Genomic DNA, 288,358 nt, shown 5'->3' on the forward strand with positions numbered 1-288,358 from the left:
CTTTGTTAGGTTGTTGTTTGGTTTCATGCCATAATCTACCATCTGTTCTTCTTCCTAATTTTCCAGATGCTTTTCTATTACTTTCTACATTTATAGCAATCCTAAAAGCATCCCTTAAGTTATGAGGATTTTTATCTCTCAAAATATAGGCCATTTTAGAATCAAATGCATTGTAGTATGTGTTAAGACACATGTTGTCATCTAACCTCATCACTTGATACAATCTGTGCATAGCTTTCTGGAATCTAGCATTGAAATCAGTGACTACTTCATTTTCAGATTTTCTAATATTATTGAACTCGTTTAGCATGAAACTCACATTAGTTTTATCACCATACTGTTCTTGAAAACAATTTTTAAAATCATCCCATGAACCTATGCTATTTACTGGAAGACCTCTATACCAATCTCTTGCATCATCCACCAGGGATTGAACAAACAGTTTCATAATAACATCTTCATCTGCTATCTCATAATCATTTATCAAATCCCCAAAAGATTTCAGATGTTCCTCAGCACTGACTGCATTGTTCCCAGCAAACTTATGGAGTCTGTCTCTTAGCTCAGTAGGAACATGATTTGGATATCCTGGGATCCCATCAAAAAACAATTGCCTATATTGTTCTAGATTGATTGGCCTTCTTTGAAAAGGGGAAATAGCACTATTGTTTCCCATAATCATTTTAGCTTTTGGGATTGGAGATTGAGATGTTTGCATGTGTTGTTTATTTGAGGGTACTTGGCTTACTGAGGCAATATTAGCATGTATTGCAGTTTGAGTATTGACCTAAGGAAAAGAGATGTGTTGGGGATTAGGCTTGCTAGGATCTTCCGTTGGGAATGTAATAGGGGGAGCTTTTAAGTAGTTAATCTTTCTTTTAACTTCCTGATTCGCTGCTTCCAACTCAGCCTTTTCCAATTCCATTTGGAGGTCTTCCTTTTCCTTCCTCATCCTTTCCATCTCTCTCTCATGTGCTAGGATCCTATGAGAAATCCCTTCTGCAGTTTTAGATTCTACTCCATCATCTACCCATTTCTATTTTCCTTTGTCTAAATTGGCTTTAGGAAGCTGGGAATCATTAGATACTTCCCTAATTGGCTGGGCTACTGACTTAGAAGCTGGTCTAATCTTAGGAATTAGGATCTCCCTAATCACTGGGCCTTCCTCATCACTTCTTTCTTTTTCCTTAGCAAGCACTTCAAGATCAGCTATCTGTCTAAGGAGCCTATCCCTCTCCATCAATTTGGCTTTAACTTCCTTTTCCTTATTTGCTTCCTTTTGAGCTCTTAGGGAGATTAAATGATGGACTCTTTTGTTTAAATCTTCAATCTCCTGAGACATCTTATCCTCATCAGGGTAGTTTTCTTCAGAGTCTGATGCATTAATTTGGTCTATGTCAATTAGGCTAATATTCCCATCTATTGTCCTAGGAACAGAGTGCCTAATTGCATTTGAACTGGTTCTATCTTTTGCAGAAACACTAACATGAGATAGATCTCAATTTAAAATAGGGGCATCATCAATATTTCCAAACAATCCAGAATGGAAACCTAAAATATCATACTCTGAATCTCTAGAAGATGAATTTGACTTTGCATAAACAGATCGATCAAGCACCTTACCAGTATTATTGTTTTTCTGCACCCATGTAACATTTGATGGCTCATGCATCATAGATCTCTTCTGGCCTCTTCGTGACTGTTCTGGCAGACCTTCCTGCAAGATTTCACGAGGATGTTTCTTCATGAATGATCTCGTGTTCTTGTTTCCTTGCATCTCGCTTGTCTTTCTTTTAGAAAATTCGTATTCTCACAAGGACTGGTTCAATAGTAACAGAGTCGCCACCCACAAAACTATGAGAAAAAAGAAAAACAAACTGTCTTACCCACAAACACAACAAATTTCTTTACAAAATCTCGGCACAGATCAATATTTATATCTTTGTTATAACTTTCCCCAGCAGAGTCGCCATTTTTGTTGTCCTCAAAATTTGATTCCCTTTAATGTCCTTAAGATAATATGGTCTAAACTGGGTGCAAAGAAAACATCAAAGATAAGGAAATTCTAGAGACAACATATGACAAGGTTTGATTAAACCTTCTACACTTTGGGCTTCCTTAGAGCCCAGGTGGGTATACCTTTGTGAATTAACTTCACACTTTTAAACAATAAACCCACAGCAAACCAGTCCAAAAAACTAGTGGATTTATTCACCTTGAAATCAACTCAAAACAATGAATAAAAACTGTACTTAACTTCAGCATTTTTGATCAACAAAGTATGCAATAAACAACCTCGATTAACACCAGTGCCTTATCCAAGGTTACAGAGTCACCTAAACTCAAATAAAACTCCTGAAACAATATATCTTTATGCTTCCCGTCGGCTTGGTTTCCACTAATCTTGATATATGCCTAACACATACAAGAATTCAATCATTCTAAACTAAGCTATGGTCCTCAAAATTCAAAGTTCCTTCCAAAGAATTTACTTGTATGAGTGATCCCGCGTATCTAATTTCCCTCCTAAAGAGAAAAGCTAACAAACACTTATATTGAGATTGCTTTGCAATTCCATTCAAACTAAACAACCCTGGATTATTCAGAATAAAGACAGTAAATAAATTTGTGAACAAACTTGAAGACAACACATAACTTTTACTCAAAACCGATGGCCTGTATATTGATATTCATTTCAAAGAGTATTACAATAAATTCTGATTCTCCATTAGACTTAGAAAAGCTCAGATAAATTTCTGCAGCATTTTCTTACAAAATTTTGTGATGATCTCTTCCTCTAGTCCTGGTATCCATTTATAACAACATGGATGCACAAAGCTTCAGACTTCTCGAGGAGAGTTTGTTACAATTATTTCAAAAATTGAAGAGATTACAATTTTTGCGTAAAAGCAGTTATGCACTCTTTTCAGCCTCTGCAGTTTGTACAACGGGCTGTTCGGTTGCAACCTCTTCTATCTTTTCAAGGGCACTCTCCAACTGCTCTGGATCATGGGTGGAATATTTAACTTCCCACTCATTATATATCTCTTCTGTCGGCCATGAAAAATTAATCACATCATCTTTACTTTTAGTCAACCTTTTCCAAGAATTTCTCAGTTTGTTGACTTCTGAATTAAGAAAACTATAGTGTGATTTAATTTTTTCTATTTCCTGTATTGTTATAACAAAGAAAGAGGTATCATCAAGATCAATGATTCCCTTTACCCTTGCTGACAATTTGACTTCTATCTCCTTAAGCCATATTTGCTTATCTTTCAACTGATCCGGATTGGCAAAAATTCCTGGGAGCAACTCACAAACTTGATCAGTGTATTCCTTCTTAAGTAATTTAACCCTTCTTTCCACATTATCCACATCTGTTGCCAATTGCATTAAGACCTTAGTGACATCAGAAGTGGATTTGATAATGGGATTAGCTCTTTCTTCATCACAGGATACACACATGAACTCTAAATCTTGCTCCCTAGGTCTCCATTTGTCAAAAATGGGTGTCAAAATTGCCTTATCTCTTCTCACCTCATTCCATATCTCCATAATCTTTCCCACATTGTTGTAGAGCAATGAGGCATTTATTGTCTCTGCAAAACTGGAGATTATGGCCCTTACTTTCTCCTCATATTTCCCTGCATAAAAGGCCTGAGCCTGTTTCAGGCTTTCTAGTTCTTGAGGAGTAATCTCAATCATTTGGGAGCTAGAAGGTGCTGGGGCTAGTGGAAACTCGATGATAGGGCTTGTAGGTGGAGGTCTTGCAGGTGAGGAAGAAATCATTAATGTTGAAGACTCACCTTGTTGGTGTTGTCCCATCAACTGGCTTTGTAATCTAGCAATGATGCTATCTTTACCTCTCACCTCTTCCTTGGCATTATTGTAGGCCTTCAAAACTGTCTCCAACTTAATTTGGAGGGCCTCCTTTTCTTTGGCTTCCTTTTCAGCCACTGCAACACTGAATTTTGCAGTTTCTAACACAGTGCTACCAGCCTCTACTACCCCTGTACTTTGCACTCTTTTTACCATCAATCCACCAAGGTGACTTGACCCTGGGGTGTCTTTACTTTTCTTGTCCTCATTTTTCTTGAGGGACCACATAACCAGTGCAGCATTATCCTTACTGAATGTAACACCTTCCATGGGTTTAGTTTCTTTTCTTACTGCATCTAGGACCAGAGCATCAGCAATATCCCATTCTGGTAAGATGAGCACTCTAGCTTGTGCTACAAGATCCCTTCCCTGTTCAGGAGTGATGGTTTTGAATTCTTCCATCATCTCCTGTTTTATTTCTTCCTCCACTGAGGCTGGGTCTTTATCAGGCTGCTCCACCTTCCTTGTCTCACACCCAGCATTATATCTATTTATATGCTGTTCCCAAATGAACTGCATGAATGCTTCTGATGTAACAAAGTTGTCATAAGCTAAAAAGGCATTACTTGCCTTTTTTATCTCAGGATCCCACTCCTGGCCTTTAAGTTCAGTAGAGGTGATGTCCATTTCAGCATCAATGGGCTCTTCTGGCATTCCCTCCTCCACTTCATCATAAGTGTATGCGATTTCACCCAAGCTACCCAACTGCAAGAGGTATTCGGCTGCTGCTTGTTCATCTCCTATATGGATAGGGGATTGGGATGGGGAATACAAAGGTGTATCTTATTGCACTTCCTTCCCCACCCTTTGCTTCTTTGGGCTATCCTGGATGTGAATGACATCTTGTACCTTCCTCTTTCCTTTGGATGTGGAGGGCTCCCCTGTTGTAGGCACTAGCATACTATAACCTGATTTCTTGTGCAATGTGTAATCACCAGGAGGAGTTGCTTTGGAGGAAGCTGATTTGCTCAGGATCATTCTAGCCTTTTCAGGGTTACTCTTAATCACAGCTTCCCTCTTCTCCTTCAGTGTTTGCATCACATCTTCAAAACAAACAATCAAGAATTTTATTTTTTCTTCCAATGGGAAGAAGCTAGACAATGGGTCATAGCTAGCATCAAATTGATGCACAAAATCCAAGGCTTTCTTGTAAGCCACCCACTTTTCCTTCCTTAATTCCTGCTCATCCAAATCAAATTCATTTCTGATGAGGTCTTCAGGAAATTAGAATTGATGAGGCCTACCTTTGCATGCTACCTTCTTCCTGAACACACCGTTGAAGAAGTCCTCTGGATCAGCACACCTGGACACTGCAGTGGATAAATGGTAAGGTTTGAGGAAATCCTCAAAGCAATTCCAGCCTCCCTTTGTAACTACGAATTGGTGGGCTATGGTAGCTGCAGGGAAAATAGTCCCTTTGCCTCTGCCTGTTAACTCTGCTTCTTGTAGGCCACCAATTTGCGTAAGGATCTCCGCTATTCCCACTTTGAGAGGGACCTGGTAAGGTAACAAAAATGGAGTACCCCTGAAACCAAAGACTCTGAAAACTGTGGAGACTGGATATAAATACATGTCGCCCCAGTTATGAACAATTTTGATGTTCTCTGCGAATTCTTTTGGCCTTATGAATTCCAAAAGAACTTTGCGGACTCTTGGGTTATCAGAGCAAAGGAGAGTCCTTATTTTAGATGCAAAATATTTATCAAACTTTAGGAAACTAGCATCCTCTCTGTCCCATGACAACACAGTACTCCGTAATTGTACTGGCATTTTCTCTCCTTCCTTCTCTTTAACTAGGTCCAGTCCACTAGCAAAATAATCACCACCTTTGAAGAGAAAAAGGTGCATTAAGAGCGAATACCATCCAAAAGGTCTATCCACCTTAACATTCTTTATTCCTATCAACCCTCCAGGGATAGCATCGGCAATAAAAGAAGCATAATCAAATGTGATAGCAAGAGAAGGATTCAAAATCTGAACAATCATTAGCAAGTAATGATTTGGTATATTTGCTTTAGCATCTTCTCCTAGAATTTGGCAAAGTTCCCAATACATTCCTTTAGCCCTCAAGGTAAACATACTCAATGAGAAAGGTTCTTGTGTATTGGGTCCTACAACTGCTAACCCTCCAATTTTCAGAAAAAGTTCTTTAAGAGGCCCATTCCTGAGGTGACTCCTCTGTGCACTGTACACTTGGGCTAATGATGTGAAATTTATGGGTTTCATGAAGTTTGTGAACTCATTGTGTCTGAATGCTGTCCTAAATTCCTCAACATTAATTTCCACAAGGGTTTTCCCATTTATATCTCGGATGCATCTTGTTACTGGATCATAATTTAATGCCATTTGGGTTAACAAGTCTGTATCCATGAATACCCCTAGGACTACTAACTTCCCAACATCTAGTTCCCAAATATTGTTTTGAGGGGCAGGAGAATTTCTCATTCCAAATCCGACTTTAAATAACCCCAACCCGGTCATTCCCACCTGTGGGTCTCTCAGCCAATTACCCTTGTCATACAATCCTTCTCCTATCTTCAGACAGGGAGCCCTGGGCACTAACTCCTTGGCCTTTGATGCCTGGTTAGTTGACAATGTCAACTGTTCTAAGAAATCATCACATACACTTCATTCTAAATAATTAACCTTGCCGGAAAATTCCCTTTTAGGAGCCATTTGAAAATGCCAGAAGATGAATATCACTCTTAAACAATCCTGCAACACGAGAATGATTTTACTTAAAACACCCTACAAGAATTGCTACAAAATATGAGCGAACCTGATGCTTGCTTGAAAGAAATTGCTCTGCAACTGAACTGCCTGCTCTGTATCTGAAAAAGATAACTCTGCGTCTGCTCTTCTGCAAAATCTTTTGAAAGATATCTTCACTTGGTTATTAGGAAATCAAATACTTGTACTCAAGGCCTTAACTATGACACTAATTTCGCATGCTTCGGTCGTCCCTTCAAAATCGAATTCATACGAGAATTCGTATTTTTCGCTTCAACGGATCATAACATTCCTACAAGTGTTTCACTGTTACCTTTTCGATATTGACGGCTTTGTCTTTAGTCTGGGTCCCGCTTTTCTATTGGCTAGATAATACCACGTGGCATCAGATCATTGGCCTTAAAATTCCCTTCACATTCTATTTGATACTGGCCGCGTGCCCTTTTTTACAATGATGTTTCCACCTTGGCGGGCCCACACTTTCATCTTTGACCATGTGTCATCATGACACGTGGACAGTTCTTGTTCATTCTCGCTATTTCGCGAGCATAAGGAGTGAGCACTTAACCCTTGCGAAATAACGTGAGCTGTTGGATCATCCCTCAAGCTGATCACTAATTAATCTTTTGAAAAGGTTCTCAGGAATGGTGGGCCCGCGGACTCGTCACCAACACCTGGCATCCAGTCACCTGCGGCGCTGATTTGTCGCTCTGTCATTCACCAAAAGGAAACTACAAGGGACCCACATTTTCCTTTCAGACCGCATAGCATCATGACACGTGGACGGTCCTTGTTAATTCTCGCTATTTCGCGGGCTTAAAGGGTAAGCATTTAACCCTTGCGAAATAGCGTGGGCCGTTGGATCATCTCTCAAATTAATCGGCATTTAATCCTTTGAGAAGGCTTTCAGGAGAGGTGGGCCCGCTGACTTGTCACGGACACTTGGCGCCTTGTCATTTTCGGAGCTGACTTGTCACTCTATCATTCGCCAAAAGGAAACTACGAGGGACCCCACTTTCGTCTCAACAGGTCTATCTCTCACGTCATCATCATGACACATGGACAGTCCTTGTTAATTCTCGCTATTTCACAGGCTTAAAGGGTGAGCATTTAACCCTTGCAAAATAGAGCAGGCCGTTGGATCATCTCTCAAATTAATCGGCATTTAATCCTTTGAGAAGGATTTCAGGAGAGGTGGGCCCACTGACTTGTCACGGACACTTGGCGCCTTGTCATTTTCGGAGCTAACTTGTCACTCTGTCATTTGCCAGAAGGAAGCCACAGGGTCTCAATAGATTGTTAACAGCTATACCTACCAGGTCATTTCTGGGACCCACTTCGAACCTTTAATCCTAACCCACCGACCGTGGTGACTTGTGCCACGTGCTACCTTTTAATACGCCAGAAGAAAGCCATGGGGCTCCAACCACCTTTGACAGCTACACCCTTTACTTCCTCCGTCATGACAAATGGATGGCCCTCGTTAATTCTCGCTATTTCACGGGCCTAAAGGATAAGCACTTAACCCTTGCGAAATAGCCCGACAACTTTAGAAGAAAAGCATACAAGGCATAAAATTTTCAAATAATCAACGTAACCGCCTAGGCAAATAATAAGGGGGGACACTTCCCACGACCCCGTGACCCATACTTAAGTGAATAAAGTAACAGAAGATTAGAAACCAGAGGGTTTAACACAAAAAGATAGAAAATCAATAACCCTTAAACCCCTAAGGTTTAAAACAAAGCAGAAGCACCTGGGATTACACCCTATTTGAAAAAAAATTTAATGAACCATAGCCAATTATGGGAAAAGAAGAACCCAATTTTAAACAGTGATAACATAACCCATGGTGAGGACCACTCTTCCAATGAAGCCTTGGCACTACTAGCTTCTAGCTTGACCTATGAAGCACTTGCCAAACAAATCCCAGTACACTGATTAGATGAAACTTTCCGGACTGGAACAAGGTTTCTTTTGACGGTTAATTTTTTGAGTCTTTGTTGCCTTAACCATTGTTCAATCCCACGTATGACTGGGAAGGATATGACCCTTATTTGATCTTTTTCATCTTGATTCCAGTCAATTTATAGAAGCAGAGTTCCCTGTACAACCTGTGTATGATGAGGGTCTACCAAGTTTTCCTCTGTATCTTCAATTTTAGAGATGTTCATCTGCAAGTGAAAAGAATTTATCTAATATACAGTGAATCGAGAAAACATTCTCCTATGAACTTCAATTTCATCAACACAGTCTGCCCAAAAATCCTCTAGTTCAGGTACATGACTAAAACCATCTCTAAGAAGTAGACTCTCTTGTGCATATCCCTTACTATCAAAAAAATTTCAGGTAAAAAAGTATTTGAGGTTTAACTTCTTAAAATCAACTTCTAAATTCAATGCATGTGACACTGTCTTGCAAATATAATGACCTATCTCCACTGGAAAAGCAACTCCATAATCATTCCTTCCTACAGTATTTTTATCAATATGGGATAACTGTCAGTATATTTCTATCAACATAAACCGATCTAATGCATACCTAGGTGTTAGGATAACTGGTGAACAACTGAGAGGGGGGTGAATAAGTTGTTAACAAATTATAACATTTAACCCACTTAATAACCTTTAAACAGATTAAGTACCAGTAAACAAAATAACTTAAAAATTAAACAGATAATCAATGCAAAGCAACCATACCACATAACACCATGATTTGTACGTGGAAAACCCGAAAAGGGAAAAACTACGGTGGGGAGCCTACCCACAGTTAGATGATACTTCTACAAAAAGTATTTAATACAATGAGGGGCCTGCACATGCAGGAAGTCACACTCCCTAGAGCGTATTACTCATTACAAAAGAGTCAAACTGACTACAGAGGTTAAAACCATGTCAAGATATATGGACAACAATCCAAAATAATGAACTGCCAGAGATAGCATCTACCATGCCTGATTATAGTCCCAGTTAAGCTCAATATCAGAGGCCTTTCACCTCTTTCTTAATCCCAATTCGATCACATATGATTGACCAAATCTCCTTTGCATATGATATTGTATTCCAAGACCACGACACTTCTATTACAATGAGATCTTGCATCATTTTATACCAACCCTAAGGCTTAAACCAATTAGGTCGGCCACCTAAAAGATATTACAATAAGATCATTACATAAATCCATATTCCAATGATATGCCATGTTGGCTTAAGACCAAAACAACAACAACCAATCCATAGATCATCCCGAAACATCTTGGTAACTTGTAGATTACACGTTAACATGATATTGATCCATAACCTAGATAGGTACTAGACCTATTCTGGGTCCACCATGCCAAAGCAATGTCTTCAAGCATTTAAAGCATGATCAAAGAACATCTTCAGCATCCTGAAATCCATCTAGAAGCTACACCAACACCAATTATGCATCCTGTCAAGATTCCTTAGTGAAAGCTATGTCGGTTAAACCTTAAACCAATGCCGATAAGGGTGTATGATAGAATCCGATTACCAAGTCAATACCAACTGACCAAAACATTCTCCAGAGACACATACCACATGTAACCAAACATATTCCATATATACAAATATGCTAGAAGTGTCCAACAAATAGTCTCTTCTGTCGGTAACACTAGATCTTCTACCGGTAACCAAAAACTATCTGTCGATAACCAACCATAATAGCTAGTGTTGATATCAATGACAAAACATCAATGCAACACATAATCAATTCATCCATAATTCCAATAATCTCTCCCTTTGGCATTGATGGCAACACTAGATGTGAAAAACATCTAAGTACCAAGAAATGCCAAACAAGTCTCCCCGTGTGGAAGGCAACCAACAATCTCCTGAATATCAGTAACTCTCCCCCTGTGAATGATATCTTTGTAAGATTTTGAATTTATTTGTTCACATCATTATCACTCCCCCTTTGACATCAATGCTAAAAATCTGACAAAAATATCAAAGCAATAATGTAAACCTCTGAATCTCAAAGCTGACTAGTGCCCCTAAGTAGTAGCACCACTCATTAGTGCTGGAATGAATAATGTCTCTAATAATGCATGTTGGATTGATGACAAACTGCATCAATCAAGTCTCTGCTAGAGGGGCAGAAACCCCTAACCTGTCTCTTAAATACTCAAATGATTCCTTAGATAGTGGTTTAGTGAATATATCTACAATATCTTCTTTATTGTTCACATAAACCAATTTGACTTCCTTTCCTTCTACCTTGTCCTTCAGAAAGTTATACTTTATTGATATATACTTAGTTTTAGAGTAAAATTATGAATTCTTAGACATGTCAATAGCTATAGAGTTATCATAGTAGATAACTACCGCTTCACTACAATTTACCCTGATATCCTTCAACATTTGCTTCATCCACAAGACTTGAGTGCAATTAGTTGTTGCTACAACATACTCAACTTCTGCAGTAGATAAAGAAATGCATGTATGTTTTCTGATAATCCATGAAACCAATTTCTTTCCAAGAAAGAAAGCTCCACTAGAAGTTCTCTTCCTATCATCAGTATCTCCTTCCCAATTCGAGTCAGTATATGCACATAAAGTGAAATCATCATTTTTAGAATACCATAAACCATATTCTGTTGTTCCTTGCAAATATCAGAATATCCTCTTTACTGCACATTCATTATTTTCTTTAGGATTACTTTGATTTCTTGAAACAATACTTACTGCATTCATAATATCCAGTCTAGTCTGAGTTAGATATAATAGACCACCAATCATAGACTTATACCTTGTCGGATTTACCACTATACAAGTATCCTTGATAGATAATTTCCCACTTCTCACCATAGGAGTACATACTGGTTTGGAATTATCCATATCAAACTTCTTCAACAATTCCTTCAGATACTTAGTTTGACAGATAAAAATGCCTTTGTCAGTTTGAGTAATCTGTAAACCTAAGAAAAATCTCATCTCACCAATCATGGACATTTCAAATTCATTCTTCATATTGTTAGCAAATTCCATGCACAATTTATCTTCTCCTCCAAAAATGATATCATCAACAAATACTTCAATAATTAGAATATCATCATCATTGATCTTATAATATAAATTACTATCAGCACTGCCTTTAGTAAAACCAAGCTTCAAAAGATATTTATCCAACCTTGCATACCAAGCTCTAGGAGCCTGTTTCAGTCCATATAAAGCTTTCTTCAATCTGCAAACTGTATCTTTATCATCTGTTAGTGAAAATCCAATAGGTTACTCAATGTATACTTCTTCCTCAAGTTCACTATTCAAAAATGCACATTTAACATACATTTGATAAACCTTATAGTTCTTATAAGTTGCATAGGCAAGAAATAGTCTAACAACTTCAATTCTAGCTATGGGTACAAATGTCTCACCATAATCAATTCCTTCCATTTGAGAAAATCCTTTACAAACCAATCTAGCCTTGTTTTTTACAACTTGACCATCCTCATTCAGTTTATTCCTAAAAACCCATTTAGTTCCAGTAACATTCTTATTTTTAGGTCGGGGAACTAAAGTCCAAGTTTCATTCTTCTCTATCTGATCTAATTCATCTTCCATAGCCTTTAACCAATGTTTATCCTTACAAGCTTCAATAACAATTGTTGGTTCAATTTGAGAAATAAGACATACCTCTTCATTTGCCAGTCTTTTTCTTGTCATAACTCCCTTGTTCCTATCTCCAATGATTTGATCTTCAGAATGATTTAATCTTACATACCTTAGTGTCTTATGAACTTTAGGTTCACTGCTCTGATCATCAGTCACAGTTGAATTTTTTTATTGTGTCAGTGTAACTGTCTCAGTTTCCTGTACCAGTTGAGGCATTGTTAGTTCAGTTATGATCATCTCCACTGCCAGTTCCCTATCATATGATATAGATTGATTTCTGTATTGCTCATCCACTTTCACATTAGCACTTTCCACAATTTTCTGCAATCTTTTGTTATAACATCTATATGCTTTTCTTTGAATTGAATAACCAAGAAATATCCCTTCATCACATCTAGGATCAAACTTTCCAATTGAATCATCTCTTTTTATATAGAATTTACTTCCAAAAATTCTGAAATATTTAACAGTAGGTGTATGTCCAAACCATAATTCATAAGGGGTCTTACCGGTTTCACCTTTGATGTGAACTCTATTGAATGTGTAGATTGTTGTACTCATTGCTTCTCTCTAGTAGATATGAGGAAATTTGGCTTCCATCATCATAGATCTTGCTGCATCCAAAATGGTTTTGTTCTTTCTTTCCACCACTCCATTCTGCTAAAGAGTCTGAGGTGCAGATAATTGTCTCCTGATTCTATTTGTCTCACAATAACTGTTAAATTCATGAGAAGTGAACTCACCACCATTGTATTCTTGCAGGGACCAGTAAAAATTCTTTTATCTCCAATCATATGATTTAAACATCCTCTATCAATTACCCATTCATCCTTATCTTCAACTTTTGCTACTAGGGCCTTTTCTTCATTCATGATAGCCAGTTCTGGTTCATCTTCCTTTAAAGACTAGAACACCCATTCCTTTCCATTGTCAGATCCACTAGCAGAGTCTTCTATCGGTTCATCTCCAGAGTCATCAGTTAATCCTTCCTCCTCTACTATGTAGCATTGTTTACTTTTCTTGAATCTATATCTATTCTGGTTGGTCTTAAATGATTTCTTAACTCTTTCCTCAAACCTTGCATTCCTTTCAGGACATCTAGATACAAAATGACCAATCTTATTACATGCAAAACATTTAAAAGGTACTTTTCCTTCATACTTACTTCTTGTTGGACCTTTACGTACTCTTCTAGCAAACAAGGCTTCAAGTTTCTCAAATTCTTCATCTTCTTTCCTCATGTCTTCCAATTCTTTTTCATATAAAACTTTTGAATCACTTTTTCCAGTAGATGATGATGATGATGCATGAACAACAGGTTCAGACTTTATAGCTCCAGAAGATCCAAATTCTTCAAGCTCAAAAGCAAATAATTTCCCAATCAAAATGACTCTATTAACTGAAGTGTTTGCCATTGTTCTCAACTCATTAATTGCAGTTGCCTTCATCTTGTAAACCGGTGGAAGGGCTCTCAAGACTTTGGAAACTATTTCATCTTCACTCAGAAATCCTCCACAACATTGAATTCCCATAACAATCTCATTTACTCTTTCCATAAACACAACAATTCTTTCATTGTCTTCCATCTTCAAGTTTTCATATCTTACCCAATAACCATCAAGTTTACCAATTTTGACAGTAGGATCACCTTCATTCAGAATTTTCAATTTGTTTGACATAACCTTTGCCGATAATTTATCAGTCAATCCCATGATCTTCTGATCAGTAAGTGCACACAAGAGGGCTTCTCTAGCCCTGCAATCATTTTCAATATTCTTGTCCAAGTCTACGAGAGAAGGATTGCTAGATGTCAAATCATAAGGTGTATATCCTTTCTTAGTGATCTCCCAAATATCCTTTCCAAGACATATAAGATGGGTCTCCATTCGAATTTTCCATATCCCATAATTTGTTCCACCAAGCTTAGGAATTTCTCTTCTGAAAATAGTTGTTGGTGGATATGAAGTGTTAGTTGCCATAGGATCTACGTCAAGCGGTTAAGCTTCTACAAAAGAGGACCAAATCTCTGATACCAATTGTTAGGATAACTGGTGAACAACAAAGAGGGGGGGGGGGTGAATCAGTTGTTAACAAATTATAACATTTAATCAACTTAATAACCTTTAACCAGATTAAGTACCGGTAAAGTAGAAATAGATACCAGTTTACAAACTAACTTAACAATTAAATAGATAATCAATGCAAAGAAACCATACCACATAACACCATGATTTGTAGGTGGAAAACCCAGAAAGGGAAAAACCATGGTGGGAAGCCTACCCACAGTCAGATGATACTTCTGCAAAAAGTAGGTGATACAATGAGGGACATGCACATGCAGGAAGGCACATTGCCTAGAGCGTACTAGTCATTACAAAAGAGTCTCACTAACTACAGAGGTTAAAACCACCTCAAGATATATGGACAACAATCTAAAATAATGAACTTCCAGAGATAGCATCTACCATTCCTGATTACAATCCCGGTTAAGCTCTATACTAGAGGCCTTTGACATCTTTCTTAATCCCAATTCGATCACTTATGATCGACCAAATCTCCTTCGCATATGATATTGCATTCCAAGACCACGACACTTCTATTACAATGAGATCTTACATCATTTTATATCAACCCTAAGGCCTAAACCAATTAGGTCGGCCACCTAAAAGATATTACAATAAGATCATTACATAAATCCATATTATAATGATATGCCATGTCGTCTTAAAACCAAAACAACAATAACCGATCCATAGAACATCCTGAAACATCTTGGTAACATGCAGAGTACATGCTAACATGATATCAGTCCATAACCTAGATAGGTACTAAACCTATTCTAGGTCCACCACGCTAAAGCAATATCTTCAAGCAGTTGAAGCACGCTCAAAGAACATCTTCAACATCCTGAAATCCATCTAGAATTTGTACCAACACCAATTATGCATCCTGTCAAGATTCCTCAGTGAAAGCTTTGCCGATTAAACCTTAAACCAATGTCAGTAAGGGTGTATCATAGCATCTGATTACCAAGTCAATACCAACTGACCAAAACATGCTCCAAAAGCACATACCACATTTAACCAAACATGCTGGAAGTGTCCAACAGATAGTCTCTTCTATCGGTAACACTGGATATTCTATTGGTAACCAAAACCTGTCTGTCAGTAACCAACCATAATAGCTAGTGTTGACATAAATGACAAAACATCAATGCAACACATAATCAATTCATCCATAACACCAACACTGGGAATTTTCATGGGTTCACCCTCAAAGGCACCAACCCTAACATATGTGAATCAATAAAATTGAATGAAATGACTCCCATATGATCTAACTAATTGTTCCGCTTCCTCAGACATGCGCTGGTTCACATTACCCTCCAACTCAATAATCAACCTCCCAACAAACACATCATGAACACGCATGTAATTTTCATGACACCTCTTCATCTACAAGTGCAGGTAATAATAATAAATTAGTATATTATAAACAAAAAGTTCATGATAGAGTCCAGACCATGGTCTAACACAGGCTTAATAGTAAAACAGGTACGAAGTCATGTAGAAATTCTTGCTTCCAAGAATATTACTCAAACTCTCATGGAGTCCATCTGCAATCATGCTTGCCTAGTTAATGTACCTATTTTGATCTAAAATCACTTGGATAAAGAAATACATCCAATCCTCCCAAAAGAAGGCTTGTTGACTACGTTTAACCTTATGCAACAGAATCGGAATGTCCCTAACCTCCTTTATCATATGTTCTCGAGTTAAAGGTTTCGAAATCCTGGAACCTCCCTTTTGAAATTTCAACAACCAATTCCTAGCTATAATACTTCTGTATTGGGGTTTCTTCTCGCTAAAATAGTCATAGGAAGTGGTCATGGTCCAATTTTCGTAGGCTTCTTGGGAAGGAATTTTAAACACAGACATAAGGGTTTCTCTATTAACATTCAACAATATCCCACCATTGGCATCCCTACTGCACCTATCGGCTGCATCATACAGGTTTATACATTCCAAAACTACCTTTGGACATTGTAGAGCAAGCAGGAAAACAACAACTTTTATAAGACCACTATCTACAATCCTCTGCAGCATGGGAGAATTGGCAAGGTTTCTAGCTCTTTACATAAACTCCTCAAGAACAACATGAACTAGAGATGTATCACCAAATTATGGGAGAGAACTAATTACTCATCTTCTTACATCTGTCTTGCTTGATCTTTGATCCTAGTAGCTTAATACATCGAACCATGGAACCGTTGAAACGTTGAACGATAAAGATTCACTAGTTCAAGGTTCAGTTTGAAAAGCACAAAGGACTAAGACATTTTGACCCAACAAACTTGACTAACTAATGACCATGTTGAACCAATGTACCTACGAACCTTTGAACTTAACCAATTGGTTCAATGAAGAAAAGGTTTGACCTTTAATTACATGACTTACAAAATGGAGCCGAAAGACAAAGACGATTTAGACTACAACCATGGGAAACTTTTAAGATAATAAAAAGTTCGCAAGGAAATAAAACTTACATAGCGGAATACATGAGGAATACGGGAGTAACAATTGGCTCTGACTAGGGACCAGGACCATGAGGGACTAAGGAATGAACCTAGCATCTCTGGTTTCATAGACCGACCAATAAAACAAAATCCAAACTACAACCAACCACTACCAAACAGACAACACATCAAAATTCTATGTACAAAGAAGAACCACACCTGCTTATAGTCGATAAAGCTTTAAATATTGCCCATTATAGGATAGGGGTAGGGCAGTTCCATCAGCATATTCAAGTTTAAATGAGTTGGGGCCTGTAGATAGGAAAATGGAATGCATCAAAGCAAATAGATATTAAACTAGCTCAATCACAAAAACTAAATTGCAATGATAAGAAATCCTAATTACAATCAATAAAGGCATGAAGATGAAATACTACAATAAAAATAAAGCAAACCAAAGCCTGTATCTCCTTCATTATTCCTCCATTGTCCTTCTTTCTCCTTCAAATTACTTTGTTTGTGGATCTCACTTACAAGTGCAAAAGCATAGTATGAAAGCAAGATTAACAAGATGAAATGACAGCGTAAGGATACTAGAAGCGTGATTGATTCTCTGAAAAATGTGATTAGCTTGATAATGTGATTAATTGATCCTTTGATTCAAGAAATTCATCCAATTTATAGACAAATTGGAGAGATGACAAGATTAGCATGAAGAGATTTGAAAGGAAATTTCAAATCAAGAATGACAAATATGACAAATTATGACAAGATTGACATGCAAAATTGATTGATTGACAAATTATGACAAAATTGACAAGATTGCTACGTAAAATTGATTGATTAACAAATTATGACAAGATTGAAATGTCATTCCCATGAAATTAGGGGAAATATTAGAAAAATAGGAGAAATAGGAAATTAGATGAATTGGAAATTAGGAAATTAGAAATTGATGAAAATTAGAAAATTAGGAATTAGGAGAAATTAGTAAATTGGAAAATTAGGTAAATTAATTAATAATTTTTCATTCATTAATTAATTCACAAAAAGAGGGAGGAATTAATTAAGCAATTAAATAAATATTTAATTGTGACAAGAAGACTTAGGATAAATAAATAAATTATTTAACCTAGAGGGAAAATGACAAACAAGATTAAATGAATAAATCATAAAACCCTAGAAGATGAAATAGAAATGCAAGGACAACAATTAGGTCTTGACAAAATATAATTGATGTCGATTCGATTTGATCATGATTTTGACTTGATAAATGATTTGATTGATAAACAATTGAGATTAGTTGACAAATTGACCAAGATTGATAAAGAGACCAAATTGATAAGCGCCAATTGACGAGGAACAATGACTAATTGATCCAAACATACATGATTGAAAAGGACAACGATCGATGACAAATCAATCCCAAAATGACAAGATTGACAAGTTGATAAGGATCAATGACAAATTCATCGCAAAATGACGAGATTGAAAAGGACAACAATCGATGCAAATCGATCGCAAAATTGACGAGATTGACAAGTGGACAAGGATCGATGACGAATCGATCACAAGATGACAAGATTTACAAGAGGACAAAACCCTAATTCTATCATCGATTAGAATTGACGATGTCCAGAATGAAATCGAATTGACGATGTCAAAATATGAAAAATGAGCACGCACATTGATGCGACAGGATAAGATCGACCAAAATCATGACTGAAGATTGTTATCGACAAGACCAAATTTGAAAGCGAGACAAATGAAGAATGCAGAAGAAGGACTCGATGCTTGCAAATGATAAAGACCAAGTGCACAACATAGAAGAAATGTTAATGCAATGCAAGAACCCTAACATAAGGCAATGCACAAATGTTAAAGTATAACTCCGCAAGCGTTGACCATTTTTAGATGTCTACATTTTGCCCCTCTTTGAGACAATGCAATTCTAAGCATTGTTTCAAAGAACAATAATGAAAATGCCCCAGACAATAAAAATGGCATATGCATGCCCCCTCGAGGAATTGGCCGGAAACATCCAGAAAAGAGGCCAATTGATCGATAAGAATGATAGAAAATGATAGGTTCGAACAGATCAAGAATTGAAGGTCGGATGCACGGACGAAAAGAAATGGAAGGTGTAAAAGACCGTGACCAGCATAAGATGGAAAGGGTGCACGTCCATCTATGCACTGACAAATATCTATAAATGAGACAAGGAGAAGGAAAAGAGCTCATTTGCACTAGCCAAAGTGGAGGATTTGTTGCTCTGGAAAAGGACCCTTGCATAGAGATGGCGAACATTCCAATGGAAGATCACCTCAGGGAACGTGTATGCACCTATAGACAACCAGATGATGCGGGAGCAGCGGTATGTATCTCAAAAACCCATATTGTCAATTTCATGAATTTTGCTTGTTTGCGGGACATTGCGGGGCCCACAGGGAATGGAAAAAAGGACTTCTGCGCCTGTGTGGGTGCATTCTACGCTTGTGTGAGGATGTTCTGTGCCTGTGTAGAGTACACAGGGGCAGCTTGATGCTGCACAGGTGCAGGACAGGGTACACAGGCGCAGTTGTGCACTAAGGACCCTAATTTGATCGAAAACAATGTGATGATCCTGAAAAGGGGGATAAGAGTAGGATAGGTCAAAATAGATAAGAAACACCTTGATCTGTGCATGAAACAAGGAAATGCAGCCCTTAGGAGAAAACCCTAAAATTGACAAATTTGTGCCCCAATTGTGATGCAGAGTCAACAGTATCCATTGATTACGTGGGAGAACAGACCTGACTGCTTCATGTTGCGACATAGACTCAGGAGCACGGACAAAGATACATTAGCAGGACTTGGATTATACTATATTACATTCATGCCCGAGATTAGGGCAAACACAGGACTGCTTACCGCATTGGTAGAGCGATGGCATTTAGAGACTTCCTCATTCCATCTACCGACTGGAGAGGCGATGGTGACACTAGAGGACGTGTGGCATATCTTCCGCATTCCGATTCATGGGGAGATGATAGAATATGACCCAGCGACAGGGAGAGACTGGTTGTACAGATTATTTGAGTGCGACATAGATGATCTGGATATCATAGAGAGGGAGATTAGCTGGGAGACCATGGCAGCAGAGTACGATCAGCGATATGTGGTGATAGCCATGGTTATAGCATGCCTATTAGCAGGGGACAGATGAGGACATGGATTCCCTATTGGATGGGGAAGAGTGTTAGAGAAGATGGTGATAGAGGGGACGGTATACGCATGGGGACCATGTGTGCTTGCTATGTTATATTTTCAGTTGCATCAGATAGCATATCAGGGGGTGCAGACTTTGAGCTGTGGGGTCACACTATTATAGGTATGGGCATTTGAGCACATAGCCATATGTCGACCGATTGCAAAGAGACAGGTAGTACCACATTGACCATATGTGTACTGCTATGGGGGTACACTAAGACAGGGTCCTTTTGGATACATATTGTATTAGTGACCTGAGCTAGATAGATCGAGAGAGTTCACATGGAGGCCATATCTTGATTGCCCTAGATGGTCAGATGATAGTGAGGAGCTACCGTATTGCAAACAGGAGAGATACCTGATTGGGTGACTAGTGAATCGCCAGAGAGTGATTGAGATGTACCTTCCAGAGACAGTCAAACGACAGTTTGGAGAGAGATAGGATGTACCTAGAGGGACTGCACACTTTGCCCGATCTCACAGAGAGACGAGTCAGTGGGGGAGGATGATTCAGCCACACATAGCATATGCTGACTTCACACAGCTACAGTAGAGATAGTGGGATTGGAGATCAGATGTGGTGGACATCGGGACGATAGAGGAGTATGAGCGATGGTTTGCATGACGACGGCCAGTGCCATTGACAGATCCTGATATTCTGGTACCTAGGAGATAGGAGGACTTCCCACTCGCTGGGGAGGAGGAGGGAGATGATGAGGACAGAGATGAGGACGAGGATGGAGGTGATGAGGATGAGGAGGATGATGAGGACGGAGGGGATGATGAGGATGAAGATAGAGATATGTAGGGCCACCATAGCGAGTCAGCATGATCACATTACGACATTAGAGAGACAGAATGCAACCTTGAGGACAGAGCAAGATCAGTTCAGAGCAGAGATAGCCAGACTGACAGTGGCTTGAGATATAGCGATAGCCCAGGCATAGCAAGTAGAGCAGAGAGTGACCGAGTATATTGGGTCGATTAGGGATGCCAATGCACGTGAGATGGCACAGATGCTGGTAGAGACCGAAGAGGAGATACGCCATTGGAGGACACTATATGAGAGTGCAGTTCCACCAGAGCAGAGAGCATCATCATATCGGGCATGATCAAGGATAGAGAGCAGGCCACGTTCTCGAAGGTCAGTGAGCAGCATGGGGGTGAGTGGACCTATGAGACCACCACAGCCAGGACCTAAGGTAGGAGGGACATCATCCTTGAGACATGGCAGGGATGAGGCGAATAGAGGAACCACCCAGTGATAGAGGCACGTGCTCCTTATGACAGAGACATATATAGTGTGACATTATGTAGTCAGCCTGCGGGCCATACTTAGGACAGACAATCCAATTTTGTACTCCGATATTGTTTTGATATATGATATGATATGCAGCTATATGATAGGATGCAATGTGTTATAGCTTGTGTGTACTTTCCATGTATGGATGGCTTATGCACTATTTATGTACCATAGTGGAACATGTATGAATATATTTTTTATGTGTTTTTGATGCATTTATAATATGAAAATGGATAAAATGCTTGATATAATGCAAATGTACTAACCAATGAATGTAGGATGCAACTTATGATTTTGGAGATCGGAGAACTAGACCGAACTAACTGCCCAAACTGATGGAAGAAATGTTAGTAAGAAGAAATTAGGCAAAGGACAGTTAGAGATGAAGAAAAACTTTCTTTCACCAATGCACTTTGTAGGTGAGAACCTTTATTTAATGTAGCAAAGTGGATGCAGAGCATCATGGCATTGAAGGCCAGAGCTAGAATGCAACCCTTTTTGCAAAAGATAGACACATCGCACATAAGGAATGAATGAAGCATCCTAGGGTGCATACATCAAGGGTTGAGGTATGTGCGGCGTTCACAAAGCGAACATTCTTATCACAGACACCCAATGATATAGTTGCCCTAGTTTGTGACAAACATTCCACAAATAGCAATCACAACAAAAAAGAAAGGGACCATGAACCATCCCAGTCACTCTAAATCACTCAGTGACATCCTCGAGCAACATAGGAACATGGTCGAAGCCAAAGATAAATCAGTAAAAAGATAAGACTCACAAATTCAACCAAGTCAAACAAACAATCTAATCATCATTGTCAAAAGTGGAAAATAGGAATGATCATGTTGTCTGGTTTCAGGGAATGCGGTACCCCATCTAAGATAGGACACAGTCTGGTTTCGAGTATACCACACCCTATATAAGACCCATGATAATAGTGACAAGGACAAATGATATTGATGTTGATTGATGGACATGACAATTTTAATCAGTTCAAATGTCTAGTTTGATTGAAAAGTTCATCTGTTAATGCGTGATTTTTAGTAAAGCGCAGTGTGTGATTGAGTGTCATTGGATGTATGCTCAGCGATCTGTCTATGCGCAGAGGGTACCATTTATTGACAAAATGAAAAATTCCAAAGGAATTGTTTTTAGATTTTGATGTTTTGACATTTTTATTTTTATTTTCAGGACATTAGTTGATTTTTTTGGATTATTTCAGGACTTTATTTTATTTTATTTTTTGATTATTTCAGGACTTTATTTGATTTTTTTTTATTTCAGGACGTTATTTGATTTTTTTGGATTATTTTAGGACTTTATTTGATTTTTTTGTATTTTTTCAGGACATTTTTCAATTTTTATGATTTTTTTCAGGACATTATTTGATTTTTTTTGAATTATTTTGGGACATTTTTTTATTTTTTTGGATTTTTTTAGGACATTATTTGATTTTTAGGGATTTTTTCAGGACATTTTAGCTGAAAATGAACACATGATTTTTTTGATGTTTTTGAATGTTTTCAGGATTTTTTTCAATTTTTTTGACTATTTCAGGACATTTTTCAATTTTTATGATTTTGCCCCCAGTGTCTAGCAAGGCAAGGAATATGACAGGTGAATAAATAGGCTTTCTGAAATGTTGGTGGATAGGGGGAAGACAAAGGCCTTTTATTATGGAGACAATATAGATGCAATTTTCAAGGGCTATTGCATGATGGGACAAGAGACTGGATATGACAATGTAAAGCAGGAACATGGCATGAGGGACATGTCAAGAGGTTTTTGAAACTATGTTTAAATTTTGCATCCTTATGTCAGATCAAGATCAAGGAATGAAAAAGGGTGTATGGATAGTGATAAGAAATGGATAGGATAAGCAAGACCAAGAATGGATAAGAGACATGGACTGAAGGTCGGGATAGGATACGGGATAGTGGCAGAAAGCTGCAATTAAGCCAGGGAATATGGATGAAAGGTTATAATAAGAAAATGGATAAAGACCAAAAGCTATGATGGACTAAAAGATGCAAACAAGATGCATGATGCTCATGAAGATCCTCAGCCTTGTCAAGATCAAAGGTGGAAAGAGGAAATGGACATGAGGGACAATAGGATAATGGAGGGTAATGACATGGTATGATAGGATAATGAAGGGCAATAGGATATGAAGAAGGAAACCTACCCCCAAGTGTGGTGTGCAAGAAGTTCATAGATTACGCATGACACTTGTTTACCAGGTTTTCATCACGGTACTTGCCCAAGGCGCCTGTTTGCCAGGTTTTCACCAGTGGACGAATTATTTTTGCTTTACTTTTTTTCTTTTTGTCCTTTTCTTTTTATCACATTTTTTTTTTGTATTTTGACTTTTTCAATAGAAGATGGACACATGATAGGGGATGGAAGGACTTAAACATCTTTTTGTTTGGATAGTAGCCTTGAAAAAAAATGGACCATGACCTTTAAAAGTATGCTCAAAGACGTTGGTAGGATAAGGACATGGAAAAAGAGATGAAATTAAGGCAAGGATTTATGCAAAGGATTGGACCAGAGGGATGGAAGGATGGAAAATATGCATTGGATAATAGATAGGGTATTGGAAGAATTGGGCTTCAGTGGATGGAAATGAAGGCAAGATCAACATTGGCACACACCTTGAGGGGTGATGGACTGATACAGGAAAAATGGATCTCAGATTGTGAGATTTGGATGGAGGAATAGCTTGGGATTCTGGGACATAAGGGCCCAAAATGGATGAAGAAGGTGATGGAGGAACAAATTTGAGAGGGTTGGATGGAGGAATAGCAACTTTATATGCCAATTTTGATGTTTCTTTAGGCTTTTGTGCTTCAAGGAGTTGCTTAGGGATCCACATGGTTTTTGATTTTTCATGCTTTTGTGGTTCCTTGTAGTGCATTGCTTGCACAAGGGATTTAGGAACCCATATATATTTTGACTGTGCTTTATTTTTCTCAATGGGCCTTTGTGGCCTTTTGGATATTTCTTTTTCTTTATAGATCATATTGTTCTTTGTTTTGACATGTCGATTATATTAGACATGTTTATCCTTGAATACATGTGGATTTTTAGACTTATGACTTTTATGCTTGGCATCCAAATTGCTTGGAGGGAGAAAGGAATGCATGGATGGATATGAATGAAATGGAGTTCTTTTGGATTGATTAAATTTACTCAATGATGTGTTCCTTTGCTGACCTTGCGTAGAGGATGAAGGGATATAAGGACCTAAGATGGATGGAAGGGATAAAGGGGAAGGTGTATGTTTTGATTTTGATGGAGGGATACCAACATCTTGAGAGTGAGTTGTGTAGACATGAGCCTTAAGATCTTCTTTGATATGGAGGGGTTCTTTCTCATGAAGGTCTACTCCTTTGCCTTTATGAATATCTTGACTTGTAGGATACTCTTTTCTTTGGGAAGAAGATGCGAGTCCATTATGAGGTGGATATGATATGAGAGAAATAATGAGATCTTGAAGTGGATCAGATTGTACCAAAGTGGAAGAACCCATTATGCATGTCGAGGGTTCATGAACATCTTGCACTAACACGTTAGAATCATGAGGGGGATTAGGATCATGAGGGGGACTAGGATTGTGAGGGGGACATGGTTCAATGACAGGCTCTTCAAGAGATGGAATGGGAGAAATAATGGGATCATCAAAAGAAATGCGATCTTGGAGTGTATATGGAGCAATAAGACAAGGAGATGGAGGAACAAAAAGATCTTGTGGAGGATTTAAAGGAATAATTTGATCTTGACAAGGAGGAAGATCATTGGAATCCTCTTTAAAGGTGCTTTGCTCTTGACTTTTAATGGGATCATCGGAAAGGATGGAAGGGATATCTTGATCTTTTTTAGGAAGTGGAATGTCAATGGGATTTGAAAGGACATTGTGTTCTTGGATAGAATTGACAGGAGTAAGTGAATCATCGTGAGTGTCTGGGAACATGGGGTCCTCATCAACAATTGGATGGGATGATAAGGTTTCAGGATCTTGATCTTCATATATTTCAAGGCACGTTTCTTCATGCTCTAAATTATCCTCTTGACATGGGGTTGGACTTTGGATATGCATGGGGGATTCTGACAAGGGATCAATGTTTTGGCATGAAGGAAATGCACTTTGAACATTTGTGATGGATTCTGGCAAGGAATCAATGCTTGAACATGAGGAAGAGGGACTTCTAATGGGGTCCTCTAAAATAGGTAATGGCAATAAAGTGCATGGTGGCATTGGGTCTTGTATTTGTGAAACATGACAAGGATGTGCATCATGAATTGGATTATCTTGGCAATCAATTATGGATAGCCCTTGGATAATTTCATCCTTGGGTGTATTATTTGATGAGGACAATATGGAAGGTTCTTGTGAAAATTCTAAAGGTGTAGGGATAGATGCCACTAGGGAGTCAATTTGTTTGTGGGGGGATGAGGCATTGCTAGACATAAGTGTATTATCTTGATCTTCCTCAAAGAACTCACTTGGTAATTTCCTTACGATCCTTACAATAAAGCCACCTTTCTTTCGAGGTTTTGACATAGTTGTATCTGGAATTTGAACTTGTTTGGAAAGGAGTTGGTTCTGGTCTGATGTCATGTTTTGATTTCGAACTAGATGTTGATCAAATTGGTTTGACATGTTCAAAATTTGGCTTGGTGCATGTTGCAAGTTTTGTTTTTGAATGTTTGGTTGTAGTTGTTGACATTGATATGTTGATTGAACTTGTTCATATTCCACCATTGGTTGAGCTATTTCTGGACATTGTATAGTTGGTTGGACATATTGTTGAAATTGGACCATTCGTTGTGTTGATTGTATATGTTGGACCATTGGTTGTGTCTATTGGAAATGTTTGAACTGTTGAACAATTGGTTGTGATGGTTGAAAATCTGATTGATAGTAAACACCTTCTTGTTCTTGATGTGAAGGCACATAATGTTGTTGTCTCTTTTCTTGAAATTGTTTCATCATCTCTATTTGTGAGAGGAGAACTAGTATGTCTGATCGTTCGATAAGAGATCTTACATCAATTGGCTCAATATTTGGATTTCGACCTGGAAATTTTTGAAACATTTTGGACATTTGTGATCTATTCTTCTCAATTTTTTTCATTTTTTGTTCCAAAATCTCCTTTTCTTGAGCTAGTTTCTCCTCTAGGTTTTGTATTTGGACATTTACATCATCATGATAAGTTTGATCCAAGTTCTGAGACATGTAGAGATTGGATTGACATGATTGATTTCTCAATTGTGATGACATGGCTTCATAAGAAGGTTGAGATCTCATTTCAACAAACATGTCACTATGCAATGCAACTAATGGGATTGACAAATGCAACCTAAAAAGGATGACAATGCAACTTAATGTTTTTGGACTTTTTTGAATTTTTGAAATGACAACTAGATGCAACTAAATGCAATGAAAATGTGACCTTGTTTTGGACCTTTCAGTTTCTATGACTTGATAATGTTATGCAACTAAGTGCAACCTATTTAGATGAAAATGCAATCTATGGCAAGAATGCAACCTATGTTTTTGTTGTTTTTCAAGATTTGGACAAACTTTTTGAAATGCAAACCTAAAGACTCAACCTTAGGAAGTTGAAATGAAGCCAAGACCTTAAAGGACAAAGGACGAAATGACAATAGGACAAATTGACAATGTCTCACCTATATGCTTGGATACTAAGCTAGGTTTGACAAAAATGATATTAATGAGAGGACAAATTTTAGGCAAGGTCAAGACTCCCTAACAACAACTTAGGGTATTATCCAAAGTTTTGATTTTCCAAGTTTGACAAATCAAATTTTTGAGACTAAATGCAAGAAGGCAATGATTATGAAAATGACTTAGGATATGACATGAAAATGATCTAAGGATATGATATGACAAGAAGAAGCCAAGAAAAGATGACAATACAATGATAAGGATATGCGAAGACCAATGACTTGGAATATGCAAAATGCAACCTATGCAACCTAAATGGAAATCTATCTTGGATAAGACAATGAAATGCAAACTTAGGGAAATGATTTGCAACCTAAGTGCAAAATGAAGACACTTGTAATGAAAAGGACTAAAATGAAAGGAGATGACAATATGCCCTAGGACCTAAGTTGGACTATGCAAAACCTAGCCTAAAGTGACATGAATATTGAGACAAAGTTTTTCAATGTGTTTGAAAGCCATGTTTTGAAAATGTTTTGAACTTTGTTGGATGAATGTTCTCTTTTTAAAACCTTGTTTGGAAAATGTTTGGACTTGTTTGACAAATGATGTTTTGTGACAATTGTATAATTCAACTTTTGACAATCACAAAAGACAAGATGTTTGGACTTAGACCCAAGACAATCATGCTCATTCACAACAAATCCTATGGCTGGCAATGGCAATATCTGTTGAATCCTCTAACCATAAAATACAACACTTAGCCGGATAGCTAGATGCTTGGTAGCACTGGCTCCCCCTTACAGTGCACTCACTTCTCGGGCATACCAAGCTTCGAGTTCAAGGGGCATCACTTCCAAAGAACTTGCTATCTCTAACTGAGGAGTACATGAGAGGTGTCTTTGGCATGCACGTATCACAATGCCTGAGCCAACAGATAGAAGGATTTTGGCATCTAAACAAGAGATTCTAGTAAGGGCATCCATTCAGGTGGGTATTTGATCCGGCGAATAAATCATCGCAATACCATTCCAGCACCCGTTGTCTACAACTTTCATTGCATCCACAATTATTTAGAGTGGTTTAGAAGAGCTTGGCTTTAGCTCATCACCACTTTGGGTCGTTCCCTCTCACCAATGCCTCTGCGAAGTGCCAGGCAAATCAGGAGGCAAGCCCAGTTCTAAGGGTTAAAACATGCAATCAAATTAAAAATAGACAAAGCATGCATGGTGTTCATTAACCTTTAAGAAATGAAATGTGCAACTACTCTAGAAATCACAAACACATAGTTTTGAATATGAATCTTCGACTGCGTCCTGCATACAATTCATTAGTAGTTTGTGAAATAATTCTTTGTCAAGCGTTTCGCCACAAAGCTACCAACAATGTTAGAGAATCAAGAGAAATGAATCACCATCAAAATTAATCCATAAAAGTTGTGATTCTTTGTCCTCTTAGATTAATCTATGTGAAATTTATCAAATTTACCACCCTAGATTAATCTAGATAAAATTTGCATGAATGCATGATTAATTTGCCAAGCTAAATTAATCTAGATGAAGGTTGCATGATTTTGTTTTTGAAAATTTTGACCATTTACAACAGCATAATTAAAAATGTCATAACTTCCTCAATATTTATCCAAATCACAAACCATAAGATGATCTGGAAAGGTAAAAACATGATCTAATATACCCAGAAATCATTTATTTTAATTGTGCATGAAATTGTTTACGTGATCAATTGATTATGACTTTTTTTTAGAAGAAAAATCTGCAATTTCTCCACAAAAAAAAATCTGCAACTTCACAAAACATTCAAAAAAAATATTAGATCCAAGCATGTTCACGTCGGGTTCACCATTTAATGTAGATAGGAAAATGGAATGCATCAAAGCAAATAGATATTAAACTAGCTCAATCACAAAAACTAAATTGCAATGATAAGAAATCCTAATTACAATCAATAAAGGCATGAAGATGAAATACTACAATAAAAATAAAGCAAACCAAAGCCTGTATCTCCTTCATTATTCCTCCATTTTCCTTCTTTCTCCTTCAAATTACTTTGTTTGTGGATCTCACTTACAAGTGCAAAAGCATAGTATGAAAGCAAGATTAACAAGATGAAATGATAGCGTAAGGATACTAGAAGCGTGATTGATTCTCTGAAAAATGTGATTAGCTCGATAATGTGATTAATTGATCCTTTGATTCAAGAAATTCATCCAATTTATAGACAAATTGGAGAGATGACAAGATTAGCATGAAGAGAATTGAAAGGAAATTTCAAATCAAGAATGACAAATATGACAAATTGTGACAAGATTGACATGCAAAACTGATTGATTGACAAATTATGACAAAATTGACAAGATTGCTATGCAAAATTGATTGATTGACAAATTATGACAAGATTGAAATGTCATTCCCATGAAATTAGGGGAAATATTAGAAAAATAGGAGAAATAGGAAATTAGAAATTGATGAAAATTAGAAAATTAGGAATTAGGAGAAATTAGTAAATTGGAAAATTAGGTAAATTAATTAATAATTTTTCATTCATTAATTAATTCACAAAAAGAGGGAGGAATTAATTAAGCAATTAAATAAATATTTAATTGTGACAAGAAGACTTAGGATAAATAAATAAATTATTTAACCTAGAGGGAAAATGACAAACAAGATTAAATGAATAAATCATAAAACCCTAGAAGATGAAATAGAAATGCAAGGACAACAATTAGGTCTTGACAAAAGATAATTGATGTCAATTCGATTTGATCATGATTTTGACTTGATAAATGATTTGATTGATAAACAATTGAGATTGGTTGACAAATTGACCAAGATTGATAAAGAGACCAAATTGATAAGCGCCAATTGACGAGGAACAATGACTAATCAATCCAAATTGACATGATTGAAAAGGACAACGATCGATGACAAATCGATCGCAAAATGACAAGATTGACAAGTTGATAAGGATCAATGACAAATCGATCGCAAAATGACAAGATTGAAAAGGACAATGATTCATGACAAATCGATCGCAAAATTGATGAGATTGACAAGAGGACAAGGATCGATGATGAATCGATCGCAAGATGACAAGATTGACAAGAGGACAAAACCCTAATTCTATCATCAATTAGAATTGACGATGTCTAGAATGAAATCGAATTGACAATGTCAAAATATGACAAATGAGCACGCACCTTGATGCGACAGGATAAGATCGACCAAAATCATGATTGAAGATTGTTATCGACAAGACCAAATTCGAAAGCAAGACAAATGAAGAATGCAGAAGAAGGAATAGATGCTTGCAAATGATAAAGACCAAGTGCGCAACATAGAAGAAATGTTAATGCAACGCAAGAACCCTAAAATAAGGCAATGCGCAAATGTTAAAATATAACTCCACAAGCATTGACCATTTTTAGATGTCTATAGGGCCTAATATCTAATTAATCACAAATGGTCCTGATGCACGCTAAAAAGGAATGCCACAAGACACAAGTTCAAATGTTAGTATGTTAGTGATAATAAAAAATGAAATACAAATGAACCTATCTAGATGTGTAGAAATGCCTCTTAGGATGATTGATCCTAGATGTAGAGACACCCTAAAATGATTTGTTGGTTTGGTTTAAGCAATATTTAAAAGGACTAAGGACAAAACCTCTTTGTGTTGAGAGTTGAGTAATTTGTGATGTTTGAATGTGAAAGTGGGTAGGATATGTGTCTCAATAAAATTCTTCCATTATGAAGGGGCTTTCTACTTCTTCCTCTCTTATAGGGGTTGGCGGTTCCCCTCGAGCTTCATTGTATGTGATATAGATTTGAGGAAAGAAAGAAGGATTGTTCTTTCCCCCTTTGTTTTTGTGATAATCAAAAGCTCTATACTGAGTGAAAGCTCTATTTCTCAAAGGCTCTTTGTCAAATTCATTGGATTTGCCCTGCAGGTACAAGTGCATATGACGCAAGAATACCCTATGTGAGAAAAATCGTTCTCTATTGATATAGAAAAAATTCCTTTTCTTGATAAAATCTTTTGAACCAAGTTGTCTCTTCTTCAATTTGTTCTTTTGATGAAGACTCCTTTTTCTCAAGATATGAGTGATGGTCATACAAACTGATACTTTGTTTTACTTGTTGATGTAGATTTGTTTTATCAATGTTTGATGAAGATTTATTTTGCAATGTCAATGTAGATTTGTTGGATGGATACTTTGTTTCAATTGCTTTAAATCCTTTGACAAGAAAACACAACAAGCACACAAGCACAATAACCTTGCCCCTTTTCAATAAAAGGCACAATAGGTGTGGGTCTAAATCAACCCAATCATGAACTTTTTTGACCCTTTATAGATGTATTTTATGTTCCCAAAGCTTGAAGTCGATCCAAATTATTACTGGTCTGAAACAAGATGAAAATAACTCAAACACTTTTATCCCTAAGGTCATGGCCGGTTGTGATATTTTCAGCCCACATCTTGATATTTCTTCGACTTTGGTACTACAGACCTTATGTATCCTGTCATGGCAGGTAAGGATGTGATATACTAAGTCTTGCACGAGCATAACAGATAGATGATCCCTATGATGGGGGACTCACCACTTTCATCAAGCTACAAGAAGCCTTTCAAAAATCCATATTTCTACTCAAGGAAATATGTATGGTGAGTAGCTTGGGAACAAAACCATCTATGCTCTTGCACCGAACTTTCCACAAATATCCTTAATCAATAGAATGGGTGGGCTTCTAAAATAAGAGGTGTCTAGTAATGTTCGATGTCTTTGGACGTAAATTCATTCTGCAATGACTCACTTAAGAGCCTTGTAACTTGTGGTGGGTCCCATATGTCCTTTCGGCAAGTTATACTGTAGGAACAACTACACCCAAGGCTACAAATTTTTCTCACTTAATTTCTATAGCAGCTTGAAGGATTTACCGCTCAAGGTCGTTCCCAAGAGTGATGTGTCTCTTGGCAGGCCTCTCTTAAAAATAGAAAATTTAGAGTGTCACTAACACCTATCTCTTGCACCTAGGACCACGAGAGGCAAGGGAGAGGATAGTGTGTGTTAAAAATGGAACCACTCTACAGATTTACACAAGCGTGTCAAACATGAAAAAAAGTTGTACTTTTTAACCTTTTATTGCAATATGATATATTTTCTATTTGGAGATGTTCCTCCAATAGCCATGGTGTTCTTTTTAGCCAAGATAAAAATTGTTTTCGACATTTTGACAAACTAAAAATAAACTTGGTCAACAAAATGAAATCGTGTAGCCTTTTGTAGCAAAAAGTGTAAATGTGAGGTTTGTTTTATGCACCAAATTGAAAAATGAAGTGGATTTTAAGTGCACCAAAAGAGTGAAGTTGATTTTTAAATCCCTTTGCTTGAAAATAGGAAAAATGAATTTTGTTTTAAGCACCAAAAGTGAAAAATGAGGTTTATTTTAGTTACACCAAAAAGACTATGAGGTTAATTTTAATCCTTTTTGTTTGAAAAACCTGAAAGATGAAGTTTGTTTTAAGCACCAAAAGTGAAAAATGAGGTTTATTTTAGTTACACTAAAAAGACTATGAGGTTAATTTTAATCCTTTTGTTTGAACAAAACATGAAAGATTAAGTTTTAAACTCAAGACTAAAAAATGTTTCTAATTTAACTCCTCCAAAACCTGCAAGAAATTGTTAAGAACCTGCAAATAAACCAGTTAGTAAAATCCAAAATCTCATGGGGGCTTCCACAAGCCTAAATTTAGTTTTTTGGTTACAATTTTGAGCTCTTTGTTACAAAAGCACTACTCTGTGAAAACACAGAAGCGCTACTTTGGACAATAGCATTGAAGTAATAAGCGTAAAAACAACTAGCAAAAGTGCTAAAATATGAACAACAATGCTAAACTATGAACAAAAGTGCCATTTAAACAATTGTGACAGAATTTAAGGATTGACAGACAGAGAGCGCAAAAGCGCTAAATTACTAAAATAGCGCTAATAAATGAACAAAAGCACTAAAACTATGAATAAAGCGCTAAACCTATATCAAAAGCACTAAAACGTGGACAAAAGCGCTAAACTTACATAGGGGAATAAATGAGGAGTACGAGAGTAACAATTGGCTCTGACTGGGGACCAAGATCGTGAGGGACTAAGAAATGAACCTAGCATCTCTGGTTTCCCAGACCGACCAACAAAACAAAAGCCAAATTATAACCAACCGCTACCAAACAAACAACACATCAAAATTTTATGTACAAAGCAGGAGGACACCTGCTTACAGTCGATAAAGCTTTAAATCTTGCCCATTAAAGGATAGGGGTAGGGCAGTTCCATCAGGATAATGAGTTAAGGCCCAATACCTGATTAATCACAAATGGTCCTGATGCATGCTAAAAAGGAAGGCCACAAGACACAAGTTCAAATGTTAGTATGTTAGTGATAATAAAAAATGAAATACAAATGAACCTATGATTCTAAACATGCATATCAAGAGAGATGTAAAATAGACAATAAGAAGCAAACAAAAATGAAAAAGGGAAAGGAAACTCCCCAAGATGCTCCTCACAATGCTCATAGTTACTCCTCCCTTGTTCCTCTCCTCTCCAAGTTCTACATGAGTGTAGCTCTCATCTTTTTGCACTATTCATGGATGTCTTATGAAGATTCAAGATTATGAAACTAAGAACAAATGCCTATCCAAGTGTAAATAAATCACTATGAGAAAGAACCTAATTAGTCTATGTTAATTTTAGAAAAATAACAAAGAAAATGCTCCTAAATGTTCTCTCAAAATAACTATAAGTTTGATGTATAAAGATTTATGGATCCTTTTGAAGAAGGAATGGGCTCTATTTATAGGAAAAATGGAGAAATGGATGGTTGAGATTGAGTAATCTCAACAAGGGCCAGGATTGATGGGTTTATTATCGAGGTGATGGCTTTCAACCCAATCCCAGGATGACAAATGTCAACATGAGATGGCTTGAGAGGAGAGGGAAGAAGCATTAAATACTTGAGATGACATGAAGGTTACCATAGGAGGTAAGGTTAGGCTTGAGTTAGTGAATAAAGATTTTATCCAATGAATAATGCCTTTATCCAATGGATAAACTCTTGTGCAAGAGTTAATGGAGATAACCATGGTCGAAGCAATAAATGCTTGAAGAGACCCATGAGACGTTAAATGAGGGTTGAGTCAGAGGGAAAGTATCTAACCATGTGGGTGAGTTGAGTTTAACCATTAATGGTTATGTAAGAGCCATAAATGGTTTAGAAGAGTTTTGGGGGTTAACTTGTTGGAGAATAAAAGCCTTTAATGCTTTTCAAAGACTTTGGAGGCTTTGAGAAGTGACTTCTCTTTTCTTAGGAATGTGACAAAAATTAAGGGATAAGATTTGGAATGGATTAGAAGAATCTAGAAGGGGTTTATGAGGCAAGTGGGTTTGGTGGGTGAGAGAAAATAGGATTTTAATTAAAATAAAATTCATTTATTTCAACTAAAATTGTGCAACTTGGATTTGTAAAAGAATGCAAGTGGGGGGGATATTTTAGAGATTTTAAATAAATATTTATTTATTTTCAATGTGGAGAAAGGTTAATTGATCAAATATGCTTTATTCATTTAATTAATTATAGGAATATGGTTTAATGAATTAATTTAAATAAATTGAATAATTTATTTAATTAATAGGAGAAGAGGTTTGAGGATGAATTAATTAAATATCAATTTAATTAACTGTTGACTGATGGTTAAATAATCAAATAAATACTAAATATTCATTTAATTAAGTGGACAGATTTATGTGTCTAAATTTGCCCCTGTTTGAGATGGTGTTGTTTATCACATCGTTTCAAAGAAAGAAAAATAGGTATGAGAAATATGCCCCATAAATGTTAATTTAGTGGGTGGTATGCCCCCTCGAGAGATGGACCAAAAAATTTAAAAAATTGGGCGATCTCTCAAAAAAGAGAAAGAAGTTGGGGGGAGGTAGAATAGAAGAAATTAGAAATAATGGCAAAAGAATGGGAGAAGATGGAGTGAATACGAAGAAATGGCAAGCCTCGAAAGTACATGGGGGTCACGGTGCAAATGTAGTGTTTGTGCTTTTGATTGATATTGTACAATTGATCAAAATTGGTTGGACAATCAGTTGAATTGCCCCGATTAAGTCAAAGCGTGATAGTTGATGTCAATTGTTTGCTTGGACAGGATAAAGTATGAGTAAGTAAATCAAAGTGACCTATTGTGACATACACAATTGATGTAATTGCTCGATGAAGTCAAGGTAGATGAAGAAAAATACTCGTTGAGGCTTGAGGCAATTGATGTAATTGTCCAATTTGATTGTGTTTGATTGGTTGATCAATTGATAGTGTTTGCGTTGTAGGTTGTTTGTGGCATTTGCTGGACTTAGCGTACCTATTGAGACTAGGCAATTGATGTAAATGCATGTTGTAGTCTAGGTGTGTGTGAGTTGATGTACCTGTGTAGACAGACCAATTGGATTGGCTTATAGGATGACTTAGGATGGGAAACGATGTAGGGTATGTGATGCTGATGATCGAGAGGACCTAGATAGAGAGGGTGAGGGGAGGGGGTGATTCAATGTTAGATAGAAGAAATGGAGAACCTAGGACTCATTCCTATGTAAGAGAAGCAAAATAGAGTATGCATTGCTATGACTATGTATGAATGATATGCATCGATATGGATTTATGGATGTATGGAATGCAACAGAATGCAATATAAACAGATGAGAAGAGATGACGATCCATGGATTATTCACAATACCAAATTTTCATCATTGAGCATGGTAGTATCGATCTTGGCTGAGGTAGCAGAAACCAAGGTTGAGCATTTCACCTGTAAGAAAACATCACAGATAAGGAAAGGTTCCCTCCGTTCTAGTTTATGTACAAATGGTCGAGGTATATGATGTAGTTAGTAAGTCATAGTGATCCATGACTATATTTTTGCATAAGATCACATAGCTTAGTGAACTTCTCACATAGAAAACATTAGTAGATGCCCCAAAATTTCATTGGAACAATCCGCAGATTGCAAACAAAGAAAAAGATATCAGGAACCATCCTGACTACTCTAATCATTTGTGGATATCCTAGAGTAGCATAGGAACCTGATATAAAATAACAAATAATTGACCAAGTGCTTATCATCTAGACAAAATTTTCTTGTCAAAGAAAATGTTACCATGTCTTGTTTGTGGGGAAAGATGCATCCTTGTGAAGACGGTTGTGTACAAATGTTTTGATTGGTTGGTTGATTTGATAGGTGGACATCGTTTGAGTAGCTCAAAATATTGTTTTAGTGTCTTTTGTGATGTGAATGTACAAGGAATAATATACATTTGCCACATTTTTTATTGATTTTTGATGTTTTTGTCATGTTTTTTGATTATTTGAATGTTGTAAATGTTTTTGGTATTATCTATAGGACATTTTGTAAATGTTTTTGGGTTTTTTGAAGATTTTATGAATGTTTTTGGGTATTATTTCAAGAGATTTTTGAATGAGCGACTCAATGAACCACAAGCAATGGATAATCCACTTCCATCAATAGGTTTAAGAACATTTGCCCCTAGTGGGATGTCGGTATGAAAGCGTGATGTAGGATACATGAAGTAATAACCTTGATTGCAAATCAATAATAATCCATGGTATAAATGATGGGTGAATGAATGCAATGGATGTGATCACAACAAGTCTCAAAGACAATGGAGCCCTAGTCTTTACGAATGGTGCATGTTTGCCAAGTTTTCACCACTGTACTTACCCAAGGCGCCACCGAAGTGGTTTGCACCGTTTGGATGAATGATTTTTTTTCTTTTCTATTTTCTTGATTTTTTTGTATTTTTGTATTTTGTTCAGGACTATTTTCTTAATGTTTTTGGTATTATCTAATTATTGGAAGAGCCTAATGCTCTACACAGCTTATGTATGAAATATTTTTAGATGCATGTTGTTGATCGAATCTGCTAGTGGTTGTCCTTCTAAAGTTGCTAACTGATATGCCCCAGACCCGAAGATGGTAGTAATAACATATGGACCTAGCAAATTTGATTCAAATTTTCCCTGATGTTCTCTATTCGGTTGGTTGCGAGGATTCTCCCTGAGGACAAGATCTCCTACTTCAAATGTGCAAGGTTTTACCCAATGATTGTAGCTTCTACTCATGCGTTGCTGATAGGATTTTAGGTGATTGTAGGCAGCTTGTCACCTTTCATCAAGCAGTTCCAAGTCCTAAAGATGTGAGACTCGGTATGCTTCATCATCTATCAGATTGTGCAAGGAGACCCGTAGAGATGGTATTTCAACCTTAATAGGCAGGATGGCTTCTGCTCCATAAACGAGTGAATAGGGGGTTACGCCTGTAGGGGTTCAGATGCTAGTTCGATAGGCCCATAATGTTGGATTCAATTGAATGTGTCAATCACAGCCAACATCATTGACTATCTTTTTGAGGATTCGCAATATGTTCCTATTGGATGTTTCGGCTTGACCATTGCCTTGTGGGTAATATGAAGTGGAAAAACGGTGCTGGATGTGAAACTTCTCACAAAGTTCATGGACATCTTGATTTTTGAAAGGGAGCTCGTTAACTGTGATGATGGACATGGGTACACCATACCAGAAAATGATGTAATTGAGGATGAATACGGTGATCTGCTTGTCGGTGACTTGGGTGAGTGGAACGGCTTCGATCCACTTTGTGAAGTACTATGTGGCGGTAAGGATAAATTTATGACTATTGAATGAATATGGATGGATTTTACCCACAAGTTCAAGTCCCCATTGACAAAAGGGCCATGGTGTTGTGATAGGTTGTAATTCCTATGTTGGGGCATGTATCAGATCTTTGTGAACTTGGCACTTCTTGCACTTTCTGACAAAGTAGTAGGAGTCTTTTTCCATGGAGGGCCAATAGTATCTGGCTCGCATGATTTTATTTGCTAGTGAAGGACCTCTTGAGTGAGCCCCATAAATTCCTTCATGTACCTCTTCCAAGGCTTTTGTTATCTCATCTTGTTCCAAACATCGAAGGAGAGTACCATCAAGACTTTGTCTGTATAGGGTTTTGGAAATGATGGTGTATCGAGCGGTTTGGTAGATAAAGGTTTTTTGTTGGTTGTTTTATTGGTTAGGGGGAAGTGTGTGATCACGTAGGTAAGTGAAAAACTCACTGTACCATGGGGAGTCAGAACCAACAAGGCTACATATCATTTCAGATTCAAGGATATCATAAGCAGGGATAGAAAGTTATTCTACCAAGAACTCATAGCTTGTCGAATTTTATGAAAGATCCAGAAGAGATGCAATTGTAGCCATTGTGTCGGCAGCTCAATTCTGATCTCTTGGTACCTGCTCAAATGTGATAGTTGTAAATGATTCTCTGAAACTATCCACCATCCTTTTGTACGGCATGAGCTTATCATCCTTTGTTTGGTATTCATTAGTGACTTGTCGGCTGACCAACTAGGAATCTCCATATACCTGCAGCTCTTTCAGATTCCATTGTATGGCCAATCTGAGTCTTGTAATTAAGGCCTCTTATTTTGTTATATTATTTGTGCATGGGAAAGTGAGCCTGTATGACTTTGGAATGCTGTTACCTTGAGGTGTGATAAAAAGAATACCTACCCCCAAGCCATGTCTGGTGTATGAGCCATCAAAATATAGCTTCCAGGGTTGTGTAGTTGTGATCATGAAGATTTGTTCATCTGGAAAAATGGAAATAAGAGGATGGTTGCCTTTGAGTGGTGCATCAACCAACTGATTTGCAATAGCATGTCCCTTGATAGCGTTGCAGTCCACATACTCAATATCAAATTTACTCAAGATCATAACCCATTCGGCCAAGTGGCCTATCAATGTTGCCTTAATGAGTAGGTACTTGAGTGGATCTATCTTTGCAATGAGTTGTACCTTTTGCATTAACATGTAGTGCCTCAATTTGGTGGCTGCCAAGATAACTACTAGGCAAGCTCACTCAATAGGTGTGTAACTGAGTTCATAGCTTACCAGTATTCGAGAGATGTAGTAGACCGCACATTATTTTCCTTCCACATTATGTTGTGCCAGCAATACTCCTAATGTCGTATTTGTAGCTAAAATGTATAGCAATAGAGGTATTCTTGGATCTGGTGGGATTAGCAATGGTGTATGCATTAGGTAATCTTTAAGCATTTGGAATGCTTGCTGGCATTTTGTATCCCATTGAAAGTGGATATTCTTGTGTAACAGATGGGTGAAGGGATGACATTATCAGCCAATTGAGAAATGAACCGCCGAATTGATTGTAGTCGCCCTTGTAATGTCCTCAACTAACTGATATTCTTTGGAGGTGGCATGTCCATGATTGCCTTGACTTTTGCAGGATCTACCTCAATACCTTTACTTGAGACAATGTATCCTAGGAGCTTCCCGGAAGTTACTCCAAAGACACATTTATTTGGATTGAGACAGACATGATATTGTTCTAATTTGTCGAAGATTTTACCCAATATTGCAAGATGACCCTCTCTTGTTAATTATTTAGCTAGTAAATCATCAACATAATCTTCCATTATGGTGTGCATCATATCATGAAAGATGGTAGTCATGGCTCTTTGATATGTTGCCCTGCATTCTTTATACCAAATGGAATGGCATTCCAACTGTATGTTCCCCATGGACATGTGAAAGAAGTTTTGTGTTGATCCTCTAGAGCAATTTTAATCTGGTTGTACTCTGAAAAGCCATCCATAAGAGAAATCATTCCATGACCTGTTGTTAGATCGACAATCATGTCGATGTTTGGTAGTGGAAAGTCATCTTTAGGACATGCTTTGTTCAAATCTCTTAAGTCTGTACAAATATGGATGCCCCCATTAGGTTTACCAACATGTACAATATTGGAGATCCACTCTGCATAATCAATTGGTTTGATGAAACCAACATTTAAGAGATTTTTAAGTTTAGCTTTGACAAGAATGGCAATCTGTGGGTGCATCTTTCTGAGATTTTGTTTGAAAGGTTTAGCTCCTTTTGCTACAGTTAGGTGATGCATGACCAAATCTGGATCTAAGCCAGACATGTCTGCATAAGACCATGTGAAGTTGATTTGGCACTTCTTGAAGAATTCCACAAATTTTGTTTGTTCCTCTGGAGTTAATAGAGATGCCAAATGTATTTGGTGAGGAGTCTCAAGAGTCCCGACATTGAATTCTTTTGTTTTCTCTATTAGGATGGTTGATCTTTCCTGATTCATACTAAAGGGGAGGATGTCAAACCTTTCATCCTCAAGCACCTTGGAGAGGTTTTCACCTTTGGATACGCTCTTTGTTTTTACTTTTTTGGGATCAAACAATGCTAGAGTGTGGTTTTCACTAGAAGATCCATATTTTATTGTAATATTTTTGCAGCTAAAGGTTTGGCATATGCCTCAAAGTATATTGCATTGTTAAGTTCAATGGAAACCCCATCTTTATGATCCCCACTTGGTATGTTATCTCGTAATTGTAAAAATTCTATGAGTGCCTCATCGTTTTCGAAATGGTCAAGGCATGGGGGATTTGGTTGGTTCCATTCAATGAGTTCAGGATGGATGATAGGCATTACTTCATCGATTAAGTTGAGTTTGTGGGAGGCATCATTTAGGGTTAATACGGAGGTGTGAAGTTCATCGATGGTACTCTCCTTGTCAGATTCTGGTGTAGGATTTGATGTAGGGCCTGTGGAAGTTGCTTCTAGCTCAGGAACCCAAAAAATTTTAATCCATGCTTCTCCATAAACTAGGATATCCTTACAAGGTGGTGGAGGTGATGTGTCTTCCTCGTTTGAAGTATTTAGATTCACTGAATCTCATTCCCACTCATGTGAGTCTATCTCTGAATCACTCTCTAGAATTTGATTACTGTACCAAGCTGGGATGTCTTTTGAATTGAATAGTACATTAGTCACGGGTTTATGTACTATTGGAAGTGGGCTTGCTGGTGTCGTAGGTATAATTGTTGTTATTTATGTTGCTGATGGGGTTATCGGCTCTATTGATACTACTGATGCTACTAGTTTTGCTGTTGGGGTTATCGATTCTATTGATATTGTTGATGGGGTTACCAGTTCTGTTGATGTTGTTGATGGGGTTATTGGTGATGTTGATGTTGTTGTTGGTACTGATGCTACTGATGGGGTTATAGGCATTGTTGGTGTTGTTGGTGTCATTGATGGGGTTGTTGGTGTTGTAGATATAGTCAAGGATTGCATCCTTGGAGTAATTGGCTAATATATGGATTTGTTGGGTTTTCCTTTGAATCGAAGCTTAGGAAGAGATTCCTTTTTAAAACATACTCCAATTTTATCTTTTAGTTTCAACTCAAGTTGTAAGGGCTCGTGTTGTCCTTTTTTGCAATGTCCCAAAGCAATATGGCCATCATATCTCATTCTTTGCATTATGGTGAATCCTTTTCGATATTTGTCAGTGGTGAATCCATTCTGCTAGGTCTTCATCCATGGTTTCCTCCTCTTGACTTGTACCAGGGGTGAATTGTGCTAAAGTGCAAGTTCTTTTGGCCAGTGGAATTTGAAGTAAACCTTGGGGTTTGCCATGAGTTCTAGGGGATGTGAGTAGCTGCCCAACACAAAAGAGTTGGATAAGATTATATTCCCCGGGACCTTCCTTAGCCATTTTCATTTTATATTTCTACTGCTTTGGTGTAGGGGTTGTTAAGCTGGATAGAGAGGCTAGATTAATATATGATAAGGAAGGGATAGCTTCTTTGTTGTTAGGTATGGTGATCTCTGGCTGATGGTTAATATTATTACAATATGCAAATGGATTAGCATCTCCAAGGATTGTAATTTATACCCCGTTATTTGGAAACTTGATAGATTGGTGATAGGTAGATGGAACGGCTTGCATGGCATGTATCCAATGTCTTCCTAGCAAGAGATTATATGGAAAAGGAAGGTCTAGAACTTGGCAAACTATATGCTTCATTAGTGGCCCAACCCTGATGGGTAATATAATAGGTCCTCTGGAAGAACGTTCTGCATCATCATATGCTTTAATGGTTATCTTTTTGTTGGCATCCACCGATTCTACTGCATAACCCAATGCTATGACTAACTGCAAGGTGCATATATTCAAGTTGGCTCCATTGTCAATCAATACTCGCTTGATTCTATGTTGGTTTGTGAATCCTTCAATATGAAGGGATGCATTATGCAATTGTTGGAAGGAAGTATTGTCACTTTCAGTAAAAGTGAGACATGGTGATGACTTAAGACTACTAACCATGGCTTGAAATTGATCTATGTTGAGGTTGGTGGGGATAGATGCTTCTTGGAGAGCTTGATCCAAGATTGTTTTATGTGAGGCGGATAAGCAAAAAAGCTCTAATATGGAGATGAGGGCTGGTGTCTTATCCAATTGCTCTACAAGATTATATTGTTTGGGGAGGGGTGTCATTCCTTGTGGTGTTGCTCAAATAGTAATCTTTCTATGACGCATAACAATGTTGCATGCAAGATTTGGATCTTTGATGGTAAGAGTTGCAACTTGTTCATCCGCATCATAAAGGTGATTCATAGTATAATTGTATGCAGCTTGGGTGTAATTGGTTGTGGTATCTATGTTTATCCCCGAGGTGGAAGGACCCCTTTGATCATGTAATGGAAGTGGATTCTTGAACATTAAATGATCATCATTAAATGTTATTGGGCCATGTCCTTCAATTTCAATTTCTCCTCTATCAATAAGATCTTGAACAAGATCTTTCAATCGATGGCAATTGCTTGTTTTATGCCCTCTTCCTTGGTGAAATTCACAATGTTCATGATCTCGCCACCATGGAGGCTTGACCTAAGGCTCATAATTAGATGTTTTTGGTAGGGTCACAAGATTGGAGAATACCAATTGACGTAAGATTGTTTCAATAGGTTCCCCTAAGGATGTATATGTGTGTTTTGGATTGTAGTTTTGTTGCTTTTGTTTTGATTCCTCTTGTTCTGTATTGGGACCTTGATTTTGTGGATTATTGATGGTGTTGTTTTTTAAAGGGGGATTTTGTCCTACAAACTTGACCACAGGTTGTGCAATTTTTACTATTCTTGCATCCACTATCCCGTCATTGACAACATTCTTGTTTTTGTTCCAAAATTTTGGTTTATCATAATTATAATGTGGATGAGGGCCATCTTTAGGTTCATTATAAATTTCAATAAGTCCTTTTTTTATGAGGGCTCTTTCACATTTGAGCCCTTGAGTGATCATTTCTTCAAAGGATTTTTTACCCTTCATGTCCAAATAAAATTCCATTTCATCATTGAAGTTGGAAATGAAAATTTCGAGTAGTTCTTGCTCAAGTAGATGAAGAGAGCGTCTACTAGATAGTTGTCTCCACCATTGTAGGAAATTTGAGATCAACTCTCTTGTTTTTTGTTTGGTCTTGCACAAATCTACCATGGTGACATCACATTCTATGTTGTGTGCATAATGAGCGATGAATTTTCCGACCAGTTTTTCAAATGTTCTAATGCCTCCTAGTAGTCATCAAAACCATGTGTGGTTGTGCCTCCCAAACTTTGAGGAAAGAGGCACATTAGATATGTCTTCATAAGCCACCTCTAAACAAGTAGAGTGAAATTCTTGTACATGGTCCCTAGGATCTCCTTTTCCCCTATACTTTTCAAATTTGGGTGTTTCGAACCCTCGTGGAAAAGGTGGCATAAGAATTTTCCTATCAAAAGGATAGGGACAAATGTCATTAAGTGAGAACCGATTTGTCTTCACACCACTATTCAATTGTTGGGCTAGATTTTCTACTTGTTGCCTCAACATGTCTATTTTTGAAGGAGCAGGAGGAGATGGAGGATTCCCTTGATGATTAGGGTCATAGCTGAAGAAGTCTCTACCTCCTCCACCATCGTGACGGCTATGTTGCTCAGATGTTTGTCTTATTTGTGTTGTATAAAAAATGGAGGGAAGTTTGACACCCTCTTGAGCAAATCTCAAGAAATGAGCATTTGCATTGTTTCTAAGAATTTCATCAAAGAGTCTATTGAATTTGGGATTATGTTGTGCTCTTTCTATATCTTCTGGAGTTGGAGTGTTGGGTTCTTCATCATTAGTGCCTCTCCAAACGCCTCATGCAAATCGTCAAGGTTTTCTTCCTCCTCCTCAATTTCTGGTTGTGGATTCCTCATTGATCTTGTTTGAGCCATGTTTTTGAAAGTTGATATTTGTGAAAATGACTATGAGGTGTTGATGAAATGTTTTAATGCAAGACAAGGTTTGTGAAATGTTTGGTGGAAGATAGATCTCTGATACTGAAGATTAAATGTCAACAAAGTTCTTTTGTGAATTGCTCTTGTGTTTTTCAATAATTTTGATGTGATGAGGTATAGCAAGGTTTGAGATGTGTTACAATCCAAGCTACCTAATAATGAGAGGATGCATTCATAAACTAGTTTTAACCTATCTAGATGTGTAGAAATGCCTCTTAGGATGATTGATCCTAGATGTAGAGACACCCTAAAATGATTTGTTGGTTTGGTTTAAGCAATATTTAAAAGGACTAAGGACAAAACCTCTTTGTGTTGAGAGTTGAGTGATTTGTGATGTTTGAATGTGAAAGTGGGTAGGATATGTGTCTCAATAAAATTATTCCATTATGAAGGGGCTTTCTACTTCTTCCTCTCTTAAAGGGGTTGGTGGTTACCCTCAAGCTTCATTGTATGTGATACATATTTGAGGAAAGAAAGCAGGATTGATCTTTCCCCCTTTGTTTTTGTGATAATCAAAAGCTCTATAGTGAGTGAAAGCTCTATTGCTCAAAGGCTCTTTGTCAAATTTGTTGGATTTACCCTGTAGGTACAAGTTCATATGACGAAAGAATACCCTATGTGAGAGAAATAGTTGTCTATTGATATAGAAAAAATTCCTTTTCTTGATAAAATCTTTTGAACCAAGTTGTCTCTTCTTCAATTTGGTCTTTTGATGAAGACTCTTTTTTCTCAAGATATGAGTGATGGTTATACAAACTAATACTTTGTTTTACTTGTTGTTGTAGATTTGTTTTATCAATGTTTGATGTAGATTTGTTTTGCAATGTCGATGTAGACTTTTTGGATGGATACTTTGTTTCAATTGTTTTAAATCCTTTGACAAGAAAACACAGCAAGCACACAAGCACAATAACCTTGCCCCTTTTCAATAAAAGGCACAATAGGTGTGGATCTAAATCAACCCAATCATGAACTTTTTTGACCCTTTATAAATGTATTTTATGTTCCCAAACCCTGGAGTCAGCCCAAATTGTTACTGGTCTGAAACAAGATGAAGATGACTCAAACACTTTTTATCCCTAAGGTCATGGCCAGTTGCGATATTTTCAACCCACACCTTGATATTTCTTTGAATTTGGTACTACATACCTTATGTATCTTGTCGTGAAAGGTAAGGATGTGATATACTAAGTCTTGCGCGAGTATAACAGATAGATGATCTCTATGATGGGTGAGTCACCACTTTCATCAAGCTACAAGTAGCCTTTCAAAAAGCCTTGTTTGTACTCAAGGAAATATGTATGGTGAGTATCTTGGAAGAAAAACCATCTATTCTCTCACACTGAACTTTTCACGAATATCCTCAATCAATAGAATGGGTGGGCTTCTAAAATAAGAGGTGTCTAGTAATGTTCGATATCTTTGGACGTAAGTTCATTCTGCAGTGACTCACTTAAGAGCCTTGTAACTTGTGGTAGGTCCCATATGTCCTTTCGGCAAGTTACACTATAGGAATAGCTAAACCCAAGGCCACAACTTTTTCTCTCACCTGATTTCTATAGCGGCTCAAAGGATTTACCGTGCAATGTCATTCCCAAGAGTGATATGTCTCTTCGTAGGCCTCTCTTAAAAAATAGAAAATTTAGAGCATTACTAACACTTATCTCTTGCACCTAGGACCACGAGAGCCAAGGGAGAGGATAGTGTGTGTTAGAAATGGTACCACTCTATAGATTTACACAAGCATGTCAAACACAAAAAACACTTGTTCTTTTTAACCTTTTATTGCAATATGATCTATTTGTTATTTGGAGATGTTGCTCCAACAGCCATGGTGTTCTTTTTAGCCAAGATAAAAATGATTTTCAATATTTTGACAAACTAAAAAATAAACCTGGTCAACAAAATGAAATCGTGTAACCTTTTGTAGCAAAAAGTGTAAATGTGAGGTTTGTTTTATGCACCAAATTGAAAAATGAAGTGGATTTTAAGTGCACCAAAAGAGTGAAGTTGATTTTTAAATCCCTTTGCCTGAAAACAAGAAAAATGAATTTTGTTTTAAGCACCAAAAGTGAAAAATGAGGTTTATTTTAGCTACACCAAAAAGACTATGAGGTTAGTTTTAATCCCTTTTGTTTGAAAAACCTGAAAGATGAATTTTGTTTTAAGTACCAAAAGTGAAAAATGAGGTTTATTTTAGTTACACCAAAAATACTATGAGGTTAATTTTAATCCTTTTGTTTGAAGAAAACATGAAAGATTAAGTTTTAAACTCAAAGACTAAAAAATGTTTCTTATTTAACTCCTCCAAAACCTGCAAGAAATTGTTAAGAACTTGCAAATAAACCAGTTAGTAAAATCCAAAATCTCATGGGGGCCTCCACAAGCCTAAATTTAGTTTTTTGGTTACAATTTTGAGCTCTTTGTTACAAAAGCGCTACTCTATGAAAACACAGAAGAGCTACTTTGGACAACAACGCCGAAGTAATTACAAAAGCGTAGAAACAACTAGCAAAAGTGCTAAAATATGAACAACAATGCTAAACTATGAACAAAAGTGCTATTTAAACAATTTCGACAGAATTTAAGGACTGACAGATAGAGAGTGCAAAAGCGCTAAATTACTACAATTGTGCTAATAAATGAACAAAAGCGCTAAAACTATGACTAAAGCGCTAAAACACAGACAAAAGCACTAAACTTACATAGGGGAATAAATGAGGAATACGGGAGTGACAATTGGCTCTGATTGGGGACCAAGACCTTGAGGGACTAAGGAATGAACCTAGCATCTCTGGTTTCGCAGACTGACCAACAAAACAAAATCCAAACTATAACCAACCACTACCAAAAAGACAACACATCAAAATTCTATTTAAAAAGAAGGAGGACACCTGCTTACAGTCAATAAAGCTTTAAATCTTGCCCATTATAGGATAGGGATAGGGTAGTTCCATCAGGATAATGAGTTAGGGTCCAATACCTGATTAATCACAAATGGTCCTGATGCATGCTAAAAAGGAAGGCCACAAGACACAAGTTCAAACATTAGTATGTTAGTGATAATAAAAAATGAAATCTAAATGAACCTATGATTTTAAACATGCATATCAAGAGAGATATAAAATAGACAATAAGAAGTAAACAAAAATGGAAAAGGGAAAGGAAACTCCCCAAGATGCTCATAGTTACTCCTCCCTTGTTCCTCTCCTCTCTAAGTTCCACATGAGTGTAGCTCTCACCTTTTTTCACTATTCATGGATGTCTTATGAAGATTCAAGATTATGAAACTAAGAACAAATGCCTATGTAAGTGTAAATAAATCACTATGAGAAAGAACCTAATTAGTCTATGTTAATTTTAGCAAAATAACAAAGCAAATGCTCCTAAATGTTCTCTCAAAATAACTATAAGTTTGATGCATAAAGATTTCTGGATCCTTTTGAAGAAGGAATGGGCTCTATTTATAGAAAAAATGGATGGTTGAGATTTAGTAATCTCAACAAGGGCTAAGATTGATGGGTTTATGATCCAGGTGATGGCTTTCAACCCAATCCCAGGATGACAAATGTCAACATGAGATGGCTTGAGAGGAGAGGTAAGAAGCATTAAATGCTTGAGATGACATGAAGGTTATCTTAGGATGTAAGGTTATGCTTGAGTTAGTGTATAATGCATTTATTCAATGGATAAACTCTTGTGCAAGAGTTAATGGAGATAACCATGGTCAAAGCAATAAATGCTTGAAGAGACCCATGAGTTAAATGAGGGTTGAGTTAGAGGGAAAGTCTCTAACCATGTGGGTGAGTTAATTTTAACCATTAATGGTTATGTAAGAGCCATAAATGGTTATGTAAGAGCCATAAATGGTTATATAAGAGCCATAAATGGTTTAGAAGACTTTGGGGGGTTAACTTGTTGGAGGAAAAAATCCTTTAATGCTTTTCAAAGACTTTGGAGGCTTTGAGAAGTGACTTCTCTTTTCTTAGGAATGTGACAATAATTAGGGGATAGGATTAGGGTAATTTGGAATGGATTAGAAGAACCTAGAAGGGGTTTAGGAGGCAAGTGGGCTTGGTGGGTGAGAGAAAATAGGATTTTGATTAAAATAAAATTCATGTATTTCAACTAAAATTGTGCAACTTGCATTTGTAGGAGAATGCAAGTGCGGGGGAGTTTTTAGAGATTTTAAATAAATATTTATTTATTTTCAATGTGGAGAGGGGTTAATTGAACAAATATGCTTTATTCCTTTAATTAAATGTTGGAATATGGTTTAATGAACTAATTCAAATAAATTGAATAATTTATTTAATTAATAGTAGAAGAGGTTTGAGGATGAATTAATTAAATATCAATTTAATTAACTGGTGACTGATGGTTAAATAATCAAATAAATACTAAATATTCATATAATTAGATTTATGTGTCTACTATTCTCTGCATCTGTCCTAGAGTAAGACCTAATCCCCTAGCATGAACTTTTGTGGTCTAGCTCTGCGATTAAAAAATTTCTTTACCCTGGCTTGATGTGTAGTGATATGATCAACCAACTCCTTCCTTTCTTCCTCAGATTTTGAAAGGTACATAATTTGTTTCTCTCGAGCGTTTTGAAAGAATTCATTTTCAATCACCTTCTGCAATCTAGTTACTGACAATTCCAGAGGCAAAGACAATTGAGCTTCAACCTTGTATACTAGTTCAAATGGCATCATACCTATGGCCCTTTTTGGTGAGGTCCTATCTTCCCATAATGCTTCATATAGCCTTCTATGCCAATCCTTCGCATTCTCTGTCACCAATGTCCACATTATAAAGATCAAATTCTTATTGGTGGATTTGGCCTGGCCATTTCCCTATGGATAGTAATCTAAAGAATGGGACAAAAGAATACCATGATCATAACAAAACATGCTCAATTATTCTAAGGAAAAATTCATTGCATTATCAGTTACAATTTTTTGGGGTACACAAAACCTAGTCAGGATGTTTTCCTGAACGAAGTTACAAACAATTTCTAAAGTAGTCTTCCTAACAAGAACTGCTTCCACCCACTTTATAAAATAATTTGTGGTTGTGAGAATATGAGTGTGACTAACACTTGATGGGGGGTTCAATGGGCCAATAAAATCTAAACCCCATTACTTAAAGGGTTCATCTATGACCATGGGCCTTAACGGTAATGCAGCTAACTAGGGCTTCCCTGAGAATAGCTTACATTTTTCACAGCCTGCAACCCATCTATATGCATCCTTAAACATACTTGGCCATTAGTAACAACTCCTAAGAATCTTAAAAGTTGTTACTATTGATGAATAATGTCCTCCACATGCTTCACTATGAAAAGCTTTCAGAAGCTTTTCCTGCTACTCCTTGTCAACACACCTTAGGAATGCTCCATCTAGGCCTTTCTTATACAAGATATCATCAACAATCACATATTTGGCTGCCTTTAGTCTAAGATTTATCTTTTCTTTAGGAGTTAAATGATTCAGGCATTCTCCATATGTCAAGAAATGAGCCACATCTATGAACCATTCATCTTGCAAGTTGACAAATAGAGTCAGTGGCAGTTCTACTTTTTCATCTTTATTTTTAGCTATCAAATGACATAATCCTTGCCCCTAGACTAATTTGGTTGGATTAATATCCAAGTAAAATTCTTGAAATTTTGAAACCCATATTGCTCTATTGTTTATCCCCACCTCCTACTGGGTCAAGATACTTTTCACCATAGGATTTGGCACAAAAAAAACTAAATGAGAATGCATAATATAATACCTGAAGTGCTTGACAACTTTAACAACTGCAAAGGCCTACTTCTCAATTAATGAGTAATTCAATTCATGCATCTTGAGTGGGACGCTCATGAACGCGATAGGAAATTCTTCATTCAGCTCATTCTTTTGCAAAAGAATACTAGACATTATGTGTTCTAAGGCATAGCAATACATAATAAAATCCTTTTTCAAATCATGATTAATTAGATTCAAATCCTGAGCAATTGCCTCCTTTACCTCTTCAAAGGCTTTCTTTGCTTCTTCCTTCCATTTGAAAATCTGATTTTCACTCATCATACCTACAATGTGTTTGGTGACTTCGGCAAAATCTGGCACAAATCTCTTGAGAAAACTCACCTATCAAAAGAATGATTTGACACCACTTATGTTTGATGGAAAAATCAACTGCTGAATAGCTTTTACCTGATCAGGATCATTTTTAATTCCATCTTGTGAGACTATATGCCCTATTAGCTTCCCCTCTGTAACACAGAAAATTGATTTCTTTGGATTCAGAGAGATACCATGATCTCTACACCTTTGAAACATAGTCTCCAAATCTCTTAAGTGGTTTCTCCTCCTCTTAGAAAATATTGTCAAATCATCTAGATAGATAATTATAGTCTTACCAATGAGGTGACCAAATGAGAGATTCATTGCCCTTTGGAAAGTTGCCCCAGTGTTTATTAGACCAAACAACATGCGGTTATAGGCAAAGGTTCCCCAAGGTTTGGTGAAGGTTGTTTTGTGTTGGTTTGCTTTCACCACGCTCATCTAGTTGTAGCCAGAAAAACCGTCGAGCATTGACATCATTTCTGATCTAGAAATGGTTTGAAGAATATGATCCATTGCCGGTAATGGGTAATTGTCTTTTAAACTAGCCTGGTTCAAGTTCTGGAAATCCACACAAATCCTTATCTCTCCATTTTTCTTGCAAACTGGGATAATGTTTGCCAACCAGGTTGAATGATGAATGGGATAGATAATCCTTGCCTGAAGCATCTTATCTATTTATTTGAAAATTGCATCTGCAACCTTGGGATTATAATTTCTTAACTTCTGCCTAAAAGGAGCCACTCCAGGTTTGAGAGGAATATGATGTTGAAACTGGCCACTTCTAAAATCTTTCAAATTCTCATAAGGCCATGCAAAAACAACCAAGAATTTTTGTAACAATTTAATGAACAAATGTCTTTCCTTTTGGGTACAACACTTGCCTAAATTAACCAACGTTGGGTTAGTTTCATCCCCTATATTTACCTTTTCATATTCTCCTGAGTTACTAGTACTTTGAGAATTGGTTGTTTTAACATACCTGTCATTGCAATCAAATAGGCTTTCTAGGGATACCAAACCTTTAGGAATTCAATTTCCCTTTAACTAAATAACTTCCTTTTTAGAACCTTCTCCTAAGGCTGGGCAAATTCATTACATTCATTCTTAAACCCTTCAAAGAAGGATGAGGCAAACATTCCAGCATTTTGCAGAAAACTATTGATGTGTTTATCACTCTCGAACACCTGCCAGAAATTAGAATTATCTAGAACATTGGGGCGATATTCCACTTGAATCCTATAAATATTTGCACCAAAGTCTGGATGTGGAAGAAATAAAGAAGTTGAAATTGCCAAGGAGTCTGCATGGGAATTTTGGCTTCTAAGAATTGCCTCGATTGAGAAAGAATCAAAATATTCCATCTCATCCCAAACCATTTTCCTATAATGTCTAAGATTTTCATTCTTCACTAATAAAAGATTTTGCACCTACTTGACAATTAATTTGCATCACCTTTGACACTCAATAACTTGATTCCTCTTTTATTTGCATGTTTAAGTCCGAACAATAAGGCCTCGTATTCTACAGTATTATTAGTGTTTTTGAATTCCAACTTAAATGAAAAATGAATCTTTTCACCTCTGGGAGAAATGAGCACCATTCTAGCACCAGATCCAGCTGATGCACAGCTTCCATCAAATTCCATCACCCATAGGCCAACACCAGGGTCTAACGCATCCTCTGGTTTTTCCTTCATGTCATTAGAAGAAAGCAAATAATTTCCAAAATCACATTCTTGATACAATATTTGAGATTTTGGGTCATTAGAAGGAAAAACTGTATATTTGGATTTTGGCTCTAGTTGAAGAGAAATTCTTTGTTTACCAATGGGAATTAATGCTTGAGACCAATCCATCTTTATTTCTCCTCCCAGATCTTTACAAAAAGTTTTGTTGAACAACATACCATAACTTGCAAGGATATTGGCCACCAGAACAGTTAATTTCACTCGTTTACTAGGATGTACTGCTAGGACAACTTGAGAATCTTTGATGTGGCCTAACAAAGGAACCCATTTTGAGTCCATTGAATAATACTTCCCAAAGGTTTTGGTGAGGGAAAGGCCTAATGCCTTGGCAATTGCGGAAGGAATAATGTTATCTGATGCTCCTGAATCAATGATACAATTGTTGAGTTTATAACCATTAATAAACAAAGATATGTAGAAAGATTCAGGCTTTTGATCTAATGCTAAAGGAAATTCATCTAGTTCATTAGCCAAAACCTCTGGAATACTTTCAGATGATTCTGCATGCTCAGTACACTTCCTAACCTATGAGGACTCAAGACTAGCCAATGACTAAATAGGTTGCAACTAAGAGTTTTCTCCCTATACATATTTGACTAACTTATCCAGCTCTTTAGGGTTCCACCTAAGGCATTCAGTAGGGGAAATCTGAATTTTAGAAGTCTTACAAAATTCAATAATATCAAAAGAAGTATCAGGATCAGGGCGCTTCAGTATCTAAACCTCTTGAACTGTTGAACTACTTTTAAAGTTCTAATTCATGAGTTCTTTACCTTTGGCTAAGGTTTCAGTAAATGTGGAATTACCTATGTTTGTAGGTTGACATTTATTCCTAGTAAGGATTGCACAACAAGTATCTTCAAGGGTGACCAATATATCTCCTCCTCTTTCTGAATCTGATTCATACTCTAGGAAGTGTATTTCAGAGTCACCAGGTTGCCTAAAGATCTCTTCCTCTTGAACAATCTCACTTGTTACTCCTCTTGTATTCATCATTTGTACATGTCACACCATTTCAGGATAGGAATTACCATCATGATCATTAGTTACGTGGAAAACACACATGTTACCTTTAGGTGGTGGAGCTTCAATTGCCAATCTCTGCTGAGCTGGAGGCAATTGTATAAAGGCCTTGTTTTGATTAGTAATTCTTCTTGGAATATCTTGATAAGGCTATGGATAGGAAATACTAGCCTTTGGCAATTGTCTTTTGAGATATATAACATCATTCATTAATCTTTGTACTACAGGGTCTGAAGAAGTAGAGGGTTGTGTACCAGCTACTTGAACTTCTCTCTTTCATTTTTCGGTAGTAATTAGGTCATCTTCTAGCTCAACAGCCAGTGCTTTGACATTGGCCAGTATTGCTACTCTCTATCTCTGAATTAAGAATCTTATTTCTGAAGACAAGGAATTCATGAAGAAACATTTCAGATTGTCATCTGAAGGCTTCTAATTTTCAAGAATTTTATGGACAATTTTATCAAATCTAGCCACAAAATCTCTCATAGACTTGGGAATTTCTTTCTTTAATTGAGCCAACTAAGCTAAAATGGAATGTTCATCTTAAGCCACCCTAAACCTAGCCTCAAACCTAGTTTTCAAATCTTTCCAATTTGTAATTACACTGTTTGGCAAGTGGTAGAACCAATCCGCCACTGTCTTGGTTAATGTATTCATAAACAGTCTCACTGCCACATCTTCATCCTAAAAAACTATCACACCACGTGCAACATTAAATGCATTTAAATGCTCATCAGCTGAGACCTTCCCATCACCACTAAACTTGGGCAAATGATCCCTTGCTCCTTTATGTAAAGTATTCAAATTTAGACCAAGATTTAGCAGTCCTACTGCAGGTCCCCAAGGATTGTTAACGACCACTGGAAGAATGATATTAAGAGGTGTGGGATTAATTACACTAGGTAGAGAAACATCATCCAATATTAGGGCTTTACAAATAGGAGATACAAGAGATGGATCAGAAGTGGAGGGAGGTCTACTTTTGGCTCGTCTCCTAGGTGTAAAGGAAGCTTGAAAGTTCAGATTTTGCAATTCCTAGAAGACTGGGTCAAATATACCCCCACGCCTCTGAGACTTGGTGTATCTTCTTTCCTCCTGTTTGTTCATATTTTTTAATATCTCTAAGGTAGATCAAAACATAGATAACTCATAGGATAGTCCTATATATCCTGTGCTCAGGTGACTATTCTTGATGTTTGACTTTCCAGCAGAGTTGCCAAAAATCTGTTAGTTAACAGATTTGCCCTTCCTTAACTTTACAATGAATAACTTGTGTATGCCCTTTTGAAAAGAAAATGAAAACAATAGTTGGGTGAGTTGATTATTAGTTTACCCTCTCTGCATAAGGGTTCCCATAGGATATTCAATGAATTTTTAAACATACACAAACATTAACTTCACTTTTAACTAGAAAGTGGAAAAAAGGCATTTTACATTCATTAGTCAACACCACATGAATGCTACGAAGATAAATGCTTTATGTGTAAAGCCCATGGACTTGCAATCAAATTAATTTCACTTCACAAAACTATCCTTATTAAAGAAATCAAAACATCATGGACTCTGATCGAGTCTCTCTCATGCCTCAAAGGACAAGGGGGGTCAGAATATCCAAACAAAAGTTAACAATAGAGATATTTATCAGATTCATTCACAGACTTATTAAAAAGTGGATATTCAAAGAAGTAACATAGTCTGCACATACACACATACCCCAATAGAGATTTGTTTTCCACATCCAAACACACAGATATGAACGCTATTGAAAATGTATCATTTCATTCACAAATAAAAATATTTTCACTGAAAATCCACAACGTGCTAAAAAAACCAAAGTCTGCTAACTTCACTCAGATTTTTTCAAACCCTTACAAAGTCTTATGAAAATGCCTTTATAGCCACAACCTGGCCAACAAATAAATTGGGAAACACAAAATTTTTACCTTCCGCCCCGCAGTTTCAAAGTGGTTTTGAAAATAGAAAACCTAAAAATAGTTCCCCAAATGAGAAAAGCCAAGAACAAATATCAGGAGGAAATCTGGTCGAGCAGAGGGGCAATTTTATCAGCTTTAGAAGATGTGGTAGCAGTGTCTTTCTTCCAATTTGCATGAGTTGTGAAGAAATTTTGGATAAGCGCAGAGTGTGGGAGGTCAATGTGGGTGATTTTTTGTTTCCACACTTCTTTTTCTCTGTGGACCTACTCCGCTTGATTAGTGTGATCACCCAAGTGTTCAATGCAGATAAATACCAGGGATTCAATTTTGGTTGTGGTTGATAGGTCACTTGAATCCAATGTTTTTGCCTCCTTCATATAATTGATCTTACCCTCAAACGATTTTGTTATAACTTCAAGACTTTTGATGGTATTTCCATCTTCTTTTAAGCACTTAATTCCTATGCATTTGAGGTCATTTTGCATTGATATTATCAGTTCAGCAAGATGATTCATCAACTTAGCTAGCTCACCATATGCTTGTTGTATTATGGATTTTCTCCAGTCTATGTTGTTTTTGCAGATAGAGAACATTGTCATCAAGCCTCGGCACAGGCTTTTTACTCAAGAACTTCATCACCCCATATGTCTGCACTTCCTGCATCTACATTGCTACCGCTACCAATTTAAATTCCTCCTTTTTTCAACCTGTAATTTCTATCTCCAATTCCTTCATGACTGACTGGGCATTTTCATATACCTTTCTTAAGTTAATAAAATATTTTGTTCTTGATTTACGAATTCCCTCAAGCTAATCCATGAAAACCTCAATTTTCATTCGGCATTTTTGAATCTTCTCAAGGTCCTTCTGATTCGTTGGTGATTTAGGGTCAAAGGAGGATGGTATTTGAGACAAAGGTTGTGGATTTGAAGTATGGATTCCTTCTATGTATTTGGTCATATGTCTCAAGGTCTCCTTTAGTTCTTGCTTAGCCTTTTCATCTTTCCAAGCCCGTGTGACAATTCTTTTAGTTGATGCCTCTAGAAAATAGACATTTGTTGCCCTTGTTTTGGCTCCAAGGTTCACCTTTTCAATGGAAAAGTCTTATGATGAAGGGCTTCTTGTGGCTGCATCTACATTAGGATGAGCAATTTTTGTTGTCCAATTCTTAGTGTCTTCATCAAAGTCTATTCTTGACATAGTCTTCAATTTATCTGCCTTTGGAGTCTTTCCTAGAATTTTGTTGACCATATCATCAATTGGTATCAAGGCAGGAACTAGGTTCCTCTTCTTGCTAGTCAGGGTAGTGTCTAACCAATGAGGATGTTCACTATAGATTTTTTTTTCAGTCAGATGTTTCATTGGGCCAGAAGTAGGTACCATCATGTAGTTTGATATATCAACCTCATCTGCTCCCAGGCCTTCTGCATTACCTACTTCTACATCTGTAATTTCAAGCTCCCTCTCTGCCATTGCGCTCTCAAATTCAGGGGATGATTCTAAGTCCACAATCACCTAAGGTTCCCTCTTGCCTTTCCCTTTGGTTTTACATCTTGTAACTCATGGTGACGACAACTCTTCTAATGAAGCCTTGGCACTACCAGCTTCTAGCTTGACCTGTGAAGCACCTGCAAGACAAAGCCCAGTATGCTGATTAGATGAAACTTTCCAGAGTGGAACAGGGTTTCTTTTGACGGTTACGTTTCTAAGTCTTTGTTGTCCTAACCATTGTTTAGTCGTGTGTATGACTGGGAAGGATATGACCCTTATTTTATCTTTCTCATCTTGGTTCTAGTCAATTTATGGAAGTGTAGTTCCCTATACAACCTGTGTATAATGAGGATCTACCAAATCTTCCCATGTATCTTCAATTTCAGAGATGTTCATTTGTAACCCAAAAGAATTTATCTGATATATAGTGAACCGAGAAAACATTCTCCTATGAACTCCGAATTCATCGGCACAGTCTTCCAAAAAATCCTCTAGTTCAGGTACATGACTAAAACCATCTCTGAGAACAAGATGCTCCTGTGCATATCACTTACTATCAAAATTTTGTTAGGGAGCATAGTATTTGAGATTTAACTTCTTAAAATCAACTTCTAAATTCAATGCATCTGACACTGTCTTATAAATATAATGACCTAGCTCCACTGGAAAAGAAACTCCAGAATCCTTCCTTCCTATAGTCTTTTTATCAATATGGGCTAACTATCAACAGATTTCTATCAACACAAATTGATCCCGTGCATACCTGGGAAGTTTCATGGGTTCACCCTCAAAGCCACCAGTCCTAACATATGTGTGTTAGGAATGCCACAGATACTGAGAAGGGGGGGGTGAATCAAAATCTAACCGATGAATAGAATTTCTTGAATTAAAATATGTAGAACATATTATAACAGTGTACTGGTATGCAAGAAATAATGCAATAAACAGAATTAAGAACATCCACATGAAAAGCACACCATAACATAAGGTTTTAACGAGGAAACCCAGTGTGGGAAAAACCTCAGTGGGATTTGTGACCCACAATATTCACTCACTGGCCAATAAGAGAATATTACTTACAATAGGGGCCTACACATGCAGGAAGGCCAACTTCCTAGAGCTCACTGCTCAATGGGAAGTCTCACTGACTTACAATGAGGATTATACAAATCCAATATCTTGTACTACTTTACAATAGCATCTATAATGCATGATCCAGTACCGGTTGCTGCTCTACTTCTTACATAAACCCTTAGCCTATATTTCACATAATAGGTCTGCCTAATATTTTTCCTCAATGGTTCCTCACTCCTCACAAAATGTCTACAATGATCTCTTTTATATATAAGAGTCATTTTACAATTTGCCAAGTCAGCTTACAAAGTTTGTACACTAATAAACAAAATATAATATAACAAAATCCTATCGGCCTCAATGTCGGTATACTTCTTTTCTTTGTGTCGGTGTCGGTGTCTTGTGCCAGTGTAGAGTGTGATCTACTGATGCCGGTATAATGCCTTTGCTGGTATCATGGGATTGCAAGGTTGCCATCAATGACAAAACCTTTGATCACATACAATGTCTCATTGGATTGTGCATATGCCAACAATCTCCCCCTTTGGCATTTATGGCAACACTCATGAGAAATTTCAAAAACAATGTATCCAAAATTGTGAAGTCCAAAAATGTTATCAAAAATGTGTGTGCTCCCCCTGAGCATGTGATTCCTGTGATATATTGAATTTTTTCATCCCACTACTCCCCCTTTGGCATCAATGACAAAGGTTGTCAAGATGTTAGTAGAGTTTGTAGTTTCAACCTTGTAACTGGGTGGTTACAATTTGAAAAAGATCTCCCAAAATCAAGTTTATACTATCCATAAACTTCTTGCTATCCTTTATTGTTGTCTCTATTCTCTTCACTGTACCGGTGAGATGCTGCAAATGCTCTACCGATGTTTTTTGTCCTTGTATTAGTGCTTCAGATACTTCCTTCCATAGTGATGCTAGATAGTCCAATCTTGGACTCAGTTTTAATCTCAGATGCTTTGCCTTATTCACAATTCTCTCTTTCTCTCTTTCCGATTTAAGTAATTCTTCTTCAAAATTTGTTATCTTTTCCTCAAAAACTGATAGTGTATCCGGTGAGTTAACAAAATTATCTGCAAGTTTATTGATCTCATCTTGTACCTTGCTCATCTTCTTGTCTATATCTACAGTCAAAAAGTTTTTCTTACAGGTGTCTTTATACAGAGTTTTGTACTCTTTCAATAAATTACATAATTCCGATAGAAGTGTGTCAAAATATTTGTTACACTTCTTTATTTGCTCATCAAAGAATTTCTGTTTTTCAATTTCTACTTTATCCTTCAATGACTCTCCTTTATTTTCTCAATGTTTTATGTGATATATTTACATAGTGTATCAAGTTGTCCTAAAGAATCTTTATTGTCTATATTACAGTTAGGAGCAATTACCTTCAAAATTGGTATGGTATCATCAATTGCCTTGTAAGCTTGTGAGTTGCAATCTATTATATTTTTGATTGAATCTAATAGTACCTCGGTCACATTAGTTGATTTGAAGCCTGATGATGAACCAACAATTTGAGTACCGGTGGAAATAACCAAGCTTGTATTGACCTTTGGTAGGTCTTTTTGTCTCTGCATTTCTTTAAGCAATGGTTTTTCTATTTCTCCAGTTGTCGGTGGCACTATTTCCTTATGTTCTTGTTCATGTTGTTGTTGTTCCTGTTCCTGTTGTTGTTGTTCCTGTTCCGGAGCCTTTTGCTTTGTTTGTTGCATTGTCTCAGTCTGAGTCTCTACCTTTTTCTCTTTGTCTTCTGTCGGTTTCTCTTGTGTGTTTTTAGTTTGCTCAGCTACCGGAGGCTCACTAGCTATGTCAGCCTTATCAGTTGTATATTTGTCTACCACTATGTTGATCTTTTGAGTATCAACATCCATAGTATATAAGACTTCGGGATTAGTATTACCATCCTCTACATCCATACTCTCAACTACCAGTTGATCTTCTGTAGCTGTTGTTTTTACCAGTGGAGTAATCAAAGGAGGTGGGGGTAACTTGTCTCTAACCTTGATACTAGGTGGTCCACCAACTTTACCTTTACCCTTGTCTCTATCTTTCTGATAAACTTTTATGGTTTTAGGGTTCCTGTATTCTTCTTGTTTTTTTTTTCAACTAAGAATATATCCCACCCATTTTCTGTTTCCTCAATTACGTCATTAATTCTTCCAACCATTAAAGCAATGTGTCACTGTGTAGTAGAAAATACTGACTGGTTGGCTTGAGCAATTAGGTCATCAATTTCTTTAGGTGAGTTTGCCGGATAAACAGCAAGTAGCTTTTCAATCTTTATTTTCTTGTCCAGTTCTATTACTTCTTGTCTTCTTGCTTCCAGTCTCTTAAATAGTTCATCTGGAATTTCATTTACTACTTCCATCAAAAACTTCTTATACATATCCATATGCAATATAACACTGATTTCAACTTGTTATTTTTCATCAGCTATTAAAGTGTCATATATTTTCTCTATATTTTTCAATTTACCTTCCTCTGTAATTTCATTCATCAGTATATCAGGAGGGGCCAAGTCTTTGTTTGTCCTCTTCTTCTTTTTGGGTGTCAGTTTCTTCTTCTTTGGTGTAGCCTTTCTTACCGGAGATCTCACTACTTGTTGTTTTTGTCTTGTCCTCCTCGGTGAGGGTGTGGTTGCCGGTGAGGGATCTCTTTTCCTTACAACTCTTTTGAAAGTTGCAGGCATGTCACTTCCACAAGAAGTACCTACCGGTGATAGGTGAGTTTTAGGTTGTGGTGCTGCTAACTCATCCTCTGTAATATCGGTTTTCTTCAATACATCTTCTTTCATGGCCTTTTCTTGTCTAGAACATTTCCTTGCAACTGCCTCAACCTTTTTCACTCTTTTCTTTGATTGTATTTGGCTTTCAATAGTTTCTACACTACCAAATATTTCTTCCTTAGGTTCTCTGGGGGATTCTAGAAGTGCTTTAGCATATGTTTCAATTACGTGATCATCTGTTTCATAGCCCATCTCAGTTACTCAAACCATCCTAGGGATGACTGCTTCCATCCAGATTTCATCCTTCTTGATTACAAAGCATATTTCATCTTTGTATTTGTCGACAATCTTTTGTGATAACCTGATTCTTTTCTTCATTTTGGCCTTTAATGCTTGAAAGAAGTCATGAATATTGTTTTCCTTGTTTTCTCCCATGTTATTGAATAGTTCTATTAACTGTTTACCTACCGGTATATCATAACCAAGTTCTCTGTAGCCTATACCGGGAACCTATTTTGTTATATGTAGCATCAGACATACTAATAGATTTCCAAATCTGAAAGTTCCTTTCTTGTCCTTCTTAATCTTTCCAAGGTTGTCGATTAATTCATCTTTTAACCACTGACATATATCAATCTTTGCATTATTAGTGACCATATCATAAGCACTCTTAATGCATAAACTTGAAACTAAATAGAGTCTATTTGCATGAGTAGCTTTATACCCTAATATCATGTTGATAAATCTCACATTAATGTTTGTTACATCATTAACTCTTAGGGACCTTTTGTTGAAAGTTGCACCAGTTAGGTTTGTAACTAGGTCATTGGATACCTTCTTGGTTTTATCTGGCCTTTTACCGAGGGTTTGTAACCCTATGATAGCTTTCACGGCTTCCTTAGTGATTTTGTGGACTGCATCTAACTAGAAAAATTCACCATGTACCCTGCTTAAGACTATCCTAATCACATCCTTGGGGAATTCAGGAATGCTAAGGATCTCTATAAATACTAGGGTTTCAATCATCTTGTGTTCATCTTTTACATTACCGTTTTTATCACATATCACAGTTTTAAACATGGTTTTAATCTCTTCATCTCCTAGTTCCTCAATGTTGCAGTGGATGTAAATTCTGGGGTCTTCAGCATAAACAACTGCATTGGGAATTTGAGAAAAAGCACCTAAGGTATCATCTTTCTTTGCTACCTCGGGGACTAACTGAAATACAGGCCTAGGTCTTTTTATCACTTCGATAATAGTAGGGTTTGCTATATATTCAATTACAGAGGTGGATTCCATGATTAAATACCTTTTACTGCCTTTAAGATGGATGAATGCTTGGAGTGTTCTTGTGTCTTGCTCGAAATGCCTTAGCTCGGAATCTTCGTGCTCCTTGTAGGTTTGAAATCTTGGTGAAATCAAATGGAGCCAAACCTCAATTTTATAGTGTCTTTTTGCCATCTACCACATTAAATGCATGTCAGTTAAGTATTATCTTAACATTGTCTGTTGGTAAAAAGTAATTTTCAACTTCTTATCTCTAACCAAGGGAATAATAGCACATGTGTCATTTGATTGCCAAACCCTCAAGGAAACTTTCTTCAATTAGATGAAGAACTTCCTATCGGTGGAGCACTGCTCTGTCCAGCCGATGAAGCATCACTTTATCCTTCCGGTGAAGCATTGGTTTGTTCTACCAGTGGAGGAGTATTCCCAATACTTAGATTAGCTTTTCTAATCCATTGTTTTGAGAATTCTTGCTTAACCTCTTCAACTTTTTCTTTACCTTTCAAGCTAGAACTTTTGTTGTCTACCGGTGTTCCTTTACTTCTATAGAATTTTGCAATATGCCCAATCTTGTTACATGCATAACAAGTTACATTATTCTTCTGAATAGCTTTCCCATAACCTATGTCAGTTTGTGTTCTGCATTGATTAGATAAATGTCCAAATCTTCCACAAACATAACATCTCACATTCATTCTGCAATTTTCAGAGTTGTGACCAACTTTGTTGCATTTAGAACATTGACCGGTGGGTGTGTTGATATTCTGATAATTTCTAGATCTACATTCATATGCTCTATGACCATACTTATTACAATTAAATCATTTTCCATTTAGCATTAGGTTGTCTTATCAGTTTGCTGTGATCCTGAGTATTTGCAGTACCGGAGCTTTCACCAACTTCAAAGCCAATTCTAGAAGTGTCACCTTTAGGTTTTTTATTCTTTAGCAAGGTGCCAAGTTCCTCTGAGCTTTTCTTGAATTTTTCTTTATGTTGATTTGCAATTTCTAGTTCTCTTTCTAAGACTTCCTTTTGTCTCATCAGTTCATTTGAGTCATTCTAAGTATGCATCAGATCTGTCTTCAACATGTCATTTTCATAGCTAAGTCTTGTGTTCTTATTTGCTGCATCACTTAGTCTTCTAGTCAATTCTTCTTTATTCTTCTTCCTATCCTCAATCTCTTTGCAAAATCTCATAGTCATATCCTGCATCTCATTCTTTCTTGTCATGTTCTCTTGTTTCAACTTGCTTATCATATCATTAAGTGATTCCTTTTCATCATTCTCATTTTGCAATTTTTCACAAAGTTCTCTTCTCTTATTTCTTACAACAGTAAAATTTTCTTGAAGTGCCTGAATGATATCCTGAGCTGCCCTTAAATCATCTTCTAGTTTGATATTTTTCAATTTCTCTGCATCATAGTCTGTAAGAGCTCCTTCAAGTTGCGTCATCAGATTCTCCATCTTTACCGGTGTCAAGATCTTCCTCAAGCTGTTAGGCTTCTAAAAATAGAGGACCAGGCTCTGATACCAATTGTTAGGAATCCCACAGATACTGAGAGGGGGGGGGTGAATCAGTATATAACCTGTGAATAGAATTTCTTGAATTAAAACATGCAGAACATATTATAACAGTGTACCGGTATACAAGAAATAATGCAATAAATAGAATTAAGAACATCCACATGAAAAGCACACCATAACATAAGGTTTTAACGAGGAAACCCGGTGTGGGAAAAACCTCGGTGGGATTTGTGACCCACAATATTCACTCACTGGCCAATAAGAGAATATTACTTACAATAGGGGCCTGCACATGCAGGAAGGCCAACTGCCTAGAGCTCACTGCTCAATGGGAAGTCTCACTAACTTACAATGAAGATTATACAAATCCAATATCTTGTACTGCTTTACAATAGCATCTATAATGCCTGATCCAATACCGGTTGCTGCTCTGCTTCTTACATAAACCCTTAGCCTATATTTCGCATAATAGGTCTGCCTAATATTTTTCCTCAATGATTCCTCACTCCTCACAAAATGTCTACAATGATCTCTTTTATATATAAGAGTCATTTTACAATTTTCCAAGTCGGCTTACAAAGTTTTTACAATAATAAACAAAATATAATATAACAAAATCATGTCGGCCTCTGTGTCGATATACTTCTTTTCTTTGTGTCGGTGTCGGTGTAGAGTGTGATATGCTGATGCCGGTATAAAGCCTTTGTCAGTATCATGGGATTGCAAGGTTGCCATCAATGACAAAACCTTCAATCACATACAATGTCTCATTGGAGTGTGCATATACCAACAATGTGAACCAAGAAAATTGAATGAAATGACTCCCATATGAGCTAACTAACTGTTTCGCTTCCTCAGACATGCATTGGTTCACATTACCTTGCAACTCAACAATCAACCTACCAACAAACATATCATGAACCCGCCTGTAATTTTCATGACACCTCTTTGCAATGTTGGATATGGGGGTATTGTTAGGAATTTTATTGGAGGTTCTCTTGTGGTTGTTGTTGGTCCTTTAGGTAACCAAACGAGCCATTATGTTGAAGCTTCGGCTGCCCTTAATACTCTGATTATTGCTAAAAATCTCAATCATGACAAATTATGATTGGAGGGAGATTCTCTTAATATTATTAAATGCCTAAAGGGTGAAGCTAAGCCTTTGTGGTCTATCGAAAATGTCATTTTGAAGGCTAGAGAAATTATTACTAGTTTTAAATTTGTTATTATTGAGCATGCTTTTATGGAAAAAAATGTCGTCGCAAACGGTCTTGCTAACCTTGGCGTTATATCCAAAAAATGAAACATATGGAATGGTGAAGATAATATTGATTTCAATATTAAACACCTCATTAGAAAGGACATAATTGTGGGTAAAGAAAGATTTCATTTTAATCATGGTTGTATTAATGATTAAACATCAAAACTTTAAAAAGGAGATGATAGCTTGTCAGAAGGGCAGAGTTTTAAATAAGAATATTAAAAATTTGCACGCTCTGTGGGTGCTTATTTTCAAGTGTCTGAGTGTCATCTGGAAGCTCACTTCGAATTTGCTGAAGTAGAAAAATTGCAGAACGAATTCAAGAATGGGAGGTGACCTTAGAAGAGAGGAACCCGATAATCCTTCTAGATGGCGGGAGATGCCCAAGGTCTGGACGAAGCTGGAGAAGGGTTTTATGACGTTGTTCATGGAAAAACTGGTGGATTATGACAAAAGAAGAGTTAACTTGGAGGTTACTAGAGTGACTGAAAACTCAAAAAATGGCACTTCCAAAATCCATGGTGTCAAATTCAAGCTAGACACGGACCTCATCTCTACGGTCACAGGTATACCCCATACTGGCCTCAATTTCTTTAGGGACCTGAAAGTCTCCAATAATATTGTGAATCTCTTTCCACGCAAAGATAAGGAGAGAGATAAATTAGGCAAAGCATCTAGGGGGTATTATGAAACATCTAGCATTAAAAAAATTTGGGGTTTTGTGCTTAATGTCATTATGGAGTATATCACTATGGAGGGTCACTTCACTAGGGTCCATACCTATCACTTTGTGCTTCTGAACCACTTTAGGCATGAGAAAAGGGCGTCTCTTCCTTATTACCTTTTCAGGTTCCTGTCGCACTCGTTGAACAAGAACAGTAAGAACCCCTCTTCTCATGTGCTACATTATGGTCTTATTTTGCTCATTTATGAGCATTGTAAGATTTTGGTGATTCAGGAAAACAAAAAGTTGTCGATATCCCTGGGAAAAGGCAAGAGGAAAAGCGAGGATTCTAGGCCCGGCAAGGATGAGCAGAAACAGAGTAAAAAGGCTAAAAAAGGCTTTGCAGAGAAAAATGTGGAGGAAACGGATTTGAGCCATAAATATAAGGATGTGGAGGTTGATCCTGAGTATATGGGAAAAGAAGGTAGTGATATGGAGACTGATTATACTGACAGGGTGGAGTGTTAGAAAGATGAGGAAGTGGGGGAAGAGGAAGGAGGAGAAGAGTAAGGTTCTGATCACAATAGATTGGTCAAGGAAACATCCAGAATGGACAGTGGTAATGAGAAGAAAAAATAGGAAGAGGATGAGGGTAATAAGGAGGAACCTACCCACAGTGTGATCCCTCGTGATCTCAACAACTAGCCCATGGAGGAGTCAGATAACCAAAAAAAATAGGAGGACAAGGAAATGGAAATAGAGTTGAACAAGGATAAGGAGGATACGAGCATGTAAAAGGATAGAGCTAGTGATGAGATGAATACTGGTATGCTTATCATGGATAAGCTTAAGAACCAGTCTGATTCTCGCCTGGGTTTTGATAGATGAGTTTATGAAAGAATTAATAAAATGGAAAAAAAGGCTAAACATCAGGAAGAGAAGGGACAAAAAGGTGAAAGCAACCTAGAGCAATGGAAAAAAGAAATGGACGAAAAGGTGGAGAAGCTGGAAGTTCAAATCAGCAAGTTGGAGGAAGGGAAGGGTACCATGAAGAACTTCCTGATTCTAATTCTGGACATCGTCAACTCTGCGACCAGGAACATGGAGGAAATAGCCAAACACCTTGATGGTCCCAACCTTACCAAGTTTATTGTGGACCTTGATGATGAAGAGGCTTCTACTGAGGCTGGGAATGTGGATAGTGCTCTTGGAGGTGCAGCTAAAAGGACTAGGGTGAGCTTGAAAAAGGCTTCCTTGTCTTAATCAAAGGAAATCCCTATCCTCGGGGAGAATATCAAAGAAATGCAAGGGATTAGCAAGAAATTGGCTAATGCCCTTAAAAACATAATGTAATTTGTCTTTTTTAAATTTTTTTTGGTTGTTGTTGGTAGCATTGGACTTTTGTGTTGGCTTTTGCCCAGCACTTTGCTGGTTTTTTCATTGTCTATCCCGTTTAGTTTCTTAATGCTTTTATCTTTTATGGTTCCTTTGTAAAGGGTTTTGGGGTCCCTTCAAAACCTAGTTTTCCCATAATAATAAAAAAAAAGGTTCATGATAGAGTTCAAGTCATGGCCTAACACAAGCTAAATAGTAAAACACCCTAATTTATCAGTCAATCCCATGATCTCCTGATCAGTAAGTGCACACAAGAGGGCTTCTCTAGCTCTGGAATCATTTTCAATATTCTTGTCCAAGTCTACAAGAGAAGGATTGCTAGATGTCGGATCATAAGGTGTATATCCTTTCTTAGTGATCTCCCAAATATCCTTGCCAAGACATATAAGATGGGTCTCCATTCGAATTTTCCATATCCCATAATTTGTTCCATCAAGCTTAGGGATTTCTCTTCTGAAAATAGTTGTTGGTGGATATGAAGTGTTAGCTACCATAGGATCTACATCAAGCAGTTAAGCTTCTACAAAAGAGGACCAAAGCTCTGATACCAACTGTTAGGATAACTGGTGAACAACTAAGAGGGGAGGGGGGGGTGAATCAATTGTTAACAAATTATAACATTTAATCAACTTAATAACCTTTAACCAGATTAAGTACTGGTAAAGCAGAAATAGATACCAGTTTACAAACTAACTTAACAATTAAATAGATAATCAATGCAAAGCAACCATACCACATAACACCATGATTTGTAGGTGGAAAACCTAGAAAGGGAAAAACCATGGTGGGAAGCCTACCCACGGTTAGATGATACTTTTGCAAAAAGTAGGTGATACAATGAGGGGCATGCACATGCAAGAAGGCACACTGCCTAGAGCGTACTGGTCATTACAAAAGAGTCTCACTAACTATAGAGGTTAAAACCACCTCAAGATATATGGACAACAATCTAAAATAATGAACTTCCAGAGATAGCATCTACCATGCCTGATTACAGTCCTGATTAAGCTCAATACTGGAGGCATTTGACCTCTTTCTTAATCCCAATTCGATCACCTATGATCGACCAAATCTCCTTCACATATGATATTGCATACCAAGATCATGACACTTCTATTACAATGAGATCTTACATCATTTTATATCAACCCTAAGGCCTAAACCAATTAGGTCGGCCACCTAAAAGATATTACAATAAGATCATTACATAAATCCATATTACAATGATATGCCATGTCGTCTTAAAACCAAAACAACAATAACCGATCCATAGAACATCCTGAAACATCTTGGTAACATGTAGAGTACATGTTAACATAATATCGGTCCATAACCTAGATAGGTACTAAACCTATTATAGGTCCACCACGCCAAAGCAATATCTTCAAGAAGTTGAAGCACGCTCAAAGAACATCTTCAACATCCTGAAATCCATCTAGAATTTGCACCAACACCAATTATGCATCCTATCAAGATTCCTCAGTGAAAGCTTTGCCGGTTAAACCTTAAACCAATGCCAGTAAGGGTGTATCATAGCATCTGATTACGAAGTCAATACCAACTGACCAAAACATGCTCCAGAAGCACGTACCACATTTAACCAAACATGCTGGAAGTGTCCAACAGATAGTCTCTTCTGTCGGTAACTTTTTTGAGCATATGCACATAATTAAATATGCACATCATTAAATATGCACTTGAATTGGGATATATATCAATTGCAAGAAGATATGCAAAGCTTGGGAGTAGATTGAACCAACATATGAAGCATTTTAACTACTTATGTGGATGGATCAAGAAAGGATGTATCAAGCAACCAAGGTGATACACCTAGGTTAGCTAATATCGATTCAAATTATAATATTCATTTTGGATCTATGGACTAGATACCTAAGTGAATATGTGCAAGTCTGATGGAAAGGATCTTTTAACATGGATACATAAAATAGAGAATTTTTTAGTGTGCATAAATACCAAGTGGAAGAAAGGTTACTATGATATCCTTATATATAGAGTTAGAGAAATTCATTTGATATCGATGGTTATATATTCAATGACAAAAAAAAAAGTTCTCACAACGTCATGATCAATTTTAATAGAAGTTCTACATTCACAATATAGCAATAGTGTGAATAACAACTTCTTCAACCAAATAGATAAACTTTAATAAACAATATTTGTAAAGGACTACATTGAACAATTTTAAAATATATCTATGAGAGTGGATAAAAATATAGAGGAAAAATTGAATGAATTGTTTTTGTGAGGTATCAAAGACCACATTCAACATAAGGTACACATGTTTAATCCTAACCCTACAAATGATATTTTGTCTTAGCGTGTAGGGTACTAAAGAAATATTTAATTTTTAGAAAGAAAGGGGTTAGTGGGATAAGAGATAAATGATTCTCAACCTCTTCCTCAACCCACTAGATTAACACCACAACAAATTGAGGAGAAGAGAGGAAAAGGTTTATGTTTTAATTGGGATAGCAGATGAGTCGAGGACATAAAGACAATGAAATGAAGTTGTTATATATTGGAGGTATGAGTGAGGAAGAAGAGGAAGAACCAAGATTAGAAAGTGACAAGGCATCAAATGAGGAATCACAACATTCTCAACCAATCATTTCTTGGCATGCACTTTCTATTCTTACCACTCCACAAACACTCAAAGTACTGGGTTTCTTAAATAAGAAGAGAGTAACAATGTTGATAGACTCAGGTAGTATTCATCACTTCATCAACAATAAGTTGGCTACACATCTAAATTACTTTATATATCCATGGACAAATTTTCAAGTTTTGATTTCAAGTGGTGGTACGCTTATTTTTTCTAAAAATTAAACAACCAAAATTATCCATGGGAGATTATGATCTTGACTATCCAATGTATGCTATCTCCATGGGTGCAACAAATATTATTATGGGAGTACAGTGGCTTACTACTTTGGGAACAATGGAGATTAACTTTAAAGAACTATTCCTGGGATTTCAATTAGAAGGAGAGACAATGCAGCTAAGAGGGTTGTGCACAAAATCCCCACAAATGGTAAGCCCTCATTAAATGAAAAATTTTGTTAAGAAAGGAGTAAATGGATTTGTTATCTGATTATTTCATTGGACACCTATCAAAAAAATGCCCCTACCATTTAGATGCACAAAAAGTTATAGATCATCGTTGAGTGGTTTTTGGAGAGATGCCTAAAGGAATTCCCCCTAAGAAGGATCATGATCATGCCATACAACTAGTGTCAGGAAGCCAACCACTCAACATCAAGTTTTACAGGTATCCATATATACAAAAAAGTGAGATTGAAAATATTGTTCAAGAGATGCTAGAAGTAGGAATTATCAAGTATAGACAAAGTTATTAATCCTCACTAGTAGTAATGGTGTGTAAGAAGAATGAAACATGGAACACAGTAGACTATAGAGTCCTCAACATGTACACCATAAAAGATAAGTTTCCTATTCTAATTATTGATGATTTATTAAATGAATTGAATGGAGCCATGATTTTTTACAAAGTTAGATCTTAGATCATATTATCATCAAATTCAAATTAAGGAAGAATACAATCCCAAGACAACATTTAGGACTCATAAGAATCATTATGAATTTTTGGTGATTCCTTTCAGTTTTACAAGTGTACCATCTATATTTCAAAGTTTGATAAACACCATCTTTGATAAAAAAAAATTATGAAGTTTGTATTAGTGTTATTTGATGATACATTAATTTATAGCAAGACATGATAGGAACATTTATGAGTACTATAGAATATTAGTGTATAGCTTTGGTTGTATAGAAGTACCACTCATAGCTCTATTGAAGAACGTTTATTTTCAATGGAATGAGTTAGATAATGCAACATTTGAGACACTGAAGGAGGCTATATGAATTACTCCATTTCTTGCTACTCTAGACTTCACCAAGGATTTTATTGTAGAATGTGATGCTTCAGGTAATGGTATTGGAGTAGTTATCATTCTGGAGGGTCAACCCATTGATTTTGAGAGCCATCAATTAAACAATAAGAATCAGCTCAAGACTATTTGTGAGAACGGGGTGTTAGCTATTCTTCGTGCATTCAAACAATGGAGGCCATATCTAATGGAAAGACACTTCAATGTTAAGATAGATCATGATAACCAAAAATATTTTTTAGAACAAAGATTATCTTCTAAAGAGAAACAAAAATGGGTCACTAAGATGTTGCGATATGACTTTGATATCATATACAAGAAAGGCAAGGAAAATATTTTCGCAGGTGCATTATTTAAGAAAGATGAAAATGATGAAGCTATATTATTTGTCATTCCAGTATTACAACCAGATAAGGTAGAAGAAGCTAAAGTGAAAAAATGATATTGCTACAAGTAATTTCATTCATCAATTACAGAGTGATCTGAGTAGTTTAGATAGGTTTTTTTGGAAGGGATATGTTTTTTTGTATAAAGAGAGATTATACCTATTTAAGAATTTAAATCTCAAACAAAAGGTTCTTATAGATTTTCATAAGTCTCCAATATGTGGTCATTCTGTATCTTTGAAGACATGTCATTGATTCAAGCAAGACTTCTTTTGGGAAGGACTAAAATGGGATGTTTAAAAAAAGTGGTTGAATGTTTAGTCTGTCAAAGAAATAAAGGGGAGATAGTTAAGACATCGGGTCTCTTGCAACACTTAGTTATTCCTAGTCAATCTTGTGATGAGGTATCCATGGTTTTCATCAAAAGTATTCCAAGATATAAAGGTAAGAATTTCATCATGGAAGTGGTGGATCACCTCACTAAATTTGCTCATTTTATTTCATTATTACATCCTTTTATAGTCAATACAATGGAAAAACAATTTGTGGAAAATATACAAAAGCTACATGGTACACCTAAGGTTATTGTTAGTGAACATGATCCTATCTTTACTAGTAACTTTTGGAAAGATTTATTCTCATTATTGAGAACTCTATTGGCTCATTGTTCATACCATCCTCAATTTGATGGGCAAACTTATGTTGTTAATAAGTTGTTAGAATGATATCTACATTGTTCCACTTCAAATAGGCAATCACAATAGGTAGATTGATTACCACTAGTAGAATGGTGGTACAATAATTCCTTCCATATCTCATAAAAAGTGTCTCCTTTTATGAAACTATTTGGATATTATCCTCCTATCACATCATCATTGAGGATGTCACTAAGAGTTCAGGTTGTAGAGGACCACAAGCTTCATCAACAAGTACTTTTAGGACTCAAAGAGAATTTGGCCATGACACAAATCAAATGAAGTATCAAACATATCAACATCAAAGAAATATTTTTTGATGTTGGGATTGGGTGTTCTTGAGATTGCAACATTATAAGAAAATATCATTGAAACACTAGACAAAGAATAATAGATTGTCACCAAAATACTATGGAATATACTAGATCATGCAAAAGATAGTTAGTGTTGCCTACAAGATTGATTTGCTGCCAACAACTAAGATACATGAAATTTATTATGTTTCCTTTTTGAAGCAAGTAATAAGGAATAACATCCCTACATAGACAATATTACCCGAGCTTGAAGAAGAAGGAAGAATCATATTCAAACTAGAGTTGATTCTCCAAACACGTACAAAGAATCAGAGGGCTATAATACTCAATGTGTAATGCCCACCAAAATACCCTAGAGAAATATACCAAAATCTACTAGCAAAAAAGAGAATTTTTTTTAAAACATCAACTCCTACTCAAGAATGAATCATCACATAACATGAATGCATGAATAACTTAAAACGTAACATTATCCATCATTATGTAACATAAGTGGAGATAACATCTATCAACTTATCATTTACATCTAACTTTCCTTTCCTTTCATTCAATCAATAATGCATATGTTAACATAACCATAGTTCTACTCTACGCAAGCAGAATAACCTTATTTTCATTAGCACCTCATTATGAAACCTTATGCAACACAATCTTCTCCCTAGGGTATCTCAATGTCACTACTTGACACACATCACATAAACACTTGGAATGCCATATACACATAGAACTTAATTCAATCGACCATTTACTTCTATTCAACAATGATAATCATTAACACTTAAGCATGTTTCTTTCATGACACAAATTTCCTTTAGGTTCATTTAATATTCCAATTTTAAATGTTCCTAACAAACATATTTCCTTACATTAAGATGCAACATAACTCTTTTAACCATTCCTAAATTAAGACTAGATTATCTCACAAGATTCATTGCACCTTCTAGGAACAATGCTAGTTTGTTTACACAAGTAATCACATCACATCATCTAGATAACTACCATTCACTTAACAAGTACTATAGCAGCAGATACAATTCTTTTCCAATATGAATCCTATAGACTACACATATAATCATACCCAATTCATGAACTCAATGCAATACAAATATAGGAACACTAATTATTCATTTCTAACATAGAATCACATAATTACTTAATAAATAATGAATGCCCATTACAACAATGAATACATAATGTATACATTTCCACATCCTGAACTATTACCTTCCTATCTACCATTACATGAAGGGACATATCACTAGAGTAAATATATATTTCATATATGAATCATCTAGGTATATTGTCTCACATTCCATTACAAAGAAATCAATTTCATGCTCAACCACACCATGAAGAACTCAAGAAACCATACATATACTATTTTGATTCTAAGTGTAAACTATTCTCTTATCAAATATGAGATTCCCACAAATCTAAAGCACATTTCTCAATATGGGACATGTCTATTCTCAAGTTAGTAGATTCATTATACACCATAATCTATATACTTTGCATTTAGCATCAAATCAATTCCTTAAGAGTTTTGTTACTTTTATTCAGGTTTACTTCACCCAAGCTTTTACATTAATATTACAACAAACACTACTATTTCTTTTCTTCCTATCAAAGACTAATATTGCAAGACAGCCACATGAAACAATTAACCATGAGAGTATAGATGATATATCAAAATAACTTGTCCACAATATGGAATTTTCATTATCTAACCATCACATAAATAACATTATTTATTAACATAACACATATGATGTTTACAACATCCTTTTTCCATCACACGATCATAGTCTCTACATAATCACATCCTAATACATAGGAATACATGGTACAAGTACATAATCTCCTTGGTATTTACAACATCATCATGACACAATATGTTATCTCAAATACATTGAATTCAACTTCCTAAAACCATTTGCATTAAGAGGAACCATAGAATCCAAATCCAAGCATGCTAATATCCAATGAAGGGAATCCCAATGGTAGAAGGCATCAACCACCCAACCATGTGAAACCAAGAAGGAACCACCCCTTGTGATAGGAGATGACAAAGGTTCCAACCCACACTCAATACCTAAGCTAACACCTAACCACCAAGGTTACAAAAAGACTTTGCAAAACTCCAACAATGAAACAAGAACCAATACAACACATGGTTGAAATCAACAATAAACCCTCCAGAGGTGAAATCAACAAAACAAGGCACATGGAAAATGGTCACGTGCAGGGAAAGAGTGTCATCACATGATATCCTCACAACAGAAGGGGCCAAGCCTCACCTTGATAGACATGTGGAACCATCTCAACCTTGGAGCCATTCAAGGGAGACTGGTTTACCACTCCAACGGTCTTCCCAAGCTCATCTCAAGCATGCACACTTGTGGAGCCACAAAACCAATTGTTATCTTATTTAGTGAATTCCTAAATACCCAAGCCACTAATCAATTATTATAGTTATCACTTGCAATTATAGTAAGACTCTTCATGTGGTTTCATCAAGTCTAGACCTCCTCCTAGAGGCCTAATGCTCAAGACCCTGGTCCACACATGCAAGAGCCCACTCTCCCTACCATGGACCATAACCATAGAGTGAAAATACATATCCAAAGAACATATAATAACACCATGAAGGCCCAAACATGATAAAAGAACAACCTCAACAAACTGAGAAAAAATAACTCATAAACCATCCTCATAGAAAGAGGCCTTCACCAAATCAACACCAAGGATAAGCCAATCATGAATGAAAATCATAAAAGAGATTTAAATAACATAAAATCCTCAACAGTGAGGCATTACACATCCCACTGGAGCCATAAAACTAATCCCTCAACGGCGAGGCATACTCCCTCTCATTGAAGCCACAAATCGCATATGAAACACCTCAACGGTAAGGCATGAACCCTCTTATTAGAGAATAAGAAACATCATAATGGATCAAAATGCAATATGAGAGACTCAAATGGACTCAACACAGACCTCCCATGCCTTTAGAGAATGCAAACTGGCCACCTAAGCATGCACAAACCTCAAAGTGGGCCTTTTAGGACCTTCGGAATAGTTTAGCTCCCTTGGCACATTGATTAGTGCCCCTGGAATGAAAAGTGGTGCCCCTGATATGAAAAATAGCATTTTTGGTCCAAACAATGGCATTTTTGGTTGTTTTGGTGCCACTTTTGGGGAAATGACCAAAAATGCATTATAAACTAGTCAAATGGACAGAGCACTTGCCCAAATCAGCAAAGGGGTCAAAAATGACCCCCATGACCAACTCAGAGGGCCTAAAAGATGCAAAATTCACTAAGGAATAGAAAAATTGGAAAGTTGCATACATGGGTAGCGAAAATAGTGAGCAAGTCTTTCTCCCATAGTGCTCAAATTAAGTCCTAATGCAAATAGAATAAAAGGGAGATAACAAAGCAACATAACAACCACATATAAACATCAAGCATGATTGAAAATGACTCAAACATGGTCACAGTCACCTCTCTAAGGTCTTCTCCCAGATTCACAATACACAGGGAGTTGAAAAAATGGCTCCCGGCAAACAATGGGGAGTCCAAAACTCAAATAAATCATACTGGGACAAGGAGACTCAAATAGATCAACCATAGGGAGTCCTTAAAGTTCCAAATCATATCCATAAATGCATAATAACATTGAAGGAGGTAAAACAACACTCACAAGGATGCACAAGAAAATATTTCCAGTAAACAAACATTCCACAAATTGCAAATAATCAATCTGCATCCCTTCCCTATTTAATTTCATTATCAAATTTCAATTACAAATATTTCAATACAAATTAAATTCCTCAATCAATTCCCTAAACAAAACCAGAATCAAAATATTGTAGACACGGGGAAGACAACCTTTCCAAAATTTAAAATCTTCAAAAGAGAAATCCACCGACTTGCAAAATACAATCCAAAATGAAGAAGAAAACTGAATTAGAATAGCCCTTAACAATCCAAAATCCTCAAGCCAAATCTTCAATCAAATTCCAAAATCAAATCCAAAATATGTTAGATGATCAACCCCACAACAATTATAGAAAATAAAATAAATATGAAAACCATTCAAAACGTCTGCCAATCAACATATTTCAATATACTATATATTATACCTACCTTTGCATAGTTCAAGGAAGGTATTTAATAAATATATTTTATTTACCTACCAACCAATCAAATAAATGGGTAGGTAATATATATATCAAATGTAATTGCCTACAATATTCAAATTATATAAACATATTAATAATAATATTTTACCCAATAAAAGCAATTAAATAAATTAAACAAATTAAATAGATAAGACCTTAAAAATAGGTCCCTATATTAAAATATAAAATCTAATCACAAAAATCAATAAATAATTATAATAAAGTCAATAAATCAAAACCAAAAATAATAGTAAATTAAATAAAGCAATACAACAATAAATAGATAAATATATAAATAAACCATTAATATAATTAAATCCCATCAATAATCAATTTAAATACATGGTCCATCAATAAATAATTAAATGATTAATAATTCAAAAATACACAATAATTAAATCAATTAATGACCCAATTATTAAATTACTCCGAATTGGTTTAAATAAAATCTCACAATAAAATCATTATCCCAAGGTAATAAAATAAATAAACATAGACTCCAATCATCTTACGCCAAAGGGGACAACATAAAGGAAGACTCTAACCACAACTTGCATCATGGTGCAATTGACAAGGTACTCATCTTAGACCTAGAGTGTGCGAGGGAAACTATGTCATCTTTGATAACTTGCCATTGGGATTAAGACACACTCAGATCTGTTAAGCAAGGTGGAGTCGATGTCTAGTACCTACAAACCTGCATCAAAGACCAACACAACATATACGATACATATACATCATAATAAGCAAACAAGTGATAGAGAGTCACGACGACATATCCCGCTCACAATGAGTGACATGGCATCGTCTCTACTCACGAAGATAGTCACACAATATAATATCAAAATATTGCATAGAATAATCATCATGAAATAGGGTTAGTGTCATTATAAATCATATATTCCATGTAACCAATGATCACATATAAATCCATCCATCCAGGTGATATTATGTGCCAACATCCATAAGAATCATCAAAATACCACCTATCATATAATAGGTCTCGATCATCAATCACATAAATCTCCAAACCATGATGAGTCATATCGAGTAATCATAAATCCACATAAGTCCTATCATCCATGATATCATCTAAGATAGAAAAAGACTCATAAATAACCAACCAAATATCCATCATAAGTCTAAACAAGTCTATTTGAATGCAAATCAAAATGCAAGTCTAGGAGGGGCACTACACAATGAATCTCTCATTTAGTGGAAGAATCAACTAATTGAAGATGCATTCAAGAAACCAAGATGTCAAAAGATAAGGTAGAATTTCTGAAGATGTTCAATAACGGAGGAGTTAGTGGTGGTAGTTCAGAAGGTGCCTCGGGAGGTATTGTTACTTTCTAGAACAAAAACAATGTAGAAGGAGAAGTGTTGATTCAGGACAACAATCTGGCCTGTATCAGATTTAAGCATTTGAAAGATATCACTTCATGGGTCTTAACTAATTTGTATGCTCCTAACACTAAGATTGGTAGAAGTGATTTTTTCGAATAAACTAACCTTGTTAAGAAGTAGGTTTGCTGAAGATAGTTGGGTGATTATGGGGGACTTCAATATCCCTTTGAAGGAAAATGAGAAAAAGGGAGGGAGCCAAACTAATCTGGATAGTAGATTGGACTTCACAGACTTTATCAATAATAATGCTCTCCATGACCTGGAGTTGCAAGGAGTTAAATTTACCTGGACTAATAGAAGGAGCAGCAAGGATTTAATTCAGGTAAGACTTGATAGAGCTCTTATCTCCCTAGATTGGTTCAATCTTTACTTCTGTTCTTTATCTACTCATATAAGGGCAGGATCGGATCACTATCTTATATCCTTTATGGTAGAGACTAAGAATAGAAGGAGACATTTCCCTTATAGATTTGAGAGAATGTGGACTAAACACCCAGATATGGAAAGCAAGATCAAGGAATGGTGGCAGGTCAGTATTGAAGGGAATGCCATGTACAAAGTGGTCAAAAAGCTGAAGTTTGTTAAAGAAAATGTTAAGAGGTGGAATAAGGAATGCTTTGGGAATATCTTTGCCTCAAAAGCTACAATTCTCTTGGAGCTAAAAGATATTCAGGATAAGATACAGAATAATGGATATACAAATACCTCAAGAGATGTTGAAGATGTAATCATTATGAGATATCATGACATAATAGCAAAAGAAGAAACCTTCTGGAAACAAAGGTCAAGAAATGTATGGTTGAAGGAAGGGGACAGAAACACTAAATACTTCCATATGTCTACCCTAAAACATAAGGCCATCAACAGAATATCACAGATTAAAGTGAATGGCAGAAGTGTTGAAGAGGAAGAACCTATGAGTAGGGCTGCAATGGAGTTCTTCTCCAATCTACTTGCTAAGGACCAAAATTTGGATAAGCAGGCCCAAAAGAACCTCATGGATTGTATCCCTTCTATCCTGGAGGCAGATCTAAATTCTAACCTGGTTGATATCCCTTCCAATGATGAGATTCTGAAATTTGTCAACTCCTTTGAAGGCAACAAGGTGCTAGGCCCAGATGGCTTTCCCATGTTCTTTTTTCAAATGTATTGGCATATTATTGGAGATGATGTGTGTAGAGCTGTGAAAGAGTTTTTTTGTGCTAGAAGAATTTTGAAAGAGATAAATGGCACTTTTATTGCTCTTATTCCCAAAAAGATGGGAGTTGATTCCATGGATCTTTTCAGACCTATAAGTCTTTGCAACTCTGCAACTCTCTTTACAAGATTATCTCCAAGGTTCTAACCTCGAGAATCCTGAAGTTTCTACCTTTTATCATTTCTCCTCAGCAAAGTGGTTTTGTCCCTAGTAGACAAATCTTGGATTCGATTATCTCAGTCCATGAAAACATTCGTTCTTTGTCTAATTCTAAAAAAGAAGGCTTTCTTCTAAAGCTAGACCTATCTAAAGCCTATGATAGAGTGGATTGGGATTTAATGATGGAAGTTCTCTCAGCTTTTGGTTTTTTTTCTAGAAGTATTAGTCTTATAAGGCAATTAGTCTCTTCAGCTTATTTTTCTATTTTAATTAATGGATCTCCTTCCCCTTTCTTCAAGTCCTCAAGGGATCTCAGGTAGGGAGATCCTCTTTCCCTGGTTATTTTTATTATCATGGCGGAATGTCTAGGGAGAAGTATAGGGAATCTGGCCGAGAAGGGGGATTTTTGTGGTCTGAAACCATCTTTAGTGGATCAAGTCTCTTCCCACCAGCAGTTTGTGGATGACTCTATAATTATGGGGAGGCTACAGTGCAGGACTCTAGAAGTTTGAAGAAAGCTTTGGATAGTTATGGATCAGCTATTGGGCAACTTATTAACTAGTCTAAAAGTTTTGTTTATTTCATCAATACTCTAGAGAGAAGAAAGATTAAAATAGGCAATATCTTGGGATGTCAATTGGGGAGTCTTCCTACATCCTACTTGGGGAGTCAATTGGCTAGCTGGCTGGAAGGGCTCTCTTCTTAGCCATGCTAGTAAGGTTCAACTATAGAAATCAACTCTCCAAAGTATTCCTCTTTATGCCATTAGCCTTTTCAGAATTACTGCATGTTGGCATTTTTGATGTTTATGTTGTGATTGTCATTGATGGACACGCACTTGCATTGAGATCCTCTTTATATGTATGAGTTAAAGCACAACTGATATTTGTTCCAACCGGTATGTTGTATTATAGTCTTTAGACTATTGATGTTTTGCAGAATGTGTTTCCCAGTTTGAAGCGGAATGTTGACCCCAAGCGGTTCGTGGATCCCAAGCGGTACGAGGGATTAAAGCGGCATAACACATTTTTACCAGTCTTCATTTTTGTCAAACCGGCAACCGGCATTTTATATGAACTGGTAAAACTCTGTGATGAGTTACCATCCACCGATTGTTTGACGGTGCCGACACATTAACGGTGCTTTTTGTGTCGTGTTACATAGTATGTCTAGGTTCATTGAACCTAGGAAATTGTAATGTAATCCTATTGGACCGACATGAAATCAGATTCCTTTATAAGGACATCATGTCTAGGGTTTTAGGTTGTTTATGTGGTTGTAGCGAAAGTTTATGTTGTTGCTAGGGTTTAAGGTGGTTGAAGAGTTGGAAAGAATATGAATGTGTAGAAGACTGAAGTAATGTTGGAGTGCATTAGGAACGAGCTATCAAGGATCTAACCGAGCAATCTGTATTATTAGCTAGATCAAACACTTGTTGATTACTCACATCTTTGACAAGTTTGTAGCCCTTAACCGGGTAGGCCCAAAAGCCTTTTGTAAATCCTCTAACAAGGTGATTCACATCTATGGATCTAAAATCCTCTAGCAAGGTAGTCTTTAATCGGACTTGTCTCCTAACAGAGATTGAGATTCCTAACAGGATCTGTTCTGGTAAAGAACATTGTAAGACCTTAACCGGTCTGGTTCCTATTCTGCAGATAGTTACTTGTGAGTTCCATCTCACCGTGGTTTTTCCCATTTGGGTTTCCACCTCAAAATCTCTTGTGTTATGGTGTTTTTGCTTATGTGGGTGAATGCATTATTAGCTATTTGGTTTGCATGTGTGTTAACCGATTTGTCTACTAAACTGTTTTACCGATTTACTATTAGTCTTGCAAAGTGTTTAAGTGCAAAGATTTTTGGCATATTAATTCACCCTCCCCTCTTAGTATTCATCAATTGGTATCAGAGCCTACCTTTCTATAAGTTTAACCACTTGGAAAGAGATATGGGGGAATACTCTATAAGGGAACTTACTCATCGGCTCACTCAGTCTGAACAAGCCTATGATGATCTTATGGTCAAATATAAGGCATCTCAAGCAAAAAGGAGAGAACATGTAGAAAAGCTAATGGAGCTATCTGAAAATAGTTCTTCAGATGAAGTAGACATGGAAGCCCTAATTGCAGAAGTAAATAAGTTGAATGAATCAAACTCCAACCTAAGAAAGGAGTTGGAAGGACTGACTATCCGGATGTGTCAAGAGCTTGAGAACCGGAGGAAAGCTGAAGATCTAGTGAAAGAAAGAGATCATGAGATCTCTAAGCTGAAACAAGAGATCAGTGCCCTAACTGCTCAACTCCATGCAAGCAAAGTGGAAAAGGAAGACATGCAAGGAGAACTGAACATTGCCATCTCTGAGAATGAAAACCTGTTGGAAACAAATGCTTCTATTTCTAAAGAACTCTCTGAGTCAAAGGAAAAACTTGCTAAGTTCAACAAGAGTACTCTCAAGCTAGAGCAAAAGCTTGAATCTGCTAAACCAGTTAAGAATACCAATGGACTTGGTTATTCCAGTCATAAGGAAAGTGAGACCTCTGGTACAAATGTTGGAACATCAAAGAAACAACCGGCATCAAAGGATAAAGGTAAGCAAAAGTTTAAACCTATTTGCTTCAACTGTCTTAAAGAAGGACATACTGCAAATGTGTGTAGGAGTAAGGCTTACCATAATTTTCCTTATTTCCTAAATGATAAGCCTAGATCCTATAGATTCAATGGTAATTGTTATGCATGCAACAAGTATGGGCATAGAGCATCTGAATGCAGGTCAGTTATGAACAACATTGATAGATATCCTCAGAGGACCCAAAGAGCTAGTCCTGAACCTTTTGTCAACCAGAATCACAACCGGTTTAATACCTTCAATCATCAACAAAGAAGCGGTGGCTATCAAGCGGCAATCAGATGGAGAGAAAACTGTATGGTCTATCATGGTTATGGTCACACTGCTGCAACATGTAGAAGGAAGAATGGAAACATGAACAATGGACCTTGGAGAGCACTTGGATTGGTCTGCTATCATTGCAACAAACTGGGTCACATTGTCAGATTCTATAGATCAAGAAAGGACATTTCTGATGATATACCAGTCACTCTGGAAGGAAACATTGATGTTGACACTGTTCAAGCAGACATGAACAAAACCTGGAAGAAGAAACCAGCGATGGTACAAGAGGAACCGGTTTCTGCACCTAGTGTGGAAATCACAGAACTGGCAAACTAAGCTTTAGAAAAGCTTAGGGGGAGCAAATGGCAAAATGTTTCGAACCCCCGATTTACACTGGTAAAAGACCTTAACCAATATGTGATACCTGTCATTTGGCAGATGACTGAAAATGGTAAAAAGGCAAATTAGGGTTTACGCCCTAATGGAGGAGCATTAATTGCGGTAGGTGAGAAATATGCTTAAAAGGATTTTTCAAATCATTTCTCACTATCAGTTTTCGAGCGAAAAAAAGTTTTTCAAAGGGCAGAGCGACGAAAAGGCGATTTGAGCTGAGATTTTGAGAAATTGAGAAACTGCGAAGGATATTCAAATTCAAACTACAAACGGTCAAGTGGAGAACACAAAGCGATGATTCAGCAACCGACGGAGTGTGAAATGAAGGAGAATCTGCAAGCCCTAAATTCACGTGTTTCAAAAGGTATTTCTTGAGTTCTTAAAATTTCTATCATGGCTTCCACATCTCATACCAGTTCTAGGGCATCTGTTGAGTCTGCAAGTTTTATTCAACAAAAGTCTAAGTATAATGCCCTATCACAAGTTTCGGCTGGTGTGATAGTAGAAGAGGGAATTTCGGACTACATAGATTGCAAGATTGAAGACCTAGGGTCTCTAGCCATCCACTCCCAGTTAGGTTTATTTTGTGGAAAGGATAAGAAGATCAAACTGGAGTATGATATTTTGGAGAAGAAGAAGCTCCACAATGTTGTTTACTTCCTCGAGGATTTCACAGAGGATCATATAAGGATCATTCTGAGCAGAGTCCATGGTGACAAGATGTACCTGGAAAGAACACATGATATCATGCCACAGGCAATTCATGCAATCACCAGTTTCTACAACACAGGGGAAGTGCCAGCCCTAAGGATGGTAAGCAAAACTGAAATGTCCAAGCTCACCGGTTCAGTGAGCGACTCACGAGGCATGACAGTCAATTCTATCAAGGATGATCTGGTTAAGTATGCCTGCGTGGTGATAGGCTACCAGACATTCTCTGCCAGCAGAATTAACTTTGTATCTGTTGCAGCGGTAAATGCCGCTTACCGGATGATAAAGGAGGATGCATCATTTGACTTGTGCACCAGTATGCAGAGACAACTCCTATTGAATCTAAAGTCAATCAAACAAGATAATGCTCTAAGGTTCAAGTTTGGACAACTACTGGTTGGGTTGTTCTTCTATTTCCAAGGCTACTTTCCAGGATTAGGATATGTCCAGTGGTTTGCTGACCAACCGGTGACCAAGCAAATCAAGGAAAGCATTGAAGCAATTGGAACCGGTTACCCGAATGTTCTGAAAAAGTTTTTTGATGAGTTCAGATGGAAAATGAGCCAAAGAATGAGAATTATCAGGTGACATCGTCAAGAAATAGGAGGACGATATCTATTTCACCATCAAGGTGGATCAATTCATAATTGAGGTTGTTGAGCCCAGACAAGAAAAATTGGAGCCAATGGGCTATGAGGTCATGTACGATATGCTGGAAGGGTATGCCTCTACCCTTATTGCCTCACCTCTTGATCCTAAGGCAAAGAGGACTGGAACCTATCTGGAAAGGGTTACACCAGTCGAGGAACCCTCTACAAAGAAAGGAAAAGAACCTACAATAAAGAAGGCAAAGGCAGTGCATGCAGCATCAGCACCAGTTACTACTGCAACTCCAAAAGTGACCAAGTGGTCACCAGCCAAGAAGAAACCAGAAGCAGCACCGGCTAAAATCTTTGAGAGAAAAAGGAAGACTAAAAGAAATACACCAGACTCAGAAGAAACTGTGTTTGAGGAGTAGCCCAAGAAGGTGAGATAGACAAGAAAGGAGACAAAGAATGAACCGGCATCATCTACACTGGTATATTGATATCTCCTCCTATAAACCTTTGACACATTGTCAAAGAACAATAAAGAATATTAGGAGAAAATTGCTACATGATTTAATTGAGTATTTTGATGACTTCAATGATGATGAAAAGGAAGCGGTTGAAAAGGAAATAATTAAGTATTTATGTGTTAATGAGAGGTTGCCTTCAGAAATTAGATCTGAAACACTAGATTCTTTGTATACGTCCTTAGACAATAAATGGGGCATTGCCATAGAGCAGGAACAGGAAATGAGAGAAAAAGTTTTTGCTGAACATTTTCCTAATATATCAAATTCGGAACTGTTCGATGTATTGAACAAATACAAAGGTCTTTTCTTCATGAGAAGAAGAAGACTCCTATTACTAGAAGGGAAGGGTAAGGAAGTGCTCGAGGATACACATACTCATGCTCTATAAGCTCTGAAGATGCATCGAGTGGCTGAAGCAGCCAGAAAGCTGAGAAAGAACCGGTTATAACAAAACTAGATGAAGCATTTGATGATGAAGGAAACCCAGTTGATGAACCGTTCGACACTATTGATGTCGATGCCCTAGACGTAGAAGATGTTACTCAGGAAACACCATCTAAGGCAACAGGACAGGAGCAACAGGCTGAACAGGTAGTCAAGCAAGCCGAGGACAGTCAGGAAGCGGCAAAGGAATGGGCCGAGCAAAAGAAAAAGGATGAAGAGGAGAAGAAGAAGAAAGATGAAGAGGAGAAGAAGAAGAAAGATGAAGAGGAGAAGAAGAAGATGGATGAAGAAGAGAAAAAGAAGAAAGAAAATGAAAAGAAAAAGAAACAAGAGGACGATAAGGAACAGGAGAAAAAGAAGGAAGCAGAGAGGAAGAAGGCAGAGGAAAAGAGAAGAGAAGCAAAGAAAAAGAAGAAGGAAGGGGAAGAGAAAGCAGAGGAGAAGCGGAAGGAAGCAGAAAAGAAAAAGGCTGAGGAAGACAAGGAAGAGGAGAAAAGGAAAGAAGCAGAGAAGAAAAAAGCAGAGGAGGATAAGGAAGTAGAAGAGGACAAGGTAGGAGAAGCAGAGAAGAGCACCCAGATGGAGACTTTGAATGCAACCGGGAGTCAAGACAAACCAACTGATCTCACCAGTCCTATCGATCTCTAGTCTGCAAGTGAAACGGAGCTAATGTGGAGCATCAAGAATACTCAAGAGCACCTTCAAATCATTTGAAGGAAGAAGGAGCAGGATGTAATTCAAGCGGTTGTGGAAACTCTTACAGGTCTGATACCCGGTACAAATCTTCCTAACACCGATTCATCACTAGCTAAACTTAGGCTCCTATGCACAGTAGTGGATGATCAGGTGCAGAGCCTAGAAGAGGTAGCAGAGGCAAATGTCAAGAAGGAGCATCAAAAAGCTCTTAATATAGCTCTGGTGAAGAAGTTGAATGAGCTCCGGTCTGAACTGAAGAAAGAACAAAAGTATATAAGGGACGCTCTAGATGAGGGGAATCTGCTACTCAGCAAGATCTGCCAACCCCATATGTTCTATGATGATGTGCTAGCTCAGAAGCAAAAGCTTCAAACGGACTTGCAGTCCTACATGAGCACATTCAAGCCACCTTATGATTCCTTTACAACTTATGGGCAAACCGTTCACTGGTTTCACATCCAGTCAGCAAAAATGGAGCAAGAGATCAACACCCGGTCCAGAGATTTGCAGGAGCTACAACTAGTTCTACTCCCATGATTGCAAATTCTTCAGAAGTGTTATCTGAACCTGGATGCCTTAACAGTTACACAGGAGATGAGCACAATTGATGCCATGGAAGAACAAGTCTCCTAGATGCAGACAGAAAAAGAAGTAGCCACCTCCCTACTTGAGTCCTAGTCTCTGTCGATGAAACAATTCTTGCAGGACTTTAAATCTATTTTTGACAAGTATTATTCCTTATTGTCATAAGCTTTTATTATTTTTGTATCAAATGAAAATAGGGTTGTTTAACTATACTTTGTCATTGTTGGCAAAGGGGGAGAAGAATTCTATTTGGGAGAAGTATTTGGTAATCAAAATTTTGATATATGCTCTGAATATCTCAATGTTTATGCTCTTTATGCAAAATTGTTATACATTGTATTGCCAAAGGGATATTGTATATGCTTAGGGGGAGCAATTTTGCTAATGGCATGATTTTGTTGTAAAACACTTAGATGTCAAAATTTTATTTTCCTAAGTGTTGTCATCAATGCCAAAGGGGGAGATTGTTGGCATTTTTTATGTTTATGATGTGTAAAACATAAGGCCATCAACAAAATATCACAGATTAAAGTGAATGGCAGAAGTGTTGAAGAGGAAGAACCTATGAGTAGGGCTACAATGGAGTTCTTCTCCAATCTACTTGCTAAGGACCAAAATTTGGATAAGCAGGCCAAAAAGAACCTCATGGATTGTATCCCTTCTATCCTGGAGGCAGATCAGAATTCTAACCTGGTTGTTATCCCTTCCAATGATGAGATTTTGAAATTTGTCAACTCCTTTGAAGGCAACAAGGCGCTAGGCCCAGATGGTTTTCCCATGTTCTTTTTTCAAATGTATTGGCATATTATTGGAGATGATGTGTGCAGAGCTGTGAAAGAGTTTTTTGGTGCTAGAAGAATTTTGAAAGAGATAATTGGCACTTTTATTGCTCTTATTCCCAAAAAGATGGGAGTTGATTCCATGGATCTTTTTAGACCTATAAGTCTTTGCAACTCTCTTTACAAGATTATCTCCAAGGTTCTAACCTCGAGAATCCTGAAGTTTCTGCCTTTTATCATTTCTCCTCAGCAAAGTGGTTTTGTCCCTGGTAGACAAATCTTGGATTCAATTATCTCAGTCCATGAAAATGTTCATTCTTTGTCTAATTCTAAAAAAGAAGGCTTTCTTCTAAAGCTAGACCTATCTAAAGCCTATGATAGAGTGGATTGGGATTTAATGATGGAAGTTCTCTCAGCTTTTGTTTTTTTTCTAGAAGTATTAGTCTTATAAGGCAATTAGTCTCTTCGGCTTATTTTTCTATTTTAATTAATGGATCTCCTTCCCCTTTATTCGAGTCCTCAAGGGATCTCAGGTAGGGAGATCCTCTTTCTTTGGTTATTTTTATTATCATGGTGGAATGTTTGGGGAGAAGTATAGGGAAGCTAGTCGAGAAGGGGGAGTTTTGTGGTCTGAAACCATCTTCAGCAGATCAAGTCTCTTCCCACCAGCAGTTTGTGGATGACTATAATTATGGGGAGGGCTACAGTGCAAGACTCTAGAAGTTTGAAGAAAGCTTTGGATAGTTATGGATCAGCTATTGGGCAACTTATTAATTGGTCTAAAAGTTTTGTTTATTTCATCAATACTCTGGAGAGAAGAAAGATTAAAATAGGCAATACCTTGGGATGTCAATTGGGGAGTCTTCCTACATCCTACTTGGGGCTTCCCTTATGCCATGATCCTCCTAACACTTTTTGGCGAACTTTGGTGGATAAATTCCACAAGAAGCTAGCTCGCTGGAAGGGTTCTCTTCTTAGCCATGCTAGTAAGGTTCAGCTGTTAAAATCAACTCTCCAAATTATTCCTCTTTATGCCATTAGCCTTTTCACAATTCCTACCAAGTATGCAGAGGCTATTGAAAACATCCAAAGAACTTTTTTGTGGACAAGGATTGAGGAAAAGAACAGAATGAATCTGATTGCATGGGAAAAGGTATGTAAGCCAATAAGAAAGGGAGGTCTGGGTCTTAGAAGAATAAGAGACATGAATGAATACCTTATGGCCAAGCAGATTTGGAGAGGGTATAAAATCCAGGGAGAATGGAAATTGATATGGGACAACAAGTATAAAAGGCAATGACCTACACTTCTAAGCTTCCTCAAAGCGGAAGATATCCCAATTGGTTCCAATATCTGGAAAAATGTCTCTAGAACAAGAGATTTAATTGTCAGAGGTGCAAAATGGAAGATGGGGAAAGGGAACCTTATCAAATTCTAGGAAGATTCCTGGTTGCCCGAGTCCCCTTTGACTAAAAGTCCTAAGTGGAGCAGATTTCAGAACCAGTGCAAGGAAAGATATGGATCAATGGTGGGTGATTACTAGCAAGATGGATAGTGGAAGGATTTATCTCAGGTGGATCAGTCCTTGGGAAGTTTGAACAAAATAATGAATTCTATGGTTGTGGTGGAAGATGAAGATCAGTTAATTTGGAAACTTGCAGCAAATAGTAAATTCACTGTGGCTTCTCTTTATTATCATAATATTCTAAAATGGAGAGCCCATGTTGAGCTAAGGCCCGGGTGAAAGGCCTTATCTCTAAGATTAATATTTTTTTCTAGATAGCCCTTCAAGATAAAATTCTAACTATTGAGAACCTCAAAAAAAGAGGTATGTATATGCCTAGTGTTTGTATCCTTTACATGCAGAGTGAGGAGACCACCAACCACTTGTTATTTCACTGCCCTTTCTCTGCTAATTTCTGGGGAAGATGTCTGGATCACTTCAAAATTAGTTGGAGTTTCCTAGAGTCAGTTCAAGAGGTTTTTAACTCTTAGCATCATCCATCAAGGAACAAGTTTACTATTTTGTTGTGGAAATTAGCTCTACCCCATATGTGCTAGGGTATATGGAAAGAGAGAAATGAAAGAGTTTTCAGAGAGAAGGCGTCTGAGGCTCAAATTGTGTTTGAGAAAATCAAAAGAAATATAGTGGAAAATATGAATATAATAAGTGATATTGCTAACCCTCAAGACAAGGATGATCAATCAATCTTCAAGAAATGGAGATTAAAAGGTCGAGAACACTTTCAGAACAACCCTGGAGAGGGTGTGATATGGGTAAGCCCCCCCAATGGATGGATGCAAATAAACTTTGACGGTGGATCAAAGGGTAATCCTGGTATTGCAAGATGTGGGGTGGTCCTTAGGGACGAATGGGGTATATGCAAAATTATAAAATGCATACCCATAGGAAATCAGACAAATCATGTAGCCAAGGCTATGGCTGCATACCATGGGATGGTCCTTGCTAAGGAATCCAACTGCACCAGAGTCTGGTGTGAAGGAGATTCATTGAATATAATCAATTGTTTGAATAAGAAGTTCCCACCTTCTTGGTCAATAAGCAATGCTATCAAAGCGGCTAAGAAAATTAGTGAGGAATTTGAAATGTGTGTTTTCACACATGTGTATAGGGAAGCAAACTCATGGGCAAATTGGGCAGCCAACTTGGCATGCCAAATGGAATATATCATTACTACTTATAGTGAGAGTGAGCTCGCATGTGAAGTGAAATCCCAACTCGATTTGGACCGTATCCAGACGAGGCAACGTGGCACTATCAACTATAATTTCTAAATGCCTCTTCCTCTTATTTCGAAGCATGGTTATTACGGAGGTAATGAGCATTTATTTAAGTGTCTTTTCATAATTGTTTGGCACAGATTCTGGGATTTTTTTTAGGGCATTTACAGAAACCAGAGAAGAAGATTTGGAGCCGAGAGAAGGAAATTCAGGGATAGCGAAGGAAAAATGGGAGGAAATAAAAAAAGGTTTGAACCTACCTCTTGCTCAGAATGGAGGAATAACAGGGAAATGTGGGATATCCTTCAAGAGGGGGGTCTAAGTGTGTTTATGGAGAGGCTTAGTGGAAAAGATCCTATGGTTACCAAACATTTTATTAAGAACTGGAAGAATGGCAAGATCTTGGTTGGATCCCAGATGATGACTGTAGATGAGGAGATTATTGCTGAAGCTACGGAGATGATGACTGAGGGCATGAAATTTTATAGGGACCGCAGCATCTCTGATAAAGCAACGGACAAATTCCATGTCATGGAAGATGAGAGGAAGAAGATGGTGAAAGTCGACAATTCCTATCATTCCCCAAAATGGATATGCAAGCCATGGAGGTTTGTTTTATTCACTACTATCACCTATATTACTTTGGATGGTGGGTTTACTAGAGCCTATGGACACCACTTTGTTTTGCTCAACCATTTCCGCCATGGGGAAAAGGCGAGCTTGCCATATTATCTATCTTACTCCATGGACCATACTATCAAGGAGATTTAGAAAGATCCCAAAGGTGACCATGCCCTTCACCAGGGTCTTATGGCTCTTGTCTATAAAGTGTTTAAAGGGAGATGCATTGAAAAATCTATTAAAGGTAAATATGCAAGAGATGAGGACACGAAGAGTGAAGCCAGTGGCTTTAACTTTGATTTGGAGACTGAGGGCGACTCGAAGGAGACTAGTAAAAAAGGTAGGAACAAGGCTAAGAGGAAAAGGATAGTGGTGGATTCAGACATTTCGGAGTCTGCGGCTGAATCCTTCGAGGGGACATTCATAAAAAAGAAAGGGAAAGTTACAGGAAAGCAAATGCAGAGGAAGAAGACCAGCAAGGGAAGCAATAAAGATATAAGCCAAATTTTGATTGACTCTGATGAGGAGGTAGAGGAGAATAAAAATGATGAGGGACACGATAAGGAGGGGGAGGAGAAGAGAACCAAAGCCAATACTAGGATCAAGGGCGACATCAAAGGTCGTGAGCTGGAGGAGTTAAAGACATCGGCAAACAACATGAAGTAGATGGTTGTCCATGCTAAGCATATCATGAAAAGTATCTAGCTATATTTGTCTCGGTCTTGGCAGGGGTCTTTTTGTTGTCGTTTTGCTTTCCGAAAGCTGTCTTTTTCTGGTTTTTTATGTAATGTTATGTAATGTGTGTTGGGATTCCTTTTTGTTCGGTAGGGATATGTTTTAATTTTTGAAGTGATCAGGCACGGATCTTTCTAGTTCTTATGATATCTCCTATGATATCTCCTGCGTTGTAAGAGGTTCGGGTTCCTTTCAAAAACCTGCCTTTACTTAATTAAAACTAATTGAAGATGCCACATGTGAATCTAAAGAGTTCATTCAGAAGAATCCACACTTTGTTAGCATTGATGACAATGCTTCTCTCTCGAGGGGGGCATGTTAAACCCTTAATACTAGAGGTATACATATGGTTATGAGTAGTTGGCTTGTGGCTACCTTAACTCCTAATTAATTCATATTATCATTATTATATTTTTATTTAGTTATTTAGGCCAGTCTTTGGCCTATATAGTCATATCTAAGTTGGCGTGGGTGATATCCTAAGAATAATTAGGGTATTTATAGGAGGCAATGAGTCACATTTTATCATCATATTATGAAGTGTTTTTCGATTGAAGATATTTGGAGTTTCACCCCCTTGAAGTGGCTTGTTACTTTCAACTATTTCCTCATTTATGTAAGTTATTTCATTGTGAAAATTCCAACTTTTTAGATTTTCATGTTTAGATAGTCATTCTTAGAGTTTATGGCCCTTGTAAATGCAATGATAAGGTTCGTTTAGCTCCACGAGGCTCAAAAAAAACTCAAATCTAGATCTCTCAAAAAATGAATAAGGTTCATTACAGATATAGAGCTTTGGTACAACTTTTTAGTTGATTCCTCAAGCCTACAACTCTCAAGGATCACATAAAGTCAAACATATGAGAGAAACAAAAACTATGGAGACCAAAAGATGATTGATATAGAAAGATGAACCATATTGATTATTTAATAAGAGAATGAATAATCATAATAGAATGAATAATTATAGAGGAAACCTTAAAGCTAGATAAAGCACTACTATGAGGCTAATTTACACGAAAAAATCAATCTAGCTTAGTTAGAATAAATCTATCTAGATCATATGTTTAATCAAAAATTATTTTTTTGTTAGAAATACTTAATTCACTTGTGCTGGAAAGTTGGCCGAAAGTGTGGCACGAATTTGTACTTTTACCTATATATATTGCTTGAGTTGTTCAAAATCCTATTGATTTTTTCCATCGCAATGGGTGGTTGTATATTTTTTAATAAATGTTTGAATGGTAAGCTTTTATCTACAAGTTAGGAGATGAATATTGTAATAGATTGAAACTTTCCCTATAGAATATGAAACTATTTAAGATTACAAGGAGGAGATATTTCTATGATAGTTTTAATTTTTATCTTTGATACCTCTTGTAGATACAATAAAGCCCAATAGTTTAGCAAATGTAACACTAAAGGCACACTTCTTTGGATTAAGTTGAAGCTTATATTTCTCAATCTATCAAAAAATATCATAAAATGGTGGAATATTCTACTCTAGTTTTTTTACCATTATATCATGTCCATGTAATATTTAGCAATATCATAAAGCATATCACGTGGAAGATGACAAACATGCCTCTTTCTTAAGTTGCAATAGCATTATTTAAGCCAAAAGACATAACTTGGTGACAAAAATTTATCGATGTGTAGTGGATTTGTCTTATGTTTATCTTTAGGTGCAATTTTAATTTGGTTATATCCAAAAAAAATGTAAGAACTAGCATTGCTTGTCATGTTGTTAGTTCAACAATCATGTCAATATTGGGTAAAGTCATGTTTAGGATATACCTTATTGATATCACAAAAATATACATACACTTTGATACCTATGGGTTTTTTTCTTACAAGAAATATATTTTAAGTCCATTAAGAGTAGTCAAATAGTTAAATAAATCCAACCTCCAAAAGTTTGTATAATTCTTCCTTGATAAGAAAGGCTAACTTGGGGTACATCTTGCTTACCTTTTCTTCAAATGTCTTAGCTTCAAGATGAAAAATAAGATAGTGTACTAAAAGAGAGGGATATAATCCAAGCATATTAGCATAGCACCAAGAAAATGTTTCTGAAGATTATTTTAACAAATGTCTTTTTCTTTAAGATCAAGAGTAGTAACTATCTTAGTGGTTTTAGGATTTTCATTTGTACTAATAAGATTGACATCAATTTATTCTTCAACAAGAAATGTGGATCTATCCTCTAACTATGCCAACAAAGTGGTAAAGTTGGTTTCCTCATATATTAGTTCCTTAAAAGGGTTTACACCAATAGACTCATCTTTATTTTCTTGCTTTTGATTATTTTCATCCCATGGTGCCTTAAAGAGTTTTTCACTATATAATTTTTAAATTATTTCATCTATTTTTTTAACTAACTCTTTTTTCTTGGGCCAAAATATGTTGATGCATCAAGGTTAATTTCAAATTCTTTTTTATGATCCTTAAGTGGGATGTAGTCTTGAAGTTCCAATAATTTAGTGATAACTTCATAATTAAGGTTAAGGTTGATGATTTTTAAGGTTAAGGTTGATGATGAGGAAATTAGTTTCATTATAAAGGTTAGTAGTAGAAATAGCTTTGAAGAGACTATAAGAGGACTTTGTTTCAATGTTGGATGAAGTTTCCTCAAAATCGTGAAAGAATCGCTATTATCCTTGTATTTCTCTTTAGGGAAAATGTATCCTTGGCCATATGATCCCTAGTTTCATAAACATATATAGTTTTTAGAATCTTGTGTTCATGAAGACTTAGTCCATTTCCTTCAACAAGTTCATGTTTTTCTTCATCATTGAGACATTTACTTATTTTGGATCCATCATTTTTTTATAGAATCACATTATGGATCTTGACAACAATATTGAGGACATTTCTTCTCTTTTACGATATCTCACATAGAGATGAACTCCTATTTAGGACCCTCTTATTTTCTCTTTCCCACATCATGCTCCTAATCTGACAAATCTTAGTTCATATGCATTCAAGTCAAGCACACTTTTAGGGTCATTGTTCTTGAACCATATATAGCATTATCATAATTTAACATCAATGTCAAAACACATGAGAAAAATTTAGAAATATAAATCTTGATTCCTTCCTACATCCACTATCTAAGTAGGAGTTCAACAATTTTGGTAACTTTGAGTTTATTTCTTCTTAAAGGAAGATACATCATTTATTGTTGAGGAGCATCCTACAATATTTGTTTTAGCATTCTTTTTGGGCCCATTCAAACATCCTTGAAAACCTCCAACTTTCTTGGAGAATGCCAAGAATAAGCAAAAACTATTTTGTCAATGACAGAGTTCCTGGAGCATAGATACATGTAATGGTACCATATATATTTGTAGATTTGATATTCTAGGGTGGTCCACACTTCTTGGAAAAATACTAACTTGCACATGAATTAACTTCTCCTCAATTGAGAGTATTGTTGGTGGCTAAAAATTCATATTTTGAACTATTTTATTATTTTCCATAACTTTGGTAGTTGTGTCAAAAATTTAATTATTAATTTTGTTCAAGCTCGAGAAACTTTATAAATAAATTATTTTATAATTGAATTTTTGAGGTTTAAATATAAAGTTAAATTAATAAAGTCACTTGACCGAAAGAAAAAGAAAAATAGAATTTTATTTTCCAAAAATAATTTTAAAAAAGGAGAAAAAGTGGGCTTTTAAAAAAAAAAAAAAAAAAATCAAAAACAATGAAAAGGATTTTATTTTTATTTTTTTAAAAGGTAATGAAAAGGGTATAAAAAGAGGGGAATGGAATGGACAAAAACATCCTTTGCATTTTATTCTAAAAACCATAGTTGGAGAGATTAAACTTTTCATCCATAGCTAAAGTATGAAAACTCTTTGAAGAGACAAATAATTTTGTGGACAAAAACCCACTTAGTTAATTCTTGGTGAATTTTTAGAAGGTTCAAAATTGTAAATTAAATATTTAAAGAGTGAAGAAATTGAACTAGATTGTCATAATTTTATAGATTATGTGAGTTTTACAAATACACATATTTATATAAGCTTGCAAGTAAATGATAAATTTGTAAGAACTAATTTAATCTAATTATATTGATCATTCATTTATATTTCTAAGAATAATATACTAGTCACTATTAGAATGTGAGAAAGATTGTGTTGAAGACTTCATGCAATTTTAAAAGTATATATCTTGCTCCCAAGTAAAGTTACAACCAATTACAACTATATAAAGGAGGTATGGAATAGTATAACTAGCTTAGCTATTTTTATTGAAGAATCCTAAAGGAATAAGTTTTGAGGAGAGTTTAAGAACAAAACAATCACCACTTCCTAAATTGATTGTGCATGGGAAATACAAAGAAACAAAGACAACAAGTCCAAAAGGAAGCATATAGGGTAAAAAAGATAGCTTAAGAGTCTCCTAATGGAATTAGGATTCTTTGAAATTATTAAGAACCTAAAATAAGGTAGTGTAAGTTAAAAGGAAAAGGAAAAAAGGAAACATTAAGGTTTCTTATGTAATTTGGGACTCAAAAACATTATTGGTGTGTCTTTTGAGGACCTTTAAAATGTTCAAAGGGATTTAAAATGTTCAAAGGGAAAGTAGTGCCACTTTTTGAAAGATTTTTTATGTTATTGAGACTCTAAAAATCTATCATATAGCCTTAACTGGGTTGAAGATTAATTAAAAGGATTTCCATCTTTAAAAAGGAGTTGTGTTTGAATTCATTCAAATTCTATCTCAACTACAACTACATAGGATCTACTATAAAAGTCAACAAAAGGAGTGACCCAAAATCATTTGAATTATTTATTGGAATTAAAATACAAACCTTCACCAATTACAATAGTATATGTATATGGAATTTCTTACAAATCATAGCAATTATAGCCAATAAATAGTTACAAACAACTCGCAATCAAGGATTAATCTACAATTCATTAAAATTGAGGTTAGGATAGCTTTATCTCTATTTGCATACATAAGAACAAATTAATTGCAGTAACATATAATTGTAACAAATTGTTGAGCCATCATAATAGATTTATCAATTACACATTTTGTATGTTATTTTAAACAACAACAAACTCTATTTTAGCATTTTTTAAATGAGAATTGTTAAAAAATCATCAGCTATATTACAGATCAAAAACATTGAAATTGACATTTGACAAACATTCAATAACAACACCCAAGAAAATTAGTGTAATAGTGAAAACTTAGGGTTTCCACCCCCAAGAATGATGAAAACCACTAATTTTGTGACTTAGGGACCATTACATTCAAAAGAGGGTTGAATCCAATAGATTTAGTCACAAACCAACGAAAATAAGGATTGAAAATACTTATTGGATTAAAGGGGTGGATTTGTTTACCCACTTTTGTGAGTTGAATAGTTGAAATTAGGGTAAAGTGTTGAAAATGAAGGTAAAAACATGAAAACAACAAGTTGCAGTCATTGGATTGAGGCACGCACCTGCATCTGAGAAATATATGTAGATTTAGATCTGATCCTTGAAAAAGATCCAAAAATGTCGGGACTGGAGCAAAATTTGCCCTGGTCCTTCGAACTTTTCGCACACCAAAAGGGGTTGATTCGTCTTTGCAAATAATGTCGATTTTGAAGATCGCGGCTCCATACCTATTTTCTGCACACAGAAAGTAAGGGAAATAGGTTGGGAATAGGGGCTTGCCTAAGTCAAACCTTGTTTTGGAATTAACCATGAAATAGAGATAAAAGATAATTGAATTTCTAGAAACGAAGATTCTCTTTTTGAGGGAGATGTTGAATAATGACTGAAAACCAAATGATATACCTCTTTGTGAATTTTTGTTTGTCTCCACATGGGATTGGATTTTCATGAAGTCTTTGACAAAATATGATGTAAATCTTCACTTCGATGCTTGAATCTTGACTTTATTGTCGCTTCAAGGCTTGAAGGAAGACTGATTACTTTCTCAATTGCTTAAATGCTTGAACGTTTGATCTCATGTGTGTGTTATGTATGATTCCTTATCAAAATGAGAGGAAAGCCTCCTTTTATACTTGCTCGTTGAAAAAATAGCTAATTTTCTGATATGAGCCGACATGGAGCTGGGTTTCCCACTCAAATTTGAAATAGCAAAAAGGGTTTTAAAAGGGACCCAATTAGGGAGGACCAAAGTATGGTGCCCTAGTCTTAATTAGGACCAAGGTGTGGCGCTCCGGTCCTACCCTAATTTAGGGCTAGAATAAGGTGCCCAATTGATACAAAAATAAAAAAATGTAGTCATACTTGAGTGATATAAGTAAAATCAGGTCCTAGTCAAGCCTACGGGCGCAAACGCTAAGGTAGGGACCCAAATATGGTCAAAATTATATAGGGGTGCAATTTCAGGACACTACAATTAGACCAACACATTATATTTTGCATGCAAAATTTTGAATTAGCTTTCTCTCCCTTCTCTATGGAGGTACACATGGGCTTTATCTTGTAGGGATTTCAAAACATGATCAGTTCTAGTAGGTTAATCTTATCATCCTCTTCATACCTCAATTATGATGGAAGTTTGTCATACATATTTTTACTTTACTTCTAGAGGGGGTCACTCTCTTTGGACATTTGGGTTCTTTTAGGTTGCCTATAGGTACCTAATATGACTTGCCTTGTCAAGACCCATGTCTACATTACTTCAATTGCACCTATATGGGTTTTGGTGTAAAAAAATATATATTAAACTCTTTTTTTTTTAGTTTACTTAAGTAATCTATACTATTTACTAAAAATCATGTCTTCTCATTGATTTATGGGAGCACATGTGACCACTACCTCATTCAAGTCCCACAAATTAGTTAGGTGCCACATCTCCCTCATCAAGATAAATTCACATGATCATAAATATGATTCAACTTGACAAATTTGCTTTGGTAGATTTTATATATTGTAATTCATTTCCTTCTTTTGTATACCTTAAACATAGTTAATGCATGTATTATAATATCATTATTCTCATTGTTTTCATATTGAACTATTGTCATTTAATTGTTTGTTCTTGGTTAGATTTGTATTTATGGATAATTCTAATGCATGTAAGAGTAGGGTAAAATAAGAAGCATGAGTAACATTATGATAGTTTACAACACTTTTTATAAAACATCTTTACATGGATAATGGGGACAAAATGGGCTACCTAAGTTAGTGGTCAACTATGATAGATTATGATGTATATGACAAATGTAAGAGAATGATCTAAAAATTACCTAGAAGACCAATGGTAGGGGAGACATTATAATTATTTCTTGCATGTTAGATGGTTTATTGTTTGTGTTTCATCTATTGATCAGTGACTATTTTGGAGTATGTTGAAAGGGCGTTTGAAAGTATTTTTTTGTTATCAAAATTATTTTAAGATTTAATGTTGGTGATACCCCTATAAGGTCATGTTCTTGGAAATTATATTATAATATTAGTTGTTGGTAATACAATTGATTTGTATTTTTGTAATGTGGGATTTCACAATGTCCCCTTGTTGAAATGGGATTTATTAATAAATAATAATAATAAATAAAAATATAAAAGAATAAAAATAAAAATTAATAGAATTAATCTAGCTAAGTTTAATGAATGGTCAAAAGACATGAAATGAAAATTTGTGACTCCCTCAAACATGAGATATAAAAGGGAGAGAAGAGGGCTTCATTTGGGAAAATAAAAGGATAAAAAGAAAGAAAGAAGAGAGCAAAGGAATTAGAGAAGCATTAATGGGAAGAAGATAAGGAAGTGACTCTTTCAAAGGGGCAACATTGATGAAAGGTTGTGACCTTTTGAAGGGTGGCAATTGTGAAAGGTTGTGACCTTTAAGAAGAGGTGTGAGTCTCCTTCACATTGGAGGATATAAAGTGGAGAAGTTTTCATTTGAGAAGGAGGGATCCATGGAATAGAACAAAATATCTGAAGCATTAAAAGCAGATTTAGGAGCACACCTAAATTGTAATTATTAGAAAATCTGGAAGAATGATATGAACATTAACCAAACAGATCAGAACACAAATACAAATATGCAAACAATAATAAGCAAGGCATCGAAGGAAAAGAAGAGGAAACATTAAATCAATAACCAGAGAATCAGACTTGATGGAATAGAAAGGATTCTCATTCACACATATATATATCTGAGTATAGGTTGCAGATCGGATTGATATAAACAACAGACCTGTGCATTAAAAGAGGGAAATAACATTGAATTGAATCTGTCCAAATTATCGCAGCAGATTGAAAATATATAACCTGCAATAATTCTACAAGTATATTGGGCAAGATTTAGTGTCCTCCCAAAACGGGACATTATAGATTTTTCTCTCAAAGGGACTCTTCTCACTATATCATATTGTTATGGTTGTGTTTGGTGACAATATTCATTTATGAAATATTTTAGATCATACATTTTACATATTCTCTTCTCATATATTATCTTACGAAGCATTTTCATACATTTTCTTTCAATTAACACATTTATTAAGCCAAAAGACATAACCATCCATTCATATAATTTCTTTAGGTTTTCAATGTAGTTTTCCAAATATCTTGAAAATTAACTAATATCTTATAATATACCAACTTGAAACCAAATTTGTGAAGAACTGTGTTATGCAAGTAGTCCAAAAGGTCATTGATGCACAAAAGAGGATATAAATTAGTCACTGTGATCTTATCAAGCAGACAATAGTTGATGCTAAAGAAACATGTGTCATTTATCTTTGGCACAAAGACAATCAGACTTGCAATGTGAATTTGTTATTACCTATCTAGATATTAGTGGGAACCTATTCACATGTTAAGTTTACTTAGGCACTAAGTTAGTTGTCCTTATGTCCTAGGCGGGATTATAAAAGTTAGTTATAATGGGACCATGTTTATTTCATTTAATTTTTGTTATCTAGGCATTTAATATTTGAATCACAAATTTAACGTTTGTGTGGAGGGGAAAAAGTGAGACCGGGTGACTAGGACCTAATCCAACTTTTGCCAACACATTCGCAATACGAAAGAGCCTAGGGAGATAGCTCACTTTGGCTACTTCTTGTGAGAAAGAGAGAGCCAGGGATTATCTCTTAGGGTTTCTATTCCTCTTGTTGTAAATGAAGATAAGATGTGAAAGATTGATCAACTAGACTAGGAGATGAATAGTGAAGCATACATAAACTGAAATTGCACAAACTTGCAGATCTAAAACTGAGATACTGAAAGCAAACAAGAGGGATGAATTTGAATATGTACCTGATGCTGAAAACTGAGCCAAACTGACCAGGACGAGGGTGCCTCACCACTGGCCTTGAGAACCTGACAGAAAGCTGCAACTGAGAGGATGCAATTCTGAGACCCTGAGCCTGTGCCCTATCAAAAATCACTGATTTTGAGGGGGACCATGGCGCCACGCCACTGTCCTGGGCAGGACTAGGGCGCCACGCCCCTGTCCTTGACAATTTTGAGCAATTCTGAGACTTCTGGATGGTACTTGGGCCATTTTCTTGATCTGAAACTCCTTCTGGGTACCTGTTTCTGCACCTGCAACTAAAAAGAGAGGGTTTGGGGTGGCTATATAGGGTTTTGCCTCAGTCAAACCCATATTTTGGTGATTTCCACCTCCACAAATAGCCGATTTGTATAGTAAAATAGTGTGCAGGAATCTTGTGTGTGTGCAAGACCCTAAAATGAAAGCAAACAATCTAGAGCAACCCTAAAGAGTAAACCCTAATTGCTTATAATTGACAAAGTAAATGCGCTAAATCAATGATGCAAAGTGATTTAAAGCATGAATGTAAATATGTAAATTGATGTAATGAAGCTCATGCAAAGACATGAAAATAACATGAAACCATACCCAACCCCTAAGAAAGGGCTACAAGTCAATCGTCAGTCGGTGATCTCCTATTATTCTTCAATGTCTTCAAAGCTCCTAATTGATGATGAATGCTTATTGAAATGTTGTTGAATGTTGTTGAAGACTCCACGTAGGCTTCTCTTTCACTACATAGAAGGCTCCTTGTGCTCCAAAAACCTGCTCTTAGATTCTTAGATCCGATAGATGCCTTCAAATGAAGAAAGAGAACTCTTATGTATGAAACCCTAGATCTTAATTTCATCTTTAGGCCGACTAAGATTGAATTTCCTGCCAATATTTTGCGGTTAAGCATTATAATATCATAGAATTATGCTCTCGAAATTTTGAGAAAAAAGTCGAGGACCATGTGCACTTTGCAGATGGTCCGACCAAATTTTCACCAAATTTTCAGGGTCATTAGATATGATGATATTAGAGCAAGTCCCAAAGTTACTGTTGATTTCGAGGTGTTTTGATATGTGAAATTGGGCCTTAAAGGTCGAAATAGGACATAATTAGGGTTTATGATTAAATGATTTATTGAAAGATTAAAATAAAAAGGGGCACACTTAGGGTAAAGGGCCCAATTTTATGATGTGGGGAGTGATAAAATATGACTTTAGATTTAATTAAATTAATTAATTAAATGTTTAAAGGAAAATTACAATGCAAGATGCAAACACACTAAGGCGTGTCCTAAACTAAGTGTAGAATTGTACCACCCTAGGAAGTGTGTACAATTTCTGAAACTACAGTTTGTATCAAGGGTAGTTGTCATTCTACCTCACCATATTATCTTTATAAGCAAGGTTTCTCATGTGCATTTTGTATGTCCAATTATCAATATTCAATCAATCTTGCATTATTGAAGCAATCTATTCTTATCACAATCTTTTGTGGAAGTTGTTTTCATCTCTTAGGGATCTTGGGGGTGTTGTGGGGTCACCTAATTACTCCAATATAGTATTAGAGCTCCAATATTGTAGACATCTTCCCAAATTTGAGAGTGATCATATGGCTTGAAGGTTTTAATGAGTGCATTTTGGAGTTCGATTGACCTCATGGTTGAATCCAAGCCCTCAAAGAAAGTGAGGATTTGCTTTTTTCCTTCAATTTTTGACACATTTTGCAAAAGTTACAAGTGTTTCCAGTTTGGAGGCGTTTTCATTTTTCCGTCAAATTTGCATCTTTTGATAATCAAATAGAAAAACAACATTTCAATTTTATTCTCAGGATCAAAAAACTATGTGTATCTATTAGATTTTGTAGATATAAAGATCTAGCAAAAATTGTTGCCCAAAAAGCATTGCACATACATTTTTAGTAGGTAAAAGGTTGAATTTATTTCATTTTCTCATCTTCTACTTGCTGGATTCAAAAAAATGGTGGGTTTTGTTCATAGCATAAAAATATTTGTATTTTTAATTATCTTTTGCATTCAATGAATAGATTTTACAAAAATCAAATCAAAAGCAAAACCTTTTTTACCGAAAAAATTGTTCTTGTAGGTGAAAATTAAGATTTTTTTATTTATTTTAAAATCTTCATGCTTCCATCTTTCATGGCATATCTTGAATGGGAAGCATTCATGTGTTTGTACTTGGTTTATCTTCTTCCCAAGGGGAGAAATGTTGTTTGTACGCATTGGACTATGTTTTGCTTTCAAGCACTCAAACATTTTTGTAGAACATTGTTCGTTATGGGTAGGATATCATGTCTCTTCGTGTCCTTTCTATGAGGGGATATTTGATTGCATATACATGATGTATGTAGTCCAAGTTGGGAAAATTATTGAGTCCTTCATGCATCATCATTTATTTGTTTCTTTTTTCTCTTTTGGAGAGGATTTTTGTCTAACTGGGTTTTCTCCTTTTCTTTATTTGTGAGAGATTGCTTTGCATTTACATTGTACATGGGTACCTAAAAGGGTTTGTAACCAAGGCCCACATTGCATAATAATATTCTCCCTAAGTTGCATTAAAAGGGGCATATTAGTGTGAATGAGGTTATTACCTATCTAGTTATTAGTGGTAATCTAATCATGTGTTAAGCTTACTTAGGCACCAAGTTGGATTTCCTTATGTACTAAGTTGTATTCTGGAAGTTAGTTATAATAAGGCTATGTTAACCTCATTTACTTTTAGTTATCTGGCCATTCAATATTGCATCATGCATTTAATGTTTGTATCAAGGGTAGTTGTCATCCTACCTCATCACCTTGCCTTTATAAGCAAGGCTTCTCATGTACACCTTTTATGTATAATTACCAATATTCATGTCATTCTCTCTTGTTGTAGTTGTTTGGTCTTTTAGGGATCTTGGGGGTATTGTGGAGTCACCTAATTACTCCAACACAAACAACCATGTGGCGAAGAGCTAGGCTTTCCCTAATCAATTAGCCCTCATATTTGACATTGAACTCAATCAATCTCCCCAAAAACTATATGATATAAAGGATTATTATGAAGGGTGGATCTCAATATCAAATCAATCTTGTGTTGCGCCGTGTAATGTCTTAGAAAATCCTTGTGTGCTTCAAATGTACTATGTATTACTGCATTGTTTTTTTGAGATCTTGATGCTACAACAATGCTTGTGCTACTTTGCAAGTTGCAAATGCATGCTTACTCTCCTAGACAAGTATGTTAGGGAGAACTCTAAGAAGCATGAGCTTTTGTGTGTACAAGATGATCTTGCAATATTTATTAATATATATTACAGTTGCTATGATCTTTAATGAAGACTCGTCAAAATAAAAGTATCAATCATTGACATAGATCATCACCTTTTGTAGTTTCCCCTCATACACACCATCCTAGTCACGCACATATGGCCTCCCAAGGAGCATGTCATAGAATTCCAACAACACGAGTGTCTATGTTCTACATGGATTTAACCATATTCTTGAAAGTACATTGGCATTTTATCTTGAATATACATAATTGTTGGTAACCATTCCAACAAATTTTAGGGACACAAACAAGCAATTTGATTCATTGGCACATCAATCTAAGTTGAGTCATGAGAACCCAAAATTATCTAAATAGCTCCTTGCATTGTGGTTCTAGCGCTTCATTCAACTTCACCAATTTGAAGATGCTTTTAATTATGATTTTTGATAACACAAGTTAAATAAAGTGAACAAACTTCCTTTTGTTGTATGCATCTTTATACTAATGTGTGAAAACAATTCTCTAATAACAATGGTCTGAATCTTTGGTCTATGGGAAAAACCACTCTTATGAGAGAAGAGGATTAGTATCATACAAATGCTATATTACACTTTTAATTACATAACTAAAGTTAATAGTATTTTTCTTTTATATTCTAATTTTTAATAATCATTTTTATATACATTTAATAACAAATATTTTTGAATAATTTTTACCAATTTTACCCAAACCTATCTTATTCTCATAAATTGAAAACTCCATTCAACTAAAACGTGAATCACACTCATTATTAGATATTGGCATTGATTTAGTGTTCAACTAATTCATCAGTACATTTTGTTTCAATTTAAACAAAGTGAGTGCTTTCCCTTTCCTACTAACATGTGTTTATTACATCTTCTCCATAACAACTTTAAACAAAGCACTCGGAATTATTATGTTGAGCATCAAAGATCATTATAAATAATACTAGTATATCTATATATAAAAAAATATATGTAAAATATGCCCAAAGATATCTTATAATAGAAGAGAATCATCTGTAAAATAAATGTTCTTCTAAAATACTAAACACCAAGAATACAAATCCATTAGAGTCTTGCGTGCAAAAAGTTGTGAATCTAGCTGGAGACAAGTGGTGGGGGTTCTATTTTATTTGGAGTAATAAAATAACACCTCCACTAAAGCTAAAACATGGCATATTTCATGCATTTAGCTGTCATTTCCGTGCCAAATTGTTTCAAAAATAGATTTTTGTTTCTCAGCATAATTAGAAAAAAATACAATTTTAATAGAAAATTATTGAGTTGAGCATAAGAGATCATTATAAATAATATTAGAAAAAATTACAATTTTAAAAGACGCAAGATAAACTACATTTTTTAATTCATAAACTCAGAATACACATGGCGTTACTCTCAAAGTTATTTATTAACTTCCAAGTAGAATTTTAATGTTTCCATAGGTACTAAATCTAACATTTCATTAATTTTTAGATTCTCGTGCTGAAAAACCTAAGGGTGCGTCAAGAAGCTCTAAGATTAACTGTCAATCTAAGTTACAAGAAATTAGGCTCATTTAGTTTGCAGTTCATAAACTGTTGTGAACCTGCAAGAACTATAAAAACCCTTGGCAATGGTGTGACAAAGAACTCACATTCAATGAGGGCAAGAGAATAATAACGGAATTTTGGTGTTGAAAAGAGTCTCCTGCGTAAGGAATAGCTTCAGGAAATCACAACCAGGCTAAAAAAATTATTGTGACCACCTTGGAAATTGCTCCATGAATAAATGGCCTAACAAAGTCCCCGCAAACGATGGGAACTTTCAAAAGATTACTTCATTTTGAAAAAATTCTGAAGATAAGTGGATTTTTCCAACTTTACGTTAATCGATCAAACCTATTCGGTGATTGGCAAAAACATAAAAAAACACCTTATATTGCTTCCTCGCCATATAAACACTTGAACATATTGTCTACTGCATTAAATCTTGAGAACTCGTTTGTGTTTTCAAGAAAACAAATGACACCCAGACAGGACTCTCGTACACTCGGAAAATAATGCAATCATTAATTAACCACATGAATAGTGTCTGCAACACTCATTACAAACAGTTATTATTTTAAGCATTATAACTGGTAAGATTTCTTGGGAGTGGACGACCGATTCTCTGCTGACTGCAACTTCTGTCTCAGTTGAAACACTTCAACCTGCACATCAACAATTCTAACCTTAGAGACAATGCACAAAAACAAAAGATACCTCTTCGAGAAGAGCCAGAAAAACACGTCTAAAATATATCTTCAAATAGAAAGCCCAAAGCAGGCTGAGAACATAAAAATTAGGATTTCTTAATCATTCACTCAAAAGGTCAATAGATGCCTGCTTCTATGCTGGGCAGAAAGAAGATGCTGTAATTGTACTCTGGAAATGGTGGAAATGGAATGACATTACATCATGGATTGTCCACAGATATTTGGATCAAGTACACCAAATCTCTAAATGTGCACTCTTTAAGTAACTTGTTTGAAGAAGAAAGGATAACAAAAGTTGCAGGGGTTCAAGTAGACATCCATCTTGGCTGCATGTTTATTTTGGGCTTTCGTGCTTATCCATGTTGCTATCTATCTGTGGGTGCCGTAGGCTGTTTGGCCTCATCTAAGTAATTAAAAACATTCATTTATTCATTCAACCGTCAGTCATGAAAATCACACTGGGTGCAGCTCCTAACAAAAAGTATCAAGAAACTTGAAGTTAGCCTCAATACACACTAGACATTGTTAATTTTACCCCATTTCATTGAAGCTACCGATTAATGATTAAGACCAATAATTAACATAAAGTCAAACGAGTTTACCTTCAAATTCCTACAAGAGCGTGGCATATAAAGCCTGGTTAACTAATTGTAAATTTGTCAGAGCAATTTCCTAATCAATAAAATGTTTCTAAACGCATTACCTTTGTAGATATCATTTAGTAATATGAAAAGAAAGCATACGTTCAGACTGGAACTCCAAAATAAAATCGAAAACAATATTATAAGGCTCTATTGATATATTCAACCAAATATATAAACATCATTTGGAAATGCTTTCAGCAATTTTCCCCTAAAATGAATAAAAAAGTAAAGTTGGAAGAAACTCTCAAGTAAACCAACCAGATTTATTATTGAATTTAACTACGGGAACTCTTTCCAACCAGATTTATCAGACTCGCCTGTTACCCAGTAAGTCCACCAAATCCTGGTCTGGGTAGGCCTAAAGGATGCCTGCTCACCAGTATCATTCTGCTCAGTGAGTCTTTCCCAGACTCACAAGTCCGCCCAACAGGTTTTTGAGAGACTCGTCAATTCCAATGCAGGACTCACCCTAACAAAAACTTTCTAAATTTATAGAAATAATAATTAAAAAAAAACCACCACCACCTAAAATAATTTTGACTGAGAACTGAAATGCATAAAGCAAAAAGCCAAGAGGCACAAAACCGACAAAACACACACAGAAAACACACAAATGATTCTTGGAGTAGACACAAGGCAAAAAAAACCAGTGCAATCACTAAGTTTGGAGCACTGCTAAGGAGGGGATGGCTGATTGCTACCAATGCGGACCACAATTGGAAGCAGAATATACTCAATCGAAAGCAACGGAAGTATGTCATTGACACAAGGAATCAAGCGATGAGCGAAGAGTTGGCATTGTTGTACTTGTGACGTTTTCACACATCGCCCCATTGCAAATGGGGACCCCCTACTCTTTAGGTCCTCTTGGTCTTTTGGTTTTGGTTCTTTGGGTCTTTTCGCAACAGTCCCTTAAGTCTCCCCAGTCTACAAGTGTTTTGATGAAATTTGATCAAGTCTGCAAGTCGTTTGGGTAAATTTGGCCAAGTCTAGAACCTGTTTTGCTTATTTTAGGGTTTTTCCCTTCAGACTTAGGTTTGAGGCCTTTTCCTTAGGGTTTTAGAAATTCTAAAAGTTGCAATGAAATTAGAGCCCTTCAAGGAAGCTACTAGTGAAATTTGAGCGAATTTTGAGCACTTACTATTTTTAGTAAGTTTCACTACATCCCGGATTGTCTTTATTTGGCCAAAAATCAAACTTACTATTTTTACAAGTTTCTATTTTTAGTAACTGTTATCATGCCCCGGTTTGCCCTAATTTTGACGGTTTGAAATACTTACAATTTTTATTAAGTCTACTTTTAGAATGTTCATCATAGGCAGTGGTCCAGACACTGAAGATAGAGCGTTCCTGAAGATTCATAGCTAAATCTGGAAAGTTGAAAAAGCAGGCAATTGATCAGAGAAATAGCCAAGTGTAAAATTCCATCCTGAAGTGGTCAAGGTGGAGGAATCCACTTCAAATCCAAAAATGGCATCCCAATCTTGAAAGAGTAAAAATGCCTTAGTCATTGAAGAGAATCAAAAAATCCTTGCTATGGCAAAAATGCACATCCAATCTGGAAAGGGGCGCGCTAAATGGAGGTCATGGAGGAATTCTTGGAAAATCCAAAAATCCTCCACAGCATGGAAATAGCACCTAGGGCAAGGTGTTGGGCGCCAAAATGGCCTTGTGGAGTTAATTTTCCTCCAAGGCAAGGATTCCTCCTCAACATGAGAATTGCGCCCAAATCAGGTGTAGAGCACCAAAATTGCCTAAAAGAGGAATTTTCCTTCCAAAGGAAAATTCCTGCATGGGGTGGTTTTAGCGCCCAAGGTTAGATGAATAGCACCAAACAGAGGTTGTGGAGGAATTCCATCCTCCAAGCCATTTTCCTCCACATCGTGGATTCAGTGCCCAAGTCAAGCGTCAAAGTGCCAGATTGAAGTTGTGGAGGAATGCTTCTCCAAGGTGAAAATTCCTTCATCATAGCAAAAAAGTGCACTTCGGGAGGAATGGGCACCAAACCCAGGGCAAGGAGGAAAAGTTAATGAATTTCAAAAATCCTTTGTCAAGTGCTAATAGCCCCCAGGTAGAGGTGAACAACGCCAAACAAGAGGTGTGGAGGAATTTTCCTCCAACACATGAATTCCTTCACCTAGTGAAAATGCACCTAGTCAAAGGTAAGGAACGCCTAATAAAGGTTGTGGAGGATTCTTCCTCCAAGAGCAAATTCGTGCAGTTCATGCTTTTGGCACCCAGGGTTCATGTCATAGCACCAATTGGAGGTAAGGAAGGATTTGTCCTTCCAAGGATTCCAGCAGCGTGTGGTTTCAGCACCCAAATTGGAAGTAGAGCGCTAGAAATGGGTAAGGAAGGAATTTTCTCCTTCAAGACAAAATCCTCCATCACATGGACATTGTGCTTCAGGAATGTGCATGGGCGCTAAATTGAGGTAAGGGAGAAAATTCAAAATTTCCTTCCAAAAACGAATTCCTTTGCAAGGTAGAAATGACGCCAAAGGATGAAATTAAGAATGGAATTCATGGTTAAGGAAAAAACCTCAAGATTTCAAAATTCCTTCCTCAAGAAGAAAAAATTCGCCAAAATTGAAGGATTTCCAAGGCACAAGAAAAATTGACCAAGAAATAATTTTCTCTCTCCTGATTCCAAAGCTCAGAATAAAAAAATTCCTAAAAATAGGAAAAAATGACTGACTAATCAAAAATCTCCTTTAGAACAAGATGAACTCAAGAAGACGAAAAAATTCTTTCCAGATAAAAAAATCTCTTTGGAAAGATTTTCGCTCTCCAAAATTTCTAGGTGTATAGGAATCCTTCAGAAGAGGAAAAGATTGTTAAAATTCTTCCAAGGCAGGAAAATCTTCCAAAATGTCTTTTGTGAGCCCGGAATGGAAAGATGAGTCGGCGACATGCAAAGAGAATATTTTGTATTAATGAAGCACAACTCGAAAAAATTATGCAAGTTCCTATGACGGCGGGGTCCACTTGAATGGCAAGAATCTATTGAGTGCATGGCAACATGTTGGCACATTCATTGCTGGAATATTTGACCAATGGCAGCTGAGTAAATGCATGGCAAGATAATGGAGCATTTATCACATTGGGTGAATATGAGAGAAATGATGCATTTAATGCATAGTGGACACCATTCTTAGCAAAATGTAATTAATTGATAATGGACAGGGAGATTTGTATGAAATTGTTGCGATAAGTTTTTGAGATAATAACAGTTGTTCTCTGATGGTGTCCACTTTAGTTATTTTTCAAGACTTGAAGTAGAGTAGTGCTTTGATTTCAATCGAAAATGCAATGGGGTTTGATGAATTTCCATGGTTCATACTTTTTGCATCTTGTTGATTATAAGTTGCAGTGTCAAGTTATCCCAAGCCACTAAATTTGTGTTAAGTTTGATTGTGGATAGTCGTTTGGATTGCACTCACTTTCTCGATGTGAAAATCCTTCAACATCCATGCAAGATTGCACCAGTTCCTCTAGAGTTGTAGTTAATCTTGGCGAAGAAGAACTTGGTTTATTTGGAATTCATCCATTAGAGCATTATCTATTGATATCACTGCCCTTAGGAGTAGATTTAGATGCTTCTAACCCTTTCCCCTTTAATTTTGGTTCATTCCAATTCAGTTCATTTGAAGCAGAAGCATCACAGAATTGCTATATTTGATGATGAAACTCCAGCCACATCAAAGAAGTGAAAGAATGATTCAAACGTAAGTCCCCTTAGATTACCAGCAAACATCAAAACCAAACAAGTCTATATCCGCAGTAAAGTCGCTAGTATGCAGTTGGAACCTTGGAATCAATGTATGTTCTTCCTACAATCTTAGCATACATCTGATTTTGATTAAGAGAGGATAAGGTATCATCGAAGTCAAAGTGAGAAGATGGAGAGTCCAGAATGCACAAAGCAAAAAATTCATGGAACTTAAATGATATGAGGGGGTGCTTGATTTGGTGAATTGTTCTAAAGATGAGACGAATTCCTTGAATGGATTGTTACACTAGCAAATGGAAGCTTATGAAGTTTTTCACCCTAAATGCAACATGCTACACATTAAAGAAATGAAGGAGACCATGACAATGAGCCACACATTTCCTCTAGAGTAAGAGGAATACGAGGGAGTAGCACGGGTGGATGATACAATGGCTCATCATTTTGAAAGATACAAGACAATAAAGCATGAGGAGATGAGCATGAAGAAGGTAAACCTGGGTGACAAAGACAACCCAAGAGTAATTTTGGTCAGTGACGATTGGGATAGAGTGTTGGAGGCAACAACATTCACAATATTCATGGAGCATAATGGAGTATAAAGACACTATTGCTTAGACGTACAAGGTTCTCAAGGGCATACCACCGAAATTGTGCGTACAAAGAATTCCTCTCGTACCTGGTGCATAGCCCATGAGAAAAAGACCCTACAGAATGAATAAGAATTATGTTAATAGAGTACAAGAAGAAATTGAGAAGATGTTGGAAGCAAGCATAATTTTTGAAGTGGAGATGAGTGAATGGGTTTCACCAATTATGATTTCACTAAAGGAGACAAAGCAGATTAGAATATGTGTGGACTTTTGATGTCTAAACATGGTCACTATTAAAGACCCATTCCCAATCCCTTTCACAAATTCAATCCTAGTGGAAGTGGTTGGTCATGAGATGTACTCATTCATGGATGAACTCTTGGGATACAATCAAATAAGCAGAGTTGAAGAAGATAAGCTAAACATGGCATTCATGGTTGAAGATGGCGTGTATGCATGCAATAGAATGTCATTCAGTTTCTGCAATGCTACGATGACATTTTAGAGAGTCACACAATGTCTGTAGGGAATTTCAACGCAATTCTGGATGATTGGTCAATATTTAGTGGTCAAGAGATTCTTGAAAGCACTTAGAGAGTGTATGGAATGATGTAGAAAAGCACGACTGACACTCACTCCGGAGAAATGCAGACTTATAGTACCCCAAGGCAAGTTAATAGGTGACATTGTTTGCAAGGCTAGACTAAAGACAAATCCCAACAAGATAAGGGTGATTGTACAAATGGAAGCACTAAAGAATATCATGGGGGTTAAATCATTTCTTGAGCATGTTGGTTATCATAGAAGACTTATTAAGAGTTTTGCTCAAATTTATTACCCACTAGAAATACTCAAAAGGAAAGGCCAACAATTTATATGGACTGAATACCAGGAGAAGGCTTTTAATGAACCGAAGACGAGGCTGATATGTTCACCAATCTTGGCGTACGAAGATTAGAATCGAGAATTCCATGTACATGACGCATCAAATTATGCTATTGGAGCAACACTCAAGCAAGTGGGACCCCAAGGGCTAGACTATCTTGTATTTCTTGCAAGTCAACTGTTGTCGAAGGTAGAAAAGAACTACAACATGACCAAGAGAGAAGCACTCAGAATGGTGTACTTGGTGTCCTTTTGTATCTAGTAAACAAACCAATTATCGAGGGTTGGGTGAGTAGATGGTTGTTGTTACTCCAAGAATTTACATTCACCGTCATCATCAAACTAGGGAAAAGTCATGTAATAGCCAACCATCTTTTAAGGATAAAGTTGAGAGAAACCCCTGAGAGAGTAAATGAGGATTTCTTTGAGACTCGCATATTCCAAATTGTGGCACTACCACCTTGGTACAAGAATATCGGAGAGTACTTGTCCATAGGCACCTTCCCAAAAGAAATGCCACTAGGAGAGAGAAGAAAGCCACCCTAAAGGGCAAAACATTCCAAATAATAAACGAATTAGTATATAAAATACGATCTAATCAGGTTCTTAGGCAATGTGTAATACAAGAGAAAATATCGAGCATACTAAAGGAAGCTCGTGAAGGTCTCACCGTCTCATAGGGAGGCAACATGGGTCTAGATGCCACAACCTGAAAAGTTCTACTAGTGGGGTTGTGGTGGTCGACAATGCACGCCAATGCCCGAGAGTGGGTAGTAGGGTGTGACACCTACCAGAAAATGGACAAACCTCTCAAGCAAGATTATATATCATTCCCTTCACAAACTCAGGAGCTCTTTGAGAGGTGGGGGCTAGACTTCATCTATCCACTAAAGGTCAGCCAACTACACCAATGTTTATACATAGTTGTAGTGATAGAGTACCTAACAAAGTGGGCAAATGCATATGAACTGCCTGACAATACGACTGAGTACAATGAGATTCATCTATGAGCAGATTGTCACAAGGTATGGTATTCCAATTCTGGTTTACAAGTGACTCAGTACATTTCGTCAATCATGTCATTAGGTTGATGACAACGGAGTTCTAGATATTTCAGAATTTGTCAAGTTCGTACTACTCGAGAGCAAATGGTCAAGCTGAATCAACAAACAACGTATTGGTGTTAGTCATTCATAAATCAATGTAGCATCAAAGAGGCTAATTGGGAGGAGAATTTGCCAATTGTATGGTGGGCCTGCCATATGACATACAAAGTGACAACCAAGTACACACTATTCAAGTTGATGAACAGTCATGAAACAATTGTCACTGCTGAGTACATGGTTCCAAACCTAAGAATAGCAACAGAGTATAGACTCAGGGACATGCCTTTAAAGGAATGGCTTTTTAATTAACTGTATGTGCAGACCACTACCAATGGAGATAAGATTTCGCAATGGTACCAAAATCATACACAACCCCTACACTTATCACTGACTCGAGTAAGTAAGCCACAAAATGAAAGTAGAGATCAATGCAAATAAAGAGTTGGAAGAGAGCAAGAAACGGGTGGAATGAACCGAGTCTATTGAGGAAGGATAAGAGCTAAAGTTGAGACCGGTGTTAATGGAGCCACCTATTATGATATTGAACAGGGATGGATACAATGAAGAATTAATCTCGTGTGCAAAAGCGAAGGGGTTAACATCACCATCTCTACCCTACCCTCCTATTAAAATGTGCCAAGTGGTGAAGAAGGCTACTGAAACTCTTCTTGTACAAGGAGAAAATGTCATATGGAACCAACAACGAGGAGAAAGACTACTAACGGTCGCAACATGCAAAAAGGTACAGTGCTAGATAAAAAATTCATCTTGAATTCGTTGATACTTGTTGTAAAGAAAAATGATTTGAATGGCCATGGAAGACATTTAAATGGAGGCATGATACAAAAATTAAAAAGAAATGGGGCCAACCGAAAAAAAGGAAAAATTTACAAAAGGGTTGGAGAATGAGAACAAAAAGAAAAAAAATGAGGCCAGTAGAAAAAAAACAAAAAAAACCGAAGCCAAGAAAAATTAAAGAGGATAATGAGTGGAGCAAGAAGAATTATTAATTAAAATATTGGATCCAGAGAATATAATAAAGTGCAAGGGCAAATTTATTAAATTGTCAAGAAAAAAAATTAATAAGGGGTCCAAATTAAAAATGTTATAAAGTATGGATGAAAAATAAAGAGGCAAGTAAATGCCAAATATATAAAAGTGAGAAATAAAAAATTATTAAAGGTGTAGACATATTCTCGACCACATCATGTTTCTTATTCTCGACAGTATTATAATTTTTATACTCGGTGGCATTATACTTCTTCTTGGCAACATTTTATTTTTCATTCTCGGACACATTACATATTTCACTCTTAGCAACCTTATTCCTTTCATTATAGACAATGGCATTATATCTATCATTCTCAATGGTAGAGGTATTATATTTATATTTTACTCTCAGCAAGAAGAAGGGTTCGTCACTCCCAACAACACATTGTATGGCTTTGCCAAATCCCTCTTGTATGACGGATTTTTCACAAGCTGATTGTACAACTTCCTCAACACATTGAATGGACTCAAGCACTTCTTATCATACAACCAATCACTAATAACATACGACAAATAGTGCATATTGTATGGTGGCTTTTGCACTTGAGTTTAAATGTAAAATCATTCTCATTGTCCAATTGAATGGCATTCCCGTTGTTAAGTCATATAGCATTCTCGTTGTCAGTGGTGCAAAGTTTCCACTACCAAGTCATACAGTAGATTCCTTGTAGCAACATACGGCCGGTTCAAAAGTTTATCATATGACCCCTTCACAAACCCACAGTATGACCCGTTCTAAAATACATCGTACACATTGCAAAAAACATCTTGTATAGTTTCTGTAATGTCCCCTTCACATTAGACTTCAGTATTTGACGGGATTGGCCTATTATCAGACCCTCGTAGGCCAAGAGGAGTGTTTTGGGGGTCATGTTGTGGTGATTTGAGGCTTCACATCTCATTATCTATTAACATTTTGATGATTTAAGAAATAACACGTATCAAGAGACGTGTCGGTGTTTATCAATTAATTATTTAAAAAGGTATAAAATAATATAAATTGTACCTAACCTTATCTTCTAGAAGGTGTTTGTGATGTGACAAGTAATGTATAAATAGAAGAAAGGGAAGACACATTAGGCATCAGTTGTTTGGTTGTTATCTCTTGTGAGTGTGAAGACACTAGTTGTCCGCAGAAGATCTTAGGGAACGATACCTCCCTATTGGTCAAGCATAACTGAGGAGGTGAAAGATCCTCTAAGGGGTTGCTAAAGGAGTGAGGAGTACTTCAGCTTTTCAATTTGTGCCTAAAGAGTTTTCATATCAGACCTCGTGCTTCAGAATTCAGAATTTTCAGATTTGATGAAGATTGATATTGGAGGCATATTTTGGAACCAGGAGGATAGCGATATTCTTATTTGAAGATTCAGAAATTGATTGGGGGCAGATCGTGGGTTATTGGCTTGCTGTTGACAGAGGTTGCAGACTTCATGGTACTCTTGTTTTCACTCATATCTCCCCATAGTTGCATCGATTCCATATTTTGATGATTGCAGATTGGAGGTGTGACTTAGGCGATATCCTTTGGTACATTTGATGGAGGAAAGAGTGCTCATATAATTAATTTGAAGAAATTGAACCAGACCTGGTACACCCTTCCTAGGACCCACGATTTCATGTATTTACACCTCTCTTTGCCCAAGAATCATTGGAGGAGGTTAGGCGCTGCTATAAGGAAGAAAATCGATGAGTTTTGATGCATCATTGGAGACATTCAGTAGCAGGTCTGAAGCTCAAACTACAGCAGTCATGGTGGTCATCTCAAGTGGCATATTTTGCTGTCAAAGAGCCTAATTATCCACCAGTATAGCTTCCTATTTCATTGCAGATTGTACAGGTTCATTAATGCCCCTTCTATGTTGCATTTTTGAGGTTAAAATGTTAATTTCAGTCTCCGTCTTCAGACTAGATCTGAATATGTGTGTGTTTCAGAATAATGTCCAATTGTAGTCAGCTCATGTAATGAAGCATTGGTCTCATGAACAATCAGTCTAAAGGTTATCTACCTATTATCATTGTTAATAGATGGTGTGCCAACTGTTTGTAATAATGTATATCTGCTGTTCCATTGATTCATGATCTCATTATCTCTCATATGTTTATACATCTGAAAGTTAGTATTAATCAGTCATTCCTTAGCAGTCACATTGTGATTAGAACAGCCCTCTTATTGTTAAAAATAAGTGTCTTGTGATGTCCCTTGAAGCTTAAAGTGTTTGATCAGTTGTATGCCAAGTGTTTGACGAAATACCATAGGGGTAAAAACTGAAATTTTAAATCAGAATTGGAGGGGGTTCTTACAGTTTCTCACTTCTATTGTCGGCGGCTTGGGCAGATAGCAAACGAACAAGTAATTTTGAAAGTTTATTGGAAGGTGCGATCCTCACAATGGCAAGTTGACATCCATTTTTGCATGCAACATCCACAGCTGACACACATTCTTGGAGCAATTCATTATTAGCGGGCAATTCATTCTCAATAGGAAGCAAAGTATGAATTGGTCTAGGTAGTAGAAGAATTGGAATCAGTAAATACCAGCAAAGTTACCAATCTTAGTCGGGAGTATGAATACGAGTAGGAACAAAGGATAGAAGCCTTACAAGCCCCGAATAGCACCAAGGAAGGCCAAGGACAGCGATGATATTGTTATGGCAAATTCAATTGCTTGGGAGAAACTCACCAGGAGTGAGTGTCGTAGTTAGTGGCAGACTACAAAGGACAGCCATGTGCTGGAGGTTGCAATGACCATGCTCAGGTTGGCAAAGCCACACAACTCCCTTTTTCTAATTCGAGGGAGTTCGAGCCATACTTGCGGGCAATGATGGTACAATATAACAAGCTGACTCGCAAGTCCACCATCAACTACAAAGGCTACCTAGTTACTATCCATTATAGGCCCTCAGAATTCACCGGAGTATTCGACATACCCTAAACAGGAAGCTCAGTAGGGAAACCTACAAAGGTTACCCACCAACATAAGGAGGTGCTTATCAAACAAGTATGTAGGCAAGACTTGACACAGGAGGATCTTGATAACATTTGGGGTCTAGGGAATCAAGGACTCGAGAAATTTCCCTGCTACAACAAAGTGCAGATGTGTGCTCAACATCTTGAACTGCAGATTGACGAGAGCCAGCTGAGCATCACATGTCGCATTATGGATGATCACCTTCATGATAGGCCTAAGCATAGGAAAGGTATGCAACTGGGTTAGAGGGTTGTCTGAGAGAATGGAAGTTCCTAAGAATAAGGCACAAGGCCTTCTATACAACCCAGCACGTCATTGGGCTACTATTGTACGACATCCACACACGAGAACCCTAGATAGATGGGGAAGGTTGCATCCAGTTGGGTAGTTGGATATCGCATGGTCGACCGCATTTCGTTGATCCTAAAAGTTTAGGTGGGAAGTGAGGAGGTTTCTCAACTTGTACCACAACCACCAAGAAAGAGGAGACGAGAGGAGAGTGGCAACTATGAGGCCATTGCCTTATCTTCATCTACTAAGGGAGTCACTCTAGAGAATGTGAGTTCCAAGGAGGCCTACTCAGTACTAGTACAACCATAAATAGGAGAGACGGTGACTATCTCAACCGATGGTGACCATCTCATTTTCGGCTGAGATAGTGTCGCCAATCATATTCTTGCCAGCCACATTCCTGCCAAATTTATCACTAATTGAAGCAATTTCAATTGCATAACACTTGGTCATTGTAGTTGCAGGAAATCATGTAGCACCACCACATACTCAAGGGAGAGTTAAGGGGATGAGGATTGATAGTTGGTTGACCATGCTCGAGGTATCAACCAACGCTACACCACCACTACCACCAAGCCTCTTGGACGAGAAAATAAACCCTTGGCACTTGAGGCAAAGGCAATTCAGAAAGAGATAGTTCAAACAGAGGTAGTAGATTTGATTATGCAAGCATGATTGCCTCGAAATATGCCAAGGAATCTCACTACTCCTGATTTGGACTTGTAGGCTAAGGCACACAACCTTAGAGCAAGATACAATGGACTTGCACGCTGAAGCTCACTGCTCCAAGGAAAGATACAGAGAACTTGCAATACTAAGGCACACGATCCCAAGGCAAGATACAAATCTGCACAAGCTACCATAAGGACTGTACCTTGACTTGCTTGGTCTTTTGATCTCCTTCAAAAGCTCTAAGTCACTTAGAGTACTGACAATTGCATTGCTTGCCTTGGCATTATTCTCATGATCCGTGACCTCATCTGAAGTAGAAAGACCACTAGTCAAAGCAATATAACCAATTTTAACAATGTACCATATTCCAAGCAGCAGAGAATTTAAATGATATTCCATCTGAGCCTTCCAAAAGGAATAATTTGTGTCATCAAACTTTAGTACCTTGTAACTATTCTCCTACGTCATCGCAAACCTTCCTCAAGCTAATAAGCTTATCTTAGAGGAACATTGCTCTGATGAAGATACCACAAGACTGAGGGGGGTGAATTAGTCTTGACCAAATCCTCAAACTTCTTCACTAACACTTGTCAAATATCATTAACCAACTGAACATCAATGGAAGATTAAACAATATCATTAACCAACTGAACATCAATGGAAGTTTAAACAACTAACACCAAACACATGAACACTAAAATTTTATGTGGAAAATCCAATGTGGGAAAAACCACAATGAGAATCACACTCACAATATAAATACCTGAATATAATGTTTTAGGCTCAAGGCCAAGGAAGCTCACTGCTCCCGATTTGGTCTTGTAGGCTAAGGCACACAACCTTAGAGCAAGATACAATGGAATTGCATGTTGAAGCTCACTACTCCAAGGCAAGATATAGAGAACTTGCAATACTGAGACGCACAATCCCGAGGCAAAATACAAATCTGCACAAGCTGCCAAAAGGACTCACTATCTTTTGACAGGCACAAGGAAAAGATGAATTGAACTGAGTAGGATCTCCTGATCATAAACACATTACAAACTAATATTCACACTTCTACTTCCACACATATACTTCTACATCATCCTCAATCAATCCACACTACAATTCACACATCCACACATCTATTTATATCAACTTATTTACCGAAATACTTAACTAGGTTGGCCACAGACAAAATAAACATAAATTACACAAAGTCGGTCACCATGAGCAACTGCGCTACACGTGGTCCACTCCAAGAGATAAAGGGAACCCACATACATCGCATCATGTCTTCCTAAGTCAATTCCAACAAACCGCACACACCAACACATCCTCCAAAGTCGGCATCAAACGTAATGTGTGGATAAACAATAGAGCATGTTAACCAATTGGCCCAAGAACATTATCCAATGCAAATAACTCAATACGAATCTTCACACGCCATAGTAAGATCCATAACAATACTTCAGCTCAACCTCAAATGCATATCGGAACCAAAAGAGTATGATCCAAATAAGATAAAACAACTGAGTCAGCCAAAGACCAACACAATAGTAAGAGTGCAACATACACAAAACATAGACATTAAATCTACAACTGCAAGCCATCAAATACAATGGCGGAGGAATGCAAAGCATTCTACCATAAAGACTTTAAATACTCTATCCTACATATTTCAGCTTCCACTACTGTCACCTTCCAAAAACACCACATACTCAATATCTCCACCAGACATCATAACATTTGAACACTCATATTTGGATCATACATACCAAGCACTAATCAAATTGACAACAATGACCACAACTCTATTGAAAGCGCAACTGAATAACTACAACTTCCTCTTCACCTATATCATCAATACACACAAGTGTGACAATAATGACAATACCAACTCATGGCAACAAGTTTGACATCAATGACAACACAAACTCATATTTGCAACACTCCTACCCTCATCAAGGCTTTGAAAAAAAAAATCCTCCAAGTTGGCATCAACACCACCTTCTTGCAGAGCAACTTCTACTCACTTCATCATTAATATCTAATGTCACAACAGTTGTTATTTTGAAAGCCATATCTACTTTGACCCACCTACTATGTGATACACACACAAATGCACATTATTATTGAGCTCATGAACCTCTTACTCATAGGACTTGGCACTAGCTAATACGAATGAAGCAAATGATAAGTGGATTGTGGGTCAAATGAACAAGTAACATACAATTGCCCAAAGTTACACAATGAAAACCCCAAAACAAGGAATAACAATGAAGAATTATGAGAACACATGTTTTATTATATTTGTTGAAGATTTGTACATCTAATGGGTCAATGCAAAATTGTAAAAAGCCCAAACAACCTAAGCTACCAACCCAATGAATATTCTACACATTGTAAAAACTTTGCAATACCATCCAACCTTTATACAAGTTTAACTATGATTATGAACCACCCTATTTTCATGCTCAACTTCTCTCCCTCTCTCAAGTTTATAGTCCTTCAACTCAAAAACTGTACAAAATTCAATTTTGACTCTTGTTTCAACTCCAACCCTTTACATAAAAAGGATTTCACTTTTTATACTATGACTTGTTGTGCGTATCGCACACACACCCGGTTTTTGTTCAACAGGGACCCCCATTTTTGTGTAGTCTGCCAATGAGAGAGAGAGCCATCAGGGCCCTAATTATGTACAATCTAGCTTTCTAACAGCCTCCAAAGAAATCTGGAGATATCAAACTTATCATAGAGGCTCGTATTGGAAGTAATGAAGGTCGTATTTTGTATTTTGTCGACCTTACTAGAGCCCGAAACAAACCCAATGCCCAGTGTTTAAAAATTGAAACAAAAGGGATGCTTTTTGGGCATCTGTTCAAAGGGAAAAGTGAAATGCAACACCTTCATTCGCCGATGAATATGTCAACCAAAACCCTGCAGTGACTAAAGGCTAAATGCGAGAATCAAAATAAAGATAAAGTTCGTATGCTAAAACACAAAGATTGTTTGGCCTTCTCGCGCCTTTCAAAAATGTCGAGGATATCTTGTCAAAATCGCTTTGAGAAAGACCAATTAAACCTTGAGATGAATCCCGAAGTCGCAGAAAAGGGGGAGTTCTCATGATTTTTTAAAAGGTTGATTCAGTTTGTTTTTCCCTTTGCCCTGCAATCGGCTGAGAGAATTCCGAAATCACAAAGAAGGGCAAATGAAAGCTCATGTTGTGGAATGAAGTCGTCTGTTTTGCCACGATTTCCAAACCTGACCCTGAAAATGTTGAGAAAATCCCGATAATATTAGGGAGATGATAATGAAAGGGGGTCGATTAAAATAAAATTTGAAATGTTTTAAACGGGAGCGTCTTTTCTCAATTATGCCCTCATTCACCGATAAAATACCGAATTTGCCCCAAGGGGAGTTGATTATTATAAAGTTCTTATGTTATCTCATTTTGCAAACTCCCCCTCATTAGCCGAAATACTAGCTAGAGTCCAAGTTAAGTCAAAAGTGAAAAAGGGGGGTTTTCAATGGATTTGTAAGCATAAAGCGCTTTTGGCACTTTTCCCTCAAAGTGCCGAAATTTTCCCTTTAATTAGGCTAAGTGTAAAAAGAAGAGAGGAATTTGAAGGAGTTGGGTGCCAAAATCAACCATTAGCGTTTTTTTTTGGCACTTTTGCTCCAAATCGCCAAAGTTTTCCCTAAAAAGAAAACGTTAAGTGAAGTTTTAAAGGAAACTTTTTGGCACTTTTGCTCTCAATCGCTTAACTTTTCCCTTTAAAATGGTGTGATCTCAAGTCAAAAGTGAAATGAAGTAAAGGAGGTCCGAATTGTTTTAAAAGTAAATATCTTTCATTTTCCCGTCTTATTCACCGAAGTGAAGCCCAACATTGCCTTAGCATTCAATATTTTTTAAAATTACTTAAATTTTTTGAGGTTATTAATTCAGGTTGAAGTCGCTTTTGTAGATCGATGTCGTTGCAAGGAGTCAAAGGGAAAACTAAACACAGATTGAGGATGTGATCGCGATCAAGTCGAAAAGTGAAGGCAAAGCACGAACATGGTGATAATCAATTCGACCAAATGAAGGAAACAGTCAGCACACAGGATCAAAATGGTGGTCACTGGGCAATGAAGAGCGCATTGCAGAGCTAGCAACAAAGCATTAAGATACGCACCACCACCAGACAACAAGTTGAAGTCCACCAGCAAGATTGAAGACAAAAGAACACTTAGAATGCTACATGCATGCAGATTCAGAAAATGCGCAGCGAAGGATTCTAGAAAATCAGTTTGTAAAAACTGAATTGTTTATATGTAAAAATTGACTACCTGTGGGCCCCCATTAATGCAAATTAAAACAAGGGGACACAAGTCAATTATTCATCAGCTACCTGATTGACAAAATTGATTGAAAACAGTTGTCAGTAACTAAGGAAGGTGGTTGAATGTGGCAGTTGGAAAGTTATGGAAGTTACTAGGCATGGGTTATAGCTGCAAGGCTTCTAGAAGGCAGATTGTAGCCACTAGATGGTTTCAACGCTGGCCTTTGATTCAAAATTGTAAAAGTTATAAAAGGCCAGTGCCTCTCTTTTGTAAAGGGTTAGATTCTAGAGGTTAGAAGGTTAGATTTTTTGGAGTTATAGGTTAGAATAGTTAGATGCGGTTTGTAGATTAGAAGTAGAATAGAATAGGATTGTTGGAAGAAATGGTTGTAATGGCAGTTGAAATCAATATATGAACATTGAAGTATGGTGTTTGTTATTTTTTGTTTTCTCCTGTTTGCATTAGCGAAATTATGAGGATAACAGCCCCTAGTGATCGTTATGACAGCCATATTATGAAAGAAGTATTTCAGATCATGGCGGGAAGCTTTGAAGGTTTGGATGACATCAAGAACCCTTTTATTTTCGTAAGAGGGTAAAACTACTGTAAATATTTGCAAAGTTCAGATCTGAAAACATTATGATATCCATGGATTATGTAGATATCATTCGCAAGATGCTTCATATATTTTGGAGGGTTATTAATGAGGTTCATCCTAGTAGCGTGATTACTTCTATGCAATCCATCATACTTTCAGTTTTACATGAAGATGATGCAATTTCTAAACTCATGTCGAATGACTTATGGGCTATTTGGAAAGGTGAGCAAGATGTGTCACCCATGGCACATGAATTGTTAAGGAGATTGGTTGAACAAGATAAGGATAAAGATACCATACCTATGATATGTAAAAATTTATATGATGACTTTGTTAGGCATGCTGATTTAACTCAAAAGGATATGAGGACAGCCTTGGAGAATGAGTTGTCTACAGCATCTTTGCAAGAAGTTCCACTTGAGACTTCTACATTAGAGGCCCAAGATATTAAGGTGGATGTGAAAATTGATCCTTTACCTAGTGGAGCAGCCACTAGTGTTTTGACTACACCTGATGGAGGAGACACTTTGCAATGGCATGATATCATCACTGATTTGTTTGAGGACAGCAGCATTATGTTCCATAATTCTTATGAGATTGCAATCCTTACACATGGAAGAAATTGTGAAGATGAGTCTACAAGTGTGGGGCATGAAGCTTGCATTGAAGGGGTGCTTGAAAAGGGTGAAGACTTTACACAATGATATGACAACTATTCTGATTTTGATAACAGCAGTCATACTTCTTTACATCAACATGAGGTAACCACATTGTCACATGAGGAAGATAGTATTATGGAATCTTTCTATGATAACACTCAAGTTGTGGGTGATAAACATGAGGAGGATAATATGGATTCAAGCCACAAAGACTATGCAATTGTTCATCATTCCAAGGAGGAATTCGGAGGCAAGGACAAACAAGTTGAAATCAGTCCCTATTTTTTGTGCATGAACAGCAGTGGTATGTCTTCACTTTCTCATGATATGGCAACCTTTAATTATGGAAACGGAAGTGACATAAGTGTTACTATGGTGGGTACACATGATGCAAGTAGAGGACATGGAAATTTTGATGTCGCATCTCATTTCAGGACAAGTTTCAGGCACTTTGGAGCATCTGATATGGAGGAGTCCCAAAGATAAACGGATGGCTAGAAAGGGCAAAGCAAGCCAAGTCGTTGGTTCAACAAACCAAGCTCCATCTTCAACACATTCATGACATTCAACACTCCATAGAAAATGATAGGCAAAGTTTGTCTAATTCTGGAAATTTTGTTGAGGTTGAATATTCTTTTGAGGGTGGTGATGATTTTTATGATGACACTCATAGTGGATCAGCCACTCAAGAGTTGTCCTTGGAGGGTAATAAAGGCAACCACAATCCATCTTTGGATTTGTTACCCATTTCATATGATATGGCAGCTATCTACTTGTTGGTTGGTGATTTAATCATCTTAGATTTGTCATTGATCGATGGCTGACCTACTTGGATTCCCATTGCACATCTTTCTTTGGCATGGTTCACATCAGCTATTGAGTTGATACAGCAGATTCAGTTGGTGGTGTTAGTGCTGGTGTTACAGGAGCTCTTTGGTAATAGCAAGGACATTACACATATCTTCCTTTGGGATCCAGGTCGAGTAGAGTTTTTCTTTACAGCTGAGATTGCTTGGGGACAAGCAATTTCAAGGAGGGCAAACTGTAACGTCCCCATTTTTTTGAAGGCAGAATAATTATTTATTTAATTAATTAAGTTGTCCCAATTAATGATATTTCTTAAGGATAGCTTAAATGATTATTTTAATTAAAAGTATTAAGTTAATTATTTATAAAGTTATCAAATAAATAAAAATTAAAAGTTAACTTTCTATTTCAGTAATTTAATAAAGTGACTTGAATTAATATTATATCATAAAAGTAACTTAAGTGAAATGAAATTATTTTAATATTATTTCTAGAAGCTTCTTGAAAGGCTGGAGAAAAAGTATAAAAGAAGGTCAAGTTAAGCTTCTAAGCATTGAGGATTTGATATTTGATTTGTAGTTCTTGTATGGAGAAGGAACCAGTTTGGGATTCTACCATTATTGAGTCTTTGGAAACGAAAACTCCCATTGATTACGCAATTTTGAGGCTGTGAAACTATCAGCTGAATTATTGCCAAAGGGTGGGCTTCATTCAAAGGTCCAATTTGTTTTACATTGGAGGTCTTACATATCTTTCACTAAAGCTTATTTTCAGCCATTGAAGGGGTTTCAATCTGCATATTCATACTCAGATTTTGGTTTGTTTTGGCACCTCCTTGCATCTGAATTTTGTGGGCATTGGCTCAGACTCTTCATAGCTGCTTGGAGATCGTTTTAGGAACAAATTGGGGGAGTTTCAAGGCTGCATTTATTAATTCATCAGGTCTGATATGCAACAGCAAGGGCACCATTGGCAAGACATATTTATTCATATCTTCATATTGAGGCATCGAGTGGTTGTGGGTATTGGTTCATTCACTTCATGTTGCCCATACAATCATTTCCATCACACTTTTGGGACAGAAGACTGCTGATATTATTTCATTTTGCATCTGCAATCCAAGGGCATGGGGTGGCCTCTAGTAAGGGGGCGATTTTGCATCTAGAGGGCTCAAAAAAATCCAATAAAAATCATTCTTCATTGAGACAGCCTCCTCTTCAATTCGGCATCTCTAAACCAGGTTTTTGAGCATTCATTGTTATTGAAGCAATTATTTTCTGAGCAACAGGTATTCAGAAAATTAGGGGCAGCCATTAGAGATTCAGTTACATCTTGTTATTACATCAATAATTGACATTGTTTATTCTAGAAAGTCTGAAATAGAATTTGAGAATTTAGTTGCAGCAGTAGTGCACTTCAGACTTCATTATTTCTGAAACATGTATGACAATCATTTGACAAAATGTCAACTTCAGAATTGATGCAATTTTGAGTTATTTTCCTAGAAGGTTAGCTTGTTATATGTTTCCTACATGCTTGCAAATCAGTTTATATAAGTTTCAGATTGTATGTGACTTGTTTGACAATATTCCTTGAATCAAAAACCAAAAACTGCATCAGAATCAATAACACACAGAATTATGCAAAGACTGTCCAGTGTCAATAACACGCAGGGTTATGCAGTCTGAAACTTGGAACAGCAGATTGAAGGTTTAAAAACAACTATTTGTCAATATTCCTTGCACTTATCAATCATATAACAGCAGGGGATATTACAAAGAGAGTCTGACATAATTGAAATTCATTATATGTGTCTTAGTAAAACAGATGAGAAATTGTCTAACATAAAGGTAATAAAATTGAGAGAAGCAATAATAAAGCTTAAGATGCCCACATTTACCAATTGATTGAAAACATAGTCATCTTTTCATATATATTATGTCTCCAAGTTCTCATCTTCAACTTTTTTTAGAAAATGGTGACAAATACACATCACCATCACCTATTCCAATACCTTCCCATCTACTTGTAACAAAGATTTTCATTTTCTAAGTGTTTCTTCACTAGGGCTACTTTAGCAGAAGAAACGAGGTAATTGTTTTGTCAATATTGGCTCTATCACTTTAAACATTTATATAACTATTTTGCTTCTATAAATTTCCTAGGCTTCTAGTCAACCAAATTTGCTAAATTACCAATCCTGGTACAAGTGAGGTTACAAGCAGGAGTATGGGTACCAAGTACAATAGTACCCCAAAAAAAATCTCCATGGCCATGTGTATGGGCTTGGATAAAAATAAAATTATATAATATGAAACAGTGATACTCATAATTGCCAATAAACATAATATTTAAATACCTTGTAATTTGCAAAATTGAATATACTCATAAATTCATAATTCAGTGATTTGAAAATGTAAATATACAGTGAAAATTACAATCAATATTTAAATAATCTTCATATTTCTCTTCATCGAAAACATCAAAGTGTAATAACTATGATGTTGAAAAACTATGTAGCAACGGTCGGATAATTCTTATCCTTGATCGTACTTCACTGTATTTGCATCAGGATATTATATGATGATTGATTTGCTCTATAAATCATTTCGGATTATACATAGCATTGTTTATATTTGTATATTGATTGTTAAGAGCGTTGATTGTTAAGTCATAGTATTGGTAACTAATTATACCGATTACTAATTGTTTAACCTTTGCGTATGATTACCATTGATTACCAATGGTCGTTCCTCCACATAGGAGTCATGACTCTATGTGGAATCATGTCGATCCCACATAGAGCCATGACTCTATGTGGACCACGTCTATATATCTCGGTCTATTTCATTTGATGTGAAATAGACGAAGTGGTAATAACATAGGTGCAGTCAATATTGTGGTGAAAGTTACAACACTCGACATCGTAGCACTTACAGCAGTCGATAATATTGTTCCAACACCAGTCGATATTTTGTGTATATATGGTGCCACATATGTATGTGGTCAGCGATCAAGACTATAGATATTTGGTATAATATATGCAGTACAAAGCATGATAAACCCTTCATATCGTGTGAGAACAGTGTGCGGTCTGCAAGCATAGTTACAGTATAAAGTATTCACCATATTCGAACTTGGACAGTTCGAATATCAAAATTAAGGAATTCTGATCTACCTATAACAGTGAATAAGAATTGCATTATTTCTAAGTTACTGGTTCGGATTCGGATTCAGGTTCAGATAATGATACATAAATAATAGCAGATAGATCATAAATCATAAATCCATAACTGCCAATGCCAGTAAATATTCTGATATTCATATATCGTAAATGTAATATCATATTCATAATTTGCAAAAAAGATAATATTCAAGTTTCAAGTTTCAACTGATTCAAGTTTCAAAATGTGAAAATGTGAAAATGTCATGACACATTAAAGTATAAAAAAGCATTAAAAAACTGTTTTTTTTGTTTTTTTTTGTTTTCTGACCCATGGGCCCTCTTTTTGGGAACCCACAAGCTTGGGTTCACCCGGGTCCACATAGGTTCGACTTGGGTCCCAACCAGGTCCTGCCCAAGCGGTTGGGTTCCCTGTGGGTCCTACCCCACAGGACCCACAGGGAACCCAGCCGCCTGGGCAGGACTCGGGTAGGACCCAAGTCCAACCAGGCTCGGACCAGGACCAGGCAAGAACCAGGACCCGGACCTGGCCATTTTCTGCAAGAACTGATATCTGAGCATTATTTGCAATACTGAATACATTAAGTTATCAAACATATATTATACATTGAATCAATTGATATTGAATACCTGAGCTAAAGTATTGCACACGTGTTATTAAAATTTAAAATTATCTACTTATTTAAATCTGATCAAATTCAACACTAGACTACTTTTTGTGCTTTATCACTCAGTGTAATTTTGTCAAACAGTTTGCTTGCAAGCTGATTACTATTTCCTTCTATGTTGTTTTGAAGTATATAGTAATGGCAATGTGTATAGATTTGATTTCAATACATGAATATTTCAATTGCAACTTGCTAAGAACTACAACAAAAATATTGGGCTCAACTTGCATTAACATTCATTCACAGTTCTAAATCAATAGTTTTGGAAACTATCAGCAGTACTTTCCTTAGATTCTCAGACAATATTGACAGAACAACATTGCAGACCTGAAAGTTTGTGATACACAGTTATATTGCAGTCCTAGTGTATGTTGGTGTCAGTCAAAGAACAACTCCAGCACTCTATCCATGTCAGCAACCACCGTGCTCAGTTTAGGTGTCTCAGACCCCCTAAGAAGTGCAGATGTAAACCAATAACTGAAATGTTGTCTGCAGCATTATTACCAGCAATTGACACCCTCTCGGTTGCTGATATATTTCCTCTCCAAACCCTCGCACACTTCCAGCAGTCACTTCCACGCAACTCCTGGTAAACCAGCAGTCTGTACTTAGTTTTCCCAGCATGGGACAGTCACAGGTTTCGGGAAGATATTCATAAACTGCCCCACATATGCCCAGCAGTCTCACAGTGTGCCCAGCAAGCAATGTGATTGGCAAAACAGCTCCTAAATCTTTATAAGCACTTCACACACAATCTGAAATATGTCTCAAAATCTTCTACCCACAATGAGCCCTTGATGATAGTTGAATACCAGCAATATAGCAGATACCGTAGCTGCGTCACTGTAGCAGCAAGATAACTACCTTGAAACTTGATTCAAATCCTCCTGACTGTGTCTCTTAACAGCAAAGAGAATGCTAGCATAGAGGGATTTCGTCCTCTAGGCCCAATAAGCAGATTTCCAAGAAACCCATAGCATAACATTAATCTCATCCAAGCATCCCCATAAGAGAGCTCTCAACTTCATTTTATAACTTCATCTTAGAAGTTGCTCATCTGCCCTATGAATGTGAGATAAATAACTTCCCTTTTAAAATATCATTTCTCACTTAAGTGAATAAAATGTACCTTTTAAAATTAAAGTGACTTTATAAATAAATGTACTTTAATGTAATTGTCACTTTATTAATTTAAACTCCCCTTTTCCTCTGAAAATGACCCTTTCAATAATATAATAATATTTTGACACTTAAGGCCACAGTTTTATGTGCCCAAGATTTAAAACTTTTTGCCCCGGCTCCAATGAGCTATAACACTAAGGTTGGAATTAAATATTTTAATTAAATTTAAGCAACCTTAGTAAAATAATTAAAATCACTCATTAATGCACCAAATTTGCGAAACCTTGTTAGAACTCATTGGAATCAAATTCCAATCGCATCGAAGCAATCCTAATGACGAATTATAGCAAATGAGGTTGATTGGCCGACTTACTAAAAATAGACGGCTTCTCCAAGATTCTTGGAGACCAATCCAAAGGTCAGAAACCACTTCGAAAGGGGCGTATAACTCCAATAAACCAATTGCGCTCATCGGAAACATCAAATTACTCATCTAAACAAGTTGATGTGAACCCAAAGTGTCAGCTACTAAAGCTTGCTAGAGAACCTAAAAAATTGGGGACATTAAACAAAGTCAACATGTGGTGAAAAGTCCTTAAAATTACTCCCCCGAACAGAAATTGATAAATCTGGATTTCAGTTGTTCAGGCGTTTATCACGATCAGCCCCTCCTTCTAGCGCCAATTCTGTTGAGCGCGGGAGGAGGGTAAAAAGCCTTAAGATGATTTCTTCAAATGCGATGCGACTTGACAAGATCCGACCTCCAAATGCTCAGCCCTCCTTCTAGCGCCATCTGTTGATGTGTCTTTTGTACACGACCAAACACAAAATAAAATACCTAAAGGTACCTTATCCTCTCTTGAACAAAGTTTCCCGACTGCTGAAGATCTCGCCAAAGGATCAATCGGAGTAACTCCAAGGTTCTGATATGTAGGTTCTCTACGTGTGGATAAGCTCTTTGTGGTACGATGTGATTTTGCTGGAATCACAAGGGGACTTACATTCAATGACCTGAACATCTGATTTGCTAGAATCACAAGTCCTATTTACTAACTGGAAGATAAAGAAATGGCAAAAGATACAAGGTTCAGGAAGTCTACTCTAAGACCTAGAATGCGAGAAGATGGATGAATGACTAGGTGGAGTCCTATTGGGCTGGGTCTCACCATCAAGTTGAACAATTCAACACCAACTCAGTGCGATCTTCTAAGGGATGTTTCAAATATGTCCAAATCGTACATCATCGGATACTAATCACCATTCAAGATAATGTGTGAACAAAAAAGGTGTTATGACTCGGGATTAAGCTCGTTCTATGCCAGTTGACCACGCAAGGCGCTCTTACAGTCAGCAAGAGGCTAGTGGTTTGGACTAGGTGGATTCCATGTGAGTGCATTCAATAACTTCTTTTATTTAATTTAATTATCTATCATCTAAAATGAAGATTCAACAAGAGACCATGCATATTACAAAGAAACAACACACTTCATCATAACTTCAATGAAAATGGAGTTTATTTACAATCAATGGCAACAATTTCTTGCCTTGTCCTCCTAATCTACTCTAATTGCTATTCTATCAGCTGACTATTCACTATTTCTAACTATTCAACAACTATTAACCTTTTACAAATGAGGAGCCAGGGTTTTATATAGACAACCCTTTACAAACAGACGGCTCTGATTGACTTAGAACCAATGGCTAGGAATGTCCTTGATGATGATGGACTGGAAGAGGTCGTCCTTGTCCCGGCTTGGTCTTCTTTCATCTGCAAAACAAACCACACATAATATATTCATTCTAACATAGCGTTTTCCACCTTAAATCATCAATAAGAGTTATCGAAATGAAGTTCTCTTGAAATCCTTCTCAGGGACAGGCCCCATAAAATTTCGCCCTGGACCCCGGCCAAGGACAGGACCTATTTGGGATTTTCGCCCTTGACCCTTGGAAGGGTTAGGAGCGAAATTCTTGTTTAAGCTCAAATTCCATCATTTTATTGGTTCAAAATGCCTCCAAGACAAGCATATGCTATCTTTCTCTTGTCCAAAGCCTAGGAATCCATGTCTTGACCCTCATCATGAGTAAGTTAGGTAAAATTGAGAATTTCGCTCTAGACACTTTGGAAGAGTCAGGAGCGAAATTCATTCTTTAGCTCAAAATCCTTACCTTTTGGACTCATAACTTATTCAAACACATGCCTATGGCCATCTTTAAGTCCAATTCACCTTAATCACTGTCCTGGCCTAGCACAAACTTAAAGGAAAAATGACATTTTGAGAATTTCTCTCTGGACCCTTTGGAAGGGTAAGGAGCGAAATTCAAGTTTTTCACTTGATATTTCATTTCCTTCACTCCAATCTATCGTGCAAGGCGAGAATACATCACTTTTCTTCCAATCATGCCATAGGGATCAAAGTTCTGGCTTCAATCAAGGGAAAAATAGGTGGTTTGAAGAATTTCGCCCTCGACCCTTTGGAAGGGTCAGGAGCGAAATTCATTTCTTGCTTGTTTTCCCTCATTCAACTCCATTCCTCTCACTTTGTTCTTACTTGATTCTCACCTTTGGATCTATCTCTCAACATAACAACACTTGCTTTACCTCAAAATGGCTAAAAAGGAGAATTTCGCTAAAAACCATGGCCAAGGACAGGACCTATTTAGGATTTCGCCTTGGACCCTTTTGAAGGGTCAGGAGCGAAATCCTTGTCCTAGCTCAAAATCTTGGCCACTGGTGGCCACAATCCATTCCAAGGCATGCCTAGGGGTCCTTCCAAACTCAATCTACCTTGATCCACACTTAGCTTGACACAAAAATGAAAGGAAAAGGTGGATTTTAGGAATTTCGCTCTGGACCCTTTGGAAGGGTCAGGGTCAGGAGCGAAATTCACCTTCTTGAGCTTATTTCATCATTTTTCCACTTCAATTCACCTCAAAAGGGCAAGGACATATCAATCTATTCCTATCCAGGCCATAAAAACCAAGAACTTGACTTGTTTTGAAAGGGAAATAGGTGCTCTTAAGAATTTCGCTCTGGACCCTTTGGAAGGGTCAGGAGTGAAATTCTCCTTCTAGGCAAAATCCTTCACATTTGGTGATCACTAACAACTCAAAGCCATGCTTAAGGACATCTCCAATCCTAATTCACCCTAACCCACACTTGGCTTGGCACAAAATTGAGAAAAAAGGGAGGTTTTGGGGAATTTCGCTCTGGACCCTTTGGTCAGGAGCGAAATTCAACTCTAGGCTTGACTCTTCATATTTTCAACTCCACTCTTCTTTGCAAGGTAAAAATACACCACTCTTCGCCCAAGGAACAAGGTTTGGGGCCTAGACATGGAAGCAAAAGAGGTTTATCAAGAATTTCGCTCTGGACCCTTTGGAAGGGTCAGGAGCGAAATTCTTGTTCGAAGCAAGAACACATCAAAGTATTTCCAACCATGCCACAAAACTCAAGAATTTGACCATCTCCAAGAAGAAAATATGAGTTTTCAAGAATTTCGCTCTGGACCCTTTGGAAGGGTCAAGAGCGAAATTCTTGTTCGAAGCAAGAACACATCAAAGTATTTCCAACCATGCCACAAAACTCAAGAATTTGACCATCTCCAAGAAGAAAATATGAGTTTCCAAGAATTTCGCTCTAGACCCTTTGGAAGGGTCGAGAGCGAAATTCTAGTTTTAGGACAAAATCTTTCACATTTTTACATCCCATCACTTCAAAAGGCAAAGACATGCTAATCCACTTCCAAATATGTCCAAGGAACTAGAATGTTGGTCTAAACAAGGAAGAAAATGAGGTTTTTGGGGAATTTCGCTCTGGACCCTTTGGAAGGGTCGAGAGCGAAATTTCCATTCTTGGACAAAACCCTCACTTTTCAATACTTCCAATCACTCCCTTAGGCAAGAACATATCAAAACCTTCACAACATGCCTTGGAAACTGAGACCTTGGTCTAATCTAGGAAGGAAAGGGTGTCTTCTGAGAATTTTGCTTTGGACCCTTTCGAAGGGTCAGGAGCAAAATTCATAAATTAGGTTGATTTCACACTCCATTGCCTCAACTCACCTTCTTTCAAAGGCTAGAACACCTCAAGGTCACTCCAACCATGCCTTAAAAGTCCAAAACTTGGCCATATCAAGGAAGATAATGAAGGTTATGTGAATTTCGCTCTGGACCCTTTGGAAGGGTCAGGAGCAAAATTCCTACTTGGGCTCATTTCTCACCTTTTCCTCCCTTTCTTGGCTTGAATATGACTTCTTAGGCCTCCTCCTACCATCATCAAGTAAAATTGCTCTCAAAGTGGCATTTATTTCAAGGTCTAAGTGAGAAAATAAGGTCATTCAAGAATTTCGCTCTCGTCTACTGACTGTTTCTTTTGAATGCAGTAGATTTGAATTTGTTTGGTTTTTGAATGTTTATGGATTTTTTGTGTTTTTTTGGTAATAATGAGCAATGATACAATACTAAAATAAACTCCTATGCTTAAAATAATACTGAAACAATAATATATTACTGCTGAAATTAATTTACGAGACTATTAAAGGAATGTTTGTTCTGTTTTATGGCCAATATGCCTGAAAAACAAATTCATTACAATGTAAGATAAAAACCTGATTTTTGCTGTCCCAGTAGATGAAAAAAATCTGCAAACTGAAAATTTTGATTTTTAAAATTTTTTTACTGTTCACACGGTACTGTAGCAGTCCGTATGGGGGCACTGTTCACGCGGCACTGTAGCAGTCCGTACGGCAGTGCTGTAGCAATCCGTACCGTACTTGTTAATCACCAAACTTCTTCAATAAATCTGCAATAATTTTTCATGAATTTATTCTTCAATTCTGCGCAATTAGATGCAAATAAGACCTTTGAATGAAGTCTTCCTGAAACCAAATATCACTGAATATTTCATCAGCTCAGATGGTGAACATTGAAGCAACTACGTCCTCCAATGGTGGCTGAAAACCCTAGTCTCCAGAGCAAAACCCTTTCAATTTCACAATGTCAAAATAAAAATAGCCATCCTCTTCTTTCCAAACTCAACGCTATATATCCTTTTTTTTGCAAATCGTACCCTAATCCTCTTAATTACAATTTTGCTTGTAGTTTCATTTAATTTCACTTTGGGTGTCAAAACGATTTTAATCATTAAATGGGCATTTAATTTTAATATTTCAATAGTCTGGCTCAGATAATTTAATTAAAAACATGGCCCCGTCTAATGATGAGTTGACCCTCAAGTTAAGTGATTATAATATAAAGTCACTTTATAACTTTATTATTAAATCACTTAATAATAAATGCTAAGTTATTCAAACTTGTCTAACTCCACGAATATTTTGAATTTAGCTATGCCGTCTGAAACTGGAGCTCACCAGTTGACCACCCATATGATCGTGATGTCTTCTAAAAATAGCAAGGGTCCATCTCCAACTGCTAAAAATAGCCTGGCCAAGCCAAACTCAAAGCAAAACTCATCATAAACAAACTCTGGCAACCCAGAAGTGTACTCTGCTCTGTCCCCGGAAGATCTCCATGCCAAGGTGACCCTCTATCCAATCCTACTAGCCTACGAGGGTCTTTGATAGGCTAATCACAAGCTAGAGTGATGTCTCTAGCTAGAAGGGGACATCACATCCTCCTAACATCATCAAGTAAAATTGCTCTCAAAGTGGCATTTATTTCAAGGTCTAAGTGAGAAAATAAGGTCATTCAAGAATTTCACTCTAGACCCTTTAGAAGGGTTAGGAGCGAAATTCTATTTAGGCTCAAATCTTGACTTCATTTCTCACATTTCTTCATCCAAACAAGTGTTTTGCCCTCAATAATGCCTGGGAATGAGTTAGTTCTAAGTTTGGGTCAAAGTAGAATGTCTTATGGAGAATTTCGCTCTAGACCCTTTGGAAGGGTCAGGAGCGAAATTGAAATTCGCTTTGGACCCTTTGGGAGGGTCAAGAGCAAGATTTGACATTTTGGTCTCTCCGTCAGGATTCATATATGGAATATAACATTTAAGTATACGTGCCATTTCCTTATATCTTTCTTCTTTCTTATACTTTAAGTTATATTCCATATATACTGTCAGGATGTTTGAGAGTGGTTTCGGACCTCGAGGAGTTATAATGCGAAATCTAGTTTTTGGAGGATTCTTCAATTTTCCAGACTTAGTCAAATTTCAGGATCAGGAAGACATTCCAGACTTAGCCAAATTTCAGGGCATTTGAAGATCGGGATGACATTCCAGACTTCATCACTCACCAACTTGACCTAACTCAAACATTCAAAGAGGATATTCACTCACCAAGCAAGACACAATTAGCAACAAGAGCAAAACCAGGCCCTAAGGAAGACTTTCAAAGAAACCCTAACCCGGAGCATCCACTGACTCACCTTTAGCTAAAACAGAGCCTGCTACCTTAGTGATCCCTCTGGCAACACTCAGCATGCAAAGGCTAATAGACAAAACCCTAACAGACCCAAAAACAAACCCCAGAAAGCAAAAAAGTAGGGGTCCCCATTTGCAATGGGGCGATGTGTGAATACGTCACAACAGGACCCAAACCCAAACCAGACCCATACCGGTAGGGGATCCAGCTGTACTTATGACCAATATATGTACTGAATTACCAAGAAACAACTACCATATGTCAGGAAATACTTTATTGTGACCTTGATACAATTTTCGATATGATCCGAATTCAGATTGTGATTATTCAGCAGCTATGGCCTGGATTCAATTCCATGCCAAGATTGTATTCAAATATATATTAGCACATTCAATACATAAATAAACAATATCTAGGACCATATATGCCCATAGAAAACATAACTAGATAAAACAAGAATATGCCCTGAAATATCTAGATACAACTTCGGATACAGACAAGATTCCTATCACAGTGACATATCCTGCAGATACAGCCTGGATATGACAGTGCTGTACCAGGGCTTTGTCCAGAAACATGATGGCATACCTGTACATATTTGATATGTATATGTATCTTGGCAGGTATCTGCACCCATTTACATATCAGATATGCTAGATATGCCATACAACACGCTCCCAATGCCTCACTCTATAACTTGTAGCCAACAATAGAAGTGTAGTTTTAATATGTCACATCAACAGCACAATGTTAGTGTCATCAGCGCAGTCCCAGAGGAACATGATATCACATCACAGTTTTGACAATACCACAAATATGCAACATTTTACTATCTATAAACATAATGTGAATATTTTAGAACTTCCTAGAGACCTTTAGAGTAAATACAAGATACAGTGTTTCTTATGAATGCATTGTTTTATTGACTATAGTATTTTACACTTTTATCTCAAAAATTGTGCGCTAATGGTTGATGGTATAAAAATGAATGTTTTAAATAAGCTATAAAATTATAATTTAAAATAAGCAAGTATCAAATTACCTGAAGTTGAAATGCCCTTGTTCTCTCACCTGTAAGAATTCCTCGTGTTGTATGCAGTTCCTAAACAATATTTGACACAACAATAAACATATTACTTTATGTAGTTGTGAGAATGATCATAATCTCCTTCCACCCTACTCTTTTCAAGATATCCCATACAATAATTCTTGCTCACATTTTAAAAAGTGTGATGATGAACTGGGCATACCTTCTGAGTATCATCTAGAACTGCCTTGAGGAATGCCATATCATGCTCAAGCCTAACATTTTCTGCATGGACAACATTTGATAGACTGTTTGCTTCTTCCTGCCCAAGTTCAGCAGCTATGACCTTTTCTTTCAAAACTTCAATCTCCTTCAAGGCTTCTGACAGTGCTGTCTCGGATTTTTGCTGGAGTTTTAAAACAGATGATAGACCCTTTTCAGCTGCCTCTTTACTTGTTATTACAGTAGACAATTGATTTTCAGTAATAGCATTCTTCTTGAATGCAGCTGCTAGCTTTATTTCATACTGCTCTTGGATATCTGATAATGATCTTCCTTCAACATCAATTTCTGAATCAAAATAACCACCTTGCGAATCATGAGCTAACTGAGCCCTATTCCTAGATACCTTCTCTAAAGGAAGATGTTCACATCTTCCAGACAGGCATTGACTTCTTGAACTTGGCTCCAATTTTTGGCATGTTACCTGCCAAGCTAACTGTTCCTCTATCTCTGCACTGCCATTCTCTTTTGTTTGAATTATTTCATGATTATCAAATTCAGGAAGAACTTGTGAGTCAGCTTCAGGAAAAGATACCACTGCATTTGTCTGCCTAGCAGTTTCCATCTCTTCAAAATGTCTGCTTCCCTGACACATACATTGTGGACACAATAAATATGTACTCTCTAGAATCTAATGCTCAATCAGTATTTGCCACAAGTGACCTGGTTGAAGGATAAAAACTGCTGATATTACAATGCCAGGATTTCATGTGAAAATCAAATATAGCAAGAATGGCAAGAAGGATCTCTTTCAACAAGAAAAATGATTACCAAAGGATCAAAACAGTTTAGAAAATGAAAGAAAGAAACTATATTAATGTTTGAGGAAAGTAGATCAATGAAACTCTAATTAGCAGATTATTTGAATTTGCAGTCATTACTGCTATTTATATTATTGTCGAGGCAAGATGGATTCAGAGTTGCAATGATGAAACTGGAAAGCAAATGTAGAACCTTATCTGGATCAGAAGATAATTGGGTATACCAAACAATGCAGAAAGTCTAGTGCCATCTGCCAAAACCTCAATGCATAAATTCACTTACAATGCATATACATATATGCTGATAAATCTTATATCATATATGCTGATAAACCTTATATTTATAGGTACCATTGTAAGACATATCCATAATTTTAGCAAGACCAATTTCTGACCAGTTTGGCAACAATTGCAAGATAGCATTGGAAGACTTTGGTCAAATAGCTCTCCATCGACAGCTCTTTATTTAAAAAAAAAAGAAACTTCTGTACAAATGAAATTGATGAAGATGCAGTAATTTATCCAAGTTCTATTTCCATGATCTTACCTCAAAATATTCAAGCCTTGCCTTAGGATACAGAATACAACTACTAAAAGAGATCAATTCACAGAAAAACAAACTTCATGATCAAATCCAAAAATGGAAAGAATGGATACAAAAAGAATTGTAGTACATGAAACAAAAATCAACCGAAGTTGGGTATAATTGATAATAATAATGAAAACCAGTGGGCCAACATTTGAAAGTGAAACCAAACCTCTGACTCATCCAAATGAAGAAACTAATCCATACAGGAAGCTAGACAAAGGCAAAACTCAAATAACAAAAAATCAATGGCATTGTAAAGAGGGATCTAGATCCTCTCCAACAGATAAGTAAGCTGTAACTCTGCAAATGATTCTGCTACACTTTGATCAATCTTTACTTGCAAAGATATTATAACTGATTTGCATCATGCGATAGATTATATTGAATCTAGAGCAACACAATAATGAGATCATAAAACAAACTGTACTCTCCCAATGTAAACCATCTAGCAACAATAATTTACCAAAAGAACTTGAACTGTAAGAAAACATTATAGGATTAAGCAGAATAAAACACCCAGGATTTAATGGTGGCAAAGAATTGAGGCATTGACAAATAGTTGAGCTAAAAAATCAAAGACAAAAATTCAAAGGACGTCATAGCACCTATCTATTAATCAAAGTGACAAAGGTTAAAGGGCTTTATTAACTGGACAACAAACTTAAAAGGCTTCAACAAACCTGACTTAAACGAAGTTAGATGTTTTTTTGTATTGCTTAGATCCACACAACACTCCATATCCTTAGACACCATTTAAAAAATAAAAAAGTAAACAACATCCCAATAACAATCCAGTACTCAAATTATGAAACCTCTCTTTGGTATTGCAGTTTAACTAACCAACAAAATTGAAAAAACAGGAACATTCCTTTCATGCACAAGCCTTTTTTTAGTCTGATGTTTCCTTCAAGACAGTCTCCTCTTTTTGTTTGTTCAATCAACATAACATGACATTGAAGAAAGAATCTTAATCGGACATGTCTAAAATATTTAAAATTATACCTGTTTTTTCTCAAATTAGCTAGAGGCAAATATCTTTCTCAGGAATATCTAGGCAAACCAAAATTGAAAGATATTTTCAATTCCTTGTATTATATCATTAAAATATTGAGAATCCACAAAACATTGAAAATTTACCAAAAAAAGCAAAACAACTAATATTTTTTTTATATTTATAAACATCCTAGTTGCATTAAGAGAAACAAAAAAACTAAAGGAGAGCTACACCATTTAGTTTGAAATTATTATTTATAGTGCACATAGTGTGTTATTAACTTATTACTTACTTCCACTTCAAAGTTTGAACCCTCAAAATCAATCACAGGCTACAAAATACAAATGTCAAACTACAAAGTGACAAAATATAAAGAAAGACAAGGCAAACAAAGCTAAGAAGGCTAGTTACTATGAAGTACAATCCACTAGGGGGCTAATACTTCCTAATGATGAAGATCCAAGATTATGCTCCCTCCTAAGTTGATTCAACTACTCTTCATCAAATGCATCGGCCTCCCTCAAGATCCCAAGGTCTTCTTCATCAATTCAATTATGTTCAACAAACCATTTCGACTTAGGATTGATATCATCAAGGTCAATTGGTTGATCATTCTCCACACTCCATATATAATCAATTCAAATCCATTAATTTGAAACCTTATACAAAATAAGAATAATGATTGCTAATTGAAACAAAAGAATAATTCAAATTTATAAATAGAAATGCAAATTTTCCTCATCTTTAACTTTTTTATCTGAAGACTAAGTTATGGTGGACAAAAACTAAATCATTCATCCACTTTTGAGTCAAAAAATTGTGTTTCTTGGAGTGTATATGTTAAAACACACTCCAAAAAGGCTCACAAGTAGATGAGCTACATGGCAGGTTCAAAATACGCTTTGCCATACATCTTAATTTCTTGACAAATTTGCCAAAAAATTTCCATCATTTAACTAAAAAGCAATAAATCTTAATTAGCATGGCACATCTCTCATCATAGGCATAACAAGGACATTCATAAATCAAAATTTTGGTGGAAGGAGAGAGGTCAAATGTGCAAGTTATAATAAAGGTATGAAAAACATTTTTTTCATTCATCCTGTTGCAGACAATAGAGTACATAAGAAAGGAAATGGCACCACATGAGGAGGGTAGAAGATGCATGCCAGCCCTTTTTAGTATAATTAATCCCTATGACAGAACAATAGAGGGGCATTGGGGAAAATTCTTTAAAATTTCCCCAATGCTCCAAAATAGTAAATTGCACGTTGTGATTGATTTTTTAACCAGGATCAGTTCTAGAATTGAAGATATAATTATTAAGTTTTTGAAAATCTTGGAAAATTCTTTAAAATTGAGTTTTGAAGCTTCAAATGGCCTTTCTTGACCCTGAAAGTTGGTGAAAATCTATCTATGAATTTTCAGTGTCATAGAGCACTCCGAGCATTTCAATTTAAAAAAAAAACAGATTCAATCAAGTAAGTAGTTGACTAGCACAATGTCAGTTGGAAGAAATCTGACAATAGAGGATATCACAAACCAAGTTGTGTAATATTCAACAATGAGAATTGCAGATAAAATTTATTATGCAAACTGAGAAAACTCATCTACAAGGACAAAAATTCTCACCACATACAAAATGATTGTGAACAAGAAGGAGTTTGATCTTGTGAAGGTATTGCATGAATTGCTGCATAATCTAGAGAGAAAGAACCACACCAACTACAAATTAAGGTATGGTTCCCCAATCATCTGTCTCATATTTTATTCCATGAGAATGTTACCAGCATATGGGGGTTGTGTGTGCTTAACAAAGGGGAGAGCTCCCAAACAAAGAAAGCCATCCAAACAAATAATCTAGTTGACTAGCACAATGTTAGTTGGAAGAAATCTGACAACAGAGGATATCACAAAACAAGTTGTGCAATATTCAACAATGAGAACTGCACATGAAATTTATTATGCAAACAGAGAAAACTCGCCTACTACAAGGACAACAATTCTCACCACATACCAAATCATTGTGAACAAAAAGGAGTTTGATCTTGTGAGGGTATTGCATGAATTGCTGCATAATCTAGAGAGAAAGAACCGTACCAACTACAAATTAAGGTATGGTTCCCCAATTATCTCTCATATTTTGTTATTGAGAATGTTACCAGCATATGGGGTTTATGTGTGGTTTACAGACAGCACAGTGGTATCACAAATAAACAAAAGTGTCAAAAGTTTTCAAGAAGCCACATCCTTCCAAGACACCTATTGGGGATTTTTCAAAAATCTCCTAGCTGAGATGCAGAGCAGGAATTTCTGTAACTCTTTTACATATTTCATATTTTAATACATTGTCAAAATAAAGCTAGTAATTATATGGTAGAAATTAAAATTGCTAGCAGCATGTAATGAAGAGATGGCAATTCCTTCATGAGGACGATTTAATTACAATTTTATGTTTTTTAGTTTATAATTATAATATATGTTACAAAAAGATGTTCTTAAATATGAGTTAAAAGTCCTAGAGTTTAAAGATTGAAGTTGAAATAAAACCTAATTAAATTGTATGGTGTATTAAATATTTATTTTATCATTTAACAAAATCTCTATAGACCAAACTGTTGCAGTTAAATATCTCAAATCAATATCTCTATAGACCTAACAGATTAATATTTTTCCCTCAAAAACATGGAAAATATAGGATGTGCATGTAAGAACTTGACACCATAAACCGAAGTGTAGCATCATTGAGATCTACTACAGACATTTCTACATTTAACCTAAATGAGACCACTGCTGTAAAAAGTGCAATAGAAATCACTTAAGATTACTGCTCCTTATCCAAAAGTCATGCTTTTGAGAGCCCAAACTCAAGTGTTTTATACAGACACCTAAAAAGACCATAGCTCGATGAATATCAGGATACAACATGGCTATAAAAGTGACGCCTAGTAAGCATATGTGTAGTTTGAATGTAAGTTCGTTCTTTATCCATTGGAAACAAAAAAGAATAATTAAGTGGTTTTATGAAAAACATCAGATGGCCTTCAATCAATAAATACAATTTATCAGTTAAGTCCTTACTATTAATAATATTTCAATTGTTACAAATTTCACATGATGCTTCTGTTATTTAAGGTTTTCCCTTTGAATGTATAAGTAATCAAATTAAATAAAAAAACTTATAGATACAGCAACAAAATCACAAAGATCGCCTTACCTGTATACTTGTGCTCTCCTTCACAGGCTGACTTGAATATTTGTTCTCTTTACTTTCACAGGAAGTCCTTTGAGCTATTGATTCTATACTTAAGCCTTCTTCATGCTCAAATAGCTTCCGCAGTGGTAAAATACCTGCAATTTCAGAGCTATGACTCCCAGCAGATGCCTCTGAGAAAGACCTTTGGCTAGAGCTATGGCGGTCTGTAGCAGATACCAAGTTATGCTTTGCAACAGTGATCCATGAGCAAGGATGCTTTTTACTAGCCACCACAGGTACAAGCCCGCGTGGAGTCTGCTCATGCATGCTTGATGAGGAATTGTCCATGTGTACCAATTCCTTTTGAATACTTTCACAACTCTGCTCACTTTCTTCGGATAGCATAGTGACTAACACTTCAACCTAAGCTTCAATATAAGAGTGGTGCAAAATTAGAATAATATAAATAAGGTGCTGTATAAGGACGAATGAATTGACAACTAGTATATGCAGGCCTGGAGAGAAAAACTGGCCATTCAACCAAAAAAATTACCACCATACCTCATTTGAATATTCCCCATTATAACCTCCAAATGCCACAAGGAATGTTCCCTCCTTCCTTTCCATTACTGATAAACTGAACCCCTACTCAATAATACTCAATTATTAGCTCCATATCCAAGAACAGGCATCCAAAGCTAAATTATTTCTAATCATGTTGGTTTCCAAAAGAGTCTGCATAAATCACAGATCTATCTAACAAGACATCTTTTGCTCCTCCACAAAAACTAATAATGGCAAAATGATTACAGTATTAACTAAATTCCTTAAGCTGTATCTGTACATCATACACAACTTTTCAGATCATCAATCATGTAACAGAACTATAACAATCAACAGAAAGAAAATAATCTCCTTATACCATTTCCAGTATACCAATTAACTGGAGATTAAATTGCTACCAGCATAGTTTCTCAAAAGAGTAATAGTTTCTCAACCAATTAAATCAAAAACAAAAAGTCAAGTTGCAGTGGCAAGGCAGCTGACACCTTAAGATCTGTCATCAACAATTAAGCATCAAGTACGCTTTAAAAACCCGCTATTTCCAATCATCTCAGTTAATCTTGCACAAGAACACAACACGTTGTAGCGAACAACAAATTCTACCATCCATTCTCATTTAATGCCTTAGCTCTACGGCCACCTACCGGCATTAAACAACAATTAAACATCAAGTTACTAGCTTCTCAACCAATTGAAAAAAAAAAAGAGTCGGTTTGCAGTAGCATGAGAGCTGGCACCTTAAGATCTGTGATCAACAATCAAAAATCAAACACACCATCAAAACCTACTATTTCCAATTGCCTCATTGACTATTCCACAAGAACAACACACTGTGTGCCAAACAACAGGTAACAAAATTCAGCTATCCATTCTCACTTACTGTCTCAGCTCTGTGGCCACCTAATGGCACTACAGATTCTTTAGGTAACTTTGGATTTCCAAACTTCATTTTAATTTTACCGCTTTCATTTCCGAAGCTGTATGCTAGATATTGATAAACTATGGCCAGTAGACTTATCAAGGATTTTATGAAACATAATATGTACTTACCAATCCCATTGCATATCTTTAAGATAAGAAATTGAGGTGATGTTCTTAGAGATAGAGGTAGCATCTAGATCTAGGAAAGGATAGATAAACCGAAAACATCAACCGAATCTTCTCAGCCATAAGCAGATCTCATGGAATCACAAGGGACTTTATCTGATTTTTTTCAACAGCCTAATTTACATATATGTGATGAAGATCATGGATAATTGAAGTCCTTACAATGCTACTGTGTCCAAGGAGCACGAACAAAGGCACTAATGGAGTAGCCTGATTGTTAGAATATGGTAGAGCAAACAATCAAACGATGGCTGCAAATAAATTAACATGAAATAATATTTTGATATTCCAAAAAGATTGATTTTTGATGTAGGGGCATCCTGCTCTTGCAACTTTGGTTTTATTTCTGTTGTTGAAATTTTTGGTTTTTGTTTTGTTTGTTTGGAGTTGAGTGTTCTTCATTCTATGTTCCAGCATATTTGGAATTTGTTTTGAAGGGGGCCTTTAACTGCTCTGGGCATTATTTTCTCCAAACCCAACAATGTTATTTGTCGGTTTGGGTTTGAGTCGCCAGTTAGGCCGTTGTTTTGAAAGAAGTCAACGGTTCTAAGGAGGATTCAAAAAAACAACTCGCAAGGTAGTTGGTTGTTGGTTAATGGACCGTTGGCATTCCAAGCGACTGGTAAAGACAAAAACAACTATATGAAGGAAGTCGATAGCAACAATTGGACAAAGAATACATCACAAAAAGTTATGCAGAGGAGACATTTTGGTCAGAGGGAAGAGTGCCTCTAAGTTGAGTGGTTTTGTTGAGATGATAGTTGAATGATGTTGAAGTATTGGAGAAACCTCTGTAAATGTTTGATCATAGCTGTGAACAATTGTTTGATTTTCCTGTCACAAACCAAATTGGAGTTTTTTTTTTAATTGAAATTCTTGTTGTCTCCTTCTATGTGTTATTTGATTATTCTTAATTCTGGTTTAAATAGTCTGTTTTGAATTTCTTGTTCTAAATAACTAATTCATGGTCTCCAATATGAGAGTTTGTTCAAATGGTGTTTGAAGAATGAATTTGATTAAATGACCATTGAGGCTTGCCATCATTTGGTATCAGAGCCAGCAGAGTTTGGCAATTCGAGAGTGTGAACAATATGCCTCCAAGAAGAATGGTCAAAGGTGGAGCCCGTGGAAGAGGCAGAAGAGGTAATGATGAAGGATTGTTGCAGCAATTGATGGAGAGGATGGATGCCTTAGAAAGGGCATAGAGAAGAGGGAGCCCTGATATGGATGAAAGTGGCAATGAGACAGAGGAGGAAGAACAAGACCAAGAGGGTAATAGAGAAGGGCAAGGAGAGCAGGAAACTTTTGAGGAGAGACTGTTGAGGTCAGTCATGAATGTAGGTTCTAAGCCTAAAATAAAAGTACCTACCTACTCAGGAAGTCTTAATGGAGAAGACTTGATTGATTGGATAAATGATTTAGATAAGTATTTTGAGTATGAAGGTGTAGCAGAAGATAGGAGGGTAAAGTTTGCTTGTACCAGATTAAATGGCCATGCTGTAATGTGGTGGGACTTTGTCCAAACTGAGAGAAGAAGGCAGAATGAGGAGAAAATTCACTCATGGGACCGAATGGTGGCTAAACTGAGAGCTAAGTTCCTTCCTGCTGATTATCAGACCAATATCTTTAAGAGGTTACAGAATTTGAAGCAGAAAGATATGTCTGTAAAGGACTATACAGAGGAATTTTATAAGTTGGATCAAGGCATAGTGAGGAAGATGACGAGAAGATAGCTTGTTATATGAATGGCCTACAGTATAGTCTTCAAGACGAATTGAGTCTTGTGTCCCCTAGAAGCCTAGAAAAAGCTTATCGATTTGTTCTAAAGGCAAAAGAGAAGTTGCAAAGAAAGCAGAGTCAACAGAAAAAGAAGAGAGGAAGAGGACAGCAGACAAGTAGAGGGCAGCAACATCACCAAGGAGAGGAGGCTCAAAGTTCCAGTATAGCAGCAACTGATGAAAAAGGAGGTTTCCAAAATAAAGGGGGCAGGTCTTATGGTATAGGGGGTTCTCAAGGTAGAGGCAAAGGGTTTGCCAAAAAGTGCTTTAAATGCAATCAATATGGACACAAGAGTTGGGAATGTGCGAAGTTATCCCAAGGAGGATATACAAAATCTGAGAAGAGTAATCAGATTGTGCATGCTGATCAAGAAAGTGTGGGGTCTCCAGTACACCACAAGGATGAACCTAAGTCAAGAGAATCTTTGTTGCTAAAGATAGTGTTGTTGAAACCTCAAAAGGAAAGCCAAGAGCCAATTCAAAGGAGATCATTGTTCAAAACCAAGTGTAAGTCACAAGGTAAATGCTGCAAACTCATTATAGATAGTGGTAGTATGGATAACATTGTTGCAACTGAAATGGTAGAAAAGTTAGATCTTAAAAGGATTAAGCATCCCTCTCCCTACAAAGTGTCTTGGTTACAAAAAGGTCATCAAATATTGGTGAATGAGTAGGCCTATGTTGAATTTCAGATTGGACGCTATAGGGATAATGTTTTGTGTGATGTAATGCCCATGTATGTGTGCCATGTATTGCTTGGAAGACCTTAGCAATTTGACAGGAAAGCGGTGCATGATGGACGGGAGAACACATATACCATTGAAAAGGATGTAGAGAAGCACACCTTGATGCCAATAAAAGAGAAAGAAGAGGGAAGCAGCAGTAAGGTGGTGATGGTAAGTGGTAAGGAATGTTTGCATGATTTAAAGAATGAAGAAATTGGTTATGCTTTGTTTGTTAAACCAAAAGTGTTTTATTTTCCTCAAGGGTTGATAAATTGCCTATTGAAGTGCAAGATACTTTGAATGAACATAAGGATATCATTGCATCTGATTTGCCTATTGAATTGTCTCCTATGAGGAGCATTAGCCATCATATGGATTTGATTCTAGGGGCCAGCCTTCCTAACAAAGCTGCTTATAGGTTAACACCCATGGAGAATGAAGAAATAAGGAAGCAAGTGGAAGACCTTTTGAAGAAGGGTTTGATAAGGGAGAGCCTAAGTCCATGTGTTGTTCCTACTGTGCTAGTTCCAAAGAAGGGAGGGCAGACTCCCCGGCGAGTTTTGAAAACTCATTGAGTTTTTTTGCCTAGCGAGTAAATACCACTTTTACTCGCCGAGTTTTTCACAAAAACTCGGCAAATCCAAGTTAGAAACTCGGCCACCTATGCATAAAGGGGAAAAAACAGCAGAATTGAATTTTATTTGTCATTTTCGATGTTCTATTTTGCTGAGAGGGGGAAAAAAATCTTCCAGACACTTGACTATTAATTTCCATTGATTTGAAGCGGATTTAAGGTTGGATTTCAAGCAAATTTGAAGTGGTTTTTGAAGAAAAATCAGATTCCTAGGTAGGTTTTCTGATTTTTTTTCTATTCTTTTTTAAAACATTTTATTTATTTTTTGTTGCATCTAAATGAATAGAAAATCATTCCTAAGTAGTAAAAAATGTTTTTGAGTCATTGGTACAAGATTTAACACCATTTTTGACAAGTTTTGTTGAATTTTTCACTACTTTTTTGAAGAATCTCTAGTTTTTCAAAAAAATCAAACCCTAATAGTTTTTTGTTTTTTTCAGCTTTGAATGATGTCTAAAATTATTTAAACTAATTTAGATAGTTTGCTAAATTGTTTAACTAAAATATTAACTTTGTCTTTTCACTTTGTATGTGTAGGTTAACAGTTAACCATTAATTTAGTATGGCAAATTCTGATTGGCCACTAGAACCATGCTCATCTGGATATGTATGCACCCGTCCTAAAGGTGCTAGAGATGGGACTTGGAGGTATGCCTACGAAGGACCGGAACATGGGATGGTGATTTGCATAAAATCTGAAAAAATAATTAATGGAGGCATAAACTGCCTCAAATACCCACCTTGCAAGCATCGAGAAGCATGATGCTAGAGTATAACCTGGGGCCACCGAAGAGATAAAAAGAGACAATAATGCCTTACTTTCAAGTGGGGAAGAGAAGAAATTGCAAAGGGAGAGGGCAAAACTATCCATGAGAGCACCCATAGCTGAATCTCAAAGTGCTTCAATTAACATTGAAGAAGAAGAAGAAGCACTTCAAGGCATAGCGGGCTCTCGTCATAGCCCATGTATCCGCAAACCCCGCACCACCTCGGCCGCCACTTATGCCTCCTCTAGTAGAGTACCTGGCACTGCTGCATCACCATCAACGACACAATCTATAGGTAGTTATTTTGTGCCCAAGAACACACCTGGAGCACAACCAACATTAGAGGCCACTGGATGGAATAGGGAGGCACATGAGAAAACTGGCATTGCAGCTGCTGATTTTTGGTACTTCAACAACATCCTGTTCAATGTGGCAGATAGTCCTTATTGGCTGAATTTGGTGACCGCAATGACAGTTTCAGGAAAAGGGTACAAAGCCCCTTCTTGCAGGGATTTGAGTGGGAGGTTAGTAAATAGTCCTCTTGATTTCATTTTTAATTGTTTTTCTTGTTTATTAAATCAAAATTGTGTACTATGACCTAATTTCACTTTGTTCTTGTAGGTTGCACACAAATGCAGTTGATAGGGCAAAAGAAGTGGTGGAGGACCAAAAAATTGAATGGAGAAAATATGGCTGCACCATTCTTTCTGATGGGTGGACAGGTGGCAAAAACCGCACCATTATTAATTTTTTGGTAATGTGGTGTTCTTGAAATCGGTTGATGCCTCCAATAAGGTGAAAAATGCAGAAACATTGGCTGGAATGTTGGAGCACGTTATCATGGAGGTGGGAGTAGAGAATGTGGTGCAAATAATCATGGATAATGCAGCAGCATATGTGGCAACAGGTAGAATCGTTTTGAATTATCTCCTTTAGCAATACAAATATAACTTGCAAAAACTAAAAGCAGTTGAAATTTTGAAAAGCAAATATGATGTATTGCATTTGCAATGAAAATTCTCCCTTTCTAGGTTTTTAGGATTTTTTTCCTCAAAATGTTATTTTTTATATGTATGCACCAAAAGAAGCAGGCTGTCCAATCCTGAAAAGGGAGCACCAATCAGATCCCGGGGACATGTCACTACAGAACACTGGTTCTAGTAAAGGGCAGAGGTGGCAGTAAGTAAAATCATATTGGAAGAGGGAGAGATGATCACATGCATTCAAAACTTATTGATATAAGCCATGCAAGAGATAACTACAATAGAGAAAGAAGAAGTGATGATCATAGTTGTGATTACAGAAGAGGCACAAATAAGAAGGCTGTGACATGTTAAAGATGTGGGAAATGATGGCATTAAGCAAACTATGATCAAAACATTTAAGAATTTAAGAGTATTCAGATAAGGATGGTACTAAGTAAGCCGATCAGATTAGATGTAAGCGGAAGTCACTTTGTGTGTAGTGCTTGTCGAGGATAGTATTCAAAAGTCGCTTCGTGTGTAGTGCTTGTTGAGGAAAGTATTCAAATGAGTTTGATGACTTAACCAAAATCTGGTTGACAAACATTAGGTCAATGAAACATATGATGAATAGAAAAGATTTTTAGTGGACCTAAGAAGGTAAAATTCAATACAATTAGATTAGCCAGTATATGTATGGTATGCACCCAAACTTAGGAAGCATTTACTCGTGGTAAGCATTCAAAACGAAGTTATCAAATTGTGCTTAAGAATAAATTGCCAAAGATAAATTTAGTGAAAGTTAGACTGACCCAGTGCATAGGATATGAAGATGGAAAAAACATTTAGATGCGTTATCAAGTTTTTCCAAGGACTGTATAACATGCAGTGGTTGTTGAGGCAAAAAGGATTCCCTACCATTCCAAAGGTTGTGGATTCCATTCATGGACACCTAAACTACATCTTAATACAACAAAGTACTAGGTCTATAGTGATTACAACAAGCAAAGGAAATATATGCAAATTAATGAGAAAAGTTCTATTACGCAAGATTATAACCCATAGTAGATATCCAAGGCTTTCTGAAACGATTCTAGTTTCTAAGAAAAATTTGTTGAAAATGGGAATGTGATACCCATCCTAGGCATGACTGTTGTACTTTAACTTTACACTTTGCCCTTGTGTAGGCAATTTATGTCTATTAGTATTACCTACTTTAATTTGGAGAGGAATGTTAAAGGTTATTTCAAGCATGTTTTTCAATTGTAGAAAACTGACATTTTTCTTGTTAATTGTGCACAGGCTAAACAATCTGCTCCAATTAACATGACTATTTTGTTCAGAAAGGGCAAATGTTTTTTATCTTGTTAGCCATAAATGGGTGCAATCAAAATGTCGATGTTAATCGATTTCATACAGAAGGCAATTTATGAAAATTTATAATCATTGCCTCCCACTTGTTTTTAAGGCATTTCTATGTTATTAATAAGCTTGCAAACATTTACATTCAAATTTTGAAAGTGCATGTCACAGTTTTCTTCATAGAGGCAAACCCTTTTTCTGCTTGAATGTAACTTCACCTTCATGAAATACACCATTAATTCTTGTAGGAGCCAAAACAGTTTGTATGAATGAAAGCAAAATTGTGATATTTTGTGCTTTCTTACTTGATTGTTAAGAATAGAGCTCTTTGCTGATGTTAGCCCACTGGACCATGTCATTGTTGAAACATCAAGAACCAATGTTTCTGAGTACCCTGTTAATGAAATATTTCTCATCAATAACAATTTACACAATTATTAAATAAAAAAACTTTAAATTGTACACAAATGAGTCATAAGAAAGCAAAATCTTACAAATCATGTTGCCTTATGCTTGTAGATCAATTACAAAATGATACATGAATACATCTTGACGCCTTTTCCTTCTAAAGTATAGTATAAACACTCAAAAGCTTTAAAATTTATTAGAAGCAGCATAATTAAAAATATAGCCCTATTTGTATGAAGTTAATGTGGGAACCAGTTGTATTAGCTATACATAAAAAAATGAATGGAACATCAAATTGTGCAAAGGTGTCTAGAAACCTCATACATCACATCCCCTAATATACAATCTAGTTGTCATCTAAACACTCGAAATTGAAAGTTGTCTTTAAAAATGGGATAGTTTAGAAAGAAAACCATCTGACACATCAGAAAATTTATAAAAAAATGTAATGACATTAAATTGTTGGTACTACCATAATATAGCTGCTTTATGATGAGTTATCAAGGCCTACGTGACTGCCAATGACAGTGAGGCTGAGTTTTAACATTTGTTTAGCTTGCTCAATATCAAGAGACATTGCCCAAAGGCAGCTTGGAAATAGAAGAAAAAATTGTTTGGGTGTACATCCTTTCACTTCTTTCGGCGCTAAGATTTACTAGGACTCGAGGATAAACCTAAATCACCCTCATCTTTTAGCAAAAGATTTAATAAGGTTTTTTTATGTTCACAATTTGATTATCAACTCATCAATCTTACAATTAGACTCTTCTTCTAGGACATTGTTTAACTCTAGCATTGTGTCTATTTGTGTTTGAATCCATTGTTTATCATAATGCAAGTAATAAATTTAACCTTGATACTGAGATTTAATATTATATAGCTCCCTAACTATTTTTATAGGCCTATGAGCACTTTGTGAGGGGAAAATTTTGGCCTTTTAGTATCCTATCCAGTTGGGGGTGAAGACTTAACATGACTTGTGTATTACAGTGAAAATTAATCAAGGAATCCTAGACATTTCTCTATTGATGGTTTCTAGGTTTATCAAAAAATGGGGAATGGTGGCATGTATCTATGATATAAGCTCTATGAAGGTGTCCAATTAGCTCACTGGGAAGGCAGCCATGCATATACTCTACCTATTGACTAAAAATAAGACAATTCCCACATGTCACAACAAATGATTTTCTCTATATCCCATCTTCCATGGAAAGAATTTGACTAATTAGCCACTATAAGTTGGGGAGTAGGTTTTTGTGTTTACTAGAAATGTTTTCAATGATGACTTTATAGATTATACCATAGTTATCAAGAGATCGGGGTACTTAATGATGCCAATATTTTTAATATAATTTAATAATTTTAAGAAAATACCATGACATAGAACATTGAAAACAAGAACAGTGGTAATGTTTAACATTAACTTTAAAATTGAACAAAAATTGAAATTAAAATGGGTACAATAGCCAATCTAAATGGTTCAATGAAAGTAAGGTAACATTGGTGTTGAGCACACTCAATATTGTTGGCTAAATAATAAAGGCAATTTCTATTTAGACCATTACAATGACAACAAATCAATCATAGAACAATTTATGTCCCTCTCAAAAAGCGTACGATGTCAGTAGATCCAATCACTATAACTTTGCATGGATTTTTGTCTTCCTGAGGCCTGGTTTCCTTATTTCCCTTCAACTTTGCTTTGCTGCAAGCTTTTTTTTATTTGCCGTCCTTTTTGCATTTTGCCCGAAGTTTTGTAGTGGGATACGTTAATTTCTAGTCGAGGGACTTTGGAGCCGACGGGAGATGGCAGCCAAAGGCATCCTGTGCAGCAGGATGTCTCCAATATCGAAGACGCGCCTCCATCTTTGAGATGCGTCTCAAGGGATACGAGATGTGTCTCTCAATAACCACCCTTTATACACTATGTCACACATGGAGATGATGCTAAACCATTGAGAATCCACATATGCTTTTTCTAACGATTAGTACCACCATTTTTTGGTTTTAGTATGATTCTTCCACAGCTACTAACAAGTACTCCTTGACAACTTTCCAAAATTTATTGCAGAAAGAATTAGAAAAACTATTCAATCCAAGATATTTGACCCTATAGATGAAAGAATATTTTTCGGCTCTTCTTCCTTAAGTGGATAAACAAAATGTTCAAGTTCTTTCATAGTGACATCAAGGTTAGGGGTATGTCGTAGGAGATGGTCCTTAGCATTTATGACACTTTAACTGCATTCTTTTCAATCAGCTCTTTGAAATAGGTTGTGGCATGGTCAATCATCTTGTACAATGTTGTGTATCCCAAAGTTGGCTTGGACAATGTTGTTCATATTTTTCTTGCTTCACAAAGATGTGTATGATAATGCTATACTTGCATCTCCCATTTAAATCTAGGATTCTTGAGTTATTTATTGCCTATAGTAGATTTAATGCTTCTCAATAAGGTAAAGATAATGGATAAATTGATTTTCCATAACAGCAATCGAAAATGTTTGTTGCAATTCAATTCTTGGTAGAATGTATAATTGTATGAGCCATTGGTCATACAGTGTAAGTGTAATGTCCCCTTCTTCGAGCTAGGTATTTGGGAAGGACCCCTTAGCCTATTTCATTCACAGTGGCTAATTTGGGGCTTGGTGAGGGAATATTTTTACTTAGTTAAACTTAAGTTCTCCTACATTATAATTTTTGGACAACTTTAGTTTAATTAATTTTTTATTTACAAGATGAACATGAGCTTAAAGTGACTTTTCAAGTTCCCAAAGTGAATTAAAAATTAAAAGGGTCACTTTATGCAATTTAAAAATAAAAGTTCTTGAAAGTTCGCAAGAAGGATATAAAAGATGTTGTAAAAAGAAAAAGGAAAATCTTTGGGTCAGTTTCATATTTTTCTCATTGTGAAAAGTTTGGAATGTGCGTTCAACTCAAAACCCTCACACGAAAATCTCAAGAGTAAGTTGGCTTCAACAATAAAATATTTCTTCCTAGTCAATTGTGGTGGATCCAAACAAGGTTAACAATTGTGCTAAATGTTCAAAAGGCCAGATACAAATGTATTGTAGTATAGCTAGCAATGTATTTTCTAATGTATGGGGTGATTGGTTTTAAATGTCTAATTTTCAAAAGTGTTGGATTGTGATGATCATCTTGAGGGAGTATAGCACATATGTTCCTAGTCGTGGCATGTGCAAGAAGAGTCATTGAGTTTGAAGGGGTTTGGAAAGTTTTGTGAGGCAATGGCCTCAATTTTGGAAGGGGCACCCAACATATAGGAGTTGTTCGGCATATGGAAAGCCTTAAAGGCTCAATAAACTGTTAGCCGTCCATCTCATGTATCAAGTAGGGAGTCATTCTTAATTTGGTCCATAACAACATATTTGCATACTAATTACTCATCTAGATCAGACTTGAGAATTGTTGGTCCAGCCACCTAATCAAGCCTCTTTGGGCCAACATATTATTTCATTTATAAAAAGGTCAAGTATTGTTATCTCTAATTTTTGTACAAGAATCTCAGTTATGTGATAATCATTTAAAGCAAAAAGTATATGATAAGACTGTTACATTTCATATTCATGTTTGTGAATGCTAGGGGAAAGAATCCAGTAGTGGACATAGGACCAATAACCGTCATCTTTTTGCCAACCTCACCCCCCATTAGTAGACATAGGAGACAAAAAAAAGTGGTAATGGAAAGTCCATTAATAAATATTACATATACCAATAGCGGATAATTTTTTAGCTTTTTTTACCATAATTAGCCCATTACTGGGACATTTGTGCACCACTACTGGGTCACTTGTGCTTAACTACTGGGGCATTTGTCCACTACTACTAGCTATTTTGAGTTGTCTACTATTGGCGCAAAGGTGATTATGTATTGGACCACACTTTGAAATTTGTACTTTTTGACCTTTGTGCACATAACGAATTCCACAATGTGCATTGTTACTACCCACAAGCCAAAACAATAACTTTAAGCAGTTAAGTCACATACGGAGAGAACAAAAAAAAATCGTCGAAATCAGATGAACCATTTAGGAGGTTAAGATGCGCGAAGTTAGCTATGTCCATTACTAGCTCCTTTCCCCTATCATTGTTGTTTTCGCATCAATATTGCATGAGAAATTGTTAAACAATTGCATATCACTCCTGAAATATGCAAAACAAGAAAAGAAATATTATCATGAACACAAAAGATCCAACTTTGGGTTGTTACAATAATTGGGTTAACAAAACTTTAATTGGGTGGTGACAATTTCAGCAAAAGTGATGATACGATCAAGTTTTTCAGCTGAGGAAGAGCCCCCCCCTTTGTCTATTTGTCCTCAGGTAGGTAACATGAGTGTAATCAAATCTATGAAATTGCCATTTTATATAAGCACTAAGTAGGAAGCAGCCACAATATGGTCAAATACTTTACCATCCTTTGTTACCTTCTAGGTTTTTGATACAATTGCAATACCCCATAAGTAACCGTCATACAAAATAGAATCATATTTGGAGGGATTGATTCAATGGAAACTTTGATATGTGGACAGAACACAATGTGTTTGCTCCCTTATTTTGTGCAAATGTGATCATCATCCTTGTTTCCTAAAGAAGAATGAGTCAATTTGGTGAGCACTTTCACATCTATGAAAAAATTGACAATTGGTTAACACACCAACGCTTATAATGTTCCAAGAAAGTATCTTACACCTATAATGTTAAAAAACACCTTTTATTTTTATTTTTCTTTTAGCAATAGTGTTTAAAAACACCTTTTATTTTGATTATAATGATATTATTAAGTTGCCCTTCAAATTAGCTATTATTCAGCCCAACTTAAATAATATTATTAATTATTTTAATTTGAAAGTAGAAGACACGACAAATGCAAATCCAAATTGAAATTGTGGGAATTTCTTTAGTAAGCTTGAAATCCAAGAGCCCAATATCATGATTCTTGAAATCCAAGAGCCCAATGTCATGATCACACCCACAAAGCTGAAGAGATATAGACCTCCACCAAAAATATTGTCCCTATCCAATTCATTAGCAAAGAGTGAAACAAAGTATCCTTTGGCATTGGACCTAACTTCATATTCACCATTGGGCTTCCAAGTATTTTTTCTGACCCAAACATGCACCTCATCCAAATGGAATTGCACATTCAAGTATTTGCATCAAACTCCTTCCATGAAGAGAGGAGACATTCTTTCGAATCCACTAATATCTAGATTGACAACAAGATTTTCTTCTAAGGTTGGGATTCATCCACTTCTTGCCAAAGATGATTCATTTTCCCGCTATTGCAATCAGAAATAAAATCCCTTTTGGGGGGAAATATCCCACCACTGGAACTCATTTGTGAGGGAACTAGACCAAAAGGAAACAAGACTTCGCTCAAAAATGTTGTTAAACGACAATCAAAAAATCAATACAAAATACAACCCTTGCAAATCTCATCCCCAATCCTTCATCTTAGCTAATAATAGTTTAATATCAAAAGTGATTTTACTTTCACGTAACAAGGTTTATATAAAGAGAAAAAGGCTGGTCCTAATATAGACAATAGCTACCATCATAGAGCACAGTCTTTAGAGGCAACCATCATTTTTACCTAAACCCTCATTAGGGTATAATTTTTTATTAAAACCTTATCAACATTTTTCTACCCTAAGTGGAAAAACGAGCCACAAAAAAACAATGGGTATGCGTAAAAACATTTAAGAACTACTTTTGACAATCATGGAAATGCCATTCGCAAGTGTGATGAGCCATAATTACTCAAGATTAATCACAAGTTTTTAGAGTAATGCTTCTATGATGTTAACATTGAAGGTTGGCTTTGTTACAATATTTTCATTATATCACATAAATCTTTCCTGACTTTCCTACAATCTGATAAGTTTGCCATTAAGATAAACAAATATGGTGACAGAAGGCTTCCCTTGATGACACAAAATTCAATTTTTAAATGTTGTTGATTCTTCACTAATAGCATGAGACTTGTCATAAAGCTAGCAACATACTTCTCAAACTTCTCTATATAGTATTTAAAATGAGCTGCCAATTGCATCTGTAAAATGAGTTGGCCATGTCAAATTCAAAAAAATAAATAGTAAGACTACCATGTGAATTCAAAGAATGCATAATTTCTTGGGATGCTATTTATGTTGAGTAAGTGGTTATAATGTTGATTTAATCCAGAGAAATGATTTTTCCCTATGGAATGGAAGTCTCATCTCTCAGCTTAGTTTATCATGCATTTTATTTAGTCTTCCTTTTCTTACAAATAGTTACTACGAAACATTTATGAATTCTTCCCTGTAAAAAAGTTTAAGAAGTTGAAGCCTCCCTTTAGATATATACATTTTATTGCTTTGAATTTTGTAAGTCTCACAAACATATTGAATTTTAATGCCATCAACATATTTCAAAATATATAAGAGTTCCTTTTGACTGGCATGTTGGTAGGCTAATAATGAGACAAGCTTTGATTTTTTATGGTACCATGATATGTCATTTCTAATTCATTTACTATGTTTCTAATTCGGGTACTGGTATGAATTTGCAGGCACGGCAATTTTTTTTCACTTGGGTACAAATACATACATACATACTTGAACACATACATATGTGCGTTCAATACGTACATACATACATATCGATACGTACATACATACATATTATACATGCATACGTGTGTACGTACTTGTGTACCTACATAATTACATACGTACATATCGATATGTACATACATACATAATATGCATGCATACGTGCGTACGTACTTGCGTACCTACATAATTACATACATACACAAATACATACCTATGTACGTACGCACATATGCATGCATACGAACATACATACCTACATCTATGTAGGTACGTAAATACATACGTACGTACGTATTGTTGATGTGTGTTTTATGCACATAACATTTCAGAATAAAATACCAAAGTAATTTACCCTCTCTTGAACAAAATCACCTCAAACGCTAAGGGTAAGATCAACTAAAATGATTCCAAGGTTTCTACATGTCAGGCCTTGACGAGTGGGTAACTCAATGGTCAATGTGAATTGTTGTGTTCACTTGGGGACTTACACAAATGTTCAAATTATCTTCTTTGATCATGAAATATGGAATAGGTGTGCTGACAACTTAGGATTTAGCAATGTAGTTCTGGACTTAATTCTTACTAAAAAAATGGACAAAAGGAATAAGATTCAGGAAATCTATTCTAAGCCTAGGAATGTAGGAAATGATGAACAAGTTTAGTGGAATCAAACTAGGCAAGGTCTCACAAACAGGTATTGACACAAGCTTAGTGCAATCGTCTAAGGTATACTTATGGATTTTCAAACTATTACCATCAAACATTGACACCATCCAAGTTGACGCTTGTCAAGGGGACACGTAATAGTTGAAGTTAAGCTTACTCAAATTTCCAGTTAACCACACAAGGCGCACTTACCAACAGCAAGAGGCTAGTGGTATGGATTAAGGATTCCACACAAATATATTCAACAAATCTTTCACTCAATCTAATAAACATGAAAACAAATTCTAATCTAACTTGGAAGAATTGAGAACCATGAATGCAAAGACAACATTAGAAGAACAAAATCACCAGCAATTGAACAATGATTTAGATTCAAATAGTTGCAGCATATACCAACAATTCTACACAAACTCTCGCTTACAAATGAGAGACAATGAGGTATATATAGAGTCTCATACAAAATGGATGGCCAAGATTTAAACTAAATCAAGGGCCAAGATCATGCCAACAAAACCCAAGAATTGCCCTAATTAATGTTTACATAAAAAATGGTGCCACCAACATATGGCCCGATAGAAAGATACCTTGTCATTAAATAGGGAATCTTCTAAAAAATTCTTCCTTGCATCTCTCTCTCTCCTAGCATATTCCAAGAATCTAGCCAATAGAGAATCTAACTCCTCCATGGAAATGATAGGTAAGGTATCCTGCTCTAAATCAATCACGTCCAATGTATCCGAGCAAGTGTCCAAAGTGTTCTCCTAATCTGGCATGAGCTTCTGCAAACTATGAACATGAATCAACAAAGAGACCAAATCATCCATCTGACTCTTCTTCAAAGAGTCCAACCAACAAAATACATAAGTTTCATCTTGTCTCTTAATTCGGCTAAGTGTAAACCACTAGCATCACTAACATCAACACCCAATAATTCCTCAATTGAGGCAAGGATCTTAATCTGAATATCTTGAATCGACCCTTCCATCTCTATACAACTCAGTTGGGTGTTCTCATAAGTTGATTTCTTCACAGCCAATGAACATTACCAACCATGGAAATCGTATCTGTCTCCACTGTGCACAATGTTCTCGTTGATCAACGTGGACTTGGGAATCTTCTTTAAAGCTCTAAGGCGTGGAATAGTCCTCTCCTGGAGAGGCCGGAATTCTTCCCAAACTCTCTCCAAATACTGGATTCTAAACATGAGCCATGTTGTCCTATCATATGCCTTGACAAACTGAGTAAGGAAATCATCCGCCTGTTTTCTTGCACTCAAAATCCACTTCTCCATCTCTGAGAGTGTATCTCTCGCTGCCTCATAGTGTGAATGTAGTCCATGATCAACTGCAATAGGGGAAATAAGGGTGGGATCCTCACGCTTTATCCCCGCAATATACTCTCTATGTCAGATATTCTCCTCTCTGTACTTCTCCTTCTCTTCAATCCTTCTATCCAACCTTGCGTTGATTGCCCTAAGGTTATCACCAATATACTCTCTATGTCTGATATTCTCTTCTCTGTACTTCTCCTTCTCTTCAATCTTTCTATCCAACCTTGCGTTGATCGCCCTAAGGTTATCACCAACCTCCTGAAATTCTTGCTCTCTTGTAGTACGGCCAAGGTCAACTGAAGTAATCTAGAAATCCATAGGAGTAGCAATGTCCGCCATCACACCTCCAATAGGAACAGTGACTTGTGCAATCCGCATTCCTGTCTCATCTCTAGCTATGTGCAACAAAATCTCAACTCTCTTGCGTTCTTTCTCCTTATTGCTCCTAGCTAAGTAGTCATCAATGTTATCAATAGGTTGTACCTCTATCATCTTCTTACTCTTTTCCATACTTTTCATCAGCCAATCAGGAATAGTGGATATCTCCATACTATCATCGAGACACATATCTCGATCAAGTCTTCTCAACGTCGACATAACATCATCATCATCATCAGGATTACTCCTGGTCAAATCATATACCTCATTTCCCAAATTAACCTCCAAAAGGACAATGGGGGATCACGGTTGATCATCATTCTCATTTGGTGGAGCAGATGTCGTTGTGGCATGTAAATCCTGAATATTCTCTAGTAGTATCACTATCTTGGAACATTGTTGGGTCTCCTTATTTTGTTCTGTCATTTCAACTTCCTTAATTGATGAGACACTGAGAGGGGGTGAAGGAATGATAGGTGAAAGAATGGTGGTCTTTTGCTTGTTCTTCTTGACCACCTCAATCTTCTTCCCTATGGCCTTGATTCCTGGCGTGTTTTCCCTTCTCTTGGGAGTTGACTCTCTTCATTCGCATGAATCCTGACATTACTGATAGTCCTCTGATCATCCTCACAAGTGGATTCTTTCGGCTTCATCTTTTCATAAGTGATGGAAACACCCATATCAATTAACTTATTCATCTGAATACCCACCCATGCACGGGAGAAACTCAAGACCTCTCTCATCAATATCTTCAAATCTATATCTTCTGGTTCTGACCAATTAGGCAATAAGATCGCCTTCTTCATTTCATCTTCATACTGTGGATGCGTATGATCCCTGTCATCTAACACCTGATCGAGAATGAGGAAAAGTCCACACTTCCTCATGAAATCCACTAACGTCCTAGACCACATTCGTCTCTTCATTGCTTGCTCGTGCATCAGGTTGGCCCAATTATCTTCTATGTCTACCTTGTGGATGAACTTCTCTCCCTTGATCCTTCCAACTTTCTTATCTGGATCAAATCTTTCTCTTTTCTTGAAGGTTGCAAATCGATATAATGCAAGCTCCTCACTCACAGTGCTAGCGGATAAGGCACACTGACAAACCTCTAACGTTTTCCCAACTAAGATAGGGAATGTCATGCCTGTCCTGTGCTTCTCTTTCTGAATGGAATCAAACTCTAGAAGCTATCTCACCACTTCCAACAAGATCATTCTGTCGGAAGGATACCTAGGAAGCCTTTAGGGTTCGGATTGAAACCCATGAATCCTAAGGTACGTGAAAATGGGAAACTGTATATACCACGATCCATATTTCTCTATCAGCTCTAGAAGTTGTCTCACCACTTCCAACAAGATCATTCTGTCGAAAGGATACCTAGGAAGCCTGTAGGGTTCGAATTGAAACCCATGAATCCTAAGGTAGGCGAAAGTGGGAAACTGTATATACCACGATCCATATTTCTCTATTAGCTCTGTTGCCTCCTTGGACAACCTCTTGTGGATTTCGCCTTGCATCATCCATGTGATGTACATTGTGAATACATCATTCACTCTCTTATAATCTTCAATTCTATACATGTTCAACTAGGGATAGCACTCATAACTCCTGAATTGTCCTTGCCCATTCCCAACTTCACCTCTGCATATCAATCCTTTGTATGTAACAAACCACGCAAGCAGGTACACCAAATAGGAAGTCACGGCGAATGACTTGGACCGCTCTACATTCAACTGAAAGTCCGAGTTGTCACTTAAGATTCTAGACCAATTTATCAACGTCCCTCTAAGACAATCCTGGATGAAATAAAACATCCATCCATCATATATTGCACCCTGCAGCATCCCCATCACTCGGTTAAACAGGAATACTAAGTCACTATATTCCTCTTTGAAGTTTGTGCACATGAGTGTCTTGGGAGCCTCGGAATGATGAAGCCTAGGCTCGATCATCCACTCTTTATTCACCACGTTCTTACACGCATCCATCTTCTTCATGTATCGATCTTCATATTCATCTTTAGTTACATTCTTCATGTCTGCTCCACGTGGAATTTCAGCAATCGTATCCTCAGCAAGGTAGGCAATGACAACGCCCTTAGGAGTCTTGATCATCCACGAGCGAGGATCATAACATCGTGCACACTCCAGTATAAGCTCACTGCACTGTATGGACTGTGGGAATCCAGCAGCTTGAAAAATACCACTCTTCATAATGTTTACATATGCTGGGGAACGAATCTGACTTCCAACTCCGAACATCCGCCGTCGCATCAAGTTCAGGTTAAGGTTCAGGAAATGCATGTTCGTATCCGTTATCTCCTTCCATCGGGATGACATCTTCGATTCTGGATAGAATCCAGTCTCCAGTATCTTCTATTGTTCTCTCCTTTCCTTAAGTCTGGACTTCAACATCGCACATGTACAAAACTTGAAGGTAGAACTTAGGAAAAAATACAATACTCTCAATAAAATTCTTGACTTCTTAATGATTTAGACTAATTAGGGTATGGAAATCACAAAAATAATCCACACTAGGTAGATTTCAACAATTTAAATACGAAATGTGACAAGGTTAGGGTATGAAACCCTCATGAAATCAGCACCTCCTTATACTTAGAAATTTTGTGCAAATTATAGTGCAAAGGAGTATACCGGATCAAGAGTGACTAAGGAAAGGCGTGAAAGATGGTGTTTTCACACAAAATTATGTCTGAGGAGAGCTTCCGAAGTCAACAATGGAGATCAACAAAGTTTGAAGACAACTTGCAACTATACAAATTAACCTTTCAAAACAAGTTGCAATCACCCAAATGTGCATAAATTTGATGGAAAAAAACTTAGACAACGAAAGCAAATCAAATCTCGAAAAAATGGTATGGCTGGTAAGAGTTAAATTTTCTGAGGACAAGCAGCTATGGCGAAGTTGCAGACCTATAACAACCCTCAAATGGTCAAGTGATTGAGTGAAAATGACTTGAAAATTCTTCCAAAGGTAAATTGACAAGTTCAGAGTTGGCTGGCAATGAAAGTTCAAGTCTGAAAATAGATGGACAGCAAACAATGGAGGTCACCCCTGCTGCAACAATGGCGCCAAAGTTCAAATCTGAGGAATGACAGCAAGTAAGGAGCAATGGGAGTATCAAGCATGCATGGAATCCACCAAAATATGCGGGCCAAAACACTTGCCAAAATAAAAATCGTATTTTCCCAACTATGGCGTCACCTTCAAATCTGGAAAATGTCTTCAATATGCACACAATCTGCCAACAATGGTCTGAGAACAGCAAGTGAGCAAGGCGATATCAAGGAAAATCATCAAGGTTTGGAGTTGAAACCCCAACATAACAAATCACCCCTTCACCTAAACCGTGGATTTCTCCAAAATGGCGGACTTCATCAAAATTGTGGCAAATGATCTTCAATATGCATTCCAATCTGTTGAACCAGGTCTGATAACAGCAAGTAAAAAATGACAGCTTCAAGGGAAAATCGCATTCCAAACACAAGAATTGCTTCTCACCAAAATCGTGGATTTCACCCAAAATCATGGCAAACACATAAAATCGTGGCTTAACCCATCAATGGTAGCCACCAAAGAAATCGCCAAGATGGAAAAATGGAGGGAAAAGATAAGTCTTCAATCAACCTCTTCACCAAAACACTTCATCAAAAATCGCCAATAAGAGAGAAAATCGCCCTTGCGTGGAGACACTTGACAAACTTAACAATAAAATAACGCTGGACTTATCTCTTTAAACTTGCTTTCACCATCAACTTTCACCACACAAGCAATGTGGGATAAAACACCAGTTCTTATACTTGCTTGGTGAAACCGATTTGCTTCTAGAAGGTTGAAAACATTAAATGCGTACTGCAAATCATTTAATTGTTTTTTTAAATTTATTTAAATAATCATTGCTTTTATTAAAAAACAATTAAAACACGGCTCTCTTTATTAAAATATTACAATTTTAATCAAAATTTGACACAGTTAGGAAAATCGATCCAAGTAGGGATTAAAAAATCCCATCAAAATCATTTAAAACGTCAAAATATTCCCGATAAGGGAAAATCGATCTAAGTATGGACAAAATTTCCCAACAAAATTCATCAAAATGCACACAAAATGGGGTTAGGGGAAAACCAACCTAGGTTTGGATGAAAATCCGGACTTCAAATTCACTTCATTCACTCAAACTACCCTTAGTGGAAAATCGGCCTCAGTTTGGATGAAAATCCAGACTTAAAATCATTAAAAATACTCTGAGTGGAAAATCGCCTTTAGTCTGCATTGAGAGTCTGCACAAAAATCCTCAAAACTCGTCACAAAAGACCTGGTGGAAAATCAACCCAGGTGTGGAGTCAAGACAAATGTCATCCACAATCCTATCCATACTCCCCCCTGGTGGAAAAATGTGGGTAGTCAGGATAAATCCTGACACTTAGTCAAAATTTAATGCTTCTAGGGGAAAAACAACCCTAGTATGGATTCACAGTGGTGGAAAATGAGGCAAGTATGGATTTCAAGGGAAATCCATGTCCAATTTGGATTCTGAGTGGGGAAAACCATGGGTAGTCAGGAATATGAGGGGAAAAGCACCTCTAGTATGGAATTTTGACCTTTTAACCCTTAGAATATGGATTTTCATCCGGAAAATGATGATTTTTCCACTCAAAATCACTAGGAAACTCCGAAACTCAATAAAACTCAACTGGACTTAGGCAAATTCATCAAAAATTGGAGCGTAACACAAGGAAATCTATCGGGATAAAGTGCGAAATCAACTTGAATAACTCTCTAGGAGCAAGAAAACAACTCCAGAAGGTCTGAAAACACCTTAGCACTTAAAATCACCGACAAAGATGTTTAAAAAAAGGCTAACGCTCCAAAGGGTCTACACTTGAGACAAAACTAGGATCATTAAAATCTCAATTTTCACGCGCTTGATCCTATAACTTCAAAACCCTAAACGACACTAGGCATGACCAAAACTCCGAGACTCGGACACGGGAAAAACAAAATTGCCCACTAAGCAGCCAAAAACCCTAACCCAACAACGCAAAAATGTAATGTCCCCATTTTGCGAGCATCAGAGTTTGTAAGAATTAGCCTATCATTTGACCCTCGTAGGCTAATAATTATTGATAGAGGGCCTCGTGTGGCAGTTACTTGGTGATTAGAGACATTACTCTTCAACTGGATTCAGGTTTTGGCCTTTGCACAGGTTTTTTGACTCAGATTGGCACACTTACTATTTATAGTAAGTTACTATTTTGGGAGAGTCAGGGTTCCTATTAATAGAAAGACACCTGAGCAGAGCTTATTGGCAGTGTCGACCTTGATTGGGCCTTTGCAGCTATTTCTAGACTCAGTTCCACATACTTACTATTTATAGTAAGTCACTATTCAGGGTTTCTATTTTTAGACAAGCATCCAATCACATGGAGAACAAGGAGAGTCGACTCTTGGCTCAGACGGCTTAGCAATCAAACAAGTACATCAAAAGATATTAAAGTTTAAGTGACTTAAGTGATTTATTTAATATTTTAATATTATTATAAAGTTCTAAAGTAACATTATAATAATAAAGTCACTTTAATATAATAAAGTGCGTTAAGTGAATAATTTAATGTGGAAATAAATCTTTTATCCCACATTGGCCAGGAAGGTGTTTGAGCTCTCTTAAGGAAAGATTAAAAGGAAAGGCAAGAGTTCATTCTCAGCATCCGGTTGATGAATAGTATTTTGATTGATTTTTATTGTGGAGCCTAGGGCTTTCGCAATTTTCTTCTTTGATCATAGGAAACGAAAACTTCCTATTGATAGCAATTTTGAAGGTGTGAAATAACACCTGAATTATTGCAGTTGTGGGAAAGAATACTTCAGTTCTTTTATTTGTGCAAATTGGTGAAGTTTTCTACAAGGGTTTGAAGTTTATTGTTGAAGAACATTTATAGTTGGTTGTGAATCATCCTTCTTTGGCACATGGAGTTATATCATTCTTGTTGGGAGAGATTATCAACAAATTATTCAAGGTTTTAAGAGCAGATTGCAAGTTTGTTCTTGCTGCTACAGTGCGCATGAACAGTGCACGTGAACAGTGCCGTGAACAGTGCGCGTGAACAGTGCAGTGAACAGTGTGCATGAACAGTGCCATGAATAGTGCGCTACAGTGCCGTGAATAGTGCACATGAACAGTGCGCTATAGTAGTTGGAGTTCTATAGAAGGGGATTTAGAGAGGTTGAACAGCTATATATATGTGACAAGGGATTTGCATATGAGGAGAATCAAACCAATATATCAAGGCAGCCATTGAAATACCAGGTTTTCTATCTATGGTCATTGTATTAGAAAATCATTACTTCATTGCATCATTTTCTATTATGATTATATCATGAAATATTTGGAGGTTGCATATGTTTAATGGAGATATAATTTGCATATTCCACATTCAACATTGATCAGCCATTTAGCTTTCATCCCAATTGTTTGCTTAAATGCCTAATGGCTGTAGGTGTACTTTGGGATGCATGACAAGTGTTTGTCTTAATGTCAACTAGCTGTACTAGTTAATTTCAGTCATTACATATGTGTGGAAAGGTCTAAAACAGCGAGTATATCATTTCTATAACAACTTTGCATTGTTAGAAGCTTTCCATAACTTCATTTGCAGCCTACAAACCCAAAGAAGACAAACAAAGAAATCACTACAGCGGCTTCAAACATTGTATGCCAAGTGTTTGACAATATTCCTTGGGGTTCAAATAAGCAAAACAGGGTCAGATTAGCCAAGGGGTATTACAAAAAAGCAGTAAAAGAGGGGGTCCCCGTTAGCAATGGGGTGATGTGTGAAAAGGTCACAACACGTATGTACATACATACATACATACATACATACATACATAACTATGTACATGCCTACGTACGTATATACATACATGCATACATATAATTGCCAAAAAATAGAATATTTAGATACCTCAAATCGATTATTTGAAAAAATGAAAATACTCAAGTCTCAAAATGTCAATGAAAATTCAAATTACAGTCCATATTTAATATTAATGTTCTTCATCAGAAGCATCAAGGTCAATATCAACATTTTATTCAATTTCATGTGAACCACAATCAATTGGATTGCCACTACCACTAGTTGTGTCAAGTGCAAAAGCTGGTTCAATTCCATTTTTTAAACATTTGACAAAACGCCAAATCATTAACAAAACAAGGAAAGTGATTTCACAAAACATAAGCAAACAGCTGCTACATCTGCATAATGTAAATCAACTGAAATCAATCTCAGTAATGCTGATATAAAATTTACTAACCCCATGTTCCTAGGTATAACTCACAAATTCAACTGAAATGATATTTAATTGCTTGCTTCCTGGCATATTCTGATTAAAAATGCTGTCACAGAGTTATGAAGAGTGAAACTGGGGCTTTAATGTATGAAATTATGCTTGGGTACAGTTTGAGTTCTTCCTAGGTGCTTGGGTTCTTTGTGGGTCCTTCACAGCGTTCTTCCTGGGTACGAAGGACCCACAGAGAACCCAGGCACCCAAGAAGAACCCAAACCCTACCCAAGGTCGTACCCGAAACGTACCCATACCAGGACCCAGGCTTTACTAGCATTACCCGGTAACTTAGTTCATTTAACATTCTGATATCGAAAATCTATAATCCATTTAGATATGGACATTTCACTGCTGGATTTTACTTAACATTTAACATCAAATGTCCTATAATTAGGATATCATATAAATTTATCATAGATTTGCTCTTTGTGTATATAACTTTATTGTCATGTGTTTTTTGTAGTTTGTATAGTTATCCTGTGCATCCTTAAAAACTCTTGCTTTTCCTCAACTTGACAATTTTAATTTCAAAATATTGGATTTGGCACATATCCCTCATTTCTGATGGCTATATTGATTATAATTTTAAAACAAATAGAATTACAAACTGGATATTTGACATGAATAAAAACCTGAATGCTAAGAAATACCACAAAGATTAATGAAATTGTAGGCAGCAATGTTCTGAGGACAAATTACACTTTAGAAATAATATGGAGGGCTCTGACTAATTTTCATGGATTACAGAGTTTAAAAAAAGAGATAGTAATATATCCCAATAAGAAGATATATGATACTGAATAGCGTTTCTAGCCATATCATAGGGAGTATATGCTTTCTGGCAATTATTCAAACAGATAAAATATAAACAGGCGATGGCCAACCAAACGAGTGTAATCAGCATTTGCCTCACAGCTACTTTGTATATCATAAATAATGATATAAGATTTGCCAAGCCCCTGATTTTAGATACACAAGTTGAGTAGCAGAAATGGTCAATAACCTACTAAACATACATTAGCAACTACAATCATTTTGAATTTCTTATCTGAAACCTCATGTTTCATTTTAAACTATAACCTTCAATTCCATTCCAATCAGAGTACTCGATTTTGTTATCTTCAATTAATAAAACACTTTCCTGCTTCCTTACTGGAATTCGCTTTAAATAATTTGGGTGATTCTGCAATGAAACTATTAAATTCAAATCTTTATTTCAAGTTCTCAACACTTTTCCTAAAGTCATTGATTAAATATAACGATTTTTAAACATTTATTAATACAATCAAAAGACCAGAATCAATCAATGTGACTGAAATATATCAGAATGCAGGAAGAAACAACAAAAGAGTACCCTGAAGATCTTCCCAACTGAATACATCTAAGTACCATATAATATTATCTATATGTAATGTACAGCTTGACAGGGTCAGAACTTGGGACGAGAATCTGCATGTTGAATGACACAGAATGTGATAGCTATACAACACAAATCTAGATGCGGACATGAAATATAAGTCTTGAAGCATCCATGATCTACAACTGTGAAATCATTTAAAATTAAGTGAGAGATATCTATGGTGATTGCAACATTTGTAGATACATGAGATACAGCCAAATGTAAGACACTCAAAATATATTTTCATTCAATGTATCCATTTGAATTGATTTTCATCCATTTTTCTTAATAGGCAACCCATAGCTAGCTTCAAATTTACTAACACATAAGTCATGTTTACACCAAAATATGTTCTAACTTTTTTCTCGGTATGGAATACTGACAGGTACATACATGTCTTTCGTCCCTTCCCTCCTGTAATGTACCAGTTCTTGCCAGATAGAACTGCATTGCAACCAGCCCTAGAGGAAGGACTTGATCCTTGAGTTTTAATTTTGGACCAGCTCATCTGAAATCACAAACAAAAGGGAGGAATAACAACATGAATAATCAGTGTATAGCATCATCCATTTGAAGCTTCATTATTAGTACTATGACACAGTTTTCCCTCGTAACAAAATTCTAGAGCATCTCTTGTAGATTTGAGTAACTGTAGGTAGGATACATCTATAAGCCTATCAGAAGGGATCCACCATTTTATTATCTACCTTTATGGAAAAATAATTATAATCACATCAAAAGAGCATTTTCTAGACATTCACGCACTGTTTCAAAATCGAGAGAGAATAGATCATTCAAAGCCTTGGATTTCGCTGCTCCACCAAAGACCAGCAAAAATCTATCATTGTATAATGCAGCTACATGCTTTGATCTCGGAGAAGGTCCACTACCCCTGTGAATATTTTTAAAACATGCTAAAGCTTCAAATAACAAAAAGTTTTTACTTGTAATCTTTGGAAAATGTTTAGGACACAAAATAATAATAATCGTAACAGCTGTACTCAACTTTTGATAAAAGTTTTAATGAATCATTGAATGAAAACTGTATAACTATTTGCTCTTAATAATCTCATTAAATAATTAATGATACCATCAGTTGAAAATTCTCACGTTGTTTGTAGAGGAAGCCACATGAGGGATTTCATATCAAAAATGTGCAGATCTTTTAGCTTTCTTCCCTTAGCATCTTCACCCGCAAACAAGATGAGCATTGAACCAGCTTTAGTCACACTTTGGCCACTGCGAGCAACCTACAACAGAATCCAATTTCCATCTTGAGATAATGCCAAATGATACCAACCTCATGGGAACTAAACAACTTTTAGATTTCAATACAGCATGCTAATGAGACGGTTGATAACATAATATTTGGCCCATTTTGTATCTTAAACAATAAAGTTGGTCTTATACTTGGTATGTCAACAATACTTTTGCGCATGAAGATTATATTTAACACAAAATTTCAAGCCATTAAATTATTAAAAGAAAAGAATATACTTTCAGCAGAATCAATACCACAAACAAAAAATATAAGTGCATTGTTATTTTCCACCACCGCTATTGCATGTGACTACTTTTTGGGGATCAACAATTATAATATGCACCCTGGTTTTTTTGTTTTTTTTTGTTTTCTGTTTAAATAGTTTTACAGAAATAGACAGAGATGCAAAGTTATGTTTCAATAGATATATATTGCAATAATAAGAACTGAAACAACACAATCCAAATACAATATTTTCAGGCACCCACAACCAGAAACAATCTGAAAGTACAATTTATCATCAAAACTAGAGATACCCAAATGGTGAAATCTCAGAGCAATAAAATACCAAACATACCCATTTGCTAATTACAAATAATATTGAGAATGACAGGAAATCCATCAAACTGGTACATATAAACCCTAAACGCCAACCTCAAGCACACATCCAAAAGGGGCAATTTAGTGTAGATTTGCTACTGCAGGTCTGGATGCCACCAATCAGCAACCAAGCTCCCTAAAACCCCAATCATCTTCCTCCACAAACCCTCATGTCCCTACTTCATTTGTACAGCCAGCAAGGGAACAAGTATGGCCAGCCCAAGAATGATAAACCTGCCCCCAAATTGCAAATAGTCTCCTCAATCTCCCTTCACAATATCTCTCAAATCTAGTCTGTAAATCTTCTGTTCATAAACTGAAGGTTTTAATCAACTATTAAACCCAAATGTGATTCCAAAATGAAACCACCAATGAATCCTCCAAATTAGATCTTTCACTAACATAGAGGATGTTCCTTGCAAGGGTTTTCGTCCTTACAAAGCCACAAGATGAACAAGCTCAACCAGCTAAGTTTGTTTGCAAAACATCAAATCTCAGTGCGTGCAAATGAGCTCAAATACTGTCTTTTATAGGCTTCCAAAAACCCCACACCCAACCAAGAGGTTTACTTTTAAATTTTTAATTTAATAAAAAAACCTTATATCTCCCCGAAGTTGGCACCCACTCCAATAATGAATAAAGTCATTTTATTTAATATTTGTTACTTTGAACTTTTAAATTTTTAACTTAAACGCCCATATAGTCAACTATTAAAAAAATTAAATAACGATAAAGTCAAATATTTAACTAACTTTATCACTTACCATTATTTAAATTAAATGCAGTGGACCACATGAAAACTCGAAATATCAACATACAATGTATCCACCAACATTCCCAGAATACAAACACTATCAACTGATCAAGTCCAAAATAGTATAGGAAAATTGTCCAAAACCACTCCGGAAAAGGGCGTTATGCAAATCTCAACCACTTGAGCTCAATAAAACACTTGTCACTGCCAAAAGCAGCATCAATTATCATCATGAGCCCCCTAACCCTAACTCATTAGCCTACAAGAACCCACTGAATAAGCTAACAAGCCATCATGCTGAAGGTCTTAAGAAGGGGATGTTACAACGATCTATTATAATCATTTCTTACCAATAACAACTACACTCACCTCATGAAGAAAACTTTGACCAAGCATTTGGTACCTTGAAAGTTGATAGAAAGAGATTCTTAGTTATTTCACTAATAGAAAGCAAAATATTGTACATCTTAGAAACATATTTAACATTCTTAAATGCATAGACAACATTATTCAATATGGAACCAACACTACCATGCCCTTCAACACAATGAGTCCACCCATCCCCTAACGTGACAGCTTTACTCCTCCAATCTTCATTAAAAAATACATACCATCCTTGCAACAGGTATAATGTTTAGATGCACCTGATTCAAAATACCAATTCATCACCCCCATGGAATGTTCATGTCATACAAAAAATGTGAATCCATCTCACCTTTAGCTCATTCACTTTATGCTCCTCACTTTTAGCAACATTTGTGTGCTTTGATCTCATTTAAACTCTTAGGCCAATTCCATCTAAAGTGTCCAGCCTAATTAATCTTCTAGGTGTACTACAGCTTCTTGATGATTCATTTGATAAATTTATAGCGTTCTTCTCATCTTTTCTTTGTGCACTAAATGCATTTTCTGTAGATTTTGAAGTCAATATTTAAATCGAATCCCATGTCCTTTCATCATGCAACAAGTGTAATTGCCTTCTAAAAATCAAGAACTTATTTATCTGCAATCAAGTGTAAGAATTCAACAAATGAATCATATGATGATGGCAAACTCTACCAAATCAGAGCTATCATGTGTAATTGCCTTCTAGGAATCAAGAACTTATTTATCTGCAATCAAGTGTAGGAATTCAACAAATGAATCATATGATGATGGCAAGCTCAACCAAATCAGAGCTATCATGTGTTCTTCATCCACTAGCTTTATCACTTAGCTCTTCCAAACAAGTATTTTCAGACAGATCCACAGTGCAACTTAGACGAAAATACTGAGTTTTGCTAATGCAGCCTGACTCGCCTTGAATGTCTAGAATTTTATTTTTAGATTCTCCACAAAAGTGGTTGCACCAATGGCATTTCAAACTTGTAGAATCAATGCATCTACAACAGATTTCAAAAGAGTTAAAACTCTTCCTTATAGCTCCTCATAGTCGTATTAATCATAGATCTAACCTTTCCTCCTCCAATAGAAATAAAAGAATGCCTAGATTCCTGCCATTTCAAGACACAAGATTACATCAAAGAAAAAATTGAACTAGGAGATTCAACAGTGCTGAAGTAAAACAAGGTTACAAGGAACTTTACATGGTTATTACACACCATGTAGTAAAGTTTCAAGCAAAATTATCCACTAGATCAAAATATAGAAAATTAATTGGATTCGCTAGCATATAAAGGAAAAATTATGAAGTCTAAAAAAAAAATCTATAAAGTTGAACCCTAAATATTTATAAAGTTTTTTAACCTTGAGCATTAGTCTTCTTCATATGTTTTGCATAGTTGTCATACCTAGCAAATGAGACTCTACTTTATATAAATCCCATCAGATCATATTGAACAACTAATATGTCTTGTAGTGTGTTAGCGACCAAAAATGCAAGCCCAGTCCTCTAGCATGTAATGTCCCCTCTTGGGACTTAACTCAATTTGCCCTAGAATTCCCAAATAGGGTTTGGAATGATCCCCCAGCTAGGAGTATACCTATTTCCCAAAATTAAACTGTATATCACCACACTTATCATGCCTTCGATCAAATTACTAAAACTAGAGAACAATTAATTATCCATAATACAATCAATAATTATTATCTTTAGGCCCCATCCTTACTTCTTTCCTAACCTCAATGGAGGACAGGGATTTACTGTCATAGGGCGCTTGGAACTAATCTACAAGTAGGCTCCCTCAAGGTTTTAGGACTCCATCCATACCCCATCTTGGGCTTACCTATCTTGTGAGGATTTACTCCGCCTCTCCCTACACACACCAGCCTATCCTCTTGTAGGCAATAGCGAATGATTCAAGACTAGGCCATTGATAAAATAGTCTTTCATGCATTATAAATGTATAAGAAATTAAGTATAAATCTGATCTATTATTATGATCAAATGCAATCTTATTGACAATGCTCCTTTGTGCATATTTATAACAGAATATATAGAAATGCAGACATAACACAACATAAATGAACAAGTATATGATCATAAGCATGATACAGCATACTAGTCTGTTGTTCTGCTACTGATAATATTTTAATCTCCTTATTTTCATATTCTAGATCAACCAAAAATAGAAATCTCATGATGTTAGAAATATGTTCACTGAATGCTAATTGTTCGGGTGATAGCTGTACAATTATTGGATAATTCTAATGTTGTGAGTTTTGACTGTTTAAAATTCATAAAGTAACTTGACCTAGTGACCAGTCATTGCATATAGTCTAGTCCTGACAAATAATTAGTTATTCATTTGCTTTCTCATATGTGCTAAGCTCAAATGCACTATCAGCCATCGAAACAAGTTTAAACAAAATGGCATATCATCACTGAAATTGGAAGATTCGTTACTTCTTTATTTTGTTTCTTAGGCCCTCCACTCAAACCGTATCTGTCTATATCCTCAACATGAGGTGGTTCATCTACAATATTAACACTGCTAATATTGTAATCTATCATTGCATCTCTCTCGATCATGACCCCTTTGGCAGAGGTATCAAACAACTTTCTTTGAATGTAAATGCTCACGAGTCACTATATCTAGTAAACAACATCTCTTTATGTTTGTTGTTTAGATTCCTTTTTCAGGTATTAAGCAAATATAAGTGTAAAGATTCCACAATGCAGTTGACTTCTTATAGCATATAATTATGTTTAACTAAGTAGGCTCCCTCAAACTAAACTATTCAAGGATGTAATTTCAATCAATGTCTTTTCATGTAAAAGTCCATGACTCTAGAAAAATAAACTATTATATACTTATAATGCAAAATCTAGTTTTTGGAGGATTCTTCAAATTTCAAGATCCTTCGGCGATGCCCCTTGACCCCAACTTGGGGGTGCTGCCCCCAAACCCCTGTCGAAAAATATAGGGGGAAACTGAGCTGATGGAAGTGGGGAAAATTTGAAGAATCCTCCAAAATCTAGTTTTTGGAGGATTCTTAAATACTAATATAAGTATATAATAGTTTATTTTTCTAAATATATTTACTTTTTAAATTAAAATAATTAATAGATTTTAATATAAGAAATAAATAAGTAAATTTAAAATAAAATAGTTATTAAATGATTTTAACATAAGAAATAACGATACAGCTATATAGTTATTTCTTATGTTAAAATCATTTAATTATTTTTTATTTTAAATTTACTTATTTATTTCTTATATTAAAATCAAATAATTATTTTAATTTAAAAAGTATATTATTTACTTATATAGGTGTTTAAAAAATTTTTAAATAATATTATTAAAATTTATACATAAGTAATTTTAATTTTCTATGTTAAAATTACTTAGTTATTTGTTAGGTTAAAATCATATAGTTATTTCTTATGTTAAAATCATTTAAATATTTTTTATTATAAAATTACTTATTTATTTCTTATATTAAAATTAAAACAGTGCGAGACACACAATGGATTTCAAAGAATTGATTGAATTAACAGAATGAGCAAGACGCTCATAAATAATACAAGAATAGCAAGTTTCTAATAAGAAACTGCTGAGAAGATCAAAGACGATCTAACCAAAATAGAATATACACTATTGAGCATTAATACTAAAATTAACATTATTTTAATATTCTATTACCCTCCCTTAATGCTCAATCTATTAACTACACCTATAGACCCCCTGAATTTTACAAATTTATCAGGACCAAGGGGCTTGGTGAAGATGTCTGCTGGCTGCTCCGAGGTAGGAACATACAGCAACTGAATGAATCCGTCTTCAACCAGCTGTCGAATATAGTGACAATGAGTTTCCACATGCTTGGTTCTTTCATGGAAGACTGGATTCTCGGCGAGTTTGAGCACTCCCTGATTATCACAGAACAAGGGAGTAGGAACTGCCTGGGAGACATGCATATCCGCAAGCATTCGTCGAAGCCAAACCGCCTCACAAGATGCCTTAACTGCTCCCCGATACTCTGCTTCTGTCGAGGAGAGAGCCACTGCCTGCTGCTTCTTACTAGTCCATGTGACAGCACCAGATCCCAAACTAAACACATACCCTGCTGTAGACTTACGGTCATCAACCGAACCTGCCCAGTCAGAATCTATGTAACCATTGAGTATAGGATCAGAACTCCGAGTGTACAGAAGTCCAAAATCAGGAGTGTCACTCACATAACGCAGCACACGCTTCGCTGCTATCCAATGATCAGCCTTGGGAGCTGTCATGAAGCGTGAAATGTAGCTCACTGAAAAACTGATGTCAGGTCTAGTGGCAGTAAGATAGATGAGGCTGCCTACTAGTTGCCTGAACAGAGATTCATCCACAACTGGTGAAGATGACTGAGCTGAAAGTTTGAGCCCGGGTTCCATAGGAGTAGAGGCAGGTTTGCAATCCTGCATTCTGAACCTGTCCACAAGACTTCTGGCATACTTGGACTGAGAGAGAAAGATACTGTTCTCAGTCTGCCAGACTTCAACTCCTAAGCAGTAATGTAGAAGTCCCAAATCTGTCATATCAAAGGTGCGACATAAATCCTGTTTGATCTCAGTGATCAAATGTGCTGAACTGCCAATAATGATTAAGTCATCCACATAGACAACCACAAACAGAATATCATTACTAGAATGCGATGGACTCCGCTGAAAGTTATGATCTGTCAAGTACTTATCAATTTTCATGTACCAAGCCCAAGGAGCTTGTTTCAGACCATAGAGTGCTTTGACTAGTCTACAGACCTTCTGTTCTTGACCAGCAACCTTGAATCCTGGGGGTTGCGTCATGTAGACTTCTTCCTGTAAGTCACCATTCAAAAAAGCACTCTTGACGTCCATCTGATGGACTTTCCAACTGAACTGGGCTGCCAAAGCAAGAACAAGCCGTATGGTACTCATTTTGGCTGTAGGAGCAAAAGTCTCCTCGTAGTCAATGCCTTCTTTCTGTGAGAACCCACGAGCAACAAGACGAGCCTTATACTTGTCTAGGGTTCCATCAGCTTTGTATTTTACTTTGTACACCCATTTGCAGCTAATGGGCTTCTTCCCTGAAGGAAGATCAGAAAGGGCCCAAGTATGATTCTTCTGAAGACTCTGGAACTCAGCTTCCATAGCCTGTTCCCACTCAGGTATACCTTTAGCCTCTGAATATGTCTGAGGCTCAAAAACACTGTGTATGTTAGCCATGAGAGCAAAATTGACTGTATGCTGTTGTTTGCTCTTATTACGTGAGGTTCTACCCTCAATGAGCTCAGTATCCCTGAGATCACCAATGGTCTTGGCCCACCATTTAGGCCGGAGAGTAGAAGTGCGAACATCTGGAGGAGCTGGAAGAGGCTCAGGATCAAGAGCAGGAGGAGGATTGTTCTCCGAAGGGAACTCAAGTAGTGCATCATCGAAAATAGATTTTGCATCATCCCTCCCATCAGGCGAACCTAATGGAATAAGAACAATGTGAGGCTGATCCTCAGAACTCTGCTCAGAAGAAGGGGACTAAAAAAATCCCCTGTGTTCATCAAATACAACATCACGACTGAAGATAAGACGTTTAGTGTCTATATCTATTTGTCTGTAGGCCTTATGGTGATCACTGTATCCTGTCATCATGAGTTTCTGACTTTTGGAATCCAACTTGGAGTGCTTAGCATCTAGAATCCAAACATAGGCAACAGAGCCAAAAACCTTCAGGTGGCTGATCTTCGGCTTCCGACCTGACGAGACCTCTTCTGGAGTCTTCCCCTTAACAGCCTGAGTAGGAGAACGGTTAAGTAGGTAGACAGCAGTAAACACTGCTTCAGCCCAATACTTATTCGGAACACTCCTGTGTTGTAACATAGAGCGAGCCATCTCAACAACCGTATGATTGCGACGCTCGACAACACTGTTTTGCTGAGGAGTGTAGGGTGTAGTCAATTGGCGTTTGATGCCATGGGTATCACAGAAGTTGGAGAATGCAAAAGAACAAAATTCCCCCCCGTTATCTATCCTAAGAGTAATGATACTATGTCCAGACTATTTTTCAACAAAGGACTTAAACTTCTGAAAGATACTAAATACATCTGATTTATGTTTAAGAAAGTACACCCACATCTTTCTACTAAAATCATCTACAATAAGCAAAAAGTATTTGCAACCAGTAACAGAAGATGTATTCATAGGACCACAAATATCAGCATGAAGTAATTGAAGTACCTTAGATGCGCGCCAAGACTTTCCATGTGTGAATGAAGTCCGATGCTGTTTGCCAACTTGACAGGCGCCACATACTCCAAGATGCTGAGTCTGAATATCAAGTAACCCTGAAACAAGTCCCTCCCGAGATAGCTGAGAGAGATACTGAATGTTGAGATGTCCATATCTCTGATGCCACAAAGTGCTAAGAGGAGAAACACGAGCTGCCAGAGCCACTTCAGGAGAATCACCAGTGTCAAGAAGCCTATATAGGCCATGATCCTCTAGACCAACAGCAACAGTAAGACGAGTCTTCCGATCAATGATCGAGCACTTGTGAGCACTGAACACCACATCTAGTTGAGGAGAATTCCTCATAATCTGGCTAACAGAGAGCAGATTAAGTTCCATTCCAGGAACATAATACACATTCAAAAAAAGGAGAGTCCTGCCACCAGACTGAATCTGAACAGTGCCTCTGCCAACAACTGTATACTCCTCACCTCCGCCAAATACAACGGAATCACTGAAAGGTGAGAAATCTGTAAACCAGTCACGCCGATGAGAAAAGTGACGTGATGCACTAGAGTCGATGTACCAAGCAGAAGACCTGGCATGATCTGAAGACCTCTTAGCCATAAAGGCATAAAAGGCAGACTCTTTCTGCTCGGAATGTTCAGCAACATGCGCCTTCTGGTGTGAACCTCCCTGCTTCTTTTGTTCAGAAGCGAGCCTCTGACAGCAATCTTTCTTCATATGACCGTACTTGTGACAGTAATTGCACTGCACATTTTTCTTCTTAGCTCCATCCTGTGTCTGAGAAGAGCCTTTCTGCTGAGAAGACTGAGAGGACTGAAATTTGCCTTTATCCTTCTGAAAGGATTGAGCTGTGAAGGCATTTTCCGAAGAGGCTGATGTAGTACCACTACCAAACTGTTGTTTCCAGCGATCCTGCTGTAGAAGCTTGGTGCACAATTCTGAAAACTTCAGATCAACATTAGTGGAAGTAATATTGAGGGTCTCAATGAAGTGTTCATACGATTTCGGAAGACTTTTCACAGAGTGATTACTACCATGTCTTCTTCCTCCATAGTCCGACCAATAGCTTCGAGCTGATCTCGAATGTCCTTAATCCTCGTGAGGCGTTCCTGTAAGGACATACGTTCGTCCATCATAATGGAGAACAGCTGATTCTTTAGAAAGAATGCTCGGCTCTTGTCGGATGTCTCATGCAATTCCTTCAGATGCTTCCAAATGTCAGAAGCTGTCTTGCCGGAAGGAATCTGCGGTAACTGATCATCAGTCACTGAGAGTTTGAGAAGCATAACTGCCTCTCGATTGCGTTCATCAAACTTATCTTGATCTGCACCAGGTGTACCAGGATTGAGCTCTTTTCCCAAAACAAGCTGGTCAAGACGCCTATATTCAAAAATGGTCAACATACGCTGTTTCCAGATGTTGTAATTGTGACCATTAAAGCGTCGACTGCCTTCTAACATCAGATTGGTGAGAGAAGCCATTTGCATGTTTCCCAAAAAAAATTCCGGCTGACCCAGAAAAATCCAAAGACCACCCAGAAATGCGTGCGAAAAACCCAGAAGGAATCTGCTGTCAGAATCTAGATCCGCGGGCTCAAAAATCGAGGCACCTAGAAAAACCGGGCAACTACCCAGATTAGATTTCAAAAAACCCACCAAAAATCTGCAAGAAAAATTGGTTTTCGATAAAAACTGGAAGGTTTAACACCTTAATCGAAAATTGCAGAGGTCATGGGCGCCATAGTTTTCACAGAAAATGTCATCGCCGAAGGTACAGATCGCGGGTTGCAGGTCACGCGTTTGCAGAGAGTTGCAGGTCGCACCGAAGTTTGCAGACGCACGTGACGCCGAAGGCAGGTTGTAGACGCCGAACAACGCTGAAAACAGGTTGCAGGTCTGCAGGTCGCGATGCCGGAGGTCACGAACAGGCGGAGATTGCAGGCGCCGAGGGTTGGGTGCATGTCGAAACGACGAGAGGCGTCGACACTGCAGGTCGCGCGAACACAGGTCGCGACAAAACGCAACGGCCTTGCAGGTCGAGAACACAGGTTGCAGGAAAAAACCGCGACTACCATACAGGTCGTGTGAACACAGGTCACGGGAAAAAACGCGACGATCCAACCCCAGAACCTAGGCAAAAAAAAAATTTCGATGAATTTTTCCAGAAAATAATTTCGAAAATTTCCACTAATTGGAAATTAGGATTAAAAAATTTTCGAAAAAATTTCTCCTGTAGCTCTGATACCATAAAACAGTGCGAGACACGCAATGGATTTCAAAGAATTGATTGAATTAACAGAATGAGCAAGACGCTCATAAATAATACAAGAATATTTACAAGAATAGCAAGTTTCTAATAAGAAACTGCTGAGAAGATCGAAGACGATCTAACCAAAATAGAATATACACTATTGAGCATTAATACTGAAATTTACATCATTTTAATATTCTATTAAAAATCAATTAATTATTTTAATTTAAAATGTAAATATATTTAGAAAAAGTAAACTATTATTTACTTACATAAGTATTTAAAAAAAATTAAAATAATATTATTAAAATTTATATATAAGTAATTTTTATTTTCTATGTTAAAATCACTTAGTTATTTGTTATAGGTTAAAATCACTTAGTTATTTGTTAGGTTAAAATCATATAGTTATTTCTTATGTTAAAATCATTTAATTATTTTCTTATTTTAAAATTACTTATTTATTTCTTATATTAAAATCATACTTTTTAAATTAAAATAATTAATTGATTTTAATATGAGAAATAAATAAGTAATTTTAAATTAAAATAATTAATTGATTTTAATATAAGAAATAAATAAGTAATTTTAAAATTAAAAATAATTAAATGATTTTAACATAAGAAATAACTATATAATTTTAACCTAACAAATAAATAAGTGATTTTAACATAGAAAATAAAAATTATTTATATATAAATTTTAATAATATTATTTTTAAAAAAATTAAATACTTGTATAAGTAAATAATAATTTATTTTTTTAAATAAATAAGTAATTTTAAAATAAAAAAATAATTCAATGATTTTAACATAAGAAATAACTATATGGCTGTATCCTTAAAATGCAATTTGATACTTACTATTGATTTCGATGGCAATATTTATCAAACTACCATATAATTATTTCTTATGTTAAAATCATTTAATTATTTTTTATTTTAAATTTACTTATTTATTTTTTATATTAAAATCTATTAATTATTTTAATTTAAAAAATAAATATATTTAGAAAAAATAAACTATTATTTACTTATATCACTATTTAATTTTTTTTTAAATAATATTATTAAAATTTACATATAATATATATCTTACAATTAATTATATATTGTAATAAACTTTCTATTAAAATAAATTTAAAATTTAAAATTTAAATATATAAATTATTATAAAAAAAATTAAATATATAATTTATTATTTATAATATTAATTATTTTACTCATTATAACTTTTAAAAAATAAAAATATAATAAATGAAAAAAACAAGGTAAAGCCGCAATGGGCAGGACGGATGTAACTAGCGGATGTGACGGATTGTACGGGCCTGGGAATGATTGGCCTGATGGCATGAGGAGCATGGAGAAGGCATGGCATGGGCGGGCCATTTTGTCCGCTGCATAGCCATTTGCCCTCAATGGTTTGGTGTGATAGTGTTGGAATCACAAGGGGGACTTACGTTTTGCTTGAACTCTTACTTGAATGGGGTTGGAACATGGAAATTAACTTGATTAAAATAAAGACAAAGGATTGAAGGTTTAGAGAAGTTAATCTAGTCCTAAGAATGTAAGAAACTATGAGTGACTTAACTCTACTAGACTTTGTTTTGCCATGCAAAGAACAACTCCACAAAGCTAGTGCGATCTTCTCAAGTAAGCTTATAATGTTCAAATCGCCACCAACAACATAGACACCATCAATGTGATGCACGTCAATGGGTGAGTAGCAATCGAAGTTGAGCTTATATAAACAGTTCAGTTGACCACGCACAGTATTTAGCAATCTGCAAAATACAAGTAGTAAGAACATGCGAATTTCACCATTAATCATCCACAATAACTTCCATTCATCCTATCAACATTAAAACAAATGAGAAGTAGAGACCATGCAAATTGTTGAATCAACACATGAAATTCGCCATATCTTCAATGAAAATAGTATGCTTCTTGCGACAGAGTATTGGCAACAATCTCTATTTCTCCTAGTCTATTAACCTTTACAAATGAGAGAGTGGAGCCTTATATAGTTCTCAATACAATTGAATGGCCCGGATCAAATCCACATCAATGGTCAAATTACATAACATAATATTTAATGCTTGACCAATGATAAAATTACAATAAATAGGGCAAATGTCCTTCCATGAATGTTGACCAATGAATGTGAGGTTAGGTACATCAAACTATGTCCCTCTGCATGTGGTAGTTATCCCCTTCGTTGGATGAGTCAAGTGCATTGAATCTAGATGCTTTGACTTGGAATAATGTGATTAGGTCGATGATGACTAAGAGCCACCTCAACTACTTACTCCTTGTAACTCATCACAAAGTGATTCGAACAATATCTCTTTATACTCAACATTTTCAATTGCTCCTGAGATGATGATGGTTGGAGATATTCCCAAATTGCATCATCTTATTTGACTTGATCACTTCCACCTATCCTTCATCATATTTGGGAATTTCACCTTACGATGTGATTCATCTTCAATCTTGCAATCATTCACCTCGAAGTGTATACCTAGTCTTGGAATTTCCTTGAGGTACTGACTGTGATCTTGGATTTCCAAAGGAAATGCAAGATTGTCATAACATTTCCTTCATCATCAATATGATGTCTTTGACTATCCTAGCTCTTGATCTTGCATGCTCTTTGTTGTCTTCTTCATCTTTCATTCAACAACATCCTTGAAGGTGTTGATCATTCATCCTTGAAACATGATTCCTTCACTTGTGTTTGCCCTTCATTACCTTGAGAATGCATTGTTCTTATTCTTCCCTTTCCAAGCTGATGAATCTTGGGAGTGTTCTTCATTATAGAGCAATCAGCTTCCTTGCTTAGCTCAATAACTTCCATTGTGAAGTCCTCTCTCTTGCATTGTTCAATCCTCCTCGCCTTGCTGAAGTGTTGTGGAGAGATTTCATTCATCAATGCAATCTTTCCTTGAAATACTTGCAGCTAGTTCCTTCACTCTCTTCCTTAACCACCTGCAAAAGCAAACAGGATATCATCAAATATGCCTCCCAAATGAGGGTGAAATGGTGCTCCAACTTCTGATCTCATATCTGATTTTACTGATTTCAGGTCTGATTGGGGTTTTCAGTCTGATATTTCACCTTTTAGAGGTCTGATTGGTGTGTAGACAAGCTTGCTGCACTTCACCAAGACTCTCATGGATTTGGAGGGGCAAAGGAATGGGCTCAAAGACTGTCGTGGATTTGGAGGGGTAAGGGAAGTTTTCTTAAGACTCTCGTGGATATTGGGGGGCAAAGGAATTTTGCTTAGGACTGCCGTGGATTTGGACAGGCCAGGGAAAAGTGCTAATGATGGCCATGGACTTGGGCAGGAAGGAAGTTTTCTTCCTTGTGAAAGTTCATCCTCTACATTAAAGGTTCTGATTGCCATCTTTGTCCTGGAGCTGATCCCAATCTTCATGCCAGTCTTGATCTACTTATGCTTGCTGATGAAGTCCCCTTAATATGTATTTATCTTGGTCTTCTTCTTGATATTGCGGTTGTCATCCACTTCCTTCCAGCCATGGATTTGAGGGGATAAAGGAAAAATTCTGATCATGGCTGGGGATTTTGGTGAGTAAGGGAAGAATGTCAAGGATGGCTGGGGTTTTGAGGGAGGGGAGGTAACCTAGGACTGTCGTGGATTTGGAGGGGAAGTGGAAAAACTTGCAAGGATTGCCTCCCTTAAGTCACGGTTGCCTTAATCACTTTCACGCTTCATCAAACTTATTGTTTTGCTTGATGAAATATCAGAATGTTGCACTTACCATTGCCAAGTCGTGGATCCTATCAAGTCAAGGACAAAAATAATCATCCACCTTCGTGGTCATGGATTTGAGGCAATGAGGGAAGTATTCCTTCCTAGCCGTGGATTTGAGGTGGTGGGGGAAGATTTGTCATGATTGTCGTGGATTTGAGGCAGTGAGGGAAGTATTTGCTCTTTATTCAGTTTTGCTAACTTCAACACTTAGCCTATCCATTTGCTTGCACCATCATGTTGATTCTTATTCAATTTACTTCAAAGCCTTCTTATACTCATTCATCAAGGCAACCTCATCATCACTTCGGCCTTGATCAGTCCTCATCAAGCACTTCATCTCAACTGATTGCTTATCTCTCCTTGATCATTCCTCATTTATATGATCTAACCTAAAGATATCCACTTGCTCGCTTGATTGCTCATCATACTTAAAACTCATATCATGTCCTAACTTGAAGGCTCCCCTGTGGAGCATCACTTAACGATCATCTTGACTCGCACCTATCACTTGACTGTCATCTATCACTTAAGCACTTAGAGATGAAAGGACTCCAAATCAATCCAAAGGGAGACCTGACTACTACTTGACTGCCTGACTTGATCACATCCTAACGACAGGGCATTGCATCCCCTCACAAGCAAGAGGTTAAAGACTTAAGAAACTATTGCCAAGCTAAATGACTAGCCAAAACAACTATGCTAGAAAGCGAAAAAGTCAGGGTCCACATTTGCAATGTGGCGATGTGTGAAAACATCACAACACAACCTAGAACAAACTTATAGTCAAGAAATCGGCTCTAAGACCAAACCTTGTTACATTTTGCATTCTTGTATTTATAGCATTTCAATTGCATGTATTTATTTTAGCAACCCAACCCATTAAGGGTCACGTGATTCTAACAATCAAAGCAATTAATGCACTACACCATCCTATAATAAAATTGGCATTAGATGATTTAGGACAAACCAAAATGTCCTTATTGTGCTCATAGAGTTGCCTTGGATGTGTTTATAGATGTACAATGACTAGAGTTTCCATTTATGTCATTCAAGCATCCATACCCACTTTCAATTTCTTCAAATGGCCTTGTGTGTGGATCTGTGTCTTTGATGGGCTCAATCTTATTTGTCAATTTTTGTGGTATTTTAGGGATTGTACATGTCCATGGCATTCAATTCTAGTCATTAATGGCATCCTTGGAGTAGAAGGGTAGGGAAGTGAAATGCTCCATGTAAATGCCAAGGTTCCATGAAAACCCATGCCTAAATATTTCCCAAGAGTAAAACTAAAAACACATCACATGCCTGATGATTAGGACCTCGAGAAAGTGCATGTCAAGATACCAAAAGGGATCAAGAGACAAGAATTGGTGAGTTCACATTAAAGACAAACGTTAAGGCGAAAATCCACAAGCTCAAAGAAATAAGTGGAATGAGAGGTGGGATCTAGGGTTTGGGCCTTATGAATGTTAATTTACCTCTTGGGAACGCAACATTCAGAATCGTGGGAGTTTAAAGAGGGAAGTGAAAGGACCAAGTGTCAAATGCATTTTTGGTAGGTGGTACGACAAAGTCCAAAACCCCATAACCAAAAAGGAATATGTTAGGGATCAAGAACATGGGGTCTCCAATGCTAGAAAGAAACAAAGTAAGAGCATAATTGTGTGAAAAACTTTCGAAGTTTGGAGATTGGTCATTGCATAACACATCACCCTTTGGAATAATGGTACAAATCCACAAGCTCAAGTTTGTCAATAAGGGAAAAACCAAGTAAATATAAGCCCAAAAATCTAGACTACATGACAATGCAGGAAGTGAGTGTCAACTATACCAAGGACTCTAGTAGGAGAAAAAAAAAATAGAAGAATTAGAGAACCATGGGGTTTCGAGGAATAAGGGGAAAGCATGTCAATAGAGAGATGTCTGAAAACTCGACAAAGGCCAACAACAAGCATTAACACCCTTGGACTTGGAAATTATTTCAATTTTTGCAACTTGGTCACATGACTAAGGCACAAGGGGAGGCAAAGAACAACACCAAGCATGAATTTTACTAAAGGCAGCCCCATCAATTAAATTCTCAAATCATTAACAACGGACAAAAACAAGCATTAGCACCTTGTACTTAGAAATTCTTTCAATTTTTGCAACTTGGTCACATGACTAAGGCAGGAGGCAAAGCACAACACCAAGCATGAATTTTACTGAGAGTATCCCCATCAATTAAATTCTTGATATGTATAGTTTCAGTTTAAACTTCTATGGGTGAGGGCCCTAGTAGAACACTAAATCATTGATCAAGAAACACATTTTTTCTAAAATACAAACTAGTATGACTTTGTTTCCCAATTGCTAAGGCTACCAAATCTATGTCCCAAACTAATTCAAAGTTCATTAAACTGTTTTCAACTTTAAAACTGAAAATAAATTAAACAAATGACAGCAAAATCAAATCCTTAAATTAAGCAGGATCAACTCAATTGGTGAAGTACAACTCATCAAAAGTAGGGAAATAAAAAATATTAACATAGATGCACTTTATATGGCTTGCACATAGTACTACAAGGGACAGTAAAGAGGGGCCTCGAGGCCCATCATTGCCCTCATCAAATCAGAATGATGCTACAACGCCATTAAAGATAAACAGAGACGTGAGATAACCATCACCATTCTTGTAAAGACAGTAGAAGCTAAGAAATGGTAACACCTAGAGTTGATGGTCTTTTATCACTCCACATCTGGCCAAAGAAAGGTTGACATTAGCAGGCATAGTTGGAAAGCAATAGAGCTACTTAGGAACATAGATTTGGGCATTATCAACCCAGTTTAAAGCAACCTTAATAATAATTTTTATAATTCAACTAGGGTAGTTGACCACTTTTTAAGTATACATATTTCAAAAGATGTCCTTAGTTTTGAGTTAAGTGCTAGTATGAATACATTTGCCCTTCTCCCCTATGTTGAGAGAGGAGCATGTTATGGTAATTGCTTAGCCAGCTGACGTAATTTCCAGTATAATCATATAATATAACATCTTTAAAGACCAGTAAAAGTGATTAATGCTGTATGTTAATGTTAAACACGGCTTATTTTTGGTTTTTCATTCAATGACATCTCTATGTTTGATTCAACTTCAACAAAAAATTCTAATCTGTCCCAAACTCTAGAAAAGCCCAAGAATACTGTTAAAAAGTCATTTGAGAGAGTACCGGGATGGCTCCTTTTGCTTCAATGCTTGACCAGCTTTCACTCTCCATATCAAATGCCCATACTGCAAAACACAAGATAAATGTAGAATCAGCATTACTTTCAAAAATAAGAGGATTTGGAGCCAATTCATTAGAACCAAACAGATTAAAAAATAGCTCAGAATAAGTCATATATCCACCAGAAACAAGAAAAACAAACAGATTAGAAAATGTTTCACAAAGATCCAGCATGTGCCCACCTGAAACATGATCAGAGGGTGGATCCATCTGCCCTCCAATCAAAAGAACCTTTTTACCCCAGGAAACCTGCATGACAAAGGCATATTATGCATCTGATTTCTAGTATTAGTCTATGACCCTATTGACTTGGCTTGAAAAACGCCTGTGATTTCTTATATAATTCTTATTTCTAAGAAATCATAATGTTCTATCGTATTAAACTCTGTGCTTGAGTTTTCATAATCTCTCAGTTCATACTCGTTACTCAAGAAATAGTTACAAGCTTAGGATACCATACTCCTACTTTCTGCTAATATTGGATCCAAAACCTGATTATGTTTTCACTTTCATAATTCATTCATATTTCATTTAAAAAAAAACTTATAAGGGATTTAATCACTTCTGTTGATGTATTTACATGATTATTGTATATAAGTCACAACCAAAGAAGAAATAATATCTGAAGCCAATACAGCGACTTTATTTTATGCTATAAGATACAAACATTATTTACAGGTAATTTTATTTTTTAGTCTTTAGAAACGTGTACATGAGTGGCAGTTGCATAAACTGTTATATCTATCTCTCAAAAGGTATTTATGTGGATTGTTATATTTATCACGAGTTTATTTACGAAGAAATCATTTTCCCATTATTGTGATTTAATCTATTATTGCAATGTTTTATTTAAAATAATGTTTCATTCTGTACATGGTTATTTATTTTTTGATCATTCCCTATTCTATAGAGCCCATTGGTTATGATCCTTTCCATAAACCTTAAGTGGAATAGCTATCTACTGGTACACAAAAGTCAATCCAACCTCCAAAACTACTTAAGAAAGATTTAAGAAAGCTTTTGAGAAAGAATTCAAATTGCTAAACGATGACAATGAGATTATAGCAGATATCTACAATACAAAGCAAGGTAAGCATGAGAACATAAGGGCTTATGACCTGAGGCTTAAAGAACTATCGGTGAAATTAGAAAAGGAACCAACGGACAGCTTAAGAAAAGATGATTCATCAAGGGCCTTATCCTCTCATTATGAAAGAAAGTGAAGGTAGTGCCTCCACTGTCCTACACCAAAGCATATAATTAAGCAATGGACCTAGAGTGAGGACAAAATGCCCTCACAAGGAAAAAGACAAATGGAAGATGATGACGGCTTGGATGATAGTGGCAAGGGTGAATCAAGGACAATACAAGAACTCTAAAAAGACATGCTCCAGATGATGGACCTGAAGGTAGAAAAAGAGAATAGTGAGAGGAAAGAACTCTGATGCACACAATGTAAACTGTAAATGTAAAGGACAAGCTAAAACCAATTGCTCGAAGAAGCTATTTTGTGAGATCTGTCAAGTCTTATAGGACACTCCATTAAAGAAGCCCATACAATTCGAAACCTAGGAGTACACAAGTACTCTTAACACAAGGAAAACGATCTACCCCACCAAGTATGCCACCAAAACCACACAAAACTAATTCATCCCCAAGTGGATATTGAAATAGAAGTAGCAAATTCAGTAAAAATAATAGTGGAAACAGGAGTAGAATACAATATGATTCCAAAGGGCATCCTATTAGATAGTGCAAGCAATGCAACGAGTGTGGACACTTTGTCCAAGATTCTCGACGAAACCAAAACAATACTGGACTCCTTTTCCAATGGTGTGGACTAGGAGACCACATAAATGCTAATTGCCCTAAACAGAAGAAAACCATTAACATAATTGATATTGAAGGGGAAAACAATTAAGTTCTAGTAGTCACTAGAGAACAAACCAAAAACATGTTATAGCCAAACCCACACATGAAGAAAGAATGGCTAAGGGATACAAAGGTAAAAGTTGTACAAGATATGGCAAAAGAACTGAAGTACTCTAACAAGAATACAAGTATTGACACAAGAATCCAATCATATCAAAACATCATAAGGCAAGTATTACAACCACAGAACCTATTAAGATGGCTAGTCTCTTGCAAAGTATACGTCAATTGAAGACTACAATTACTACTACAAAAGGGAGTAACTAAGAAAAAAGGGTGAGCCAAGATACAATAGTGGAGTGTCTACTACAAGATGAGCAAGTAATCGATCCCATGTTGCAAATGAAAACATGACGAAAAGACCCATTGTTGTACACATGGAAATTCTTGGGAGGATTCTTATGAACGCAATTATTGATGGAGACTCAAGAGCAAATATACTCCCTAAAGACACGTATAAGAGTCTTGAGAAACCCTTTATTTGGCCACCAACCTTTCAATAAGTAAGAGCTGATCAAAGAGGTATCAATGTCTTAAGGGTCCTAGTGGGCTTGAAGGTGCAAATTAGAACTCAATTATTTATATTAAATTTTGTAATCTCTCTGCATGGAAAGGCCTATGAATCATTGTTGGATCGAGAATGGCTAATAGCAACAAAAGCCAACCACAACTGGAAGAAAAATACAATATCCATTGCGAATAAAAGAAGAAAATATATAATTGATCTAAAAAATCAATTTGTGAGGAAGCAGCTTCCTTAGATTCAAACTCATAACCAAGGGAAACCTATGGGGTAACGAAATAGGGCTTATTTAGCCAAATAAAAAAGGGAACTTGAATTGCAGCATTGCTCCAAAGATGGAATAAGTTCCTTGAATGAACTAATTCACTAGCAACTAGAAGACAATGATCTATTTCACCAAAACTATAATATGATACTAATTATGGAAATTGCAGAAAGATAAGAAAGAGAAGAAAGAGGCACACGGAGATTGTTTGACATTTGTAAATCATACATTCCCACTGAAGTATAGATAATGCAAAGAAGGGAACGCACGATTAGATGAGACACTAGCATATAACTTTAAGCAAAATAAAAATACAAAGCATAAAGAGCCCCTAACCAAAAAATTAAACTTGGGGGAAGAAATAAGTTTGGAAGCTATAATGGTTGGCGATGACTAGTACACAATGCTAAAAAAGGGGGCATTTAAAAAATTTCACAAAATACATGGATTTTTTTGCATGGACCAAGAGGACAGCCAACAAGAAAGAGACCATATCAGATGCATCAAAATTATGTAGCTAAGGTTCAAGAGGAAATAAATAAAATGCTAGGACTATAGATTATATTCAAGATGAAAACTAGTGAATGGGTGTCATGTATAGTCATATTACCGAAGGACTCTAAACAAATCAAAATATGTGTAGACTTCAGAAATCTCAACCTAGTGACTATTAAAGACCCATTTCCAATACCTTTCAGAAATTTCATCCTTGAGAAAGTGGAAGGGCATGAAATATACTCCATTATGGATGGACTATCCAGCTACAATCAAATCAATATCGCCAAACAAGATAAACTGAAAACTATTTTTTTAATGGAAGCCAAAGTATATGCATACAACAAAATGCCATTTGGCATATGCAATGGTCCTGCAACATTTCAACGAATAATTTTGCATATTTTCAGCAAGATGTCTATCGGAAATTTTAAAGCCTTTATGGACGACTAACAATCTATAATGACCAGGAAACACATTTAAAAGCATTAGTTGAGTGCATGGAAGGATGCAAACCAGCAAGATTAGCTTTGAATCCAAGAAACTGTCGATTCATGGTTCCTCAAGGCTCTTTCCTAGGGAATATTGTCTATAAGACAAGATTAAAATCAGAACCAAACAAAGTAAGGCTGATCCTAGCAATGGAAGCTTAGAAGGATATCACAAGCATCAGATAATTCTTAGGATATGTCGAGTACTACCTGTTGACGTGTATTTTTTACACTATCAAACACAGAATAAAATACCTAAAGGTACCTTATCCTCTCTTGAGTAAAGCCTCTGATTGCTGAAGATATCGCAAAAAAGGATCAATCAGGATGACTCCAAGGTTCTTCGTTGTAGGATCTCTACGTGTGGATAAGCTCTCTGTGGTATGATGTGATTTGCTGGAATCACAATGGGACTTACATTTGATGATTGAATGTCTGATCTGCTTTGAATATTGCTGGAACACAGGCTCTTACTAGCTTAGATTTTAAAAAAAGGAAAAAAGACGAGGGCGAGAAAAGGATCTAATCCTAACACTAAGAATGTAAGAGCAATGAATGATCTTTGATGAAATTCTAACTAAGTCTTGTTTTGACATCCCAGGACCATCTCCACAAGGTTAGTGCGATCTTCGAAGGAAAGCTTTATGATGTTCAAATCATCACTGCAGGCATAGACACCATCAGGTTGATGCATATCAATGAAGAAGCAACAATTGAAGTTAAGCTTAAGCTGAATGATTCCAGTTGACTACACAAGGCAAGCAACAAACTGCTAGTAGTATGGATATACGAATTCCACCATCAATCAAGCACATTTCTTCCACTCATCTAATAACATGAAATCAAATATGAGAAGTATGAAGACCATGCAAATTGTCGAAACGACCCATAAATTTCACCATTTCTTCAATGAAGTTACAAGTCTTTTACAACAACATCTTGGCAACAATCTTTGCCTTCTCTCTCTACTCTACTTTAATTGCTATTCTATCAACTAGCTAACTACTCTCTATTCACTAACTCCTTTCTAACTGCTTCCAACTCCTATTCTATTCTATATTTACAAAATGAAATGCCAGCTTATATAGTGCCCTCAATACAATTCGATGGCTTAAATCAATTCGAGATCAATGGCCAAGATTCAACAATGAAAACCCTAATTAGGGTTTGTTACAACCATTACATAACATTTAATGCTTGACCAATGATAAAATTGTATTGCTTGGACACATGTCCTCTCTAGAAAATTCCACCAATGGATAGCTAGGGTAGGTACATCGGAGTTTGTGCCACCTTCCATGAGTTAGGTACATTGAATCTGGAAATGCTGAGGTGGACCACACTGACTGGAGAAGTGATGACTAGGATGCCACCTCGTCTGACACTTGTAACTTGGTAAATATTCAACTTGATGTTGTTGAGAAGCTAGCTTTAATTAATTCATCTGGAACTATCTGCTTCTTCAACGAACCCTTGTTCTAACTTCTTGTGTCCTTGATGTGCAAGATGATTGATGTACCTCGCCTTGGAATACTGGATTGGAGAAGTCGCCCTTGATGACGTTAGTCCAAAGAATGTCGTCCTTGTCGATGCTAGGCTGGATCGAAGAAGGTTGTCCTTGTCCTTGCTTGATCGTCCTTGATCTGGCTTGATTTTCCTTGAGAGTCTTCCGACTTGTAGATCTTTCGAGCTTGGAGTCGCCATCTTGATACCTACACAACATTTCAAAATTAGTAATATATCTTGAAATCTAAAAATTAAACTTTAAAGGGAAGATTCAAGATTTTAATTAGGAAACTTCATGATAAATGTTGAGTTATCATTTCCTAATTTAGGATTTTCAAAGCAAAATTTAAATCTTCAAAAAATGGTGCCAAGGTGATTACGCCATACCTCCACTTGGGAATTAATTCTAAAAAATGATACAAAAATAGGAGAATTCGCTAGGCAAAACGTAGATCAAGACTCCCTTTAGCAAAATGCGCCCACTTTAGTCTTCACAAGCATCAACTCCACCACCTCTAGCCTTCAACACCTTCAAAACATCTGGAATTTACCCTCCAATCTAGCAAGAAATACGCCTCTCCAATAGCCTTCAAGATGAATTTCGCCTTCCTTAGTCTCCACACTTGGTAGAAATTCCCTCCACACAAGCTAGATTTCGCACCTCCTTCCTTGCTTCTCCAAATCGCACTTGAAACAATGAGTGAATGATTTGAATAATGAAAAACACACCCCAAATATATAGAGCGCTCACCATTTCACCTCCCCATAGGCCGACTTGATGAAAATAGGCCAAAAAAATAAATAAAACTAAAAAGGAAGAGGCCGACTTAATTAAGCAATAAAAAATGATACCTCAAGCACTCTTCTTTTAAATTTTAAATTAATAATAATTAATTTCAAAATGCCTTAATTAATAAAAAAAACGATTTTCCAAGGCTCAAAATTAATTATTGAATGCTATGCGATTTTCATTAAATGCCAATTTAATTAGAATTTTTAAAAATATTTCGAAGTTTTTTGGCGAACTTGGCATCTAGTACGATTTGCTAAAATAAGGCAAAAAATAATGAATTTTGATAACTTCGCTATGGTCCCTTGGAGAGGGACAGGAGCGCTCCTGCATTTTTGTCCTCCATCCTTCATTTTTTAATTGCCAATTCACGTTGTGGGGCTAGCAATGATCCCTTTCGTCCCTTCAGTGCATGTTCAACTCGATTTTTGCAAGGCAAAATTGATGTTCTAGAGATTTTCGCTCTGGTCCTTCAGTGAGGGACAGAAGCGCTTTTGAAAAAGTGAGACGGTCCTTCAGTGAGGGACGAGAGCACTTTTTCATTTTTAAGCCAATTCGTCCTTTGCTAGTCTTCCAAATTATCTTCAATGGATGAATCTTGCCCTCTTTCATTCATTTCAATCACGCAACTTGCCTTGCCTTTGCAAGAAATTTGTATTTTTAGAAAAGTGGGACGGTCCTTCAGTGAGGGACGGGAGCACTTTTGACATCTTGGCGTACCCTTTTGTTCTTTAAATCTCTCAATTGCGTCCAAGGCATAAAACATCCTTCGTCCTTCCCATCCAAGTCAAGTTTTGCCATAAAATATCAAACAAATAGGAGAAACTTGAAAAAGTGGCACGGTCCTTCAGTGAGGGACGGGAGCACTTTTTGTCATTTGGGTTGATTTACTCATTTGTAGACTGCTTAAATTATATTCAATGGACAAAACATGCCCTCCTTGATCTCTTCCAATCATAAAATTGTCTTGATCCTGCAAGAACAGTGCAAATTTGAAAATCAAGCTCCGGTCCTTCAGTGAGGGACAGGAGCGAATTTTGTCTTCTAGGCCAAAATGCCTCACTTTTCACCATGAAATGTCTTGGCTAAGGAAGATATCATCTTGTTACATGCCATGAATAAGAGTTCAAGTCTAAGAAAGGTCTAAAAATGTGTATATAAAGAAAATCGCTGAGGGACAGGAGCACTTTTACCTTTGTAGACAAAAAACTCCATCATTTCATTGTCTTTGATCAAGTCTGGATGCTCTATCATGCTCATTTCGTCCTTCACCATGCCTTTGATGTTTCAATTTCACCAAACAAGGTCAGGAATGACTCAAATAAGCCTTTTCGCCCTAGACCCTTGGTGAGGGACAGGAGCGCTTTGCATTGGTCCCTTGGAGAGGGACAGGAGCGAAATTCGCTCTGGATCCTCAGTGAAGGACAGGAGCGAAATTTGACCTTTTGAACTCTCTATCAGGATAATTTTTATGGAATATAACATTTAAGTATAAGAAAAGTTATATTCCATATATACTTTCAGGGTGTTTGAGAGTGGTTTCAGACCTCCAAGAGTTATATTGCAAAATCTAGTTTTTTGAGGTTTTTCAATTTCCAGACTTAGTCAAATTTTAGGATCAGGACTTTCAGACTTAGCCAAATTTCAGGATGAGGACTTTCAGACTTAGCCAAATTTTCAGGATCAGGACATCACTCAAGCTAGACTTGCTATCCTATTGATCTCCCCGACAGCACTCAAAATGCAAAGGCTAACTAACAAAACCCTAAAAGACCAAAAAACAAACCCTAAAAAGCAAAAAAGCAAGGGTCCCCATTTGCAATGGGGCGATGTGTGAAAACGTCACAACACTACCAAAGGTTCATCAAAAAAATTTGCCAAAGTATCACATCCCTTCGCTGTACTAACACGGAATTAGCATTTGTAAGGATGAACAAATAAGACTAGACATACAACAAGTTAAAGGTACATTTAATCAAATCCCCTATCTTACAATATCTTGATTGGTAAAGAATTCCATGTTCACATAGATGTGTCCAACTTTACCATTGGAGACACATTGGCACAAGTTTGACCACAAAGGGTCAACCATCTAATGTTCTTCACAAACTATTTGATGTCAAATTTAGAACAAAATGTTAGGATTAAGGTGCCATCTACCTTGTAAATCCTATGATATGGTTCCAACATCCTTGGAAAGTGTCCTAAGGCACTTAGGGTGTATTGGGAAAATAATTTGTAATATTTATTCTCACTATTGTTTGTAATACATTCATAAGGGGTTATGAATTCCGCTAGTATCAGTTAAGGTACGTTGTGAACACAAATTATTTAATATCGTTTTTCCCACATGTGGACATCTAGAATGGGAAATGGACAAATGAGTGACCTTTGGGCTTCTCCAAGTAGGCACTTGGAAGAGGCAACAAGTGTCTGTTGGTATTCCATCATATATTGCATTTAATGTAATGTTTATCTTCCATGTTTGGTCACCCAAGTTGCAAGGAAAGCATTGGATCCAAAACTGATGTCCTTTCGACTTCCGTAGAAGTAAACCAAGGGGTGGAGACATTTGGAATGAAGAGCTTTCTTTGGACGTCTTGTTTGGTGGTTGTGGAGCTCTTATTATTCTATGTAAACAGCTCTTTGGATGTTGAAAGTAATGACAAACAATTGAATGTAGAGTTACTCTATAGAAACAAGGATGGGTGGGAGGCATTAGGAGGTTGTTCGCAGATACACAAGTGCTACCCTATTGGAGGCAAAGAGGAGAATGGAAGTGAATGTATTGTAATCACATTTATTTCTTGATAATGCATATTTGACCTCTCTTCTTGGTGGAGTTTTTTCCCACAAGGGTCTCTCCACATAAATCATATGTTATGTGATGCTCTTATGTTGTTGAGTTGTACCTTTTTGCTGCTATCTTACAGTGATGCGTTGTTTATAGCTGTTATAAGTTCACGTAAGGTAGTGTTAATAAGAATGATATGAAGGCTGATATTTAGCATCATAATGAAGAAAAATCTAATCATAGTTATTCCATGTTAAGGCAACTTAATTTCAGATTTGCATATAAGTTTCAGATTTGTATGTTGTAGTTGTCCAAGCCTTGTATCTCATCCTTTGATTGGTTTATTGGATAAGGATTTAATTTCACAGCCTTTGGTATTAGAACTTGTGTATATTTCTCAACACAAAACTATAGGACCACTGTAAGAAAAACGTTGGGCATGGTATACTCAACATATAAGTTCAAACACTATATACTAGCAACTCCACTTACCTTTTTGTGGATCACTAAACAACCGATTATTCAAGGTTAGGTAAGTAGATGTCTACTCTTACTCCAAGAATTTACATTCACCATTATCATTTGACCCAAGAAAAGCCATGTTATCGTAGATCAGCTTTCAAGAATTGAATCAAAGGAACCCCCTGAGGTAATAAATGAGGAATTCTCTAGTGCTCCTCTATTTCAAATGGCCACATTATTACCACAGTACAAAACATTGGAAAATAACCTTTCAATAGTTACATTTCGAAAAAGTAGGCCACCATCAAAAGGAGAAAAGTACAATTGAAAAGTAAGACATTCCAATTAATCAATGGACTACTCTATAAAATGGGTCCCCAACACATCCTAAGAAGATGTGTGATGTGAGAAGAAGTGAGAAGTGTATTAGAAAAGGCACACAAGGGATTGGCAAGCACTCACATGGTACCAAATGTCACCGTGAGAAAAGTCCTAACAAGCGTATGATGGTCAACTCCCCCCCCCCCAAATAGATGCAAGGTGGTGGACTGTGGGATGCAACATGTGCCAGAGAGTAGGAAAGTTGTTGAAGAGCCACTCTCGCCATCACAACCATAGGAATTATTTGAACAATGGGGACTGGATTTCATAGGCCCTCTTTAAGCTAGTCAACTTCACATATGCAAATACAACATAAAAGACACAAGATACTTGACAAGGTCAACTTCACATATGCAAATACACATAAAAGACACAAAATACTTGACAAGGTAACCACTTGATGAAATGTTTGTTTGGTCCATCGACAAAATGGACAAATATAGAAAAACATATGCAAGTTGCATGCTCCAAATTTTTGGGTATGAAGAGGTACATTAGTTATGACCAACATCCATTAGAGGTGAGACCAAATCAATCTAATGAAGTTGTAAGTGGAGAAAATTGCAATAAACTTGCTAACAAATATTTGAATTTCTTACTTCCAACTAAAGAAAATGTTCAATGTCTATGTCCAATTGTGATGGCAAAACGTTTCGTTTTGGTGGAACACTAGGGTTATGATCAAATTGTTTGAGAATATGTCAAAAATATCACTTAATGAAATCCGATGAACTACAACCCTACATACCACAACCACTAGAGTTCGGAGAATGATACACAATCCCTCGACCAATCCATCCATATAGGGAGAAGATGTCAAGTAGTGTCTACAAGCAAAAGGATGATTTATTTACTCTTGACAAAACAACATTAACAAAGGTATGGCAAAAATCTTGTTGGTTGAAATTTTCAACTAAAATATGCCCAAACATGTTGTATGAATGAATGTTAGAAAGGACCGTACACATGTATAATGTGACATCAAATGGAGGTAAATTTGCCAAAAGAATTAAGTCTGGAGGGTGATAAAAGAAAACAAAAATTATCAAAAGAGGACAAATTAAAAATCAAAACAAGAAAATACAATGCAAGAATAAATAAAGAGAAAAATAAAAATTCACGAAGGAGAAAAATAAAATAAAAACTGAAAAAGTACGACCTCTTATTAGGACCATGCAAACTAAATTTGTGCATTTCACCATAAATTTTGGATTCTACAGCATTCTCTAAAAATCTCTGCACACCATTCTTTGGAAATATCCATACAACCTCTAAATTTCGCAGTAAGTTACATCGCTCCTCCTATCCAATTGTGAGTAAATTTGGTTGTACACCCTAATTCGCCCTCGCTTGTACACCCCTTTATTGCCATACAATCACTAGTCTCTCTACAAACATTGCCATGCAAACTATTGATCCTCATTCACTCTATCTTGTGATACATTTCTACCATGCAATCCTCCAAGCTGCATCACTCATTGTATGATTCTCCAAGTCCCACTATATGACCCTACCTCCAACTATACTACTTACAAATTCTATCGTACATCTCAAACGTAAGCCCTATGCTGCCCCTCAAACCTCCTACCATATAATTTAATTTCACCTATAGTCTCCTCACATTACAATTGAATTTCACCTACAATCTCTTGGCCATACAATTTATCCTCGCGTACAATCCCCTTGTCATACAATCTCTTCACAACAATAGTTCAGCAATGTGGTGCATAGTTGGGTGCATGGTTTAGAAATTCCAATTTTATGTGGTTGGAGGGAAAATTTGCAAATCAATTGTTGTAACTATTCAATCAAGCTAAGTAATAACAAGTTTACTTGTGGGTTGAGTAACTTTGTTTCTCAATACATCATAGTTCATAAATTTCAATCCTTATCAAGAATGGTTGGAAAAGGAAAAAAAATTAGCAGCCAAAAGTATAGCCTCATGTAGCTCAATATATGTGCCTAAGATTTTGATATCAGCAAAAACAAAAGGTAAGAGGACTCATCAAGAGCAAACATAGTGGAATCACTAACCTAAGAGAGTTTGACAACCAATGAATGTCAATTATGGTGGGCAAACAGTCCAAAAGACAATCCAATGAAGGCTGCACCAGAAAATGCATAGTTAGATAAAGTAATGCAAATTCCTTAATTTAATTTTGGAGAATTTGAGCAATATTTAAAAAGCATGGTCACCAACTAATCAAATAGCACAAAAGTCTATTATACAATACATGGACTCCATAGTGCTTATTATATATACTCCAAAGGTCTTTCATTAGGTATTTGGTATTCCATGTTCAAGCATATCAGTATCTAAGCTCTCTACAAATATTAGTCAAACCCAAAAATAAGTGTTATTGATTTACCCTATAAGGACAACCTTACTCCACAAGAACAAGCAAACATTTGGAGCAAAAGTAATTGAGGCCTGTCAAAAGACTACCTAGCAAATGAAGAACGGATATGTATATTGGACCTCATTCAAAGTAGATTAATGGGGTCAACACAAGAATCAAAATTGTCAGTTTGGATTATTGAGCATATGGTTAGACTTTACAAAAAGAATGATTTTTAACTGGGCCAAGATTCTATCAACTCACATTCATATATTCTTGTCTTTGAAGCACAAAACCTTTTGTATGACACAATAAGCAATCGCCTTATTCTTGTATGACATTTTCACACAAGTGCCACAATTGCAGCAAGACAATTCAAACCAAACCCTAAGTATGATCCCTCTTAGCCATCTATTTTTATATGGAAGACTCTCAAAACACAAGTCTTGACTAATAAAGGCAAGGACGCCCAAACAATCCAAAAGACGAAAAAATAAACAATCAAACTCCTATTCTAAAGATGAACCTGCGGAGGGAGGTAATAGCAATGAAAATGAGGAAGTTGAAATCATCGAAGTAACTACATCTCCCTTTGAGACTTCACTTCCAGAGCTCCCTCTAGATACTACACTGGTTGAGCTTACTAGGGGCTCTCATCGAGGTCATGGAGTATCCCCCTTTGAGCCCTCCAAAGGAAAAGCAGCAACCCGAGAGAGACCGATGGCAAGTATTGGACCATCACCAAATGGCAATTCCCTAGACTTGCAAGCTGGCCCATGTTTGCATGAGGAGTCGCCTAGCCTAGCTCACAGAGTAATAAGGAGATTACCATACAACCCTCTAAACCTAATCCCACTAATCCATTGGGTAGTATTCAACGATATATCTATGACTTTGAGCGAATGACCTACATCAAGAGCGAGGTTGCCCAACGAATTTAGTGCTTTACTAAGGGAGAGTGACATGAAGACTTGTTGTGACCATTTCACACATCGCCCCATTTAAAATGGGGACCCCCTCTTTTTGCTCGTTTTTGCTCGCCTTTCGCTTTGCTTTTTAGGGTTTTGGTAGTTGGTCAGTTGTCTGGATTAGGGTCAAGCCTTAGGGTTGCCGTTACTGTCCTTTTAAGCTTCCTTTTGTAGGATGCAATTTTGAATGGAATGAATTCGCCAGAATGGTCTATTTTCAATTGAAATTTTGAATGCAGAGTCTTAATTTGTCTAAGTGTTGATGATGAAAATGTGAATTTTATTCAATTGGATAATTTTTGACCAAATTTTGAGTTTTTTGATATTTGATCCCGAGCATGGGGAATGATTTGTTTTTGCCTTGTAAAGTGATTAAACTTGTGAAATCTTGATATTTTGGCCTGTAGGAGCAAAATCGCTCCTATCCCTCAGTGAAGGACCGGAGCTCGTTTTCAAAAATCTTATTGTCTCCGCAGGATCAAGATGATTTTTTGAATGGAAGTGGTAAAGAAAGGCATGATCTTTCCGTTGAATATAAATTGAAGAATTTCACGAACACAGAAATGCCTCAGGAAGCAAAATCACTCCTGTCCCTCAGTGAAGGACCAGAGCTCAAAATCAAATATTGCTTTGTCCTTGCAGGATTTTAACAACTTGACGATTTGAAAAGGTCCAAGGGGATGCATTTTATCAATTGAATATAATTTGAAGGTACAAACATGAAGAAAAGTGGACCAAATTGCAAAAATCGCTCCTGTCCCTCAATCAGGGACCAGGGCAAAATCCATTGTAGCTCCTGTCCCTCTCCCAGGGACCAGAGCGAAATTCTTCATAAGGCATTGTTTTAAACAAAGATCAAGCAAGTTTTATGTTTGATGGCAAGAAAGGAGGTGAATTGAACCCGTTGAAGACAAATTGAAGATTACCAAACATCTACAAGGGACCCAAATGCCTAAGTTCGCTCCTGTCCCTCAGTCAGGGACCAGAGCGATTTTTACCTTAGACAAATTTCTTGCCAAGTTTGAATGATTTCCAAGGCATGGATGAGTGAAACGGAGTACTACAAGACTGTTGAAGATAGATTTTGACGTTGGCAAAGTGAGATGAAGCCTACAAGTATAAGATCGCTCCTGTCCCTCAGGCAGGGACCAGAGCGATATTGACTATATTGGCCAAATCTCTCAAAAATCACGTTAAGTCAAGGTTATGCGAGATGATAAAAGGTCCAAGGTGTCTTTTGAAGATGATATACAAAGGTTTTAAACGTCAAATGAATACCAATTTGAACAAGGAAGCTATATCGCTCCTGTCCTTTGGACAAGGACCAAAGCGATTTTTATTAAAACGTTCATTTTTTTCCTCAAAATCAAGACAAGGCAGGATCGCACAAGATCAAGATAGTCGTTTGGAAGGCAATGAGCGAGAAGTTAAAGGTTAACTACAAAGAATGTTGATTAGAGCACAAGGATCGCTCCTATCCCTCACCAAGGGACCAGGGCGATAATCTTCCAAACATCTATATGCCTTGTGGAAGTCAAGCGAAACAAGCGTAGAATAAAGAAGTGATGTTATTTTTCGCCTTATAAAGAGGATTGGTGATTAAAGAAGCGAGATCAAGGAGAGAAACACCAGGATCGCTCCTGTCCCTCACCAAGGGACCAGGGCGATATTTGCTAAAATACTTGTTATCCTTCGAAGATCATGTCAAAGCAAAGTTGCAAAAGGTTTAAAACATCATTTGGAAGGCGATACAAAAGAAGTGAACGTTAAAAGGTGACAAATTTGAGCTAGGATTCAAAGTTCGCTCCTGTCCCTCATCAAGGGACCAGGGCGAAAAACACTCAAATATCAAATTTGCCTTGTAAAAGACAAGTAAACTATGCGTGGAATGAAAGAATAAAGTTGTTACTTGCCTTGCGATACAAATTGGCAACTTAGAAGGCAAAGACCAAGGAATAAATACAAGTTCGCTCCTGTCCCTCTCCAAGGGACCAGGGCGATATCACCTCAAGAGGCACTCATTTGCAAGGTCAAGTCACTCAAGTTCGAAATCCCTTACAAAAATGCCAATTTCAACGTAAAGGTAGAGATGTTGAACGTCAAAAGTGCAAGAATCCAGGCTAAATTGAGATTTCGCTCCTGTCCCTCAGTCAGGGACCAGAGCGTGAGGTTTGAATCTTCCCACTTCTTCAAATTTTGGCGCTAAACAAACATTTTGAATTTATTTTAAGTGCTAAATTCGATGGGTTTTGAAAATTCAATAAAATGGCATTTAAAATTTGCGCTTGATATTAATTAATTAATTGTTTTTTGCCTTGTAAAAAAAAATCGAATTTACTAATTAATAAACGATGGCATTTAATAATTAATTATTAATTAATTAAAAATCAAATGGAGCGCTTGGATTGAAAGGTCGGCCTTTATTATTTATTTAAAAATCGTTTTAATTACCTTTTTTTTTTTTACAAAGTCGGCCTAAGGTAATTGTGAGAGGTGAGCGCTTATAAAGGTTGGTGAAGATTTTCATTTTCACATTATCATTTTATCATCCACATTCAAGTGCGATTTGAGGAAGACAAAGGAAAGTGCGAATTGCGTTTAGAGAGAGCGAATTTCGTTTCAAGCAAGGTGGTGTTAAGTGTCATCAAAGGGGGGTGCGAATCTAAAATTTCATATTGTGCGAACTTGCCAAGGATATTGGAAGATCACGTCAAAGACTTGAAAGGTGGCGAAGTTGCTAATTTGAAGAGGAGATCACGTTGAAGCCATCTAATATCAATTTTGCCTAGGCGAATTCCTCTATTTTGCATTTTAGTGTTAGCTCTCAAGAAAGGTATGGCGATATTGATTTATTGTTTTGATTTTGAACGTTGATCGTCATAGCTTAAATTTTGAATTTTGAATTTTGAATTCCCCTAGCTCAATCGTTTTTTAGGAAATGATAACTCAAAGACTTATCATGAAGTTTCCTAAAATTAATCTAATCTATGTTATGCATTGCAAAATCTAGTTTCTCATTATGAAATGTTGTGTAGGTATGGCGACACCGAAGGCGGGAGCATCCACCAGTCGTCCAGCTCTCATGAAGGAAGATCAAAAGACCGAAGAAATGGAGACCAAGATCGTGTCGAAGTGGAGCAACATTGGAGATACCAACTTGGGCAACTTCAGCACCAAGAAGTTTCGAGATGTCCCTTACATTGGCAAGCCATCACCTGTCGCCTGGAGGATAATTGAAAGTGGCATCATTAAGGCGGTCGGCTTCCCTCCAGCAGTACAGTGTCATGAGTTGATGATCGAGTGTGCTCGTCATTATGATCCTCAATCCAGAACGATCGTGTCCAAGGAAGGAAATACTTTAGCTTATCTTTCAGAGGAAGCTATAAGTGAGGCTTTCCATCTTCCAGAGCACAGAGATATGGTCTACAAGAGCATAGAAGGAGCCAGGTCAATGTACGAAGATGATCCAGATGCGTGTCTAAGCATCATTAACAAGAACTGGTTAGTCAAGAGTCGTCCTCGCCTGAGCAAGGTACCGAACACACCACACAGGATTGATTTCCAGGAGGAGTACAGAGATTTGATTACAATGCTCAACCGAGTCACAGGAGCCCCTCAGGCTTTTTACTTTGAAAAATGGATGTTCTACTTCATCCAGGTGATAGTTCAGGGTAAAGGAACAATTCATTGGGCTAGAATGATTAGCCATTGCTTGGACGTACAGTTGAGGAGACTCAAAGCTACCAAGTCCTTCCACATGAGTTCATACGTCATCTATGCCTTGATCAGGAGCTTCGAGTACGCAGGACTACCTCACAGAGGAGTGATTGGAAGAGGACCCGGCGAGGTCAGAGTTTGTGATTCCTATGTCCACTTGCATCATCCACCAGGAAGCAACTACAAGTTAGTTAATGATACCTTCACTATGAACATCACAAGGACGTTGCAAGGTGGGATTCACAACAGATTATCTCAGGATGCACAGGAATTAATAAAGAGGTATGGTGCTTGGTTTATTCAATTTCCGAAGTTTACTTATATCAGAGTACATGGATGTCCTTCACCTCCATACATGTTGCCGAGATATCCGACAGACAGAATAGTGTTACTTGAAGTAACAAGACAGTTGGCAGCTTATGCGAAGGCATTCAGACACAGACATGGAAATGGAGTTCCGGTACCTATCATATTGGGCAATTCAGTTGAGGTATGTCCTAATGCTTTAGCCATGGATGACACAGAGAAGGAGTTAGCTTTGTATTCTTTTTCATTCTTTGCCTTGAGGGAGAACTTTGATCCACATGGATATATAGAGGAGACAGTCGGTAGGAAGTTTAAGCATGAGTTTCAGATAGAAGATTTTATGATGAATCTCTTAGACGATCTTGAAGTGAAAAGAAAGATGCATTCTAGATTGCCTTTGGATTTCATCAGGAAATGCAAGATTTACAGAGTGGCCGACCAAGCTCAGGACAGTGGCAGACATCTCCAGTCATCCTATGATCGGGAAAGCAAATCAGTAAGGTTAGATTGGAATGAGCCCGAGGTCGTGGATTTAGATGCTTTGATGGCTCCAATCTTGTCTTATACTCGCAGATGGGTTGATGTGCAGCATCAGAAGTTGAGAGAGCAAGGCATAGCTATGACTTTCACTTTGGAAGGGAAACCAACTGAAGGAGGAGCAAGTGTAAGCGAAGGTAATCCTAATCCCAGAAATGCAAATGAAGGCAATCTTCGAAGTGCAAGTGAAGCGATCTCCATCCAAGAGGCTCAAAGAGGAAAGAGAGACCTGGAAAGAGAGAATCTTCCAAGAAGAAACAAGAGGCCAGCCGAGATCGTTCATCCGGTACATCTTCTCAACAAGAGAAAAGGACACTTGAAGTGGAAGAGTCTATGGAGTCGATGGTTCAGAATGATAAAGAAGGACAGGTACCTCAAGGGTCGCCAAGTGGATCTCTCCAAGATTATGAGCTACATGAAGACAAGAACAATGACGAGGTAACATCTCCTCACAGAGAAGAAGAAATATTGCATAAGGAGATACAGGTTAGAGAGACAAGATCAGCCATCCCAGATTGGTTGAAGGAAAGCTTAACAAAGGTGATTGTAATCGAGGACGAAGACAATGTGATTGATTTAGAGAGCCTTGTTGGACATTCCCAGGAAGTGACAGAGAAGAGAAAGGCTACCAAGATGTCCAAGATGATTAGAGATGAGACTGGATCCAGAAAATTGCAGATAGCTACACCGGCAGTAGACAAGTACGAAGGTGAGATCTTAGCAGAGGAATATGATATAGAGACATTTGAGCTAGGTCCATCCACAGCTGAGCAGACACTAGATGATGCCACAGATTCATTTGAGGCATTGAAGGACAAGCTTAGAGAAGAAATGGAGAAGAGTAGAAAGCTTGAGAGGGAGGTCGGTGCATGGAGAACATATTTCAGCCATCTCAATCAGCCTTTAGGACGTCAGGATCCAGCAAGATCACCTATACAGGCACTTCCCCTTCAATCAATTGGTGAGGCAGAGAGATTCAGGAGTATGGTCCAGCGTATGAGTACTTGGATGGATAAATCTCATACAGTTGCCTTAGAATTTGCAACAAGGATGATGAAGACTATTCATAGGGCTATTCAGGTTCTTGAGATTATCCACAATTTGATGATAACAGTGGCCGCTTTTGCTCATACCAAGGATGTTATCATTCCTGTCTTGAAAGTAATTAGACAAACGTCGAGGAAGGTCTTAGCGCAGGAAAAGATTATGGATGGAGGACCTCACAGTTTACTTCAGTCGTCAACCTTACTCCAGATGAAGGAAGTTCTCTTTGAGGACATCAGTACTAGGTGCAGTCTTGTTGAGGAGGTGATCAACCCGATCCAGGATAGAGTATTTGAGGTACTTCGTACCATTCTTGGCAGGAGGATCGAAGTTGAGACAGATGTGGATTTGCAAGAATTGGAAGATAGAATCAAGGTCATCTTTTGCAAGGACGTCAATATCACAGATGAGCAACAGGACCAGATGTTTGCTACCATGCTCCTGATCGAAAAGACTAAGGAACTTGAACTTACATGGGACGCAGCTCTTCTAGATGCATTTGATCAGGTCATCCACTTGGAAGAAAGAATGAAGAATCTTCCCGAGATTCCAATTGCTGAGATCGAGGGAATCGTATCAAGATTCATTGCATATGCTAAAAAGGAGCATTGGAAAGGGAATAAGATTCTAGATGAGAGGTTGTTATAGATGACATGACACCTTAATTGTCATTGGTCTATGTCTCCTAGATTTTCGTGCCAAATTTATAATTGGCTATGCATTTAATGTTGTGCAATAAAAGGGGAACTTTTGTAACAAACCCTAATTAGGGTTTAGGTGTCATGATCTTGACCGTTGATCTGCTTTCAATCTGGTCCATTCATTGTAATTGAGGATGCTATTTATACCCTCATTTTCATTTCATTTGTAATGGAGATAGTTAAGAGATTAGAGAGAGAGTTTGATGTATTAGAGAGATTAGAGTTTAGAAGCAATTTTTATTTTTGTAGCAAGATTGAGTTTGAGGAAAGGAATTCAAGCAATTGTTGTACATGATGACTTTGAAATCAATGAAATATTGAAGTTATGGTGTTTTGTTGCAACTTTCTTGGTTATCTTCATGGTTGTTCAATTCATTTGAATCTTGCTCAATCAGAGTAGTGTGTTAATTTGAAGGACATAGTGTGAGACTTGATCTTTGGTAGGATTCGTAATCCAACCCACTAGCTTCTTGCTGATTGTAGGAACGCCTTGCGTGGTCGATTGGAGATGTTTGAATCACTTAACCTTCAATCATTATTGTATCTTGGATATGTACTTTCGTGGTAGTGTCTTTGATCTTTGATGCATTGAAAATCATTTGTTACCTTAGAAGATCGCATCAATTTCAATTGAGTTGTTATTTTATGGCGAAATTGAAGTTGGTAGAATCTTGCCAAGTCTTGTCCACATGAAGTCATTTTTAGGGTTAGACTAGATTAGACCTCTTGTAACCCTATCCTTTTGTTATTTTTGAAAAGCTTCTTTAGTTTAGTAAGACTTTCGGAGTGTAAGGCCCCTTGAGGACACAGCAAATCACATCATACCGCTGGTGCTTATCCACACGTAGAGACCCTACTAACCAGAACATTGGAGTCATCCTAACTGATCCTTCATGCGAATCTTCAGCAGTTAGAGACTTTATTCAAGAGAGGATAAGATGCCTTTGGGTATTTTATTCTGTGTATGATTGTGTACAAAATACACGTGAACAAGACTTTACCAAAATATTTTTCTCTCATGGTTGATCCACCATTGAGACACCAAAGATGACATAGTCATGGCATCCTACATGGATTGCCCCTTCCTTTGAGGCTCGAATGATCAACTATTAGGAGCCCTATACTCCACTGAATTTGAATTTTGCTCCTCATATCTCTTACTACAAAGAGAAATAACTGCTCATTAGAAAATCTAAGCCCGCATTGAGAAGTCCACTCGCATTTCTCAAAAGCTAAGACAAGAACAAGATGATCAAAGTCCGAGGTTTCAAGCCCAAATGGCCCAACAAAGATACCTCACTAAATCTAAGATAATAAAGGTGGCTAACTATAATATGCCAACTAGGAATTCAGCCCAATCTGATGGTTTTGGTTGGACTTCAAATCTTTGACCAGCGAATGCGTTTTTGGGGTTTTTTGATGAATTTTGATGTTTTTGAAGTTTTTGTTTGTTCAATGAGCGATGCAAAGTGATATAGAAATGCATAATACAAACTAATAATTGACTGAAACCAAAACTCAGAATTCTAATTTAATTGCAACAAATAATGAATTCAAAGAATGAACAAATTCTAGCATTCGAAGCCAAACCGGCATACTGGCCACTGCTAGCCTGGTAGGAGTGATTTTATTGCCTAAACTGGTGAATTGGCCAATACAAATGCTTTCTATTGCCACCAATGGTACCAATGAGTTTTGTTTGCCTAAATAATAATTACCAAAAACAAATTATGAATGTACAGTGCAAAACCTTCAAGGTCACCAGGCTAGGTTCCCAAATTCTAACAATTCTCCTCAATGAAATGCTCGTGTAGACCACATTTGTGCCAATTCTCCTGAATAACCCTTGGATTTGCTGAATTTTATTATCAACAATGAATTTTGTTGGAAGCTAAAACCCTCCAAATTATTTATTTGACCTCATAGGCCATGAATGGATGGTACGGCCCTGCTGTAGATGGTACGGCCAGCAATATTTAGCAATTATTTTGCTGGAAATGTCCTCCAAACTGCTCAAATCTGCTGATGATGTCTTGGACCTGTTGTAAATGTAATACCTCCTCCAAATCTTGACCCCAAATGGCCTGAAAGAGGATCCTTCAATGCTACAAGTGAGTGGGTTTTCGTCCAAACACTGAAGAAGATTGAGAGTTTTCGTTACCAACCTAAAATCCAACCGTGGCTTGCTGTTGCAGACCTCTCGATGCTGAAAAGAACGTAAAAATGAATCCAAGAATGCTGAAATGAGAGCTCATGAGTTGCTTTAAGCCTCTCCAAGTCTTGGCACCAACCGTAGGGAGAGATTCTAAGATTCCATTGGAATCTTTCTCCTCAAGACTCGAGGGTTAACTTCTCATTCCAAACTGACCCACTTTTAATAATATTATTTTATGACTAGGTAGGCATGCAAGTTGGGGGTCACTTTATGATTTTAAGTTACGCTTTATAAACATCTTTTATATAGTCACTTTTAATGTAATATTGCCACTTAAGGTAAAAGTAACTTTATAATATAATGACATAAAGTAACTCAATATATAACACCCCAAAGCCAAAATTGGCCAAGTGTGAAGCCTTTTGCAACCAAAATCATCTCTTGTCCACTAAATTCACTTGCGGAGATGGTTAACAGATGAATCTCTGACTCCTAAGTAATCAGCTAGGAAAGTGGAGACATTACACTAACAAGGAAAGGGCCATTGTCAAAAAAATCAAGGCTGCAAACAGTGGTTAAGAAAGACATAGAAATTGCAGAATTAAAGCTTGAAAATGAGAAGACTAAACCTCAACTCCTAGAGGTCATTCAAATGATCAAACTTTCACATTAAAGAGAACTCCTAGCAAATCATCAATTGAAGCAACGAGCTGAGGAGGTTTACAGATTGCATCAGTAAGCTTTCACACATTCCACTCCATCTTCTACATCTCAACAACTAGGGTCGTCTTCTCACCCATCCTCTCCATCATAGTCATGTTTAGTCTACTTTTTGTGATCTGGAAAATGATTTTTTCTTTTGGGGGGAATGATGTAGATAGTTTACATATTAGTTTACTTGTGTTATGTTGTACAATCTATGAGAATATACAAGAAATGCCTATACTCACCAAGACTTGGTGAGTCGCGAAGCAAGGCATGGCTAGCAAGTTTCCCAAGCTCAAATGTGGACTCTGTCGAGTGTTTGCTAGACTCGCATAGTCTAGGGACTCGCCTAGATTCTTGGTAATCTGGGCCTAAGACTTGGCCATTTTTATTTATTTTCAACTCACAAAATTTCAATGTTTTTTTGGTTTATGACATGCCCCCATAATATACATGAAATACAACATTTAAGTTTTTAACTCTCCATATTTGTCTTCAAGTCAATCTCATTCTCTTCATCAAAATATATACATGAAATATAACAATTAAGTATAAGAAAGGAAAAACACTCTTACATATTTCATGTAATATATTGGCAGGATGTTTGAGAGTGGTTTCAAATCTCTATGAATCATTATAATACAAATTCTAGGTTTAAGAAAATCTTATAAATTTTTAGACAGTCAAATTTCAATAATCAACAGGCTCCTATCAACATTCTCTCACTCTCTCTATCTCACTCTCTTTATCTCCCCTAAACTCTAGAGCTATCTCACTCCTTATCACTCTTCCTCTATCCCCTCTTTGTGCCTCTCTCTATCTCACTCTCTCCTCTCTCCCCGAAGATATAAACCTATCTCTCTACCTCTCTCTCTCTCTCACCCTCAGACCCCCACGAGGAGTGCTACCCTCAACCTCACTTTGTTGTTGCCCCCAAAACCCCATCAAACTATAAGTCTAAGCAAGTTTTAGGCCAACAATGGATCATGATCACAAAAATATACATAATACATATCCCTTGTTGCAAAATTCTACGTATTCATAGTTAAAAATATATTAAAGTTGCTACATCATCCAAGACCTACCTTAGATGCTTTCAAAAGAAGGATGCAAGCTCCTTTGAGCCATAGACTTCTAGTTATTGCTTTGATATTTGTTTGGAACTTTTGACGGTGTGGATTTCATATTCGATGAGTTTTGTATGCATTTGACAATATTTACATATCTAAGTGTGTTGTTTCCTTCAACTACAATTTGAGTTTATACTTCTGTGATCGATGTATACTAGTGTTTGTGATCAAATTAGCTTCTATTTGATGGTGTTATTGTATCGTTAAGGTGTATTTAATAAAGGGTGCATTAAACAAGTTTTAAATCCTCACACTCTGAATTTCGTGGGTTTGCCGAGTTCGAGTCCAAGCCCAAAACATGTTTGCCAAGTCTAAGGCAAGTCTAAGTGTCGTAACTATGGTTAAGGCTCATCGATTGGATTGGATTGAATAGTTTTGTGTAGTTGTCAACATTTAGGAATTCCTTAGAACTGTAATGTCTCCTTCCCAAATTGCACTTCCTACCTGAAAAACACAAACTACACAAATTAGGGTTAGGGTTTGAAATTACCAATCAACAACTTGCTAAACAAATGAACTCTTGCATGTAGATCCTGCATATAAAACATAAAAACAAGTACAAATGCATATTTTTCTTACTTTTAGAGTTAGACAAAAACACTTAAGATTATAATGCATAAGAGTTGGAGAGAAAGAGACATGAAGGTTTGCTTGGGGCCATTTCTACACCAAGCCCAAGAGAGATTGCCTTCTACAATCCTCTTGCTCCACTTGGCAGCCCATACTAGCTTACCCATCATGTCCTATTTCTCCCAAGTTGACAATATCTTGTAGGGTTCGGTAGAGAATGTAACCGCATTTCTTGACTCCTCAAGGTAAAGGCCCTCAAGGTCCTAGATGCCACTTGTGTCATTCTAGAATGTTTTACCTTTGAGCCACTCATCACCCCTCCATTACATCTCATACCTCTCTCTACAAGAGTGTATTTATATGATGCAAACATACATAATCATTATCTGAAGAAACATATTTCTTATTTATAATGAATGATACATAACTTGGATAAATTAATCATGACTGATTCTAATATGATAAGTATAATCTCTTCTAAGTACATCATAACGATTAAACAGCCATGATAGGAATAGAATAGAGTGCTGCAAATAAATAATGCATTTCTAATAGACAAATATCTCTAAGATATTGTGTGTGTGCGTGCAGGCGGGCGAGCGCGTGTGTATTCGCATGTGTGTGTGTGTATACACAACAATACAAGTTCTCCATACAATTCAACAACAATTTCAATATATTATTATTGTAAACAGCGGAGAGGACAAACTGATACAGCACACCAAGGATAGTTATGTTTGCAAGACCCTCTAATATATTATTATGTGTGTGTGTGTATACACAACAATACAAGTTCTCCATACAATTCAACAACAATTTCAATATATTATTATTGTAAACAGCGGAGAGGACAAACTGATACAGCACACCAAGGATAGTTATGTTTGCAAGACCCTCTATTCTCCTTTTAATGGTTTTCTATTGTTGAGACATGGACCAGCTAGGACTCGAACCTAAGAGCTTCCATACGCTGCTGGAGTGCTCTACCACTTAGCTACTAGCCCCTCTTGGACCAGTCCATCGTTGGTCCGGGTGTGGCTTATTTCCAACACCAACACCCCCCTTAAGCCACACCTCTCGTGTGCTTGGGGCTCCTAGCCTGGACCTGGCTCTGATACCATGTTGAGACATGGACCAGCTAGGACTCGAACCTAGGACCTTCCATACGTTGCTGGAGTACTCTACCACTGAGCAATTGGCCCCTCTTGGACCAGTCCATCGTCGGTCCGGGTGTGGCTTATTTCCAACACCAACATCTATCTCCTTCCAATGTTCGATATGAATGTTGAGAGCAAACTAGGTTCTTTTTTTCTATTCTTTCTTGCCTTAATGGTTCAACCCCCTTGGAATGAATTTGTTCGACTCCTTATCTCGTGAGTAAGGAGGCTTCTAAGAGACATGTTTGTTGTCTCTTATAATCACTTGCCTTTAGATGTGCCAATGCATAAACTTGACACTGATTTTCTATACAAAGCACAACATTTCATGATATGTGTTGTTTATCGATTAGACTTTTCTAATCATCGTCTCTTTGTTGATTTTGTAACTAGGTTAGAAAAATAAATAGGATTCGGATTGCCTTAAGGCATCATCCGAATCCTTAAAGGGCAGGGCCCTATCTATTGTATTGTATTTATGTGTAAAACAAATAGGGCTGGCCCCTCTATATCCTCACGCCAAACATAAAAGAAACTCATGCTTCCATTATAGGGCCGACCCTATATTGAAATGTGCGAAGTTAAGTCTACACTCCAAACGTGTGAACCTATCCATCATTGTAATATGTAAAAGGTTTTAGCGCCCAAGGTTAAATGGGCCGACTTAGAGATAAATAAAAGGATGAACCCCATATATATATACCAGCCACTTGCAAGGCTTAAAGACATTGTGTATTCATGCGATCATCTTCTGCTATATGCGAATTCTGATCTGCACTTCAGAAGTCAACGAATTCACCCTAGAAGACAGCGAATTTTTCCTAAAGGACAGCGAATCTCTCCTCATGCTGGGCTAAGATGTTTGTGTAGAAGATATTTGCCTAAATCTGCTCCTACAGACTGTGAACATGAACTAGGGGTCTGCTCTTTATCATTCTGGAAATTCATCAAGTTCAGATCAGAACTTAAGTCTCAGATAAGTCTGCTCCAATTGTGCCCTAGCTGGGTTGTTATTGTACTTACAAAACAATATAACATAATCAGATCTGAGGATCTGTTGTTGCTGGGTTTTTTTCCTCCTAGAGGGAGGTTTTCCCAAGGCAGTCTTGTGTTGTGTGATTCTCTATTTGTATGCTTTACTGTGCAACTTTAGTTTTCTGTTTATTGTGGATAATCTGATCATGAAAACTAAAACTCTTCATGAAGATATTCATTAGAATCAATAGAATGTTAATTATTAGTGGATATCGCACAGCAATATACAAATCGCTATCCTTAAGATATTGTTATCATTGATGACTACCACTTGTCTTATAATTAACAATACTAATTGTTGTCTCTTAAATCATAATGGTCTTCATCATTAACCGATATTATCATTGATCAAGATAAGATTATTAACGCTATCTTCCTATTGAAGCTTGGTGATTATATTTATCTTTAGATTAGCCTTCCTTCACATCGATTATCAATATAGAATAGGTTATTTCCTTTGTTTGTTCGATCATGGTCATATCTGGAATACACATCACTACATCTTGAACTCTTAACAAATCATTGTTGTCATTATCAATGCTTATTATCAATCTAAATCACTCGGATTAGTATATTATCTTTAGACCATTCGTTATAACTTATTTATTAGTCTTTAATCTCAAATCATCCAAATCTTTTCTGCATCGATAGTATGTCTTGCTTTGATCAATCAAGGCCTAATATCTCATCCTCATATATGATTGGTTGTTATAATTTATCTCAAGTAGATAGACACTTATCTGATCATTATGTCGTTACTAATGATTATGAGATCATCAATTGCTGATTGTGATCATATGCTTTGATGTTTGTTACTGCATCAATACCAAGTCTATTGGATCGATATGTCTCTCATTATCTCTATCGTCTTTCTCTTGTATGATAGTTATCATAGATTGATGTAAGAGCTATTTATTATAATTGCATCTTCATTATGTAACTTAGTAGATTATATGCCCTTATATCTTCATTCCTTGATTATGAGACGGAAATATTGAATCTCTTATCTTTGTCGTATAGGCTATTAATATTTTATAAAGATAATTCAAGGAACTTTCTCATGGGTATGTCATATTGGTTTACTTGTTTCGATCTGGTGACATGGTGGGGACACGACAGCAACCATCAGCAAGTTTAAATACTTTTTTATATTCTGGACAAGGGACTCAGCAAGTTTAAAAAATTCTTTATATTCTGGACAAGGGACGACATTGTGCAAGAAGTTCCTAATCCCAATTTTGTATGAAGAGAATTGATGAATTAAAAGACACTTGTTATACTCTCTCACTTCATGTGTTGTTCAATGTGTTCTTATCTAGTTCAATTCTACCTAAATAACACTATTTACTTTACTAATTGCCTAACTACAGAAGTAAACACTAACAATCATTTAGTTCATTGATGAACTAAGTTGTACCTCTATTCATTGTTAAAAGTAAATAATACAATACAAGGGCCTTCACCCTCTCAATCTGATATAAAGCCAGTACAAAGGGGCCTATTGATGTTTACTCAATTCTTAAGATATGGTTCAAATGTTGTAAATTAGTTGATAGAAGAAATAGCAAGGCACCATGTTTCTCGTGAAGACCAAATACACCACCTTCTCCATGTCCTAAACAATTGCATACAACAAAGATCATTTCTATAGTGCTTGGAGCATTCTATATTACCGCCATCATAACACCTTTCCCAAGAGATGTGCAGGGTACTGACATAGATCACACATTCTTACTTCCACTGAGTACATTAAAATCTGCACAAAAAAGTTTGAGTCGGAAGAACTATGGCCATGTCCTACCAAACAAAGATATATTGCTATCCCCAATCATGATTTCTAACAAATGACAGAATAAATGGAGATGCCTATAGGTAGCGGAATTGGCTTGGGCTGTGGGTTTGCTCCCCATTGTTCTCAGGTTCAACTCTAAGGCCTGGGATCACCCGATGCAATTGGCTTGCGGGCTGCTTGGTACATCTCCAAGGACTAGTCTCCCCTCAACTCGCCCCAAAAATGGGTGTTGGGCTGGGTCGTGGGAATACTCTGGGTGAACAAAAAAAAATATAATTCCTAATGCTTAAGCTCCAACATTCTACTCACACCTAATTTTATTCAGCTACTCTTGGGTTGGGTCGTTGGAATACTCTTGGTGAACAAAAAACTATATAATTCCTAATGTTTAAGCTCCAACATTCTACTCACACCTAATTTTATTCAGCTGCTCTTCATCAAATACCTTGGCCATCTTAAAGATTCAAAATTGTTTGGCACTTGGGAAGCCATAAAAACCAATCTGTTTTGTTGCAGAAAAAATCAGAAAGTCAAAACTAGCAAAAAGGCTGCAGCTTATACACCAACAAAAATTTGATTGGGCTAAGGGCATATCCAATTTCCCCCCAAAAGCAATCAAATCCTAGTGGTTTTGACCCAAAAGGACTAGCTCATTTGTTGAAAATTTTATTTTCTTAGACTTCCTATACCACTGTTCCACATGATGTATTTTGTCAAAGTCATCACACACAAGACCCTTCCCAACAAAATTCTTGCCATTTTTTCACTAAGCATGAAAATCCACTCCCCTAATGACTTTTTCACATTTTTTAACAATAAACATGACAAAAGAGGCCTTCAAAACTCGATGGTAAATCTTCTTACTGCAAATGGCTAAGAGCTTAATTTCTTTAAAATGACATGAAATATTTGGATACTCCAATTGTTGATATTTTTAGTGAAGTTGTTGTACTCAATGTATTAATTGTCCAAATTAAGTTTGTTTTCACTCTCGAGGAGTTATATGTGTCGGTTGCTTGACAGTTGTGTTCCTCTTGGCAACCATTGAATCCGTTAAATATGTTGTGTACCGTCAAGGAATGTAGTATGATAGAGTTGGATCAACTGTAATCCTTGGCCGACCAATCTTTGGTCTTGTTCTTTGTAATAATTTCATTTGCGAATTAAAGATATATTTTACTCCTATATCCGTTATGTATTGGCATCTTTATTGTTACTTCCTGTATTAATTTATCAGATATAGCAGTAAACATTTAGCATCGTTGCCTTCAAAGAAATAGGGTCAGCTTTGAGTGATTCATGCCCTTAGATCCCAATAAAGGCGAGACAAGGCCACAGGGTAGTCACGACCAAGTGATCGGGAGATCTTTAAGGATTGTAGAACAAAGAGAATGAAGAAGATTATGAGAAACATTTGAGGAAAATCAATTTGGACAATCTAACAATCCATTTGTACAATCAACGTCAACAAAGAGTATGAAGAGGGAAATAATGAACTCACAGACAAATTTGGCCATCTCAAGGGAATCGAGAATTGGAGGATCCAAACCACAGACCCCTGGACATAGGGAGTACGAGAACAAATCAAAGCCTGAAAGTACCCAAAGTGTTGGGGATGTTGGAGGCAAACGTGTAGAGAACACGCACATGGCCGAGAGTGCAATAAAAACACCGGAAAGTAGTAGTCAGAACAATCCACCCAAGTTCGACACACAAGGGAGTACGCAAGCGAGAAAGGTGGTGACTCCTCCAGCAAATCCGAATGTGGATCGACAAAAAATACCGAAGTTCACAGGGAATGGGTCTAAGGATCCTACGAGGCACTGCAAGACATGCGAAACCATTTGGTTGGCAAGCAGTTAGCTAAAGACTATTGGTTGAGGGCATTTTCTGCAACATCACGAGGAATAGCCATCAACTGGCTCTCAAAACTAAAAGATGAACACACAGAATCTCGGGAAAAGTTGAAGAAGTCGTTCCAGGCAAAGTTTAAACTCCTTCAAGACTATAAGGAAATTATTGCTGAAGTCTATAATACCAAACAATGGAAGCATGAGAACGTACAGGCATGCAATCATAGACTCAAGGAGTTGTTGAGTAAGATGTACAACCAACCGACTGGCGGACTAAAGAAGAGTTGGTTCGTTGAGGGATTGATCACTTCGCTAAGAAAGAAAATGAAAGTGGTACCTCCATCATCGCACGCCAATGTGTATAATCAGGCGATGGACATCGAAAGCGAATCCAAAACATCCTCTCAAGGAAAAAGGAAGATGGATGACGACGAGAGCACTAAAGGTAGCAGTGACGAACAATCCAAAATGATTCAAGCCCTACGACAAGATATAATGAGAATGATGAAAGAATTGAAGTAATAGAAATACAAAATAGAGGGGCACACGAAAGGTAATTGTCCTGGAAAGATGTTTTGTGAGATTTGCCCAAGTGATGGGTCATTCAATAAAGGAGTGCCCATACAATTTGAGTACTCTTTACACAAAGAGAGTCCACTCCAACGAAACCATAGAATGCATCACCAAGCAATTATCGAAATCTACAAGAAGGGCGAAATCAAATATATTATGACCCCAAGGGACGTACTATCATACAATGTCAACAATGTAATGAATGCAAACACTTTGACAAAGACTGCCGAATAAGAAAGACAACGTACAATTATTGTGCAAATGGTGTGGATCGAGGAATCATGAAGACACCGACTATTGGAAGTAAAAAGGGGTTAACATGCTCGTTGTGGAAGAACCAAGCGAGGAAGTCTTGCCAATTACCAAATTAAAAACAAAGAAGGCAATATACTCAGACCCCCACACAAAGAAAGAGACTCTGATAAGCCAAAGCTAATGTGGTATGGGAAATGGCAGATGAGAGAACCTTCAATAAAGCCGCCAACACTCCACTACATTCTGAGTTTGAGAAGAATATAGTATGACAAGTGCTACAAAAAGCAATACCTATACAAGTAACAGACCTACAAACTATGCCACAATTAAAAATTGCAAATGGTGTTCACATTGCAACTTTGTACAACACATCCTTGCTTTATCCATATGGCATCCAAAGTTGCCCATCATACGACAGATATTGTTTGGAAGTACCATACAACAATTCTTGGTTGTATGATAGACCCCTACTGTTCTCATACGACATTCGCATCCTTCATCCATACAATATCCTTTGACCTGTGTCATACGACAACCTTGGCATCATTTATATGTACAGCTTTTACATCATTATTGGGTATGAATTCTAGGGCAGATGGCGTGACTAGATCATGATTTTGACATGAAATATATATTTTTTGGCTTCTTCATCATTATTCTTGGCATCTTAAAATGTCGCAAAAATGATGTGCCCCGAGACCCCGCTGGGGGCACTGCCCCTTGACCCCGCTGGAGGTGTTGCCCCAAGTCCCCCATTTGATTTTTCAAATACACTACAAGTTTGAGTTTACACAGTATAAGTCCTTGTCTACACTCTTGCCATTAGTCTTCCCGATGTTTACTTGTCGTCTGGAAGACAACTTTTTCTTTTGGGAGGATGATGGAGTCAGACAATGCCTATTGTTATGTTTGATAATATTGGTTCTTCGACAATTTATTAATTGTCCAAATTAAGTTTGTTGTCACTCTCGAGTAGCTATATGTGTCGGTTGGTTGACGGTTGTGTTCTTCTTGGCAACCGTCGAGTCCTTTAAATATGTTGTGTACCATCAAGGAAGGTAGTATGATAGAGTCGAATCAATTGTAATCCTTGGCTGACCATCTTTGGTCTTCTTCTCTGTAATAATTTCATGTGCAAATTAAAGATATATTTTACTCCTGTATATGGTATGCATTGGCATCTTTATTGTTATTTCCTATATATTTAATTTATCAAATATAGCAGTAAACAGTTGTTTGTCATGGATTTCCTTGATCTTGATCACATAATATTTTTCATCCTATGCATAAATTCAAACTTAAAGCCACAATGATTGATATGTATTTATCTCAACAATTCAAAGTGAGAAGTGTTGAAATAGTAGCTAGCTCGAATACCTATCGTATTTTAATGTTGTCAATGACAATTAAAATACACATGTATTATCTATTATGTAAATGTGTTATTGGGTTGGACCCAAATGTAACGTGGAAGGCAATTCAATGTGTTATTGGGCTGGACCCAAATGTAATGTGGAAGGCAATTCAATATGTTATTGGGCTGGACCCAAATGTCTAACATGGGAAATATAACATAACTTAATAAACTTGCAAGCCGACTTGAGGATGATTGGCGCCAAAAGGTTGATATATAACCACTCTGAGATGAAGTCATTTGAACATAATCACATCAAAAATGCTATTTGCTCTCCTAGCAACGAACTGGTATAAGGCTAACTGATGTAAGGCAAACTGGTATAATGCGAACTGGTCTAAGGCGATTGTGTAAACTCTGCCAGGTAGATTGTTTTGTGGCGAATCTGATCTAGACATCTACTGCTCCTCCTAACCATTTGATGTTGATGAAGGGCTGCAATTCTCACTGATATATTGAACAGCAATCTGAGATAAGTCATTGCCTTGTAAATTGCCTACATTTAAGATAATACATATTACATTTGAGGCTGGGTTTTTTCCACCTCCAAGAGGGAGGTTTTCCCAAGGTATTGGTGTCTTTTGTCTTATGCTTTATTGCTGCTACTGGTTATTCATTGTATGATTATAATCTAATTGCTTAAATTAACATCTGATTGCCTAAAATTAACATGGTACCAGAGCTTTAGGTTCATTCAAATAATCAGATTATTAGTTGTCCTTCACTTTCAATTTGATGTTTTAGTTTTGCAAGATGGTTACAGGTCTGAAAGTAGAGGATAGACTTTTAGGTGCCCTCAATTTTACATCATGGAAGGTTTGTGTCCTCCTTGCTCTTGAAGAATTAGAGCCGTTACAGTTTGTGGAAGACATGGATCTGACTGAACCTTCGGATCCAGAAGAGCTAAATCAATTCAAGAAGAATGCTCTCAAAGCAAAGAAGTTCCTTATTGATTCCGTGAAGTATCATCTTGTTCCAGTCGTCTCCAAATTGAAGACAGCTTGAGAGATGTTTAAACACCTTGAAGGGATATATGAGATCAACAACATCAGCCGGACACTTACATTGAGGCAGCAACTTCTTAAAATCAAAATGTGCAAAGGAGATTCAGTTATGTCCTTCATGAAGATTTCAGAATTGAAGGACCAACTCAGCGCCATTGGAAGCGAGGTTGTGGGCAAGGATATTGTCATGATTGATTTGAATGGTCTTCCTGACTCTTGGGATCCTTTCATTCAAAGCATAAGTGGAAGAGCTAATTCCCTTCCTTCGATCGCCTCCGATCAGATTGCATTCAAGAGGAGTCACGCCTTGCTGCCAGAGAAATGCATAAAGGCTCTCATGGAGGAGATCAACATGTGCTTGCATCTCAACATGTTAGAAGAAAGGGAGGCCATTGGAAGAAGAACAACTTCAAAAGAGATAGAGACTTCAGACCTCCTGCTTTCGATTCAAGGAAGAAGCCAAGGGATCTTTCACGTGTCTGTTGTTTCAGATGCGACAAGTTTGGACACTATGCTAAAGAATGTCAGAATCTGCCCATGCAAGGAGAGGCCAACTTGAATGAAGTTGAAAACTCAGAGGATAATGTAGACTATCTCTTCATTTCTGCCTTGTCCAACAATGTGCCAACCGATAGTAACACTTGGTTGATAGACAGTGGTGCATCTAGACACATCACGGGATATCGAGAGCACCTCTCAGACTTGATGGAGAAAGAGTCCAACCGTCATGTGGTAATTGGTGATGATGCTCAATATTCGGTAAGAGGTTTTGGTAGCACTTCTTTAAATTTAGAATCTGGCATGTCCTTGCATCTTAGTGATATTTTATTTGTCCCTGGAATTAAGAGGAATTTAATTTCTATTTCTGCCCTAGAAGATAAAGGTTATCAAATAGCATTTTTTGAGGATAAAGTACTTGCATGGCCTAAGAAATCTAGTATTAAAACTACTCGTGTTATTGGAAATAGATATGATAGTTTGTATAAGCTTTCAGCTAACCCCATTTGAGCACTCATTCATGAAGCCCCTAAATCTTGCGAACTATGGCATAGAAGGCTCGGTCATCTTCACTACCAGGCACTTCCTTCTCTGGAAAAGATGGTTAAAGGCATGCCTAAACTTAATCAATCTCATGATGATGCTTGCAAAGGTTGTGCATTAGGTAAGAACACTAAAAGTCCATTTAAAAAAAGTGAAAGTAGAGCTAAAGAAAAATTAGCACTTGTTCATTCTAATCTATGTGGACCCATGTTTGTTCCTTCAACTAACGGATTTCTATACTATGTTACATTTATAGATGATTTTTCTAGAAAGACTTGGATTTACTTTCTAAAATCTAAAGAATCTGATGAAGTGTTAAGTATGTTTAAAGAATTTAAAGCTCTAGCTGAAAATGTCTAGTAAAAGGATTAAAATGTTAAGATCTGACAATGAGTAATGGACACCCTAGAATGCCCAAAAACTAAACCAACTGCTAATAGGAATTTAGTCAAACAGTTTGCATCCAACTCCTTATTTCTTTGTTTAATGTTTAAACCCCCTTATGGCTTCGGAAATGAAATGTTTGTTTGTTTTTAAGTCTTTGCATAGATTTGAAATCACATAAACATGAACTAGAAGGAAATTACAATAACATGCAACTTGAAGATTTAACTACTGCTGATATGATATTATTTCCAGAATTAATGAAATCAAATACATAGCAGATTTTTCAACTCACTAAATACTCCAGCATTTTTGACATAATGTTCCAACAATGACTTCCCATCTTGCTGCTACAGTAACATGAATAGTGTCGTGCTACAATAACGTGAATAGTGTCGCACTACAGTGGCGTGAATAGTGTCGTGCTACAGTAACATGAATAGTGTTGCGCTACAGTGCTGCTACAGTATTAATTAGTCTTTAATCAATCCAATATCTTCATAAAATCATCCCTTCAGAATGGCATAAGCATTGGACAAGAAGTGAAGAAGGTATAAGTAAAACACCAAATCTGCCTGTAGTTGGAGATGCACCCAATCTTCCTGCTAATGAAGCTGATAGCCATGGATTCCAAAGGCCAAACCTCAAAGGAATGACGTCTACAATGTCACAAGAGAGGATAGACGTCCCCTAATGCCAAGAACGGATCTGCAATGTGGGATAAAAGAAGTGCAATATAAAACATATTAAAATATTCACTTATGTCTCCCTTGGGTGCCCTTTTGATTTGCACACATCCCCATAAAATAAATATTAAAGTAACACTTTAATATTTTACAATTAAATTAAATGTTACTTTAATAACACTTCAGGCATTAAAATATATTAGCAATTGGACTCTGAATAGCGCGAGTGATAGCTCGTCGAAAAGCTCTCGCCGAGGAGTATCGAATCCAATCACCAAAACTAGCCTCCATTGTGTCCTGCTGACTTACTAAAAATAGTAAGTATGCCTGAAACTAAGTAAATCAACTCCGTTTTGGCCCAAACTGAAAATAACTAGGCCAAAACACTCCAGGATCCCCTTAAACCCTTTGTTAGCCCTCGGGACCATGTAGAGCTAGGCTAACGCACATACACTTGGTCAACTGCTAAAGTGGGGACATTACACAATGGAGGTGAATACACCTCAAGTGGCTTCAATGACTTTTGTGTAGAAACGAGAATTAAGAGGGAGTTCTGTGTTCCCTACAATCCTCAGCAAAATGGTGTAGCTGAACGAAATAATAGAGCCATTATTGAAGCTGCCAAAGCTATGATTCACGACCTGCAGACCTTCTTATGGGCTGAAGCATCCAAGAGTGCAATGTACATTTAGAATAGATGCCCTCACCGTGTCCTGAAGAACATAACTCCCGAGGAAGCTTTCACTGGAGTCAAACTAGATATCAGCCACCTAAGGATCTTTGGAAGTCCTGTCTATGTTCATGTGCCAAAGGAAAAGAGGACTAAGTTAGAGCCTTCCGGGAAGAAGGGTATCCTTGTTGGATATAGTGAATCTTCCAAGGCATTTCGCATGTACATTCCCAGTCAAAGGTATATTGAAGTAAGTAGGGATGTTACCTTTGAACAAAATATTGCTTTCAAGAAATCTAAAGGTTCTCTTATTGATAATGATAAAGAAGTCAATGATAATCAAAATATGGATATTGATACTAACCCTGAGATTCAGAGGGAGTCTATTGAGCCTCCTGAACCTATTGCGCATGATGATTCTCCTGAGCCTTTGGTTCCAACTGATGGACCTAGAGATATTACAGTTAGCAAGAAAAGACCACTTTGGGTTAGAAGCACAATTCAAGATGCAGAAAAGTTTGCAGCTCCTAGTGGCACTTTCGGAGAAAGTAAGAGACCTCAGAAGCTCTCCAACTATGTTGCAATGATGTGCAACATCATTGAGGCTGAACCATCCAACATAGAAGAAGCTATGAGCCAGCAAGCATGGAAGTTAGCTATGGACGACGAGTATCAATCCATCATCAAGAATGATGTCTAGGATATTGTGCCTAGACCTAAAGGTAAGTTTGTTATTTCTTCCAAATGGTTGTTTAAAATTAAACATGTTGCTGATGGTAGTATAGAGAAATGTAAAGCTAGATTTGTAGCTCGTGGTTTTTCTCAAAAGGAAGGCATAGATTATGAAGAAACATTTGCTCCTGTTGCTAGATATACTTCCATTAGAACTATTATAGCTATTGTTGCAGCCAAAGGTTGAAAGTTACATCAGATGGATGTAAAGACTGCTTTCCTTAATGGTGTTATTGAGGAAGAAGTCTATATTGAACGACCTGAAGGTTATGAGATTTATAATAGAGAAACTCATGTGTGCAGACTGAAGAAAGCTCTCTATGGCCTCAAGCAGGCTCCTAGAGCTTGGTATGAAAGAATTGATAAGTACTTAGTTAGTTTAGGCTTTTATAAGAATGATGTTGATCCTAACATTTACTTTAAAGTATTTAATGGTGAAATGCTAATTCTTGTTTTATATGTGGATGATTTATTTATAACTGGTGAAGATAGTCTCATCATTAGGTCTAATACATTACTTTCTAGGGTTAGAAGTGTGGCAAAGACCTAATGAAATTAATCTAAGTCAAGGTAAATATACTATTGATATATTGAAAAGATTTGGTATGATGGATTGTAAACCTAAGTCTACTCCTATGGAAACTAACTTGAAGAAGTTGAGTATTTCTACAGCTAACTCTGATTTTGCAGATCCTTCAAAGTACAGACAGTTGATTGGATCCTTGATGTATCTAGTCAACTCATGAACAGATATTTGCTATGCAATGAGTGCACTTAGCCAATTCATGAACCAGCCAAAGCATGTTCACTTGGTGGCAGCCAAGCACATCCTGAGATACTTGCGTGGAACAGTTGGCCATGGACTGAAGTATCCAATCAACACAGTAATCAATTTGGAAGGCTACTCTGATTTTGATTGGGCCGAAAATGTTACTAACAGGAAAAGAACTTCAGGAATCTGTTTCAGCTTGGGTTCCACTATGATCTCTTGGGCCAGTAGGAAACAGTCCTCAGTTGCATTAAGTACTGCAGGAGTTGAATACATCGCTTCAAGTGTGGCAAGTAGAGAAGCAATTTGGCTTCGCAAGCTCCTTGCTGGATTGTTTGGACAACCTTGGGAATCCATTGTTATTTATTGTGATAATCAGAGTTGTATTAAAATGTCTAATAATCTCGTGTTTCATGACAGGTCAAACATGTGGAAACTCATTATCACTATGTTTGTGATATGGCAGAAAGAGGTGCCATCCAGTTGAAATATATCAACACTGATGAACAAGTTTCAGATGTTCTCACCAAGCCTCTAGCTCGAGTGAAATTTGAATACTTCCGAGAGAAGCTTGGAATTGTGGATAACTCGGCATTGATTGAGAGGGAGTCTCAATCTTAGTGATGCAATTTAGTTTGCATCCTCCACCCTTTGCGGGCAATGCAAGGTGACATTGTATCCTTCTCTGGGAGAAGGCTGAGGTGTAAGACCTCTTCCACCCTCTACGGGCAATGCAAGGTGGATCCATCCTCTGCGAGCAATGCAAGATGGAAATCATGAAATGCGTTCATGATATTTATGTGTTTTATTGCAAGGATACTCTATAAAGCTTATACATTCACTCTTGCGGGCAATGCAAGATGAAAGTCATGAATAGATCATGACAAGTGGCAGTTATCCTCCCTAGCTAAGAGGAAGTGTTGAAATAGTAGCTAGCTCGGATACCTATCGTATTTTAATGTTGTCAATGACAATAAAAATACACATGTATTATCTATTATGTAAATGTGTTATTGGGCTGGACCCAAATGTCTAACGTGGGGAATATAACATAACTTAATAAACTTGCAAGCCGACTTGAGGATGATTGGCGCCAAAAGGTTGATATCTGCTCTCCTAGCAGCGAACTGGTATAAGGCAAACTGATATAAGGCGAACTGGTATAATGCGAACTGGTATAAGGTAATTGTGTAAACTATGCAAGGTAGATTGTTTTGTGGCGAATCTGATATAGACATCTGCTGCTCCTCCTAACCATCTGCTGTTGATGAAGGGCTGCAATTCTCACTGATATATTGAACAGCAATCTGAGATAAGTCATTGCCTTGTAAATTGCCTACATTTAAGATAATACATATTACATTTGAGGCTGGGTTTTTTTCCCAGGGTATTGGTGTCTTTTGTTTTATGCTTTATTGCTGCTACTGGTTATTCACTGTCTGATTATAATCTAATTGCTTAAATTAACATCTGATTGCCTAAAATTAACAAGAAAGGATTCATGAAATGCAATTACTGATCACATCTTCACCTAGACTGAAGAGTATTGTTAAAGAAGTTAGACAAAGATCTAATAAAGACTATTATTACTTTGTGCATTTAGAAAGACCTTTGATTTGGCTCCAAGCCTTTTTTCAATTATTACAAAATATTGGTATTTCTCAAGCTTTTATTACTACAACTAAAAGGATATGTGAATCAACTGTCAGTAAATTTCAAACATCATTTACTTTCTCTAATCCTATGTAGAGTAACCTCTCTCTCTCTCTCTCTCTCTCTCTCTCTCTCTCTCTCTCTCTCTGCCTGCAATATTCGTCTACATGTCTAAAATAACACTGTTCAACAACAAACCTGTCTTTTAAATTTATTGTCCACTAAATTTGAGTAACAGCCTCAAAGATATAGATCATTACCTTGGTCTCCTATATTGACCATCTGTATGTGTTTGTCTTAATTAGCACGCGCTGCAATGAATTTTCTTTTAAGTGAGACAGTTCATATTTCAATATTCCGCCATACTATTGTATTGATAATGTTCATTGCCCAGAACAGGTCCTTTTTAGTTGCTTTGAATGGACAGAAATAAACATTTCAATATTTTTTGGTACTATTATATTAATAGCATGCACTGCACAGAATAGGTCCTTTTTAGTTGGTTTAAACAGAAAGAGATAAACAAATTCAGTCAACCAACAAAAAGAATTTGTGTGCTTGCATCTGCATATTTTAGGATTGTTTTGCATCAACCCATCTCCAAGTAAATTGTTATAAATGTCACGAGATCATTTGACTTTGAGAAAGAATCCAGTAGTTTTTTTAAGAAGATCATAAGCTACTTGGACAAAGAAGAAAAGTGCAAATCTTTTAGTCAATTAATATATATTTATCCCAACAGAACTGTTTGTTAGGAACTTGTAAACTTGTAGATACAGGCAATCTAATCAAAATTTAAAACAATCTTCATTTTACCAAGCATGGAAAAAGGTCCCTTGGATTAATACCAAGCTATGTCCCTTGCATGCAGGAAGTTGCTGACTTTGTTCTCTTTTGGGGATTTGTCCAACAGTCAACCAAGAGAGCTTACCCAGATGCAGAACCTACATGGACATAGTTTTTATTATGATTAAATTAGATTATGTGGGCACAAGTTCAAAACAAATTTCAATAGAGACAAACGTCAAAAAATTATCATACACAGAACTGCATATGTGAAAAAGTATAATTGAAGACAAGTGTTGGTGTTTATAGATGAAGGCAGTCAAAATTACCTGAACATCATTCAATAATCCATCAGAGGATTCTCCTCCAACAACTACCATCTTCCTTCCAACCACTGCAGCTGCATGCTGTTGTAATGCATAGTTATTTCTAGGCACAAAATTTTCCTGGGTGATTTACATGTTTTTCTTCATTGCGTAAAACAGTGAACTTGCCATAATTTTCAAAGAGATATATTAACAAAGCTTCCTGATTTCTCATTATAATAAAGCAAATTTCATTCGTGCCACATGACATTAGGAAAGTTTTCAGTACACAAAAGAAAGCATAAGAACCATTCTTAAATAACAAAGTCAACTGGATAAATTCTGAGTAGAGAGTCATATTAACTTAAGCAAAACCAGTGGGAAAAATACTATATGTTATCAAAAAAATAGAAAAAGAGATCCTGAACCAGTATCTGGGCCTCTGCCAAGCAAATGAATGACAACCAACTTCAAATACTGTAAAATTTTGACTGGAAAGAACTCTCACATTATATCTAGGTTCAGGCTTTGGTCCTTGAGGAGACAAACTGATCCAATTGTGAGCATCTTTGACGGAACTAATGTTCTGATCAGAAGCAGCCCATGGAGAATTTGCACTCCTGCTATTAACATCATCTGTTTTTGCTTCTGAAGATATAGGATCCACTGAATCTGAAGGTTCCACCTGCAACAATATACTCAACAATAGAATAACGTCAAAGTTCAAATTTCATGGTGTTCAGCCGTCAATGCTTGATTGTAGTAGTAGAGCCTATCCACGAACTCATTAGTCATGACAAATCTCAGTATTGATTAAACAAACTCATGTGCCCATTGGCAAAGACAATACACACAAATTCTTGAGCCGGATATATATACCATATATATATTAAGTTTTCTCTCGGGTTTCCTTATAGCATAAAATTATAGCCAAAATAACATAAGCTTCAAATTTTGCACCCTTATTTCCAGCCAATGATCAAGATAGGGAGAATATGCATATGCAAGCGGGACGTTACAGGCATAGCCATGGTTTAAATCAAAGAAAAGACACAGAATATATATAATTTCAGTTTTTCCTCGGGCTATAATATAAATTGCCTTTCCCTAACCTTCAAATTTTGTACTTGTTTCCAGGTCATGATCAAGCTATAGACAAATTACTTATGTACAGATAGATAGATACCAAATGCCAAATATAAGGACTATGCAATACACAAGCGCACGCAAACGAATTTGCATTTTCAACTTTCCCTGAGTTTTCATTGCATTAAACTGTAGCCAGAAAAACATAAGCTTTGATTTTTGCACCTCTGTTTCCAGCTCTAGTTCAAGCTAGGGAAAATATGCATATGCAAGCAAGATGTTACAGGAAGAATCACAGTTTGAATCAAAGAAAAGGCACAATGCAACAAGTCTATATATGAATTTGCATTTTAAATTTTCCTTCAGATTATAATAAAAATTTCCGTTCCATAAAATTATTGCCAGGATAACATTCCATAACCTTCAAGTTTTGAGCACCTGTTTCCAGCTCATGATCAACCTAGATACACATTACTTTATAAATATCCATGTGTACATATATAAAGAGAGATTGTCCATATATATGTATATAGACAATCTCTATATCCATCTATCTCAAGTACACATATATGTGCAATTTCTCTCTCTAAATATACATTTACAGAGAGATTGCCCACATACATATATAGGGGCACACAATCTCTCTATCCATCTATCTGGAGTACATATGCATATGTGCAATGCATACAATTGTCCGTATATATATGTGGACAATCTCTCTGTAAATGTATATATACCCATGACCCGCTAATGAGCAGAACCATTCGGATAGTCTACCTAAAGATTATACAATCTGGATGTGGTAATTCAATGAAACTTATTGTGTGTACAAAACGGTATTCTCGTTTCACTGAACGCGTCTGCAATAGTAATAATATTTAACTCTGGTGAAATACATGAGATAGTTGGAGATCGAATAGAATAATCGGTAGATCTCCCAGATTTTCTGAAATAGAAGGAGACTCCGTAAAGCAGAAATACATATATACAATAAATATATATCAAGTATATAAGAAGTACCGAGTTTACTCGCGATGTGGAGACAGAGCATTGCGGAATTTGAAGGTTATACCATTCTTGTTAACAATTTTATGGAAAGGCAAAACGATATTGTAACATGTGGAAAAACTGAAAATGCAAGTTTAAATATTCTAGAATTTCTGGCTTAGTCTTTTTCTTATGTAGCAACTTTGGTGATTACGTGTAGTATGAAACCTTGAATTTGGGTAAAAGTTCTGCTAAAACTAAGCTGTAAATCCCAATAACCACCAGCCTGGTAAGCTTAAAGTTCTCTCAGAGTACAAGCGTTAAGAGCAAAATCTTTAAAACTTTCAAGAAAAGTACAAAGTAAACTGAAACTTCAGCTCTTTCACAAATTTTAGTAATCGATCCATAAAATTTGAAAAACAGACGTGGCAGTTAGATTTATGTTTGAGCTCTGAATAGTCAAATCAAGATGCGTGCTGTAATTTTTTCTTTGAGAAACAGAATTTGGAAGCATTCTTACATTGGCGCGACTCTGACGCTTTAATTTCCGCAGCGCGAGCCACCTGGTGCGAACCATCTCCCAACCCTGAAACTTCTACACCCTTTTTCTCTACTCCGAATCAAATCTTGAATTAAAAAGGCTTTATTTCGTCGAATGCATTTTAAACCATATAACACCTGCCGGCCGCTGAAATGACCTCTGAGATCCGCCACAGATTCTCATTTATTTCACCGCGATAACAGAAAAAGATAGAGCTTTCCAAGTTGACAACGGCCAAATATTTGTTCACGTGTGGTCGGTCCACAGTTAAAGAAATGGCGTCGAGAGCCTCGGAGTTTGGGGGTGTTAAACAAGAGACAAGAATCCTGTTGATAAATTATATATACTTTTAAGGAGAAGGTTCTGGGTTCGACTCTGTCACTGTTTGATGACCGATACAGACGTTGCTTTTCCTATGCATTGGGGACCGCGACAGCTAGGGTTTGGAGCTTTCCAATTCTTCACTTTAAAACAGAATCGGGCCAAGTAACTGCTGAGACTGCTACAGTACTATTTTCAGGGCGCTGTGCCATACTGAATCTGCAAAACCTTTCCATTGGGCGTAGTTTTCAAGACAGGAATTTAGCCAACGGACAAAATTCGTGATGCTTTCCACGACAAAACGGGCTTTAATCGAAATTTTGGGGAAAAAGACTTTGCTTGGCTGGTTGTGGTAAAAAACCAAATCTGGTCGACTCCGTTAGATGAGACAAGAATGAGAGTCGCTATCAGCTGACCTCGTCCTTCCTCCACCCCGCGGTTCTCATGTGACCGGTATCTCTGATCTGACTGACGGTCTGTGTAGTGTCTGACTGATTATTACCAGATGTAAACTAGGTCAAAGACTGATTAAAGATAAATTTTGTCGGGGTCACTGTCACATCTCCATCATGAATCAATGTAACGTAAAGGATATCAAAATATAATAGCAGCCCCAAATGGGTGTCATTAATGAGTGCCAACTAATTACTTCAGAGTAGAATTTATGGAGTTTGCGCTGGATGCAGAAACTTGCAGCTCTGGCTGCAGAAACAATTAAAACTAGGACTTGTAAAAGGTGCGATAGTTGAAGTAATAGTTAAGTAATGAGTTTGAAAGTACAACATAATCAATGGAATAGAAGGTATAAAATAGATGTACAAAATTATATTTATATTTTTTATTTTTAATTGTATTTTTTATTAGCATATTTATATTTTTGATAATGATTTTAGAAAAAAAAATATTGAGTTTGTTTTAAATATTGTGGAAATAATTATTAAAATTAGGATTTGCAAAACGTGTGATAATTATAATTGCATAATAATAATAATTTATGTAATCTATGTCAAGCGATATCAATTTTCAAAATATTTAACATTCATAAATATATAAATAAATCACTAGATTCATTATTAAAAGCTATCAAGAAGTTAACTATATAAATATTACTCTTATCATTTTTAGAATTAGGCTCTAGCTTCATCTCCTACAATAAAAAAATAATATTCATCTTTTCATTTCAGAATTCAAATTGAAGTAAAGAATTATTTTCTTGCCTATTATTAATCAAAATGATAAGGAAACCCTCTCAAAGGAAAGAAAGAATATTGACACTCATGAAAGCATTAAATTATTTGATCAAATATTCATTAAAATTTAAAAATTTTCAATTCCAAATTAAATAAAGCTCAAATTTGATGTTGCATTCACAAACATTTAGTATTATATTTAAAACCAAAATTTATATTTATAATCCTTACAGGAGAATACATCTAAAATAAGTAAAAAAGAAAGGAAAGTTTTTTAACCTATGTGTTGAAGAATGAATTTAGGAAAGAAAATGTATTAGCATCGCTTTGGCTATTGCCCCTTATCTGTTGCAAACATCTACGCATAGGGATTAATTTGCCCAATACTCTCCCTTGCAATAGATAGTAACAAATTTGGAAGATATTATTGAGAGACTATTCTTTACAATCTCCTTTAAATTATCTCCAAATTCTTACATTATCAAATTAATCTTCACCATCCTCAAATTCTTTGAAGAATTACAGTTGAAAGTATCATGCAGCATACTATACATGAACACTCCATGCCTTAATGGGTTCCTCAATTTCAAATTGCATGTCATCGCCAAGAGTTAACCACAAACTTTATAGAAAATGTCAAACTCGTAACTATTAATAAAATTAACCAACAAATGAACACTCCATGCCTAAATGGGTTCCTCAATTTCAAATTGCATGTCATCGCCAAGAGTTAACCACAAACTCTATAGAAAATGTCAAACTCATAACTATTAATAAAATTAACCAACAAAGACTACATCAGATCTGTCATAAGAGGAAAACATGTGGAGAGTACATAGTAAACGATAGCTATTTTTGCACTTGTAAAATTAATTTGAGATACAAAATACCAACTACAATTTGAAAAAAAATTGTTACACTTGCATAATACCAGGTCATGATTTTCTCAATATGTTGAAGTAAGCATTCGTTCAAAAATCAATGGAGACTTGTCTGTTGAATTCAAAGTCATTATCCATATCCTTACCAAGCTACATTTCACATTTTGTAGTGGAAGGAATTGTCATTTTTGATTGGATAAGAAGAAAACAACTCTCTTATCTTGACTTTTCACTTATTTGAATGATAAAGATTAAAAAAATTATGTAAAACATGTGGATATATACCAATATTAAAATAAATATTTTATTTGTTCATTATTCTATTAAAAAAATATTATATTATTCTATTTTAATTGATATTAAGTTATTATTATATTATGATAATTAATATTAAGACTAAATTATTAAAATCATGTTTGTAATTAGAAATGTAGTCTTTAAATTCAAATCAAATCTAATATGAAATAACAAAATATTTTAAATAGAAACATGTCCATGCTTTCCACTTTATACAGTGAATGAAAAATAAATCAAATCCAATGTGAAATTTTAAATTCACTTTCTATAAATGCATGGAAATTGGAAACAAATCAAATCCAATATAAAATTTAAAATCTAATACGAATTTAAGTGTTCTATATAGAAACGTGCCCATATTGTCTACTTTCTTTATTATTATTTTTTGTTTTTCCTACATGGAATGTGAAATTACAAACAAAAGAAAAGTAATAGTCATTGTAGATAGACATCAATTTTAATCAAGGAAAAAATTCATTATTTGAGTATAATATGCCTCTTGGCATAGTTAAATAATTAATACGTATCGTTAAATATAATCATTAATAATAAATAATATAAATAATTATTCTAAATAATAATAATATTAATAATTATTATAATAAATAATAATATTAATAATTATTATAATAAATAATAATTATATGTCTATTGTCCAAGGGGTTGAGCTTAATTGGTTAAAACACTGGGTTCTCACTGTGGAGACCCAAGTTCAATTCCCAATAGGGACATCTGAAGTGGAATTCTAAGTTGTGACTCTTGGCCTTCCATAGGATGGGGAAGGTCTTGGGGTCAATCTAATCAAACATAATAATAATAGTAATTCAAAGATATGTAATGGGGATGGGACCCCCTACTGTGTCCCCACTGGTTCATAGCTCGAGTCAAAAGCTATTCAGGCTTCGGCCAATTACCGATCAAAAATAATAATAATAATGTCTATTATTATTATAATATGGAATTTTTTTTTATCTGTAATAGCAATATATTTTATTAATTATTTAGGAAAAAAAAGATTATAGTAATTATCCAGCCAAAATTAGGTCAATGATGATCAAAAACCCTGCATCGACCTTGCATCTACCATTTGTATGTCGCCCAAATTAAAAACCCTTTCGTCACCACCCAAGACCAAGAGTTGAAGCTCCATACGACAAACCACCTATACATTACAACCCAACCTCCCCCCTAGACTCCATAAATTACACCATAAACATAGCAAAATGCAATGCCAAAGAAAACGGCCCTACCCTAGACCATTGACAGCATTACAAAAAACCATCTATAAACAAAACGACATAGTCCTATATATTCGAAACCAAAACAAGGGATTATTAAAAAATAGCCTTGTTTTTGCCACAAACCTCACCACCTTTCTTAGCTTTTTCGTCGAGTCATCCCACTTGCAGAAGCCACATTGCCAGCCTGGGTCCTCCACACACGTAATGAACACCTATGACCCCCAAAATTGGGCTTGTCATCTATCAACACCACTGCAAATGCTCTTTGGGCTTCCTTGTTCCTAATGAAGGTCTTGAATCTATCCCACCCAATAAGGGCCTCTACCCTCCACTCATCCTTATCACAATCTGATGGCCATCACATAAACGAGATTAACTCGTAAACCTCCTCCACCCATGGGTTCTCCATACCCTCGCTCACATCGAATCTCGCCCCTAGCACAACCCATTCCAGAATGAAGTCCAAACCCTCAAGCCAATCCTTAGCTATAATCGAATTCATGACCCACTTAATGGTATTTGTGGATTCTCCTAAATCTAGACCGTAGGCAATGACCATACAAATGATATCCATGTTGATCTTATACCTATGCTTGAGTTGCAGATAGGTATTGCCAACCAAAATTCCAACCACCTGAATAAACTTTGCATCCCTAAATAGGCAAAGCCTCTTCAACCACTTAGTAATTACCTTGCCATGAAAGGCAACCTACAGTCGAGAGGTAATGATTGTGAAGTTCGCCTCCATCCTACACCTACCTCAGAAATCATTGTCACTCCCTTCTACAAATTTTGCCACCAAAGTCCCTCTGTCTTGCTTATAACGCCATCTCACACATTCCCCATCCCATCACTCCAACTCCCCTGCCATGCCATAAATGGTTGCATGCTTCAAAGGACAACATCATTAATTATTTGGCCAAGTAATCTCTTTGAAATCCTCGAGGCGTACTTTGCCAACTTTGATGAATGATGACGCCCATTTAGAAAGTACATCAGCTTCATGATTTTTCGCATGCCTGACATGGCTCACCTCACAGTGTTGAAAGGTCTCTAGCTCAGCTTTGATAGCCACAATGTATTTTTGCAAATGTCACGCCTGAATCTCACCTCCAACAATCGCATTAGTGATTATCATTTAATCCCCTTCCAAGTGAATATTGTTCAATCCTAACTTCTTCCCCATTTTAATCCCAAAAAGGGTCGCTTCATCCTCCGCTACATTATTCATTCCATCCATAAATCTTTTCCCTCCCATTGCCACTATATTCCCCTCCCAATTCCTCACCACATACCCAATACCCGAGGGTCCAGGATCCCCTTTGGAAGCCCCACCAAAATTGACTTTATACTATAATATAGATTGATTATTACATGTATAATTATACATGACACTAGTTATCATAATAATTGTTATATTTAATTAATGAACAATAATAATTGTATAATTATTATCATTATATAATTATAAAAAAAAGCACCTAAGTGTGTGTATATAATATAGATAATTACATAAGATTTAAAAATGGGACCAAAGCTCAGCCAAAATATATGACAACCATCCAACTAGGGGCATAGATCAACTAGAAGAGCCCAAAAAATACGAAAAACACCCATTCAAAAGCATAGCTCAACTGAAAGAGACTAAAATATGAACATCTTACCACTCATGATACATCCTAAATTCAACTATTATTATAGTTATTATAATTATATAGCTATCATTATATAATCATTCTGAGAGATGTCTTTGATTGAAATTTAACTCTTATTCATATATAATTAATTACTTAAGCCAAAGTTATTCATTGTTTGTATTCAAAATTACTAACATAATATTTTTTTACAACTAACGTTTCTATTTTAAAAGTCACGATACTTATAATGACATTTTATATAAACATACTTAATTGTAATGTTAATTTTTTTTTAAATATCACTAAATAAGTCTCAGGCGGAAGTCCTCCAGAAGCAACTCTAGGCCGTGGGGAAAAACCACTTTTAGGGCTCTCAAATGGTCTTTTGATGCAATAAATGAGGAAATTTTGTCGCTCTCATGTCCGCATTGGATTCAAGTTAAAAACTTGCCTCCCGTTCTCTGAAGTTTTATTCCTTAGATTTTGGAGCCCATAGGCAGAGTGATAAGGATTGACCACTCGTCGAACCTGGTTCCCCACCTAGATGTCAGAGTCCTAGTTTCCGTCAACCCTAGCATAGACATTCCCATATTTATCGAAACTAATCTTGGTGGTGATTTATTCACCTATCTTATTGAAACCCTAGGCGGTTTAAATGCCTATTTTTTGTGTAGGAGAGAAGGGCACATTAGAAGACTATGCCCTATTTTCAACTATAGGAATAAGACTTCTAAAAACCCTACATAACATATTTCTAAACCTGATAATAGTGGAGATAACCCCTCCACTTTGGTTTCCAACCCTGGCAATAATCCCCCCTCTTGAACAAACTTGACTCTCTCAGAGAAGCCATCAACGAGGCCGTCGCTGGCTTCCTGAAAGAGAAGCCTATTAAACCCCCTACTATTGATTACTTTGTTGCTTTTGGTCCCTTCAATGCCAACCCTCCTCATTCTGTTGTCTCATAGGCCATTTCATAGTTGGAGGAAACAAAGGACAAAGGCTTTCAGGTGGCGACTAGGAAAAAACAAGAGGTCTAAGAGGAAAAATGCTTAACAACTTGCATTAAAAAAAATTAGAGAGCGTGGGCAAGATAAAATTTGCTCCTCCATGGCCCACATGGAAGACGATGCTCTTGAAGCTCCGCCTGAGGTTAAATTTGTTGTTAATAACAAGAAAAATTATCTCGGTAAATCCATAATTAGGAATTTTTAAGGGCTAGAGCGAGATACCAGTGACTTGGGAAGGATAGAGATAACCTTCCCTCCCCCCAACAATTCCGCTTTCTCTAAATCCAATCAATTTCAAGTTCTTGCTAATAAACCTGAGTCGGCCAAGGAATTGATTGCTTCTATGGATTCCCAAGGGGAAGTGGATTCCCCCCCCTTCTCAAGCCATTGATACCACAATATCTACCCCTCTTGACTCTAAAAAGTTTGTTGATTCTGACAATGTTTCTTATGAGATCATCCCTGTTGATCCAACGGTTGGTAAACCTAACCCTAACGACCTCCCTACTCTTGTTGATCTTGGCATAGCCGGGGAAGTTACTCTAGAGGATGATACCTCGATTGACATTCACGAAACTAAAGTAGAGACAGAGTTAAATTCCACCTACTCTGTCACTAGTGGAGGAGGGGTACATGATAGAGGAGGTTTGGATGAGGAGGTTTCAGATGCAGAAACACATGTTAGGAGAAAAAGAGGAAGACCTCTAGGATCCAAGAATAAAAACTCTCCTCTGCATAAGAAATCCAATAAAAATTCCAGCATGCCTAAGTGTTTTAGCAACTTCAAAGCTGCCAAGGAAAACAACTAAAAGCTAGTTGACCATGAAGTGCATTTCATGTTATATCCGGGGCTCGGAGTCCCCCAATAGGAAATACATTGTTAGAAGAATGTTGAACCAACATAAAGACCTAGACTTTGTCATGCTCCAAGAGGTCAAAGCTACTAGCTTCTCACTGGATGTCAACCTCAATTTTGTATAGAAATATGCTCTAACGATTTGCACCAAACATGATAAGGGTAAGGGGGGTGCAATGATCCTCATAAACCCCAAATGGAAAGCTTCAATCCTCTGCTCTGGGATATCTCCCTGTAATAGAGAAATTTGGGTATCCATTAAAGATGGTGATTCCACCTTTGGTATATGTACAGTCTATGCTCCAAATGATTATAGAGAAAGAGCGGATCTATGGTAACAAATATCTTCCTTACCAGACATCCCATGGATTATGGGAGGAGATTTTAACTTCATGGAACACCAAGATGACAAGATGGGAGGCACTAATATGAAGTGGAAAAGTGGAGAGAAGATTCATTGGGACAGGATGAAAGGAATGAAGAGACTATTTGATCCTTTAGAAGGCATGAGATCTACCCATAAAGGAATTTGGTTTACCTGGTGTAACTACTAGAAAGGGCATAATACAATTTACTCTAGACTTGACCGATTCTATGCCAATAAAGACTTCTTCTCCTTTGCGCCTGACCAACAAGGTTGTCTGATGGAGGTCTAGCCATCATCCCTATCAAATCACAACCCCATTCTTGCCCATATATCTATTAGAGATTTCATTAAAGAGAAAATTAAGAGAAGTAACAAATTCATTCTCAATACAAAATCGTTAGAAGATCAAGATGTCCTTGTTGCTATCCACATCATCAGCCTCTTCAACAGATGGAATTCTGAATCTAAATCCAATATTGTAAGATGGAACACCTCAGTGGACAGCTGGCAAAACATCCTTAAGACTGTCGGCAAGAAGAAAGCTAAAGATGTGAGACAGGCTAAATTTATCCTCAGTACCAATCTGCACAAGGCAGAAGATCCGATCCAAAAAGACCTGAGTAATGTTAACCTCGCCCATTCGGTGACAATGGCTAGAGATAAGCTTAGGAAGTTGTAGCATGATAGAACAATAAGAGAAAGGGCTAGGGCCAGGATGCAATGGTTGCAGTATGGAGAAAATGATGCAGAGACTCTTGGAGTAGATCCTAATCACCAAGTAGTCTTGGTTGCTCTCATTAACCCTCTAACTCCTCAAGCCCATCCAATGGTACTTGGTAGGGGATTTTCTATTTAGACCTTCAAGTCATAATTCACTTTGTCTTGTGTCCAAGGTATAGCCACTGATCTTTAACAATCAACTCTTCCTATTAAGGATTCCACCTCAATCCCTAACACACTCCCAAGGCTCCAACAACCTCTGCAAAGGATCTTACTTCTCCAACCTGTTCTATGTGAGTAACATGAACTTAGATAGTGTCTTTTATGTCTTTTATGGGTTTGAGTACCTTCAATCCCATCGCCAAGCTTTCCCAACCTCACTTTGGCTCTACCGGCTCCAAATAGGCCTAATACAATTAGCCCTCCTATGGCGGTTTTCAAGACTTAGTTTCAAATATTCCCACACAAGGCCACAAATAAATTATAGATTTGAGTACCCTTTTCATAGTTACATACAATAATTCAAAATTCCATTTGGGTTCTCCGTACACATGGGGTAACCAAGACTATCCTATTTTTAAGGGTTTAGGCCTCCCCGGGTGACTCACAAATTTGTTCTTGAAAAGGTTCACCAGTCAGAACATCTGTCAAAGTTGATCATGGATTATTTAAGGTCACTCACAAGGGTCTCCAACCATGGGTCAACTTCTCTTCTACCAAACCACATGTGCTCAGAAATCGCACATCTTTTGTTGTCCTAAACTCACCAACTCCTAGTTGTGAGCCTAGGGTATCATTGTAGAAGCACCACAAAGGCCTGAAAAAACAAAATACCTACTCTAAACCTATGTATAGACCCTAACCTAGCACTCCACATTATTTCAATTGGTACCATCATTGGATGCTCATGTTAGAGCCATTTTTCCCTTAAACCCTACTTTGCAAGGGTTTTACACCTAGTCACAGAGAATGGATCTAATCTCTGCAACTAGACACGATCAAACTTGCTAATCTACCTTATTGGAAAGTAGACTCAACAATATTTCATCCCCTACAATTAAATTCCTCTATCAAGGTCGTATTGGGCCGTACAAAAAGGCAAAAACAAACAAAAAATAGTCAAAACGGTGGCAACACAAGATTTTCCTTATAACTCAAAACTTGCTTTTGCATTCCAGAACTTCTAACCCATACAATGATGATTTCTTGGGCTTTAAACTACCTAGTTCAATTGGTTAGAACCAACTTCTTCACCGCCAACATCAAAAATGCAACTTTTGCAAAATGTTGCTCAATAATTTTTTACATTTTTTGAACCTTAAGATGCAACTTTGCACTTAAGTGTACTTGATGGCTCCAAAAGACCCTCAATGCATTCTAGGAGAACTAAAACAATGCCTTGCACCCTATGACATGTTGACTCTGTAACAACATCAACATTACAACTTCCTAGGATATCAACATCCTTAACATATCAAAGCTTGGACAACTCAACCATGGCTCCATTGACTCCCAAATGGTTGGTCCATTATTACAACTTGAAAGACAACACAAAAACTTAGAACAAACCAAAATTTCTTGCTTGGAGTGATGTGTGCCATGCACCATACTCCCCTGGGACAAAGAACTCAAGTCCCTTGAGTTAAGAGGTCTGCAATTTCCACTCCATGTTGAAGTATATCTGATTCTGACATCCACATAGCATCTGATTCAGGTAACCATGCCCACTTGACAAGATAATGCTTGTATACTCCCTTCCTTGTCTTCTTTACTATCTTGGTGTCCAAGATACTTTCTAACTTAACCGGTTGGCATGGTGGCAAATCTCTCACCCAATCTTCAATACCCTATGATGAAGTGTCCAACTGATGTGTTTGTGATTCTCCCTTGTATGGATAGAGATCACATACATTAAAGATAGGAGAAAAACCCAAGGTGGGGGGGAGTTCAACTTCATATGCATTTTGTCCATATTTATGCACCACCTTAAGAGGCCCAATCTTCTTCATCAATAGCTTAGTAGGCTGCCCTATTGTAAGTCTCTCCTTCCTTAGGTATACTAGGACCAAATCTCCAATCTTAAATTGCACATTCCTTCTTGTTTTATCAGCATTCACCTTATACTGCACAAACTTTTATTGTAAGGTCTGCCTTACCTTATCATGCACTTCTTTGATACCTTTTGCAAAATTCTCACCTTGTGCACTCTTAGGTGTCATAGAAATAAGATCTCTAAGCTCTAGTATGCCCCTAGGATGAAATCCATACACTATCTCAAAGGTACTTTTACCTGTGCTTCGGTTAACTGATTCATTGTATGCATATTCTGCCTGGCCGAGTACCAGATCCGAAGTCTGCCCATGTTGTTTGGTGAGGCATCTTAGTAGATTACCCAATGATCTGTTGACTACCTCTAACTGACCATTTGATTGAGGATGATAGGCAGATGAAAAGGATAATTTGGTGCCCAACTTTCTCCAAAGTTTTCTCCAAAAGTGTCTTAAGAACTTCATATCCCTATCACTCACTATGCCGATTGGAAGGCCATGAATTCTAACTATCTCCTTGAAGAAGAGGCCTGCAATATAGGTGGCATCATTGGTGCTCTTTCAAGGTATAAAATGTGCCATTTTATTGAACCTATCAACCACTACATACACACTATCAAATCCCCTTGGAGTTCTTGGTAAGCCTAACACAAAATCCATGCTCAAACATTCCCAAGGCCTCTGAGGTATGACCAAAGGTTGGTATAGACCTACATTATTGGATGAACCCTTTGCTCTTTGACAGATTGCACATTGTTCTAAAAACCTTCTCACTTATGTTTGCAACTTGGGCCAATGGTAAAACCTACTAACCTTCTCCCAAGTTTTATCTATGCCAAAATGACCTCCTTGATGCTTTTCTCGGATAATGTTTTGTCTCATAGAACATTGGGGAACGCAAAGAAGGTGTCCCTTGAATAGAAAACCCTCTTGTATCATATACTTTGAATAAGTGACATGTGAAGTGTTAGAAAAAACAGAACAAACAACATATATCTTTGTAAAATCTTTATCATCCTTGTAGAGGTCTTTTAACTCATTCAATCCCATACTCTGCAATTGTATCTCCTACATAGTCATGACTCTCCTACTTAATGCATCAGCTACCTTTTTTGCAGTGCCCTTTTTGTGCTTGATAGTGAAGGTGCAAGATTGTAGGTATTCAGCCCACTTTAGGTGTCTTTGATTCAACTTCTCTTGCCCATTAAGGAAACTAAGGGCATGGTTGTCAATGTAAATAAAAACTCTTTGGGCAGCAAATAATGATGCCACTTCTTCAATGCTTGCACCATGGCATACAATTCCAAATCATATGTGGAGTATCTTTGCTTGGCTTCATTCAATTTCTCTGAAAAGAATGCTATAGGGTGACCTTCTTGGCTTAAAACAACCCCTATTGCCTTCTGGCTAGCATCACACTCTACTGTAAACAACTGACTGAAATCGGGTAATCTAAGGGTTGGTAACTTTGCTATCTTAGCTTTCAACAATTCAAACCCCTTATTGGCTTCCTCTATCCACTTAAATTGACATTTAATCCCTCCTTTAATGGTGTTGAGTATAGGAGCACAAACATGGCTAAAGTTTCTGACAAACTTCATATAAAGAGGGAATGACCTTGCATGGTAAATCCTTTGAGCCGCTATAGAAATCAAGTGAGAGCGAAAGTTGTAGCCTTGGGTATAGTTGTTCCTACAGTGTAACTTGTCGTAAGGACATATGGGCCCCATCACAAGTTACAAGGCTCTTAAGTGAGTCATTGTAGAATGAACTTATGTCCAAAAACATCGAACATTACTAGACACCTTTTATTATAGAAGCCCACCCATTCTATTGATTGAGGATATTTGTGAAAAGTTTAGTGCAAAACAATAGATGGTTTTGCTCCCAAGATACTCACCATACATATTTACTTGAGTAGAAACGTGGCTTTTTGAAAGGCTACTTGTAGCTTGATAAGAGTGGTGACTCTCCCATCATAGGGATCATCTATTTGTTATACTCGTGCGAGACTTAGTATATCACATCCTTACCTGCCATGACGAGATTCATAAGTTATGTAGTACCAAAGTTGAAGAAATATCAAGATGTGGGTTGCAAATATCGCAACTGGCCATTGACCTTAGGGATAAAGTGTGTTTGAGTTGTCTTCATTTTGTGTCAGACCTATAACAATTTGAGCCGACATCAGGCTTTTGGAAAAACATACAAAACATTTGAAAAGGGTCAATAAAGTTCATGATTGGGTCGATCTAGACCCACACCTATTTTTGCCTTTTGTTGAAAAAGGGCAAGGTTATTGTGCTTGTGTGCTTGCTCTGTTTTCTTGTCAAAAAAATTCAAAACAAATTTAAACCAAGTATCCATCCAACACAATTTGACATCAACATTGATAAACAAAACAAACATCAAACAAGTGGAACAATTATCAAGATTGTATGTGTAGGTCCTAGGGACAACTGAGAGGGGGGGGGGGTGAATCAGTTGTCTAATAAATTCAAACCAAAATCTTATTAACCAACTTATTGCTTAATACCGGTAAGACAGTTAATTGTGCCGGTAAACAGTGTTAATAGGAAATGTTGTACTGGTAATAATTAATGCATGAAACATAAGCACAAAGTCAACCACAACACATGACACAAATATTTGTACGTGGAAACCCTATAAGGGGAAAAACCACGGTGGAAAACCTTACCCACAATCAAATGATACTACTGCAGATAGTAAGTGTACAAGAGGGGTCTGCACATGCAGAAAGGCCAACAGCCTAGAGCTCACTGCTCAAACACAAATGGGAGTCACACTGACTACAGTTGGATGGTTAAATCCAATGAGAATGTACTGCACAAAATAGCATCTTCATATGTTGGACTCAGTACCGGTGTAATGCTGATATGCTTCTACAAAAACCTAGCTTCACCTTCAAATGATGTCTTCGTGTATACCTCTGCTTAATCTCGCATATACCTTCTTACAATTCTTTTTCGCATTCCACACTTGATCTTGCAAATAAGATCTTACATTTATACCATACCCTAAGACCAATTTTAGTAGGTCGGCTCTACAAGATATTACAATAAAACATTTTACAAATAATACAATATCCGATGCAATAACCGATTGAACATGTCGTCTTAATGCATTTACAACAATAATAAATCATCTCCATAGCGTGCCATGCTGATCTGGAAAAGATAAACCTACCGGTGTAACCCTAGATAACCTGGACCTATTTGTCGGTAAAAGAAAATATGCAAATAAGAATATACCAATGATATTACTTCAAGGAAAAGTGTCCACACGATGTCTTCGACATTACCAAGTGTCTTCCATGTCATTGCAAGTACTGGTGAACATTATATCCTATCGGTTAACTATATACCGGTGATTGTTGAACAGTTTACTGATTGCCGGTGAATGTTGCTGGATCTCCAAAGTAGGTGTGTTAGCAGGTGTTGACATCAATGACAAAACCATACCAAAATACCAACAGTATGACCATCACTCATATCTTGAGAAAAAGGAGTCTTCATCAAAATACCACATTGAAAAAGAGACAATTGAGTTCAAAAGCTCTTATCAAAAGAAGGAAGTTTTTCTATATCAATAAACAAATTTTTCTCTCAGAGAGAGTTTTCTTGTGCCATATGCACTTGTATCTTCAAGGCAAATCCAACAAATTTGACAAAGAGCCTTTGAAAAATAGAGCTTTTACTCAGTATGGAGCCTTGGATGACCACAAAAATAAAGGAGGCAAGATCAACCCTACTTTCTTTCCAAAAATTTGTATCACCTACAACGTAGCTCGAGGGGAACCACCAACTCCTAAGAGAGAGGAAGAAGTAGAAAACCCCTTTGTGACAGAAAGTTTTTATTGAGTTTCATATTTTATCCACCTTCACCTTCACACATCACAAAACCAATCAACTCTCAAAACACAAAAAGGTCTTGTCCTAAGTTCTTTTAAATATTGCTTAAATCAAACCAACAAATCACTTTTAAAGTGTTTCTACATCTATGATCCATCATCCTAAGAGGCATTTCTACATAGGTTAAAACTAGTTTATGAGTGCATCCTCTCATTGCTAGGTAGCTTGGTTTGTAACACATCTCAAACCTTGCTATACCTTATCACATCAAAATTGTCAAAAACACAAAGAGAAATTCACAAATAACTTTGGTAAACATCCAACCTTCAGTGTTAGAGATTCATCTTCTAAACATTTCACAAAACACTTATCTTCCATCAAACATTTCATCACCAACTCATAATCACTTTCACTAACCTCAAAACTTTCAAACAACATGGCTCAAACAAGATCAATGAGAAACTGAAAACCAGAGATCGAAGACGAGGAAGAAGAAAACCTCAATGATTTCCAAGAAGCCATTGGAAGAGGCACAAATGATGAAGGTCCTAGCACTCCAACTCCCGAAGATATAGAAAGAGCACAACACAATCCCAAGTTCAATAGACTCTTTGATGAAATCCTTAGAAACAACTCAGACGCTCATTTTCAGAGACTTGCTCAAGAGGGTGCCAAACTACCCTCTAACTTTGATACCGCACAGATACGACAGACATCAGAACAACATAGTTGTACCAATGGTGGAAGAGGTAGAGATTACTTTCGCTATGACCTTAATCATCAAGGGAATTCCCCACCACCTCCTCCTACCGAAATAGACATGTTGAGACAAGAAGTAGAAAATCTCGCTCAACAACTCAATAGTGGTGTAAAGACTATTCGATTTTCACTTAACGATATTTGTCCCTATCCTTTTGATAGGAACATGCATATGCCACCTTTTCTGCGAGGGTTTGAAACACCCAAGTTTGAAAAGTACAGGGGCAAAGGAGACCCTAGAGATCATGTGCGAGCATTTCACTCAGCTTGTTTAGAGGTGGCCTATGAGTACACCTATCTAATGTGCCTTTTTCCTCAAAATTTGGGAGGCACAACCACACAATGGTTTTCCCGATTACCAAGTGGCATTAGAACATTTGAGGAACTAGTTCAAAAAATCATCGCTCATTATTCACATAACATAGAACGAGATATTACCATGGAAGATCTATGCAACACCAAACAAAAACCAGGGGAGTTGTTCTCAGCTTTCTTACAATGGTGGAGGCAACTATCTAGCAAACGTTCTCTTCATTTGCTTGAAAAGTAACTAGTGGAAATATTCATTTCCAACTTGAATGACGAGATGAAATTCCATGTAGACATGAAGGGTACATAATCCTTTGAAGAGATGATCACTCAAGGATTAAAATGTGAAAGAGCCCTTATAAAAAAGGGACTTATCAAAATCTACAATGAACCCAAAGATGGTCCTTGTCCATGTTATAATAGTGATAAACCCAATTTCTAGAACAAGAACAAGAACATTGTCAATGACGGGATAGTAGATGCAAGGACCGTAAAAATTTCACAACCCGTGGTCAGGTTTGCAGGGCAAAATCCACCTCCTAAAAACAACACCATCACTCATCCACCAAGTCAAGGTTGTAATGCGCTGCAAAAAGAACCAAGATAATGGCAACAGAACTACAAACCAAAACGTACATACACACCCTTAGGGGAACCCATCGAAACAATATTGTGTCAAGTGGTCTCTTCTAATCTTGTGACCTTATCGAAAACATCTAACTATGAACCTCGGGTCAAACCTCCATGGTGGAGAGATAATGAACATTGTGAATTCCGCTGGGTAAAAGGACATAAGACAAACAATTGCCATCGACTAAAAGATCTTGTTCAAGATCTTATTGATAGAGGAGAAATTGAAATCGAAGGACATGACCCTAAAACATCCAATGACGATCATCTAATCTTTAATAATCCACTTCCATCACATGATCAAAGGGATTCCTCCACCTCTGAAACACAGATACTACACCTAATTATACACAAATTGCCTATAATTATACTGTGAATCACCTCTATGATGCTGATGAACAAGTTGCAACCCTCACCATCAAAGATCCAAATCCTGCATGCAATGTTGTTACGCGTCGTAGCAAGATTACCATTCAAGCAACACCACAAGGAGTGACACCCCTGCCCAAGCAATATAATCTTGTGGAATAAATGGATAAAACTCCCGCACTCATATCCATATTAGAGCTTTTGCGCTTATCCCCCTCACACAAAACAATCTTGGATCAAGCTCTCCAAGAAGCATCAGTCCCCGCCAACCTCAACACAGATCAATTTCAAGCCATGGTTGGTAGTCTCGGGTCATCACCATGCCTCACTTTTTCTAAAAGTGACAACGCTTCATTCCAACAACCACATAACGCATCCCTTCACATTGAAGGATTTGTAAACCAACACAGAGTCAAGCGAGTCTAGATTGACAACGGAGCCGGCTTGAACATATGCACCTTGCAGTTGGTCACAACATTGGGATATGCGGTAGAATTAGTGGATCCCAGCAAAAAGATAACCATTAAGGCCTATGATGATGCAAAGCATTCTTCCAAAGGAGTTTTTGTATTACCTATTAGAGTGGGGCCAGTGGTGAAGCATATTGTCTGTCAAGTTATGGACCTTCCTTTTCCATATAATCTTTTGTTAGGAAGACCTTGGATACATGTCATGTAAGTCATTTCATCTACCTATCATTAGTATATCAAGTTTCCCCATAACGGTGTAGCAATCACAATCCTTGGCGATACAAACCCATTTGCATATTGTAACAATATTAATCATCAGCCAAAGATTACCGTACCTAACAACAGAGAAGTTACCCCTTCCACATCATATGTTAGTCCAACCTCTCTTTCCAGCTCAATCACCTGTATACCAAAGCAAGAGAAGTTGAAAATGAAAATGACTGAGGAAGGTCCTGGGGAATATAATCTTAGCCAACTCTTTTTGTGTTGGGAAATTACCCACCTCCCCTAGAACTCATGGAAAGCCTTAAAAGTTGCTTCAACCACCACTAGCTAAACAAGCATGCACTTTGGCACAGTTCATCTCTGGTAAAAGTCAGGAAGAAGAAACTAGAGATGAGGACCTGGCAGAATGGATCTACGAAGACCCTATTAACATAGAAATCCCACATGCTAAGCTTCCCACTGATAAATATGGCAAAGGCCTCACTATCATGCAAAGAATGGGCTATGATAGCCAGAGATCTTTGGGACATTGCAAACAAGGACGACACGAGCCCTTACAACCTGAGTTGAAACCCAAAGATAAAACTGGAGTAGGTTTTCAAAAGGAATCTCTTCCAAAGCTCAGATTCAAAGGTAAACCCAACAAACCCATGTATCAAATAGTTACTCCAAGGAGTCCATCCTTGATTATCTCTGCGACACCAACAAAACCCACTGCACCAACAAAACTGATAATTCCATCAGTAGAATCAAAGTCATCAGCAACATCAACAATACCACTAATCCCATCAACAACACCAACAAAGCTGATAATCCCATTAGTAGCATCAAAGCCATCAGTAGCATCCACGACACCACTAATCCCATTAGTAGCAATAGTAGCACTAACTGTACCAACAACACCAATAATCCCAACAACATCATCAACAACACTGATAATCCCATTAGTAGTGTCAGTAGCACCAACTGTACCAACAAAATCGATACTCCCAGTAGCAGCATCAACAACACCGATAATCCTGCCAACAATTCCACCTCCAAATGAGCACGAACCTGTAACCAATACACTCTTCAATTCAAAAGACATCCCAACCTGGTACAGTAATCGAATGTTAGAGAGTGATTCAAAGATCGACTCACATGAGTGGGAATTCGATTCAGTGAATCTAAATACTTTAGACAAGGAAGACAACTCCCGATTTATGGAGAGACATGGATCAAAACCTTTTGGGTTCATGAGAAAGAAGCAACTCCCACATGCCCTACATCAAATCTGACACCAGAACCTGACAAGGAGAGTACCATCGATGAACTGCACTCCTCTATATTAACCCTCACTAACGCCTCCTCTAAACTCAACCTAGTCGATGAGGTCATGCCTATCAGTCACCCCGAACTCATCGATTGGAACCAACCAAATCCCCCATGTCTTGATCACTTCCAAAACGATGAGGCGCTCATCGACTTTTTAGAAATATAGGATAACATACCAAGTGGGGATCATAAAGATGGATTTGCCATCGAACTTAATAGCGCAACATACTTTGGGGCAGATGCCAAACCTTTCAGCTGCAAAAACATCACAATAAAACATGGATCTTCTAGTGAAAACTACATAGTGGCACTCATTGATCCCAAAAAAGTAAAAATAAAGAGTGTATCCGAAGGTGAAAACCTCTTCGAGGCCCCTAAGGATGAAAGGTTTGACATCCTCCCCTCTAGTACAAATCAGGAGAGATCGACGATCCTAATCAAAGAAACAAAAGAATTCAATGTGGGGACCCCTTAGACTCCTCACCAAATACATTTGGCATCTCTATTAACTCTAGAGGAACAACCAAAATTTGTGGAATTCTTCCGGAAGCGTCAAATCAACTTCACATGGTCTTATGTAGACATGCTTGGCTTAGACCCTGATTTGGTCATGCATCACCTAAACGTGGCAGAAGGGGCTAAACCTATAAAAACAAAAGCTCAAAAATATGCACCCACAGATTGATGTTCTTGTCAAGGCAGAACTCAAAAAGATCTTAGATGTTGGTTTCATCCGACCAATCGATTATGCGGATTGTATCTCCAACATTGTACATGTCGGCAAGCCTAATGGGGGCATCCATATCTATACAAACTTCAAAGATTTGAACAAGGCATGCCCTAAAGATGACTTCCCCTTACCAAACATCGACATGATTGTCGATCTAATAGCGGGTCATGCAATGCTTTCTCTTATGGATGGCCTTTCAGGGTACAACCAAATTAAGATTGCTCCAAAGGATCAACATAAAACTGCTTTCACATGCCCATAGGGAACCTACTATTGGAATGTGATGCCATTTGGTCTGAAAAATGCAGGGGCAACCTATCAGAGAGCTATGACTACCATCTTCCATGACATGATGCACACCATAATGGAAGATTATGTCGATGATTTATTCGCTAAATCCCTAACATGAGAAGGACATATGGAAATACTGGGTCAAATCTTTGACAGATTAGAGCAATATCATTTACGTCTTAATCCAAAGAAGCGTGTCATTGGAGTAACCTTAGGGAAGCTCCTAGGATACATTTTCTCAAGCAAAGGCATTGAAGTAGATCTGACAAAAGTCAAAGCAATCATGGACATGCCACCTCCCAAGAACATCAGTCAGTTAAGGACACTACAAGGGCGACTACAATCAATTCGAAGATTCATTTTGCAATTGGCTGATAAGTATCATCCCTTCACACATCTATTACACAAAAATATCCACTTTCAATGGGATACAAAGTGCCAACAAGCATTCCAAATTCTTAAAGACTACCTCATGAATACACCGTTGTTGATCCCACCAGATCCAAGTAGACCTCTATTGCTATATATTTCAGTTACAAATAGGACATTAGGAGTACTGCTGGCACAACACAATGCAGAAGGAAAAGAATGTGTTGTATAGTATATCTCTCACACATTGGTGGGCTATGAACTCAATTACACACCTATTGAGCGAGCTTGCCTAGAAGTTATCTTGGCAGCCACCAAATTGAGACATTGCATGTTAACACGCAAGGTACAACTCATCACCAAAATCAATTCACTCAAATACCTACTCAACAAGGCAACATTAACAGGCCGCTTGGCCAAATGGGTGATGATCTTGAGTGAATTTGATATAGAGTATGTGGACCACAAGGCTATCAAGGGGCAAGTTATTGCAAATCAGTTGGCCGATGCGCCCCTCGCAGGTGACCATCCTCATATTTCCAACTTTCCAGATGAAGAGATCTTCATAATGACAGCTACAAAACTGTGAAAGCTCTATTTTGATGGCTCATATACCAAACATGGCTCAGGGGCATGTATTATTTTCATCACACCTCAAGGTGACAACATCCTGAAGTCATATAGGCTCACTTTCCCATGCACCAATAATATAGCAGAATATGAGTCCTTGATCACAGGAATCAGATTGGCTATATAATGGCATCTAAAAGAGCTACAGGTATATGGATATTCTCAGCTAGTCATCCGACAAGTCATCGATGAGTACCAAACTAAGTATGATAATCTCATGTCGTATAAAAGGATGGTGGATAGTTACAAAGGATCATTTACAACTCTCACATTTGAGTAAGTGCCTAGAGATCAAAATCGAGCTGCCAACGCAATGGCTACAATTGCATCTCTCTTGGATCTTTCACAAAATTCAACACGCTATGAGTTCTTGGTAGAACAACTTTGGATCCCCACATATGATATCCCCGAAAATGAAATGATATGTCTCCTAGTTGGTTCTGAATCCCCATGGCATGACGATTTCTTCACTTACCTCCATGATCACACACTTCCTCCTAACCAATCCAATAACCAACGAAAAACCTTTATCCGCCAAACTGCTTGGTACACCATCATTGTCGAAACCCTATACAGGCGAAGTTTTGATGGTACTCTCCTTTGATGTCTGGAATAAGATGAGATAACAAAGGTCTTGGAAGAGGTACATGAAGGAATTTGTGGGGCTCACTCAAGCGGTCCTTCGCTAGAAAGAAGATCATGCGTGTTGGATACTATTGGCCATCCATGGAAAAAGACTCTTACTATTTTGTTAGAAAATGCAAGAAGTACCAAGTTCACGGAGACCTGATACATGCACCAGCATAGGAATTGCAACCAATCACAACACTATGGCCCTTTTGTCAATGGGGACTTGACCTTGTGAGTAAAATCCATCCATCTTCATCCAACAACCATAAATTTATCATTACCACCATAAAATACTTCACAAAGTGGATCAAAGTCGTTCCACTTACCCAAGTCACCGACAAGAAGATCGCCTCATTCATCCTTAATTACATCATCTTTCGGTATGGTGTACCCATATCCATCATCATAGATAATGGGCTTCCTTTCAAAAATCAGGATGTCCGTGAGCTCTGTGAGAAGTTTAACATCCAACACCGTTTTTCCACCCCCTATTACCCACAAGGCAATGGTCAATCCGAAACATCAAACAAAAAAATATTGAGGATCCTTAAAAAGGCAATAAATGATGTTGGCTGTGATTGGCACATTCACTTAAATCCATCACTATGGGCATATTGAACTAGCATTCGAACCCCTACAAGCGCAACTCCCTACTCATTGGTCTATGGAGTAGAAGCCATCCTACCTATTGAGGTTGAAATACCATCTCTACAAGTCTCTTTGCATAATCTGATAGATGATGAAGCATATCGGGTCTCCCGTCTTCAAGACTTGAAACTGCTTGATGAACGGCGACAAGATGCATACAACCACCTCAAATCCTATCAATAGCGCATGAGTAGAAGCTACAATCATTGAGTTAAACCTCGTACATTTGAGGTAGGTGATCTTGTTCTCAAAGAAAATCCTCATAACCAACCAAACAAAGAACATCAGGGCAAGTTTGAATCCAACTGGATGGGTCCATATGTTATCACTATTGTGTTTGGGTCTGGGGCATGTCAGTTGGCAACTTCAGAAGGGGAAATTATAGTAGATCCGATCAACATCATGCACCTCAAACGGTTTCATACATAAGATGTGCAGAGCATCAGACTCCTCTATATATCATAAAAATACCAAAACATTCAAAAAAATGTCCTGAAGAAAATAAAAATAAAAATAAAAATCAAGAAAATAGTAAAGAAAAATCATTCATCCAAATAGTGAAAACCACTACGGTGGCACCTTGGGTAAGTATGATGGTGAAAACCTGGCAAACCAGCGCTACTTGTAAAAGCTATGGCTTTGTTGTCTTTCAGACTGGTGCAAGAGCACCTAGTTGAGCAAATCTCTCCTTTTTGAGTAATTTATGATTTCATGTTTGTAATGTCTTGTGAAAGTTTTTTAATGTTGTTTTAGGTTGTTGTGTGTCTTGTCTAGTGGTTTTGATCTCATTTTGGGCTCAAGAGGTCAAGTTTTGCCTTTCAGGCTTTGAGTTGACAATTTTGGCAAAATGGTGCAAAATTGCCAAAAAGGTCTTCTAATGCTTTCCAAAGCATTGAAACATGTTTGATAAGTTTTTTTAAGCATTTCTAAGGTGTTTAGATGAGTTGATGAGGTTAGGTTGTCAAAAATGTCTTTTGGAGCAAGAAATGTTGTCATTTGGGCTTGTAAAATTGTCAAAGTTGTCATTTTTTTTACTTTTCTTGGAAAATGAAGTTGTGGAAGCCTCATGTCCATAATGGGGCTTGATAACCAACTGGAAAAACTATAAAATTCCTTCCTTTTCCTTGGAAATGGTTGGTGATTGTATGAGCAAGAGATTCCTAATAGAAATCATGAAATTTTGGCTTTTATCACTGTTTTTTTCTTCCTTAGAGTAACAGTTCGTACTGTAACTTTTCTAGTCCATACTATACCTTTGGAAAGTGTGCATAATATTTTTACAATTCTCTCTAAGTGATTGTTGTTCTGGTTTCCTTTGGCAATTTTATTGTACAAAATTATTTCACTTTTGTGTGTTCTCTGCCATGTCGAGGGGTTGAGGTTACAAAATGCAACAACTTGACTAATCCAGGTCTGGGATCCCACAAAATGGATTTAGTCAAGTTGGTACGCATGTATATAGTGTACATATGCTTTATTTTGTGCCAAAATTGTGCGTGGAGGATGGATTTGAGTTGAAGACTAGGCAAGTATTGATTACTCAGCTAGTAGCATGATAAAAAACTCAAAATTTGCACTCAAAAGAAATTTGGAGTGAACAAATGTATGAGGCAGAGGTCTGGACATATGGCCAAGGGTTTTGAGAATCATCTTGGTTTGTTAGAGCATCTTATCCATATTAAACATTCTCAGTTTGTAAGCAAAACAATGAGTTCACTATTTTTGTGATTTGTGTTTGCCAAAATGCTTAGGGAATGCTTCAAAGCATAATCCAAGCCTTATAACTATGAAGGCTATGTAATAGGAAAGTTCATTAGTTTTTTTTAGACCTCATTGACGTATATTTCTAGTTCAATCTCCTTGTTATGTAGGTCCAAAGATGTAGCAGCAGTTGACTGGTAAAAGAGTAGTGTTTTAACAGTGACAATGGTATTTTACTTCCTTTCTTAGTTGTTTGCCAAGTGTTTGGCATAATGTGGGTATGGAAGAGGCAGGGGACACATGTTGAAGACATTACAGAGGTCCTATGAAGATCTAGGCACTTGTAGTGGTGAACAAGAATGCAAACCCAGTGGTTACACTTCAAAACCCTCCAAAACCCTACTTTTAAGCCCAAATTTGTGGACAGTCACTAAACCTGGTTAATGGAGCCTAAAAGCTGAAAAATATTTGAGCCTAGACCTCTAAATCATCATCCAAGATAATCTTGTGGGAGGTTTTAACCATCATTGATCAGAATAAGCAAAAAAGTGGCGATTACCCCTCCACGGGCTAGTAGCCCTTTTTGACTGTTTTTTTCAAAAAGTACGAGCCCGATTGTAAGGAGGATTTTGGGACTTAAGGAACTTTGTGTGATCACTCTAAAATAGTGAAGCAAGTGTATTTGAGACCTTGGGTAATGTGTAATCTCATTTGGGGGTTTTGACCTTTCACTGGTGAGTTGGGTAAGCTAAGAGCTATGAGCCTTAAATTAAGTTGGTTGTCAAATCTTGAGTAAAACCTTGTTGCCTCCACATGACCATGTTGGAACTGCCTAATGCACACTGAAAACAATAAGTTGAATGTCTAGTAAGTCAGGGGTTAAGAAATGTGTAGATGGGTGAAGTGAGGAGTTGGAGTAAGTTTGAACAAGGGTGTGAGCTTTCACCAAGAAGGGAGGTTGATGGTGGAGACTTGTAGAGAGACCTATCAATTGTAACTAATCTTGTTATTGCAAACATAAGGATCAGACATAAACAATACCTTTTTGTTTCCTTTTGTGACCTCTTGACCAAAATTGGCCTTTTGAGCAATTACCTAGCAACCTCCCTATCACAGACTCATTATGATCACATCCATTCATCTATCATTCAAACCATGGCTTGTTATTGATCTTCAATCAGAGTTAGTACTTCACGTGTCCTGCATCCCGCTTTCATAGCAACATCTAAACTGGGTCAATGCTCTTAACCTACTGATGGAAGTGGATTCTATATCACTTATGATTCATTAAGTTCCTCATTCAAAATTGGCTGGAAATATACCAAAAACATTAAAAAACACTCACAAAATCCAAAAACATTAAAAAACACTCACAAAATCCAAAAATATTCAAAAACACTCACAAAATCTAAAAACATTAAAAAACACTTGCAAAATCCAAAAATATGATAAAACATAAAAAAGCAATAAAAAACATTGCAAAGCATATTATTCCTTGTACATACGCATCACAACGACACCAAACAAACATTTTGAGCTACTCAAACAATGACCACTTATCAAATCAACCAACCAATCAAAACATCTGTAAACAACTGTCTTCACAAGGATACATCCTTCCTCACAAAACATAGACATGGTAACATTTTCTTTGACAAGAAAATTTTCTTTAGCTGATAAGCACTTGGTCAATTTTTTATTTATTTATTTATTCATATCAGGTTCCTACACTACTCCAAGATATCCATAAGTGATTAGAGTAGCCGAGATGGTTCCTGATATCTTTCTTTGTTTGATGTCTATGGATTGTTCCAATGAAGCTCTGGGGCATGTAATAATGGTGTCTACGTGGGAAGTTCACTAAGCTACATGATCCTATGCAAAATCTAGTCATAGATCACTATGGCTTACTGACTACAGCGTATACCTCGACCATTTGCACATGAACCATAATGATGATGTTTTCTTACAGGTGAAATGCTCCAACTTGGTTCCTGCTACCTCGACCAAGAACGATACTACCATGCTCAATGATGAAAATAAAGAACTGTGAATAATCTATGGATCACCATTTCATCTCATCTGTATATATTGCATTTCGTTGCATTCCATCCATCCATAAATTCATATAGCTACATATCATTCATACACAGTAATGGCAATACTACTTTTTTTTGCTCCTCTTACATAGGAATGGGTCCTAGGTCCTCCATACCTTCTATTTAACATTGGATCCCCCCCTCACCCTCTCTATCCAAGTCATCATCATAAATCACATACTCTGCATCGTGTCCCATCAACCCAATCAAGCCACGTTCATCATCATCCATCTCTAATAGGAGGGGTTGCGTTTCCTATCCTAATTCATCCTATAAGACAAGCAAGTTACTCTGTCTACACAGGTACATCGACTCACACACACCTAGACTATCAACAGATACTTTGATCAAGTATCTTCGGGTCTCAACAGGTAATCGATCATGGTAATCCTAGACTACACTAGGCATTTATCATAATGAACTTAGTCTCAATGGGGCTGCTATGATTCACCACAACCAACTTACAATGAAAACACTATTAGTTGACCAACCAATCAAACACAATCAAAACGGACAATTACATCAATTGTCTAAGTCTCAACGAGTATTCTGCTTTAGATACCTTGACTTCCTTGGGCAATAACATCAATTGTCTAAGTCTCATCAAGTCACTTTGATTCACTTACTCAGACTTTATCCTGTCCAAGCGAACAACTGACATCAACTATCATGATTTGATTCAACTGAGGCAATTTAACCGATTACACCAGATTGTCCAACCAATTTTGATCAATTGTATAGCATCAATCAACAACACACTACTACATTTGCACTGTATCTCTTGCATGACATAAGGGTACTCATTGGCTTGCCCTTTCTCCGTATTCACTCTGTTTTCTCTCATTCTTTCACCATTATTTCTAAATTCTTCTATTCTACCTCCCGTCCACTTCTCGTTCTTTTTTCGAGAGATTGCTCGATTTTTCAAAAAAAAATCGACGCATATTTATTCACACCTATTTTTCTTTCTTTGAAACAACGCGATAAACCACACCTTCTCAAAGAGGGGCAAATGTAGTCACATAAATCTGTCCACTTAATTAAATGAATATGTAATATTTATTTGATTGATAGACCATCAATAACCAGTTAATTAAATGCATATTTAATTAATTCATCCTCAAGCTCTTCTCCTATTAATAAAATAAATTATTGAATTTATTTAAATTAATTCATTAAACCACTCTAAACAATCAATTAAATGAACAAAACATATTTGTTTAATTTAACCCCCTTTCCTCCTTTATATGAATAAATAAATATTTATTTAAATCCATAAACTACCCCCCCACTTGCATTCCCCTACAAATGCAAGTTGCACCAATTTTGGTTGAAATAAAGTAATTTTATTTTAATTAAAATCCTATTTTCCCTCACCCACCAAACCCACTTGCATCCTAAACCCATTCTAGATTCTTCTAAACCATTCCTAATTAGCCTAATCGCCCTCCTAATTATTGTCACATTCCTAAGAAACTTGAAGTCACTTCTCAAAGCCTCCAAAATCTTTGAAAAACATTTAATTCTTTATGTCTCTAACAAGTTAACCCCTTAAGTCTTCCAAACCATTAATGATTCTTACATGACCATTTATGGCTCTTACATGACCATTAATGGTTAACTCAACTCACCCACATGGTTAGAGACTTTCCCTCTAACTCAACCTCCATTTAACTCATGGGTCTCTTCAAGCATTTATTGCTTTGACCATGGTTATCCCTACTAACTCTTGCATAAGAGTTTTTCCATTGGATAAAAGCATTATTCATTGGATAAAGACTTTATTCATACAACTCAAGCCTAACCTTACCTCCCAAGCTAACCTTCATGTCATCTCAAGCATTTAATGTTTCTTCCCTCTCCTCTCAAGCCATCTCATGATGACATTTGTCATCCTGGGATTGGGTTGAAAACCCTCACATGGATCATAAACCCATCAATCTTGACCCTTGTTGAGATTACTCAATCTCAACCATCCATTTCTCTATTTTTCCTATAAATAGAGCCCATTTCCTTCATAACCAGATCCAGAAATCTTGTATGCATCCAATCTATACTAAAATTGAGAGAGCATTTTAGGAGCAAATCATATCTAAATTGTTATTTTGGTTAAAATCAATATAGCTTAATTAGGCTTCTCATATTTAGGTTGTATTTGCATATTTTAATCATTTTTCATAAATCTTGAATCTCCATAAGACTTCCATAGCAGTGCAAAAAGCTTAGGGCTACACTCATGTGGAACTTGGAGAGGAGAGGAACAAGGGAGGAGTAGCTATGAGCATGTTGGCAAGCATTTAGGATTTTTTTGTGTCTTTTCTCCATTTTTGTATGCTTTCCATAATATGTTTGATATCTCTCTTGATATGCATGCTTAGGATTGTAGTTTCCTTTGTATTTCGTTTATGATTGATACTACTATCACTAATGAATGTTTGTCTTGTGTGTTTCCTAACATCCTTTTTGCAGTGCATCACATATCATTTGCACAATCAATCATGAAGTACCTACTCAACTCTTGAGTTGCCACTTTGGAGGTCATTGCTCCATTCAGAGACAATCCAACACCTTCAAGGTCCTCAATGGTAGAGGAAAATGGGACATCTCAAAGGAGCTTTTGGTTTGCTTTTGTTTAGCTTTCAATTTACTTTGTAATTCCATTTATGTTGTCTCATTATATGTGAATGCCTATTCTATTTACCACATTTTTAGCATCACAATATCTACCAATAAAACCAGTCACTTTTTCTTTAACACCTTGCTTAAAATTCATCAAATTAGTCAAAGTAATCTTAGGACCAATATTATTGCGAAATTGTTGAATGAAAGCATTAGCCAATTGTTCAAGTGATGTAATAGAATATGGAGGCAAAGAATAAAACCATTGCAATGCTTTATCCCTGAATGTTGTAGTAAACAATTTAGCCAAAAGTCTTTGATAATGAGCAAAATCACTATACAAAGTTTGAGATGTTTTCACATGAGTCAAGGGATCCACCTTTTTCATTATAAAGCTCGAATTGAGGGACGTCTACATGTTTATGAGGGATAGCACAAACAAAGTCATGACATAATGGGCTTACTACATCAAATATGGGCATATTAAACTTGGATTGGTTCATAGAAGCTATTTCTTGTTGCAAGGATGACACAGTTTGAGCTAGGCTATCAATGATTGCTTTAGTGGATGGGTTGAAATTAGATATGTTGGATTCGGATTAAGGAGGATGTTGAGAATAAGGAGGTGGAATAAAATGATAGGTAGGTATGGGAGATGATTGGGTGACAAATGGAAGACTCACGAAAGGAGGGACAAAATAGTTTTGATTAGAAATGTTGCCCCCTTACCTAACATGTGTAGGAATAACATTTTTTGTGGAAGTGGCCATAATGTTGGATGTGAAAGTAGGCACACTAGTCATAGAAGTAGTCATAAGAATAGAATGATTAACTTCAATAGGAGGTTGAGTGTAACCAGGGGCTTCAACACAACTTTTCAGAGGCATAATGCTAGTGTCGACAATATGAGAAAGTCCACATAACAAATCAACACCAACTTTATCATTTTGAACCATTATTTTTTGTAGACGCTCAAAATTGTCATGTCTAATTAAATAAATATTTTATTTATTTAATTATCTAAGCCTAATTCTTCTATTAATTAAATAAATCTTTATTTATTTAATTAATTCATTTATCCTCTTCTAGCCTTATTTCTCATTTAAATAAATACATTTATTTATTTAAATTATCCCTTTCCTAAATTAAATAAATATTTTATTTATTTAATTGTCCTACTTCTTCTATTAATTAAATAAATCTTTATTTATTTAATTAATTCATTATCTTTTTCTACACATGACACATGTCATTCATCTCTTAATTCATACACTACCTACCTCTTTCATTATTTTGGTATTTCTTTTACCTACCCTCTAATCCTAGCCGACCTCCTTTTTTACACCTCTCAATCTTAACCCTCCATTTCTTATTGTGTCTTCTATTTAAGGAGATGCTTTCTTCATTGTCAAACCCTAATCCCTAATGAGACATGCCTAACTACTTGATCAATTGAATACACTACAATTCTACTTGCAACCACATTCCGTTCTTTGTTGAGCTCTTGTGCATACAAAAATCTGAGAGCAAGCATATCAAACAAGATCAATGGAGATAGGAAGAATGGAGATCAAAACCCTAGTGGACATGTGATGGTATAATCTTTGTGATTTTGAGTTATTTTGCATTGTCTTAGGTTATCTTCATATGTTATGGTGGATCTTTGTTCATTGTTAGGCTAGGGTTTGGTGGTTGAATCCATTTTAGTCTTTCAATATTGTTGTTATTTGCTATCCATTTTCACCATATACATTTTTAATCCTTCAATCAATGAGATAGCCTCACTTTTTGAGTATTGTTGACTCATCCATTGTTGAAGATTTTCAAATTCATTGTCAATCTTCTCCAATTGGTCAACAAAAATTGTAGTTAGTGATTCACCCTCATCATGAGAATTATGTAAAGAACGGGGATAAATAACATCAATTCTTCGAATAGAAGAACCACCCACATTGTCATGAAACAAGTTATCCAAATTAGGCTCCATATCCTTACTAATTAAACCTTGGGAAGCCTTAATCCTACCACTTCTTCTCACGAGAATATTACAGGTAGGACTAATGGTAGTAAAACTCATGCACAAAGGAGGGGAATTCAAATTGGAATTGAAAATAATGATTAAGCAATACAAAATTTTGTGAAAAATGATTCATTAACCAATTAATTAAGCAACTTGATTTGTGAAAAGATAAATGCATCTAAATCATAACATAACATTCATAAAGATCAACATGATAAATTTTAAAATTATAAATGGTGCAGGGGCACCTCTTCAACAAGAAAATCATGGATCCAAGGATGAAGACTAGGATCATAATGTTTGTCTTAGTGTCTTATGTTTATGCAAGTTTCATGTATTCGATAAAGACCCCACCATGTAAACCAATGTCACTGATTAGGCAACTTGATAAGCCAATCCGGACAATATGGTCAATAGGGGTAGTAGGATGTTTGTTTTTGTGTTTGATAGGCTTTTAGTATGTCTTAGTGGTTTTTGGTTGATCCAAGTTGTGTGGATCCCAAACTTGTAGTGTTTGACAACTTTTATGCAAAAATGCAACTTTTGAGAGCAAAAGTGCAACTTTTCAAAGTGTGGTTGATGTAAGCCTTTCAATGGCTCCAACCTCTTCCAAATGTGGTTGGTAATAGTTGGAGAGGGATATAAGACTTGTGTACATGATTCCCAAGGGGAGAGTTATTGTGATTTGAACTTTGGAAGCAATTAAACACTGAATAAACTGAGTTTTCCCAGAAATTCTGAGTTTGCAGAGACAGTACGTCCTTGTACGACTTGAAATTGAAAAAATAATTCATGGAGTAGTTGGAGAGATGAATCACCTTTTATTTGACAGTGGTCTAAGGCTTTGATCATTTCTAAGTAGAGTGAACCCTTCGTTTTTCTGACTGTAACCCAGAAAGTAAGGGTTTGGCTAGGGTTTTAGCCAAAAATGGCCATATCTTATATTCTTTCTATCCAGAAGCTTCTTCCTTTGGTGGAATGTAGGATTGGACTATATATTTTAGGATTTTCATAGGTTTTTTTAGGGGAGACTTAGTTGTGTGGAGAAAGAGATAAATCTAGGTAGGCATCTCCATGTGACTACCTTAAGCAAAAAATTAGGACAGTCATCTTTAAATTTGATAACGGTAGATACCATGCATGAAACCATGGAATTAGAGGCTATTCTTCATCCCCCACATTCTCATAATTTTTTTTTTGCAGTTGGGAAACCGGTAATGGGGGTTGCTTAGTAAATTAGGCTTAATCGCCCTAATTAGGCCTCTAGGCTTCTAAGGGTTCAAACCTTTAGGTTGCAGATCTTGTCAATCCCTTATGGGGATGAGCGTAACTCCATAAAGGGTATCTATAATGGTAAATATTTTTCTACGTTATGTTCAGTATTTTGGATTTAAAGGCAAAATACCGGTCTAGGAGGGGTACTAGCCTAGGGGGTAGGTTTCCAAAGGAGGTATAAGGATTTGAAGACAAAACCTTAAACCAATGCTTGAAACAGTCCTTAGTATTCATGAATGGACCAATTCAAGAGCCCTTAAGAGCAGGATTCACCAGTGAGGCATGTTAGAGAAGTTGAAGCCATTTACTCATCTTGAGTAGGTGTTAGGCTTGAGTAGTGGAGAGTAGTTCAAAACCTTAAGATATGGAGACCTTCCTTGTAGGGTCATTTTTGTCATTTGAAGGGTCAGACCCTAACCTTTTGGACTTATCCTTAGCTGTATGAAGGCCTCTGCATCAAGTGGTATCAATGCATAGGAGTGTACTTTGGATCGGAGAAGAGGACAAGATGTCAGAGGAAGAGGGATCCCAAGATATCCCATGAAGGATGACCAATGTTGAGTTGGTTGTCTTGGTAAAGAAGCAGATGGCAGAGAGTAGAGAAGTCAAGGCTAAGAATTAGGCCTTAAGGAATGAAATGGACTAGTTGAAGGGAAAAGTGGAGAGGGGAGAGAGACTCTGGAGGAGATGAAGAAGAGGATGAAGAGGAGATCCCTAGGCAAAAAGAGCTAGAGGTTCCTGCAGACCAAAGACCCCTGATGAGTGTCCTGAAGTCCACGGAGAGAAGAAAAATGGATGTGAAATTGGATTTGCCAGTGTTTGCCGATAAGATGGAACTGGATACAGTGATGGAGTGGATAGACTCCTTAGACAATTTATTTGAGAGTGAAGACATACCAAAGCACCAAAGGGTGAAGATGGCCCAATCCAAAATGAAAGGGCCTGCACTGACTTGGTGGAATTTCATCCAAGATGAGAGGGTGAAAGAGGGAAAGAGAAAAGTGGCTACTTGGAAGAAGATGATGGCTTTGGTGAAGGAAGCCTATGTTCTAGTGGACTATAATGTCCAATTGCATAAGAGGAGACAAAATCTAAAGAAGAAGGAGATAGACGTGAGTTCCTACACATAGGAGTTCATGAAGTTATGTGTGAATACTAAGGTAAAGGAGAGTGAAGATGAGAAGGTGGCGAAATATCTCAATGGACTAAGATTTTCCATCCAAGAAGATTTGAACCTCCACACCCCAGAGAAGCTAAAGAGGAGGCATGAACAAAATAGAAGAGGAAAAGTGAGACAACAACGAGGGGGAAGAAGTCCTTTCAGAGGAAAAGGAAGTGGTTTTGGATATCAAGGTGAGTCTAACCAAGAAGGCACCCGAGGAGCGAGCAATTATAACCAAGGAGGAGGCTACAATTTAAGAGGGAACTTTAGGGGCAGAAGACCATTCTCTAGAGGAATATCCCAAGGTAGAGGACCTCCTAGATGCTACAACTACAACCAAGAGGGGCACATGGCCAATAGGTGTCTAGAGAAGGCTACAAGCTCCATGGGAGAAAGGAGGAGCAACGTGGTGCAAGAATCTGATTGCCAAAGCGTGGCAAGTGCAAACACCTATCAAAGTGTTAATGCTCTTGATAGCTATGGCTACTCTAAAAGAGGAGAGGCTCTGATGATGAGGAGAGAAGTAACCACCATGAAGGTATCTGACAAGGAGCCCCCACAAAGAAAGTCTCTTTTCAAAACTACCTGCAAGGCAGGAGGAAAAGTATGCAAGATCTTGATAGACTCCGGGTCTACTGAAAATTTTGTATCACATGAAATGGTAGAGAAACTTAAACTACAAAGGTTTCCTCATCCTTACCCCTATAAGGTCTCATGACTCACCCAAGGTCAAGAACCAGTGGTAGAAGAGCAAGCATGGGTGGAGTTTTATATTGGATCATACAAGGATAGATTTCTATTTGATATAGCCAAGATGGATGCATGTCACCTCCTATTTGGGAGACCATGGCAGTTCGATTTGAAGGCTTACCATGATGGGGTTAGAAACACCTATTCAATCACCAAATATGGTGAGGTGATAGAACTTTTACCTCTGATGGAGAGTGAGATAGAACATAAGGGAAAGGATGCCAAAGTGTTGTTGGTAGAAGGCAAGCAATTCATGAAGGAGATTGGAGAGAAGGGTGCAATTTCTATGCCCTCATCCCCAAGTCCAAGGTGACAAAGAAGGAGCAGTTTGTAGAAGGGAAAGAAGAAGGACAGAGGCACATAGACCCTATAGTTAGACAGTTACTTGATAAGTACAAAGGCATCATCTCTGATGGAATGCCAAGATCCCTGCCATCGGTAAGAGATATAAGTCATTGCATAGATATGATCCCTAGATCTACCTTACCAAATAAAGCAACATACAAACTTACTCTAGATTAGAATGCAAAGATCACAAGACAAATTGAGGAGTTGCTTGAATCAAGGCTAATTGGCAAAAGATTAAGCCCATGTGGAGTATCGACTATCCTTGCACCCAAGAAAGAAGGCACTTGGAGGCTATGCACAGACCCAAGGGCCATTAACAAGATAACTATAAGGTATAGGTTCTGAATCCATAGGATAGAGGATTTACTTGATTTCTTGGGGAGTGCTAAATGTTTCACCAAAATGGATCTAAAAAGTGGATACCATCAAATTAGAATAAGGCCAGGGGATGAATGGAAAACAACTTTTAAAACCAATGAGGGGTTGTATGAGTGGAAGGTCATGCCATTTGGGTTGTCCAACTCCCCTAGTACCTTTATGAGGTTGATAAATGAGGTCCTGGTGGAGTTCATAGGCAAGTTTGCGATAGTATACCTTGATGATATCTTGATATTTATCCACTCAAGGGAAGAGCACCTCAAACATATAGATATGGTCCTCAAAAGGTTACATGAAGAGTAGCTAATGATAAATTTGGATAAGTGTTTGTTCATGCAGGAGGAGATCATCTACTTGGGCTTTGTAATCTCACAAGGTGAGTTGAAAATGGACTAGGAGAAGGTAAGTGCCATATTGTCTCGGCCTACACCTAAAACTATGAATGATGTCTGAAGTTTCCATGGCTTAGCAATTGTTAAAAGGAAGTTTATAAGAGGATTTAGTCATGTTTGTGCACCTATGCTTGACACCATAAAAGGAGGAGAAAAGTGTAGGTTCAGTTGGACCAAGGAGGCAGATGACTCATTTGAAATCGTGAAGAAGAAGGTTACAGAACAACCATTCCTTGCCCTACAAGACTTCAACAAGATATTCTAGGTAGAATGTGATGCAAGCCACATGGCTATTGGAGCAGTACTTAGTTAGGAAGGAAGGCCAATTGCTTTTTTTAGTGAAAAGCTAAATGATGCCAATAAGAGATACTCATCCCATGACTTGGAGATGTATGCTTTGGTTCAGTCATTGAAGAAATGGAGGCACTATTTATTGCCTAAAGAGTTCATATTTTTTACTGATAATCAAGCTCTAAGTTTCATAAATAGTCAAGAGAAGTTAAACCACCGGAACATGAAGTGGGTAGAGACCCTACAAGCCTTCACCTTCAACCTCAAGCACAAGAAGGGGGTCAAGAAAAAAGTTGCTGATGCCTTGAGAAGTAGGGTCTTAACCATTAATCAAATCAAGATGAAAAGTGTTGGCATTGACTCCTCGAAGAACATGTATGGTGCTGATGAAGACTTTGGAGAGATCTACAAGGTATGTGAGTCTTTTGGTGACCGGTATCATGTTGAATTTTCTGAATTTCAAATACAAGATGGATTTCTATTTAAAGGTGGACAGTTATGCATTCCTAAGTGTTCAATGACACTGAATATCATTAGGGAGAAGCATTGTGGAGCAATGGAAGGTCATTCTGGTCTTGACAAGACCCTTGAGTTGCAGGCAGATCTAAGGAAGTTTGTAGAGATGTACAATCTGTCAAAAAGCCAAGGGGAAATCCACCAATGCAGGCTTGTACCAACCCTTACCCATTCCTTCTAGGCCGTGGGAAAACATAAGCATAGATTTTGTGTTGGGTCTGTGTAGGACAAGGAGAGGGTTTGACAATGTTTTTGTAGTTGTGGACAGATTTAGCAAAATGGCTCATTTCTTGCCATGTAAAACCTCTTGTGATGCCTCATATGTTGTAGACTTGTTTTTTCAGAGAAATAGTCCGGATACATGGGTTACCACTAAACATAGTTTCAGACTAGGATGTGGAGTTCATATGTCATTTTTGGAGGACCCTTTGGAAGAAGTTGGGAACTAACCTAGCTTTCTCATCAGCCTACCATCCCCAAACGGATGAGCAAACTGAAGTTGTCAATAGGTCCTTGGGGAACCTATTAAGATGTTTGACAAGACAACATGGAGAGAAATGGGACAATATACTGTCACAGGCAGAGTTCTCATACAATGACACCATAAATAGAAGCACAAGGAAGTCTCCTTTTTAAATTTTGTATGGCATCCACCCAAGGGGTGTATTGGAGTTGAGGTATTTTCCCAAGGAAGAGCCCATTAGTGCAGATGGTGAAGCTTTTGCATCAACCATCAAGGAGGTACATGACCAAGTGAAGTCTCATCTCCAACAATCTACACAGAAGTACAAGGCTATGCTAATAAGAAAAAGAGGGATGTGCAGTTTAGTGTTGGGGACTTGGTATAGGTACATTTGAAGGAGAGACTCCCAAAAGGTAAGCACACCAAGCTCATGCAGAGGAAGATTTGACCATGTTAGATTTTGAAGAAATGTGGACAAAATGCCTATGAAATCCAACTTCCTCTCAATCTTGGATTGTCACCCATTTTCAATGTGTGTGATCTTACACTTTTCAAAGGTGATGGCAATGAAGTGGAGGAACCAATGCAGGTGGCAGCAGGCAATGATATTCCAAAGCATGAGTCGCCAAAGTTGAGCAAGATCATAGACACTAGAATCACAAAGAGGACAAGGAACAGGGATTACATTGAGTATTTAGTGGCTTGGTAGGACAAACTAGGCTCTGAGGTAGTTTGGATGACAGATAAACAAATTTCCAACCATGGTGCAGACCTCCAAACTCCGATCTCAAGTGGGCTTGAGATCTCTTCTCCCGGGGAGTATGGTGCAAGGGCACCTCTTCAACAAGAAAATCATGGATCTGAGGATGAAGACTAGGATCATAGTGTTTGTCTTAGTGTCTTGTGTTTATGCAAGTTTCATGTATTCAATAAAGACCCCACCATGTAAACCAATGTCACTGATTAGGCAACTTGATAAGCCAATCCGGACAATGTGGTCAATAGGGGTAGTAGGATGTTTGTTTTTGTGTTTGATAGGTTTTTAGGATGTCTTAGTGGTTTTTGGTTGATCCAAGTTGTGTGGATCCCAAACTTGTAGTGTTTGACAACTTTTATGCAAAAATACAACTTTTGAAAATGCAACTTTTGAGAGCAAAAGTGCAACTTTTCAAAGTGCGGTTGATGTAAGCCCTTCAATGGCTCCAACCTCATCAAAATTAGGTTGGTAACCATTGGAGAGGGATATAAGCCTTTTGGACATGATTCCCAAGGGGAGAGTTGTTGTTATTTGAATTTTGGAAGCAATTAAATACTGAATAAATTGAGTTTTCCCAAAAATTCTGAGTTTGCATAGATAGTACGTCCTTGTATGGCTTGAACTTGAAAAAATAATTCATGGAGTAGTTGGAGGGATGAATCACCTTCTATTTGGCAGTGGTCAGAGGCTTTGATCATTTCTGAGTAGAGAGAACCCTTCATTTTTTCGACTGTAACCTGAAAAGTAAGGGTTTGGCTAGGGTTTTAGCCAAAAATGGCCATATCTTGCATTCTTTTCATCTAGAAGCTTCTTCCTTTGGTGGAGTGTAGGATTGGTCTATGTATTTTAGGATTTTCATGGGTTTTTGTAGGGGAGACTTATTTGTGTGGAGAAAGAGATAAATCTAGGTAGGCATCTCCATGTGACTACCTTAAGCAAAAAATTAGGACAGTCATCTTAAAATTTGATAGCGGCGGAGTCCAGATGTGCAACCCTGGAATTAGAGTTTATTCACCATCCCCCACATTCTCATAAATTTTTTTTTTCAGTTGAGAAACCGGTAATGGGGGTTGCTGGGGGTTGCTTTGTAAATTAGGCCTAATCGCCCTAATTAGGCCTATAGGCTTCTAAGGGGTTCAAACCTTTGGGTTGCAGATCTTGCCCATCCCTTTTGGGGATGAGAGTAACCCCATAAAGGGTATCTGAAATGGTAAATAGTTTTCTAGGTTGTGTTCAGTATTTTGGAGTTAAAGGCAAAATACCGGTCTAGGAGGGCTACTAGCCTAGGGGGTAGGTTTCCATAGGAGGTATAAGGATTTGAAAAAAAAACCTTAAACCAACACTTGGAAAAGTCCTTAGTATTCATGAATGGACCAATTCCAAAGCTCCTAAGAGCAAGAGTCACCAGTGAGGCATGTTAGAGAAGTTGAAGCCATTTACTCATCTTGAGTAAGTGTTAGGCTTGAGTAGTGGAGATAGTTCTAAACCTTAAGATGTGGAGTCCTTCCTTGTAGGGTTATTTTTGTCATTTGAAGGGTCAGACACTAACCTTTTGGACTTGTCCTTAGGTGTATGAAGGCCTCTGCATCAATAAATTAGGGTTTTTGTAAATTCAACCACTAAATTTATGTAATTCAATTTGAAAATGAGATCTTAGAGAAAAAAATTTGAATTTTAAATTAAATGATCAAATATGAAATAATAAATCCAAATTAGACAACCCAACAAGCTCAATTTTAGAATTAAAAATTAGGGTTGTTGTGAATTTAACCTCTATTTTTTTTAATTTCAAAGAAACATTAAACTTATAGATGTAAATTTGAATTTGAAATGCATAAACACTTAGATTTGAGGACATAAATTAGTATTACAGGTGTAAGGAGTCCGGTTCACCAAAATGTTTTGGTAAAAAATTAGGGTTTCCACCATAGAAGGATGAAAGACCGATAATTTTTACTTGCAGAACAATACATTGAAGAGGAAGGTAAACCCAATGGATCTAGCTACAAACCAACAATGATAAGCGCTGAGAATTCTATTGGATTTACTTGAATTGATTGAATTGCTCTCTTTTAAGTTGAATTGTAAAGATGTTGAAATTAGGGTAAATATGCTTAAATTGATGTGAAAAATGCATGAATAGTAAGCTACAGTCGTCATATCGAGCCACGAACCTAGATCTAAGGATTATAAGTGTATTCAGACCTATTCCTAGAAAGACCTCTTAATTCATTGGGACCGTAGTGATAGTCTCTTTGGTCCTCTACACTTTTCACACTCTAATGGGGAATCGATTCGTTACTATAAATAAAGCCAATTTTGAGGATTGTAGCTCCATACCTGCTCCCACACATAGTAGATAAGGGAAATGGGTTGGGAATAGGGGTTTTCCTTAGGTCAAACGTCAGCTTTGTAATTAACGATGAAATAGAAATGAAATATGATTGAATTGTAGTAATGGAAATGTTCTCCTTTTGAGGGAGATGTAGAATAATCATTGAAACACAAATGTTATACCTTCTTGTGAAGTTTTGTTTGTCTCTAGATGGAATTAGGGTTCCATAAAGTCTTCAATAACATAGAACATGAATGTCAACTCCAATGCTTGAATCTTGACCTTATCTTTGCTCCAATGCTTGAAAGAAGATTGTCTGCTTGCTCACTTGAACTCGAATTATTGATTGCAGAATTGATTGATCAATATGATTTCCAGATTCCCATTGTATATTAAAATGAGAGGGGTATACCTCCTTTTATACTTGCCCAACAATGTTTTTTTTAATTTTTCGACATGAGCCGACATAGGGTCAGGATTCCCACTCAATGCTTGTGACCGTTAAGGGGCCCAAAAATGGGTCCTAATTGGGAGGACTTAGGCATTGGGCACTCTGATCCTGAGGGGTCCAAGGCGCTAGTGCCCTGGTCCTGACCAATTAGGCACCATAAAATGAAGAGGAATGAAGTGTAGGGTAAAAAATATGGCAAATATACATGGTATGAGCATAATCAAGTCTCTGATCAGGCCTCAAGACACGAACACCAAGGTGAGGGACCAAATGAAGACAAATTTGTAAGGGATTACAATTTAGGACACTGTAGATTCTCACTATGGTTTCTCTACGTAAATCTAGTGTTCATGTTTTGATGGTTGATGCTTGTAATGGAGAAAAATATTAGGGTTTCACCCAACGACCAAGTAAAACTTCTAATATTTTGTTTGGGGACCACTAAATTAAAGAGGGGTGAACCCACTAGATATCAACCTCAAATCAGCAAGGATAGGGTTGAGAAATTATATTGGATTCATTAGATTTGGAAATTGATACCCTCTTTTAATTTGAATTGTGAAAATGATGAAATTAGGGTAAATGTGCTAGAATTGAAGTAAAAACACATGAACAGTGAGCTACAGTTGTTAGATCGAGCCACAAACTTGGATCTACACAATATAAGAGTGTTTAGATATGTTCCAAGAAGGTGATAAACCTAGAGGATCTGGTTAATACCAAGAGGGGATGAATCAATATTAAGAAAAACTAAAACTTTCAACACCAAAACAAACTTATCTCACATCTAAAAACATTCAACACTTAAACCAAATCTTCATGACAAATTTTCTTATCAGAACTTGATAATCATTTCCTCTTATACAAGCTTATTAATCAGACCAGTCATCAATACAATATCAGATCAACAAAGACAGTTACCAACTTATTAACTGATCAAAATACTTCAACAATCATATAATCATCAATACCAGTAATCACTTTAAGATCTCTGATAAACAAACATAAACTATTTGTACCGGTTAACAAAAATAAAAAATGAACATCACAAGAAAAGCATACCACACATGAACACCATGTTTTTCATGTGGAAACCCAAATAGGGAAAAACCACGGTGGGAATTGGTACCCATAAATATTTTGCACTCTTGCAGAATGCGCCCTGTTAGGAGCCAAGCCCAATTAGAAGCTTACAATGATGCCCTGTAAGGAGCAGACCCTGTTAGGAGTCACCCGGTTAAGGGATTTACCTCAGCCCTGTTAGAAGCTTTGATATGTTAGAATTGACCTCGCATGAGGATTTAGAACTCAGATATTGAGTGACCCTGTTAGGGGATTTTGCAATGTGAGGTTTGTTAGGACCTACTTGGTTAAGGGATTTTAGCTGTTGTAATTGTTAGAGAACAACAATGAATGATCTATGTATAGAACTCTACTGCTTGCTTGATTAGATCCAATTAAGTTCTAAGTCTGCATCTCTCTGGCAGATCTTCTCACACACACTGGTTTGACTTCTCACACTTCACAAAATCACCGACACTTCAAAACATCAATCTTGCCGACATAAATACTTTTACAAATAGGTCAAAATCAAAAACCCTAAGACTTACTACATAGATCATCACATATCTTTACAACTCATTACAAATCATCATAAGGATCATTACAATCAGTTACAAATCAATATCGGTCATTGAATGATCATTAATCATCACATCAATTCGATCTGGTGCAAAGTCAAACCCTTATCACATTCTGCTAAGCACTTTGCACATTTCCAAGAAATTCGTTCTCCAAATGCGCCAAAACATCTTTCAAACTCATCATGTGGTTTGTGTCGCATTATCATCAACATGTGAACTTGATGTAGATCACTGCCAAACCAAAAATCATTACCGGTTAAGAGAATTCTTTATTGGTTCTTAAACCCTTCCTAAACCCTGACAAAACTTCATAAGAAATTCAAAACAAGCCTTCTGGTAACCATCATAGGATGCGGTTCCGATCACATAGTCAAATCCATCATAATAGCTTATGTATCAAACCACAAGTTACCAAACATTGCCAATTACCGGATTCCATCAAAACTTATATGCTTTACTGGTTAAGGTCCTAATTTGCGGTCTTGTCGGTAAACTCTGTCAAACTGTCAAACTCTTACTCTAGTAGACAAAATCACTTAGCCAACAAGTCAATCACCAAAAACCAACTGTAAACATCAGTTTAACTTGGTTGACATCAATGAAAATATAAATAACTGATCATATCATCTTCCTCTACCAGTACATTCATCCACCATCATCTCATCTTCATCAGTTATGCCAAACATGCCAACAGAAGGAACTCCTGAAATGTTGGGACTGGAATGCCCGTCCCTTTGGTCCTCTGCACTTTTTTCCATCCAAAGGGGAAACTATTTGTCTTTATAAATAATGCCAATTTTGAAGATCACAACTCCATACCCATTCCTATGTATAGTAGAGAAGGGAAAATGGTTGGGAATAGGGGTTTGCCTTAGGTTAAACCCTAGTTTTGGAATTAACCATGAAATAGAAATGAAATATAATTGAATTTCTATAATGGAAACGATTTCCTTTTGAGGGAAATACTGAATAAAGTATTTAACACAAATGATATACCTTTTAATGGAGTTTTTTTTGTCTCCACAAGGAATTAGGGTTTCATGAAGTCTTCATAAACATATAACATTAATGTCAACTCCAATGCTTGAAGAAGACCGATTGCTTGCTCACTTGAATGTAGATCTCAATTTTTCTCTTTTGAGTGGACATGAATTCAAATTGATGTCAAAATGAGAGGGGTAGACCTTTTATACATCCTTGTCGAAAAATAACTTTATTTTCTGACATGAGCCGACATGGTATCTAGGTTCCCGCCCAAATGATATTACCATTTTAAGGGGCACCACGATAGGTCCTGATTGGGAGGACCAGAGTGCTATAAACTGGGTGCTCTAGTCCTTAAGGACTAGGGCTCCACCGCCCTAGTCCTGACCAATCAGGGACATAGGAAATGGGGTAAGAAAGTGTGTATGTTGGAGAAAATGAGTTATTTGCATGATGTGAGTAGAATTAGGGCTCCGATTAGGCCTCAAGACACAAACGCCAAGGTGAGGGCCCAAATGAGGACAAAATTGTAAGGGAGTAAAGTTTAGGACGCTACAATGTTTTTTTAGTATTATTGTAGAATGGTTAAATGTTGTTTATAATTAATTTATTTTCAAGATCTGGATTCTCTGTCCTGTCATGGGTTCAAGAAGCACCTAGAGTTGTTGCTACTTTCTATAAATAGTTAGTTGGTAGTGTTTTGCATTTGACAACACTTGTATTGATATCACCTTCATTGTTTGGATTATCTCCCATTTTTTATATAAACCTCATGTAAATAATTGGAAGGAAAATAAACATATCTTGAGGAATATTTGGGGCACAAATCATTTTATCATTTAATACAAATTAGAAACTTCATAGATAGTATTCTACATAGACTCAAAGGTGGAAAGTGATGTTAATTCATATAAGTCCACCGAACAAAGATTTATTTTTTGTCTTGGTTCTAGTCTAGTCACATGATCTTGCAAGAAGAAAACTTCTATTGCATTACCATCCACTGAGGGCTAAGTATCATGGAGAAATTATTTCTATGTAGGAAGTTCTATGAATTTCACAACTTATGATAGAGTTTGGTATTTGAATTTATTATCTTACTATAGATTGGTGTTATAAAAAAGTTTCCATCCATATTTTATGCATTTGAGTTGAACATTAACATAAAAAGGACATCAAAATTCACATGCTCTTTATTTGAAATATTAGCCATGATGGTGTTCTCTCCTTAGAGTATTTATCTCTTGATGAGTAGGTCACAAAATCTTCACTAAACCCTTAGTGTAACCTCACCATCTTTCATTGCATAATTTTTTATGGGGTGAAGGAAGTTATCCTTGAAGGGTTTGTAGTCCTTCATCTTTTTTTACGGTTCTATTTTTGGAGAGGAGTTTTTTCCTTCAAGTTTTTCTCCTTTACGTCATTTGTGAGATACTTTTATTTGGTACATGACTACCTTATTAGGCCTTGTTGTCAAGACTCATTTCTTTTAGTGACTTACTAGCTAAGTATCACTTAATGTGGGGTGTTGATGTGAAAACAAATTTTATACATCTAGTTACCATTTATCTAGTTCCTAGACCTAGTAGACCTACTCACACTCTAGCTTAAGTTTACTTAGTGGTTTAGCTGTGTCCCCTCACAGACACATGCACTCACATTTTTCCCAAGTGTTCTACATATGTCATATCTCTTGGAGGTTTAGTCGGTGTTTCTATTTCACCTTTCAATTACCTCCTTATTTTTTATATACAAGGATACATTATTGTTCACACACATGTATTATGGTAGTTTTTGGCTAATTTCTTGTTTCTTAAATTCTCTTGTGGTTATTATTGAATTTTACATTCATGTTTTTTCACTCCAAAAAATTTCATTGTGGTAGTTGTATCAAGGTTTATGTTCTTCTTCTTCCCTAAATATTTTGAACAATAAGGATGGACAATCATTTGTTTCATGGTCATTTTATTCTCTACATATTCTCTAATATGATATTCAGACACAATAACCCAACCAAAATAACCTTGGACACAATAACCCAAGGACAAAATATCTCGAGGTCATAATAACCCAAGGCTAAAATAACCCATGGTAAAAATAACCCATGGACAAAATATCCCCTTAAGAATATAGAGGAAGAATTTTTTTTTTTTATAAATTACATGTATAAAGATGTATTCCTTTTATGTATTTGCTCCATGTCATGTGTATTATGGCTCTTATGAACTGGAAACAAAATCTATTTTCCTATATAAGTAGAATATTATTTTAGTGTTTTTATTACATTTTCACTTACTTCCTTTCAACTATTATCTCTACTAAAAATAAAGTATTCCTCCCCTTATCTTTGTGTGCCATGTCATGCGAAAGCAATTATTCCCATTTTATTTTGAAATAAAACATACTTTATAATGTTATTTTTCATATTTTTTTCCTTAGGAAATACCTATTTTTCTTTTTAAACTATAGGGTCAAAGGATGGATAAAGAAACTACAGTTACAACTACACGTTTGATGAATGGCCTTGGTGTTGTAACATCATATTTAAAGTCAATTCGCAAAATCATCAGTGGAAGAGTAATGTTTGTACCTGAATGCAAGCTTGACTATGCAGATATTGCAAGCTATATTGTCATCTACTTCATCGACTTTACTTCATCAATTTTACTTTATCGACTATACAGATTTTGCAATACTTGATATAATAAAAGACAGAATTGGAAATGACTTTAGGTAATCTACTTCATCGACTTTGAGATGGGAAATACCTCCATTTACTTTACTGACTTTGTTCAAATTCAACCAAGTGAGTGATTGAAATCTTCCTCCCATACATTGTATGTCTTTCATAAATAGGAGAATTGATTAAGTTAATTTGCTAATACGTGTTTTTTTTTTCAAGTACCCACTGCCTCTACGATAGGTTGTATTTCAGAAGGTGGAACAATAATATATGTTGGGTTTATGAGCAAAGGATCTTGAGACGCAACAAAAATTCTTTGCGCTTTATCACGACTCTCTTGGGAAGACATTGTTCACACGATTACAATATATAATACAAACACAGGAATGGGAAGCTTTGAGTGATTGTTTCTGGCTAAAATATAGTTTAGATCTTCTTCTAACAATCTTAGTAGAGCACGGTCCAAATAATAGAAGAAGTGAAATCTATTAGAAAGCATCGCTTCTCTTAAAAGAGGCATGTATTTTAAGGAGATGCTTATTTTGGGAAGAGATATATGAAGTATGAAATATAGAGGTGGGGATCCAAATAGGAAATATAAAGAAATATATATTGGTCATTCTTCATAATTTTTAATATATACAATGCCTCTTCAATTTCTAATAAGCCAAAAAATAAGAAATTACTTGTTTTAAATGGTTACACATTTTTGCTTCATCAACAAGGCATGAATAAAATGATTTGGCATTGTACGAAATATTTTATAAACAAATGTTCAAGTCGGTGCTATACTATGACACAAATATAATTCAATGATGTGATAAGCAGTACAAAACATAATCATGCTCCGTGTTACCTCATTGTTTGTTTTGAACCAAATAATGTGCATTTAATTTTATTTTCCTCTTTCGATTTAATCTGTCTTTAATCCTTCCCCTTTTGTTCCTTATGTTTCGCCTTTTTTGTCCCATTGAACCTACCGGCTGAACCAGCGAGTTGGTTCAAGGTTCAATCGGTCCTCTTGTGCGGGTCGCGGCTTTGTAATGTTATTTAACGAGAAAGTGTGAATGTGTTAAGTTGGTCTTGAACTTGAAATTTGAACCCTTTGCAAATCGGTTCAAGGTTCAAGGTTCAAGGTCTTCCTTTATGTTTGTTAAGGGTCTTCGCTCATTCCCGTTGTTGTGTTGAGCCGCCAATTGAGAGTTCTTTTGTTTTTCCTCGAATTGAACTTGAACCATTGAACTCCTTGCGAGTTGGTTCAAAGTTCAAAAGTTCATTCCAAGTTTGGCCCATAGGACATTAATAACACTAAAGGTGGTGCACCAAAAGGAATATTCTCGGCATCTTATAATTTAAAATTCTAAATTTGGAAAGAAATCATGAAAACATAAACCGTTTGTGCGGAGTTGATGTGTAATTAAGAAAGTTGTTAGGTTCCTATCAAATCATTGGTTATCTCACATGTTTGAATGAATTATTAAGAGGCGTGTGTAGATGATACTCATTTGTTTTCCGTTTCTTAACATGTGAATTCTTAAAATTGTTAAAGTAGTAGCTGTTGTTGTTGAAGGAGCCAAAGACGCCAAAGGTAATTTCAGCTCCATTCTTCTGAGGGTTTCACAGATTTCATGGTGGTAACAGGTGAGTTTTGATGATTTCCCTCCACTGTGTTATTAGCTCGAAAGGTCAGTCAGTGTAGGAGAAATCTTTTGTTTTGGAATAGAATTTTGTCTTGTTTAGGAATTGTTTGATAAATGTAAAAGTGGCCATAATGAGGCCGACTCTTCCAAAACTTGGTCACACATCATGCCTGGTTAGTATACTTCCAGAGTTGACTGGCACCTCTTTGGCCCAAGCTGAGTTGGGGGATTTCTTAGAGAGAGCTAAAAACCCTGGGGCAAATTCAATGATGGAGAGGATAGTTAGAAGTGGCCTGATTGAAGCTGTTACTTTCCCAACTACTGCCCCTTGTCCAAATTTAGTAATAGCATCTATAAACAGATATGATGTTGATAGAAGATGCATTAGAACCAGCAATGGTGAGCTGTTAGTGGAGATTAACAGAGAAACAATAATGGTTGCAATGGGAATCCCTCATAAGGAGCCATACGAGGACTGGTCAATTGGGACCTCATATGTGTTTTTCTCTGAGAAGAAAAGCACATATATAAGTGTTATTGCAAGGAATTGGCTTCTGAAGGTTCAAAAGGGGGGTCCCGGTTACCTAAGTCTCTTACCAGAGAACATTTCATCACAGAGGTGAAATATATTGTCATATTGTTAAATAGACTTAAAGGGAACTCACACTCATTCTATTGGGAGGATTGGATGTACTTCTATATTCAGGTGTTATTAGCTGGTGAGAAATACCTTGACTGGGCGCAGGTTGTCACTAAACGGCTCCATGAGGGTTTGAATAACTTTGTTGGAATTTCCATCTTCTACATGTCCTCATATTTATTCTATATATTGGCATGTATCAGAGACTAGCAAGGATTGCATAATGAGCCTTGGGTAGACGACATGAAGGTTTATGACTATTACCCTTACCTGCAACAACAAAAATATGCAGAACATTTCACTAGATGGAATGATGTTTTCGCACGAAGGCTTGCCTTTGAGTTGCAAGGAGATATTAATAAAATAATGTCAGCCAAGGCCATGTAGCTGATTAGCATATATGGAAGCTATTTCATTCAGTTCCCCATATTTACTTATATCTGAGTGGGCGGTTTTGAAGGTAAACCATTCAAATTACCCAGATATGCCTTTGATAGTTATGTGCTTATTGAAGTAAGCAGACAACTGGCCCACATTGACAAAAGGTTAGGGACAAAGGGTAAATCCAAAGTTATTTTCCCGATTGAGCTTGGTTATTACAGTTGTAAATCTGTATCTGATGCCTTGAACCTAGAATTAGAGTTCAAGAAAATGAATTTGCAGCCTTACATTGCTAGGCGAAAGTTTGATAGCAGGGGATATGTTGTAGAAAATCTGAATGTTGATGACCATTTCTTCCATGAACCCCAGTTAGAAGATTACTAGGAAAATTGTGGCGATGAGTTTGAAGTGAGGAGGAGATTATGGTCAAGGTTCACTTTACAATAGGTTATTACGATGAAGCTACCCATTATTACGATGAAGCTGCCCATTAATGTGTCTGGTGTACAAGAAGAAGAAGGGGAAGATGTTTTGGATCCCAAATTCAATGAGAGGGTTCAAGGATAGGCAATTCCTGAAATTGACTGGGATAGAAGAGAAGAGGAAAACATTCAAGCCAAGTCCTTCAATGTCATAAGAAGAACAAAAAAGTGGCTAAGGGATAAAAAATTTAGAAAGGAGTCAATCATGACTCCCCATGAATTGACAGTTGGTCCACTTGCTACAACTCAGATTCCTACTTACTCCTCTAACAAGATTGTTGATGTTGCAGGTGACACAAGGCCAATTATTGGAGAAGTTCAATCCAGAAGATCAAAGAGGTCTCTATTGAGTTCTTCAGCAGTTCGAGCTACTCGCTCAAGGAGCATAAAGAAGAGAAAAGAACCAGTGGCGAATCAAATTGTTGTGGACTTGGATCTAGGTGAAGAAACTTAGGTAATTATGGATCAACAAGTGTTGAGTAACCCTCCAGTGCAGGATATAGATGCATGCAAAGAACCTAAAGAAGAGCCACATCCAATGAGCACTATGACTGTTGTCAACCCCTTGATGCTCAGACACCTCCACCGCCTAAAGAAACTTCCAGCACTTCTTGATGGCTTGGAGCTTCGATTGGGAAGAAACGCAATATTGTTCCTATTATAATTCCCATAGAGGATATGGTAAGCAAATGCCTTGGGAAAATATATAAACCCAAGAAGCTCAAAATTTAGGCAATGATGGAAGTTGATGATGAAACAGGTCATTGGAAAGTTGAAGTAGCTAAGCCCATCTCATATAGAGATCCAGAAAAAGCTACTGAGGATGATTTTACTGTGGAGAAGATTGACCTGGGAGTTGCCTCAAGGTCTGTAGATGCTAAACATATGGAATTATCCACAAAGAGAATGATATCCAGGTCTTGGAAAGATGAGAAGGACAAAAAGGAGCTGAAACAAGTTGTAACCCAGATGGCAGAGTATATCAACACCATACATCATCTGAGTCCTCAGCCCCTGACATAGATGATATTGTCCTTTGACCCCAAATCACTGGTGAATTAGAAGCTGTTAGATCAAGTTTAGAGGAGCCTCATGATAGCTAAAGTATTCAATGAGTGGCTTGTTTCCATAGTACAACAGGGTATGAATTACATTGCTAGCCTGGTCAAGGTATATGACAACGCCATAATTGTGAGCAAAGAGTTAGAACTGGAAGCTATTGCATGGGAAAAGGAAAGAACCAAATGGGTAGTGGTCTTGGCACAGATGAATGATGTGTAGAAATTTGGCGTTATAAAATTTCTAACTGAGAAGCCAGTAGAAAACCTAGATGACAACGTGTTGTATGTGTTAAAGAAGAATGTTGAATGGAGAAATTCTATCATTAAGAAAGGTCATGAAGAATCTACCAAATTACTAAAAGGATTAAAGGAACTGATTGATACAATGCAGAAGGATCTAAAATGCATTGATATACAACTCTTGAAGGAGGATGGATAGACAATTGAACCTGTGGCAGATATGGCCAAGATCTTCAAAGAAAGAGTACAACTTGTTAAAGAGAAAGTCGCTAACCACAGATGAATTTTCTAAGGTGGCAAGGATAGAATCGATGCTGAAAGTCTACTTTGATCACTTGGAAGCACATAAAGAAAAAGTTATGCAGGTGAACATGGACAAGGAAGTTTAGAAGCAGCGCATCCTACACATTGGACTCCCGCACTATCAGGTTATCCTGAATTTATCAGCAGCGCATCTAGAGTGGCGAAATGTGCGCAGTGCCACGACAAAGTAGGACAAATCAGCGGCCACTTCTTCCACGATGGAGTCCTGATCGACTTATGGGTGAGTTGTTATCCTATTTACGACCTCTGTCTATTTAAGTTTTTATAGATTTCAAATAGACAATTTCTTTTAACTCTAGGGTAGACTTTAAAACTTTAGGGTTATTTTCAAACAAACTATTGGCCCGGGGGCTATAAATGTAATTAAACAAGCTTTGTTTAAGGTCTGAAAAAACTTTGATTTAGAGGAACAAACTTAATTTTCTTTGGATTTTAGTATAGACATTTTTGGTACATGAATGAAATGATATTTTGATGCGATTTTCAAATCTATGTGTTTGAAAGATATAGCAATCTTTGTTGGGATGCATGCTTATGTGCGGAATACTTTATTTCATTACCAGTGTTTTCTTAGTCTGTGAATTCATTGGTTTTATTTGGTTTTAAAAAAAGGTGCTATATTGTGGTTTAAATAATTCTTATATCCCTTGTCCTGTGAGGCATGAGTGAGAATCGATCAACATTTATGCTACATTGAGCATTTTGAGTGAAATAAGTTTTTATATTGAATGGATATGTGCAGGAGTAAAGTCCGTGAGCTTTACATTTATTGCTAATCATCTTGTAGTGTTCTTTTATGTTGACAAAAGAATGTGAAAGCCTTTCTCTCTTTCTGGTGAAAAGTGTGTTTGTTTCTGAGTTATCTGCATAAAAAGTTATTGAACATCTTACGAAGAGTTGCACTCTTATGCGAACCTAAACTCGGTTTATCCTACTGTTGGTTCATTTTCTTTTTCATGAAGGCTATACACGAGTCATCATTTTAAACATATATAAAAATTAAAGAAAAGGTCAATCTGTTAACCAACACTCTAAAATGTGAGATGATCACTATCAAACACAAACTAAATGAAATGAAAGACATGGTGTGCTCAACTCAAGATTCAACAAGAAATATCATTGTTGCTTCATGTTCTAATATTTCATTACCCATAGTGGGAGTATTATTGTCAACCCGTGCATTGTCCAAAATGATTTGAAGAAAAATATTAAGATTTGAAGCACCACCACAAAATCCTCAAACATCGATAGATCTTATCTTACCAGTTGAATATACAATTATCGATAGAGGGAAAAAGTTTCTTTTTCATGATAGTAATGAGGAGAATCATTTTTTATTTTTCACCACCACATAGAATTTGCAATTACTAAATTTGAAAACCGATTCAGTGATACTACATTCAAAATAGTGCCAAGTGTTTTTCAAAAGTTGTACATGATCCATGGCTTGAAAACTGATGCAATATTTCCACTCATTTATATTCTTATGACTAATAAAATAAGAATACGTTATACATGAGTACTTGCAGAATTAAAACACCTTCAACATGATCTGAACCCAAAAAATATACATTGATTTTGAATTAGGTTTCATGGGAGCTATGTCTGAAAATTTTCCAAATGTCAATAACTGGGGATGTTTTTTCCATTTCTCTCAATGCTTGTGGAGGAAAGTTCAAGAAGAAGGTATACAAACACGTTACAGTGTTGATGAAGTCTTTGTATTTGAGATCAAGAAAATTGCTACATTAGCTTTCGTGCCTCAGATAGATGTAATTGATGCATTTGAAACACTTATACAATCTCCTTATTATACAGAATATGAGGAGAATTTGCAAGGCATAATTGATTATTTTGACGACGTCTGGATTGGTAGACTAACCAAAAGAGGCAATGGAAGATCACCCAAGTTTCCAATCATAATGTGGAATTTATATTCGACTATTCAAGATGGTCTTCCCAAAACCAATATACTATTGAGGGATGGAACAAAGGATTTAGTGAATTACTTCAAGCATCGCACAACTCAGTTTGGAAATTCATCAAAGTAGTGAAAAAAGAACAAGGTCTCCAAGAGAATAAAATAGAGAAATATATGGCTAGGTGCACTGGGCAACCAAGCAAGAGAAAATACCATGAACTCAAAGAAAGACAAAAGGCTGGTTGATGGTTATGACAACTGTAACATTTTAGATTATATAAGAGGTGCCGCTCATAATTTGATACTGTAATTGATAATTTGAATAATAGTTTTTTCACCAAAGTACATGTAATTTGCAAATTTTGTTTTCCTTCCTCTATATTCTTACAGGGATATTCTATGCATGGGTTATTTTTACCATCGGTTATTTTTTTCTTGGGTTATTATGACCCTGGGATATTTTGTCCTTGGGTTATTATGACTTGTTTATTGTGTCTAGGGTTATTTTGGCTGGGTTATTGTGTCCTATAACCCTCTAATACACTGCTTGCATTTTATTGGGAGTTGTCTTGAGATCTACTCCAAGTGTGACATCTCATTTTCGTTCCCTTAGTATCAAGAATTCATGTCTAAGATGACCTTCTTTTGAGTAGTAAGTACATATATTTTTTGGAGATAAGATCTCTTGTTTAATATTTATTTGCTCCAATAATAGTTTTAACTTTTCGATTTCATTTTTCTTAGTGTTTTTTATCTTTTTGTCTCCATGTTGGAGCCTCAACCTAAAAAGCTAGTGTTACTACCTTAGAATATGTCCCAAAAAATATTTCATCTAGTGGGGTTCTAATTATTGTTGTAACAAAGATACAAATCATACAATTCATTTTTTATCTCCCAATAGCTCTTCTAACCTCCTAGAAAATGATTTAAATGTATATTCATAATATTTAATGGATTCTCCTTCTTCTTTGATCATGTCCCTCATTCATATTACACTTCCAGTAGGGATCTTTGAGGACTAAAATTTAGAGAAGAAGTCCTCCTTGAATTCAAACCATTCCTTATCATGTTGGTGGCATGTCTTCCTATACCAATTCAATTAGTCATTCTAGAATGTTCCTACATAATCAACTGACTTTATTTGGTCTTTATTTATCCCTTTTCCTTGGCGTGGTGATTCTAGAAGAAATGTGTTTGACAACTTCTATATTGTCTTTAATAAAAAGTGAGAATTTCACTATTGAATCCATGTTGGAGAAAGGTACTTTGACATTCATGCAATGTTGGTTTGGTTTTTTGTTTGATGATTGGCCCTTTTTCTTACAAGTCTTTTGGTTTACTAGATTCTCACTCCTCCCTTTATTTTTAGATAATGATATATTGAAAACCTTTTTTCTTAATACTATACTGCAGTCCTGCATAAGTTATTGTCGTGTTTCTTTATTTCACTTGAGTAATCATATATATCCAATCTTGGATTTATTATTGATTGCTGATTTAGGGGCTATGCCTCTTCATATGAGTGTTTCATTTTAGGAGGTATTTTCTCATTAATTTATGACATGCTATTGGATAATCATGTTTTCTAGTCTTTCATAGTTTCCTCAATCATATTTTTAGTTAAGTTATTGAGCATGCTATGACCTTCTTGTATCACCTTGTATGATACTCTTTTTAACTTGTATTTCTTTATCTTCTCTACACTTCTAGTGGCTGATATAAATATTTTGCATTTAAATTTAAAGGTTCTAATTTTACTAAGGGGGTTGCAAATTCATTAAATCTCTCATATATTGTGATTCTAAGATTGGCCAAATCTAGTTTAGTTTGTGGTGTTTGTGTCAACATAAGTGGCAAAGCCTCCATGCTACTACAACTTTCTTACCATAGTGCACAAGAAATCCCATATTTCTCAATCCTTCCTGCTAGTGTTGAAAGAATTTATGTTTCTTTATTGAGGTGGGTGGTTAATTTCTCTAGTGTGCCATTGTTATTGAATGTTTCACTCAGTGTTTAGTCCTTGTGGTGCACTCATTTTTATTTTATTCCTTTAAACATTGTGGGTTCTTATCCTCCTCTTCCTTGACTAACATAGTTCACTTGAAGCACTCCATCTTGGCTTCTTTAGCCATTTCCATTCTTTTGCAATTTATTTCTTATCTATCCCATGTTTATTTTTGTCATTTTTCTTCCCTCTTAGATCCCATTGCTATTCAATGTTATTTATTACTCTCTTAATTTCTTGCAATCTCATTTCACCAGTAGTGTTAATTATTTGGAATTCCATTGACTCTTTTATGCATCCCATGTGGTTTTTCCTTATCCTAGTATTATTGATCAAATATTTTCAAGGATCCCTTCATGATCACCCTTTCCATTCATCATTCCTTATTTGTCTAACTTTCCCTCACAAGGCTAGGACCTAAAGGACCTTTTTGCAAATCATTTTTTTTTGTCTTGTTTATAATATAATTCTTAGTGACTCTCTTTTTACCAACACACAAATCACAATTTATAATTTTGTATTTTGGCCTATTATTTATTGTATGACTAGAGTCTTGGCAACAAAACTGAATGCTAGTAAGAAAACTGGATTCACATATTAGAGTTTGAAGTCTTGATGTCTAACAAATTGTGATTATATCCCAATTCTTACAATATATCTTGAATAGTCAGATGCTTTGTGGTGACCTATATCATACTATGGTAATGTAAAAGAGTTTGTAACTAGTAAATAAATTTTATTTATACTCTATAATCCATAACACAATGTAACAAGATTTGATATATATTCATTATCAATTAATAGATTACATTATTAGATGTTCAATCCTTAATATCTTATCCTCTTATTTTTTTTATGGTTTTCTAAATTTATTTTTATTGAAAAACTGCATAAAGATCACAATAAGAAGATAGTCAGTAGACTGTCAATGTGAAAACAAAGCCACACGATAGCATAAAAACCATGAGTTTGAGCTACAAGAATAATAGCAATTGTAAGAGCATTAATTTTGCAATAGAGGCAATACAAAACGGTCAGTAGACTATGAATGTGAAAACAAAGCCATAAGACAAGAAAACCTTGTAGCTTACAACCATGAGACTGAGCTATAGATAGACCTAAAGTCTGCAACCAAAATGCATATATTACAAGCATTACACCAACAATAACAACACAATAGCTAAAAGAGCATTAATTTTGCAATCGAGAATACAAAATTATATTTAAGTTCCACTGACAATGACATTAGCAATCATGAAAAGAAGACCTTAGACCCTCTACCATGACAACCTTCATTTTACTAAGTAGTTTCTTGTCTCTATATCTCCTATATGTATATTATTATATTAGGGACATACATTAGGGACACGTCTCTTATGATCCTTATGCCTCTTAGCTTATGTACAAATCGATAAAGAATTTTATATTTCTCAATTCTATAGATTTTTTTATTATTTTTGTTGTTTCTCCTACTAACATTATTTTTATAAACAAATTCTATTTTTATCTCATTTCAAATAAATTTAAGTAAGTTGCAAACCTTATTTTGGTAATTGATTGCCTTCTCTATGTAATTTTACTTGACTCAATATTAAAAATAAAAAAATATAAAATTGCAAGCCCTTGTTTTGTTTGATCTATTACATCTCTTGGAGAGGTTTCTTAGATTATGCTAGTAGTACTATTCACCATAAATGTTAAAACTATACTATTAATCATATGAATAATGGTATGATAAAATTTATTAAATTATTATTATTTTAACAAAGTTATTGGACAAGCAGCTTTCATAGCTCAGTTGGTTAGAGCACCCGTTTAGTAAGCGGGAGGTCATGAGTTCAACTCTCATTGAAAGCATATTTTACCCAATCAATTTGTTTCCAACCGAAAGGAAGTTGGAACAATTACGGCTCGTGGAAAACGGCGTTCACTTTCTTGGCAGATTTATTTCGAAGAGCAGATTGAAATGGATTGAGTTTGAAGTGGTTGAATACAGTCCCGTATAATCGCTTTTTGACAGGAAATTTGCGACACTTAAGGGCAGATTTGTACAAAAAATTATAATGTGGACACGGGTCACGTCTTGACATCCCGTTCAAGTACTTTTTGACAGGAAATTTGCGACACTTTAGGGCAGATTTGTACCCAAAAAATAAAGCTGACACGGCTTACGGTTTCACATCCCGAACAATTACTTTTGACAGAAAATTTGCGACAATTTTAGGGCGGATTTGTACAAAAAATATAATGCGGACACGGCTTGCGGCTGGAAATCTCGTGATGTTTGCAGGCTTATAGCTTGAAATCTCGTGAAGTTTGCAGGCTTATAGCTTGAAATCTCGTGGAGTTTGCAGGTTATTTTTTAGGTACTTCAAAGAATTGTATTTTTGTTAAATTCATGTACAAAATATTCGCAAAAGAGTAGAGAAAAATATTGTCCTATCTGCTCTTGTACAGCTTACGAACAGCAAGGGTTTAGAAAAATATAGCCATATCTGCACTGGTACCTTTCCTTGTGCGCAGTTCAGGAAAGATATTTAAAGTCTAAATTACTGACAAACTAGGCTGAGAATCCCGGCAATTAAGTGTGCAGAGCTTCTCGGTGTAGTTAACGAGATCTTTATTATAAAACAGTACGTTCGCCGTTACTTGCAGTGTGAACAATTTGAAAATATTAGGTTTCGGCCTTTACGTTATGAGGTCACCGTGGCGATTGTTTGACCCTCTGTAAACTGTAAATGAGACGTCAGATCATATATTAACGCCATTGTTTTGTCGGACAGCAGAATATAGGTCCGTTCAAGCTCATTCATTTTGTCTGAGCCGTCATTAAGATTTCCTGGACGCCATTGATTGTGAATTGGTATCTAATTGTCTAGTACAGACGACTGAAAAAATCATTGCGTCTATCCAGCATAGTACAGAGATTTGAGCAACACGAGATTATGTTGGAATGACTGCTGTACCAAACTCTGCTATTTTTTCTCCCAAAATTTCCTCTATTTACAGATGAAAAGATTTAAAATACAGTTTTCTGGAGGAGCTTGTCCAAGAAACAGGGTTTCCCAAAACAAGGCTCGAGGAGTTTCTATTCATGGGAATAAAAAATCAATTAATTTGGTACATCTTGAGGATTGGGTTTTTTGGACGTCATTAAAATTCATTTATTCATTGTGAAATATCTCAAATTATCATATTGATAAGAAGAAGATTTAGTAGTTTGATTTCATGTATGGACAATCACTCTCAAAAATATCTAATATGAAAAATGAAAGAAAAAAATATTTAGAGATCAATTTTCTGAAATTTATAATATTGTTTATGATTATTTTAAAATTTTAATTGTATGAGAATTTTTTATTATTTTGTTTTATTTAATTATATTCTCCTTTTTTTTCCCTCTTTTGTTGCTTATTTAACTATTTATTTTTGTATTTGTAATAGTTTAAATGTATTTTATATTTATACTAAAAATAATTTAAATAAATCTATTTTAAAAACATTCATTTAGAAATGACTATCTAATTTATGACATAGATCTAATATAAATATTTTAAAACTAAAATAAAATATCTATATTAAAATAAATTTGATTTTAGGTATATATATGATGAGGAGTTCAAGAATGATAGAGGGGAGGATGTGAGATGTGTTAGGTCCCGGAGACAACAGGGGGGCGGGGTGTTGAATCAATTGTCCAATAAATTCAAACCAAAATTAACTTAACCAAAACTTAATGCTTAATGCCAGTAAACCAAACTTTATGCCGGTAGACAGTTTTATCAGTTAATTGCAGTATTGGTAAAGATTAATGCATGAAACAAAAAGACAATAACATCCACAACACATAACTCAAATATTTGTACGTGGGAACCTTGTAAGGGGAAAAACCATGGTGGGAAGCCTTACCCACAATCAAATGATACTACTGCAGATAGTATGTGTATACAATATGGAGTCTGCACATGCAAAAAGGCCAGCTGCCTAGAGCTCACTGCCCTATCACAAAATGGGAGTCACACTGATTACAATTGGATGGTTAAATCCAATGATAATGTACTGCACAAAATAACATCTTCATATACTGGATTCAGTACTGGTTTAGCTCTGATTATCTTCTCAAAACCTTCCTTTAATCTTCAAATGATGTTTGTGTGTATAGCTCTGCTTATTTTCGCATATACCTTATTACAATCCTTTTTTTCCTTCGCATTACAATCTCACAAATGAGATCTTACATATATACCGAAAGCTAAGACCAAATGTGTAGGTCGGCTTACAAAGAATATTACAATAAAATCAATTACAAATAAATCGAAATCCAATGCATCATGTTGGCTCAATGCATTTACAATAATAATAAAATCATCTTCATAACGTGCCATGCTAATCTGAAATAGATATTCTTGCCGGTGCATAACATGGACCTATTTGTCGGTAACAACAAATATGCAAACCCGAATAAACAAATAACCAAATCACTAAAACCAAGTGATCAAATAATGTCTTCGACATAACCAAGTAGTCTCCAAGTTATTCCAAGTGCCGATGAACAATATAACTTGCCGGTGAACCAAATACCGTTGACTGTGCATAAGTCTCTGACTTGCCGGTGAACAAAACAAAGATCTCCAAGTGCTGATAAGTGTTGAAAAGTGATGACAAGTGTTGACATCAATGACAAAACCATATCAACATATCCAAAATACCAACAAGATGCAACGGAAGGAGTTTGTTTTGTGGGCTAGGACTTGATGCCCTAGCCACTTTTCTCTTGTTTTTTGCATTGTGTTGGGGGCCTGTGCACCTTCTCTTCCTTTTTCCTGTGTGTGTAGTTGTCTTTGGCATGTGTGTTTTGTTGTGAGGGGGGCGTTTTGGAGTGGGTTGTACCAAGGGTGTTGGCTGCGGGTGTGTTTGGTGTTCTATGTAGGCTTTCTTAGGTTGTTGCCTTCCTTCTTCACTATGTCATGGCTATCTATTGAGCTCTCTTTATGCTTTGTGTGGGAGTCATTTTCCCTAGTTTGGTGTTGGTTTTTCCTTTAAGGTTTAAGCGAGTTGGTGCTCCTTGCTGTATTTTTGTTCCTTGGGCTTTGGTTTTTTGTTTTTGATGGGAGATCGGGGTGCTTCCTCGAGTATGGTGGTTTCGAGAGTTATGACTGCTTTAGATCCATCTTCCTCTCTATATGCAATTATCAAGGAACATCTAAACAAGATATCAACTGGAGAAGGTTCTCCTTCTTTGAAGGGTGTTCCCAAAATAAATAAATAAATGAATGGTTGTTTGCAGAGATGCCAGGAGTGCCTTGTCTTGGTGGTTCATCCAGAGATAGTCTTAGAGGACGTATCATATTGGAATAATCATTATCTTATTTGCAAATTCATGGATCTTCGACATTCTTTGCATTTTTCGAGTCTTGGGTGCGATGAGTTTGGAACTTTGAAGGAGATATGGAGATATTGATAGTAGCAAACAATTACTTTGTGGTTGTTTTTCATGCATGTCGAATAGAAATAAGGTTTTTGAAGGTGGCCCATATTTTTATAACAAGTTTGAGCTCTTCATCAAACCATGGCATGTGGGATTCAACTCTACTGAGGAGATTCCTTCAAGAGTCTCAATTTGGGTTCATCTTCCAAGGCTTCTGCTTGAGTTCTAGAGAAGTGACATTCTCCATTCAATTGCTCTTTTGCTTGGCAAACCGGTGGGCTTTGCTATGCAAACTCAAGTTAGGAAGGCAATTTCTTATGCTAAAAAATGTATTGAAATTGATTTAAATAATCCTACATTTTGTGGAATGTAATGTCCCCTTCTAGATTTTCCCCAGATGAAACCCTACACTCACAATTACATTAAATTAGGGTAAGAGAAATGACTTACAAATAATTACTTCTTCACTATGCTCTTGAATATATCCCTGCAACCATCGCATATAAAACACAAGTACATACATATATACAAATAAAACTAATAATATTGATAGA

General features: G+C 36.7%; 1 protein-coding gene and 1 non-coding gene across 5 annotated transcripts; one reads left to right on the forward strand and one right to left on the reverse strand.

The window, feature by feature from the left end:
* Positions 1-104,858: 104,858 nt before the first annotated feature.
* Positions 104,859-230,083, reverse strand: LOC131030978 (acyl-CoA-binding domain-containing protein 6). 4 transcript variants are annotated; one of them, XM_057961959.2, is made up of 15 exons: positions 228,981-230,083; positions 226,896-227,072; positions 226,412-226,489; positions 226,145-226,240; positions 186,650-186,716; positions 186,411-186,472; positions 169,022-169,161; positions 168,677-168,803; positions 168,305-168,419; positions 150,051-150,139; positions 142,408-142,491; positions 141,868-142,269; positions 136,248-136,892; positions 136,040-136,099; positions 104,859-105,282 (listed from the first exon to the last, which is right to left on the reverse strand). In XM_057961959.2, the coding sequence occupies exons 1-15, from the start codon at positions 229,035-229,037 to the stop codon at positions 105,202-105,204; spliced, it is 2,280 nt and encodes a 759-aa protein (XP_057817942.2). In that variant the 5' UTR covers positions 229,038-230,083; the 3' UTR covers positions 104,859-105,201. The 4 variants fall into 4 exon arrangements, with proteins under 4 accessions (XP_057817942.2, XP_057817944.2, XP_057817945.2 ...); XM_057961961.2 differs by having other exon boundaries at positions 136,069-136,099; positions 228,981-230,032; XM_057961962.2 differs by lacking the exon at positions 228,981-230,083 and adding an exon at positions 228,689-228,798.
* A 54,076-nt stretch (positions 230,084-284,159) lies between these two features.
* TRNAT-AGU (transfer RNA threonine (anticodon AGU)) lies at positions 284,160-284,233 on the forward strand. The gene has a single exon. It is a non-coding gene; the product is annotated as a tRNA-Thr (tRNA).
* Positions 284,234-288,358: the final 4,125 nt, after the last annotated feature.

This window comes from Cryptomeria japonica, chromosome 9, assembly GCF_030272615.1.
Source record: "Cryptomeria japonica chromosome 9, Sugi_1.0, whole genome shotgun sequence".
In the NCBI taxonomy this organism is placed as follows: domain Eukaryota; kingdom Viridiplantae; phylum Streptophyta; class Pinopsida; order Cupressales; family Cupressaceae; genus Cryptomeria; species Cryptomeria japonica.

Excerpts from the sequence above, each read along its gene's own strand:
- LOC131030978 (XM_057961959.2), bottom strand. The coding sequence starts at position 229,037 with ATGGTTCGCACCAGGTGGCTCGCGCTGCGGAAATTAAAGCGTCAGAGT. Across the intron at positions 168,420-168,676 it reads TCTCTCTCGATTTTGAAACA|ATGAGCTGGTCCAAAATTAA; the intron begins GTGCGTGAATGT and ends TTGTGATTTCAG. Across the intron at positions 136,893-141,867 it reads AGGAGAGCACAAGTATACAG|GGAAGCAGACATTTTGAAGA; the intron begins GTAAGGCGATCT and ends TGTATGTGTCAG.